We start from the raw sequence: 206,133 nt of genomic DNA on the forward strand, positions 1-206,133 counted from the left end.
ATCATCACACAATCCTCACTGAGCCATCATCACACAATCCCACTGATCGATCATCACACAATCCCACTGATCAATCATCACACAATCCCACTGATCAATCATCACCCCAATCCCACTGATCAATCATCACACCAATCCCACTGATCAATCATCACACAATCCTACTGATCAATCATCACACCAATCCCACTGATCAATCATCACACAATCCCACTGATCAATCATCACACAATCCCACTGATCAATCATCACACAATCTCACTGATCAATCATCACACAATCCCACTGATCAATCATCACACAATCCCACTGATCAATCATCACACAATCCCACTGATCAATCATCACCCCAATCCCACTGATCAATCATCACACAATCTCACTGATCAATCATCACACAATCCCACTGATCAATCATCACACAATCCCACTGATCAATCATCACACAATCCCACTGATCAATCATCACACAATCCCACTGATCAATCATCACACAATCTCACTGATCAATCATCACACAATCCCACTGATCAATCATCACACAATCCCACTGATCAATCATCACACAATCCCACTGATCAATCATCACCCCAATCCCACTGATCAATCATCACACAATCCACTGATCAATCATCACACAATCCCACTGATCAATCATCACACAATCCCACTGATCAATCATCACACAATCCACTGATCAATCATCACACAATCCCACTGATCAATCATCACACAATCCCACTGATCAATCATCACAACAATCCCACTGATCAATCATCACACAATCCCACTGATCAATCATCACACAATCCCACTGATCAATCATCACACAATCCCACTGATCAATCATCACACAATCCCATTGATCAATCATCACACAATCCCACTGATCAATCATCACACAATCCCACTGATCAATCATCACACAATCACACTGATCAATCATCACACAATCCCACTGATCAATCATCACACAATCCCACTGATCAATCATCACACAATCCCACTGATCAATCATCACAACAATCCCACTGATCAATCATCACACAATCCCATTGATCAATCATCACACAATCCCACTGATCAATCATCACACAATCCCATTGATCAATCATCACACAATCCCATTGATCAATCATCACACAATCCCACTGATCAATCATCACACAATCCCACTGATCGATCATCACACAATCCCACTGATCAATCATCACACAATCCCACTGATCAATCACCCCAATCCCACTGATCAATCATCACACAATCCCACTGATCAATCATCACACAATCCCACTGATCAATCACCCCAATCCCACTGATCAATCATCACACAATCCCACTGATCAATCATCACACAATCCCATTGATCAATCATCACACAATCCCACTGATCAATCATCACACAATTCCATTGATCAATCATCACACAATCCCACTGATCAATCATCACACAATACCATTGATCAATCATCACACAATCCCACTGATCAATCATCACAAATCCCACTGATCAATCACCCCAACCCCACTGATCAATCATCACACAATCCCACTGATCAATCATCACACAATCCCACTGATCAATCATCACACAATCCCATTGATCAATCATCACACAATCCCACTGATCAATCATCACACAATCTCATTGATCAATCATCACACAATCCCACTGATCAATCATCACACAATCCCACTGATCAATCATCACACAATCCCACTGATCAATCATCACACAATCCCATTGATCAATAATCACACAATCCCACTGATCAATCATCACAACAATCCCACTGATCAATCATCACACAATCCCACTGATCAATCATCACAACAATCCCACTGATCAATCATCACACAATCCCACTGATCAATCATCACACAATCCCACTGATCAATCATCACACAATCCCATTGATCAATCATCACCCAATCCCACTGATCAATCATCACAACAATCCCACTGATCGATCATCACACAATCCCACTGATCAATCATCACACAATCCCACTGATCAATCATCACACAATCCCACTGATCAATCAACACACAATCCCACTGATCAATCATCACAATCCCACTGATCAATCATCACACAATCCCACTGATCAATCATCACCCCAATCCCACTGATCAATCATCACAATCCCACTGATCAATCATCACACAATCCCACTGATCAATCATCACCCCAATCCCACTGATCAATCATCACACAATCCCACTGATCAATCATCACACAATCCCACTGATCAATCATCACACAATCCCACTGATCAATCATCACACAATCCCACTGATCAATCATCACACAATCCCACTGATCAATCACCCCAATCCCACTGATCAATCATCACACAATCCCACACACCAAAGAGTGGGGGGGGGGGGTGTACCCCTTTCTCGACTCCTCCCACTCTTCCTTAACGCGTGCGGCGTGCCGAGCGAGCGTCTCGTCGCAGCGACTACTCGGGTCTGCCGCGAATGGCGACGCGACACGTCAGTGCTGCCCGGCCTGACGCATCGATCCTTCAGCCCAGGCGCTTGCAATCGAGCTGCCGAGCGCGGACTGGTTTGCAGAGTGAGCGAGTTGAGTGAGTAGGTCTGCAAGTGGCGGGTTGAGATTGCCGGCCCTACCGGCACACAAGTAAGTTCAATGTTTCGCCAGCTCGTCTCGCCGCTTCACTAACTGCTGGCTTAGCTCAGCTTCGTGACTTTCTCGTGAATGTCGTCGGGATGATGATGTTGGTGGTGTTTGGTGTTGGTGGTGGCGGGCAGGAGTTGTACTGCTGAGTGGTAATGGTGTTGGCAGGGCCGCCGAACTCAGCTGATTTCACTCGTGCTGTGCGTGCCCTGCTTGTTAATAAAGCATTGCCCGGTGGCTTCTACTGCTTCTACTGCTGCCTTTGTGTGATGATGGCTCAAGGAATGGCCGGACTCTTGTTTAGTGCTTGGAAGCCGCGGTGTTGGAGATTTGATTTCCGCAATGCCACCAATAAACAGGTCCACGTGTACCTGTTTATTGTGTACACTGGTGGTGCAGGTGTGCACGATGTCACTGGTTACATAAAGACAGATCTCCTCCCTCTCTCCCGTGTAGCCATAACAGACTGTAGGGGCAAGTGCTGTTAGCGAGTAGCACCTATGAAGGCCGGCACGGTACACGAGGGGGTAGGTGGCCAGCACCACGCCCGGCCGCCTTTGTCTCCCCAGTGGCGATGTTTACTTCACACCGCACCAGGTACTCATTTGAGGTCGAGGTCGACCTAGGAGAAGCCCAGGATCGGTTCAGATAATCGTCACTGGTGGTAGACTACCATAACATATACAATACTTAAATGGGTTCTTCTTGGGATATTTTGTTGACTTTGTCTGCCTTTCCAGGTGAATTTCACTCGGTTCGATCCTGAGCCATCTCCATACCATAGAGCGGTGGTGGTTACCAACCCCTCTGGACTCTTGGGACAACTGAACCCTGTGGCGGTACCCAGGGGGTCAAATAGTACCCTGGGGTCAAATAGTACCCAAGGGTCAAATAGTACAACGGGGGTCAAATAGGACTCCGGGGTAAAATAGTACCGCGGGGTCAAATAGGACTCCGTGGTCAAATAGGACCCCGGGGTCAAATAGGACCCCGGGGTCAAATAGGACCCCGGGGTCAAATAGTACCACACTGCCCCGGCTCTCGCATAATGTCCGTGATGCAGTCATTTTTATTAGACGCTTTTATTAAACTCACTCTGTTGTATCCTCAACACTGTCTGTTGTCGTATCCTCAAATCTTGTAACTTAATTTTAACCCACTTGCCAATGTCGCATGGACTGCAAACTTGGTATATGTATGTCATACTGGTGACAATACTATATTCTATCATTAAAAATTTAATATTTTTAAGCAACTTTTTTATATGTTATGTTTCGGCTTGGGTCTAATTGTCCACGCTCAACTCACGTTGGCTGTAAATCATCACGGCACACTTACGTTATGGCAAGCTTCGGGGCCACTTCCTGGAGTCGTGGAGTTCTGCCATTACTCGTGCGGTACATTTCATTAAAGCGTGTTAAAAAAAAAAGCCTTTTTTAATATGACAAGTGTTAAATGATGGGTGCTTCATCGGTAAGGGAGCTAGCCCAGAACCACTGGCATATAGGTTTTAATCTATGTTACAGCCACTTGTGATTTAACTGGGTTCTCAAGTGCATTTGATGCTCTATGCCCAGTCACCAATGACTATGTATGTATGAAAGATTGCAGGTAAAATGTTCAATTTCATTTGGCTGAATAGCAGATCTGTCATGAGAAAAACTATCTCATGGCTGCACGCACACTCAGACACAAAACACATTAATTTGGTTTTCACTTTGGCTATATTCCAGCACTGGAAGCTTGAACATCGGTTTGACTTTCATGGGAAAAAACTCATCGCAGGGTGCATGGGAGAGTTAGAGTTTGTGAGACATCTTGCATAAAATAATAGTTCGACTGTGAGACTTCCAAATTGATTCTTCGTCTAACCACATGGTGCGCTACGACCTTGAAATAAATTGGACAGAACAAAAGATCAATTTTTTTTCGTTTCACACGCACAGTTTATGGCAAACAGGCAGCGAGCCTCACTCATCTTTTAAAGGGCATTAGCGACACTCTTGCAACACGGTAGCCCACCACAGTACACCCGAACAAACTCGCTATCCTCAGGGGTGTAACGATTCACTATACTCCCCCACCCTCCACTCCCCAAAGAAAGTGTCCCAGAAATAAAATATTGAATTGCCTCGACCATTTTGTATTATTTGGTACCCCGGGGTACCGCCATAAGGATCAATTGTGAACCCTAAAAAAAAAATAGAGGACCAACCGCTCAGTACAGCGGTGGCTGTGCTCGTGAGACATCCAGCTCGTTAGAAAAGAAAGGACACCACATCGAGGGAAGGAGAGAGACACCGAGAGGCACACCCACGCACAGAGAGACAGAGAGAGAGAGAGACATATAGAGACACACAGACACATAGACACAGAGACACAGAGAGAGAGGGAGACACAGAGAGAGAGGGAGACAGAGAGGGAGACACAGAGAGGGAGACACAGAGAGAGAGACACAGAGAGAGAGACACAGAGAGAGAGACACAGAGAGAGAGAGACATATAGAGACACACAGACAGACACATAGACACAGACAGAGAGAGACACAGAGAGAGAGACACAGAGAGAGAGAGAGACAGACAGAGAGAGAGAGACAGAGAGAGAGAGAGACACACAGAGAGAGAGACACAGAGAGACACACACAGAGTGATTCCAGCAGGAATCACGATTCCTCTGCAGTCGACTATCATGCTTAAATCTTTACTTGAGTGGCATTCACACACAGATTCTGCCATATAAGGAATTACCCAGTAGAAACCCATCCATCTCCAAATTGATAAGGTTTAGTGGGAAATCCAGCATGGTTGCCATGTATTTCACTGGCAATTTTACATGGCCAGCCAGGCCCAATGGACCTTCACCTCTATAGCCTGATAGCCATGCCTGAATCAGGGTGGAATCAAGCCAATTCACTGCATGAGACATTGACCATACATTTCAATGGTGAATCGGGTCAATACTAATCAGCTGGTATTGAGGTCAAGTTCATCCAGTTGGTGTTGACCAGATTAACCATTGAAACCTCTTATATCAACATTTACTGAATTCACCAAGCCAAGCCATTGCACGAATGCCACTCGTGGCTTCACACAGCCTGGCTCCCCCTTGATCCTGTCCTGTACAATCATTTTAATTAATGTACCATCCAAGCAAATTGCCCAAGGGCTGCATTGTGAGGAACAGAGGGTAATACTCGTAATGCTCCCATGTCTATGCTGCCAGCCTTCACCAACCCACATTGACCAGCTTGGTGCAGTATTGTCAAATAATACCCACAACCCACACGGTGTGAGGGAGGTCTGTATCCAGTAGTGAATTACATAAGTGCTGTACAAGTACTATGCAATTCATGTAAAGCCGTTTGTGACATTGATCTTCTGAAATGTTGTTTGGCATTTCAGTTTCCTACAATTTTAAGTCTTCTATGATAAATGCCAGCAATATTTTACGTAACTGGTATTTCCGATGCGGAAGTCATTCGCTTTGTGGTATTGTATGCATTCATGTTTATATTATAATAAAGTATTCACTACCATGCTGTAGCAATTTGTATTGCATTTACAGGAGGAAGCACCATACAAAGAGTGAGAGAAAAAAGTGGACATTTTGCAAGACGCAGAGGGAACATGTCTGGATGGTGTGCACATCAGCAGGGCAACCTCACGAGTGCCTCGGCCATGCTGCTCCGGTTGCTCCTGCTGCTCTGTTTCATGGCACTGGTCATAGGGGATGACGACTACTACCAGAGGCTGGACGTTGCACGTGATGCCAGCAGCAGGGACATCCGCAAGGCCTTTAAGAAGCTGGCACTTACCATGCATCCTGACAAAAACCTGGTGAGTTTTTAATGGTGAAGTTTTTTTATTATTAATTTACAGTCGATTTTATGAACAGCATACAATTGCAACACCATTTTACTGTGCTGAGGGAAAAAAACTGTGGATCTTTGTATAATATATCTCATGATGTAGTGTGTGTAATGTGCTGCATCGGTGTCTTTTAACATTTGGAATAAAGAACATTGATTCAGTTGCATTCAGTGTTTTTTTTATATTTTGTAATACTACTTTTTAAACTGTGATTGCCTTGGTTTTGAGAAGTAAACAGTGGTACTGTAATTGGCTCATGCACATCTGGCTGTGCTTATTTTATACGTCAGCATCATATTTATTACGCTATCCACAGGAGACAATTGAAGCTGCGTCATGCGGTGAAGGTTTGCGTGGCACTTTCGGAGGGCCTCTCTTGCAAATATTTGCCTTCGGGGTTTATTGTCATACTCGGTACTGTACCTTGTCCATTGCATTTTCTTGCAAATTTAGAGTTGGTCAGGAAAAAGGAAAGTGAAATTTCAAACAACAACTACATATTGTTCAGCAATAACGCTAATTATAATATATGGGCGATGGTAAAAAGGTTAGCCTACCCTTCAGTGGGAGTGTTGTTTAGCTATAGCCGTAAACTGTGATGAGTTCAGCCTCACCTGCTCCACAAAGTAGGGTATTGATTTTCACTGCCAATGCTGAGGCTTGTTAAATGAGCTGTAGAGAGGTGGAATAGCCTGTGTGATTGTCTTGGTAGGGCCCTTAAACGTTGTGAAGGGCTCTTGATAAGAACTTTAAAAGGATACAGCAGGGTAATTTGGCCGTTGCCTCTGTGACCAGTACGTTTTGATGCAGAAAATAAAGAATTGATTTTAAATTTGATCAAAGAAATGGATCAATTGGGCAATGTAATAGCAATAACTTTTTTTTATTGCTATGTGACAGAAATTAATAATATAATGTTTTATATAATGGAGTTGAGCTTTTGACACATTGTACACCATCTTGTTTGTGTACATTTCATAAATACCTAAAAATAGGACATTTTAAATGTTTTGCTTTAGCCACAATACCTGCAATAAAAATGCTTGACGTAGAGTATTGTGCAACAACTCAAAAATATATTACTGTAGTACAGTGTTTTAAATTTACATATTGGAGATTCAGTGATGAAATCGGCCCATGTACTGGACCTATTTGGTTTTCTGCTTCATGAAACCTTGAGGAATGGCTCGAGCTGGGCCAAGGCCTTCTAGCAGCAAATAGATCATGTCTGATAATTGTGGGTTTTTAAATTATCCAGATGCAAGTATTCCGATTCATTAAAGTGTTGGCACAATTATGACACCATACCATTGTGTAAAATCTCTCAAACGTGTGTGCATTGTTAACTTACAAACGCTATGACCAACATAAGTACTGAAATAAATGCTGAGTGCTGGTGTGGTTTTCTTGCAGGCATTTTGTTTGCACCCGAGCAGCAGCTTAGACGACGACAAATCAACACTCGTTGAGAGGAGCAGCTTGGTTGTTTTACTCGTTATTCAATAAACTTTTGATGCTGTTTTGCTGACCAGGATGATCCCGATGCTCATGAAAAATTCCTCAAGATCAACCGGGCATACGAGGTATTGAAGGACGAAGAGCTGAGGAAGAAATACGACAAATATGGCGAGAAGGGTTTGGATGATCAACAGCAGGGTGGCCGCTACGAGAGCTGGAACTTTTATCGCTATGACTTTGGTAAGGGATGCTGAAAGGTGCTTCAACTGCACAATCGTTTATCAGAATCTTTATAGTCCATGGGCCAGTTTAAGAAATTGGTACCACTTACGGTGCCAAAACGCTTATCATACCATTGCATTTATATGGCTAATAATAGTAAATCAAACTTTTTTTTAAGCTTTCGTTGACTGCAGGAATTACTCTTTGGTTCTTTCGGTAAAGTCACGTAGAAAGAAAATAAATTAACTAATAGAATAGTAAATAATTTGATAACCCACTCATTTCTAATGGCTATCAAATGGCTGTTATTGGCCAAAATGAAATTGGAACTGCTAATGTTATGCCGCCTCAGGTGGCACGGCAAGTGAAATATCTGGTCTCATGGACCATTAGAGACAACGTTATGATTTAAACTAGGCTCTCTCAGCCCTTTGATCACCAGGGCTACTTTTATTGTTTGTTGACTGCTATGCCACAGCTCTCAAATAGTGAAATATATGTTGTGTAGATGTTATTGTAGAAGTATTGTAAACATCTTTTTTTTCTCCTGATGACAATTGCTTGTGTTGCGATCAAAACGTCGTGATATTTGTATAATTTTTTATTCACTTTATTTTTATTATTTTGCCTACGTGACTTTACCGAAAGAACCATAGAATATGAATTCCTGCAGTCACGAAAGTTTTATGTCAAAATTGGCAACGCTATCACCTTTTGCCACCAAACCAGTGTGGGTGCATGGGCATAATCTCGTGAGGTCAGACCGTAATATCAGTGCCGGAACTCCTAATGCTTCTTAACCTTGTAATTATGTCTGGACTGCCTAATGATCAGTATTCACTCTTGATGGTCTAAGGACCCCAATTGAAAAAATTGGTTTAACAATTTAAAGAGTATCCAAATATCCATGCCACGTTTTGAAATGGTGTAACTGTTTTGTATGTTTTTTTCTCCGACCCATAGGAATTTATGATGACGATGCAGAAGTTCTGACACTTGACAGAGGAGAATTTGGTACGATATAGACTTAGAATCATAAACAACCAAATATAAAATGTAAAAGTCTTTATTTAATTGGTCCCCTGAAAAGAAATGTTTTGATAATTATTAAATGCAGCATTCGCCCAGGTCTATGTTGGGTTTCGTGTTGTTTCTCTGGCTGTGTTCGTGAGTGTACAACTATGTGGCATGTGTCCACAGCAGTCAGCACTTTGGTATTTCCTGTAATTATCTGGTTGCCACTCTTAAAACCTAAGTGTTGTGCAATCTTTGAGACCAATTGTACTAAAGCATTTGGCTGCATAATAGCAATGCTAAAATGTGTATTTCTTTATCTTACTATTACTGCCCTACAGTAAAAAGCCATATAATTGCTTTATGTGTAAAAGTATTGCACGAATGCTTTTGAAATAAAATAAAATCCCCTCAAATGAAATTTTTTTTTAGTCAAAATTAAAATATTTTCAAAAGTTTGTTTTTCATTGAAAAAAAACAATATAACAAATGGAGATGTAAAAAACAGTAGTGCAATAACTTGTTTAATTATTTACTTTATTTAAGTGCTTCCATTTGATTGTAATTCACAGATGCTGCAGTGTCTTCAGGGGAATTATTTTTTGTAAACTTCTACTCACCACGCTGCTCTCATTGCCATGAGCTGGCTCCTATGGTACGTTCCCTCCCCCCTCCCTCTATATGCAGCATATTGCGCGGACTTTATATGTGGGAAGGTGTGCATGCACACATGTTGTGTCACAACACCGGTGTTTGAATGCCTTCATCATGATTCTCTGTTATAACCCCATCCCTACCCCTTGATGTTTTCCTCTTTTTTTCGTTTTAAGTGGCGAGAATTTGCCAAGGAGATGGATGGTGTGATCCGAGTGGCGGCGGTGAATTGTGGTGATAACCGCATGATGTGCCGCTCCAAGGGAATCGGAAGCTATCCCAGCCTGTACGTCTATCGGGCTGGAATGGTAGGTTGTGTTCTGCGTCTACAGGGGCATGTTAATTAGGGCACATTAGTAGAACATATTGTCGCTGGGGACAGTTGTGTTTCGCCCTGGCACTTTATCAACGTTTGATTAGACAATAATTGACAATGTCACCACTTGTCATAAACGCAGTATATTATTTTAACATATCCAAAATCCCTCTTGATCGTTTAATAATATTCCTTCAGGTATGTGTATTGATTTTTTTAAATTAAATATGTTTTATAGCATTAGAAAGCTGGGTAATTATATTACAAGATGGGAAAGCCAGTGTGAAAAGTAACACTTTGCTTAGTCAATGAAGGCATAAATTGTCTTTCTCCTGACGGTGATTTTTATACTAATGTCCTCTTTAATATACCGCCTATAAATACATTCTCATCAGAGTCCTGCGAAACATCAACGAAATGTAAATATAATGTACAGTATGGATATATTCACTACCATATTCATGACGGCAAAAAGCAAAACGTTGATTTGAGCACCCTTTTCAAATGTAATGGTTTCTTGTTTGTAAAGCTGTGATACGTCAGGGTTAACATATTTAATAATTTTACAAGGTGACCATACTCTCGTTCATCAAATATACAAACTCATGCCCACATGAAATTTAAATAAACATCTACAAATTAACTGGGTGATTGTGCTTGTTGTGTTTCCCGTATTTCAGCAACCAGTGAAGTACTCGGGAGACAGGTCTAAAGATGACCTGGTCAGATTTGTCATGAAGTACGTAACCAGTAAAGTAACGGAGCTCTGGGCTGGTAAGAATCTCATGATGAGGTTAATATTTGAAATGCTCTTGGTAATGTTATTTTATAATGTATTTGTGTATGGATTAATGTGACATTGATTATGCTTGAACATGAATTGCATTAAATATTCATATTAGCGGCAAATTAATAAATGTCAATAAAGCAAACATTTCCTTTATAAATGAATTTTAATTCCAAGCCTGCATAATTGAAAAATAATTTTCCTTTTCCCCCGTAAATATATGGGTAAAAATATACTTTATAGAGGGAGAGACAAAGCAAAGAAATATGCAGAACATCAGATAAAGCAAGGGTAAAGCAAAACTGTGGAACAAGATCAGAGAAAGGCAATGCAGTGGTACTTTTCGTAAGCCTGGTGTAATTACATTGCCACCGAGATTTTTACACACTATATCGTGTTCCGGATTCTCTGCTTTTAAAATTTCACATTGGAAACCTAAAGTGAGATAAATAAAAGAGGAAATGTGTACACAGACACGGGAAGAGATTAATTAGTTTCTTCTGCTTCTGCATCTGTGTGCCTTACTAAATACCCTCTATGCTCTTTGAAACAGAGGGAGCAATCACAGAGAGTGATTGAAAAAGAGTTAAACACATACAAATGAAATGAGGGGTGTCAGCAGTGACCATACTGAAATAAAGGTTTTCAGCCTGATATTTGTTTTAATTCTCGGTCATGTTCTTTATTCATTATAAATACATGGATTTGCTGTCTTATTATTGTGCCTGTGAATACTTTACTTACACTGAAAATGAATGTATGAATCTAATCCTTGTAACTATCAGTGTTCACGGTTCATTAATATTGCATTCCGTCATTCCCTGCCTCTCATGGGAAATGACATTTTAATGGTCATGCAACATCATCTGGCGTGCTTTGTCTTGTGCAGGTAATTTTGTTAATGCTTTCGAACAGGCTCGATCTACAGAGACAGGCTGGCTCCTTTCCTACTGCTCGGACATCGGAGGTAATTGGCCCTACCTTGAACTATATTAATCTCATGGTGACCCCGGACAGTTGAGAGTGCAATGTTTCCACTGTGTGATTTCATGGAAACAGCAAGCATCGTGATGGCTTTGAACTAGCAATGTACTGTAAATGAATAACTATATATATTCCCTATAAAAAGGAAAGTTAGGTTTGTCTTTGTAGTTTGGCAAGTTTAAACAAACTAAATCAATCTTTGTTTCTGAGTAACCTTTTACTTTAGCTTAAAGAAGCTCTGTTAAAAGTGCACGTTTTTATTGGTGGACTCCAGTGCTGGCTGTACTGTTTGTTGACTGTAGCCAAGGCATTTTCAGACCTTTTTAGGGCCTTAATTAACTGCAGTCTTCATTCTAAATAATCTTGGTAAATCTCCCAAAGGGGTAAAAAGCATTGCTATATCTGGGAGGTTTCCCTTACCCCCTGGCATTAATTACATCACTGCTGATGCACACATTTCCATGGTGCTAAATCGTAGAGGTGTTTTGTTATTACCGCTTGCGTATTTGGGAATAAACAAAGGGGCTGAGGCTTGCTGATTTACAGCCTGGAAAGAAATAATATTCCATTAAAAAAAAATGAATTTATTACATGGATGCTTTCATTGTTAGTCTCCAAGGTATTTTAAATCTCACCGCATTATTACCTTAATTCTAACCTAATATTTTGGTGTATTTACAGTGTCGCCTTACTTTATATCATAAATGTAAAGAGTTGTGTAAAACAATCCTGGTTTTTCATGGTATTGCATGTGCTACTCATTTGGTATGAATCAGCCAAATTTCAGATATCATATGCATATCTAGTAAAACCACATGAAACTTCAGTTCTCTTAATATAGAGTTTCCATATATGCAAAGTTCTGCTTTTCAAGGACAGTAGTTTGCTTAGCCAATGACTTAGGGACATGTGGGTTGACAAATAAGTTTTTTAGCCAACGTGTGGTTTTGTCATGGTCAAATGACACTTGTACGAATGTTAATCATTTCCATACATACGCAGTGTTGCAGTCATCCTCGTGCCATGTGTTGCCATGTGTAATATTGGATACGTGTAAAAAAATTCCATTGGAAGTTCATAATCGCGGGTGCATGCATTATAGCTCAAACATTCTGTATCCTATTTAACTTTAAAATTCCTTCATTCATGCATAGTGTGTGCACATTGTTTCAGGGTTTGCGTTATATTAGTTTCTTTGGACCTCAAACCCCAGATACACCATCTTGGTCTTATATATTTTTTTGCCCACTGTCCTACACTGGTCAGACTTTTTCTCTTGCGTTAGCTAATATACATATGGGCATAACCTCATATAAATTGTATTATTTATTTAGCTACTATTAGTGTTTATAAAGGTAACACGTGGCAGCTGGATAACACGGCTATTAACATGTGACATATCCTCATATCTCTTGTGATAGCCAGATTCTAAGTGCATGTGCTATGCGGCTGCTTAGAAATGCATTACATGACTGATACAGGATTATATGTAATTTGCTGCTGTAAAACATGTATATCGTTACACTTGTGTGAATTTGTGTATTAGAAATCAGATTCCATGTATTTAATGTGGAGTTTTTTTTCATACATTTCCAGTCCTTTAAATAGAAAATAATTTCAGCACTTCTGTGTATTTTTAAAAACTGTTTCTTTCATCAAGTCCTGCTGATGAGTTAGTCCTACAGAATATCTAACTACGTTTATTTTTGAACGAAACGCATATGTGTTATGTGGATTCTTTTTTTGTCATTTCTCCAAATAACTGACATTGTATAAGCTTAAGGTCCTCTTTGAACAGTTAAGGGATGTTAGACTGGAATAGTCGGTGTGCAAAGTATGTTTCTCTAGGCCACTGGAGGGAGTCTGGAGGCCAAAAGATATATTGGAATGGGCAAACTGTATCCCACTTCAAAGCTACTTACAATCGAGACAGGGAATTGATTGTTAGCAAAGACAAATGTATTAACATGATTAGCGTGTAGTTAGATATTATAGCGAAAAGCAATCTTTCACAATGTGTCATCTCGCATTGCTCTGTTCATACATCACCATGGGAGAGTCGTATGCAATTACCAACTCATCAATTGAAATTATAATTTAGTGTGTGCTATTAAAAGCATACGTTTCATGACATCTAGGGATGGATAAGTCATGCCCTAAAAATTATTCCATTCCAGTATAAATAAAGGAACATTTTACTGGAATGTTTTCCTTTTTTAGGTATGAATGGCTTCAATGGGAAGTTATTGCATGAAGAAATGTGCTCCAAACCTTTATGATGCTGATGTCGTAAAACATTTAGCTCAACCTCAGATGGTCTCTAGAAGGAGCGCTTATGCTGTGTTTTTCAAGTTAACATTGGGAATACCCTATGGCGATCACATATACAAAGTTGAATGTGTTTTCCCCAACCTTTCACCAATAATTTAATTTGTAATTATACATCTGTAAATGGGAATGTTGCACAATACAGATTATAACATTTTAACTATTTGTAAATGAGAAACCATTTTCACAAAGGCTGGCAGCATATCCCTACCGATGCTGATTTATTCCTGAGTTCCAATCGGAGATTAAGTATAAACAGGAAAATCAGTATTTGTGACTCTAAACTAAATCTCATTCTACATGGCCTTCATGTCAAGATCTGTCTCAGCTTTGTAGGCCTAGCAAGTCCAAGGCTCGATGAGTAAATCACTGACAGAGAGGCAGCCAAAATTATTTTTTCCCTGAAGGATGTGTCAACCATGTGTTTGCAATGCTTAGACCAGGAGTCAATTTTTTCATTAAATCACAAACTTTGCGAAAATTTTCCATTTGCAAAAACCGGAATATGGCCAGTTTATAATACCATACTTCTTTTACTGTTAAAGATGCTATGTTAACAATGTCATATTCGTTTTCTGTAGAATATCTAGACGGTGTAAACATACAACAACCAGGTGGTTGGGTTTCTCCAAAGGAAGTCTGCTGTTTTTTTATATCATATATATTTGTATTCTGCCTTGTGTATTTTGGTATTGCAGATTGCTTATCTCAGCACACCAGACGTAAGCTCGCTGGAATGTTGGTGAGTGATACGATTTGTTTTAGTTGTCATGAATTTGAGTTGGCTTATTCAACTAATGAAATAATCTAGCGGTTTAGAACTGATAAATACATTAATATAATGGTATGGTATTATCAGTTTAATCATGAAGTGTTTTGCAGATATGTCTTGTTTGTGGAATTGTTTGGATGAAAACACCTTGCTTTATATCTCGTATAATGTTGATGGCAGACATTGCATCCCCTTCCCACAGGATGGAATGGCAAATGTTGGCTGGGTGGACTGCAGCACCCAGAAACACATTTGCTCGCAGATGAACATAGAGGAGAGCAAGACGATATTCTACCCACCAGGCGAAAGCCCTATTAAGTCTGGTGAAAATGATGCTGACCATTCTCTGGTATTCAATGCATGCCACTGTAATAACAGCCATAGAGGGTTCACGTGGGGATTGGCTTGCCGGTCCCGCTTTGTAGCCAATAAGGGATGAGCCAGGGAGCATGGCCTCGGCGTGATCGCGGCATGTTAGCAGGGGTGATTGGCCTGGCCAATCGGGGCCTCAGCTAATGGGGAGCCGAATCAGAGGCGTGGTCCCGGGATTGACAGGGAACCATCGGGAACGGTCAACGCTGTCTACGGAGGATTGGCTGGGGGGTACCACGTGACGAAGGGATTAAGAGAGAGAGAGAGCGGTCGCGAGCAGACTTGGGAACGACAAGAGCGGGAGTCGCGCGTACGGGGGCTCTGGGTACCACGTGCGCGGTGGGGACTTGGCGGGAAGTCTGCCCTCTCTCCGTTGTCTGTCAGCAACGGGGAGTGTGTGAAGTGTAACTGTGGAAGTTGAAAATAAAAAGGACTGATTCCGGAAGCCGTCTCGAAGGTTTATTACACCACTATGGGAAAGCTAATTCCTCCAACAATGAACCCTTCAGAGCTTTGGTTAAACACTCGCACAATAAACAATACTTGTATATTGTACTGATCATCATGATGCAGTTGTACATTTGCTGTTAGAGTTGAAATAGCACCTTAAAATTATTTCAGCTTCAGATTAGCTGGTCCTGTACACACTTGCATCAACGACTGGACCTATGATCTCATAGAAACTCTCAAGATGCCTAATTAATAACAATGAAAGTATGAACTTTAACCTTACACCATTGTGCTGTGTGTTTGGTGACAGTGTCGTAAACTGAAAAAATAGGCTTTATAATAAGTAAGAGCCTGTTAAATTAAAAATCTATATTTCTATCACATTAAAGTCCTTTCATAATATTTAACTTCCTTTGTATTTGTCTCCAATAAATGCTCACGCAATCATCTTAAACCCGTTTTAAATGTAATTGTGACGCCAAGCAAAGCTTGAGTATAGTATGGTTATAATATAATGCTTTAGCAAACAAGCAAATTGATCAGCTGGGAAATTTTCAGAGATGTGAACAGCCATTCCTCAATATTTGTTTTGCCTCATGTCATAATGATAGTGCTCTTATGAAAACAAATGTTTGAAATGTAATGTGGTAAATTGTACAAAACGTGTTACTACATTATAAATACATACTTAATGCCACCATGATGTATTCGGTGTAGGTTCTGACGAGTCTTGATGCCAAGGAGATTTATATATCTGTGATGCAAGCCCTCCCTGCTCTGAAGAAGCTTACTGGCGCCGACATGAAGGTGAGAAAGGCAACACGGATGAGCATCTTGCTTTCCATATTTGTAGTCGTATATATGCTTATATAACAATGGTGACTGCACTGATGCATTATCTCGTTCCAAAACAGATCCTGCAAAGTCCTTGGCTCATTTTCATCGTCTTTGGAGACAAAGGAGAGGCAGGAGATTACGAGTTCAAGAAACTAAATACACTGCTCAAATCTAAAAATATAAAGGTGTGAATATCACTGTGTTTTGCGTTTATATATATAGCTTTAGTTACATGATATAACAGTCTCTTAAAATAAAATGTACCTTTAAATAGCTATTATCATATCGAGTGGAATATAGTTTCAGTTTATAGTGTCAACATACAAGGGTGTACATATAATTTGTCGAGCAGGCAGAATAATAAAATGAGCATGAGGTAAGAAGCAGATACACATGAAGTAAATGCAAATTGTCAAAGTGGAAATTTTTTTGTATAAAATAGTTTAATAAATGGACTGGCTTCATGCAAGGAAGATTTCACGAACAGCATTCTGCAGTTGAGATTACATGTTTCATATGCAAAGGTGACACAGGTGGTAGTGGTTGGGGGGGGAGTATTATTTGTACAAAATGTGAACAAGTTGTTGAGGTCAGAATAATGTTTGCAGTCTTATGAAACCAAAAATGGTACTTTAAGACAGTATTGAAGGTGGCTGGCTGGGATGAGGAGGCGAGAGCCAATTCTCGAGTGTTCAAACTGAATTTTCATTTTCCTGATTGACTAAAGCAAAATAAAAATCTATTTGAACGTAATAGAGGGTTCTTTTAAATCACTCCATTGTCAATATTGTTCCTTCACATTTTTGATTGGTTTGTCTGCTGTTTATTTTTTTATAGTAGTCTTTCATTATATAATTTAAACGTGATGGTAATTATGTACGTGTTGCATTGCTGTTTGATTTATGTGATTTTCTTTTTTTTACAATCTGAAACATAATTGTGCTAACTCACAAAATGCTCATTCACAGGTTGGAACACTCGATTGCAATCCATTCCCTTACATTTGTGACCAACTGTACATCAACAGCCGGGCAGTTGTTGTATTTAAAGGAAAAGGTCTCGATGAATATGAAATACACCATGGTAAGCTTAAATATTAGTTTCAACGTTGCTTTGAAAACTTAACAGTATGTGTTGCGTACATGACACGCTCGGTGAAATTCATTCATTGCGAGGTCTTTTTTACCCCCCCCCCCCACGCAGGTAAAACTACACTGTATGAGCTCGTATCCTTTGCGAAGGAGAGTGTCAACTCGTTGGTACACACACTCAGCCCAGAGACCTTCCCGGAGAAAGACAAGGAACCCTGGCTGATCGACTTTTTTGCGCCCGTATGATTTTTTTTATCTCTCTTCTGGGGTTACACCAGTTATGAAACTGTAAACAGATAAGGGTCTGGTAATTGTTGTCTATCACTCATTACCGACTATGTTTGAAGCAGTGTCGTCGTGTGGAAATGTAGTTTGGCAGCCGTAGCGTGGTTTGTGTACTGCACTACAAGCCCAGGAACTTAAGATCAATTCCCAGCCCCACACATCAACGGGAAGTAGTATCTGAAGCTACTTTGGGTCTTCCCTAGGTCGCTTTAGCCTTAAGTGACATGGTGCAATAAGGTTGGCTGCTGTGCGGTCCTCAATTGTCTGCCTAACGGCCCTTCCTGCCAGATTGCCTAAGGATAAGCAGGTGACCTTTGTTTTTTTTTGTCCGTGTCCTTCCCACAGTGGTGCCCTCCATGCAGAGCCCTCCTGCCAGAGTTGAGGAAGGCCTCCCGACTGTTGACAGGACAGCTCAAGTTTGGAACTATCGACTGCACCATTCACAGCAAGATCTGTAACCTGGTGAGATTGTCTATGACGGTTGTAGTGTGAGGTGGTCTGCATGTTTTAGGTTATTTAATTATCACTTTGGACTTTTAAGTGCAGTATCTTGGTATGCGTGTACATTCGGGAAAATTGTTTTGCTTTAATACACAAGTAAAAATATTCCTTTTATGTGTTCGGTAATGTCAGGGATGCATGCAAGCAAGTGTAAATATCTTTACATTTCTTTAAAGATAGTGTAATTGTTTAATGTGTTTTATAGGTACTTTCTATTCATTAGCTATGCTGTTTAACCATATATATGTCATGTTTAGAAATACATTCTAGTATGTACAGTAATGCTTTGTCCAGAGCTAAAGCATTTATTTTTCTATTTGAAGAAATATTGCTGGTGTATTACGTAAATATCATTACTCGTGTGCCATGCCTCGTGTTCTGATTATTGCAACAAAATGACATGTAATTTGAATGCTTTAACAGCTGTAAGCATGACATCAGTCTGAATGAAACGTTTTATTTTCTCTGCAGTTCACTTTCTCGGTCACAAATTACATGATGGGTTTTGTAAAGCTAATAACATATCATTTTGTTCTCTGTGCTGAGAATCCAGTGACACCAATCATAAACTATGCTGTTTGTCTTTGAACTTTGAAAGCATGTTTGTTTTTGCAGCACGGGATCCATGCGTACCCGACAACACTGATATTTAATCAGAGCAACATCCATGAGTACAATGGACAGCACAGTGCTGAACAGTTGATGGAATACGTACAGGTACATAACACTGTACAAGAAGCATTCTCATTTTGCTTAAACTTTATAGATGTTCGTCATCTATTAACATCCTAATATGTGTCTGATGGAATCTAAGTTTTGATTCAAGATGAAACAAATATTCATGTACATTCTAAACTAACTTGCCTATCCACGGACATTAAGCAAGTTTGATAAAGGTGTGGTCTCTTCTACTGAAGAAAATAATTATACATATATTGTATTTTGCATTGATCACAATTAAAAATATTTTTTACGTCAGGTACTTATAATATCTTGGGGGTGTGGGAAAAACTTAAAAGCTGTATAAAATCTTTAATTAATTGGCATAGATACCAATAGCTAGTGCAGTGTAAACACAAAGCAAGATGTTGTAAAAAAATAGGCAGCTATAAAAAGTTAAATATAACATTCTGGAATGAGTCGTGCATGAAATGGCCTATAGCATATGAACATGTTGGAGGATGCCCTCGTTTTTGCTGTTAACAGGAGAGGATTCAATAATCTAATTTGTGTTCAATATATTTTTTTAAATACAGTGTGGATAAATTGACCATCTCAAGAGTGGGCATGGTTATAGCCACTGTTTATATTGTCACTATATTGTGTTATTTTTGGCTTTGTCGTAATTACAAAAATGCAGACATAACTAATTATCTTAATATGGCTTTTCAGGATCTGATGAGCCCATCAGTGGTCATACTGACCCCAGAGACGTATGCTTCCCTGGTGAAGCAGAGAAAGAGAGATGAAGTTTGGATGGTCGACTTCTACGCTCCCTGGTGTGGGCCCTGTCAAGCCCTCCTTCCAGAGTGGAAGCGGATGGCTCGGGTCAGTGGTGCATTACCTACGCACGTGCGCACGCCTTTTGCAATGGGTACACGGGAGACATGGTTTAGGGTGCATCTGTCTTGCGGGCTCTACTTTTTGACGTTTCTTGTTGAATATCAAATGTATTAAAATGTCAAGTCACAGAATGTTGAACCTGATCGGCAGAATATGTGCTATATGGTAAAGTGACTTTTGAGTACAAAATAGTAAAAATGTTAGCCTTAAAATGAGGTTGCCAAATTAGTTTTTAAGTCCGATCTGGCACAATTGGCCGAGAAGTACTTTGCTATTGTTGTGAATGGATTTCATTGTTTAGCTGTTACCTTCAAGCTGTATTTTCAACCATCATGTTGGTGTTCTGTTAATTCACAAGCTTGAAGTTGCTTTTTCGATAAATGGCCAGGAGGAGGCAATCTTCATCTACAAATGAACAACTGCTTTCATACATTCACACTTTATCTTACACGTATTTTTTTGGTTATTTTTGCTTTTGCATACTCCATGAAGACAACATTTTTGTTCCCAAACAATTGTATTTTATCCATATGCTGAACTTACAATTAATCAAAATTGCATGGAAATACCTTGCAATATACGTTCATAATATAACAATAAATATCTATATGACATAACCTTTTGGAATGTGAATTCCCCCCGAGACCACAAGCACGGTTTTACACTTTTATTTATTAATTTCCCTGCAATTATTGCATTGCCACTCTTTTGTGTGTGTGTTTTTGGGGTTTCTAGATGCTGTCAGGTATGGTGCAAGTGGGAAGCGTGGACTGCCAGAAGCACCATGCCCTGTGTCAAAGTGAAATGGTTCACGCCTATCCTGAAATCCGACTCTTCCCCATGAATCCAGCTAGCTCTGACAAATACTTGTAAGTAGTTTTATACTTTCTTGACTGCTTTACACAAAAACACATATGGTTGTCCACGATAAGTGCTTTGCTTCTTGGTCAAATTTTTATTAAAATCACGATACAGTAAAACCTTGGATTGCGAGTAACTTGGTCTGCGAGTGTTTTGCAAGACGAGCAAATTTTTAAATAATAAATATTAATTTGATAAACGAGCGAGGTCTTGCAATACGAGTAGTATGTGTATACGCTTTGTCTGCCGAGCGTCACGTGATCACAACTTATATACGAGTGCTTTGATATACGAGTGCTTTGGATTACAAACACGTTTCCGGAACGAATTATGCTCGCAATCCAAGGTTTTACTTTAAATGTATTTGCCAGATTATTTCATGAAATTTGAATATATTCACAAGTTATATTTTGATTTTAAATATGATAAATAATATATTTTTCTGACTAATTTCGTGGCAGTATAAGAAAAGCAACTTACAAGCTTGAAATGGCAAGTAGTAGAATAAAAGATAGTAGACGTGGTTCTGATTTGCCTCATACCACTTCATGGTAGGTAAAGTTTCAATCAGGAAGAGGATGTGTCAATGGGTTGGGGACATGTGCAGGGTGGAGAGAAGAACGTTGGAAATATGGGCATTTGAGTGAAAATTTCGAGACTCTGAGCCAAGGGGAAGAGGTTCGGTAGCATAAATAGCATTAGCAATGATGACTTTTTGATTTGTAGAACTCGTACGTTGTGATTTTGTAATGCCAAACTGACAAATATTTTTATTTTTTATTTCAGCAAGTACAGTGGCTGGCACAGAGATGCCAACTCTTTGAAGGGATGGGCTTTTGGGTAAGTAACGATAATGCGTATATGTATTCTCTTTTACCGGCATTAAAATTATTGATAAAAGGCTGTAGTTATTACACGTGATAACAGTTACGTTGTCAATTCTTAACGAGGTGTTATGCACCGGATTTGTTGTACACCTAACAGATACCTGCCTCAAACAGCAGAAGATCTCACCCCCCAGAAATTCAACTCGGAGGTGCTAGAAGGGATGGAGCATTGGCTGGTCGATTTCTATACTCCATGGTGTGGCCACTGCCAAATATTTGCTCCTGAGTTTGAAATCGCAGCAAGGGTGAGTGCCCCATTTGATGACCTCATGTTATTATCTTTGGATATAAAATACACAGTTATATGGATTATATACATTTACAGTACATGTACAATGTTAGTGTGTGAAAAGCAATATTGAGCCGCTGTAAATAAACGTCTGTTGTAATTGCGGAGAATATCATGAATTTGTTGTATTTACGATCCGTTTTGTACGTGGCCTTCAAATTGTGTTTGTTCACAGCTGCTGAAAGGTAAATTAAGAACTGGAAAGGTGAACTGTCAAAATGACCCACATGTTTGCCAGAGCGCTGGTGTCCATGGCTATCCCACAGTCATGTTCTACCAGTATCAGGGGCGAAGCAAGGTGAGGATTTATTTGGAAATTCTATAAAGGGAAGAACTTATGGTTTAACCGTCTTAGCGATACATTGATTAGTTCCACACATACCACCGTCATCCTTGTTTTATTGCACAATTCGTAACATTTTAATGGAACGATGTACAAGAGAAGGATGATGATATATTCATGTGCACCTTTTGATAACTTCACTTGAAATTCCGTTTAACAGAAATAATGTAATGTTTACATATGCATTGAAAAGTCACCCTTTATCAGTTTAATGTTTCTGTAGCTTAATTGTACTTGTACCAAGATCAGGGTAAAAAATAATCTGCCCGAGCCAACTTGCGCTACAGTGAATTTATTGATCATTAATTCTTGTTTGTGCAATATTTTTTTATATCTCATGCAATTCTTGTTTTTTGCTCAAATTTCAACTTGACTAATTGCAGTAATTTCTTTTATTGGTTTTGCTTTTTGTCAAATTGGTGTCCCAGGTCACCCTTGCAAATGAGTATAATCCTGGTCTCTTAGTTCTCACCTCGTTAAATAAATACACTTAACTTGACCTTATTGTATGTGCAATCATACCACAATACTGAGGTCACAGCCAATTTAACCGTGTAGATCAAAGCTCACGTGTATGTATGGGGTGTAGCCTCAACATTTAAGCAACCTTCATATAGGCTGTGTGTACTTATGTATAATCCATGCGTCAACATTTAAACTATCCCAGAGTATAAGCATGAATGGTAAACATGTCAACAACACATGTAACTATTGAATAAAAAAATTGGGTCAAAACTGTAGACACAGACATAGGAATATTTTAACTACACGTGTTGCTATAAATCATGGAATTTGAGTCCATAGGGTTCAGGTACACGTTAAATATTGCTCCTAATTTACTTTAGATTATGGTATATTTGACACATGTGCTTTGGTCGTAACGCCTTAATTTGTTTTGGTGTTTTTCTGTGTTCAGAGGAGTACAGGAGGGGAGGAGATAAACAGTAGAAATGGAAAAGACATAGCCGAGACCCTTCTAAGGCGGGTGGGAGACGTACCCCTACATGAAAGCACCAAAAAGGTACGTGTTATTGTCCATTCACACATACTCTGGTTTGTCACATGTCCAATATTTGCTATGTTGAGTATTCTTACAAGACATCACGTTTAATTTTTGTTTGATGCTTACCAATGTTTTGTGTTTTGTTCTTGTCCAACAGGATGAACTGTGACCTCATGGGGTGTGTCCACCATCATGTGCAATCTTGAAAGTTGTTTGAGATCATTATTGGGTTCAGATGTCTTTTTCTAACATGAAAATTATTCACCGCAGCACATTTGTAAATACGAGAGCATTTCGAAACCAACAGTGGAAACATCATATGCGTTGATTCACCTATTTTGGCAGCAGTAAAAAAATGTGAATACCAATTGTATATTGCTGGTTGTCATTTTTGTTATGGCAAGTATTAAACACCTTCTATAAACGAAACAGACGCATATGCAAAGAGCGAAATGCCTCTTGATAATATTTTTCTCATCATCTTCCTTTGCACAAAGAATTTTGAAAGTGATGTAAAAAATTTGTAACACTCCAAGGACCTTAAGATTTAGATAACATTTTACAATTCGGATATTAAAGCTATGTATTAAACAGTATGTGATATTGAACATGCTGCAATTTTACTGTGTGTAAGGTTAATGCCAGCCAGACTGCAAACAGGATTCAGAATAAATTTCTGATCCTCCAAACAAACCATAAACTGGTATCTCATTTATTCTAGATTTGAAGCTTTCGTGACTGCAGGGATTCATATTTTTAGATTTTTTTCGGTAAAGTCACGTAGGTAAAAAATTAAAATCAAAATAAAACGTATCAGCTATCGTGCTGTGACGGTTCCACCTGAAGACGGAAGCTTGTGTTGCCTCCGAAACGTCGTGATTTTTATTTAATTTGAATTTTTTACCTACGTGACTTTACCGAAAAAGCCTAAGAATATAGTATCTCGTTTACCATTAGCCAATCAATCCACTGCTGGATGAAGGCCTCCCTTAGTCGCCGCCATCCTCCATGGTCCCGCGATGCAACAGTTCACCCAGCACCTGCACACAAGCCATCACTCAATCTCTGTGGTAGATGTCCTCTTGGGCAGATTTTCCTTCTTTGGCTGCCACCTCAAAAGTAATTCTCACCCACCGGGCATCATCCCATCTAACAACGTGTCCTGCCCAAGCTCACTGTTTTTGGCGGTCAACATGTTCTTTAAACTGCATTCTCTATTCCACATGTCCCTCTTTTCTGCGTCTCAGTGTAATCCCAAAGATGCGTCTTGCCATGCTTCTTTATGGACGTTTCAACCCTTGTTCCATCCTGTCCATCAGTGCCCATGATTCTGGTCCATGTCAGAGCAGGTAAATATGCACTGGTTGAAAACTTTCCTCGTGCACATTGGTCTGTTTCTTTTTTATTATCAAATTGTGCTTTCCAACGGGGCTTCAATCCACTTCCATCCGCCTTTTTTGTTATTTCATCCTGATCTCAAGTCCCCCTTCGATTCCTGTCCAAGGTATACATATTCTACATTATTTTTCAGTTGCTTCCCTCCAACAGAGATCTCTAATTTGTTTTTAGCAAACTGGTTTAGTGAACTCAATCATCTTAGCTTTGCTGTTGACAGTCATTACCACTTCCATTGAGAGTGAACTGCGGGGAATGGTAAAATAACTTAATGAAGACGGCTGCAAAGTTGGACTTGGGATTATTATTGCTCCTTTATGAATATGTTGCTTCCCAGCCTCCTGAATTGCGCACACATTACTCTAATACTCTTGCATTTTGGCTTCAGATATTGATATTCAATACTGAATATTCTAGTATTTTTCGTTTATTGAGCTTGCTTTTATTTTGAAGGAAAAAAAAAGGCTCCACATTGACACCTCACAATGCCAGAATATATGTGCAGTGTGTTTTTTAATGTCACTGTATTCTATGCATGGGAGTTCATGCTTCACAAGCAATATTGGTGGCTGGGTTTAACATATCCTTGCCTTGAAATATGGCCATTTTTATCTCTGCAATTAAGATGTGCAAAAAAACCTAAGCTGAGATTGTCTTCATTAATTTTTTTCCCGCATTTTTTTTGTAACTGGTGTTTGTTTTGGTGGACTTATTCTTTGCTAGACTTTGGTTTTGGATACATGTATATACATTGCATTTCAATAAATGGTGGGTTTTACACGTTTGTTGGTTTGTCTTTCCTGTATATCGGTGCAATTTAACTAATTCACTGTAAATGTTTTTTTTACGAATTAACGTTTTATTTGGCTGAGGTTGACTTGGACTAGATTCCCAGTCATGGTTAACAGCAGTGGCAAGTGATATCCGAAATGGTCCTGAGGCACACAAGACCAGCACGGCATCTCGCCATATGTTTCCATTTGACTAATTATATTCCAAATCAAGGTAGACTTGAAGCTTTACTTTCAGTGACGTTTCTTAAATGTATTATGATTCTTTGTTGATGTCTTAAATATACGGTTGCATGAGCAGTACATTAAATATTGCACACGTTCTCAGATACATAGAGTTGTGACCTACAGTATTATTACGGTCAAATAGCTAATCGCTGTTGATAGAAGATTAAAGGATTAATTTTGTGAATACAACTTCAGTAAACATTGCATCGTGAATTCGGCTTTTGGCTGGCCATCCAACAAAGATGTCCACTGCATCACGCGCATTCGGATGTGCTTCTGCGGCCGTCTGGAATGCTCTTCTGATATTAGGAAACCGCGAGAGCTATACACTACTAAATCGAGATTGAAAACTCACTTCTCTAAAACTGACTTTTATGTTTACTGTCATTTATTCTTCCCCCGCACCTCCAATTAGCGTGGTTGGCTATGTGCAGTGCGAAAGAAGTGCTGGTTCTCGTGTGATATTTCCAGATTTTGCTGCTAGATTGCAGACGTTTCACATGATCAAAGGTGGCACCATTGCACCACTACACCATGGTCAAGCCACCATCATCACCTGCTCACGTGTTGGATGCATTAAATTCCTTGGCTGTCAATCTAATTCTTGGCCATCGGCCATCATTCTTAGAAACTTTCCCTGCTGAAGCCCACTTATGTGTTTTTACTGTTTGGGTTACATTTCATCATTAACCTACATACTGTATGTTGTCATCTTGGTGCCACTCAATGTAAAGCCAAGAACGCATCTCGATGCTTTGACAACTTTTTAAATGGCCATGGTTCTGAACCATATGCCGTCGCAAGTAGTACGCACAGATTACAAACTTTCTTTTCGACAAATTGGTGTGTTACTTTTCAATCTCAGCGAGCAGTCATTTTTGTCTGACCTTTAAATACACTTCAAATATATCGAAGGAAGCAGCAGTATGGTGACAATTGTATCATGAAATTGTTTACAAATCATTGGAACACATACAATTGGGATATAGTTATGTTTGAGATGACAAAAATAGACCAGTGGATTATCCATCTTCAACCAACATGTTTCGTTTTGAGAGATTGGCTTGCAAGTAAAAATAAAATACATTTCAGCATCTCTCCTCCCCATCACACTAGGTCCTAAAACTTCCAGCAGCAGTCCTCCACTGTTGGCGATCATATGCCAGATTGTACTGATGTTTCATGTCATTCATCTCCACCTCGCCATCATTCCATCTTTTATCTCCGTTGTCCTCTACTTCTGTTGCCTGCAACTGGAGTTATCATTGCTTTGGCTGGAATCCTGTTACTTTTGCTCGTGGCATTATTTTTGACTACCACCGATTTCATCTGAACCTATCAATTGCAGTATGTACCAAACAATATTGTTCATTATTTTGTTCGTAGTTTTGCGTATACCATGTTTATCTCGTTTACATAGAATCTGTCAATGCTATGTTCAACGTATATTTTGATATTTTTTGGTAATTTATGGGGTTAATTCTAGATTTGAAGCTTTCGTGACTGCAAAATATGTTTAATTTAAACTGCCGCATTTTATGTTCGACAATAATATATTTTAATATTAACTTAGTGTATTATTTGTTGCAACGCACTTGCTTCCTGAAATGTAAGTATTGTCCTAAAATCTGTATAAATGTACTTATGGAATGCCATTGATGAAATGAACACATCACTGCATAAAGGGAAAAGCTCCTGGACCAGATAGTATAACTATCAACATCATAAAAGAAGTTGGATAAACTGCTGGAATACAATTAGCAGAATTGTTCATGAAATGTTTATATCGATATAAAATACGGCAATCAATGAATGCTGTCTCAATCATTCTTCTGTTAAAAAAAAGGATGATGAAACCAACTTAAAGTATTCCATACCCATTACCCTCTCATCTCACCTATTGAAGTGTATTTAGAGGTTTGAAATTTGCATGCAGAAGTCATTAATTTAATCAATTAATGCAGAGTTAAATGAATTAGAAGGATGAACATATGTCAAATTGGTCATGTTTCTTATTTTTTGTACATTATATATGTACATCCTTCACGCTTAACATAATGAACTCACCTTTCAACACAGATACAAGCGAGTCTGTCAATCTTAAACTGCACTTCCATCCACAATTCTCTTGGAGAGATCTTAACTCTTCATTTACTGTGGGAAAAAAAGTTAATCAACAATGAACTAGAATATAATAAGGTTTTTCCCCTTTTTTTTCTGGCAACAAAACTGAAACCTTTTTACAAGGATTCATGTCTGCATTAACCACAATACTTGCAGTCAAAAAACACACTATGATAATATATGCCAGAAAAAAGGGGAAAACCCCTATTATTATATTTTGGTACTGGCAAAGAAGATCCAATGATGTAGATGCTCACCCAGAGCCCTCATTACTTTTATAGTGCATTGTCTTTGAGCTGTATGCCTTTTGGTGTCCTCTGGTCGAGCACCGATTGGGTCGAGGCTCAAAAGAAAGCCGTCCATTGGTGTGGATCAATCAGTTTCAGGAACAATGCATTTATTATCATAGTGGTTTTTTGTTTGCATTTTGACTGCAAGTATTGTGGTTAATGCAGACATGAATCCTCGTAAAAAGGTTTCAGTTTTGTTGCCAGAAAAAAAGGGGAAAAACCTTATTATTGAAAATGTATTATGTTTAATTCCATGAAACAGCACGTGGTCGAAGGAATGTGGGTGAAAAGGCTTCCATTAAAACATAGCATTAAACAATTTTTCTAAAAGTGTAGAAAAAATTGACATTCCAATGAGTTAATCTAAGTGATTAGTAAATAATCATTCATCATGGTATGCTTTTTAAGTCGCAATGAACTATGGAATGATAGAAAAGGCTTTACCGTTTCGGGCATAAATACAGGTGTTAAGATGTGCAAAACACCAAATAGGCATCTATTAAAAGGCGTGAAGTCAGCATTTGGTGTTGGAACATCTTAACGCCTGTATTTATGCCAGAAAGGGTACAAACCTTTTGTATCGTTTAACACCTTGATACTGCCAAAAAGGGTCCCGTAGATAACTGCTTATCCTGAGCCGTTAATGCTTTTTGTGCACGTATTACTGCACTTGTTTAACTAGAGAGGTAAATGTAAAAAAACACAAGCTTAAGTTTTACAATGTAATACTGGAAATGTTGGTCCATTTAGAATCATGTACAATAATTTGCTATAATCTTGGTTACGTGTTGAATATGTAAATTCTATTAAATGTGCATTGGAAATTAAACGCATTTTGCATTATTATATGCACGCTACACTAAACATAATATGCGTGTTTTTTACAACGTGTTATACTTTAGTGTAAGCATGTATTCATGATAATTGAAAAACTCCAGAACCACTAATTTTTTTTATTCATACAACTATGGCTAAACCATCCATTATTTGGCAGATAAAAGCCTTTGCACCTAAATAAGCTGGGCAATGCATTCTAGATTTGAAGCTTTCGTGACTGCAAGAATTCATACTCTTAGGGTTTTTTCGGTAAAGTTTTCTATTATTTTAATTAATTATTTTTTACCTACTGGGCAAAGTAACTTCGGTTTAGCATTTTCAATCCAAAACGAGACCATGGAATTAAGCAATGACTGCGTAACTTTATGCACATTAAATTTCGATGTAAAGCTTTCGTGACTGCAGGGATTCATCTTCTTGGTTCTTTTGTTAAAGTCACGTAGAAGGGAAATAATACAATAATAATAAAACATACTAAAATACAATTCTCACGACGTTTCGGCCACAACGCAAGCAGCCGTCCTCAGGTGAATAACAGGTCTGTCGTGACTTTACCGAAAGAACCAAGAAGATTTATGCACATTGTCGGGGACCTTCATTGGCTCATTTGACGCGTTGGTGTTAACAACCGCATTTATATGTCTGGTAATGATCCTGCTGCTTGTCCAGGATCACCCCACACCGAGGTCCCGTGGAGCCCCGAGAGTTTTGCTCAGCATTAGGTAACGTCTGCTAGGCATCCCGGGCTACGTGCTCTGCCCTTTGCCCGCATCCTCCCAGCCAGAGCTGTCAGGCAGAAGTACTTAAATTGTCCTCATAAATGCAGCTGCTGCTGCTGCTGCGACAGTGCGAGTGTCCGTGCGCTTGGTGTGGGCCCCTTGCCCACAGAAGCACTGCACAAAAGGCTCCTTTGTGGGACTCTTATTTTTTTTGTAACCCAGGCAAGGATTTAAGAGGAGTCCCGCTCACGCCGAAGACGCTCAGTAATCTCCAGCCCGCCGGCTTCTATGGAAACGGACCAGAAAGCGGCCAGCGGAGACCCATGGGCATCGTTCTACCCCCCCCCCCCCCCCCCCGTTGTATTGCAGGCAGATTAAAATGTCTCCTTCCAAAAGGACGTACTGCAGATTTTTTTTGTCAGGCTGACTCTTTAGCAACGAGAGAATTACGGTGTAAGATCTGTACCGTGGAGTGACATCTGTACCATCGCAGAACTCCCATGAGATAGAGCCTAACAGCTCATTGAGACCTTCCTGGTTAAATAAATCAACGAATAATTAAACTGTTAATTAGATAACTTTATAAAGCTTTCCGATGCCCACCAATGTGGCATGGCACTAGTTCGAGGATTGAACTACATTTGTAGTTGATGAAATTCAGCTAAATAGATTTTAGCAAAATGCAATTTTGGACATTTCTCTGTATTTTTTACATTTCTCATGAACATTTGGCTAAGCTTGTATTACAAATAACAGTAGATTACTAATTTAAATCGTGTTTAAGATAGTTTCCCATTGACATTGAAGTGAAAATAGTATGGATTACAGAGCGTCAGAATTAAGGATTGCGATTTGATATTGACGAAGGCAAAAGATATGTATATGCGTTGTACTGTTGCTATGTGAATTGCTTACTAAAGTTGAGTCTGTATTAACAAAGGGTAATTTGGAGAGAATAAGCACTGCTTTAAATTATACAAATTGTTTCATTCTATCGACAAATGTATCCAATTTTCACAATGCAAATTTACACTATGTAAGTGCACTTACACGTGTACATAAATGTTCTTTAAATAGCAATAGTTACAACATTGATGCTACAATGCACTATGTGACTTTACCGAAAAAACCTAAGAGTATGAATCCTTGCAGTCACAAAAGCTTCAAATCTAGCTACAATGTACTCTCGTGGTGTGTGTACTGAATTAAACATCAGTACACATTCACTTTATCTTCCACTTTCACTCAATCCTCTGGTGGTGTATGACACAGCACAGGCTACATGTCACCTTGCTACGCAAGTTAAAATAATGCCACTCTGGCCCAGGTCTGGGAGCTGTGCTGGTGGCAGAGCAAGCCACTCCACGAGCTGCTGCTGCTGCTGCCAGTTGTCTCATTTCAAAGGCCTTGCACCCGGGCACCCGACCACTGCCAGCCACTAAGTAAACAGTTTACTGGGCGATGAAAGGAATCGGGGGGGAGGTGGTCCCTCCGCCTATTTATTCCTGGGACAATGGATGTCACAGCAGCACACGTAGCACACGATGGGCATGACAGAGAGGCACATTGTGCTGCTAGATTAGTGGGATGGCCGCCGTGTGTACAGAGTGCATCATGGGGCAATGAATACAGATTCAGGCCTGTATCTCTGTGATGTGGCCTTTCCATTCCAATTTGCGAGAGACAAAGCAGCCTTCAGTATCGTCATGTTAGGACTTTCCTGTTTTGTCTTGCTCCCCACAGTTGTATTCCATTTGTGCAATCGGCAGCATTTCATGAGACCAGGTATGCATGAGGAATTCTCTCAGAGCAGTGCATTATCATCCCGTGTGGTTAGATAATGGCCTGTAGGAGGTGCTTACGTAAGAACTCTTTGAGATCCCTTTAAGTGACTTTTTGTTTCCCACAATTAAGCACGCTGTACTTTCTAACGTGCCCAGCCATAATGATGTTCGCCTTGTGGAAGTAAAAAAAATACCCTTCAGATATTGAATGTTTGTCAAACAAATTCAAGAATAGTTTTTTTCTGCATTTAAAAAAAATCAGATTGAGGCGAACAACTCACTTGGAAACCTATATTAATCACACGCCGCTGCCCAAATTCAAACCCATGGTCTCAGCGCTGCCAGCTCAGAGCCACCTATTGCATTTTGGTTTTGAATCAGTGTACTCTATTTTGTGGATCATGCATTATACATCGTTCTTGTTATGACTTTAACATATTTTTTAGAGTCGGCATCGGCACAACAGCTATTTGGGTATCTGAGCAATCCAATAACACTGGTCAACACACTTTTTTCTGGCATAAGGTATTCCAGCGGTAAGTTTGGGTTGCTGATTCCAAATCTGGCATCAGTTTTTGTCTATCACATCAGGTTTTTGAGATATCAAATATTGCATTTTCAATAAAAACTGAAGAAGAAAAATATTAAATAAATGTGGATATCTACATAAAATGATATTATAAACACACTATCCTAAAAATACAGCACCATATTTTAACACTAAAGCAGTCACTGCCTCGCAACAACTTGCAATCATAAGTGACAGAGTTAATTTCGGGTAAAATCAATGAAAATGGGGTATGCCGATAGCATAAAATTAGATCTGATAGAGCAAATCTGAGATCAGATTTGGAATCAGCACCCTGAAATTAGTCTAAAACAGCTGCAAAAGTCCAGGCCAGAATGTTTTTTTTGTGTTGACCAGTGTAATCCATCCACTCTCGGTTAACGGCCACCCTGTGCCGTGCAGATCAAGGGGGTCATTTGGGCTCTACGTCAAAAGCGTATCTAGAAACTTATCAAGGGTGGACGCTCCAGAAATTGTAATAGTTTTAATAATAATGATACAATCTACGTTTTTCTCTGGTAAATTATCAATTTGCAGGGTCTAAAAGGGGGTGGGGGTGTTGGTTAAGGCGGGGAGTATGTACATGAGGGCATAGAAAGTACAATACAACAACGGGTTGATGCACTGTTCTCTGCTGCTCATCACGTAGGCCCATAGCAGCCTATAACAAAATCCTCAAGTGCATAGTGGTCACCCATCCAAGCACTTCCCAGCCTCGATCCTGCTTAAGTTCTAAGATCTGACTCGATCGAGCAAAGTCTGGGTGAGATGGTCATGGGCCGTGGGAAATGTATACAATCTGACGTAATATTATGGATTGAGATCGTGCACATGGCTGACAAGTCCAACTTTTGTCTCGACAATGTTATAATATTATATTATTTTATTATGTTTTATTTTTATTATTTTATTACTTCCCTTCTACGTGACTTTACCGAAAGAACCAAGAAAATGTTATCCTTTTTTAATTATTATTATTATTATTGCTGATCTAAGTAGGATTTTGGCTGTGGCCGTGAAGTCTTCCCTCCCTACCTCCTGATCCCGCCTACTGCTGCCCCCTCTCCACCTGCTCCCACCCCGCTTCCACAACCCCCCGTCACCACCACATTGGGGTCAAGATTGTCAAATGCGGTAGTGGGTGAGAGCAGCTCAGAGTGCTTTTCAGAAAACTGGATCTTTTGATCACGAAAAGCAGCCGAAAAACAACAAGTTTAATTAAATACACAATTGGAACCTCCTTTGCCCGTAGCTAAATATGATAATTAGTTTTTTACCCTTTAATCTGGCAACAAAACTGACACCTTTTTTACAAGGAGTCATGTTTGCATTGGTATTGTGGTCAATGCAAACATGACTCCTTGTAAAAAAGTTGTCAGTTGTGTTGCCAGATTAAAGGGTAAAAAACGAATGGTCAAGTTTAAATACGTGCACCCTACCTGCCATCACATGTGTAAGAAGCACGGACGTTGGTGCAAAGTATTGTTAGACGGTGAAAGGGTAGAGTGGAAATTGTAATATGCAATAAAAAATACGACAGAACGGAAAATGTCCAGACTAAAGAGTGGAAAATGTGTGAAGAAAAAATCAACATGGTTGCTAAATATTGTAATTATGAAAAGTATTGATTCCTGAACACATGTTCAATACTTATAATCACTGGAAAAAAGTCATTGATGTGATATCGTTTGGAATATATATCTTCTTCATAATCATGACGGCACATATGCAACGTCTTTGTTGTCACCTGTATCGTAATTGTTTCAGAAAAGAATAAATTGAGAAAACGATATGATGAGAGCTCGCAGTTGCAACTGCGTCATTGCTTTCAAAGGTAATTTTATCAGAACCAGTCAACTTTCCATTGTCTTGGGTAATGAGGGGGGGTAGCATGAAACAAAACCGCAAATAATACAAAACAGATGTCAATTAGGCCAATACGAATGCATTCACTCTTTGGTTCTTTCGCTAAAGTCACGTAGAATGATAGAAAGAAAATAAATACCAGAATTCGACGTTTCGATTGCAACACAAGCAACCGTCATCAGGTGTCCATTTACGAGTGCGTTTATTGTTCACCTCCGTAGATTGGGGGCGAACATTGTGAGTGTCACGTTGTTATCGTTTCTTAACGTTAACTTGCTGACACGGATGCGGTCACGTGGGGGCACTATTGCGCATCCAGTTGAGATATTCCCAGTCGCAATGAAAGTGTTGGTGAGTGTGCAACGCGCTGCGCAATTCATCCCGGCGACCCGAGTTCCATTACCGCTCACGGCCAACACCAGTGGTGACGATTATTTGAAAGCGGTCCTGGCTCTCCCCTATGTCGACTCAGCCACCTCAAATGAGTACCTGCTGCGTTGTGTAAACATCGCCACTGGGGGAGACAAAGGCGGCCCGGGCGTGGTGCTGGATAAAACCCCCTTGTGTGCCGTACCGGCTTTCATAGGTGCTCGCTAACAGCACTTGCCCCAACAGTCTGTTCGGGCTACACGGGGGATCTTTGCCTTTGTTTTGTCTGCACCGATCTGACATGCACTCTCTTGTGGACAGACTTTGCAAAACGCATTCAAGTGGCGGAGTGGCTCTGTGTGTGGAGAGCTGAACAGGAACGTAAACGAGAGAGAGGGGTGTGGGGAGTTCGTAAGAGTTCGGAGTCGAGAGAGTGAGGAGGGGGGGGACGTCTGTGGGAGAATGGAGAGCGATTAAGGCACATGCAATACTTCACGAGTTGAGCTTTTCACACATAATCACCTCCAAACCAGTTGAAATGTAGCCAAACAAAGGGGTGGTTTTTTTTTCGTCGCTCATTAGTTTCTGCTCTTATTCGGTTGCATATAATACTGCTCAATAAGAGTACTGATTTTTGCTTCTGGTCCACACGTGCCTCACGTGCAAATTCTATACAAATGTAATAAGGATAGAGCCATAATGCACGAACAATTATTCCTTTAAAATCTTGCTTTTTTTACACTCTACAGTACATTAATCCACTTTGGCATGATCAGAAGCTTACAGTTTCGTCTGATATTTTATGACTATGGCACTTTGTCGTCTGCTATGACACTATGGCATGTAGGAGAAATGATCACAACGGATGTATAACTTGTCCAGCATGAGCAGTTAATTTTCTTGCATTATTCATTATTACGGTCATATAATGAATTTGAACCATTATATTATATTTGATCTTTTAATTATTTGTATAATTTCCTGTGTAAGGCCGTACAAAAATACAGGTCACTAACCAATCTCAGAGCTATAACTTGAAAAACGTCGCCTGCTATATATATATTTCATTTTGAGGCTATTTTTGACGTATGTTGAACTTATAATAATAGGGTTTTCCCCCTTTTTTCTGGCAACAAAACTGAAACCTTTATACAAGGATTCATGTCTGCACTAACCACAATACTTGCAGTCAAATGCAAACAAAAAACACACTATGATAATATATGCATTGTCCTTGAAACTGATTGGTCCACACCAATGGACGGCTTTCTTTTGAGCCTCGACCCAATTGGTGCTCGACCAGAGGTCAGAAGTGTGTTTTTTGTTTGCATTTGACTGCAAGTATTGTGGTTAATGGAGACATGAATCCTTGTAAAAAGGTTTCAGTTTTGTTGCCAGAAAAAAGTGGAGAAACCCTATTATTATATTTTGGTATTGGCAAAGCAGGTCCAATGATGTAGAGAAACCCTATTATTATATTTTGGTATTGGCAAAGGAGGTCCAATGATGTAGATGCTCACCCCGAGTCCTCATTACTTTGATAGTGGCATTGTCTTTGACCTGTACGCCTTTTGGCGTCCTCTGGTCGAGCACCAATTGGGTCGAGGCTCAAAAGAAAGCCGTCCCTTGGTGTGGACAAATCAGTTTCAAGGACAATGCATATATTATCATAGTGTGTTTTTTTGTTTGCATTTGACTGCGAGAATTGTAGTTAATGAAGACATCCATCCTTGTTAACAGGTTTCAGTTTTGTTGCTGGAAAAACCCTATTCTTATATTTTGGTACTGGCAAAGGAGGTCCAATTATGTATGTAGAACTTATTTCGTGCCATATGTAGTAGCCAACCGTGTGAATTGGAGGTGTGGGGAAGGACGACCAGCTAAACACAAAAAGCAGTTCTAGTTAAATAAGTTGTCGATCTCGATTTAAAAGTGCATAGCTCCAGTGGCTTCCTAATATCGGAAGGAAGAGCGTTCCAGACGGCCGCAGAAGCGCATCTGAAAGCGCGCGATGCGGTGACCGTATTTGTTCGATGGCCAGCCAAAAGATGCCCCTGACATACGTGTTGAGTTTTTAGTTATTTTCGCAGCATCACCGAATGCATCGTTTCATCTCAGAGTCACGGTCATTTATTGGTCGCCAAGGTGACGAGATGTGAAATTCCTCATCTGAATCTAGATTCGAAGCTTTCGTGACTGCAGGAATCCATACTCTTTGGTTCTTTCGGTAAAGTCACGTAGGTAGAAAATAAAATAAATCACGACGTTTCGATTGCAACACAAGCAATCGTCATCAGGAGGGAAAACCACAGCAAGAATTTGTTTTGCTGAAGTGGGAGAGAGATGCCGTGGTAAGAGGTTATATAGGTAAGAGAGGGGGGAGGGGCAAGGGGGGAGAGAGAGGGGGGGCGCTAGGAGAGGGAAGTGAGGCTGGGGGGGGAGTAGGCGGGGCTATAAGTGGGAGGCTGGGAACGTTGGGGATTGGGGGGGAAGTTACTCGGAACAAGTAAACCTGTAAAAACAAAGTTTTTCACTATTAATCCTTTATATGCGTGGCATCGGGGCAGCTAGTGTCCTCTCGTCCTCTGGCTTGAGATGGCTGCCACCTATGGGTCAGATGATTGTCTGGCAGCATTAAACAATTGGTAAATAAATATTTATTTATTTTTCCCTAAACAGTGTAAAATTTTGGACATTTTTTTTCTCACGAAAATGCATTGTCACGCACAACGAGTTTGTGTGCAAAATGTCAGCTCGATTGGATCACGGGAAGTGGGTTTAAAAACGACCGAAAGATTTGCACGGTCATAAGCACGCAAGCAAGCAAGCAAGTGAACTTAATATAAAGGATTTAAAAATAAAGTAGTGGGACCCGGCAGATATGATAGACAACAACCATAAAGCAAATTTTGATATAATGCTTTCGTGACTGCAGGGATTCATATTCTTGGTTCTTTCGGTAAAGTCACGTAGAAGGGAACTAATATAATAAAATAAAAATTTACTAAAAAAATATTGCTGTGGATTTTACACCTGATTATGATTGATTGTGTTGCAGTCGAAACGTCGTGAGAGTTTTTAATTGTTTTATATATATTATTATTTTTATTTCCCTTCTACGTTACTGTACCGAAATAACCAAGAATATGAACCATAAAGCAGTTAGGGTTTCACCTGGTTAATAACATCCTTCCAATGATTGCTCAATTTGTATCCATCTTCTCGGTTGAAGTTATGTCTAGCGTTACATGTTTATGTATCTCCTCAACTGGTATGCAGAAGTTCGTGGGTCCGATCGCAAAAATGCCTATGTATTTGGAGTTTGCATGTTCTCCCTGTGGTCGCGTGGATTTTTCTCTGTTGATCTCGACATTTCCACGTGACGAGCCACTTCGTTGAGCGATCATTTGTGGCCAGGTCGCTTCTGAGAAAGAGTTCTACGTAGCGCAGTGGGCCTTACCCGGTAAAATAGAAATAGTTATGTCCGTTAAATATTGTGCACGCTACAAATTGCGCTATTATTCTTATTATTTGGACTGATTTTTCAAACGTTTCTGTTCTCACGAAGTTTAAAGTGTGCGAGAGGGAGAGGAGTGGGGGATGGTGGGGGTATCCACTCCATTCTTCCTTTAGTCCCCCGGGTAAAATCAGCATAAAGTAACGTAGTCTACGTGGGCCTTCAGACTGCAATGTACACGTGCATTTTTTGCATCTCATTTCCAGTTCACGAAACAGTGCGGTGGAATACGTGTTAGTGACGTGGCAACAATGCATCCTTTATTCTGATGATGCGGCACTTTCTTATAGAGGCAGTACAAGGCAGGTGCGAGCACATGAGATCAAAAATTCACAGAACCTCTGCACACATTTTGCAGACAGCACCCTCATATCAAAGGACACAGCACTATGATGTCTGATGCATTTGCACGTACCGTGTTTCTGTGTGGTAGTTTACTTTTGTATGTTAATTACAAGAATGCTTTAGATGCATCCCAGAAATAAATGTCCCAATGATGGCATGCACTCCCAGCCATTCATATGCACCCACCGTGGCGCAGAGTGAAAGCCGACTAGAGTTAATCAGATATATACGTTCACATTTTACGATCACTTACATACATGATATACCGTATACTTGCCTTTGTCATGCACACTCAAAGTACATTACTTGTAGTTCAAACTTTGTTAGCTTCACACAATGCCCACTGAAGCTTTTGAATATACAGGGCTCTTAAACAACATATTCTTTTTTGTGTTGTAAAATTACAATATCTCCTAAAGGCTATTTCAAAACTCCTTCTTGTCATTCATTTAAGTCATTCATAGAATGGAAATATATTCTCTCTTGTGCGATGATCTGTTCAGCGCGAAATGATCAGGCGGTGTGCAGGTCTTACACAGAACAACGTACTGTTGACGCACATAGCACGGTTAGCCCAGTTGTGCCACGAGGAAGACTCCTTTCCTCCCAGGCGAAGGCAACTCTTGAATGACGACATTGATGTGCATTCTAGATTAGCTAGAAACGTGTGCATTCTTTTGTGTGTATGCAAACAATCCATGCAGTTCACTCGCAGTAGCGTATTACATATTGACGTATTATAAGATACCGATGCAAACACATCTCATTCTCAAGATATTTTGCCATGCAATACAGCAAACAGGGATAGAAAGGGTCGCATTTTTTAAATTGCTGTTGACTGTTTAAAGTCGGCGCTAAAACGTCCCAACAGCGAGGATGTCCGTTCAAGATTTAGTGGTGGTGTCATTATTTTGGCAGTCCGCCTTATACTATACCATCTTATTAAGATTTTAAAAAAATCTTAAACACTGTCAGTACCTTACAATGCATATTTATTTTTACGTTCAAATATATGTGTATAATTTTTTATGTCCACATTGCAGGCAGTCAGTTGGGAATATAGCTCAATTGTCTTTATATTGTTCGGTGCAACTCATAATTTCATGGTTTGCTTTCACTAGAACCAGACTTTCATATTCATCATCACTGTTTTACATCAAATTAAATGTTGCCCGGATGTGAACAATTATAGAATGCCAATGTATGCAGTGGCTTACATTTCTAGCCCTGAAACACTGTCCAATATACCGTGAACATAATGCAGGCCTGCCGACTTACTGTTAAAAGGATACAATATACCTTTAAAAGTGATTTTTTTTTCATTTACACTGAATATACCATAACACACTGTTGATACGTAACATGCTGTCATGATAACAGCTGTGAATCTCAGCATTTTTTTACTCTTCAGGAAACTAAACTAGAGTGAATTACTCTCTTACTTAAAGCAGCATATTATGCAGCACTCTGGCTGATTGTAGCAGGCCTCAGCAAGCATAATGTATAATTTCTTTTATATATTTATATTTAAAGACAAACAAAAAAGTGATTAATATGCTGTGCAAAAAAAAGAGAAACCTTCACAAAACATTACAATCTCAAGCTCTAAGTAATGATTTCAGAATCTTCACTATTACTTTTGATCACAACTTGCTATCTGATCTTAATTTTTTTTTTCTCTCATAAATAGTCTTCGAGACTAGTGGTGTCAGAAAGAGTAACAGCTGTACATCAGAAGTTCAATAGTGCAATATAACCATCACCACCCCCCCCCCCTTTCTCTCGCCCAAGTGCTCACCACACACACACCGCTAACTCGCGTCCGTCACCGGCTCTCATCCACTTCTCGGCCGCCCACCCCTGTCCTTGCTGCGGCTGTTTTTGCCGTCGTCGCTGGGGCCACCCTTGGGTCTGCCACTGCTCCCGGACCTTCTGATCCCTGTGGTGCTCCTCCCAGGGCCTTTTGGTCTGCCCAGCTTCTGGTCCCAACGCTAGCCACACACAGCAGCAGCAGCAGCAACAGCAGAAGCAGCACACTCGGATGAGGCCGTCAGCATCAGCATCGTCTCGAGGTCACAGAGTTCGACACAACAGAGACTAAGGCATATATTGTAGAGTGAATCTATCATATTTATGTTTTCCCCAACATACGATACGTGGTTTATCCCAGTCTGTTTAGAATTAATAAGGCATATAGGCCAAAATATGAAGATCTGTCTTTCTTTTCATTAATAGTAATAATAATTTACACCATTGGAACCTCATTTGCCAATAAAAATATAATTGGTTTTTTACCCTTCTATCTGGCAACACAACTGACACCTTTTTTTTACAAGGAGTCATGTTTGCATAGACCACAATACCTGCAGGTCTATAAAAGGGTAAAAAACCAATTATCATATTTTTTATTGGCAATTGAGGTTCCAATGGTGTCAATTCTTACCCCGAGCTCTCATACTCTGATGGTGCATTGTCTTTGAGTTGTACGCCTTTTGGCGTCATCTGGTCCAACCCATGTGAGACTAGGCTCTAAGGAAAGCTGTCTCGGGTGTGGACCAATCAACATCAAGGACAGTGCATACATTATCAAAGTTATGTTTTTTGTTTGCATTATGACTGCAGGTATTGTGGTCTATGCAAACATGACTCCTTGTAAAAAACGGTGTCAGTTTTGTTGCCAGATAGAAGGGTAAAAAACTATTATCAGTAATAATAATGACAACTTTTATATTATTGTTATTTAACATGTTGTTGCATGCGTAAATTAGCTGTGCTGTTAGCAGGCATAGCAAAGTGCTCCAAGAGATGAAGGCGTGACCAGACGCACACAAACACACAATTGTAACAGTGTGCTTCTCTTACCACAAACTAAAAACACATGTCATCACATTGTTTACGTTTTGGTGCTGCTCTTTGCATGTTGTTATGCTAGTTTTAATGTGCTTACAACACATTCTTCGTAACTACTAGAATAATATGGAAATAACTGCGTGACATTTCATTGTGATAAATTAATAAAATAAATGTTTTCAAGATAAATATCACGCATCAAAGCGTGTAGGGACAATTGGATATGATTTAAAGTATTATTATGGTCACTGTTAATCTTAAAGGACCATAATTATTTTTGGCTGACTCTTGCCAGTCATAAATTACATGTTCTATTTAATATTCTGTTATCACCATCGAAGACAACTACTATGACCACATGTACTCACATATGTTCTGTGCAATTATAGGTATGGCCTATATTTTTCTAAGTGTCTAATTTGTGTTTAAAGCAGAAGTTCATACAACACATGTAGATTTTTAAGCATTGAAGTCTCTTATGTTCCATAAATTATCTCTATGATATTATTGCACATAGTTGGGCATGAAGGAATTACTTTATCATTTATTTTAGTTATTAAAAAAAAATGTGGACAAGGCTGAGAGCATTGTACTTGCAATGCGAGTATCACGTGACATGTAAGCAAGGCATGATGGGAGCTTTGCCCACCTGCTGTTAGTGAGCAGCACACAGTTGTGTGTTGTTAATTTAGACAAATTTACCTATAGAATTTAACATCCAGAAAAACATCCTAGTCTTAGAAACAACTAGGTCAGAGGATATTTAATATCCACTTTATAGGATATGCACAGTTTTGTAAAATCTCACAAATCATTGACAGGCACCAAGAATCCAAATCTTGATCTCCGTGCAAACTGACCCAGTGCTGAGTGTGATAACTGCCAGATTATTCAGCCATCACGTTGCCTTGGTAAATGAATAGAACAAGTCGAATGAAAACCTGTGAGTAGCAGCACACTCATCTCTGTGGATAGCGTGTTGTATAATACTCGAATTGTCAAGCAGCAACTGTGAAGGGGGCTGTTCAAACGAGCGTTGTGGAAATGATTCGTAATTGGTTTATTTTGGTTTGACCGTTAAGGTATAGCATGCATTTTTAACTTTAACTCTCCACCCACCTGACAAAGCCGAGCAAATCAAGTTGTCACGTGGGCAAATGTGCCAATTGATTTGGATTTTCAGCAAACCGGAATGTTGAAAAGCAAGAAAAAGATTAACATTATTACATCCGATGTTTCACTGGAGATTACATCCAGCATCAGCAGGTGAGAAACATGTTTTTTGGAAATGTCAGGCTGTAAATGTCCTAGACGCAGACAATACGTGTGGTGGGCGGGGCGGCGGGGGGGTGCAAACATTGACACGCATGGTGCCTCACTTGGTTGTTAATTGTACACTTTATATTGGCCCAAAAGCTCAAAGGACGCGGGAATGGCCGAGGAGGCTGTTGCACCATAACCCGCTGATTTATTGCAGGCAATTGTGAATCGATGTCTGTGCTCGTAACCTTTGTGTATTATTACCTTTACTTTCTTTCCCCAACGCTCTTTCCATTTTTCAGCCACACAGCCATCAAACAGCAACAACCTGCAGGGAACATGAGAACACGTCTTATTTGAGACAATTTATACTCGCGTCTAGAATGAACGCAGCTGCGCACTCAAGACGTACAGAGAGTTGCAACACTGACAGCCACCAAAAATTGGGAGAATATGTTTCATCTTTGTACGATTTTATGTTAGAGGGGACGATCAGTCGTAAGGCAGATGATAAGAGGATGGTTGTGAGCTTAGGCTGCAGACAGGGGCAGGGAGTAGGTAGCACAGACGGCTGGGAGTTCTAGACTACGGGAACAGCAAAGGAGGGATCATATAGAAGGGAAAACATATTAATACATTTCTCCAATTTTTTCTTTAAGTGGAAAACAGACATATGACAATTATTCGTATTCAATTCACAAATATGCGGCACTACTAACTTTTAATACATATAAATAACAATAGAAATATGATTGTAACATTCATATTGATATAAGTTATTAACTGGATCTTCTAGGAGTGAGGCTTTGCCCCTCTACACAACACCTGGAGAGGCTGCATTAACAGAGGTTTAGTCTTCTTTGTGATAAGTTAAATGGCTTAAATTCACCACAACTGAGATTTAACACTCATATGTGTATGTATTTGTGACTAGCTTCTCACATGCCTCTAAGATGGAATTTTTAAGAGGCTTTTTTTAATTCCAGTCAAAGCCATTAGTACTGTCACAGGAATGCTTGGACTATATGAGTAGAGTAGAAGTATGTGGAGTGAATTGAACCGCTGTATTTACTTGTGTATTTAGTTACAGTACATATCTATACAGATGGGATCGATGTCATTGATTACATAATGGATGCATTGGTCGTTAAAGAGATGATGGGCTATTTAGTAAACGAGAGCTGTTTTTTTTTTACAAACACAACGATTAAAATAAGTTGGCATTTATTAATTTAAATATGATATTCTTCATGACAGTTACACAGGTCTCCATGAATGCCACTTAACGGTTAACTTTACAGAGATTTTCGTCAAAATTAAGGTGTTCCCATTTATACTGCTAAAAGCACAGAGGCAGTGGAGATTTAATAAACCTGCCCATTGATTTTTCTCAAAATTCATCCCTCGGTGCATTTGAATGGTGGAATTGCCCCGCAAGCATAGCAAGTCAATGTCCAATTCACAGATATGAAGGAGGCATCATCACTGCGATACACTATGATACTCAAGACGCAGTTTTTAGTGTTTAGTTTTTTTGTCGTTCCCCCGCACCTTCGATTAGCTCGGTTGGCTACGTACGCTGCGAAAAATGTTCAACATACATACAGTACATACACTTGGCTCATTAACTTCCTCAGTGTACAATTATATTTCGATTTAAAGCTTTCGTGACTGCAGGGATTCATCTTCTTGGTTCTTTCGGTAAAGTCACGTAGAAGAAAAATAATAAAATAATAATAGACCTTTTCTTCACCTGAGGACGGCTGCTTGCGTTGTGGCCGAAACGTCGTGAGAATTATTTTATTATCTTTTATTTTTATTATTTTATTATTTCCCTTCTACGTGACTTTACCGAAAGAACCAAGAAGATGTACAATCATAGTTGGTGCTCTACATCGAGATCAGCCATATGAAGAAGAAGACCTCCAATGCCTCTCCCACCTGGCGCGCATGCGGTCCTCATAGCCCATGACGATGTACTCGTCGGCCGTGAGAAGCTCAGGGCACAGGCAGGAGGAGTTGGTGTACAGGTGGACGTCTCCACGCGAGATGCTGACGCCCGATGACTTGATGACGTCCTTCACCTCCACCGTCGTTTGGATCTCACTGCAGCCGCTCCTGTGAACGTCCTTCACTCGGGCGCGGATCACTGTGAAGCGCACGGGCCACGCACAGAGCACGTGACTCGAACGTCAGAGGATCATTACGATGTGTGACCATCCTGTGGTGCAATGATAAAGCTGCAGCCCTAAAATGTCTAATTGTCTTTCTCACGTCACTGCTGGTGGGAAAGTGCCACACTCTAAAGATGTGGGGTTTTTTGGGGCCTTCTCTTCAATGCTGGCCAGGTGTCTTGAAAGAGGTGGATTGTATTCTAGATTTGAAGCTTTCGTGACTGCAAGGATTCATATTCTTAGGTTTTTTCGGTAAAGTCACGGAGGTAAAAAACTTAAATTAATAAAAGTAAAATAAAACAGTTTATTTTACTTTTATTAATTTTAATGAACGTGACTTTAAGTCACGTAGGTAAAAAAAAGTAAAGTCACGTAGGTAAAAAATTCAAATTAATAAAAGTAAAATGAAACATTTTATGTTTTATTTTATGTTTTATTTTACTTTTATTAATTTAAATGTTTTACCTACGTGACTTTACCGAAAAAAACTAAGAATATAGGTGGATTGTACCCACAATTTACCCCACCACACGTGACCTGACAATCAACTAACTCTGCTGTACCCATTTAGACTGCTGAAGGGACAGAGGATGGGCGGTTTATGAAACTTGCCAACTATTTTAACTGTCGCAGCAGCAAGAGACGCACCATGGCAGCATCCACGTTACATATAGTGTATTAACTGTGGCTTAATCTAATACACCGATTCGGTCATTTTGAAATACTGTCACTATATTTGGATTCAAAGTAATCAACTAAATGTTTGTGAAAGCTTTACAAAAAATATATGCATAACTGTGCATTGCACCAGAAAGGCAATGGTTATAAAATATCAACAGAACATCTCAACAATAAAAATTGTCACAGTATGAGATGCTAATCATCCACATTCGTGATCCTGAGGCAGTGATGGAAATTCCACAATCTCACATCAAGGGCCAGTCAATATATTTGATGACCACTGTTGACTTCCCGCAAAAAATAGTATTAAAAATAATCCACGGTATAGCATAACATAACATAAATTCACCAACGTGTCAGGAATTAACTGTAACTTCGAGGATTTAAGTATAAGGCACGTGTTAAGAACTAGCTTGTGAAAATTATATGGCTGTATACTGAACACTGGTATTAGATCATAGGACCGTGGGGCAGATTATCCAGCATGTTCAGCTTACCGTTTATCAAGGGTTTCTCTACAACATTTGTCAACAACTACATGTCAACAAAATGCCAAACAAATACAATGCAAAATAAAGTCCCATAAATGTGTTCCTGTCTCCGTTAATTTATTATTTGTATCTTTTTTTATTTATGTTGGAATAACTTTAAAGAAGATATTTTCTTGAATGCACTCACCATAGTTGTAATTTTTGGCAGCGTACGTCTTTTGGTTGGCCTTGATTTTTCGACATTTGCATCGCTCTGCAGCAGAAAGTGAAACCCGATGGCATGGCATGAGAATGATGGAAAAATGTGCACATTTCCTCACGACATATTCCGCATCATGGAAAACGCATGGCATCTAACCTCGAGAAATTAAGCTGACAGCTTCCTGGAGACTCCTACGTTGAACACGCAAGCATATTCCAAACTTTACAGAGAATGGGCAAAGCTGATGGAACACAACTACCAAGTCAAGTTTAAATCAGATACACCGTGCAAGTATGCTGTGTTGGTGGATTCCTACAGTACATCAGTTCTGAATTTGCAATGCTCTACCCAAATGATAATATATATTTAAAAATACTGTGGAAAAGAAACTGATTTTCATCTTTTTTTTTCTCCTTTGAAGCCGTCTATTTTTCATTATTTTAAAATGAAAATGTCCGTCGTACGTCATCTTTTGCATTCCAAATTTCTGCAGACATTTAAATTTGTAAAATGGTCGTGTCTGTTTTTTTATGACTTCGTTAAAACGTTAAGCATGATCGTTTTCCCACCAAATCACATGCAATGCATCCACTGACATTGTTATCTTGAATCAGGTGTGCACACTAATTATTCAATGTCAGCAGGTGAGTAAAGCAGAGAATTGCCAACATTGAGCAATTTGTTTGCATTGTAGGTGGCAAGGCACGGACTCGTTTGTGGAAAAGACAGACAGTTCTTGCCTCAGTTCCACGATGTATATCTTCCAGAAGTCTGTTATTATTCACACCTGCCTAATAGTCTCAAGTAAGATGCACTCCACATGGTTACTAGATTTAACATATGTACCAAATTAGTTCAACAGTGCAACTTTGTCAAGTAGACTCCGTATGGCTGAGAAAAGAGACAGAGCGACCGGTCGATGCTTTTTTCTGAGAACCAAATCAAACACAAGCACCTTTAAGTTGATTCAATAATAATAATAATAAACAAGACACTGAGTAAATATTTTCCATATGTTATTGTAGCCTACACTCCGAAGTTATATTCGTCTATTATTGTTACCGTCGGTGGGGTTGGCAGTTCTGGGTGCGGTGAGATTTGAGTTTCTCTAAAGACGTCTGGTTCAAATTCGCACTGCCACCCCAAGGGACAAGCACTAATCAGGTTGTGAAAATCTGTTCAATCTCACATTTGTATTTAACTCTAAAGCAAACTGATGACACCTGTCGTCGGCGGACCCTCACAAATAAGCAGGACCTGGCATTCGGCGTTTATTAAAAAAAAGACACATTTTACGCGCGTGTGGTGCCTGCGTTGATGCGGCCGCCGCCGCACGCAATGACGCGCGTGCGTGCGTTGTTTATTGAAACCCTTGCAGAGAGGGTTCAAGGAGGTTCGCGGACATTTGGCAGCACGAGTGTAGTTCTAATCAATGTCAAACGAATTTTTTTAAAAACGTATGTGACTAATGCGTATGAATGAGCACTAACTGTAACAAAAACCCATCTCGCTCCACCTGGATCACATTATTGACACGCGATGTGGGTAATCGTTTTACGGAGCACACGGTGAACTTCCTCCAAGAGACACGCGTTGTCTCTCTGTTCTTCTTAATAATTATTAGTTCATGACTCCCGAGCACCCTCAACGAGTCAGAAGTTAAAGCTGTAATATTGCAGAGTATCCATAGATACCGTGTGTAAGTTCATATTCTACCGTTCACGAAATTCTTCTGTTGGCAAATTTTCTAACTTGCAGCAACTTTTGGATTTTTCTCACGACCAATTACACAATGTATGTTAGTCAGCTGTATCCAACTGTGCAAATGAGATATCCTGCATCACATAATGTGAGCACATGTCCCTAGAAGACACCACTACAAAAATACATTTTGGAAGCCACATTTACCCAACTGTAAAATATCGGTTCCCTGCATGTTAATTATCCATTTTCTTTATAAATGCTATCATATTTGACTATTCAAGAAATCGTGGCAATTTGTGAAGATACTGATGACTGAAGGCCACCCCATACCGTGTCAATAAAGGGATGTTGTTTGATCATACTTCACCACACTGGTCGAAGTGGTATTGGTGGGAAGGGGTGGTGCTGCAGATACAAACCGGTTCAGATAGAGCTGACCACTGACGTTAGCCGTGACAGCGAATCCAATTCAGGTCAGCGGGTTCACAGAGAGCTGAGCTAACCGCTGCACCACTGCTACAACTCCCCATCATATTTTTAACATTTTTTTTATTAGGTTGTCAATGGCGATACCACAAACAGAGCTGAAACAATCATCCACTCACTGCTTGCAGCTTTAGACATAGAATCCTGTAGATTAAAGAGTGTTTACAGAGGAACTTTACCTCTATGATGTGCGTGTGAGCGGTAGTGTAGTGGTTAGCGCGCTGCGCTACGAACCCAGCGACATGGGTTTGATTCCCGCTCACGGCCAACACTAGTGACGAATATCTGAACCTGTCCCGGGCCTCCCCTAGGTCGACTCAGCCTCAAATGAGTACCTAGTTCAGTGTGTAAAACATTGCCACTAGGGAGACAAAGACGGTCGGGCGTGGTGGTGGCCACCCAACTCCCTCGTGTACCGTTCTGCTAGCTGCACTTGCTCCTACAGTCTGTTCAGGCTATATGGGGGATCTTTGTTTTTTTTGTTGTGTGCCGAGAGACTCACCTGGGCTGTTGTTGCGGCACGCCGGTGGAGGGTGAGGCCCCTCGGTCTGCATGAACACGACCGACGTCGAGTCCGTGCTCTTCTCATCTGAATGACACGCAGGCACACATATTTCACCTCTTGCGCTGCTCCTCGAACGAGAGTTCCGGGCTCATTGGACAAGCACCACATGCGGACACGAATGGTATTTGCGCGTGGGGTCGCACGATCATTACATGGTGACTCACCCACACCGTGCGTACGTGGCCGTTTGTTTCACTCGTAGCGCGCTGGCTTGATCGATTCAAGTATTCCCCTAACTTTCATTTGAAGGATGTGGTTGCATATATTTGTCAAAATGCACCGTGAGCATTCGCGTAACTTGTGTGCATGCATACGTACATATGAAGGTAGATTTATGGTTGGATGTTAAATTAATGCACGACATGCGATTGTGAGTTTTTCTGAGAAACTGCACACGTGAGCATACATGTCCCTAGAAGACCGTATAACAATGTCTACACGCACTGTAATAGAGTTCAATGCAAATGTCAGTTTACGGAGAGTGTGTTGTATGGTAACAAGATGGATAGTGGCCACGCCGTGTATGCTTATACGGTGCTGTGATAATCGATTTCTTCAAAATCACAAGTTAGAGAAATCGGGTCTCTAGTTTACCCATGCGGGTATTTTTCTCATCCGTTAACGTTTTGTGGTCCTCACAAACAACACGACGCGGATGGAAAGCACTTCATGCTGACTGAGGTGGAAACAGCATCACGCCCGGCCGGGCCCATGCAATTTGCAGCTCCTAATTGACCTGTCCCGACCTTTCGGAGTGCTTGTTTTCAAACTCGGCAAACACACCATGAACGTACATTGGCGACAGTAAAGTCCACTGGCGGGCTATTACAGCAATGCAACACCGCAAATGCGTAAACCTGTACACATAGATACCTGCTATAAACGGCAATAAAGGTAGAGAGAAATTCATACGGAAACCTTCTGCAGTGTCTACATTGCTTTGAAGTTTTTTTAAAACGTAATTTCTAGAGCTATGTGCAGGGCACACTTTTGCATTCAAAACTGTGCATTTCATCATTTCCGAATGAACCATGTAATATATGTTTTTGTTCGTGAATATTAAAAACTAAAATATGCTCGTGGGGGAAGTTTAGCTAATCGCCAACCCATCCATTCCAACACTCTGTCTTTGCCCATCTACGAGAGCCGGTCGACGTCTCTTTTGCTGGGTTCCTTTCGTCCGAGTTGCGGGAATTCAGCTACAAAGAGGAGCCCTCTGAGCAGGGAACAAATGAGCAGTCGCAAGGGATAAGGTCGACAGATGTTTGTCCAAATGCGAGTTCACCTCCCCCTGGACTGCGTATCCGCAAGTGGCCATCGGCGTCGCTCCGAGGGTCATCAATGCGCTCACGGGCCAGTGACCAAGGAGGACAATTCACGAGGCGAGCGTCGCACATCGAAGCGAGGCTCCTCTGTGAGTTTGTGAAGAGCACCTCGAGGCGATCAAACTCGGTGATAGGTTAGAAAGCGAACCTTGGAGCAAATGGGCACCGCGATGCACTCCTTCGGGACATGTTGATGGGTTTTAATTTTATTTTGAATAATGCGCATTGGCTGTGTGCTTTATTGTACACAGGACTTGTATTTACACGTGACTTTATGCACAAAGGACTTGACATTTTCACAGATGTCCAGGCGGGACATTTGTGCAAAAAGAGCTTTATAGCTCATCGGATTCCTCCAGTATAAATTCATCTTCTGATGCTGATAACCGCAGCACCAGTGCGCGTTTGTGTATGCGAGATGTGGAATTCTCTTCGGCTCACTCTGGGTTGGGGTGGGGGGGGAGGGATTGTGGACGGTGGCGATTTAGAGCCGTGCTGCTTATCAGCGTTGTTAAAGCGTCGCTTATCCGTTTTATTGGTGGTCGTGTGAAGTGTGCGCCTTGTTATCGCGCGGTATTGATGGCTCGGCGTCGCGCCCTTGCCTAGGCCACACTGCGGAGGTTAATGCATTTGACTTCATACCGTTAAACGTGGGACCGCCCTGGGACCTTATAAAACCCGGGCCGGGTTATTAAACTACTTCGAGAGCTGCTGCTGTAACACTGCACACCACCCCCCCCCCCCCCCCCCACGTCGCTCTTTGTTATCATGTTTAAATACAAAAGAAAAAAAACATAGCATACTAACGCACGCGTGTAGGGACCGCGTTTTATATTCATATAAACCTTTATTTGTAAAAACGTGGTTTGAATGACAGATATCACTGGAGCGTGCGGTTGAAAACGTGCGATCACAATTGGCGCAGATGAGGCTCCAATGTGGACGTCTCACATCTGCCTGGCGTGGCCGCGGTGGTTAACTGATTAACGCGACTTATTTTAAGTGGGATAATGGCATCAATCTGTTAGCCCTGATCCCAAGAATTATTTACGCGAAACATTCTCTCGTAAGTGTTAACATACCACGCGTTGCATACTCACGCGTAGGAATTCGTAAAAAAAAAAGTTGTTCAAATGTAAAAGTGATTTACAACGTATTTACAGTGCACTTGATGCACAGATGAGATGTAAGTGCTGTTCTATATATAACAAAGCACGTTGCGGGAACTCTGTATTTTTTAAAAAGATTATAAGCAACGTTAATGAAATGATGATAAAATGCCGACTTAGAATGAACGCGCGCGTAATTCAACAGGTCCACTGTGTCAAGTTGTAAATTCCCGTGCTGCCGTGTACGTGCACAACCATCACGCGACACCAACACAATCATCATCATCATCATAAAAGTGCCACTTCCGTCGACATGATTACCAATCATCTTCATCGCTCATCATGCTCATCACTAAGCACCATCATCATCAAACACCGCCACCACCATCGTCGTCATGTCCATCACCTCCAACAACCACCACCAAGTTCAACACGTTGCAGGCTTTTGCGACCAATATCATCCACAATCGAGGTTTTTTTGGGGTTAGATCGCGTAAATATATAAAAGTGTCGTTAAAACCCAGCCAACTAGTAAGGGTTGTCACGTCAACAGAACGTGGCCAATTCGTCACTAGTACAGCAACACCGGTTGTGTGTTGGAGAGCCAAGCCACAACATGAACAATCTGAGTTCGACGTTTCGCCAGCAATCGCAACCAGCGTCATCCCCGCCAACGCCACGCGATCACCATCTCCACCATCTGCGAGTCACTCACCTTCTGGCATGACCGTGACGATCGCCTCCGGCGAGATGCACACCGCTCGCTCGTACACGGGCAGTTCGTCGCACGCCATGCTCTCGGGCCAGTCGTGGTTGTACTGGCGCATCACGGGCCGGCACGCGTCCCGCGCCGCCTCGCACACCGCCTTGCACGGCTTGATGGGCTCCGTCTGGAACTCGATGGTGCAGATCGGCGCGTACATGGCGCACAGGAAGAAGCGCAGCACGGCGCTGCACTGCGTGTCCAGCAGGTCCTGGAACTGCTCTATGGACAGGATGGCGTTCTCCTGCGTGCTGTGATGCAGGTGGTTGGGCATTCGGGTCATGTTCCACAGCATGCTCTGGCACATGGGGATGCGCACGGGCTCGCAGGACGCCACGGCACCCGCCCCGGACGAGAGCACGCAGAGCAGAGCGCAGCAGCGGAGCAGCATTCTACGAGCGGCGGAGAACATGGCTCGCATCGACAGCTGTACAAACAGCCCAGGGGCCAGGTTCCAGCAAACTAGGTGTGAATATATATATCTCTCTTCTGCGCCGCTCTCCCTCCCTCTCTCCCTCTCTCCCCGTGTGTGCGTCTCTCGCTCTTGACTTTTATGCCCAGCAATAAAAACTGTCGTCAATGCACATTAGCGACCGTCGTAGATCATGGCCACTTGCATGGGCTGCTGGACTTTGGAAGAGAGAGAGAGAGAGAGGGAGTGTGTTAGTAGTGTGTGTGCGTGTGTGCGTAAAAATATGGAGAGAGAGAGAGGGGAAAAAAAAAATTCCACCAGTCTCGCACAATAAAAACGCTTCTTCCACGACTGACTTTGCGCTTCAAGACCGACGCTGGCTTGGCCAAGTGCGCTCCCGCGTTTAAATACTTCCCGGCCAAGTGTCGTGATGCTCTGGTAGCGTCAAAGAGGAGTCGTGGACAAGTTCATCTCAAGTGGGAATGTTCCTGGCACGCTGCTGGCTCTTTACGCAAACTCGGCGGTGACGGTGGTGGTGGTGGTGGTGGCGGCACGCGGCCGCGCTCATTGCGAGTGAGGGCTTCAGTGCCGCTCCTGCCACAAGACGTAGTCACGCCTGCTGCTGCTGCTGCTACGCCCCACCACTGACCCTTCTTAGAGCGGACCTCTTCTGTTTTCAGCGACAAAGGTGGCATTCCCGCGTCATTGCTGTACTCCTCTCTCTCTCTCTCGTCTGCGTGTGTCTGCAACATTGTTTGCTCGCCCCGTCTGCACCTGCACGTTTTGGACGCAGCGGAGTGTGTCTGTTGGGACCCAGTGGCTTAGTGCGCGTGACATTTGAGAACAATCCCGGGTATTTTGCAAATTATGCCGTGTTTTTTTCCTGTATTGTGGTGGTGGTGGTTGGGTTCGCCCTTAAAAAGTCAGAGCAAAAAAAAGAGTAGACGGTGGGCCGTGGCGCACGACCGCCAGAGGGCACGAGTTAGAGAGGAGTTGGCAAGTGAGTGCTGGAGTCGGGGAACTTTGTCGGCTATGAGGCACGGAGCTGCGTTGCATTCGTGCGGTCCACTCGCTCGAGTCTGGGACTCGTGCAGTGACCTGCAATTGTCACCCACATTTGGAAGACAATTCCCCACGGTGCGGTAAGTCGATTTATATGGACGGGCACGTGTGCTAAAAACCCAACGGACCCGCAATATTGTATCCCGTGAATTGCTCGTATTCGTGAGGCTGGTGAGTATCTAGTACCATACTTGAAGATGCACCTGCAGGACTTTGGCTCCCAACACACATGAAAGCGAATTATCACATCACTAAACAGTCCACCTATACCGTTTGGGTAAACTGTACTATAATATCAGCAACTCACATTTCATCTGCACGCACCGAAGCGGCGAGTTTTCGCAAATCCTGTACATTAATACAGGAACATTATACATTTATATTCCTATCGTGTATAAACTACATCCGTGTACTCGTGCGGATATGACACGCTGTACGGTTGTGAATATTGTACAAACTTAATGTGGAGCTTTCGTGACTGCAGGAATTACTCTTCGGTTCTTTCGGTAAAGTCACGTATAAAAAGAAAATAATAAACTAAATATTGTACAGTTGAAAACGATGCAAGAAAACACCACGTACCCATGTGTCTTTGTTATTTCACCTAGAGCGCACAGGTGAAACAAGCACTCACATTGATGAAGAAGGCATACTGAGTGAGCGCAATGCAGCGTGACATCATCACCGTCCGTGGTCTATCCACTGCTGGATGAAGACTTCCAAAAAGTCGTCACCGATCTCACGAGGGCACAACTCTTCCTGTCGCTGTTGTGCATGAGATGATCTCGTCACTACATCTCAGCGGTGGACATCAGGCGTGTTTCACGTCCCATTCCAACACAAATCTCATCCATCAGCGGACATCTCTTCTGGCGATTACTCTCCGATCCACGCGTTACATTATCTCTCTAGGTATAATGATCCATTCTTCTTTGTTGTTCATTCTTCAGTATTTAATCTTGATTTGAAGCTTTCTTCAGTTCTTTCGGTGAAGTCACGTAGGTATAAAATAAAATAAATCACGACGTTTCGGACGCAACACAAGCGTCAGTATTTGTTCTATTTTCTTTGTGGCTGTCCATGTTTCCGATGCTGGTCATCGTAGGTAGTATGCACTGATTGGATTATTTCTCCTTAAAGCAGATTGATCTGTTGATTTTAATTATCAACTTATTTTTTATATTCATTTTCATCCCGATCCGCAGGTAACAATTACCATCGGTAAGAATACTCTGATGTATTCCCGTTGTATCCTTCCATCAAATAACCTATTTTGTTTCAGCAAGCGGTCTGCTGATTATATTATTTAACCAATTGCAGAAGTACGATTTTGATGCGTGATCAGTTATTAGGCCGTTGATATTATATGATACGTCACTTATGAATCAGAACGGGTGCTATTAATTGGACGGAGGCAAGAGCGTAAGGCAAGACTGATAAATTAAGATGGGAACACTTAATTTTTTACTATTTTACCAGGTAAGGCACACTGAGCTGTATAGCTCTTTTTCACAAACTACCTGGCCACAAATAATAGCTGAACGAAGTGGTTTATCGCGTGGAATTTTTTTGCAGCCAAATACTCGAAATACGTGTTTCTAAATGTGGAGAAAAAAACCGGAGTTCACAGCGAAAAATCCATATGAACACGGGGAGAAAGGCATGCAAACTCCAAATATACAGCAGCCTTCATGGTCGGGATCGTACCCACGACTTCCTATATACCAGGCGAGGTATTTAACATCTCGCCACCGTGGCATGGCGTGCATATGGATTGCAGCTGCAGAGGTCCAGATGTGGTAGTGATGTCATCAAGGGGAAACATACCCCAGTGCTTTCAAACTGGTGACAGATCAGCGGTGATACGTCCATAACGTTCTTTGATAAATGCTTCACAAATTTCGATTTAAAGCTTTCGTGACTGCAGGGATTCATCTTCTTATTTTATTATGTTTTATTTTTATTATTTTATTACTTCCCTTCTCCGTGACTTTACCGAAAGAACCAACAAGAGAAATGCTTCACAGTGAATATGAATATCTTTGGAGAGACATAAACGTTTTGGGCTTGTTATTATTACGGATGAGCTTAACATACAAAAGGAATTCAACGGTTCTGCACACAACTGGCATATTTCACAACGTCATGATGATGAATACACATTTCGAACTTTGTTTGAGTAGTAACCTTTGCAGACCTCGTCAAACAAAATATCATTGCATCATGCTAAGGGTGCGTATAGGCTACATATGATCAAATAACCTGCACAATTGTTTCCTTGACGCTGCAAGAGGTTAATATTGTTTTCAATCTGAGACCGTATGCTTTAACTGACACGAGCATATTTACCGAGGTGATATTGATACATGTCAAGTGAGCCAATGTTTGTTCGTAATCGCTAATTGAACAATCCGACGTGACCCACCCATATGCAGTTTTATGGTGTACAGCCTATATAACAATGCATGGCTCTTCATCTATTCATTTTCCTGCGTGTTCAAGTGAGTCAGGGTAGGGTCTGCAGTTTCATTACTTCTTAAAAGAATGCATGCACACAACAGCGTAATTTCAAACAAAGCACATTTATTGAACTACAATGGGATCATTACGCATCACTTACGTGGAACGAAAACCGAAAAAATGTTTGGCACTCGAATATCCCACTAATTCACATTTAAATGCACCCCTTGCTCAACTGCGCATAGTTACCATGAAGAAGGAAATGGTGTCTCGAATTGCATTACTTGGGAGTTTAAACGAAGGGGGAAAAAAACATCGAGCAACAACGCACGTTCATTTTAACATGTCTGCCCTTCCAAATCAATTGCCAATCCACTGCTGGATGAAGGCCATCAGACGTCGCGTTGGTCAACGGGGTTGTTTGACGACACGACGGTCGGTGCGGGATTTTAGAACCGGGAAAGACGCCCGGGACGTTGCTGAGACTGCTCGCTACCAGTGCTGGTGATGATTGGGGAACTCATCAATTAACCCCCTTCCTCCCAGCTCACCACAGCGCTCGATCTGGACCGTACCAACTCAGCCCGAGCGCATGGGGATGGGGAGGGAGGGCGCGTCGGACGCGAGCATTGACTTGTAAATTATAATTGATTTTCCTGCTACAACACGTTCATGCAATAAAGCAATGTTATAAACGTGTACACGTATATATGTCGTGTATATTCGCGGAGCTTTTTACACATATATCTGCGCATGTTAGTCTCACATACCGTTTGGGAGATCCAGAGCGTGACTGACGGACACTTGTGAATAATTATTTATACAAATGGAAAAACTGGCAGTCCGCACGTAGTTTGAAAGTAACCGCCGTCCAGCCAGCCAAACTTTTTTTTCTTTCAAAATCAAGTAGCCCGCACCTTCTTCGGACGTGACCGTCCCTCCCTTCCGCCAGCCAGCGAATATATTTTTTTATTGCTCATATAATCTGTAGACCACCCGCCACTGAATGTATCCCTGGTTCCTTCAGGAAAGTTGTCGGTGTCAGACATCCGTTCCCAAACCACCTCGCTCCAGCCCAGTTCCTGATGTTAGCCGCGGCCCGGAATAAAATTCAGTTGGCCCAGGTTCACCACCGAGCACTGCTCAACTGAAAGCGAGCTGTGGTATATATACATCATACGATGTCACCTTCGGTTTTCCACACCAACTTCAAACACGCCCGTCCACTGATACACCGCACGTAATACGGCAGGGTATGGAGAAGAACAAATACTTATCCGCAGTGCCGTCTACACACCTCGGCAGGGACTAATTTAAGAGACTCGGGACAGGTTCAGGCATAATGCTTCACTTTGGGTTTTGGCTGTGGCTCAGGAATATATTTCAGGTGGCCACTTGTCACATCACTCCCAAAAATGCATATACTGTATTGTACACATATTCTACAAAAACAAATGGTGATGTATCCACCACTTGTGCAAAACTAGAGACACTTTGAGGCCACATGCAGTGTCAAATTCTCGCGAGCGACAGATTCAGGTGTTTGGAGTGAACTGATTATAGCAAACACTTGATCTGTGCTTCCCACTACTCGAATGTGATTTTAGCCACCCTATTACTCAGAGAATTAAGACTGTGATGTGGTGAAATAATAGTACTTAGGGAAGTGCTTTCTTTAAGTGGGGCTGATAGGAAGACCCCGCATTTTTTTAGGCAAGCCAGCTTAAGCAGCAGTCTCCAATTCCTTTTAATAGTGAGCAGCAATTAACAGGTCATGGGTATATACGTGTTGATCCTTTTAATAGTGAGCAGCAATTACCAGGTCATCAATATAAATGTGGTGACCAGTACTATTATTTCACCACATCACAGTCTTAATTCTCTGAGTAATAGGGTGGCTATAATCACAATCGAGTAGTGGGAAGCACAGATCAAGCGTTTGCTATAATCAGTTCACTCCAAACACCTGAATCTGTCGCTCGCGAGAATTTAGGCAAGCCAGCTTAAGCAGCAGTCTCCAATTCCTTATAATAGTGAGCAGCAATTACCAGGTCATCGGTATATACGTGTTGATCATTTTAATAGTGAGCAGCAATTACCAGGTCATCAATATAAATGTGGTGACCAGTGAAGAACTATCCTTTGACTGCCCCCAGACATTGATCAAGCTGCCATTACACCTGTACCAGAGGGACAATTGTCCAGCCTGTGGGATACAGGACATCTGGTGGACTGATTCTGGATCTTGTCACACTGCGGGGTGAAACGTCATCTACTCAGAATAAGATGTAAAACAGGACATGCCTTTACTTCTGAATAAACATGGTATGGGGGTGTGGCAGTTGGGTTATGAGAGGCCTTGAGTTCCAGGCTTCCTATCAAGAGGCATTTAGTGGTTGCCTATGCTCCCACCAAAGATGAACATCAGTGAAGGGACGCAGGCAAGATTTTGGCTAACGTGGCCCCTTGGGATAGATAACCTACTGAGTGACTTTAATTCTCGAGTGAGCGACAATGGTAGAACTTGCTTGAAAGACAGTTCTTTGAAATCATGAGCCAGATCAACTGGTCAATAATGAATCAGGGACTGCTAGACTCCTGTGCAGCCCATGGGGTAATAATCACCAACACCCTTTTCCACCATAGGCTATTAAGAATTGAAATTCCACAGTTGAGGCAGCATGTTAGCCCATGTTCTTAGCTCAACGTCCTATCATGTAGCTGATCTCTCCACTCACCATTGGCGACTCAAGTGTGAGATATACCTGTCATTATTTCACTGTGGAGGTAGGTGTCCACCTAGGACCCCATTCACACCCATAACACTTTCGTCTCAGCTGTCGAAAGATTCCAGTAAGATTCCGCGACTCTAAGCTTACAATACGCTGCCAAGCTTGGTGGTGTTCATTCGGACGCTGTCTTTCCGACAGCCCTGTCCTTCACCTGAGGACGGCTACTTGCGTTGTGGCCAAAACGTCGTGAGAATTGTATTTTATTATGTTTTATTATTTTATTATTTCCCTTCTACGTGACTTTACCGAAAGAACCAAGAAGATGAATTCCAGAAAGTTTTTGATATCGTGCAAATGGGGTTGTCATATTTTCCCTTGGGCAGTGATGGCGCATGCCTATTATCCAGCACTGGAGGTTAAAGTTGGTGGATCATACAAATGTTGTGAAACTCTCTTTCTGTGGGAGTCGAGATGCCATAGCCCTGTCTCCCCAGAATTCAGTATAGAATAAGTATAACCCGTTAAAACAAAGTTTTTCACTATAAATCCTTTATATGCGTGGCGGCTAGAGTCCTCTCGTCCTCTGGCTTGAGATGGCTGCCACCTATGGGTCAGATGATTGTCTGCAGTATTAAACAATTGGTAATTAAATATTTAATTTGTTTTTCCTAAAAAGTGTAAAATTTTGGAAAAAAATTTCACGAACATTAATTGTCTCGCACAACGAGTCTGTGTACAAAATGTCAGCTCGATTGGATCACGGGAAGTGGGTTAAAAAACGACCGAAACGTTTGCACGGTCGTAAGCAAGCAAGCAAGCACGCAAGCACGCAAGCAAGCAAGCACACAAGCAAGCGAACTTAATATAAAGAATTAAAAAAATGTGGACTCCGCCTGTTCCATCTCGCACATGTAGCTTTTTCTCCGGGTGCTCCGGTTTCCTCCCACATTATGAACACTCGTTAATTGGCAGATAACGTCTGAATATACGGACGACTGCAGAGCTTGGCCATTCATTGGCGTCGGCTCACTGCATGGCTCTTCCTCACGCCTCCGAGACATCCTTTCCAACGTCGAGTGCATGAATACTATGCATGTTACAAGTTGATTATATTACTCATGATTCTGAAGAACAAGTAAACCCGTAAAAACAAAGTTTTTCACTATAAATCCTTTATATGCGTGGCGGCGAACTTAATATAAAGGATTTAAAAATATATTCGCCTGTGGAGGACGCGGGGATCGATCCCGCGACCTTTGGCATGGGAAGCGAGGGCGCTACCAACTGCGCTACTCCGCCACGGCCTGTGGAGGGGTTACGCTCTGGGCTCTTACACTCTGACGTTCAGCCAAAGCCATGAATGCGTTCTATTTGAATATATGTAAAATAAAAAAATTTGCCTAAAAAGTGTAAAATTTTGGGATTTTTTTTTTCACGAACAATAATTGTCTGACACAACGAGTCTGTGTGGAAAATGTCAGCTCGATTGGATCACGGGAAGTGGGTTAAAAAACGACCGAAAGATTTGCACGGTCCTAAGCAAGCAAGCACGCGAACTTAATTATAAGGATTTAAAAATAGATGATGTTCAAGACTCTTGACTTGTGTAGGTGATATGGTAGAAATAAGCACTCAGACCAGACCTCCGCAGAAGCCCTGGCTGACGATGTATTTTAGCTAGCAGAGACAAAGTGCCAGACTTATTATCAACATACAACATTTCCAATACATGAGAATACTTACTGATCCTCTTGCTCGTGATCATGGTAATAAGCCTGGATATATGTGTGGCCAGGAGTCAAAAGCCTTTCGCTTTGGGGTATGGCAGGGTATTCTTTTCTGGCTCTTACACTCTTTAACATCTTATTTGACCTTGTGGTCCATTTTGCAAAAGTGTGTCTCCTTACCTGACTCCCCTGATGCCATGTATGTTATTACCTTCTGCATAGTATGTATGTGATTAACGGTGTAGATATATGTCCTAAGCCTGGCTAACTTACATGGTTGGTCTGTTTCTTATTCGGTACCTAATGGTCTTTGTGAATAATCAGTGTATGTACAATACGAGGTGAACGAGTCTGTAATTTCTCAAGTATTTTTTTCTCCGATTTAAATAATTGTTGAGGCATCATTTCGTATATGTATGTTGAACTTTGTTCGCACTGTACGTAAAGCCAACAGTGCTAATCGCAGGTGCGTGGTATTTCATTTGTGCGTAAACATTGAATACAACATCAGTCAAAATGTAGTTTCAACCATGAGTCCTGCTTTTTTGATGTTGCCCAAAGTTGTTCCACCTGGTCCAGCAGCATACTGTGAAATCAGTATTTACTTTTTCAAGTGTGACATCTGAAACGTCCTTCTCTTCACCTAAAAAAAAGGACATTACAAATTATCATGAAAATGTTATTGACTCAACACATAAAACATTTTGGACAATACAGTAACAATCTCAGGATGCTGTAGAGGTGGTCATGACCATTGGAAATGAATGACAACAGAATGATTCAAGGACTTAAGAAAGACTGCAAAGTTAGGCTCAAGATAAATACGAGTGATGAAATGTAATGTAGAACATGTTTGCTAAAAAAAAGATATAGTGGCTAGGAGGGTTACAACTGAAAAACAATGTTTATAGGGCTGCCAGCTTTTCATTGTAGACCAAACCTGGGTATACTTCTCAGCTAGCTGAGGTCTATCAAAACGATGCAGTGGACTGAACTTCAAGTTCAACACAATACCACCAGATCTCTTCACATACCAATTCCTGCCAGCTCAACACAGATGCCAATTTATGACCTCGACAATCCAGTCCAAGTCAAAACCAGGCAGGTGGCAACCCTATGTGGATATTATTGAAGATATAAATGGATACAATTTATGAAGCAACATACCAATGTGCGTAATAAATCAGGATTTGAATCGGTGAATCTTACCTCTTACAACATTGATCGGAAACACGGACACCGACAGATAAAATGGGAAATTTTACGCGAGTATGGAAATAATCATGGAGAAACGCATGCTTAGAATTAAACTAAGAGATAAAAAGAGGCACAACACATGCATCGAAGAACAAATGAAAACTCGGGATATCACTAAGGCCACCACCTCTTAGGTACAAAAAAAGCAAGACACGTAATGTAAAACATATCTCATAATGCCAGAAGAAGTGGCAACTATTTGTAAAAGCATTCTAGATTTGAAGTTTTCGTGACTGCAAGGATCCATACTCTTTCGTTCTTTCGGTAAAGTCACGTAGGTAGAAAAATAAATAAAATAATACAAATAATAAAATGAAAATAACTAAATTGTGATTTAATTGAGTTATTTTAAAGTGAACATAACTAAATTGTGATTTAATTTAGTTATTTTCATTTTATTATTTTTATTATTATTTTTATTTTTCATCTACGTATCTTTACTGTAAAAGCATTGTTTCGAGTGGTGTATTATTATTAGGCAATTGACAACAAAATGGCACTTTTCACATCTAATGTCCCAGGAAGGCTTACAGATTTCCCGGGACAGTTACCTCAAATAAAGATGAAGCAAACTAGATTTGAAGCTTTCGTGACTGCAGGAATAACTCTTTGGTTCCTTCGGTAAAGTTACGCGACTTTACCGCAAGAACCAAAGAGTAAAGAGGAAGTACCTCAAAAAGAACAGGACAGGCGGTAAAATCCTGACATCTGTTAAGGAAGGCGGGGGGCTTGGGGCACGGCACATTGCTGAAAGGGAACGACGGTGGGCAATAATGAGGAGATTGGCGGCCAAAGGAGAGAACGCATCCAAGAGGGCGGAGATGGATGAACGTGTATTTGGTGATGGCTTGGGACGGAGACGGCCTTCATCCAGCATCGGATAAATCACGGATGATGTCTTCCGTACACACCAAATACACGTACATTCTGTACACGGGGCCATGCCAACATCATACACGATACCAACAACCCCCATTCGCCACTAAGTGGTGAAGTCAACACGGCCAATGTGCCAGGCTAGGTGCACTTTGAGGCCACGTGAAGTGTCGAAAGGCTCGCTGCTGGAAAGGTCACGGGACAGACCCAGGTGCCGTGGGTTAACCGACAGAGACGACTGGCAGATGCTCCAATTGTGCATACACACATCCATGTCTGCTCACGTACAAACAGAGAGAAATTGACACGCGCTGAGTGACACATGCACACCGTAACCACAAACCCAATGACACATCAACTATACAGTAGTCACGTAAGAGTATGTATTTAACCACATAAACACCCACACCCACACTCATTTCAATCACACACAGGCTCACATGCACATGCATGCCCACTGACACTTGCAATACACAATATTGTGAGTATCACCCACACACACAAAACTTTACACATGTGCCCCACTGGCTCATATCCTGCAGTGTAGCCTGAATACAGAGGCACAAACACCATTCCCAAACACACACACACCGTATACCCTGTCACATGCACTGCACAGTGTGATGATCTCTATATATAAGGCTCACATACACACACAGGCACGCATCCTTGTAAACAAACACACACGCGTAGATTCTAAACATAGACTCACATACGCAGCAGACACACAGAGTACCCACTGACACACACACACGCACATACACACACTCACTATAAAGACAAAACAAAGATCCCAGTATAGCCTGAACAGACTGTTGGGGCAAGTGCTGTCAGCGAGAAGCAAACCTCGGAAGGCCGGCACGGCGCACGAGGGAGGGGGGGGGGGGGGTTAGCACCACGCCCGGCCGCCTTTGTATCCCCAGACAGACACACACACCCTTGCGCGCACACACACACAGTCAGACACATACAGACACAGTCAGACACAGACACAGCCAGACACACACACCCACACAGCCAGACACACACACACAGTCAGACACACACACACACAGTCAGACACACACAGCCAGACACACACACACAGCCAGACACACACAGCCAGACACACACACACACACAGCCAGACACACACAGCCAGACACACACACACAGCCAGACACATACAGCCAGACACACACACACAGCCAGACACACACAGCCAGACACACACAGCCAGACACAGCCAGACACACACACAGCCAGACACACACACACACAGCCAGACACACACAGCCAGAGACTCACACACACAGCCAGACACACACAGCCAGACACACACACACAGTCAGACCCACACACAGACACACACAGCCAAAGACACACACACAGCCAGACACACACACCCTTGCGCACTCACACACACACAGCCAGACACACACACACAGCCAGACACACACAGACACACACACACACAGTCAGACACACACAGACACACACACAGTCAGACACACACACAGACACACACACAGCCAGACACACACAGTCAGACACACACACCCTTGCTCACACACAGTCAGACACACACAGCCAGACACACACACACACACAGACACACACACACAGACACACACACACACGACACACCCACCCCGCACTGCGCACAGCCGCGCTGTCGCTTCTGGGCTGTCACTGCCGTCACGACGACGATGCGAGCCGCGTTCTCCCCTCTGGCCACGCTATCGTTCCCTCTGACCACGCTATCGTTCCCTCTGGCCATGCTGTTCTCCCCTCTGTCCTTGCTGTTCCCCCCTCTGTCCATGCTGTTATCCCCTCTGTCCTTGCCGGCTGTCGGGGGCACGCCTGCCGGACCATCTCCCTGCGTGTCCCCGCTGCAGTTTGACGGCCGCGCCGTCGCCTACGACCCCGTCTCGTCCCGCAGTCGCCGCCTGCGTCTGTGCTACGACGGCAAGGGCCGGCGGGTCATGGTCCACGAGGAGCGCAAGGGGCACTTCCCCTGCAAGCGGTGAGACATCAGCAGCAGCAGCATCATCAGCAGCAGCGGCGGTGGCGGCATCCGCACGAGCGCTCCGACACGCGCGCACGCATCGTGAGCTGCGTAATCGTCGGCGTCGTGATGATCATCATCAGCAGCGCGAAGACAAAGACCCCCCCCCCACCCCACCGTGGAGCTTGCCACACACCGGGACACGAAGACAAAGATCCCCCCGTGTAGCCTGCCACACACCGGCGGGGCAAGTGCTGTTAGCGGGCATCAAATTGAGACAGGACGCACACGCACGAACGCGTTCTGTTTGATGAACGTTGCGTTTTCTTTTACGCATTCATTTGTTGAGCCGTGCTTATTATGACCGTATCCCGCATGCAGTCGTGTTATGTTGGTGACAGCTGTCTGAATGTTGTTGTAAGCATGCACTATGCATATGGATACGTGTCTCTTTGTATATATATGTGTGATATGTATCTTGTGTAGGCATACGCGTGTACGTGTGTTGTCTCTGTGTACTGCTGTGGCACATGTGTATATGGTAAGGCTATGGGTGGGTCTGTACTGTATGCGTCCATAAATGACGTCACGTGATTTTAGACGATTTTTGACCCCCCCCCCCTCGTCACACGGCGTCACAAAAAGTCAGACCCCCCCCTCAAATATGACGTCACAAAGCTCTGCCCCCCCCCCCAATAAAACATACTTCAAATTGCTTTAAACCAAGGCCATAGCCATGGAGTCAACATTGGGGGGGGACTAAATCTACCAGGGTGTCTGGGGTCCCAACCCAGAAAAATATCTAAATTTGAAAACGAATTTCCTACCTAAATTATTAAAAAAAATTACTAACACATGGGATGGACTTTTTATTTATTTTTTACAATACTGTCTAATAGTGTATTGTATTACTTTGCTCTGTTTTCACTTGTTTACCATTTCTTGTTTCATTGTATGTAATGGCAGAGATTAGGGATTAATAAAGTACAACCATAACCACAATCATATAAACAGAAATCTATGCATTGATTTATATGAAGACAAGTCCAGATATTGTGGCCAAGGTTCAGCAAAAAAATTTTTATTTACATAGCATAGCAATTATTATTTTATAGAAATATATTCGGGGGGACATTTTGAGCATATTTGAATAATAATTATAATTACTGCCTTGCTTTAAACTATTGTCATTATAGTGCGTATTTAATGTGCCGCTGCACTCTGATGTTGTAGGATATTTTTTTTAAGTCTATTTAATTAAATAGAACGTGTTGTCTATATTTATTTAAAGTTGCGCATTTTTATGTGACGTCATATTTCTCACCCCCCCCCCTCGTCACACATCGTCACAAATGTCTGACCCCCCCCTAGCTGCGTGACGTCATTTATGGACGGCCCCATATGACAGTGCGTCTGTGTATGGGAATGTCATTGTGTGAGTATGTGTGTATGTGCTGAAACTTGTGGCTACATTGTCAATGTGTATAATTTAATTGAGCGAAATCACTACATTTTTGGCGCAAGTATGTAAATAAGTGATTGGATATTCTCATACCATAGTTACAAATAAGCGCATTTATTTTGGACTGCTAGCTTTTCATATATGGATTTATTTATATGGAAATCTGGTGAGTGTACAATTAGTTTGGCTTCTAGAGCTTAAATGCACCTTGTTTTCTGTTTAATTTTTTACTTTTCTACAAACCTTCACTGAATTGTCCATTACAATACAAATTCTTTATTTATATTACTGGCATCCAGTCAATACATTTTCTGTTGCTGTTATGTCTTTGGCAATACTGAAGTTTAACTAGAATACCCATTCCTGGTCACTTCCTGTATTGGATATGTTGAAGCCAGACATCCCTGGCATTCTGGCATTTGTTCATGAGGATCGAAGCAATTCCATTTATAATGATAATAGGTTTGTCCCCTTTGTTCTGGCAACAAAACAGGTGTTAAGATGTTAAAACACCAAACTGAAACCTTTTACAAGGAATCGTGTCTGCATTAACCACAATGCTTGTGGTCAGAATGCAAACAAAAAACACCCTGATAATATATGCATTGTCTTTGAAACTGATTGGTCCACACCAGAGACAGCTTTCTGTTGAGCCTCGTCTCTAACGGTGTTAGACCAGAGGACGCCAAAAGGCGTTCAGCACAAAGACAATGCACTATCAGGGTAATGAGAGCTCGAGGTGAGCATCTACATCATGGGACTTCCTTTGCCAGTACCAAAATATGATAATAGGTTTTTCCCCTTTTTTTTCATGTATAATGTATCTACATGGGCTCCTTCATGTTACTGTGAACTCCTTAGCCTTTCTTCTATATCATTCCTGTCTCGTAACAAATGTATCAATCATCCTATCATTCTGGCTTACCTCTGCATTTTTTTTACCAACAGTGCACGTTCACCACAACATTGATACAAAAAGTTGACAATGACAAAGGAAATGAAAAAAAATCTGAAACATTTACCAAGAAGCATGGAGAGATTATTATTTGGAAAAAAGCAGTGAGAGATAGAATAGTAACACGTGCATCAGGGCACACACAGAACAGAGACATTTAAAGTGAGAGGGCTTCGAAAGAACACATCTCTAGAAGGGATGATGACCGATAGACAAGAATGGTGATGGAATTGCATCCAAAGTATAGAACATTCACAGAGATGGAATGATGAGAACTACCCATTGATTGTAACATCCCAGAACCATTAAGGATTGTGATGATGTGAGTACCCCTTCATCCAGCAGTGGATAAATAATAGTTGATGTCAGATTTTAATGAATACCACCCCGAAAAGTTTCCAAATGTTTATAAACCATGTTGGCTTGTACAAAATTCCCCAAATTTACTAACCTTTATAACCCAACAACTACTCCCCCTTCCCAAAGCTAGCTAATGCATTGTTCTAAATATTACTGGTAGGAACCTCCTGGTTACACCAGCCCACAGGAGATGATTGTGTCCATCCGTCGTGCAGGGAGGGGCTGGGTGGGGAGGGAGGGGCTGGGTGGGGAGGGGAGGGTGGGGAGGGGCTGGTGGGGAGGGGAGGGTGGGGAGGAGAGGGGCTGGGTGGGGAGGGAGGGGCTGGGTGGGGAGGGGAGGGTGGGGAGGGGCTGGGTGGGGAGGGGAGGGTGGGGAGGAGAGGGGCTGGGTGGGGAGGGGCTGGGTGGGGAGGGTGGGGAGGGGCTGGGTGGGGAGGGTGGGGCTGGGTGGGGGTGGGAGGGGTGGGGCTGGGTGGGGAGGGGCTGGTCACTCCGTGGTGCCCTTATAAAACTCAACGTTTAACCTACTCACGCCGGCTTGTGCCCACCCTCACAGTCGGGCATATTTGTTGAATACACCACGCCGCCGTTGACCCTGGCCATTGACCGAGCAACCCAGTGTTCCTACCAGCTCCCTCTGCAGGAATGTGTTCTGTGTTCCTGACAACTGCTACATAATAGTGCGGTGGTTGTAGTTCGGAGCTATACATTTCATGCAGGAATATAACAATTCTTCAATTAAAGTCCGTCTTGATGCTCACAATGCATACATTAGGTTGTGCTTATAAAATTATATATGATTCTTTTGTATGAATTGAATGAAAAAGAATGTGACAATACCAATGGGACAGACGTAACAAATGACTAAAGTGGAACATTGAGAGTACTAATTAGTACAAATTGGACACTGCAAATGAGAGAGTGTAAATAAGAGAGTTCAAACTACGGTAGACTGCTCAAAAGATTGTACAAACGAGACTGGTGACATCCTAACTCACGTGACATCCTAACTCACGTGACATCCTAACTCACGTGACATCCTAACTCACGTGACATCCTAACTCACGTGACATCCTAACTCACGTGACATCCTAACTCATGTGACATCCTAACTCATGTGACATCCTAAGTCATGTGACATCTAAATTGACTGTAGCCTGATGCTCTACTTGGAATTTCAGAGACCAGTTTGCCAGCATTTGAAATGTATTTAGTCTTTTAAAGTTGTGAAAATGCAATGCTTTTTGTCAATACACATTTTCATATGGGGGAAAAGAAATGTAATTTTAAAAATCGAATTCAGGATAATACACCTTTTAATGTGATGAAAGAGACGTTTCTAAAATTATTAATTGTGATTGGCTTTAGTTTGTGATTTAATATAAATGTGGCTTCAAGAGTGGCTTAATTCGACTTTAAAAACACGTTTAATGTTTACACGAGGAAGATAATGCAACTGAACTAAATGAAAATTTTGCTGTGGAAAAAAAATCCTGGGCCAAACCATTCTAACTGGACTGGAAATCACATTTTGGGGATGTGACCAGCAGCTAAACCTGATTTGAGAGCAGACTAGCCATGAACCCTGAGACTCAAACACCACACACGAAGCCTGTATGTTTTTTACATTATAAGACTAAAAATACAAACTCAAAACATGCAGCAGAATACGTTTAATAAATAACAATAGGACTACTGAACAGAATGCATTTTACATGCATTTAGTTTTAATATTTCCACAAACTAACAATCTAAGATATTAAAGAACAACCTTATGTTTGTATATTTATACAATGGACATGTAACAGAAAATGAAAATAGAACCATTTAAAGTTAAACATGTAAATGTGACATTGCAGTCTCGGGCAGAGTGAGTGGAGGGAGACCTCGTGACACCTTGGGGCTTGGGAGTCCATGGTTGGTCATCACGGCAGAAATTAGCCCGATCCACAAGGTGGATATGCATGTCGCAGGAGTGTATTCCGATAGGTGCTCACTTCGGGGAGAAGTTGAATTGGATTGACTGTGATGTCACAAATTCGACTGAAATGTCCCCTGTTTACAGACATCTCATACCAGTGGCTTGAAACCTCAGAGTGCTGGAGAATGGCTTTCAGGTCATTTTGTTGGCTCACATTATTTTATTATTTTAAAGTAACATTGCCATGAGAGTTTCTAGGTTTTCCCAGTTGCATTTCATGAGTCAATCACACACTCTACCTAAAATAGTACTTTAGTATTTTAGGTAGTTTGTATAAAAGCCATTTTATTCAGTAGTCCAGTTCTAATGCGAGGCGTTGCTAGAGCTCTTTCAGGAAGTTATAGCTACCTCACATACATACCAAGTAGGGTACATATATTTAAAGTTCTTGAAACCTTTCTTTAATCCTTCCCAAGTTCTGATTCAAATGATATCCCGCATTCAGAGCCATCCATGAAGTTTGTGCATGTTTGTGACACGTTAAATAAAAGTCCCTTTCAATTTAAAGGCACCTTATACAAATATCTAACAGATGTTGCTTTGAGTTGAATAATTTTGAATTCATATTCAATGTTTTATTGTGTTTTTTTATGGTTAAGTTCCTCTGGAGGAGAAAAAAATATCCATTTGAAGTCTTGGTTTTTTCCATCGTAATTTTCTGCCCGTTTTTTCCACACATATACGACCTCCCGCAGTTGGTAAATGGGGAAAAATTCCTAAAACTTGAAAATATGATGAACAGGATGTTTTAGGATAATAAATCCAACTTATGTCGAGAAAAGATGCCACACCTAAACTGCTACGAGGCTTCCAGAATCCTCCAAGTAAAACACCCACGACGACTCGGGGATATGCATGTCCCATGATAGATGCGGATGCATTTAGACATTCTATAAACCCACATTGTATTGTACTGTGTATTGTAATGGCACGGTAGAAATCAAATTTAGTAAAATTAGGAAGTGTAATGCTTGTTTGTTTCACACTTAACTTCTAATTGACCAATCTTTGGTAGAACGTAATCAACCAGGCTATGCGTTAACTGTGTGCTAACCGACTCTCCGTGTTGCATTGCATTACACTTCCTAATTTTACTAATTATGATATAATTATGTAACAAGCACATTTCTTGTTCATTCTCAATTTGAAAGAGTTAAGTGGACGTTTCTCAGTTATGCAATGTTAAAACTAAGCAAGTAGATTCGTCGTACATGTACCTTGTGTTATAGCTCCACGCGAATATCCATTACATAAATTAATAAATTAACTATATATAAATTTCGATTTGAAGCTTTCGTGACTGCAGGAATTCATCTTCTTGGTTCTTTCGGTAAAGTCACGTAGAAGGGAAATAATAAAAATAAAACATAATAAAATACAATTCTCACGACGTTTCAGCCACAACGCAAGCAGCCGTCCTCAGGTGAAGAACATGTCTGTCGGAAATACAGCGTCTGATCATGTATATATGCGTGGCTAAATAGTATGACTAGATGGAGGTAAGCATGTCAGGTAAAGACAAAGTAAGTAGTACACTGAACATGCAATTTCATCATACAAACTAATGCTGAACGACTTTACTTAAAAATGACCATACATTCATTATAACTATTGATTTTTTTAAACAATTAAAATTACGTTGGTTGACTGCCCAAAACTCAACAAACCATAAGAGTGTAGTCATTTGTTTAAAATAGTGTTTAATTTTAGCTTGAAACAGTTGCATCTTTGTTTGTTGAAAATAAAGCAAGGTGACATGTTTTATCAGTCGGGCTATGTTAGCAATATAATCCATGTCAAACGACGATCACATTAGTTGGCCGGCTATAATTCCTGTCAACCATCACATCTAAATTCCCAACACATCTAAAATGTTGTGATGAACACAATACAGGGACTCCTCTACTTACGAGCGAGTCTGTTCGTAAGTCAATTCGTTCGAATGTCCAAATTGACTCCTGTCGATTCCAAACATGTTGTACGGCATGTGCACTAAACACGGGCAATGGCTATAAAAGTTGTATCATCTGTAGATGCTACTGTTCTGCGGAAATAGATGCCACCACCGCCATCTATTGCACGGCGGTTGAACTCAACGACTCTCGTGCCGAACAGGCAACTGGTCATACGGACAGGTTTGTGCGTATCTCTGAAAGTTCCTAAGTAAAATGTTCGTAAGTAGAGGAGTCATTTTAATGTCCCAAATAACCCTCAACCTTTATACTGTTAGTATTTGGTAGTCTCCTGTCTCCCTTCCCTCGAACAATGAACTAAAGTCCACGCACCGTTTGTTTTGCAGGTATTACGACTACATATACTTGTACGATGAAGGTGTCCAATACCAAATCGACCAATCCAACAAGCGCTGTCTCACAAAGGCTTTGACTGATGCGTGGGACCCGTACGACATCCCAAGCAACTCCACGTTCGAGGATCAGTACCTGATAGGTGGTCCCGGTGACCAGGTCGCAGTGCAGGAGTGGTCTGACCGCAAGCCAGCACGCAAATGTGAGAGTGCCATTGCCACACTCCTGCTCGCCCCTACTCCTGTTTTGGGGTTGCTCTGTAGATAGAAAACCTGTCACGAAACCATATCGGTCCCAATTGTTGGAAAATATTGTATCCAATCGGTGTAGCCATCCCATTATTTCACACCGCCTCTTCACGTTTCTTCTTGTCAACTCCAGGATTTTTTGTTAAGGTTAGAATTCATACTGAGATGTAATAAATAAGCTGTAAACAAAACATTCGTGACATAGCTTTTGGCATTATATTATTAGATTTTCATACATTTGCTTTAGACAGGTTTTTATATGACCAAAATGGCCTTGAATATTTATTACACCGAAATAATGTTCAGTCGTTCTGAAAGCCACTGTTGAAGGCCTCCCCATGCCATGACATCATGGGAGTTCTGACCATACATGACACTGGTCAGTGTAGGTTGGTGGCCTTAAGACCTTAATTTGGTAATAATGTTAAGTAGCGGTTGTGACAATTTTTGTCACTAAAATTTTAATATATATACACTCATGTAATACTTGTAGTAGGTTATTTGCTTACTTCAAACGTGATAGGACCACGAAAAACTGTGTCCACAATGGTGCCTGATGTTTATTGTGTATGGTTGAGAGCTGCACCCTGTTGCAGCATAATTACCTGTAAAATGCTTGATGGGTGCGAGATGCCCTTTCTGGGGGTGCGAGACATACCAGATTCTTTTAGAAGGTAAATAATCGAAAACACAAATTAAGCACTTGCACATAAGTACATCTACTCTGTTTCATCAAACCTATGTACTTATTAACATACATTTTTTTTACGATTGAGAACCAAACGGGTGCAGGCTGCAGTAACGTTTAAGAATCCACTACTCTATTGTGGGCCGAACACCAAGCCCCCGATGTCTTAGGGAGCTGTGTGCGTAGGCCATGAAGGGAGGCTATGGGCCAGGTACCAGCATTAGCAGCAGCTCGTAGCAATTCTGTCCACAATACATTTGTATGTGAAAATATCAATGGCTTCCCACAAAGTGGTACTCAATTATTGACATGGGAGGAATGTTGGAGTCTTGAGTGGACCCCTAATGGGGTTTTATTTTATTTTAAATACGATTGTGATTTCAGCGCTCTGCGACAATGTTACGCAGCCAGATAGCAGACCCACAATCCTTTGCGTTGTTAAACCTGTGTGTGCGGTATGCAGTTGAGACCTGGCTCGGCGTTTACACGACCAAGGACTGCTATCCTGTACATGAGACGTACATTGACAGCGCTGGCGTGGCTTCCATGACGCGGTTTTTCGACATCGAGCCGGGCATAAAGGATCCCAGCGTCTTCACCCCACCAGCATCATGCCACAAGGCCTTGTTCACAGACTGGGAAGAGATGGGTGGCTGCTGAATCGTGTGATGACATCAGTTCTCATTTAATATTCCAAACAGCTGGCCAATGGCTTATGTTACATATATACCACATCGTTTGGTGTTGCTAGTTGTACCAATTTTTGTCTTGTTACAAATAGAACAAATATGGTAGAACTACACAGCAGTAAATGATGTAATGTTACAGAATATTAAGCAAGAAAAGTTAAATGAATAATATGGAAACATCGGTTGTAATTTGCAGCGGCAGCATATCATTTTAGTTGCCAAGCTTTTTGTCATACTTTCTATGCTATAACTTAAAATAAATATTACATTTCTCATAGATGGAAATATTACTTTTTTTTCCAACTAAGTTCATAAGATGTGTTGTTTTTTTCTGATATAGTATGTAAATTGGAATGCTTGAAGTTGAAAGCTTATGAATATCCGCACTAATGTTTGAATTTGCCCTATTAAAACAATGATTTTATTCAAACACCTGGCCTGCACCATTGCTGTGCTGGTCAATTATTGTAACGCCGTTTTTTTTTGCTGAAGTGTGGCTGGAATAAATATACGCTGCCAATAGCCCGTGTGGCATGTGATTTAATCTCCACAAGCTAAACGCTGCAGACAATACAGCCTCTGTGTTTGGGGATTCGAGTTTGGTGGGTCGTGTCCAAGTGGAAATCCACATGAGATCTCCGACACCTGCATCCACGGCAAGCACTGCACTCTGGTTTCGTCGGGGGCTGCCGACTGCACATTCACATTGGATGGGAGCTGGGGGGTGTTGCCGGCGAGGCAAGGGGGTGTACCCTGGACATTTAAATACTGCTTTTGGTCAAACAGGAATGGGAAGCTGGGGAGACCATTTTTTTCCAGATTTCATGTGAAAAGGTTCTCAGTAAAATAGGACATTACATGATTTGGCTTTCCAGTATTTTTTTCTGCACGTGACCAAAATAGTGGATACATCTTTGTACTTGTATTTAATGTAATAAGTCCTAAAATAAACAGTTTAATGCAGGGGCTTTCAAAGAACGGTCACTGAATCCTCTGGGAACTATGGAACAGATATAAATTGGTCTGAGGCCTTTGCAAGTTGAATGTGACACGTGAGAGATGAATGGGCCAGAAGAGCATAGAATATGGTTTTGGTATGAATAGCTCATTTTTTATTCCATTGCAAGTTTCTCATGTGATAATTTGTCAACAGAATGCTTTGTAAGTATAAATCTCAATATTGCGTAGAAACCCATACTCTTTGGTTATTTCGGTAAAGTCACGTAGGTAGAAAAAATAATAGATCACGACGTTTCAATCGTAACAAGCGACCGTCTTCAGGTGAGATTATTATTAAGATAATTACGTAGAAACTAACGGTATTAATCCCTGCTTATAATTAAGTGAAATAATCAGCTCTTAGGAATAACATATCAACGTCCAGAGCATATTCAACGTACTTATAGGACGTGGTTCATGGACATTCTGCCTATGTCGTATATTTAATACTTAAAAGAAGAATAATTTTCTAAACCACATTTTCCTTTGTCAAAAATGCCTTAATGTGCAAAGTTAATGAACCAAACTTCAGATTTTTTTTCTTCATAAATTCCTCTGCTAATATTCATCAACTTGGGAACCTAAGCATTAAAAGCTGCGTCTGCCAAATAGTTGTGTATTTAAATTTGTGAAAGTGTTTCCAATAATAACAGTGTCAGTATGTCACAATCCATTAGGCCACAAATGGTACTGGATTGTAGCCGACTAATTTGTGCTTGAATTAGTTTCTCAGGCCCAGTACAATGGCAGCAGCAATGCAACTCCAAGGAGCCCCTCACCATACGTCTGTTGAACTTCTTTCGCACCGTACATCACCAACCATGCTAATCGGAGGTGCGGGGAAGGACAAAAAACGAAACACAAAAGGCAGCTCTCAAGAAATGAGTTTGCAATCGAGATGTGAAAGTGCATCGCTCCGGTGGCTTCCTTTTATTGGGAGAGCGTTCCAGACGGCCGCAGAGTGCTTCTCTCATACTCGCATCCTGCAGCGGTTGCTGGCATCGGCCGGGCATTGCGTTCACCCCCAGCAAAACCACGTGCAATGCCACCGGCACGCTTACCAACCCCTGGCACGCACTCCGGCTGAGGCTTGCACAGGGCGAACGATACTCCCCTTCAGCCGTTAAATCCAAGTCGTGTTCTCTCCCCATTGCGGCTACTTGACCTCTGTTTATTGTCTTCGAAACAATCATTCGGAGGGCGTGAAACTTCCAGAACGGTCAATTCCGAGCGTGGGATCTGGGCCGTGGGTGCCTTTTTGGGGGTGAGGTGGGGTAAACAGGGTTAGTGTAGGACGGCGCTGGGATGGCAGGGGCGATGAGGTAAGATAACAGGAGCAGCACAGTAAGAGTGTGTGAAATATGCATCCCAGCGTCATATTTCGCCGTCCCAATCAATATCTTATTACGCCTGAAATCCCACGCTGGTGATAAGGGCGTTAGGAGTGGCTGCCTTGCTGCAGACAGACTGCATTGATCGAGCACTAAATAAACTCCGTCTCGGCTCGACGGCACAAATTAGGTGTCAGCGCACCGCGGGGCCCGACTTGTTTTATCGGCATCTCCTGCCACCGGCCAAGATTAAAATCGGTGATTTCATCAACTCGTTAGCGGCCATCGGCTGAGTTACGCCTCTGCGTCGTGGCCCTATTGAGCACTTACGTTAGACTTTGGAAGCATTCACAGACGAAGAGTTACATCCGATGACCTCACCGTGTTACCTCATACCTTAAAAAAGAAACGCTATATCCTGACGGCACTAAAGTTCTTACTTTTCGGCCGCCTTTGCAGTTTGCATTGTTTTCCATCCTTTATTTCACTGCCGTTCGTAAGTTACCGGGACACATGGCCTCTCTGTGGAATAACTCACCAATACACTCGCACTTTCTCAACACCATTAAGTGACAAAAAATAATTAATAAAAGTTAAAGATTCTTATATGCATAGCGTTTCACTATGACCTCATACTTCCAAGTAGAATTTAGAGCTGGAATATAAGGACAGATTTACAGACTCAGTGGGGTGTGTATTGCTTAGGGTTTTTTTTTTTTACAAATGCAGCCGCGTTGAACACACACTTGAAGTGTTAGAACTTGACAACATTTTACATGTTAAAATATTTTATTGAAAATGCCCAACATGTTTAGTTAGTCACTGCAGATGTCAGTCATGGAAATGTGGCATAGAGGACATCATATAAAACACAATGCATAAAATGTTAAAATCTTAAAAGAGCGGCCTTCTCTTCTCTCACAATACCGAATTCTGCTCAACACAGACTAAGCCTCTTTCGAAAATTTCTGGGAAAATCGGGTTGGATTTGACATGCCATACACACACGTTTCAAGAACTTGTTATGTTAAGACTAGTTTCATTGAGCATGAGAAGAAAGAAAAATAACCATTTTATTAAAAGTTTAAAACCAACCCTTCAAATTGTTTTAACAGTTTTTGATATTAAAATTACATAATATTTTAACGGGGGGGGGGGGGGGGGGCGGGGGAGGGTACAATTACTGTTGGAATCTGCACACAAGAATTCGTAATATATTGTATATATATACTTTAGAATTACTTTTGATCTAGGTGCTTCTTATAGAACAAAAAATGAATACGCTGTATATATGTACATAACATGATAATACTGCATCATGCAGGATAAATGTTTGCATATAAAATTAGTACTGTGTTAATATAAAACATTGGTGTTAAAAAAAAATACAATATAGGCTTACAAACATGTGCTTTGTATGAGGCTCTATTATCACTCATAACAGGGATAGAGTAAAATGATGAGTTTTTAAAGAGCTCTTGAAAGACTCTGGAAAGATGTTTTTTTTGTCTTGGCATAACCATGTGAACAATTAATGTCAAACAGGTTTGGTCTCTGAAAATAATCTCCAATTGGCACATTTAATACTGCGGTTATGGCCACACGGCTCATCACTTTAAGTCACAAGTGTGATGCAATAATAATAAAATGTTGCTGATTATGGTCCAAAAACTACTTAAAGATTGCTCGACTGGTTACCGACCGACCAGGTTTCAGGCATTGTTCGCAAGCTACACGATAGCCTTAAAATGTGCGGGAATTCCTGTTTGTAATCTTAATTATGGTAGATAACTTCCAACCAAGTGCAGCACAAGGGCTGTGTGAGTGGATAGTGAACAACACACGCGTCACGTCGTTTAGGGCAAGGTTTTCCACAGCTGCGTAAAGGTGCTCTCACTCGGCACACGTATGGCACATGCCTCAATGAGTACATAGAAACTGATCACTTGATGCACACAGTGGAAGGCATGTATACAAATTTACCACACCACATCAGCAAAAAATTACCCACATATCTACACGTGAGTTCTATTTTCAAAGATTAAAAAAAAAATCCACTTAAATTCCAATGTCATGAATACTTAAAATTGTTACCCCTCTTCGCAAAAGCACCATGGGAATGTATCGGCCTACCTTTTATAACAAGCACAACAGCCTAACGAAACCTTCTATATATGCAACACACGACACTTCTCATCTCGCGGGGAGTATTTGGCAGTGAGAAAAGTAGATGAGCTCCATGCAAAAAAAACAACAACCCCTTCGAAGAACAAGCATCGTTTTAATTTAAAGCAACGCGTGCGCCGCTGTGCGAGGGGGGGGCGCATATCTAGGTGGATGTGGCGACTCCCTGCTTGTACACCGCGTGGTACGCGTTCCGCAGCAGCACGTAAGGGAAGCAGGACTCCAGCAGATCCATGGTGAGGAACGGAGACTCCTGCACGATCTGCAGTGCAAGAGGCCACCCCGTTAGAATGCGACTCGTCTCAGGGCCACGCCGACGCAACAATAGGTCTGTTTATTTCAAGGTAATCAAAGACTAAGTGGCCATATAGATACAAGCACAAACATGTATTTAAAACTAAGCAACACCATGTGAATCGTTTTTTTTTTACAAGTGCCTCCAGGTTTAAATGGCAATAAAGTTGCGTCTCATTTCCACTGACATCCCTCAGTAAGCGTTGGAAAATCCATCGCTCGTTTTTAATGCTACATTAACTCACCGTATACCTCCGATTGGTGGTGACATAACCATTGCACAAGTATCTGCTTTACTGTCTTAAGTGTGACTTTTTAAGAACATCTGTGATGAGGGCTAATAGATTAAAGTGGGATAAGCATACATCATAATTCTTGATGGAAAACCTCAAATTCACTCACCTTCCCCCTTTTTATAGCTAATATCGTCAAAATAAAACAAAACTACATTTTTATTTCATAGCTGTTTTATTATTCCACCATGTGTGAATATAAAACTAGTACTGCTTACTGGGAAGCCACCAGTTGTCGTGGATACATTTCCGCCGACGATTAGAATCAGGAATATCCACCATTAGCCACCAATTAAGTTGAATGCTACCCCCACTGCTCGTTGGAGCAGAGAGATTATTTCATTGATAATGAAATAACGCTTTCATACAAAAACATTCACTCATCTCTCCACCATCTGATATTTTCTCGTGAAAGGCAGGCCCTACCATGTCTAACAGCAGGTACACGGACTCCCTGTTCCGTGTCGTCAACTTGTCAGTCTCCTGGCCAATCTTCAGCAGGCTGGACGATGCAAGCTACGGAAAAAAATACAGCTCAAGAATACAGTTCAAGTATAGAGTAAATACAACACCAACCGCTTTTAGCCACTAAGGGATGGCGATATCACCATCGTGATTGTGCCAGGGTGGATGCACTTGGAGTTCATTAATGAGTGTTTGGCACCTTGCAGGAAAACGGAGTAACTAGAATGAACACACAAGGAGATTCAATGATCAAAGCTGTCCTGCCATCTCATGGAAAACTCATGATTCCCAGGCTATGTCCCATCCAAAAAACGAACTAGGCTCAAGCCTGCTTAGCTTCTGAGAAATCAGGGGACATTCATGGTAATTTGGTCACAGGTGTATAGTATATCTCATTTAATCCTAAATAAACAATGCTTTGCACGTTTTTCCTTCTCTACCCAATCATACAAAAGCTGTTTCAGCTTGCGGTAACAGAATACGCAGACTGCTTGACACAGCCAAAGTGGTTTCCTGGTGTTTACAGCCCTGAGCCAGTGATATAAATTCCACATTCCCATAGTGGGAGTGATGGTACTAATTTTTTCAACCCCGCAAGGTTAAAGGGCTGAGTTGATTAGTCACCTAATCAGGATTCGAACTCGTGAACTCACGATCATTGCAACGCGCAGCCAAATACTCATTGAAATATGCCCAGTTTTTTTTACATTTGTGAATTTGTTTTGAGATTAAAACTGGATAAACCAAACATGGGTAGCATAGGCAGGTCGACTTTTAGTCTGACGAATGTTCGTTTAATGGGACGAAGGGGCACAAAAGAGAGGACATGGTCAAGGCTGATAAGACTAGAGGCAATGTGTTGACTGAAAGGCTAAGCATGATGTATTATGCACCCAACAAAATGATGCTGCCACTCACACAGTTAGGAGGGAAACTTCCATCAGGATTCAAGTCATCCCTGAGTAAACTGGTAAACGGTTAAACAGTTAACTACCATTTTATGTAAACTCCTCCACCAAATTTTGGCCTTTGTGTATTGTATCAATGATTATATTATACAATGCAAGTGCATTTGTTCATGCTATTTAGATTACTTGCTGGATTCATTATTAATTTGTTGAGGGGGGTTCATCTCATAATCTGTATTGATCCTGGAGAAATCCGATGAGCTATGAAGCTTCTCTTCACATATCAAGCAAACAAGATGGTTGTGTGATTCATTCTAAATTATTTTGAAGTGAGGAGGCTGGGTGGCTGAAGAGACTAAAGCCCTAACAGGGCCAGAAATCATGCGATCTTAAATTAATTGGAGAAACAACAACAACAACGTTTCACGTGAGCAAATGTGGAACTTGTGAGAGGTGTGTTGAGGTTACAATGAAGAACACTCCTCAGACTTCCGTGAGAGAGCAACCTTCACCTCGTCACATCTGCGAATGGCTCAGTGGTGTGACAGGGGCAGGTGAACGCTCACCGCCAGAAATTCTTTGAGTCGCTCCTCCACGCTGCCCTTGTGAATAGTGAATAGTGCGGCAGCCAGCTGATTGATAGCCGTAGCCAGGCAGTGGATGTTGTTTAAGTGACCTGTAGGAAGGAGGCAGGATTGTGATGGGGCAGAAAGACACGCAAATAAATGTATAAGAATACAAGACAAGCGCTCTTCATCAGGCCGAGAGACAAGAGGGACCCCCCGCTTGTGTTGCGATCGAAACGTCGTGGGTTTTTTTGCTTTTATTATTTTCAATTTATTTTTTATTTTATTTTACTATTTTTATTGTGGGTTTTTTGCTTTTACTACTTTCAAATGTTTATTTTATTTTAAAAACATATTTGTTATTTTTATTTTTTATTAATATTTTTGGATTTTTAGTTTTCTATTTAAGTGACTTTACCGAAAGCACCAAGAATATGAAGTCACGAAAGTTTTAAGTCAAAATGTAACTGCCTCTATGGGGAGGGATTCCACATGAAGATGTTAAGATGTTAAAACACAAAACAGAAACATTTTGCAATGAATCATGTCTGCATTAACCACACATACTTGTGATGAACATGCAAACAAAAAAAATGCTCTGGTAATATATGTAATTATATAAAAGGAATATATTATACATCTTCTTGATTTCACTGTGGGTCACTTTTATTCCACTTATATTTTCATCTGTAAAATGTGCATGTGCCTTTATTTGAGCAACTCACAGATGACTAAAATGGAAAATCCGGCAAATATATTGATAGGCACCATAATAGTTGTCACTGGGTTATAAGACAATGGCATTGATTAACTTTGGGCCTACGGTGCCAATACTATTTGTGTTAACCTACGTCACAAACTTCAATAATGTTCTTTGTACCGTTGGCATTCATATTTTACATTAATCAGGATATTCATATTTATTCTTCGTTGGCGACAAGGTTTAGGTTATATCAGACTCTTTTCATCTTGGGTAGGTGTTGCTGGCTACCTGACTGTGCGTGCTTATACACTCACGTGGAAATCGTATTATAATTATGATACTAGCACCGCTGTGACCCATATCTCCTCCCACAAAGTGAGCAAACTGGCTCGGGATAATTTCAAGTGACCGTGCCACAAAATGTCTGCACATCAGGGGAAACAAAATGCAGCAGAGTTATATGTTTTTATTGTTTGGCTGGATGCTCCTTGGCTAATTGGTAGCAGCCCATGTATTAGGCCGTGTGGCTTGCTCAACCCGAAGGCTCACAGGAATTCATCAAGACAGAGGTCAGCGAAGAATCGAGGACAAACATCCTACTGTTGAGGAAGGCAACTAAATAAGACAAGATAATTAACAGCACACGCATATGTACTTTTGAAACAATGAAAAAAGAGTTCTGAAACTGGCAAGAGATTTGGAAGAATTTGTTGGGCATCCTTACAGGCCAAAATCTTTCAGATTTCACAACTGGCCCCATCTCAATGTCCACACATGCACACAGCACAGAGCTTAACAGCTGCAACACTCCAAGTCTGGCATGGCTGACAAAAGCCATTCAAATTCTTGAACGTATCCCTATGATACAATTTTGTTGTTGTTTCATTATTAAAAAAGATGTTAACATAAATGTTGAAGAAGAGATAAATGGGCTGCTACACAGTAGCAAAAAGAAACGCAAAATATACCAGGCAACAGAATTAAAATAACATACAACAACTTTACAAATAAATATGGCTGGTGGGCCTTTCTCCATTGAATGTGTCCACAAACTGAGTCCGTGTAAAAGAAATGCAGTGAACTCTTAGGGGGAGTTACCTTCCAACCATGGGCTGTACTGGGACGTTTGGACCCCAGCGAGTGCTGGCAGAGATACCGCCACAAAGACCATGAGGAGGCAAGCGATCTTATAATCGTCCTCTGGAGACGTTTCTGTCAACAACAAAAACAATTTATGGTCCGTAACAATGTGGAAGGAAATTTCTATGAGGTCAAAACACCATTTTTAATAAGACATTTCTGAAAATACTTTATATATACACACAAACTCCCACACAAAATAATAATAATAAAAAGTACGCATGCTGTTGCTAACCAAACCTTTTCTTTACAACAACAAAAACCCAGCAGCTCAGCAAGTACAGGGGAGGAGATCAAAATGATTCGAAACAAAATAGTGACTGAAAGAAAACTACACAATCTTACATCAGGATTATTTTCAATTCCCATTTTTGTTCATGAAAATGGAAATGTAGTTACAAGTGACATGACAATGACACGAAAGATATTTTCACGGTTTTTGTGAGCAATGCATCTTTAATAATTGAGGTATATTGTATCGTTTTTTTCCGTATTGTACCATTCTGTATACTTTTTAATTCTTACGAGTATTTCTCCCCGCATTTGAAAGTTTCATAACTGCCCTCCCTGAGAGCCCCTTCCCCTACCCCCCCAACCGCTTTGCTTGATAACACTTGATTTTTTCAGGGACGGAAAGTGAGACAGAGAAACACATGGATTAGAGAACACACACATTAATGACCGCACCTCAATTAGCACAGTTAACTATGTACAGTGCGAAAGACATTCAACAATCAATATTCAAACTATCAAGAAAATTAAGTGGACTTGGGCAGTAAATGTCGCTAGAAGGGACGATAGTCGAAGGTCAAGGATAATGATGGCGTGGCAGCGAGGCAATGGAACGTGTCCGAGAGGACATCTCCTGAGGAAATGGAGCAATTAAATCAGCGTGTGCAAATGCTCGGTGGATTATTACATTACAAAATTGTGAGAGATGTTGGGAGCTTGGGAAGGCATTCATCCAGCAGTGGATTGACCATGGCTAATGATTCCTGGGCATCGTGTGGTTGAAAGGTCACATGACGTGCAGTGAGATCAGCATCACACCTCATCACATTTGTCTTCTCCTGTATAGTAACAAGTCCGCAAAAAAATGATTGCCAATCCAGGGGGTGGCCTTTGCTAGCCACACATAACCAGCTTCCTACTGAAGTTCTTCCACAGGAATTCAAACTTAGACCGCTGGGAATGGAACCAATTTTCCTCTATCCATCCTTCCCCGCAACGTGCGCAGACACACGCGGGATTATTTGTATGTGCATTTCATGCTTTTGGATTATTAGAAAGGTTGAAATCATTTTCTAATTAAGGAATTACTGCTAATTCAAAACATGTGCACCACAGTGCCACTCTTAGGCTGGCTGTAGTAGGGCCCTTCCAATTTGCTCGGGGTGTGATGCAGAGACCGTGAGCCATGGTACATGTTTTACAAAATATGTAATCGGCAGAGCTCTTCGGCATGTATGCATGGACATGTTTAAAAAAAAAATACATTTGAGTTATTTAAATATTGTAATGCATCATAAAAGTGTTCAACATGCAAATACCAGATGTATTTGTATTCTTCAATGAGAACAGTTTTGTTGTATTTCTAAGTTATGATGTCAATCCACTGCTAAAGGCCTCCCCCCCCCCTATGCCAAGTCAGTCATAGGGGTTGTTTGACCATACTTATCCACGCCAGTCAGCGTGGGATGGTGGTTGATGAAGTGGGAGTCGTGGGGGGGGGGGCAGGACCGGTTCAGATTTCACTCGCCACTCAAGTCATGAGGTTCATAGCTTAGGAGTGAGTGGTGGGATGAGTGGTGAGGAGAGTGGTGAGTGGTGGGTTGATTGGTGGGGGGTGAGTGGTGAGTGAGTGTTGAGTGAGTGGTGAGGTGAGTGGTGAGTGACGAGGTGACAGGGAACTTTGCATTACTGCTGAGACCTCACATATGTATGTAAATGTATGAATTATACAAGTATGCTAGCAAGACTGTGGCTTTGCATGATTGCATTTTATATCTGAACATGTGCCACCCATGAAGAGAGGGTACCGAATTGTGTTGTATATTAAAATCAATGTGCCATGTTGAACATATTACAGGTGCTCATTATTCCTTTAAAGCACTTGTACTAGTCGTCTTGTGTGAGTACCTGACATGTTAACATCATCCGTGATCTATTCACTTCTGGATGAAGGCCTTTCCAATCCAAGTCATCGCCATGCCTCTCGTTCTCGTAATCACATTGAACGCTGGTCTCTGGGTTCAAAATTCAGTGCACTGCTGCTGCTATTTCAACAATCAGAGAGATTAAGTAACAAATAATGGAAATAATTGTGTATAGTTTTTTTTTGTTCACGAAAGAACAAAAAAGTAAAGAGAAATAAGAGCTTCACATTTTCTTGAGAAGATGATCAAATAAATCTCCAAGGAAATAAAACTACCACAGTTTCACACAATTCACACATGCACTTATTCATACACCACGGCATATTAAATTCATAGAACACAACATTTTTCGTTTTTTTACCAAATATGTCCCACGCAATAATTTACAAACTATAATTATCACGACTCATAATGCTGGATGTAAGCAAGCTGTGGGGTGGATATGTATGTACCTTCGTATAACAATTTGTAATAAGATTGTAGTAATGAATATGATGAGTTAAATATTTTAAAAAGCATATACATGTATGTTATCTACTCGTTGTATGCCGTTACGGTAGTCAAAAACAATGGTAAATAACTGTTGAAGGGACACAAATGGAAAGGACAAACAGTCCATCTAGGGCAGCTATCAGAGAAATAAAATCAAGTGCAGGATAGAGTGCTTTGAGAATATTATATCTGATACTGAAAAGCAACAGATGAATATGCCGTAACAACAGTTTGCGGTTCTGCCATGGCATACGGATTGGAAGCATAAATTCTGACAAAGTACATGAAACAAAAGCTAAAAAATATGCAAAGCATGCTGGAGAGATGAATGCTGGGAATTGCACTAAGATACAGAAACACATGAACCAGAGAACATAAGCAAATGGAGACTATGGCGACTATTAATAAAACAAAGTGATTGTGGACAGGACACATCACTGAAATGAATGGTAAGCCAATAGATGCTGTCGGTGGAGGAAAGGCAGCCAAAGGGAGGCCATCTGACGCAAAGATGCGGCGATGAGATGAGGTCACAAAAGCAAGAGTGGGCTGAATTGTGGCATTTAAAAACGAAACTATTTTTATTTGACCAGGTAAGGCCCACTGACCTATATATATATCTCTTTTTAGAAGCGGCTTGGCCACAAATGATAGCTCAACGAAGTGACTTATCGTGTGGAAACTGATAGCAGCAAAATACTCAAAATGCATGTTTCTAAATGTGAAGGGAAAAACCGGAGGATCTGGAGAAAAATCCATGCGCCACGGGGAGACCATGCAAACTCCAGGATCGGGATTGAACCCACGACCCCCTGTATACCAGATGAGTTAGTTAACATCTCACCACCGTGGCACCCATGAAGCATGAAATGTCATGAGGCCTTCAGCAATGAGCTGAATGCCTCATAATAGGTAATCGAAAGGTTTGGGATATTCGCCAATTAAGGTCCAAACACTCAAGATTAGTTGTCATTTTCCAAATACAGGACAGTAATAATGTATTTGGTCAATGCTCAATGCATGATGTATGTAATGCATTAAAAGCCTTATAAAAGCACATAAAACATATAATGTGAATAGGTACAAATCATGACGCTCTAAATATGTTTAATCACATTGGGGATGTACGACCACTCCGATTAAAACGTTTAAAATGTTTGTTTTGTCAGACATGTGTCTTCTAAAAGATTGGCTTCACGGGAAGAAAAGCAAAGCTATAAAATAGTTTTCACAACTGTTCACAGTGGTTTGCAGCACTTGGGAATCAGTCTACGTACTCTGCTGACAAACCTCTAATGATGTGTGGATTCTGCAGACACGCTCAAGGAAAGTAATTATCACCGAGCTCTGGGATTCCTCCACACACTTTTGGATGCTCCAACCAGCAAACCTCTAGGGTGCTCATTTGTTATCTTCACGTTTATTTATTGCTCTGGACACCGCAAGCAGACCGTATTTCTTTACGTATTCCTATTTCTCACTTTTTGCCAGGATTGCTGCATCTGTCCGTGAACTTTTTCCCGCAGATTTATTATCCAGTTTTCCCCGGTGACCTTGTCAGACACGGCGTGTTCCAAAGCCAGCGTTAGAAAAATCTCATCCCAATTGGAACACCTTAATTTCCTGTTGTCGTCAGATGCTGAAAGATTTGTGTGAGAGACCTCGTATATGTGGCTCAAAATTTAATGGATAAAGAAAAGAAAAGTACAATTTTTAAATGAAAAGTACAACTTTTTTCACGAGACATTAGCGTCGTTACTAAATGTGACGAATATGTACAAGTATTCATTAAATTGCTTACGAGGTTACACATTTCAAGTTGCTGCTTTTAAACCTGTGGCACGCAAGCTGGAATTGACACAGTCGACTCTTTGACTCTCTCGTGTGCGAAACACACGGTTTTTTAAAAGGAGTTTATTTTTGCTTTGGTGCTAACTTGGACACAACCATTCCTCCCTTTCCCCGTTACACTTTTGCATTTGTGATCTCAAAACAGACTTCCAGGAGACGCAGGCCACCATGGTCAAAGCATCGTGGCATTTTAAGAACTCAATTTTAAGAACTTAAATCAAATTGGCAGTTGATAAATGTTCTGGTTACCAAAGAGAACATTGCTTAATTTAACACGTAGGCTTTCGCGACCAATATTATTCATAATAAACGTTTTTGGGTTATATCGCGTTATTTATAAATGTGTCGTAACCCTCCCCCACCCGACACGGTCAATCAGAAAAAAAGTGTCACGTTTACACAAAGACAAATAGTTCACTACTTTAGCCCACCGGTGTGTTGAAGAATTCTGGCGAATTGCCCGATGATGCTGGATGTAATTACCAGCGAAACGTCGTACTCAAAAAACTGTAAATGTTGTGGATTCACTCTTCAACACACCGGTGGGCTAAAGTAGTGAAATATTTGTCTTTTGTCAACGTGACACTTTTTTGCCGATTGGCCGTGTCGGATGGTGGAGGGTTACGACACATTTATAAATAACGCGATCTAACCCAAAAACACTTATTATGAACATTGCTCAAGCCTAATATATCTCTTTCTCAACACACTCCACCAACTGCTCGTGCCAATGGGGACCTACCCCATAATCAATGTGCTTCAGAGAACAAAAACGAAAACTTACACAGTACTACTCCCAATGCAATGCCGTACATATATGGGTTAGACATTCTCTGTTGATACATTTGTGAGCTGTTAAAAAGCTCTTCAAATAATAAACTATTTTTTTTACTTCTTCTAAATGTGTGATCCAATCACATCAGAATCATTTCGTTTGACTGTAAAGGAAACAGCGTACAGCAGTACCAATGGGGATGCTGCATGAAGATGAGAACTGCATCCACTGTTGTCACGTGCTTCATTCATTTCAAGGCTCTGCGAAAGTGATTTGCTGGTAGTGAGCCAAACATGACAGGAAACGGACTTTGTGTAATCGAGGTCACTCCAATAATTGTATCAAGCTGTCACTGCCAATAACATTAACTATTTCACATCACTCGCTTCACCTTTACTATATACAATGCAGAAAGTGATGCATTTACTTAGATTTCAGTTTATATGCAAAGATATAAGGGTTATTAGTTTGAAGACTGGTATTTTGGCATCGGCGAAAATGGACAAACCAGGACCAACTGTTAGATCTATTATGTGTACACACACACACACAAAAGACAACGATCCCCATTTAGCTTTATACGCTGTCAGGACAACCGATTTTAGGGAGCACCTGTGAAATTTGGAAAGCAGACAGAGTGGTATATTCAGAAGACAGTCTTTGTCTCCTCAGCGATCACTGAATAATGCCACACCAGATGCGTTGACCTTTCGGAGGCCCAGACAAGGTGCAACAATCTATCGCTACTGGTGTTGCGCACCACACAGGAATCTAACCCAGGCCTCTGCAAACAGACCACGGCACACCAGCCGCTATGCCACTGCTTGCGGTGCAGCCAGCGCGCCCTCTCGACGGTTTGTGAGAAGCTTTGAAGGATGAAGGCCGAAGGGGCTCACAAAGAACAGCAAGGAGGGGTCATGGTTGTAGTGTACAGGGTGGTCCAGATGTCTTGTAAAGCTCCCCACCCCTCCCAATTAATTGACCCCTTACATGGTTTTCCTTTGCACATTCATTTATGTTTTAAATAAACCTTACTGAAACCAAATAGTAAGTTTTAGAAAATTAAATGGGGGGGGGGGGGGGGTCACAAGACATCTGGACCACCACGTACTGTATTTAACCATGATGCGAGGCTACACCTTCAATTTCCTTCAGGTCAAGGGGTTAGAAACGCTGGAGAGAAAAAAAATCGGCCGGGCTCGCACGGCCGATCGTGGCGCTGGGGTGAAAGCGGCGTGGCGCTTGCTGGTATCTGGCGTGCCCCAATGCAAGGGGTTCAGGAACAGGCAAACCTGACACTCGTCTCAGGGAAAGGCTTCAGTTGTGTTTGGCAATCTCATCTTGGCAAACTAACACGAGTGTTTTTTTCCCCGAATACTTGGAACACGAATCACCACATATGAATAAATTAACTGAAAACACATCCTACGTTATTCCGAGTATTTAACCATATCAGTTATCTTATTAGTTTGGCACAATATAGTGTGTACAAAAAGAAGACTTTCTGAAGTTAAGAATAGGTCACTGAACTTGTAAGCATTGTGCTAGAGCCTTTCCTATAACCACATCAGAGGAACATCTGCTCGAAAACTATTTAACAAAACAAATAATGGTTTTTCACTTGACATTGACTTCACAATACATTTTCCATTGGCGGCACTTATACATAGAATAGGTGGTTTATTACTTTAAACGTCAAATTATCCCCCTTGCTCAAACAGGGGCTGGCAAGGTGAAATAAACATTTCCACATTCCTTTGGCAAGGACCAGCCTTCTTTGAGGATTCACGCTGTCAACTTCCCGCCACACAGTGCCATCTCACCGAGCCGTGCTCTTGTTACTCTGCCTGGAATAATGGAGAGGATGGGGCCCCAAGTCGACCGTGGCCAGGATTTGAGCACGTGACTGCTCCCTCAACAAATTATCGACATCCCAGCCTTTGTATTTATGATCGCATTCACATGGCTGAGCACATATTTGCGCTTGTGCTGTATCTACCTCTCCAATGTGGTTTTAAGTTGTTTCCACGTGTTGTTCCCTGTGATGTTCTATGCCGAACAACATGCGGCACGAGGTGAAAACACATCAGTTGCCATTGAATTTACATAGATACCATGAAAAAACACTTTCAGCTAAATGTCTGCACGCTAGGATGCGCAAGTGGGTCACGCAAAACCTCAACAGAAGCTTGGTGGAGTAACATTAAAGAGACCCAACTACCCCAAGACTGCAGGTGTGCCAAGAGTGAGCAAGTAAAGATGAGCAAGCGTGAGTGTTTTACGTAGCCAAGATACTGAGGGGAGCAAGAGAGGGATAACATTACACGAGTGAACAAGTGATTGAACGTTGACAGAAGTGAATGAGTGGGCAAGCGCGCGTGTGAACCAACAAACTAGTGCTCAGGTGAACGAGTGAGCGCGCCACTGAAATAGTGGGTAAATGAACGCATGAGCGAGCGAGTAAGCGAGCGTGCGAGGGAGCTTGCGAAGCAAACGAGCGGGCAAGAGAACGGGCGGTTCGGCAAATGCCCCCGTGCCTGCGCTCTCCGACATTTGCTGACGTGCGCGTTTTCCACCGTCCTCCCAGCCAAGCTGGTAGGACAGAGGCCAGAGGAGCAGGGCAGCTGGCGCCCTCGCAGCTGATGTAGTGCTCCCGCAGGAGGGCGGTGCGCGCACTGCGCAAGACGACGCCAAGCGCCTTCCGTACAAAGCGGCAGCCCGAGCAGCAGCATGAGCGGGATCAAGCGTAGGCCAGCATCAATAACTACCTCCCTCGATCTACAATGCGAGCATTGCGAGGAGTTGCCATCGTGAACACGACGATCGCGGTGGCAATAGTGAAGGCAGCATTGTCACGAAAAAAATGGAAATACCCCTGAGAAATTTAACTTGGCCGCGTCTGGATTGCTGATTTGATCGCGACGAAGGTTGAAATGTAAAAGTGCGTATTAAGACCATTGCGTGGAATTGAAAGGTAACAGACAGTACAGACAGTGAAGACATCACGGTTGCTCATTCGAAAATTAAGAGTGGCAATATTCTCACACAATACCACTATTCTTTGCAACTATAAAATTTCCAACTCAACATCTGCTAGCAGTTAGGCACTAAAATCTGCAATATGGACTTTTTTGCAGAGCCGTTACTGAGCTGGGTGGATTATCCTAATGTGCAACTTTGGAGATGTTATCGAGAGAAACTCTGCGTCAGCAGCTCTCCGAAGATTAAGCATGAAAAAAATAGACTTAACTTTCTTACTTATAGACACAAAGGCATACTGTTAAACAACACCCATATTCATTTGGACTGTTTGTATTTGGTGTAATACACTGAGCAGCCAATGGCAGATGCATGCATTCTTTATGGTGACATGAGTATCGGACTTCATAGAGGCTCTTATCACAAACTCCAATAGAATACGCACAAACTCCATTGATTGCAAACCATCAGCTGCAACACATTATACTGTTAGTCATGGTGTTTTTTGCCAGTTCATCTTTCCAAAATTTCGTGAGAAACTATTTTTTTCCATCGCTAAAAGTACACGCACATACGTGCATACAAAAAAATTACCTTTGATTTAGTTGGGTGTGAGCACATTACTACATGATATATTTTTTGTACTATCAAGATATTCAAATCGCATACGTGAAATTGAACTTTTCAATTCTTTGCAACAATTTGAAGCAGCCATTTTACAAGCCGTTTTTTCTTGTATTCTGTCAATCATAATGATTATCATCACCCATCAAGAACTATCCACTGCTGGATGAAGGCCTCCCCAGGTCACCGTGATCCCTCGTGGTCCAGCAATGCAACAATCCATGCAGCTCCCAACACTTGAGCTGTTCTCACCATCGCCTCAACTCGGTGGCAGTATTCTTCTTGACCATTTCATCGTCAGTCTCGACCACTCGCCATCATCCTGTGTAGTGACGCAGCCAGCCCAAGTCCCTTCACTTTGTTGTTTTAACAGTCAATAAGAATGTCTATGATTTGTATACGATGTCTGATCCATGTGTTCTTGTTTCTGTCTCTCGGTGTATTTACAGGCACGCACTTCTCTTAACGCTTTGAGTACCTTTTCTACTTTTTGTTCCAAGTTCTTTGGCGGTGTCTATGTTTCCAGTCCATGTCACAGCAGAAAATATGTACCAATTGAAAATATTATTCTTTAAGCACACTGCATTGTTGCTCCTCATTATCAAGTTCCACTTTCTGAAAGTATTTCAACATGTTCTCTCGCGCGTCTCCTAAATCACTTTGATCCCAGTCCACCTTCAATACATGCTCGAGATGTACATACTCTGATGTGTGTTCCAGTTGCATCCCTTCATCAACTATCTTTGAATTGTTTAATTACTCTTTGTTTTCCTCACATTTATCCTGAGCTCTTTTCTTTGGCAATTTACGTAAACATTTGCCAATATTAAGTGGAACCAGCTATGCCGGTCAAGAAGGCTGCTCGTGACATTACAATCTGTTAAGAGCTCATCTTATTGAAGCACTCAGCAGAACACCGCCCCTTGCTGCTCCACGTGGAAGGAGCAATTCCAAAAGTAATGTCATTCACACCCTTCACCGCAAGCACAATGCACATTCACGCAAAGTCCCGCGAGCACACACGTGCAGATAACTTTCTGGGCACGGTTGTCTTGCAGGAATAACTTAATGTTTCACTTACAAATAAGCCCGGCATTATTTTCAAAGGCGCACGTCTCAGCTGTTTAGAAAGCGCCTCCATTATCACGGCTCCGTTGCATTGGTCGGACATGTTTTTGGCATAATACAAAAGCGAGTTGTGCAGATAGGAACCATGATGCGGGTGTGCGTGTGTTCCTGAACACATTGTTTTCCCAGTGAATTTATGTCAAGTGTGTCCATGGTGCAATGAGAATTGAGTGATGCTTTTCCGTGCTTGGTGGCCTGAAGCCAGCGGTGGGAATTCAGCATTGCTATCTATGGCAGGGGCCAGTCATCACTGTTGGTCCTTTGGAGAGAAATGGTCATCTAAATAGAAATCTTGAAGGAGCAGAATTCAGCTCTTATTAACCTTAAAATGTGAAAAAGACATTTGTGAAAAAGAGCTTCATAGCTCATCGAATTTCTCCAGGATAAATAAAGATTATTGTTTTATATGCTTAAATAATGATAATTCAATTACCCAAGCCAAATGAGAGAATTTCCCCAAGATTGAGTCGAGTATGGAGATGCGGCGATGCAATCAGCTTATTTGCAGCTGCCGAGATGGAATGCTCGATTGCAAGATCTTTGTAGATGGTCGTGGCTTGACGGTGCCGTTAGTACAAATGCGGGATTGATCGCGGCTGAGCATGGCAATTCATAATTTACAGCCCTTTGTGAATATAGCACATTGCTGGACGAATACCTCCTCACACTGCATTGATCACAAGAGGTTGCTTGACCATTCGAATCAGTGTTGTTGAGTTTGTAGCACATTTTGCTTCTATGTAGTAACATACAATATATACAAATCAATACAGCCACTGGGGGTGTTAGAATGCACCATTATATATTCGTATATAGAAAAAAATAACAACCGATTCTTTGATTGAATCGTCACCTCGAATTGTGCAATTTAATCAAATTGGGAAGGGGTGAATCATTACCGGCCTGCTCATGGTGCCCTTGCACAAATGTATCCGTGCATACCAGATAAACAGCGTGTGTGCATGTACGTGCACATGCATGCATTCATGTACGTGCGCATGCATCAGTGTGTGTGCCGTTCATGCCTTGTTTAGAGATTTAGGCTATCCCTGCGGTGCACATTTATGCATCCTGTGTACATTTTGAGTCTATATTTCTTAGGGATGGGTGAGTAGGGGGGTAGACAGGGTGAGGGGATGGCTGAGTAGGGTGGGGGGGGGGGGAATACAGAGGGTGGGATCAACTTCCTTGCACCGGGGCTTCTACACCGCGATTCCCACAGAGTGCAGTACAAAGCCTCACTCAACATTTGTCTATCGCTCGACATCAACGAAGAGAGAGAGAGACGCACCTCCCTTCTGCGAGGAGAGCGCCATGACCAGAGCTGGGTCGACCTCGCACACAAGGCCCGCTGCCGACGACAGCTCGTACACACTCATGGCCACCTGGGTGCGGAGGGGGAGGGGTGCGGCGTCATTCGAACTTAGTCGGCGATACCTGCATCGTTTACACCATTGGAACCTCATTTGGCAGTAAAAATATGATAATTGGTTATTTTACCCTTCTATCTGGCAACAAAACTGACACCTTTTTTTTACAAGGAGTCATGTTTACATAGACCACAATAACTGCAGTCATAATGCAAACAAAAAACATTATGACTGCAGGTATTGTGGTCTATGTAAACATGACTCCTTGTAAAAAAAGGTGTCAGTTTTGTTGCCAGATAGAAGGGTAAAAAAACAATGATCATATTTTTACTGGCAAATGAGGTTCCAATGGTGTAAATGCTTACCCCGAGCTCTAATACTCTGATGGTGCATTGTCTTTGAGTTGTGCGCCTTTTGGCGTCATCTGGTCCAACCCATGTGAGACTAGGCTCTAAGGAAAGCTGTCTCGGGTGTGGACCAATCAACTTCAAGGACAGTGCATACATTATCAGAGTTATGTTTTTTGTTTGCATTATGACTGCAGGTATTGTGGTCTATGTAAACATGACTCCTTGTAAAAAAGGTGTCCGTTTTGTTGCCAGATAGAAGGGTAAAAAACCAATTATCAAACCTGCATCGTTGTTAATGTGCGGTGTCGCCGATCGTGATTGCATTAAGCGAACCAAGGTTACGTTGAACAATGTCACGCTTTGTTGCATTGTTGCTTTTTGTTCAAAGCGCCCAACCATGCATCAGGACGTTTGCGAGTGCAAATCCTGGTCTGTGGTCGAATCCGAGGTCAATACGATCACCATCTTGTGGTAAATGACGAGTAGTGGGTCACAACAGAGACTGGATCCTGTCTTAGGATTGTAAATGTGGAGATGACTGCCATACACAATTGAGCAGGGAGATAACTTGACTTAGGTGTATATAAATAATAATTAATTATTAATAAGCTTGTTTTCCCAGGAAAGTCTCCGGAATTTTGGATATAATTACACACTGATTTGCAGGTGTGATTTCATTTGAATGGTGATCATGAAAATAATTTCATACCTTGATGTCCGTCTCTCGAGGAATGTGGTCCTTAAAGTCCTTTATGGAGCCCAAAAGAAATGGAATATGATTGGACAACACCTGAGAAAGACAAAAACGTGATAGTGCAAAATGTATACAGCTTACAACCTTTCACAATAAATTAGAAACGTCAAAATTGTGTTAATTTATACGACTACTTCCACTAATGATCTCTTTAATATGTATACAGTATCCCAGATCCATAGTAATTATAGTTTGTAGCACTCTACCAAATCACTGATGAATGCCTCACCATGCTGTATCAGTCATGGGGCTTTTATTTGACCATTCTTCGTGGTTAGTTCACGTAGGATGAACAGTCTACTAGCCGGTTATGGATAAGATTTCACTTACCACTGATGTTAGCCATGGTTGGGAATTTAACTCGGGTCGCCGGGTTCATAGTGCGGCACGTGCTAATGACTGTGCCACCTCAAATTCACATCTGCTTAAAATTCCAAATCTCATTGTCTCAGACCCTCTGAACTAAAAAAATATATAAGTTTTTGGCTAAAAATCACTCCTAGCGGTCTCCATGTTCTCATTTGCACTCATGGGCATGAGCACTGAAGCATTTACCTCGAGTTAATTGGACCCAAATTTACAGGCACGCATGATGGAACATCATGGCAGTGGACGATGGCGCAATATAATAAGTGTCGCACACATTGCAAAAGAGCATTTTGTGTCCTTGCTGAGTCTTGCACGGTGGCATCACCGAGCAGTGCCCAGAATATGCGTGGCTTGTGGCTCCATGCAAAAAGTAGCACGGGGTTGGATAGGGCAGTCCGTAATGCGGGTAATGTGGGTTTGATTAGTAAAATTATACAATGGCACCACTTACATCATTCAGAGCCTCCTGTGCCAGGGCACGAAAAGAAAGAATCATCCCAATAATGGTCATCCGCTTGAGGAGGCTGTCCACAGCTGCAGGAGAAATCAGAGGCATTTAAGAAAAGTCTGAACGCGAAGTTGGTTTGCATGAGCGTAACAAAAAGTTTTCTATCAGTCTACCTGCGACTGTCTGGGCTGGCCCAGTGCTCATCCAAACCACGCCACTTCAGGAAGGATGCCGACAAGGAAGGAGGCCTCCAAAGTCACCAAATTTTACAGAGGGTGAGCGTAATTGCTTCGATTTCATTGCTCAGAAATTCCTACAGTAAAATAACCCCGAATCAGGCCCACAGAAAGCCAACGTTGGGCCCAAGACAAAATCGAGTGGCAGTCTCCTTCCATGCAATTTGGGGCTTTCCCCTTTCAAAACTCCTATTATTCTCACATGCCCTCCCCTCCCTTCAACGTGACCCTGTTCCCTTCCACGCATTTAAACGACCCTATAGCCATCCACATACAACTTATGATTTCGTAGATGATCATATGCACTACAGCTTATCAATGAGCCATTATTGTCATGTAATAATCTCTGGGGTTCTTACATTACTCTCATTTGTCCTGCCTACTTGCTACCTGAACATCTGACCTCGGTTGTTATCCTAAATCAGTAAGAGCTAAGGGACAGTTTTTACTTCGCTTAACTTGTTAAAACTTTATGCAGACTTTTATGAGTATTAACAGTCCCAAAGCATCTTCATAAAATGAGAATTATACAGACATATGCAGTCACAGTGCCAAACCTAACTGAGGCCAGTAGCATTGGTGTTAAAATCCCACCGAGATATCATCATACTTGTCGGCGTTTTATTTGCGGGAGAATTTTCGTACACATTATTAAAATTTACTTATTTTCCTAGCCTTTCCGGCTTACCCCCGATTTCCGGCTGTATCAAATCCAGCTTTGAGAGCCTTTACTATATTTCATTTATGTGTAAACATTTATTAAATACGTCTGCTAATTTTGTTCCTACAAATGGCCCCACTTCTGATGATTTCTACAGTTATACCAGCTGGTCCAGGAGCTTTCCTATTGGGCAAACTGTGATGGGCAGACTTCTTGAAATGTGACATCTGTAACTTCCTCCTCTTCATCTGAAAACATTTAAATTCTTGAGATGTTTTTTATTTGCTATATAGATCCGCATAACAATTACTGCACTCATTTTATAATTTGATCTCTATCATGCATTATTTTTTCATCTTTCTCCCTTAAGGTTACCATTTTGTGAATAGCCAATCGTGCTTTTATACAACAATTGCTTGCTATGACGTCTTCAAACCTGTTTGTGCCATGTTCTGAGTATTTTTGCTAATTAATATTCCTAATCGTTTTAAAGCGTTATGTGTATTCAATATTTTGTTTAGCATCTTTTCGGCTAAACTCTTTCTCAGCATGTCTTTTGTGGTTTCAGATAATTTGATTAAAATTAACTTTTTAAACTCCCCCGCACCCCCCACTTTCAATGTGCTATCCATTACATTGATATTAGCAGTCACTTTATGTAGTCACTTTATTGGAAAATTACATACATCTGCTCGGCGTAATACAATCAGCCTCCGTTAAATTGGCAGACAGTTTTTTTTTTTATGGCCATTAGAATGTGCAAGCTCTTTGGCGTTTTTACAAGTGATAAGCCACTTCGTTGAGCTATCATTTGTGGCCAGGACACTTCTGAAAAAGAGCTATGTAGCTCAGTGGGCCTTACCTGTTAAAATAAAGATAGTTTAGTGTTGTGTACCAGGATACAACTGCAATACAATCAAAACGGGGACATTGATTGCCCCCCCACCCCCTTTGTGACAGCTATACTTTTAAAATGGCTTCCAATCTTTTTCAATTTCTGCACTCCAGTTACTCAGAGGTCAGTTGTAAACTCCTTAACCTCCTCACACAGGAATGCAAGATGGCGAACCCTTACTCACCAAGATGTGAAAGCAGTGGGGTGTTTTTGATCCCCCACTACAGTCTATAACTATTGCAGAACGAGAAATGCGGACGACGGAGTTACCATCGCTTAAACGGTGTGATGATAGCCAGAATGTTGAAAATGTTGGAAGTATGCCAATAGGCTGACTCTGCTCAGGTTAAATCCCCAAAAAAGGTTATTTCAGAAAGCAGTAATGGCGAGTTGGAAGGTAATCTGTTCAGCAACACTTTCGATTAAAAAAAGAGCTACGCAAAAAACTAAATGTTCTTCCCGAAAAGATCAATTGGCCCTCATGTGCATCAACTACTGTCATGTGATGTTCTTTAAATATAAAATGCTATCTGCAAATTGGCAACATTATCTAAGATCTGAGCATATGCCAGAGCTATTGTTCATGAACTCCAAGAGCAAAATTTTTCAAACCCAATATAAACATGGCACCAAGCTGTTTGCACACGAAAGGCAGGAGATCTTTCTTCCACGCAAGAAAAATCACTAGATCTTACTTACATATAACTCAGGCAGATTCCTTTAGTTGTGTACCAATCGTGGACAAAGCAAAATGGAAAAAATCCAGAACATTTCCTTTGATCTGTTGTAACGTGACATAAACCAGTGATCGTATACAAGCCGCAATGTCTGTTTTAGTTGATGCTTAAATGTTTTAATACGCAAACATAAAAAGATGTTAATAATGACGTGCAAAATTCACTGTAGAATGCACGTTTCAACTTGTTACAATTACTATTTTTTAAACAAGTAAACAGGATCCATAAATGGAAACATTAACAGCAGGTTATGGAAGAACAAATACATTTGAGAAAACAATTTATATTTAATATTATCCGGATAAAAAGTACCATGATCTGCAAAGCTGATTTTGGCAATTTGTTTAAATTAGACAATTTGTAACATTAAAAGCTTGGCTGCTATATTAACTTTTTTTAGATGGTAACATTTGCTCCAGTTGCTAATCTGGATATTAAGGTTCCACAGTCGATTTTCGTCCTAAATTAAAGGCCCATGGTTCTTAACCCCATCCTCCATTTCACTGTCTGACAAGCTGGGTTTCTGACAGCAAATGGAAATAGCTAAGCTCCTGGGAAAGAGCATGTGCATTGTACACACCAACACAGTGAATGGCCTCACGATGGCAAGTCGCTGAAACCCTGCGATGGGGTGTCACACTTACAAGTCAGCCGACGGAAAAGCAATGCCATCTGCTCGGGCTTGTCGAAGCTCGTCCGCATCTGAGAGAGCACTTCCATGTTCTCCGTCACAAGTTTCTGCGTATCGCACACGCACACACACCATCCAGAAAGTAGAATAATCATGGCTTTGGAATAAAAATGAGCAGTTCATTTGTTTCTCTTTACACTTTTATATCTAGCTTATGACCACACTGCAACTCTCCAATTGCCAGCAAGCCCTTGAGATATATGAATCAACATCGAACTACACTTTTTAATGTATTTTACCACGTAAGGCCCACTGGCAAATACAGCTCTTTTTCAGAAGCGACCTGGCCACAAATAATAAGCTCAACGAAGTACCCTATCGTGTGTAAATGTATAGCAACCAAATATTCTGAATGTGGAGGGAAGAAATGTAGGATCCAGAGAAAAATCGACACGACCACAGGGGGAACATGCAAACTCCAAATATAGAGCAAGCATCAGGGTCAGGATCAAACCCACGCACTCCTGTATAACTAGCAAGGTAGTTAACATCTCGCCACCAGCCATGATCTATCCACTGCTGGATAAAGGGCTCCTCATAATTCCACTGTTCTTTATTAACCCTCTATGTCACACTCCATCTCGCTCCTGCACAAAAGCTGATCTATCTCAATGCTCCAATGGACAGGTGGTCATTGTCTCGAGCAAACTGCCTCCTTTAGTTGCCATTCAATCACCACATCTCTTCAATTGGCCCACATTCCTTCTAGTAATATGTGTTCTGTCCAAGCCCACGAACTTGACATTAGTTCTATCGACTCTGTTCTCCGATTCACCAGTCTTTCTTTCTGCCTCACTATAATTCCCAGCATGCATCTGTCCATACATCTTTACTTCTTTGCCGGGCAATGGTGGCGCATGCCTGTAATCCAGCATCGGTTGGTGGATTGCACAAATTTTGCTAAACTCCCTCCTTGGTGGCATCAAGGTGCCATACCCTGGCTCGCCAGGGGAAGGCAGTACAGCAAATGGAATAATCACCACCTGTTTCCATCTGTAAGGGGTAAGTGTTGAGGATTATCTCCAGGTGCTCCGGTTTCCTTCCACTTGTATAAACACTCATTCATTGGCTGACAACATCTTAACATAAAAACCCAACGCAGGACCCTCCTGAAAATGAATCCTATGATTGAGTGTGGCTATCCTGGAAAAAAATATTATATTATCACATCGTTTTCGATTGATGACAAAGCTGGTAAGAGACAATTATTGAAAAGTTTGTCTTTAGGCACACCGGGGTATGTTGCTATTCAGTATAAAATCCAGTTTAATGATACATACATAGTGTTAGGATAAACAAGTATATTAATGACACAATACAAAGGCGAGTTCATGCAGGCTTCACGCTTCAATATTCACAGAGTGGAGTTTCCCAATATATAATACGAGTTAATTAAATGTCTTCCCAGGCAAAAGTTTTCAATAAATATAATTAAGCTAATATGATTTGTTACAACTTTTATCTACGATCAGACACGAATAACTACTCCAAAAATGTGCATTTTTTCGCAAAAAATGTATTGACGAATTGATTCAACTTATTAGATTTTAAGACGTACCCATCGGAAACTGCTCAATTTAAAGATTACATTTTTATCTATTTATTAGAAAAAACAAAAATGAATGAACTTAATACTCTATCAGCGGAAGCTCCAATTTTTTTACCGTTTTCGAATTATTTAGATTTAAACATTAAAAAAATGTGGATTTGCTTAGTTCAAAACCGGTTTAATCAGAAATATCTCAAAAACAATAAAATATAGAACATTAGTTCTCACTTTAATGTAATTTGCCGTTTAACGCTCTATCAGTTGAAAAAACTGCAGTGTTATATTTTGAACGGTTTCTGAATGACACGCACAAACATGTTTATGGGGCACTCAAATCGAGATTTGGGGGCCTTCAAATGAAAAATCTCGATTTTCTGATTTTTTGTTGTTGTTTCTGTCATAAAAGCTACCTATGTACCAAATTTCAGCTTTCTACCTTGTCGGGAAGTACCCGAGAGGTTTTTGAGAGATACATACAGATTAAGGTCTTTATTTATATAAATGAGGAAGGGATGCATGAAAGTGTGAGGTTTTAAGCAACTTACTTATTCAAATAAATGTTAGAGACACCTCTGAAGCCAAGATGAGATCCACTTCAAACATTATTTATAATTACATTGGTGCACTCTCAATCCTAAATATAAAAAACAAAGTCATCACTAAAATGTAAATAGCAAGACGTTCTTACAAACCGTTTGCGTAACGAGAACATTTTACATTTACACCTGCGCTGGTACCAGCAGCAGTTTATTAGTCGCAAAAAAAGCAAATCAACAACCACTTTCCCGTGGTGTGCATTAAGAGCTCACACCACCGTTGACATGTGGGGAAAAAACCCCCCACCAACAGGTTCAGGATCTATCTATTGCCCGCTTCACACGACGCATTTTGGTCCACACCCAAATTCGCTTGGCGCTTACGGGAACCGATCGGCGTGTGTACAGGCAGCAGCTTTTGCCAACGCGCGGGGCTCTCCACACGGCACTGCGGCTGCTGCTGCTGCTGCTATTGGGCAAGCGCGGCTGGGCCCGCATCTGAAGTCCTTAGGTCAAAACGTGACGCAGTGCGTCCAAAGCCGAGCACGGGTCACCCGAGATGGATGATGAGACTTTGGTGGAGCGGCAACTCTGCTTTGTGCTCAAATGCCATCCGTTGTGTGCGTGCGGCGAGGCCGTGGCATTGTCATTTCCTAAGGTGTTCTCACATTATGGTAGGTTAAGCAGAGTGGCAGCCTCAGCTTTGTGGTATAACACATTTGAAATGCTATCCTGTAACCTTTAAACAATGAACGCACTTCGTTAATGTTGGCACCGCAGCACACGCTGTACCTTTCTGAGATTGCTTTTTGTGTCATACGATATTACATTTTTTTTTACAGTTTTTCTTTCAGGGTCCAATTGACTGCGATTGAAACCCTAAAAATGTCTACAGCTGTCATGCGCTAGTCTGGCTCTGATGCTTTTCTGCCATACGCCCATACCGCATTCACACACATTACTGCCCCTGCAGATGTGCGATGAGAATAAGAACTCAACTCTCTCCCTGCTCAATTAGGTATCAGGCAGTAGTAATCTCCACTGGTGGCCAGAGTTGGTGGTATAAAATTACCACATTGCTGTGATGGGAGTCTAAACGACGACTGCTATTTACTTCCAAAAACAAGGTGCTTATTTTATCGACCTTGAGGGATACTGAGCTCTAAGGTCGACCCCTGATTGCGAGTCAAGCCCTCTGCTAAAGTGTAAACATTTGAAGCCAACGCCACCATGATGCATCTCCGATCTTTGTATTCGGGCTAAAGGTTACTGCCGAGCAATGTTTAAGTTTTAAAAGCACCGCTGAGCATTGTTTAGGCTGTGCATGGACAAAAAAAACCAGCTTAGCAATTTATTACACTGTGTTTATATGCAATGGGAACTAATGATAAACTAAAGAGTGGGAGCAATTCATAGAGGTTGTTTTTGTTAGTTTGGGACCTTCTGTAACGTAAACAACCTTGGATAATTTGCACTGGATATGGTCAAGGCATCTAGACACAATGTGGCACAGCCAAGGAGGGTTGCCAAGTCTGATAAAAAAAACGCCTTCGATGCGAGTCAATGTTACGTGAACAAATATGAATAAAAAAATATATTTTATAAAAACAAGTTTAATTCTCTGGAGATGTTCCGACTTTTCCTTGAATTTTAAGATGCTGTCTCTCTCCAAAAGGAATACAATCACAGCACAATATTGATTACTGCTAAAGCCGAGTGTCTCGCTCATTATGCGAGTGTTGGGTGGCACTCATATTCATTGCCTGACCTGAGCCAATGGTGAAAATTCCATATTTCTGTGGAAGGCCAGTTTCTTTATTGGACAAATACTATTATTTTCCAACAGTTATGCTCATTTTGTTGATTTCAGATGAATGCTGGACTAAGTCGACCCCCACATGGACTTTAAACTGTACGACTAACGCAGCAAATATCATCATCAGCCATGATCAATCCACTGCTGGATGATGGTCTTCGAAAGCTGTCGCCATCCCTCAGTCAGCCGATGCAACAATCCACCCAGATCCTTCGCATGGACCAACATTATCGCTCGGTTACTCATATTCTGCTGTGTTTTCCAGTTGTGTCCCTCCATAAGATATATCTGGTTGTTGCACAAATATGAATGAACAAGTCAATCCCTTTAAGGTACTCACTGAGATGATGATATCATATTGTTTGTAATGATATGTTGTACACGGCTACGTGATGTTGTATACAGGTGCTATGAAGAAGGACCATTGTTTGAAACGTCGCCTTGTGATATGTTTTCTTCCTTTTAGGGCCACATCTGTTTTTGGATGAATGTGTTGGGACTTTTTCTTTGTTATTTGTGGTGTGACAACAGCAGCAGCAGTCTGCCTCACAACCGTCTACTGGGTGGTGTCGCACTACTACTTTGGTAAGTGAATGTTTAAGAACCCTCCATGCTCCCTTTGTGTGATATTTCCCCAAACACCAGGGTGCATGGTGTGACGTCAAAGTGAATGTTACCCTGCACAGAGTGAGCAATTTGACAACGACGACGAGTAAGTAATTAATCACGCAAGAAGGAAAATGTGACGACAACAAAAGACCCCATCATCACTTAACTTGTTCGGGTAAATGTGAACCTGTGCAGGAATACTTCGTACCAGGGCGTAAGGACAGCGTGACCAAACATTATAAGGACAAAATGTTATGAATATAAAAACTCTAGAGAGCTACGTGTACTTGTGAAATTGTGTTTTAAGGACATGCACATCGCTAAGCCTGACAAGATGTAAAATATTAAGGTGATGACGTTCACAGTAATGTGAAGTCCACTAGAGTTAATCATTGCTTAAGCCAGGGAGCCCATTTTAATACAGACTTTGCCAAGGAGAGATATGGGGAGAAGATACGTGGCACAAAATCGCTCGAATAAAAATACAATGTACAAAAAATTAAAGTGTAAAACTAAGATTGTAAATTATGAGACCTCCTTTGCCAGTAGCAAGATATAGTAACAGGTTTTTACCATCTTATCTGACAACAAAACTGACACCTTTATACAAGGGATCATGTTTGCATTAACCACAACACTTGCAGTCAAAATGCAAACAAAAAGACAACTCTGATAATGTATGTAGTTGCCAGATAAAAGGGCAAAAACCTATTAATATAAGATTGTAAATGTAATTAATTAAATATTATCACCTTTTATATATATCAATTTAAAAAGTCATAATATAACCCGATCTAATCAAAACCACACGCATTGCTTGTCATATTAACATATGTAGAGTGTTGGGAGAGTTTTCTCAGAAGCCTGAACACCAGTGGAGCAGGGCTATCAGGAGACCTCGGCAGTGTTTCACGATTCTCTGCAGAACTCGTTTCATTTTTCTGGAAAACACCGCATTTCTCAAGAGGTGCTGAAAGCTCGCTGCTAACGCTGTAACTGCAGTCCCGCTGAGCCAGTTATTTCACACAGCACTTGACCTGAAAACAAGCACTGGGCATGACCATGTCAAAACAAAGTTATAAGTAGAATTCCCCATGAAGTTTTTAAGAAGCCTCAAAGCGTTTAAAAGCCTCAAGCGTTTAAAAGGCAAATTGTTTTTATTGATTGAAGTCGTCGTAGTATTAGCATCATCGGTGCGCCAAAATAAAATGCCATACACATCGGGTGACATAAAATAAATAACAATAAAAAAAGTGAATTTTACAGGATACGACCCAGAGGCTTGTGTAACAGTACTGAATTGAGACTGTACCACTAGGCTCATAGGTTCACGTTCTCCAGTGTAGCGAGTTAATAGTCTGAAAGCATGATCACCAAAATGTGGCCACGTCTGAGCTTCAAGAAATTAAAATATAAACACACTGCTGCATTCACATGCAGTCAATATCATTTTCTAGGACACAAAGGAGCACCACCTGTGCAGTGTTAACATGCTCTAATACAATGTGTGTGCACGTGATGGAAGAAAAGCTCTTTCACATTCAACATGCAAAATTCAACACGAAAAATGGCACACGATTGATAGAGTAGAGATTCTAAATAAATTTGAAAACATAAAACCCGTTAAATGAAATAGAATGTTACACCGACACGGTGAGTGATAATGGTGACAGCTCAGCGTTGGATTTACCTGGGAGTGTTTAAGCAATGCGAGCTGACACACGTCCATTGTAAGTACCCACCTTGAGTTCAGTGACCTGGGAAGAGATGTGCCACATCAGGTTCTCATTCAGGAACTTGATGCCATAGGGTCCCATCAGGTCAGCCAAGGCACGCATCTCTGTGTACAGAAGCATACACGTGCACCTCTCTACATTAGAATACACAAAGCCACAGGAAATGCTCAAAGGGAATGTGTTGATGTTTTCCAAAACGGTCTCACCGTGGCCACAATTCATCACCATCATCATCATCGGACTTGCATGTCCACTGCTATATGAAGGCCTCGCTGTGTCGTCGCCATCTCTCATGGTCATGTGATGCCCCAATTCGCATCTCGTGTTCATGGGCCATCATCCTTTCTAGTGAAGAGTCCTCCCCAAGACAACTTATTATTCGTTTTAAATTTTTAATAATGATAACATAAATTCCATTTATTTCCCAGGAAAAGATCACTGAGAGTCAGGAGGTCCCTAAAGGATGTTTGGCCAAATCCATGAATGAGTGTTTGGCATGTGAGAGGACACCAGATTTACTGGAGAAAACCCAGGCAGACTTGGAGGTAACGGCCAACGCTCTGCAAAAAATAGATTCTTATCTTTGCATCGCAAAGTAGTGCGCCGAGTGCTGCATCCATTGTAAGGTGTGATGAGAACGATGTATTTACCATGTATGTTTTTGGTCTCATAATGTAACACACTGGATACATTTGCACAACGCAAATGTTCATACATTGCCGCATGCATGTAGCCATCCACTGGTAGAGGACGTCAGTCAGACGGGCACCTCGATGGTGAATTATCATCAACACGTTCAAGTGACGGTGTCAGGGGCGTGCGTCGGGCGTGAGAGTGCCACGGTGCGGAAAGAGGAATAGAGACAGGGGTTTTGTGTTGAGGTGGAATTGAAAAATAAAGTGTACGCACTCAGCATCCTTTAGCGCAATAAGAAGTACGGAAATCACGTAGAATTAATCAAGCAAAGGAGGGGGGTGATAGTTTCGGACCCAGGAACACACAACCCTATTTTTCCCACAAGCTCTATTATTTGTCGAACAAGGTTTTGCCCAACACGGCATTTCCCAGGAACGTAACCCCCACACATTCTACGAGGTCTGCCTGTTGAACTATTTAAAAATAATTACGCACAATGAAAAATTAGCTTCACGAACATTTCTGCCGAACAAAAGCCAAATGCAACACATTGGCTTGACCACGTTTACTTTGTCGGCATATTTAATGGATAGGCCAATCAGTTTTAAGGGCAGTGCATACATTCTAAAAGCATATATGTTTCCATGTTTTACCACAAGTGTGGTTCATGCAGACCTGATGCCTTGCAATAGGTGTCTACGTGGTGGTTGAGCATCTTAACACCTCCTGTTTTTTATACCAGAAAGGGTAAAGTATTTTTTTTTTTATAATTCAATGCCTGAACAACATGTTCAAGAGCAATCATTTTAAGAATCCTTTCTGCTCACCCTGAGTGAAAAAGGGAGACAATCCTGCGAATGGAAATGCACTCGGTGGAATGCAACTTGAATAACCATCGTCATCATTTTGCTTCACTAAGCCATTTCATCCACTGACCGCTGAAACTGTGCAATGTAAGGTTTGTCATTATTTCATGTAAAGTTTAGATTCGTGGCTACAAGATACATTATCGCGTGTAAGTACCGCCTCTGTAAAAACTGTTAAAATATATATATACACAGCACAATTATGGATGACCACTTCCGTACAGCTGCCAACACGCCATCGCTTACCATCCACACGTGCGTGTGAGATGTGAAACCTGTGTACATTACGCCCCACAGGGACTACAGACCTCTCCCGGTCCTACATAAACAAACCTTCGCTGCAAACCAATGCATGCTAAATTGCCTTTGGTAAAACATCATTCATTCTTGGAATCTGTATCAGCAGGTGGTTGTAACGAAGCTATGTTTTGAAGCAAAAGAATTATACAAATCCTCACGGAAAATGTACACTTACACAAGCTACAGGGTGTCCAATGAGATATCATCCATTATTAATCAATTATTAATTTGACAGAAGTTTGAGCTGGGTCAATATAACTGCACATGCACACACTTGGCATGATGCTGTTATGATATACATTTAAACCTTTCTTATGTCTGCCTCAGCGTTGAAAATTGCACCTCATATTGTGATATGAGGCTGTCTAAGGTGTTCACCAATGGGATTGTTTATCATTATTTGTTACGTGTTGTTGAAGATCACTTACGTTATTTTTTTTTCAAAACACGTTATTATTCACATAATCGCAAGAATTCGAGCATGCAGTACAAACTGCTGCCTAATTATGCATGTTTAAAAATGGATGATGCCTTTGTGTACACCTTGCACATTTATATACCATTATACAAATACACGAAAAAAGCACAGAACTGGACGATTCCACACCTCGGGTTAGTATGGTTGCCTGCGTACGGTGCGAGAGACGTTCAACATACATACATTTACATCTGTACTCCAAAGCTATTCATGAGAGGCGTTCAAGGATACTACAACAAAGAATGAATGAATTAGTGATGGCTGGGGCATGTGGGGACACTATTGACAATGTATAATTCCATGCATGGTATTGGTGATGCATTAAATAACTCAATATGGAACTCGGTAACAATAACCAGCATTCCCATATGCCTTTAATTTAAAGTTTCCAGTTCTTCCCCTGCAATCCACACCTTTTGCAAATAAAAGGAATTTAACTCTAGTTTACTGTTTTTTTCACACAGAAATTATGACAAAAATAAGAAAACAAATACGACAAGGAAAAAATATATGCATGACATTTCTGAGATGAATACCGTTAATATTGTACAAAGTTCTCAGTTGCTGATACAGTTGGATGTCATGTTAAAATCTCTGACATTTTCTTTTTTTTTAAAGTCCTCTCTATTTCATACACATGCCCTGCTGGCATGTTTTTTGTACATTGGCTCGCCCTGTGATCAAATTAAATCCTAACTATCCACATGGAAACACATAACGGTTGATCTGTATGTCATGCAGCTGCTTTTGGCTACATTGGAGTAAGTGTACAGTGAATGCCAACGCAACATTCTCCGACTTTACACAATTACCACTTGGCAAGCTTTCAAAACTGAAATTATAAAACAATTCTCCAATCGTGGCTTCATTGCCATTATACTTGTATTAATACCCTTTCTTCAGTCGAGCATTGGTGCAATGGTTAATGCATTGCACATTGGATCTGTTGAATGCTCATACAGCGGGTGCCTATGAACCTTTCAATGTTCAATTGGCACAGACGGAACATATGTCAGCTGGAAGCAGCGCACAATACATTTGAAAAATATTGTTCTCAAACGTTATTTTTCTACACGCAAACAACGCGTCATGTGATTTCACTCAGTGTCTGGCGCTACTGTGGAGCTGCTCACCTGTGATGTCAGTATACTCTTCTGCATTGAAGGGAAGGTCGTGGTTCTCAGAGGGCAGGTTGATGAACGACTTCATTGAAGGCGAGAATGCGATGAGACCGTTGCTGGCCTGCCTCAGCAGGGCCTCCAGGTACCTGTGAGACATGTCCAAGACAGGGCGGAGAAGGGATATTTACAGTCTAGGATGTTTCATGTGGTTTTTTTTTTCCTCCGAAAAATCTTCAGCGAAAAAAAAGATTAAAGTCGAAGTGTCTCCGTTCTCAAATGAGTAGCTGTTGTCTCTTCTTGTGCCCCTTAGACAGCAGAGGAAATTCCACATTCCCATGGTGGGGGACAATCTAACCATCACGTGGCCACAGTTGGCTTTCCATGAAGTGGTACTTGTTTTATTAGCTGGAAAGGAAGATGGGTCAGGTGACCACGTGCCATATCCAAACTCGCCCATATCTAGCATGGAATCTACTTAATTAAGCTAAAATAATTGTAATGTTGGAAAAATAAACACTGCACATGGTGAAAACTAAAATAGTCATTGGAATGGATACATACACTTGCATATATATACTTTTTTGCCATCTCACTATGTTCAAAACAAAATGTTGGTGCACATGGCATCTTTGGAGTAAAAACTATAGGCCATTGTGATGCCTCCTAACTGTAGGCGCGAAGTACGAGTGTGCAAGCATACATAAATAAGATATTCACAATATTGTTTATAAAATGGATGCAACACATAAGAAAGGTAGTCCCTTTAAAATAAACATACCTACCTCATGACGAGGATGAACATGAACATCCTTTATAATAATTGTAATAATCGAATTTAGGGCAAAGCAAATGAGGTAGAAGCAAGTAACGCGCGATGATTTACAGCGAATCATAACAACTCCCAATTGCGCAGCTTTTCCAACTAAACATAGAGCAATTTTAATTTGAGTTAGTTGAGTAGTTTCTCCCATTTCCTCATGGAAACACAGTCAATGTAACTGTACGGTTTTTTTTGCTTTCAAACTATATTCACTTTTAAAAAAGCTGCACCCATTGGCCAACCGCAGAAAGCCTCTCTCGCGGGCATGTGCAGAATCCTATGCACCTACCAGTTGCTATAGAGAGAGGTGATGGTGGGCTCTCCGTGGCTGTCCATAGGCTGAGTCTGCTGCAGGAGCACATTGTTGAAGACCCGAGTGATATCAATGTGAACAAAGTCCTCTAGCCCCTGCAGCACAGACATGTAGGCCTTGACACTGTTCAGGAGCTCTGAGGGCTTGTTAATGTCCTGTGTCGTCTGGTTGTACATGGTCATTCCCACAATGGACCTGCAATAATACAAAAAAAAACAATCACAATGTTTGTCCTCGATCTAGGAAAGCCTTACCGAGTCTCAAAAATGTGTAAGAAGGGTCAATCATGGAGTGTTTGGCGAATACCTTATTGAGTATTCTGATACACAAGATGATACCAATGCATTCAGAAAAAAAATAATGCACGTGACGAAATAAAACTCGAAAACGGACAATAGGAAGTAGCGAAGTGGCTCAGAGGTCAGAGCGTTGAGCCAGCACCATTGAGAGCATGGGTTTGAATCCAGGCAGCGGCCTGTGATTGAATCAGGTTCTCAAGTGCAGTGAGTTGATGTTCTTAGCCCAGTCACCAATGACTGCACACACAAAAACTCCGAGATTTCCAAATCGATTCTTCATCTCACGGCATAATGTCAATAGAACATTTGAATTACATTGGGGGACCAATATGTATAAAAGTTATATACAATGAGATTACTTAGATACATACTGACCACCTGAGAGTCCTACAGGTTGTGAGTCTCGCCTCAATAACACAAGTAGCCTTCCCCAGTCCTGCACAATCACAACATAAGCTGCATGTGTCACCAATACCAGCCCAACTTACCACAATACTACAATTTAATACTTTTATTACAATTCATTTTTTTAAAAATTCCCCCAATTTTATTGCAATTGTGCTATTGAAATCATGTGATGAGACAAATCAATCCATTCAGATCTCTCGCAAAACAGTGCAACTTCTCGTGTTAGAGAATGGCCAATGGAACTGGATATCACAGAGCTACCTCTGACAATTGCAGATCCTTCAAGCGCTTTCGGGAGGTTTTTTTCCTTGTTGTTGAGGACTTTAGATATTTATTTTTTGCCAATAAAATAATTGTGGGCACACAGGTGAAGATAAGTGTAAGGAAAGACACATTTTATATTTCTGCCGCATTTGAATTGAGACACCGCAGCAAAGGGCATGCTTGAAATGTGTGGTCTACTGCTCTATTTCTCCTCCACCGGTGGCATCTACGTCTTAAAGAAACACCATGGACGTGCCCCTAGTGAGCTAAGTTAATGAGCACAAAGCGTTTAAGCTCGTTCATCGTGAAGCACGAGGCAGTGGACAAACAAACCGTTGAGTGCACAGGCCACATAGGCCGCAATTTGACGGGTGTGGAGGCAGGCCTTGTCCTTACTTGGTGAAGCGGGCTTCCAAGTGGCTGGTGAGGTACTCCTTGGGCGTGAAGGTGTGCTCCCATATCTGAAAGGTCGGCACGTAGTTGATGGCGACGCACAGTTCAGCCAAGGCTGTGTGCAGCTTGTCCATGCTGCGGTCACGTGACAACAAAAAGTAATTTGTAAAATGGTCATAAAGAGTGGGGGAATGCCGCAAATGCAAATTAGTGCAACCTCTCAGCATACTCAAAATTTAGTGTGTAAAAGTACATCATGCCATAATAATAATGAAGCTGTGTTGAATGCATATGAAATCACAAAGGGCTGATTAAATATAGGTTTTTTTTTATCTCATAATTAAACAGAAAGCTGATAATGAATGGACATCTTTTGCGAGTACCCAACGTCGGGGCTACTTTCATTGCGGCGAATGATGGAGTCTCCAGCTGGGTGGTGCTCTGGTCAGAGTTCTCATCTGACAACCTGAAGGTCGGATATTAACTGAACCCATCAAAAACATTGCTTTTTATTTCATTTAATCTTGACTGCTGCAAGTGGTCTCAAACAGTCCAACATCCACCGAGGCTATCACCACAATGGTTGAGAGTGGGGACCCAGGTTCTGTGAAGAGTGGGACGACCGGACATCGAGAGGGCAGTGAGGGCATTAGGTGGGCACTCTCACCTGGTGATGATGAGGCGGTCCTTGCGCATGCTTTCCACCCCTGGCTTCTCCTTCTCCGGCTCGTTCTTCTTGGCCGCCTGCTTCTTGGCTTTCTTGGTCACAGCCTGGCTAATGGTCTTGGCCGAATGCTTTGGCAGCAGCTGACGGACCAGTGGACAGAAGAAACGGGGAACAAATGAGAACAAGGAAAGCCAGTTCATCAAGGGGTTGATTGAAGATATTCACAAGCGTGCATGGTCAAGGAATGTCGGCAAAAAACCACTGCCAGAAACAAAAACCCCAGTGGAATATGTGGGATTCAGTCACTGAATCCAACTCGCACTTGAAATCTGCTTTAAGTAATCTCGCGAACCTGACGAGAGCAATGGCCGTCAGTTTCGGGGAGTGATATTTGGATGTTAACGACAGCAATCGACACCAGGTAAATAATGTTCACAACCTTTAAAATCGCAAGTGCTCAAAAATGTTTCCCAAATGCATTGAAATGTCAACTTGCTAAATTCATATATCTGGAAGAGAAAATAACATACTTTTGAGACCAACATAGGCATTATAATTACAAATTTATTCCATGTTCCCATCAGACCACATTCACGGTCACTGGCATTTCGTTGGACAGATACTGAAGCTCGTCTATACAGAATAACAGTGGAGCAGTCAGGAAATACCAAAAAATGAAAATTGGTTCCTGAAATATATATTTTTTTAAGATGCTGTGCTTCAGCAAAAATAACAGAATGTTTCCCGTAAAGTAATTTTTAAAACGTACCTGCTATTAAGGCAATTAAATAAAGTAATTGGGGTGTGCAAAATGAACATTTCTCAAATTATTTGCCCGAGATCGTTCGTAGCAGCGTCTGTGCTATTTATACGCGGATTTAAATGATTTCTCTTCCAAGGGTTAGGGTACGCAAAACTCACAGCATCCAGCATACCGCAGGCCCAAGTGAGTGGAGAGAGATGCGGAGATAGGACACGCGTGTGGTGCTTTGCCTTGCAAGAAATCATCGGCGTAACGTGAACAGTGAGGTGGCTCCGAGCGTGTAACCACACAGTGTATTTATAGCACTGCTGTTTTATAAGAGTGCATTTCAATTCATGTTTTTTTTTTATAAATTCAAACAATGTTACTCAAATCAAAAAAGTTACAAGCCAACAAAAAAGAATGACTGGATGTGAAATAACTCTTACGTTTTTCTCTTGGTGTGGTGAAACCTTTCCCATAAGTTCGGTTTTTGGACACAGTATTGACATGTCTACAATGTTACTCAAAACAAAAAAGTTACAAGCCAACAAAAAGAATGACTGGATGTGAAATAACTCTTACGTTTCTCTTGGTCTTGGTGTGGTGAAACCTTTCCCATAAGTTCGGTTTTTGGACACAGTATTGACATGTCTACAATTCAATTGCCCTGAAATATTACATTTTGCCAAGCAATAGTTTAAATCAAATGCTTGTAAAATACTGGCTTGCTTTGTTGTCTATAAAGCCAACTTACTACATGTAATAATTTTGTTTGAATCTCAACTGAAAGAATTTTCATTTAACGCACTACAATAAACTCCTAATACGCCTATTGACAATCAGTTGTGGTCAATTTTCTCTCCTGATCCATGACCATATTTCTGGGCTTCATCCATTGCCTTTGGCTGTGCTGTGAGCCAGCTTCCTAACCCCTTCTGAACTTTTCGTGGGGGTACCCATAAGCGACAGCTTGCTGTGACAAGCTGTTTAATTGGGCCTCGATAGGCTGGGCTGTCTTACAAGGCCTTGGTCTGTCGATTGCCAAAAACGCATGGCCAGCACTCAGTAATTCTTGAGAAGCAGTGCAGCTGGGGGCCTTGCTCCAGGGTGGGTTAGACATACAATGCACAAGAATGTATGCTCAATGACACTGCCCCCACCCCCCATGTTAGAGATGCATCCTCCCATTCCCTTTCCCTGTTCCCATCTGCATCCGCCACTATAACAAAACGATTCCACAATTGGAACCTCATCTGGTCCAACACCATGTGAGACTAGGCTCTAAGGAAAGCTGTCTCGGGTGTGGACCAATCAACTGCAAGGACAGTGCACATTATCAGAGTTGTTTTTTGTTTGTAAAAAGGTGTCAGTTTTGTTGCCAGATAGAAGGGTAAAAAACCAATTATCAAAACGATTCCAGTTAGGTGCCATGTAACTCACTTCAAAACACCCCCACACCATATACGTTCTATTGATTATCTCACCACTTTTTAAACACTGTCCATTCTGGCAAGTATTTAGGAATGTGGGCTGCTAACAAAGGTGAGAGCAGGGCCCCATTCTCATTTGAAATGTGAACGCTAATGTTTCCGAGTGCAGTCTTCGAGGGCCTTATCGGGTGCTTAGACTAGTCGATGAATTGTAACAAATGTCTGACCTGGTTGCTCAGGGCGCACTGCTCAGCACAGATGTCCGTGATGAGGTTCCTTGCCTGCTTGGCCATCTCTTCCAGGAACACATTGCAGATGGAGAGGCTGCGGTCTCCGATGTGATGTCGCTGCATCATTCAAATTGCAAAACATAAAACACATTACAAATATAAACACAAAGCCAATTACAGTTTTTGTTGTTAATATCCTAATCAGGAAATGACTTTGCCTATCATCTCTCCAGGTGGATACAAACAATACCACTTCATGGAAAGTTATGGAGACTGGCTCCTACACTAGGAATGTATCATTTCCACCCCTGACATTTAACAGAGCATTGCAACAGAGATGAGTGGCACTCCATTACTTGTTTGAGACACTTTGGGCTCAAGTCATGTAGATATTTTATTCTCCAATCCACAAAAAAAGTGATGGCCATTAAAATTTTTTTTTATCGGAATTCATGAATGCCTGCCTAAGCAGGACATGTCGCTTTAATCAATAACTTTTTCTTTGACTGGCGCATGTTCTTTCGTCCATGTGTTCCTCCTTCCTTTCCCTCCGTGTAATTTCAAGAATGCACCTGTCTGTGCTTCTTTGCACACATTTAAACTTTTGTTCACTTTTCTTTGTGAATATCCAAGTTTCAGTTCCATGTCACATCAGATCAATTACACTGATGAACACATTATTATTATTTCGGCAGGTTAGCATGCTGCTTTCTATTATTAAGTTACGTTTTCCTAAAGCACTTGAACCTCTTCTCACCTGCATCAACTGCCCTAGGAAGATACTTTCTGGTGGTTTTTTCGATTGTGTCCCCCCCCAAGAAATATATTCTATCATTTCATGAAATATATTTTGAGCCCTCCTTTGCTGCCTTTTCTATTAATATGTTCAATAATTTGGTGAAGTTCATTACCATTGGTTGTTAACACGTCTATGCCATCAACAACACTGATAATTTCTCCATTCATGTTTATGATTTTTGCTTCTGATTTTTAGCCCCGAGCCAGTGGTGGAAATTCCACATTCCCATTGTAGTCTATCCATCTAGCTGACTTGCCCACAAAGTGGTACTCATTTCATGGACCACAGAGAGATGATGGGCTGAGTCAACCACACAACTAGGATTTGAAGCCGCAACTTTCCGATTGCCAGCCACTCGTACCACTGAGCCACCTTGCCGGCTATTACCACAGAAACAAATCCAACAGTAGCCTATGGAGGTCATACGAGTCCATCTCAACGAAAGTGAATGACCATCCCTCAGTGGGATCTCTCATGAAGATGTATCAAGATGCCTGCGTGAGCCGAGTGAGTGATCGGTGGCGGCGCGTGATGTTGAGCGACGACGCACTTACCTCCTCCGGGCACAGCTCGTGCGTGCAGCTCATGAAGTGTGAGCACGCCAACGGGAAGGCGATGGAGAAACGCGATTGGGATGGGATCTCCAGGCACTGCTGGAACATCCGCTCGAAGGGGCGGTTGTAAAAGCTGGCGGGGAGACAGAGGCCCGCGAGGCGCATCAGTCCAGATCCGTAGCCGGTATCGTTCGCCTGCGTTTTACACCGGTCGGCACCGACCGGCGGAAATTCGTGGTATTTCTTTAGGCTTCTCTCAAATGTTACGGTTCACATTCTCTGAAAGATTTAAAGGGCGTTTGTTGTTTTCATTTTTTTCCCATTTTCATTCAACATCGGTGAACGGCAGTTCGTGGGATTTCTTTTGACTCAAAACTTTCCGTAAACATATACTCAGAGATTTAAAGGCCGCCCTTTGTTTTCGTTGTCTTTTTTTTTTACTCAAGTACAATGAATTCTGTTTTGGTAGCCATGTCTTAATGGCTACTCCTACGTGACCAAACCCAACTGCACCCATTTCTGCTCCCAAGCCTTATGAGAAAAACACATTTTCTTGCTTTTATCCTTTTTATTTGTGACTGAGAAAATGTGAAATAAGTAACCCCTTGAAAGCAACATTTTAAAAAGTGCTAATTTTATAACTTCCTGGAATGTTTTTCCCCTGAAGTAAATGTGTGCCCAACTCCGAGATCATATTTGGACTTCATATGGAGTGTTCATTGAGCTTGACACGTGGCAGAAATTTATTTTAGAAACATATCACGACAGCACAAGGTAGTGATAGACTTAAAGCTTCAAATCAAGATTAAAGTTATCCTCCAGACATGTAATAATGGCTCGTGCACCTAAAGATAAGTGAAAACGATCAGCCGGTAACATGATACCAGATAATTCTCATACTTGTCTAGATTTCAATCAAGCCGTGTTTGGTCATTAAGCAAATTTTATTTAGACTTGTCAGGCGATGAGACTAGTATGGCACCAGCCCTCAAAAGCACAATCCACAAGAAGAGTGACTTTAGCACAAATATAACAAACACCTTTAAAAAGCATACTTTTGATAACTTCATTTAAAACGAAACACCCAAGACGTAGTATAAAAAAGGTAAAACACTTTCAAAAGTGCGAAAAAAGGCCTCCCAGAATGTTAATCTGTGTGTCTGAACATCAGCTGTACTCTGGAAGTGTATTGCTTAACTGTTCACCGCTTTACAGGCAGAGTACACGTAGAGCACCCCCCCCCTACCTACTACATGTGTCTGAGAGGGCGATTCGACCTGGTGCAGTCATGTACAACTGTGTCCCAGCACAAACCTATACAATCCCCACCGTGGATGCGGGGACACACACACACACAATTAAAACATTCACACCTACTCCAGTTCTCTGAACGACCATCCGTACTATAGTTCCTTATGTCGATAGCCACTTTACATTACATATCGGCCACAGAGAAAGGCTTTGGGGGATTAGAAACTAAAAAGTTATTTCAGACAATTTTTTGATGACAACTGGCAAAGCAGCATTTTTTCTAGACCGTTTTAAAAACTCAGAATGGGGAATTGTTTCTGCACCCCTGGTTTTAGAAAGAAGAAATTGTATTAGATTGCCTTCGCAGCAACTCCATACACAAACCCTTTAGGTATCCATCCTTTGTCACACTTTGATAGGGACACATTTTTCAGAATTTATCAATTTCTTCATTAACAAAAATACAACCAAGTTATGAGAGAATTTGAACTGTCGTAATTAGAATTGCGCAATAGGCCCAATTATGACGTTTAGGCAAAAACCACGGTGGTGATCACAATTATTTAAACTATTGGATCAAATTTCGATTTAAAGCTTTCGTGACTGCAGGGATTCATCTTCTTGGTTCTTTCGGTAAAGTCACGTAGAAGGGAAGTAATAAAATAATAAAAATAAAACACAATAAAATAATTCTCACGACGTTTCGGCCACAATGCAAGGACTCTGTCGCCTCGACGGACCTGGTTTTCACCTGAGGACGGCTGCTTGCGTTGTGGCCGAAACGTCGTGAGAATTATTTTATTGTGTTTTATTTTTATTATTTTATTACTTCCCTTCTACGTGACTTTACCGAAAGAACCAAGAAGATATTGGATCAAATACAAGGTTTCTTCCCATTAATATTTTCTGAAAATCCAAACAGTGTGGAGCGGGACTGTTTAATGTATAGAAGCTGTATGCATTATAGCCTTTATAGGTAAATGTCGTATGACTGGTTTGTGTTACATTTGTCCCAGTGCAACAACAAAAAAACCTATCCGGCCGTACAGGGCTTGACGACTTGATCTGATTAAATGCCGTGTCATTCAAACCCTTACCAAAAAGTGTTACGTTAGACCTCAGGCAAATCAGCCACAACTAATTTATGGCATTGCTCTGGATAAAGTTTTCTTTACTGTAACAAAGGTCTGCTCTGTTTCATTACTGCTTGAGCCAAGGGGGGGGGGGGGGGGCTGGGGGAAATAGCTCTACCTTCTACAGGCAATTTTCAAATTATTAGCACCCAACCTTAGCCTGCTGCTCAATTTAACTGTCAAATCCAATCGGCTCTTTTGTATGTTACAGCTGGCTGGATCAGCTTTCGTATGCTCTTGCCATGGGTGCTCATTAACACCAACTTGGGAGTTACACAGAATGTAAACACGAGAGTGCAAAACTGTGAGGTCTGAGCTGGGTACAAAACACAGTTGCATTATTGGAAAAATGCCACCCTGCCACTGTCCAACGGGCAGCCGTGATACCAATACCCCTCAGGCTCGCTTGATTGCAGGGACAAGTTCACCAGCGTAATGTGTGTTAAAACATTTATTGGAATTGCGAGGGACAATTTTCCAGTGACTGAACCCTTAAAATTTGAGCTGTTGCAAAAAAAAATAATGTTTTCAACATGTTTTTTAATGTGCATTTTATAAGCGGAAATTCTTTGTGGAGTCTCTGTATCCTTAATTACTTTTGGAGTAAAACAATAACTACGAAGCCACTTAAATGAAGGGTCTAACACTGTATAGCATCCATAATACAGGTCTTTTTTTTTGGGGGGGGGGGTTAGATTGCGTCAATATAAATGTGTCCTTAAACCCGCCACCACCCGGCACAGCCAATTAGTAAGGGTTGTCACGTAAACAGAACATGCGAATTCGTTACAATCTGAATACAACGTTTCGCCAGTAATTACAACTAGCATCATCAAGTGGCAGCCAGATTTGTGGAGAAATATAGCAGTTAGCCTAACTTTTGATCGAGCAGATTCACTTGAAAATGGTGATTTGAGATATGTTTTGTTTGTTTGCTTATAGTTTTTTTTAAACATACCTACTGTAAATTACATATCTGCTTTCATTACATTTAACTTCATTTGACACTGCCAAACTGATCTGAAGAAGGATACCACTAACATTGATACCTGAGAAAGAAACAAACAGAACTGCACCAGAGGTCAACAAGATTGAGATATCCAAGCTGAAAGGAAGGCAAATGAGAACAGGGCAACAATGTTGTCCAGATTTAGCTCAATCGTCAGCAACCGTTATTATTCTCCTTGTATTTCCTGCACTTACAGACCACGCTGCATCGCAACCCAAACACTCAGCCCCTTTGTTGAAGTGTCTACTTCACTGCTCCCAACTTTCTTCTGATACACCACTTCCCCCCCCCTCCCACTCCCTTACCAGAAATTGGACAGGTCTGACGTCTCCACCATCAGGTCATTGAGTGAGTCCACCATCTTTGTGTGGAAGGCAATTGTGTTCATAAGCTTGCCAAGATCCTTATGGTCCTTGAGCTGCAGACTTGCCTTGGATACGCTGGTGTAGGCCTGGTAAAGAGAATAAAAGCATGACGGTGTACTACGTGACAAAAAATGTAAGCGCAGATATGGAGAATCTCCCACAGAAATCCCTGCAACAGCTACAATCGACGGTGAGTGATTTCTCAACAGGTCCGGCACTTCACTGACGATTGTCATCAATGAATCTCCTTAACTTGCACAGCATGGGAGGGGGAGGGGCGGGCTTCATCCAGCAGCAGATTGACAAATGGTTGAAAGGTTGACATTATTGTGCACAAGGAGTGTTTTCCTTGTTTACATCTTAAGCTAACGTACAGTCCCTGCACATCACACAACAGGGAACACACTATGCGCCCCTCTGCATGCAGTTTTTTCCATTTAAATTCATGGCTGTTTTTGACAACAGTTCGCAGCATGAACGCTCCGGCACGAGCACCGCAGGAAGTCAACAAATGCAACCGTGTTCACTATTACAGTGCGTGCAATGCGGGTGTGTTTTTCCCCGAGCCACACAATTTGTCCGACAAGCGAGTGATCAGAAGTGGTTATGTGTAAGTGGCTTCGCGCTGAAAATGTCCGAATAATTACACTGACAGCATTTAATTTCAAATGAACATTACACCGGCTTGTAAGTGTACGGGCATGACGCCAGGCACTGCCAAATGTGTGCACGTGCATAGTTGTTTTCTGGACACTCGTTGCAATCAGACTGCCTGACTTAGGGCAGCATAAGTTGAAAATGGTTCAAAAAGTATGGGATGCTATGCGCAAATAATGCCACTAAATTAAAACGTTTCTGTTACAAAGTTTACCGATTTACTTGCCCTCTGTGCAGTGTTCTCTATATTTAACTTGCGCGACTGTCAGAGTCATATTTAGTGCATAGGTCTTGCCATTTTTTGTTGCTTTACATAACGATAAGTGGCAGGGTGCCAGTGGCAGAGTAATGTGCGGGCACTCGCTCTCCGATTGTTCCAATGCACATGTCCAGCGCATGAGGATGGGTCAAGACCTCTCTGGGCATGTCGTCGTTTGATGATGGGAGGGAGGGAGGGAGGAGGGGGCAGGGGGGTGGGAGTCTGGAATCTGGTCAACAGCTTCGGGAGTGGCGGAGAGAACGTCGGAGATGTTTCTTGGGTGTGAGCAAAAAGCTTTTCATTCGATGTCCCATCGTGTGAAGTTGTTCACCACATCCACACACCGTGAGGTGTCCTCGAGTCTCCATGCGTGCAAGAGCTATCCGCTCTCTCATGCAGTTGTTCATGGCCTTCGTCCACAGGGGGCGAAGGGAGTGTTGAAGCTAAGCGGCTCGACTGTCAGGTCAGCTGTGAGCCTCTTAAAGGCTCTTCTAAAAGAGGCAGGCCTTTTTCAGCCGAAGCGTGAATGCTACATGCATGGCATACAAAACTAAGTGCGTACGATCATTTAAAAAAATATCTCTGCATCTGATTACCAATTAGCATATGTAAAAATACAGACTAATAACATAACCTAAAATTTATGATGGGTTTGATGGCTGATGCTCCTCTTTCTGATGAGTGCCGCCACATCCTGAACTCACCTGAAGTCTGAACCAATCCAGCCTCAATCCTCTGAAATCAAAGGGCTCTCCCTGGTCCACTGCCAAGAGAAATGGTTCATATCATTGCACTTTTATAAACATTTTGAGTAAAAATTTAATTGCACAGGGAAATATTTCAACAGAACTCAATCCCTAGTTTTTTTTTCTGTAAAATACGTGATTGTAAAATGTAGCCCTTAGTCTGCGACACAGTGCACCGGTGTGTATGTGTGAGCCAAATGAAGATGTTGCAAAAGAGACATTTATACAAAATGCATGGCAGCACCGAGGGCCATACCTTGTCTGACATTGAGTGACGTCATGGTGCTGACAAATGATGACATGATGACAGACTCATCTTCGGGGCACACCGACAAGTTCTGAAACAAACGTTTCACAAGAGCGTCATCACGTGAGTCAGATGCATTACGACTCTTTATAGATTAAAACACTCAGTCGTAAGCGAGGTAAGTTCACCCGTCTGGTGAAACACACAATTGCTTGCTGTGCAAATTTGTGTCCATAACTTAGCATTGAACACATTCATTTATGCACTATTTTTATTTTAAATATATACTTTTATAAGCACAGCCCAATAAATCCATGTTATATAAGCCCAGCATGTAAACATTGTTCTTATCCCCAAGACATTGAATGATGCTAAATAAAATGCAAACTGATAAAAAAATAAACTGCCAATCCTATTATTACTAAATGCAACTATGGTTCACCGTTTCAATAAAACACTATACATTTTGTATGAACTGGAAATATTGCTGACGCTCTTTCTGTGATGTGTAATAGCATGTCTTCACACTTAAAGAAGAACTCGTTACTTTAATGACGATGCAATTTGGATAAATGTGCTGATCAAAGCTGAAACATGTTTGCCCACAACTGGGGTTTCATTTAAAACAAATCTGATGAGGAAGTAAGTAGATTGTAGCTGTGGTGCAAGACAGATGAGGCTGTCCACCACATTCTGCACATGATGACACTGCTGCCTAGCTTGGTGCAGAATCACGCAATTAGTAAATACGTTCTGCGTGATAATCTCACAACACTAACTTCTGGAAAAGGAAAAAAATTACAAGCTATTTTATTGTGATCTAGGTTACCGCGATGATTTTATTAGTTACGGTGGCGAGATGTTGACTACCTTGCCTGGTATACAGGAGGTCGTGGGTTCATACCCAACCCTAACGCCTCTATATTTGGAATATGCGTGTTCTCCCCGTGGTCGAGTGGATTTTTGTCCGGGTCCTCCAGTTTTTCCCCTCCACGTTTATAAACATTCGTTGCGAGTATTTGGCTGCTATACATTTCCACATAATAAGCCAATTTGTTGATCTATAATTTGTGGCCAGGTCGCTTCTGAAAAAGAGCGATGTAGCTCAGTGGGCTTTAACTGCTAAAATAAAAATAGAAAACGTTAAATAAAAATCCAGCTGCCGATATAATTATCAAATTGCTTTATACCCTTTATACAACAATTTCACATTTCAATTTACACATTTCAAGAGATGTCAGGGCCAATAAATAGGTTATGAGATTATTATTTTTATTCTAAATCATATTTTTTCTGTAGTGAAGCACGTGCAAAAACAATTTACACACCAAGCTGGGAGGGGTTTGGATGACTTTTCAAACCGTTGCATTTGCAGAGAACCAGTTAACAGCGTTCACGTAAGTATCCACTATTACATGAAATGTATCAAGTTATTTATTTTAAGATGCTGCTTGTCTAATAATGTACAACTGAATACGCAGACACTTCTTGTACTGACCAAGTCATATTTACCCAGCCTTGTTGGTATCAGTCCCATTTCGATTAAAATGACCAATTGTCAACATGGGAATGAAGCACCATGTGTGTTTCATTGTCATTGTTACGGACCCTTAGTGATGACTTCACTCCAAATTGACGACCGACAACCTCCGTGATCGCAACAAAGACCAAAACCTAGGGTCCGCGGACCAGTGTTGGTCCCACAAGAACGTAGAGTAGTCCGTAGAACGATCGCAGATATGACGATTCTTTCACAAAAAATACCTTTAAAATTACAGTAATTAGAATTCATTCAAAACATATCAACACAGCTGACCATTGACTAAATCTGCTGACTGCTGGTAATTAATGTACTGACATCACACGTTAAAAGAAACATTTATGTTATTGATGCACGGTGAGCCACAATAAAAATGCGAGCGTGGACAGTGGTTTGCTGGCTGCGTGTGACTAACATGTGCATCATACTGAAATCGGGCAAGCGAAGCAATCCTTTAAGGCGGACAGTTTAGTGGGTGGTGGGAACTCGCGGTGGAAACTTATTCATATTTCAACATCGAGTGGGATGTGTGTTCCGTTTGTATTCACTGCCAGTGCAGATGCTCAAAGTCAACTCTGCGAGAGTGCAGCAGAAGTCACACACAGTATCTGGCACCATCTCTTTGTTTTAAAAATGCATCCACTTACGGAATGTATTTGTCTCTTGTGACCAAGTGTTTTATCCGCCGATACGGTTGGGAATTGTTATGTTGGCTAAGGCACATATTACGGGAGATTCTGTCCCATTGGCGCATTACTTTCTCTCGTGGTGAAGCGCATGAGGAAAGTACAACTGAGCACCCTTTGCTATGTTTGGCTATTACACTTCCAGAACACCTGCAGTGCTGAAACGTTCCATATTTGCAGACTTTATTAGCGTTCAAACACAAAGAGTTTTCCACTGTGGGTTCTCACCCCTGTGCAAACTATATGCTGTCAAAGTTGGCGCAAGTCTATATAAATTAACTCAGTCACGCATTTATATGGAGATGTTTTGCAAAGCTATTTTTAAAAAAACTTTGTCTTAAGGTGTGATAATGATTTTTATGAAAATCCCAAATCCACCAGAGCACGATTTGTGACATTTGGCTTTATAAGGATCCCCTGCCCTGCATTGCTAGGATGGATTTCCTGCCACCCATTGCTACACAGCTCACTCTTTCTGCACTGGACATAACCCAAACTGCAAAACAAACGCCCTGGGACTGAGACCAAGGATCCAATGCCTGCAGCGGTGGATGCTAGCCCAGTGGCGTCCCTAAGCAGAAACAATTTTTGGAGCCCTACCTTTCAATTATAAAATCCTTGAGAGATGACAGAAGAGATATAGATGTAGCGAGATAAGAGGAGTGCAGATAAACACAGAGATGTGGCAAGATGATAGATGAGAGCTACAGACAAGATAGAGATGTTGACGTTTCACGCGAATCAGATTACGGATTAAAACGTACAAAGTACATTGCTATGTTTATTACGATTTTAATTCGAGCTGACGTTTTGATGCACCCTGCTTGTCATGAATCCCGGTCCCCTTTAACTGCTTTGGGACTCGAAGCATTTGCTTTGCTCTGCTTGGGCCCAGCGCCACCACTTCCCGCCCGCCCGCGCTTAACGGCGGGCAGCCGGCCGCGAGCGTCTCTCTCCCGCGGCCGTCGCGCCCCACTCGGTCACGCCAACCGAAGCGGAGGAGTGCGTGACTTGTCAACCTGGTGGCAACAACGGCGACGAGGAACTCTTTCCTTTTTGACATTTCAGGTGGGAAGAAGTCAACAGTGTTTTCTTTGTTGCGCTCTCCATTTCTCCCCTTCATTATTTTTTTACCTTCTTCATCGACTCTTTAAGAGAGCGTATTCTGGGTCAAGAAAGTTCAACGACCGCATCTGCTCTTTGACAAAAATACGCCTGCCACCGTGTTGTTCTTGGCGAGTGACATTTTTTCAACTTCATTGCTGCTTGCGTGCACCTGATGCTGATCTGCTTGCCTTACTCTCCAAAGAGCAAAAGTAAAAAATGACCTGATCACATGATAAATGAGTCAACCTCCGTCATCGGTTTCAACCAACTCGCTACAACAACATGTTTGACTCAGTTGCCGACCCTCCCGACTTCTTTGTCTACAGCGGACAACTCTCGTTCTTATCTAACTTTATAGGCGTAAAAAAAACGCATTATGAAGTCATGTTTATAAACAGAACATTTCCCTCAAGCGAGGGCAATGCCATTGAAGCACATTTGCCCTTCTTCCCTTTTCTTCCTCCGCTCTTCGCAAAGTGAATTACGCACAGGTCGTACAAATGTTTAATGATTTTTCTCACACATTTATCTCCCACTATCTGCGTGGCCACTGAGTGTTTGTGCAGTGACGACAGCGTGGGGCCATATGGGGTTTGGGGATACACGTTGCCAGAGGTGGTCAGGGGTGGGTGGGTGGGTGGGGGGACTGATGAAGATATAAGCTTCCATTTCCACGTGCAGATTTTTTTTTGTTCAGAGCAACTCTGGTCTGATTGCCCCACGGTGGACACCGGGGGGCCAGCCCAGCTCAATGGACTCGTAATGCCACGTTCCCACGCCCACTTGGAGCCAAGCCAGGTCGGTCTGCAAACTGGGCGAGTGGGTTTGGCCCAGATTCCCACGCAGCCTCACCGAGCTGACACAGCACCCAATGAGCCAGTTATCGGGGGGCCCCGTGGCTCCCTTTAAGGCTTGTACCCAAGCCACCATTGGAAGCAGCCATGACATCACGGAGCCTACGTGGAAATGGCATGATTATTCGGCAGATTCATTGTGTCGTTCAGCTTCAGAGCTGTGGGGGTTTTTATTTTTTACAAACTCGGTAGAACAATTCTAAAAGTAACAGAATAGCACCATCCCATCGTACATTAATTCTGTTATATAAAATATAATCACTTTCCTACTATGGCTGTGGAGGTAATAGAAAAGGCGGGGGAAGCATGAAGGTCCAATCCCACGGAGCCACGTGGCTCATGAAAGCGTGAAGAAAATAAATGAGCCGTGCTGGAACAGCCCCGGACTCTATTCGTGCCATGAAGCTAAGTCGCCAGCGGTCATGGGAACGTATCATAAGTTGACATGGGATATCTAAAGTGTGGCGGTCACAAGCAAGTTGTCTTCAGATAGAGCCACTACCCTTACTTAAACAATACTCTCCGACCGCTACCCTCTGGCTGTGTGGGGAGCAGGAGGTACGAAGATGGACTGAGAAGGGCCAGAGCCATGGATCATCATGGCCCTTGGATCATCACGGCCTGTGGATCATCACGACCCTTGTTTCATCATGGCTCATTGATCCTGATGGCTGATGAATTGTGTGGGGATGCAGAACCATCACCCCCCACCCCCTGGGTAAAGAACTGCTCCCTGGGCTGGCACTGGTTGGAAGGAGCCAAGGTCCCCCATTAGTCTTGCCAATTAGGCATGAAAGAACATAAACACGTGTGAAGGTGGGCTCTGGTCGGGAAACCTCAGCATTTGAGCATAATAGCGGAGGCACAGTGTGTGGTGGGCGGGCGCAGTGGTGTTTGGCAAACGGTGCCGCATACCTGCACGAGCTCGTTGAGTACCACGGCATCAAAGCCGGCCAGGTACTGCAAGTGGTAGCGCTGAATCACCTGGGCGTACTTCCTCACCAGAGCACGGAGCTCCTCCATGTAGAACATAAGCTCTGCCTGGTGCCTGGAGAGGTTGTGGAGCCAGGGGAGATGGGTACAAAAATAGAGGGGACAGTTGAATACATGGACAACAGGACAAGTGGACATACATACATACATTCAAGCAAAATAAGAGACATACGTGAGGGCAGACAAAGAGATAATGTCGGCAGCTGGGGAATAGTTGTCGAAAAAAGTTTGAAAATATAGTTTACAAATATAAGTTCCAAAGAAATGACGATTGTAATGTGGATCTACAATCACAAGGCAATATATCAACAGCACAAATTATGAAATGGCCCAATCCAAAGGCGAAACTTGCAGTGCAGTTAATTTCTCTAAAACATAAACCTTGAGCTACGATTGATTCATAAACGCGGCGAGCAATGAGATGACTAATAGCTGAACGCCGCTGGTGGATACCACAAGGGATTATACCAGGGAGAGGAAAACGCGGGAAGCATTTGATGAAATTTGGTGGATGTATTTGAGCAATCCCGAGCCATTGTCAGCATCTGAGAAAACACACGGCTAACAGAGTAGAAGAGCACCTCCTGGTGACCTGAAACAGAACTCCGTGGTTATTATCTGTGCACCTCGGCGCGTAACGATGCCGTGCAACGACTCGGCTTCTCCCTCCCCAAAACGTGCACAATTTATTCGAGTTTCGATTCTCCGTTACCATTGTTGTGAATTGTAGATATTCTAATGACTGTGTGGGGTGGGGGGGGACAACGTGCACTCATTGCATGCAACGAGTACAAATAATTTCATGGCTTTTAAAAGAAGACTGAAGTAGCTGCATGTCAGACAGGTGACAAGGCAATGAGGAATTCAATCATCAGGATATCTGGTGTTAAACACTGATTGGCAAAACATAGCCTTGTGTATGACAAACTCACCCACAATGTGTCTGATCTTATCAGAGCTGAAAAGCTAAGCTTTTGGCTCGAGTCTGGGCAGTGCTTGTATGGGCAACTGTCACATTCAACAAGACTGGCCTAGCAGGTGTCGCAAGCAGTGGGGGACATTACAGCAAAATCCATTGATGCTGTGCTGCACTCCCCACTCTCACCTTCACCAATCCGAACTGACCAGAGTGGTGAAGTATAGTCAAACATCGCTCACGGCCCGCGAGGCATTGGGGAGGGGAGGCCCTCATCCAGCGGAGGATTGACACAGCGGGCTGTGCGTGCAAATGTAAAACGTGAAAGGTGTGTCAAATAAAAAAAAAAACTACTCGCTTGTCCACGTAGTCCTCGATGTTTTTTGTCTTCGGCAAATTCTCCGCGTGCCGCAGCAGCCACAGGATCTCATCCCGGGAAAAGGAGAGCGCCATGAAGACAAACAGTGCCTGCAACGAGATTTGAACAGCAAAGGGAATGCTCAGCGGATGTCGTTCGGCGAATTTCATGAATTGTAATAAAATCTAAATCACGCACCAAGTTTTCAAGATCATTGCAACGTTGAAACTATGAATAGGAAAGAAAATATTGTACATGACACACGTCCCGTATTTCAGAGGAAACCTAACATGCACGCGTTACACATTAAACACTACTCTAATAATAAACCATGATCGTATTAAGAAACGTGAATATCTACGAAAAAATTGCAATCATCAGAAATACGACTGGTTATTCTACATGAACACTGACCAGCAATGTTAAAAGTGACACAGTGTAGTATATATATGCATAGATCCGAGGGTTTGTGCATTACAGAACGTTCCCAACTTGAAATAGAGCAGGTTACGGTTCATAACATAGGCATGCATAACAGAAAACATAGATATTTATTCTAAAAACCAAAAGTTTCACAAACTCACATGGTGTGTGACCTTTCATATTCCTGAGATGATGCCCTATGAATTATACCAAGGTTAGTAATAGCTATGATGATAATGTTGGTAATTATGCACACCAATTATAATGATACTCGTAATTGTGCATCTGGGATCAATACAAGGCATTATTTCAATGATAACAAGGCTGATGATGAAGATAACGATGTGAATCACTGTGATTATCTCTCTCTGACAGCAATAAAATGTGTACCACCACTCTACAGGAAGTCAAAAAGTGGCTGTCCTATGGAGAGACTAGCTTCTGCCTATTGAATGCGGAATTTCTATGCCTGACTGAAAGTTTCCAATGGAGAGGAGTCAATGTCATCATCGTTTGTCTTCACAATGACGATGTTGGAGGAAGTCAGTCCCACACATTCCCCTACACACCTTGTTACCCCACCTTCAATTCCAATTTCAAGTACCCTTAAAATCTCACCACCAGTTGCCACCTCAGTATCAAATGAATGATGAATTAAAAGTTGAAATACATAATTAGACCTCCTTTGCCAGTACCAAAATATAATAATAGGGTTTTTCCCCTTTTTTTCTGGCAACAAAACTGAAACCTTTTTACGAGGATTCATGTCTGCATTAACCGCAATACACGCAGTCAAAATGCAAAAGGTGTCCTCTGGTCGAGCACCAATTGGGTCGAGGCTCAAAAGAAATCCGTCCTTGGTGTGGACCAATCCGTTTCAAGGACAATGCATAAATTATCATAGTGTGTTTTTTGTTTGGATTTTGACTGCAAGTATTGTGGTGAATGCAGACATGAATCCTTGTAAAAAAGGTTTCAGTTTTGTTGCCAGAAAAAACAAGGAGGAAAAACCCTATTATTGTTGAAATACATGTATTCACATGGCAATGTGGAATAATGACATGGTTGACCTGAGTCTTAGATGATAGACGGGGTGTGTGGAGCGATGCAGTGGGGCCCAGCCAGACAGGCTTACCTTGGGTCCCAGCAGGCCGGGCTGGTCAGCCAGCACTGTGCAGAGCTCCTTCAGAGACGCGCGGAGAAACTTCCTGCGCTCCCGGTGCATCAGGCCCCTGTCGTACCACCACAGGTGCAAACGTAACAGGGACTCAGACGTGCAATCCTTTCGTCAACCCCGAGTACACTGAAAAGTGACGCAACGTGGTTATAACATGATCAAGTTGCACCAAAGCCAACGTCATTATTCCTCTTCACTCCGTCGATTTCTTCAGATAGGCAACGGTTGCACAATCGACACCTCCAAGGTCTGCTGAATAATTATTTTTAGTCGCATCCAACCATCTGGCATCAGAGCTTCCTCTTGGTCGATGAACTATAGGTCCCATCCACTGCCGATTCTGACATTATTCTATTCCCAACAGCAAAGTTGCTTCACCTGTCATTGCCATAAAACACCACATATCCTCTCTGCATGGGCCCATACACATGTAAGCAAGTGTCGTCCTTGCCCCGTACAACCGATTAGCATGGTTGGCTATGTACGGTGTGAAAGAAGGTCAACATACATGCACGCATGCACCAAGCACTCACATGTACACCTTTACTATCAAAGAAGATGTTTAGAATACCTAAAGTAAAAAGTGTCACAACGGCTTTCATTGGGGCAGACAATTACCTGAGGGTGGAAATGCGGTTAGGTGATATTGGTTGGTTTTGTGATTTCTTTTTTGACGTAACATTTAAGAACAAGAGAGAATTAGGTCGAGAAGATAAATCAAAATTAACGTAACAATAAGTGTTGACCTTTAAGTCGTTACATGCTAAACCTTCTGTGGGGCAATCGCTAACCTGGTTGAGACTACAGTTTATCACTTTAAAGACCCGAACATAAAAACATTTATGCGTTTCGGTTGGCTCTTAATCATCTTCTTACGTATGGCTGATGTAGATGCAGAGCAAGTTCAAGTTCATTTATTAGGTATAGCCCTGTGAGCCATTCGGCTCTTGAATCGGGTGCAACCGCAACAAACAAACAAAACTAAAACATGAACAAAAAAACATCTTAAAGTAAATATGTGACTGAGTACAAACAGAAAATACAAGAAAAGACAGCAAAATATTGCAGAAAAAACACCGTACACCAACGCTGTGTGCAAAAATCCCAGTGGGATGCAAGTCAAACAACAACAACAACAACCACAAGACAACTTAGATTAAGGCCATCAGACTAACTATGTACTACAACAAACAAACATGGCTAAACCAATACACTTTTCGAAATCACCAAAATAAAGTGACATTCCGATCCAGGACGGTTTTTAGGCCAGTAGAGGGCAGCCTCACATCATACACAGAAAGGTTCTACCCTATATATTATTTGAAGGGATGTCTTGAATTTTAAAGCGTTGCTGCAAAAATGAACAAACTGCCATTGAAGTGTTCTTCAAGGCAGTTTTTTTTTGCTCTTCAAATGTCAGTGATAATATCCAAAAAACTCGGGAGAATGATTTTTACAACTTACGCTTGGGAGAGGGCTTGCTCCTTACACTCTCGGATATCAGCAACACGTTTGTTGTACCTACAGAAAACGTGACATGAACACATTTGAAAAGTCAAACATAAATGAAACGTCTTGCAATTAGCATTGCTGCAGGACCCTTTTTTACCGATATGAATTCTCAGTGTGTCCCAAAATCCCAATTGTGCAGTTCACAGAGCCATGTCATTACAACCGCCAGTTTATTCCGGGAAGATTTATGACATTGACTGCACGTAACAAATTCTGCTGACTCACCTGCTGCCTGTGCCACATATGTCACTCTCCCAGCAGCAGAAGCATAAAATTAAATTGGAATCGTTTGTGACGTGCACCTGTGCCAGCTAACAAACGCGTTCCTACTCGTACGCAAGTTCCACGACGCACAAGAAAAGCGGCGGTACCATGTACGAGTACAGGGGACCCTCACCAATTCACTCACTGGATGGCATCAGAACGGGAATTCGTAACAAAGACGGCACCATAGCTTACGATGCTTTATTGTTTAACTTGCTTCTGCTAAACACACACCATCTGTCTCAACAGATAAAACAGCAGTGCACACACGCGATTCGGTGGGCGGCTCGTGATGGCTCTTTAATGCACGGAAGCGGTGGAGCGTGGCTCGGGTGCCCGCCCGCCCGCACGCAAGAGCGGGCCGCACGACCGTGCGAGCAACGCGTGTGCACCGAATATGCGAAGAGAGAGCGAGCGAACGTGCGCACGTAAAAAGCAGCACGCGGCGCGTGCGCAGCAGATGCACGGATTCTTGTGGAAACTCAGAGTCGTGCACGCGCGTAACGAATGGACGTGCAAGCGGCAAATGTGCCCAGCATAAAGGCTGGCAAAGTGCCCCGAGCTGTGATGGCAAGTGTAAAATAATGGGATGTAGAAGTATTTATTCCAGCACCCAATTCATTTTTTTTATTCAGCAATCAAAATTGTATCTTACGTCAAAAGCAAGAGATATACTGTGAGCTTATGCACCAAATGGCAGATGCAGAGAGCTATCAGCGAGATGAGCATGTGACTACATGTAGCATTTGGGTAGAAGGAGCATCCCACCATCAAACGAAGATGAAGCTGAATTTCGGAGGCAGGCTGTGAGCAAATTAATCAAGCTACACTATGTGCAAAATATATATTTAGCCAATACATGATCAAAGGATGCCAAAGACAATCGTGCACGGTGTCAAAAAGCGACCTTCAAACATCGAACGGCTCTTTTACAGCCGGGATCATGAGGGTATATTTCGAGCATCATCCGGACACCAATCGTGATTCGCTTTGGCTTTGGCATCCAATGACGCTTTGTTGATGCTATCCTGGTCACGTACTGTGCAGGCCGGTAAATGAGGTGATGTGTGGCCGCATTCTCACCCCTTCATGTTGGTGAAGAGCTCCTCGGTCACTTTGTGGAAGTGGAAGATCTCATCGCGGAACAAGCGGAGGCAGAAGCCACTGCTAAGTGTCAGCTTCCACAGCATCTGAGCATTCTGGTCGGTGTTGAGGGTGCTGTGGCACAGCAGGAATCCGACTGGAGGTGGCACGTGGGGAGATGGCCCAGAGACGGTGTTAATTTAGTTAGAGTTTTTTAAATCTTCGTATAATTGCCGACAAACCTGTGAAATTTCAGCCAAGTCCTAGTCTGTGGATTTCATATGTAGTCATTCCCTTATTTCTGGTCAACTACAATTGTCAAAATATTGTCTACTCTTAGTTATTCCAATCAGTGAAACCAATCAGCCTGGTTCATTTCATCTTGCCATAGACATGCTAGGTTTGGGGTGGGGATTCACAGAATTACCATGCTTGATGACTTTTGTCTGACTCTTAGTCATCTTTAACACGTAGGGTTTCGCGACCAATGTCATCCATAATAGAGGTTTTTTGGGTTAGATCGCGTAAATATATAAATGTGTCGTTAAACCCGCCACCACCCGACACAGCCAACTAGTAAGGGTTGTTACGTAAACAGAAAATGCCAATTCGTCACTAGTACAGCACTAACCGGTGTGTTGGAGAGCCAAGCCTTACTAGTTGTCTGTGTCGGGTGGTGGCGAGTTTTAACGACACATTTATATATTTACGCGATCTAACCCAAAAAAAACTCTATTATGGTCCATAGTCATCATTGACTAAAATAATTAAAATCGTTGACAAATCTGTTTTCCATTAATGTATCAGTATGTATTTTCAATACGTACACACAATTAATGCTGCCAAACAACTGCAGAATATACCAGTGAGATGTCGGATTGTTTTAAATAACATTCCATGACCATGAAATTATTTACTTTCATCATGAGTTTATGGCCTATGATTAAATAAGCAATATGAATTCTCTCAAGGATGCAGTGGTACTTTGGGCATCAATATGAATGTAGAATATCATTGCATATTTAAAAGTAAAAGAAATATATCTGAATTGATTTACTAGAAAACAAGACTGCAATGCAACACAATCGATGCCAACCGGATGAATATATTGCATGTCACTGTAGAACAAAAATCGATAAACCATGATAATATAAACATGTTATGATTTTACACCCTAGGAACCAAAGGGTCACTACTGACGATGCGCTCCCCAAATTTCACCAGGCTCACTGTTCATGAACTCTTGGAAGTGCTTGCACAAAGGATAGTAACATCTCATCCTGTGTTCTTTGGAATTACAACTCGATTTTATATTTCACTGTGGTGTTTATTTGCAACAATGTGTTGGCACTTGGCTCTCACGTGTCAACAAATTGAAATCAATATTTGCGTCTTTGAGCCTCTGAGGGGCACTTTTTACACATCCACGTTTCAAACGTAAGCGGCGCTAAACCTCCATGTCTCTGCTGCCAATCTCCCTTGCCTGTAACCTTCCCACCTTTCACCATTCATGCGGAAAATGACACTTTGGTAATGTAGGGTAGGACAAGGGAAAGATGTGTGGCACCACTGCAGCTTTGATAGACTCACTTTTTGAAGGCCTCAGCTCTGCTGAGGGCATATGTGAGTAAGAATCACAAATAATATAATCTGCCTGAAGTGTGCAATTTAAGCCTTGATCTTAAACACGGAGGGGATTGCAGTGACATGGCGAAGCTATTGCCTTAATTGGTTGCTCCAAATGCAACAAAAAATATTGCTTTGAAATACACTCGATCGTGTGCTTATTGAAAATGCAATTGAATAATTTGACACCAATAACACAAACACAACGCATTAATAAACGTGAACCCAGCTAGTTTAAACCACATGAAAGTGACTATTACAGTACTTTTTACGCAACATCACACAACTAAATGTATGGCTTATTATGGAAAAATATACGTGTACAGGTGTCCACAAAGATATCATCTATGCATACAGAATTACAAAGTCTGGGGCTGGGTGAATAAAACTACATGCGCTCACTTGGTAGTGTGAAGATTTTATCGTATGGGTCTCATCGCTACAAACCTCTGCGTGTCTGCCGAGGTGTTGGTAACATACGTAAAAAACAGAATTGTCAATTGTATTTAGCGTCCTCGATCATGTAAATGACATCTCACAATCGCTGAGAAATCACGGACCAAGCTGGATCGATAGCGGGCGGTGAGCCATCGCCAACAACTGCTCTGCAGTTCTCTATATATAAAGACGTTTTCAGTCAATTGGTGAGTGTTTAAACACTTAGGAGGAAACCGGAGCACCTGGAGTAAACCCTACACATGTGAGGGAGCAACACTCTATCCCATAAACAAGGCGGCAGCTGATATCCATCCACGGATGTCTCGAGATTTGAGAGAGCCCAATACTTCAGATATTATCGTTTTGAACATTCAAGCATTAAAGAGCACAAACACGTTTTGGCTTTAAAACTCAAGTCCATGCAGGAAATGTGCCCAGCATTTCAACCTCACGGTTAAAAATATTTTCTGATTATAATTCTCGAATAGTTTTGGGGCAGACACCTTTAACAGACACCCTTATATACTTAAAGTGACTGTGGCCAAATAGCCTATATTACTCACAGACGATCCACTTCTCCATGCTGTCAAGGGATAAGTATTCACACGGCATCTGCGGGGACAAAAAATACATTTCAGGTGATATTAATGCAGGCAAGTGTCCGATGAACGTCTATAGGATTTTGATTTGAAGCTTTCGTGACTGCAGGAATCCATACTCTTTGGTTCTTTCGGTAAAGTCACATAGATATAAAATAAAATAAATCACGACGTTTCGGACGCAACACAAGCATCCGTCATCAGCAGCAGGCCATGCTTTCCCACCTGATGACGCACGCTTGTGTTGTGCCTGAAACGTCGTGATTTATTTTATTTTATACCTACGTGACTTTACCGAAAGAATCAAAGAGAATCTATAGGATTATAATGCAATTATTTGAAGGCATAAATTACATCACAAGCAAACTGATTAAAAAAGTGGCTAGAACACCGCTTCCAGGACATTTTGGCGAATGCAATAAGTCTGGCGTTGTCAAGAACAATAAAGATGCTCTCCCGTGAGTACGCATTATTACACTCGTACAACTGCGTTATTTGATTTTGGCATTTCTCGCTTAACTGGTGCATGTTCAGGTCTGGTGATGATGGAATTGTCATCAACAGAGTCTGCGTTTTAACGATGCCAATGTTGATCTGCATTTCCAGATAAAATATAACTTTAACAAACTATACATTCATACACACAAACGAAACCTCTGTGAAGATAAGTGTATACCCAAATGCGAATATCATGGATTTGTGTGGAAATTTTTTACATAAAAAAAACATCATTTAAATATAACAATTCAAAGTCATGCATCTGTATGCACGGTATTTACACGTCTTATCGCCATGTCTATCATTTGTTCGTAAAATGTTTCAACACACATCATCACGTGGCACATTGATGCAACCATACTATATTACATTCCAAATACACACATTCAAGCACAGTACCCAATGGCGCACTGCATTGTCCATATTGAATATTAACTTTATCACACTATATTGGGGGATATAAATGTATTATATATTTGTACCCATCCATATTTGCCTCCTCACTATTGATTTCAGCACCTCACAGATGAGCTTTTCTACAGCTCCATCTGTAGGGAGGCATGTAATACACTCTGATAGCAAGTGGCAAGAGAATAAAAGCCGCGATTGTAAACACATACATAGGCGTATAAAATATGGCACAGACACAATACTCTTAGTTTTTTCGGTAAAGTTACATAGGTAAAAAATGAAATTAAAATTAATAAAAATAAAAGAATAAAAATCACGACGTTTCGGAGGCAACACAAGCTTCCGTCTTCAGGTGAAACCGTCACCCGAAACGTCGTGATTTTTATTCTTTTACTTTTATTAATTTTAATTTCATTTTTTACCTACGTGACTTTACCGAAAAACTAAGAGTATGAATCCTTGCAGTCACGAAAGCTTCAAATCTACAGACACAAAACCTACAAGTCTGGTAACAATGTCTTGGGCATATCCTGCTGTGCCGGCCTATGGGATAATCGTGTGCATCGTGAATATGAGAGAGTCAGCCAGGCGCTTGCGTCGTGTGTCCACTCACCGTGTCGGACTGTGCGGGGTTGATCATGGTGGCCGGCGCGCTGATGAGGCTCAGCAGCTGCACGGCACGCCACTGATCCGCGGGCAGGTTCCTCCGCGGGTACACGGTGCACAGCGACAGCAGGGCATCGGTCACCAGCTGCACCACCACACGGCAAACAAAGATGGACATCTCTATTTAAAGCTTTTGTGACTGCAGGGATTCATCTTCTTGGTTCTTTCGGTAAAGTCACGTAGAAGGGAAATAATAAAATAAAATAATGAAAATATTATTATATTACATTATTTTATTATGTTTTATTTTTATTATTTTATTATTTCCCTTCTACGTGACTTTACCGAAAGAACCAAGAAGAAAGATGGACATCGCCCGTGTGGTCAGACAGCACCGTTGCAGACCTCATTTGGCTCCCCAGTGCACTACGGTACTCGTTTGAAATTGAATCGACCTAGGGGATGCCCAGGACCGGTTCAAACATTCACCACTGATTGTTGGCAATGAGCAGTAATCGAACTCGGGTGACAGCGGTTATCACTATGCTACTGCTCCCCATGCAGTACAAAGATCCCCCGTATAGCCTTAACAGACTGTAGGGGCAAGTGCTGTTAGCGAGCACCTATGAAGGCCGGAACGGTACACGAGGGGGTGGGTGGCCAGCACCACGCCCGACCGCCTTTGTCTCCCTAGCGGCGATGTTTACACATCGCACCAGGTACTCATTTGAGGCTGAGTCGACCTAGGGGAGGCCCAGGACCGGTTCAAATAATCGTCACTAGTGTTTGCCGTGAGCGGGAGTCGAACCCGGGTCGCCAGGTTCGTAGTGCAGCGCGCTAACCGCTACACTACCGCTCCCCACTAGCACAAGCACACATGCAGGGACAGGGGACATACTGCACACATGGTGACCTCTCCCCGGATGTGCCAATTATCAAATATTAATGGCACGCATGCAGGGTAGTGCCAATTAGCGGAGAGAAGGATGTGAAGTTATAAATAAACCAAATACGGGTGTCGTTGTTGGCAAGAGAGCGGAGTTCTCTCCTGCCATGCCAACCTGCAATTATTTACACCAGTTAGGCCTCATTCAGTTTTTAGACCAGATTCTTGACGCCTTCACCATTTCAAACAAATTACGCAAGGCACACTTGTAACAGTGAAGTAAGCAGTTGGTATAGCAATCTCACGAGACATGAAATCTATTTAACTATGTGTATGTTTTACCAGACATCCACACGGCTAAATATATTTATCAACTACTGCACATGCTGGGAATGCCCGATTTTCTTTCAGTACGGATGGTAGATACTGGTAGGTGTAGATTCAGAGGATTATGCATCGTGAGAATCAAAATTATGATAACAGTGACATGTCTGTTGAGTAATCCAGCGACTAATTAGCCAGAAGCTTTATATGGAGTGGTTAAAGATCTCAATTTTGTCCTCAGCAACTTTCATTACAAGAAAAAATTGCCAAAAGCATTGGAGCGTGCACAAAACAGATTTTTTTTTCTGGCAAATCAATAATTGCAATACCTCTAAAAGGAAGAAACATTTTAAAATGCTAATGTATTCAAAATCTTCGAGAAAATATATATTTATGATTAATCAACCTGGCATTTCTACAGGAAAAAAATCCATTTACAGATACAACAAACTTCATAGAAAACCCTGAGCAACCCATCAGAAAAATCCTAAACCTTTTTGAAAGCCGAGACATCTCTTTGTCTGAGCACTGAATCTCTAGTTCTCGTTTTTAAAAACCCCGTATAATATTCCATTAATGCAAACTAATGCCCTATGTGGATGGGTGCCTTAATCAGTGGTTGGCTAACAAATCAGCATCCACTATTTATATGAAAAAAAAACAAGCTCACCAAGACCAAACTAATCATGGCTCAACCAATGACGTGTAATAGCATCAAGCTATTACCGTATACATTTCCATTTCATGGAAAAAAAATTCTCTACGTGCAGAAATCAATTCTGTTAAACTGCCATTGCGCTCGGTTTATTTTATATAACGCATTCACAAGATGGCATTGCAGGCAGAACAAAAATACTCAGAATGAAGAGAAGAAATTCAGCACATAAGCACATGCTGCTAATTTAGAGAATAGTGAAGCTTCGGGTTGACAACTGCCAGAGTAAAGCGAGAAAACGTGTGTGTATTTGGCAGCGGTACAAACAGGAATATACCGAATGTGATCTTTACTTGCTGGCCTGCTAATGTCCACTGTTCGAACGAGACTGCAAATATCATAAGCTCTATGTTATTAAATAAACCTCACTAAATCTTTTTTTTTACCAATTTTATCACTGGAGTCATTACACTATTATGAACACCATACTGCACAGCAGCGGTTCTCAACCCACGATACACGAACCCCTGGGGGTAGGTGGAAATGCCCCAGGGGGGGGTATGTGAAGTGATTTATAAATGTGTGAATTTTTAGCATACGATGCGTCATTGGTGAATAATAATCATGTATAAATCTTCCAAAATAAAATTACTACGACAAAATACGAGCGAGTTAGAATACCCCACAAAATGGACAATACTCTTTGGTTCTTTCGGTAAAGTCATCTAGGTAGAAAAAAGTATAGATCACGACGTTTCGATCGCAACACAAGCGTCCGTCATCAGGTGTGACACAAACACAGCAGGAGGGCTGCTGACGTAGGTTAATATATTTATCACGTAGGCTTTCACGACCAATATTATTCATAATAAATGTTTTTTTCGGTTAGATCGCATTATTTATAAATGTGGCGCAACACTCCACTACCCGACACAGCCAATCATTAAAAAATGTGTCACGTTGACAAAAGACAAATAGCTCACTACTTTAACCCCCCCCCCCTCGGCCACCTCTGATTTCTGCACATGATTGGGAATAGTGTTTGGGTTCAGTTATTAAATAATACACATTACAACTAATTACTAATCTACAACTGATTACTAATCATAACAATTACCTGATTACTAATCTATTATATAATTACAATACCCCCCCCCTCCGCCTATGATCTCTGCACCTGATTGGGTTAAATGATGACGTCACCCTGCTGCTCTATTAAAGACCGGGAGCAAGTGGAGGGCTTCACCATTCTGGAAAATTGCCCGATGATGCTGAATGTCATTACCAGCGAAACGGCGTACTCAAACATTGTTAATGTTGTGGATTCACTCTTCAACACACCGGTGGGCTAAAGTAGTGAACTATTTGTCTTTTGTCAACGTGACACATTTTTTTACTGATTGGCCGTGTCGGGTGGTGGAGGGTTGCGACACATTTATAAACAACGCGATCTAACCCAAAAGCCTTTATTATGAAGTTCATATATTTATGTTCATTATTCATAGATTTTTTTTTCTCAGAACCATGTTGGATGAGGCAAATGGGATACTCGGTTGATACAAAATTCAACAAAGGGGTACGTACAGCAGCCAAAAAAGGTTGGAAACCACTGCTGTAAAGTATATAAAAGCAAATATCTTCTGTCTCCACGTGTAAATAGCAATGATTTAGTCTATCAGGCTCTTGGCTGTCCAGACCAATATTACGAAGCAGCATTTGATAAAGCAAGCAATCTCTGGACCGGTTGTGACCTTCTGGGTCCCATCGGCAGTTAGGTTTGTTAAACAAATTCTGCTGTAAAACGAGATGGTAATTGGCAAGAGTACTCCATTTAAAATATAGGGGCCCTGTTCAAAGCTAAAACCAATATCGATCACCTATAATGAAAGGCATAATGAGTTTGCATGCTATATATACGTTCAAGTATATTTACTCTATAGCAGTGGTTACAAACCTTTATGGATGTGTGGAACACTGTCAACCCTGAAATAATTTTCACAGACCACCATACAGTACAAAAAATATCTGGTGTTTTGTGATGAAAATGTATATCTGCAACAGTTCCGCGTTCCACTTCCTATGTCTTTGCGGACCTGCGCCAGCAGTCCACGGAACCAGAGGCTGAGAGCCACCGCTCCATAGGAAGACGAATGTTTTTCAATGATAGAAATCAAAGCTCAAACACGTACTGGATTGAGATGTTTAAAAACAGTGGTTTCTTAACCTGGGGTGCACGCACTCCTGGGGGTATGGGCTGCCCTTTCTGGGGGTGCGAGACATGGCCAGATTGTTTTTTAGAAGGTAAATAATTGAAAACACAGTTTAAGCGCAGCCGTGTAGGGATAACTTACTTTGTTTCATCAAACATATGTGTTAATTAACATTTTTTGTTTTGCGATTGAGAACCAAAGGGGGTACAAGGCTGCAGTAAAGGTTAAGAACCACTTCTTTCAAGCAATAGGAAATAAAATACGTGGGAAAAACTTGATTTATGGCTGGCGGATGAGCTGTAGATCTTCTACCAGGGTAAATTTGGCACCATTGCAAATCGATGTCAAAATCACCAGATCCATCATTTGATGAGTGGAGCATCCCTTATCTTTTGTTCTGCATCTACAAGAACTTGACAGCACACAAAGAATTAATAATATTACCCAGCTATGCTACGCTGATGTTATGATTTTTTGTATTTTGTTAGTGACAGCATTCGACATTTTAATTATGTAACCACAGAACTACCGCGTTGCAAAGGCTGTCTCAATGAATATAAAACAGCCTGACTTCCCATGGCAGTCTTAGTGGCACTGTGTGGCACACGAATAAAAAGGCACTATTGGAAATCGGTGGAGTTTGTGGTGGTATATGTCTTTAGATCAGCTCCAGGATTAGATGCACCAATTAAAGCAAATCCCTAGGGTGGAGCAAAATAGATTAACGTGTATTACAGCACCAAATATAAACCAAAAAGACAAGAGTATCAATGTAATGCTGTGGCCTTCAATGCACATCAGAAACATTGATTTGTTTAATGTATGTTGGACACATTGGATGAGGTTGAACCTAATGCATAGCCTGCATTTTACCTGTGCTCTACATTTACGCACAATGAAGCACACTAAAGCAACCTCACATTTTGTCAATAAAACTGCATATAATAGGCGACGCCTCAAATATGTCCTTTCACCACAGGGCCATTGCACTAAGACATCGCCTATTGTATTCCTCCTTTTTTTCCAGACGGTTTCCTTTTCCAAAATTTACAAACGTCGTACTCGGATTGTAAATGCTGTGGCTTTGCTCTCCAACACATCGGTGTGCTGTACTAGTAACGAATTGGCATGTTCTGTTAACGTGACAAACCTTACTAATTCGCGGTATCGGGTGGTAGCGGGTTTAACGACACATTTCTATATTTACGCGATCTAACCCAAAAAAGACCTATATTATGGATGATTTCCGTAGTGTGTTTTTGTGTCTATATATAAAATCGGGAGCGAACCTGGCGATCCGGGTTCGATTCCCACTCACAGTCAACAGCGGTGACGATTATCTGAACCGATCTTGGGCCTCCCCTAGGTCAACTCAGCCTTAAATGAGTACCTGATGCAATGTATAAACATCGCCACTGGGAAGTCAAAGGCAGCCAGGCGTGGCATTGGCCACCTACCCCATTGTGTGCCGTGGCGGCCTTCATAGATGCTCACTGGCCCCGACAGTCTGTTGAAGACTAAATGAGGGATCTTTGTTTAATATACGTATACTGTATAGCGTAAATGCACTCTTACAGAATGCCACCGCAAGCGTGAAAATGCATGTGTGCAAGGGACATTAATCACACGAGGAATTATGCCTCATTGTCATTAACTGCCTTAATCACTGTCCTGTTTTATACTTTAACAGCTGTAATGACTTTTATTGCTACTATGAATGGAGAAGCCTCATTCAATGAATTGAGTATTGAGTTGACTCTAATGCCCGTACCGTATCCCAATAGGCATCAATATACAGAACAAAGAAAAAAATCCACGCCACCACGGGGTTAACAAACAAACTCCAAATATACAGGCATCAGGGCTATTAGTGACCGGACCGTGACTCTCAAATGTGCTTCTCATGTAAATGTGTTTGACCTCCGGTAGCAAATCCGAGGTTCAAATTTTGAATCTCGGCAATGCTCTGACACACATTTCCCTATTTGGGCTGCCCAGCCACATCAAGGTCAACTGTGTTCCTCGTTGCAGCAGTGCTGTTTCCTCAGTTATTTATAACTCGATCACAATTGTCTCTGTTAAATACTCGTCCACAACACTGCCTTACAAGAAAAGAATCGGCGACATTTCAGACAACGGCTCTTCTTCACTCGGTGTGCCAAATAAATAGAAAAACAGATCATCAGTCACATCACGCTGGTACTGCAACAATCCACCTGATTTCCAATCAGAAACTGATTCATTTTCCAACTTAAAATGTTGGTTTTAAAGTAGAATACAAATTTTTCCAATGTCATTTCCAACCCATTGCATGTGGGCTAACTACATCAATTATACAATGTGGGTCTCCTCTATCAACAGAACACCAACCGTTCATTTGCAGAGCAACACATGCAGCAGTCAGCCTTTGAACAAGCCGTTACAAGACCTCTCTCGTGCCTTCGGCAGTGTACATTCATTCAAGTAGCTGTCCCATAGAAAGCCAGGGGTGGCAGCACACACCTGAATATCTCTTGAGGCATGGTTGGTGGGCCGCACAGATCATGCACACCTGTTGGGCTACTACTAGGTGGTCGATAAAAGACAGGCCAGCAATTAAATAGCTTACCGAGCTACATGGACACTATCTCTACATATGTGCGCATTTTCTCCTGGTAATCGTGTTTTCTCACATGGGCAATACATCTTCTTGGTTCTTTCGGTAAAGTCACGTAGAAGGGAAGTAATAAAATAATAAAAGTAAAACATAGTAAAATAATTCTCACGACGTTTCGGCCACAACGCAAGCAACCGTCCTCAGGTGAAAACCAGGTCTGTCGGGGAGACAGCGTCTGAATGAAACAGCACACGCTGTCTCCCCGACAGACCTGGTTTTCACCTGAGGACGGCTGCTTGCGTTGTGGCCGAAACGTCGTGAGAATTATTTTATTATGTTTTATTTTTATTATTTTATTACTTCCCTTCTACGTGACTTTACCGAAAGAACCAAGAAGATGAATCCCTGCAGTCACAAAAGCTTTAAATCGAAAAATGGCCAATACACATCACGTAAATAATTGGTAATTCCAAATTGCTCTATGTAATTCCAATTAAACAATAATATTGTATCTCCTTCCTCTGTCTGCCCTGCAACTTTCCTCATTATATGTTTTTGTAACGTCCTTTCTCCTTTGAAAAGCCCACACAATGTAAATATCCCCCCCCCTCATATGTACAGCGCCTTGAGATGCAGTCACGCTTAAACGGTTTATAAATTAAAACGGAAGTGGTAAATGATTCTTTTCAGAATTTTGAAGTAGTGTACGAGAGAGAGAAAAGGTCACGTAAAGATATATATCTCGCTCTTGGATGATCATGAAAAACCGTAATCAATTTCAACTGTGCACGTAGTTTATGCAAATAGGTTAGGTGATTATAAAAAATTACTACGTAAAAAAAAACTGGGTGACACACAGTAAATGGGTCTGGCATGGGTGCTGGCAATGCCACAGTGTGCCATGTCGGCCTTGATAAGCGCTCACTGATAGCCCGTGAACAGTCTGTAAAGACAAATGAATGGTCCTTGTGCACAGTGGATGGGTAAGCAGGGGTTGAGAGCATCTCCCACAGATGTGTGGCTTGCATACTCAAATAATTGTTCCTGTGAAAAGAGCAATTAAAAAATATATCAAGACTCAAGTGCGTTCCCCGTCTGTAGATTTCCCAGCTGAGAGGCCAATTCTGTTCTCATTATATTCAAATAATCTTGGACTAAATTTAAATCACTCATAATTAAATCCCTTTGCTGATGAGAATATCATGCTAGGAGCAGATAAATATTCTAAAGAAGTCAAACAACATCTCCTACACGATCTTGATTTATTTCAACATCAATTGTCAGAAATAAAATTGCTCCTTCATCCTAAAAACACGATGATCATGGTCTTTTCCTCAAACAAAAAACCTGTTTCATTCTCTTAACCTAATACTGATATCATAAATAACATAATTGAACAAACGGAATGCTTCAAAACTTACATTCCAACCCCATATTGAATAGGTGACAGCCTTTGCCATTGCAGCACCAACGTTTTGGAACAACCTTGTTTCCTATTCATATTCTTAGGTTTTTTCTGTAAAGTCACGTAGGTAAAAAATTAAAATTAATAAAAGTAAAATAAAATAAATAACCTTGTTTCCTCCGTTATTTTGCAGCAGAAGATTAGTGTTGAATACAGCCACATTTGCAAATATTATTTGTAAATGTAATCCTTAACAATGTATTGAGAGTTAAATTTTAATATACACATTTGTTTTAATGAAGAGACTGTGTGTTGTCTTGGCATGTTCTGGGACTGTTTTTGCTGTCGCTTTACTGCCTTACCGAAGATTGGGAATTAATTATGCAATTAGAACTTATATACTTTATTTATTTATCAAAGGGGTTCCACAGTGGTGAGATGTGATCTTCCTCGCCTGCTATGTAGGAGGTCGGATGTTCTATCCCGACCCCGACGCCTGCATATTTGGAGCTTGCATGTTCTCCCCGTGGTCCTCCGGTTTTTCCCTCCGCATTTAAAACATGCATTGAGATGATTAACATTGTGTTGGTGCTCTGAATGTCCAAATGATGGGCCACTTTGTTGAGCTATCATTTGTGGCCTGGTCACTTCTGAAAAATAAGTTAATACCTCGGTGGGCTTTGTCTGGTAGAATTAGGATGGTTTAGTTTTAATTGTATGTGTTTTTGGGTGATTTATTTACCTTTCTTGTACTTTGCACTACTGTCGTGTGTTTGTACTGTTTGTTGTTGTGTAATGAGAGCTATGTCCGGCTCACGTGGTGATTGGCTCTGCCGGTCCTGCTCTACAGCCAATGGGGGGAGAGCTTAGGAGCATGGCCCTGGCGTGATCGAGGGATGTCAGCTCGGGTGATTGGTTCTGCTGCTCTTGGCCTCAGCCAATGGGAAGACAAGTCAGGGGCGTGGTCCCGGGAGTTGATGGGGAATCTGGAACATTCAGCACAGGCTATTAAGGATTGGCTGGAGCGTACCACGTGACCTAGGCAATAAATAAGGCAAGAGCCGAGGGACACGTGGTCAGACGAGGAACGAAGAGAGAGAGGGGTGTCACGCGTGAGCGGGGCTCCGAGTGCCACGTGGCGGTGCGTCTCTTGCAATCTGTCTGCCCACTTCCCGTTGCCTGCCAGCAACGGGGAGTGCTTGTGAACTGAGGAAAGTAAATAAAAGGACCGATTCCACAAGCCATCTCCAGAGTGCTATTACAGTTGTAACATTCTTACCCGCCCCTACTGGACATCTGTGAAAAATTGCTTTAAAGCTCATCGGATTCCTCCAGTAAAAATAAATATTCTGATTATGATTCTGACAAAGCAGTAAAAAAAAGCCAAGGACATGAAGCTTTATTCAATTTAATGTCCATAGTGGGACCAATTCTGCACTACAATGGCAGAGTGTGCAAATAAACAAAATGTTATATATTTGGAAGGAAATTCATGCACCACGGCACCTCACAATAAAAGTAAATATAACATTTGGCACACGCTGAGGGCATCGTATAACATGTCACAGTTTGCAGTGGCTATAGTTCAAAATGTGTTGTATGTGCCAGATGCTCTTCGCAATAGGGGTGGATATGAATGACTAACCTCTAATCATGATGATACACATGGGAGCTGCTTAGATCACCTAGTGGAAGCCCATGATGGTCGTGCAGTCATAACCATCAACGCCATCATCATCATAATTCATCACTGATGCCTAGTATTGTGATTTCGATTTAAAGCTTTCGTGACTGCAGGGATTAATATTCTAGTTTTTTTTCTTTCAATTTTACTTACTGTGGTTTTCACACCTGATGATGATTGCTTGTGTTGCAATCGAAACGTTGTGAAAATTGTATTGTTTTATTTTTATTATTTTATTATTTCCCTTCTACGTGACTTTACCGAAAGAACCAAGAATATGAAAATAGTATTGTGATGTTCACCATTTCAACTGACTTGCTATTTTATATGTGTGTACTATAAATAAGTATACTGCAGAAGCACATGACTGCTTATGAGGCACTTTATCAAACGAGGTTAACATCCTATAACCGAAATAAATATAGATTTAGTGATTTTCAGTGCAGTATAAGTTACCACTGACACACTGCCCATATTGAACATTGCTCAACTAAATGTGGAAAATGAACAATTCCTTGCAATGCATTCAGAGTACTGGCGCGATCATTGTTACCACCAAGATAAGGTTTAGTGTAAAGCGATTGTACGAGCTCTTATATAATGTATGAAAGGTTGAGCTTAACGATGCATATACTAAGAGCATTATCATTCATCTAAAATACGTACAAAACAATTATTACATAAAAGTTCGCTTTGTTATATGTCAAGGAAACAATGTATGTGACAGAATCTGGATTTGAAGCTTTCGTGACTGCAGGAATCCATACTCTTTGGTTCTTTCAGTAAAGTCACGTAGGTAGAAAAAATAATAAATCACGAAGTTTCGATCGCAACGCCTGAAGACGATTGCTTGCTTGACAGAACTTACAATTATTCGCCACCTACCCCACCAGTCAGGGCGGAAATAGCCACAAGCAGCGCTTTCCTCCACAATAAACTTAGGACAACCAATATCCAAGAACACACAAAGTACAATTTGGTCTGAACACCAACAATCTCTGCTTGTAAAATGCAACATGAAATATTTACTGTTTGCAGGAAGCTCAGCCATTAAGCTCAATGTTTCCCCCCTGATGGACGTTTAGCATGACTGATCCTACAATTTGTCTAATGCCCAGCGTTTACACAGCTGGAGAATTGCAACATTAATGAGTGCTGGTAAAATACCTTGGGATGCTGATTTACATGGTATGATAATGACATTCAACTTAATTATTTAAAGTAAAACAAAAAATACCTTTCCTACGTGAGAGGTTATACACGAGAGAGAGAGAGAGAGGCAGTGACGGAGTTTGAATGCCACTGAGCAGCCTCTTACCTTCGTGTGAGGTTATACACGAGAGAGAGAGAGGCAGTGACGGAGTTTGAATGCCACTGAGCAGCCTCTTACCTTCGTGTGAGGTTATACACGAGAGAGAGAGAGAGGCAGTGACGGAGTTTGAATGCCACTGAGCAGTCTCTTGCATTCGTGTGAGGTTATACACGAGAGAGAGAGAGAGGCAGTGACGGAGTTTGAATGCCACTGAGCAGCCTCTTGCCTTCGTGTGAGGTTATACACGAGAGAGAGAGAGAGAGGCAGTGACGGAGTTTGAATGCCACTGAGCAGCCTCTTACCTTCGTGTGAGGTTATACACGAGAGAGAGAGAGAGAGCAGTGACGGAGTTTGAATGCCACTGAGCAGCCTCTTACCTTCGTGTGAGGTTATACACGAGAGAGAGAGAGAGAGCAGTGACGGAGTTTGAATGCCACTGAGCAGCCTCTTACCTTCGTGTGAGGTTATACACGAGAGAGAGAGAGGCAGTGACGGAGTTTGAATGCCACTGAGCAGCCTCTTACGTTCGTGTGAGGTTATACACGAGAGAGAGAGAGAGGCAGTGACGGAGTTTGAATGCCACTGAGCAGCCTCTTGCCTTCGTGTGAGGTTATACACGAGAGAGAGAGAGAGGCAGTGACGGAGTTTGAATGCCACTGAGCAGCCTCTTACCTTCGTGTGAGGTTATACGAGAGAGAGAGCAGTGACGGAGTTTGAATGCCACTGAGCAGCCTCTTACCTTCGTGTGAGGTTGGAATTCTTCCATCAGCTTCTTGAGAGGGTTCTCATAGTCCACCACCATCTGGCCCAGCCTGGGAAACTCTCGGTCACTGCATTACGTCATCCACAGAGTAAAAAGAAAAGAGATAATTCCAGTTGCTTTTCTCTATATATATAGATGATATTAACTCACCACAATCTTGAGATAAAACACGCACCAAGAACAAGAGTTGACTGTGGGATGTTTAGTCCGTCTCTTCTGGTTGGAATTCTGTGGCACGAAGTGTGGGAATGTAAATCTTCTCTCTGTGGCTGATGTCAACGCACAGCAACAACTATACTTTAACAATGAGGTGGTTGAGCCAGATAAATTGCGTCAGCAAATCACTGCATCAGGAATCACTGCGATGCCTCCTTTGCATTTATGAATCGGGTCACTACTGACGATGCGCTCCCCAAATTTCACCAGGCTCACTGTTCATGAACTCTTGGAAGTGCTTGCACAAAGGAGAGTAACATCTCATCCTGTGTTCTTTGGAGTCGTTAAATGTTCCATGGTTCCTTTCTGGGTGAGCACATTCGCACACCGGATCATTTTTCAGTTTCCATTTAGGCGTAAGGTATCGGCATGAGCCATAGTTTATGCAGATGTGGTTTTCGGTTTGCCCATAAGCTTCGCGGAAATATTATTTAAGATTTGTAAATGTCTAGTTAGGATACACTTGAACGCATGTGTCCATCGCTTGGGCTACACCCCAACATAGACGGCAGTCTTAATTTAGTTTCGCTCAATGTTTCAATGTGTGAGATGCAGAATGTTATCCTCGTTCAGCGAATGAACAATGTCACCAACGATTAACAATTCCTCTTCATTGTGCTGCGAGCCACGCTTGTGCATTTAATGGGTTTGCGTTAAATCTGACAACCCCAAAATGATGAATTGTAGCAAGCTATTTTTGGTGTATAAAAAAGAAAATCCGCATTATATTCAGTGTCATTTCATTGCACTGTTAAATCTGAAGGCTGTTAAAAACCACAAACATTCAATGGCGCACTCTAGAAATAGCAAATGCACCGTTCTCAACGACATTTTGTTTAGCGCGTAGCAGGCTTTCGCGACCAATATTATTAATAATAAACGGTTTTTGAGTTAGATCGCGTAAGCATAAATGTGTCGTAACCCTCCACCACCCGACACAGCCAGTTAGGTTTGTCACGTAAACAAAACGTGCCAATTAATTACTACTTCAACTCACCGGTGTGTTGGAGAATACATCCACAACATTTACAATTTTGAGTACGCCGACGTTTCGCTGGTAATTACATCCAGCATCATCAGGCGATTTGCCACAATATTGAAACAATCCACCTAATTACATTTTACTGGTAGGAACCTCCTGGTTACACCAGCCCACAGGGATTATTGTGTCCGTCGTGCAGGGAGGGGCTGGGAGGGGAGGGAGGGGCTGGGTGGGGAGGGGAGGGTGGGGAGGGGCTGGGTAGAGAGGGTGGGGCTGGGTGGGGAGGGGCTGGGTGGGGAGGGGCTGGGTGGGGAGGGTGGGGACGGGCTGGGTGGGAAGGGGCTGGGTGGGGAGGGTGGGGCTGAGTGGGGGGTGGGAGGGGTGGGGCTGGGTGGGGAGGGGCTGGTCACCCCGTAGTGCCCTTATAAAACTCAACGTTTAACCTACTCACGCCGGCTTGTGCCTGCCCTCACAGTCGGGCATATTTGCTGAATACACCACGCCGCCATTGACCCTCGCCATTGACCGAGCAACCCAACGTTCCTACCAGCTCCCTTCGCAGGAATGTGTAAAACAAACCTGAGAGGGAGACCTGCACCATAAAACAGGAGCTTACCTGCTTCCGTGAGTCATCTCGTGGGCATAGTTATACAGACCCATGATCGCTTTTCGGTCCTCGATTCGAGACAGCACGATCATAATGGTGACGTAGTTCACGACCAAGTCAAGGTAGTTCTTTGTGAGGTCAAAATTCACGGTCTGGGAGACAGCACATGCAAGAGGAACAAGGGGCAAAAAAAACAATAGGCTTGCAGAGTCTTACAAGTGCAGTCAATTGTTACTGTCATTAGTGCCGCAGGCTGCAGAAAAGGCAATAACTGCAACTCCACGCTTTATTTTTAATGAAATTCTAAGTTGTTTACAAGTGCAAATTCACAGCGAGTTCTGCAATGCACCATAACACTCGATTATGTTGCCTGTGAATGAGCTTTGTACGTCAGCTAAAAGTTACCGCATGTTTTGAAGGCAAAAATACCAAACAGTCTTGCTACAACCCTCTGCACTCATTTACGTTTTGCACATTTTTGATGATTAACGCAAGTTAATAGAAGACTTCAATCACACACCCGCGCACATAAAGAGGCCCTTTCACTCGTTCTAAACACCAATGGAATGAGTATTTGTCGTTCGTCCAATGCACAGTTTTATAACAGAAAACGATTGCTTTTCACTACTGGCCACTGAAAGACATACACTGCACGTAGTGACAGCATTCAGTGCAAGCTCAGAACGTGCTTGGATAATCTGAGTGCTACAGGCCATGTGATCCATCCATCTTCAAAGTAAAATGCTCAAGACCCTCAAATGGTTTTGGTCAAGGCAACACACCCGAGTTAGCAAAGGAGCCTCTACGGCACTGATCAAGGGAAGGTTTCAGAGTTCTATCTCTTTGGATAATGTTGCAACCTTTGCTGCGGGGAACTAAGAGTGGCAAAGAAAAGTGTAATCTTAGGTCGTGTTTTACTTCTATTGAAACGTACTCACTGTGGAAGCATTCAATGAACCTAAATTAATCTCAAAAGTAATTTTTTTACAGCAACAAAAATACCCTGGCATGTACAGTTTATGAAAAAAAAGGCAGTGATATCCTGCTGAAATGGGCATTTAGGCAGTGGTCACCGCCTGAAGCAATGTAGAACTCAACTTCAAAATTAGATGTTAATTATTTCCTTAGTTAATGTATTTTTTTCTCAAAGCTTAAGATAAAACGTTAACGTAGATTGTATTCACAACACAAGAAGACGTTTTGCTTCTTTTATGTAAACAAAATAATATTTAGAAAATCCTAAATAATTCTGGTGAGAAAAAAAAATTCCTTCATAAATCAACATCGATAAAACCAATTATGCGAATCATGAAAATACATAAAAGCATTCAGAATTACAACCTGATCTATGAAAGTTAATAAATCATCCATCTAAACAACATAATGTGTTACATTATATATAATCTCAAAATTCATACAGCACATGCAGCCTAGAAACATATTTTTATAGATATATAATTGCATGATTGTAAGTTACTGTAGCTTACATAACGATTATTTTTTTCGTGCCATCTGCTCTAGAGTAAGACAAAGATCCCCCGTATAACCTAAACAGGCTGTTGGGGCAAGTGCTGTTAAGCGAGCACCTATGAAGGCTGGCCGGGCACAAGAGGGGGTGGGTGGCCAACACCACGCCCGGCCATCTTTGTCTCCCCAGTGGCGATGTTTACACACCGCACCAGGTACTCATTTAATATAATCGTCGCTGGTGTTGGTGGTCATGAGTGAGAATTGAAGTCAGGTCACCGGCTTCGTAGCGTAACGCGCTAACCGCTACACCCACTGTTCCCGAGAAAACACACGTACAACGAGCAGTTGGAAATCAAATTTCGATATATTCCGCTGGATTTCCGACTACCCTCCTGCCGTGTTTAGGACAATTTATCTGTCTGAATGTTCATAATGACCAAGATTACTGCTGAAAAATGTGAATCTACACCAGATCCTCGATGGCTGCTGTGTGCATATCACATATACTAAGATAACCAACGTAGTGAAAATACAAGGTTTGTTTGTGATCAGAAAGTATACTTTGTGTTTACCTACAATGTCAAAATATATTTGAGATGCATCGATGGTGTTCAGCTGCTCAGTGACGTGATCCTGCAATACAGAAAAACACACGCGTTCATATTTACTCTACATTCATATGAATGTGTTAGACATTGTTATCCATACCAGAACATTGAACAAGTCTGCATTATCTCATGAAAAAACACAAATGACCGTTAATGAAATTGTCCAATAATTTTGTTACAAACAGCAATAAAGATTGCTTCGAAAACAGTGTCAACGAATAGTATTTTGTATGTACATTCAATCTACAATATTCTCCGAAGGAATGCACATTGACATGATTCCTTTCAATGTTCCAAGAGATACAATTGACTGAAAAATAATTGCCACTGTGCACAACAACGAAATTCACAGTGACCTATTTCTGAACTTCAGTATAGATAAGACAGATACGTTATTTCCTGCAAATTTAATAACGACAAAAATACAAAGTTCCAGTCTTCCGTTATAAAAAAAAATTTCTAAACGGTAATTAAACATTTGGGTTGATGCTATCAGCACTAATTCATATGTTTGCAAATGGGGCTCTGCCAGAAACATTTAAGCACTTTCACACAATTGTGTGCAGAGGTCAGCATTTTAAATGTGCACTGAAAGACCAAATTATAACACTGAAACCTTACATCTTAACTTTATAAGACTAGGTTTTACCGTTTCTGGCAATAAAACAGGTGTTAAGATGTTAAAACACCAAACAGAATCCTTTAGCAAGGAATCGTGTCTGCATTGACCACATATACTTGTGGTGAACATGCAAACAAAAACAGGGTAAAACCTATATTCTTGGTTCTTTCGGTAAAGTCACGTGGAAGGGAAATAATAAAATAATAAAAATATATTATTTCCCTTCTACGTGACTTTACCGAAAGAACCAATAACATGAATCCCTGCAGTCACGAAAGCTTTAAATCAAAGGGTAAAACCTATTCTTCTATTTTGATACTGGCAAGGGAGGTCATATGATTTAACTTTAGTTGACGTTTCTATATTTAAACAGCTCTTCAACAAGTATACACAGTGATGGCATTGGTAAGTCAATACAACAGTTTTGACTAAGCTGAAAAGCAAAGGTCCACATTAGATCAATGTATTACGGTTTTATGCCTCGACCAATATACATATATAGGATTGTTTTGTTCCAACGTGTTCATGCCAATGTAAGAGAGTGAAGGCTGTTGCACAGTGGTTAGTGGCAACAATTTCTGGACCAGTTCTTGTTTCCCATCTCCTTCAGCAAATTGCACTGGCAAGTGAAGTGAGTATGGGCCAACAATCCCCATGACTGGCACAATATGGGGAGGCTTTCATCCAGCAGTGAACTGACAAATGGATGTAAAATGAAAATTCACAATACTATTTTTCGTTTAATTACAAATAAAAAAAACATGCTCTTTACGTGTCATGTAACATATTTGCTGAGAATTAATTGTTTTTAATCTTGCAGTAAATGGCAATGTTGGTCTTTGAGTCAAGACAACTCTAACTTTGAGATGGGCTTTTAAGACTGAGTGAGCTCAATCCATCTGCATCGCTGCACATGAGCACTCTTCCAGCCATAGAATAAATGTTGACATTTCCCATGTCCATTTGAGAATAAATGCAGGCCTCGGTGGCTCTGACTGTACCACAAAACCATCAATATCCTGCAGACAAAAGCAACCATATGGAGGGGCATTGTACATGTATGTGCCTAAATTCATGTTTACGTTGGTTGTAATTTGGATAAGTAATTACGTTTTCAATTCGTGGAACCACCAGGATGTTTTGAGTAAAATTATTCTTGCGTCTGAGCAAAACAAGCAAGTTTAGTGTGCACATTTTTTTCCATGAAAACTCAAGCAGCTGTTCACAGAAAGCTTCACACATTTAATTTATATATATAAATGCACTCACCCTGAAGTCCATGATATCCACAAATGTGAAGTAGTAAAGTGCCAGGTTCTTGAGGATGTCTGACTTTTGGTTTTGGACAGGAGCCAGCTGTTGCTGGTGGAGAAAACATTTTAAAATAGATTAATTAATTCCACACTTATAACCTGTTCACAAATGCTGCTGCGACAACAAAACAACGGAGGAAGAACTTCATCAAAGCCGAGTCAGCCATAAACATTCTCCTTAAATACAAAAAAAATGTAACGCAATTCTGTCCAACATTATTTACTTATTGAGATGTTGTGGTTTCACGCTTCAACACACCGGTGGGCTAAAGCAGTGAACTATTTGTCTTTTGTCAACGTGACACTTTTTTACTGATTGGCCGTGTCGGGTGGTGGAGGGTTACGACACATTTATAAATAACGCGATCTAAACCCAAAAACGTTGATTATGAATAATATTGGTCGCGAAAGCCTACGTGTTAAACTTATTGAGATGCATAACCTAATTTACAAGAGGGACCTGGGAAATGATGATCATGATTGCTTTCAAATAGTCATGCTTTGGAATCTACCGCAGCTGAGGTTATCCTTCAGTTTTAAAAGTTGGGCAATAACACAAACACAAAACGTAGCTTACTCTTGAGAATGATGCCACAGGCTCATCATTGTCGTCTCTGCATCGTCGATTTGCTTTGTAAATGACTGGGTGGCTGCGGGAATGAAACCGCTGCCTCTGGCACAAATAACTCGGTGGCGAGCGCGCCAACCACAAGCCCACCCAGCCACCCCCTCTCAATACGACCTGAGTTACTTCACACCGACCACTCGATCCACTCGACACTTCATTCGAATGGAAGGGATGTGTACTGATCTCGTACCATAATTAGTATAATTACACACACATTTATTTTAGGGATCTCTACCTCGTGAGAACCATTCCCAGACCCATCCAGGTGTAAATGCGTGACACTTCATGGGGGAGGGGGTGTTACTGCAGACCACACACGTGTTTAAATTTACCACGGCACAACCACAGCTAATTTTGTGAATTTTTTTTATGAGCTGCTGCTGCTGCTGCTGTACAACACCATAGAGTCAGGGGACTGACGAACTGTGCATGGGAATTAATAGTGAAATATTAGGTCTCGGTAACATAATAAAATGGCAGAGAATAAAAAAAACGAAAACAACAATATTGATAATCTCTTTATCGCTTGACTTTTGCTGGAGGCTGATGTAGTCACTGCTTATCGGTGTATATGAATTTAATTAAGTATAAAAAGTGTGCTGGCAATTCGAGGAATATCACCATTCACAGAGGGATAAAACCCCCATCTGCTCAAAGGAAGTCTACAAAAAACTCAAGCAGACAACAAACAAAAGTGCATGTCATTTTACATTCCTCGACTTCGATGTGAAACCACAAGTCAGGAAATACATTTCCAATAAATCTTTACATTGTTCTTCGTTTTACACAGTTCGGAAATGCAAATATAAAAACCACGAAATGTTTTATTACCTTAGAGGTGGAAGTTTTTTTACAATTTCACAATTCGATTCTATAAAGCCATTCCCAGACCATAGTGCTGTCTCGCTAGAAGAATTTATTTGAACGAACGAAGTAAAATTTAAATGTTTGCGTCATACAAGAGTGGCATCTGGTGATATTGGGCACAAAATTGCTGTGCAATTCACATGGCACGTTCCATGGCTATGGTTTGAGCCAAGACTAAGGGTTGGACCATACATGTGTAATGACAGGGTGACACCTGCCGGCACGAAGGGGTAACTACGGTTATGACTGCATTACATAATGCCTTATTATGAAGGGCCGTATTGGGGGTAAAGGTCAAGGGCAGAGTCAGTCGAGAAGCTCCGGGAACCAACCCGAAGGTTCTAGAAAGGGGGCATGGCCAGAGGTGGTGCTTGGCCGCGCCAGGCAGATATAAGGAGCACCGAACCAGAGCTTGGGGGCTGTTAGCGTGGGGTCTGGGTCCTGGTTGCGTCGCTGTCGTCGTGATCTCTTCGTCTTTGACCACGTGGTTGTTCTTCTGCAAGAGCAGCTCCGCCGCTACGCTCGTCAACCAGCCAGCGTAGCGCAGCACGGAGATGGGCTGTGTGTTTGGACAGCCCGGCTGTAGCCGCGTTACGAAGTGTATCGTCCTGTGTGCTCTTAATAAATAAGAAGCCTTCCACTCGACGTGTGTCAGAAGTCGCTCACTACACACGTAACATTAGCTCATGGCTTGCTGCTGCATTACACCAAAGCCTGGGTGTATGTATGTGTCGTGCATGATTACGCAAATGAGGAGTCACATGAATACAAATCAAGTGAAGGCTGTAACTAATTTTCAAAATTACGCCCCAGGCTTCTGTTTATAAACAAATCTCTGTGAAGTACCATTTTGCCGTGCAAATATCAACTCCTGCACTGTATTTGTTTGCAGGCATCTATCGTTTTAAAAAAAAAACAGATCATTAAACATATTTCCATGATTTCACCACTCTACAAAATCTCTTTATGTTATTCACTGTATTTCAAAACACAACACTGTTACAGAATTGTCCAATGAGTTTACATTAACCCGCATTATGTAGTGTGGGTTCATTTACACAGAGACATACTGCATTTTCAATACAGCTGACGCAGCTGATGCGATTGTCATTTTAACGTAAACATTTATTTTACGTAAAAGTGTTTCCCTGCTCAAATGAGTGTGGAATGATGCTCCTCTCTGCTAGCAGTCCCTGAGGCAGTGATGCAAATTCCACAATCCCATGGTAGGAGCTAGTCTATCCATAAGAGGACCATTGTCACATATCTGTTGTTTTATTGCCATTCAGTCATATTTGTTACTGAGTGGAGCGATCTTGGTATGTCGATGTGTGCTGGATAGATTGAGCATTTAATGTTCAAATGTACAAGACCAAAGCACCCAGAATGTAACCTATTTCATCACATCTCAGAAACTCAGTAGGATTGAGCCTGGACAATGCTTAGATGGGTGATCATCATGGATATAAAAAAGTTACTGCAGGATGGCCCAGAGCTATATTATTAGAAATGGGAAAATCAAGTTGTACTGGACTATGATGAATCTATACTTCCCATTGACTAACCCACAATGATCAAGCATGGTGAAATATGTAAAAAAAAAACACCATGGTCTGCACAGTGCACTGGGATGACATATCGATGTACATGAACATTATATATGTTCTGTGTAGAAGGGAAATAATAAAATAATAAAAAATAAAACATCATAAAATAATTCTCACGACGTTTCGGCCACAACGCAAGCAGCCGTCTTCCCGACAGACCTGTTCTTCACCTGAGGACGACTGCTTGCGTTGTGGCCGAAACGTCGTGAGAAAAATTGTATTATGTTTTATTTTTTATTATTTTATTATTTCCCTTCTACGTGACTTTACCGAAAGAACCAAGAAGATTAATCCCTGCAGTCACGAAAGCTTTAAATCGAAATTTAATGTTCTGTGTAATCAATAATTTTTTGGGATTAATTGAATATAATAGTAGTAGCATTTAAGAATTTGAAAAATATTTATATCATAAACTAAGCTCATGTGGATAACCATATTACATTTATTGATTTCAGCTAAACCCATGTTTTATGACGTGAAAGTTTGAATTACACTTAACCCAACGAGACAGATTTCCCAATGCCAACATCAGTTGTTGTTTAAAACAAAACTGGGAGCAGAAATAAAGAACATTGCACTTCTTACAAAAGATAAATAATGCCCCCCCCCCAGCCCACCTTTCATCATGTCATACTACAACAGAAAAATATTTATCTGGCTGGCGGTGATGACATCCCTCACATCCCACAGCGTGGAACCAGGTTCGTGCGTAACGCTGACATCACCACACCTTCTACCCACCCTCCACCATGGCCATGCACCCCGTGTAAATACATGGGCAGTGCGAGTTTATTTTAAAAAATGTATCTGACCGACACTTTTAAATTCCAATAATTAAGGACACATAAGATCCGTACGTGTATTGTTGCAAGTGCACCGTGCGTCAGAAAATTCGAATGTAGAAAATGTACAACACAAATGTGCATGTGTAAATATTTTCGTTGTTTATGCGAAAAAAAAAATTTCTTTTTTTAATTGAACCCACAACCGCGATCATGATAGAGGGCATAACATCGTACATGCTGGGTTTCCATATCGAGGAGTTGCACCCTCTGGGTATTCATTTCTCTCCAAACATGGGCTATTTAAAGTGCTTCGGGTTACTTTTATAACCAATGCGGGTTGGGGGTAGGGAAGGGGGAGAAGGAGGTACATTTTAACCTTCTTAAAACAATTCATATCATGGAGCGGCCTTCTTCTCCAAACCAAGATCACACGTTAACTGTCAGAAGAAAAACGTGATTGTGCATGCATTTCACAGCGGTGACCGCGAGAGCACGGAGATGCTCCTCTTCCAACTGCTGTGCAGATACACGCTTGTCGAATAGCACTTCTACCACTGAGTGATGCAGTGATGGGGGTGAACATTGCTTGCCACTGTGGCAACATTTTCTGAATGGTTAAACAAATTATTTGTTGAGGCTGCTGATGCTGATGATGATTTGGCATTGGACCACAAACACAATTGACAAGAACAAAACTCGCACATTTGTCAATGACACTGTGGCCTTAAAAGAGAGAAAATTTATAATTGGTGACGTTTCCAGCAATTGCCTTTCATCATTGCAGAAACGGTATAGTCACCTCAAAAATGATAAATAATTATGGTCGTCTGAAGTTGCATTAAGCAAATTCATTGTTTATTATCCAACGTGAATATAGCTAGGATTTCGATTTAAAGCTTTCGTGACTGCAGGGATTCATCTTCTTGGTTCTTTCGGTAAAGTCACGTAGAAGGGAAGTAATAAAATAATAAAAATAAAACATAATAAAACAATTCTCACGACGTTTCGGCCACAACGCAAGCAGCCGTCCTCAGGTGAAAACCAGGTCCGTCGAGGCGACAGAGTCTGAATGAAACAGCACACGAGCTTGGAGCATATATATAAGCTGGGCGCATTGACAAAGGAATTTGCATATCAAAAGGAATTTAGCATATTTATGGGAAATGCAGGAATGTGATTAGTACTGCATATGCATGTGCATTATGCAGGATTAACAGCATCAAAGGGAGCCGCAGTTACTGCTGCTGCAGCAGTTGCTGCTGCTGCTGCAGTTTCTGCTGCTGCTGCAGATGCTGCTGCTGCTGCAGTTGCTGCTGCTGCTGCACTTGCTGCTGCTGCTGCACTTGCTGCTGCTGCTGCACTTGCTGCTGCTGCTGCAGTTGCTGCCTTATCCATTTTAATATAACACTATGTATTATTCTACCCACCCTAATGTGTATCATACTGCTATATGTTTACTGTACAATTACGACACCATACATTACTCTGCACACTGCACCATGCCAGTGAGTGGAACGTGGTCTGAAAGTCACCGTAAACGTGAACACAATCAGTTAAGATCCGAAATGGTTTATTACGTCCTTCCAATGATTGCTAAGCCAGAATCCATCTTCTCGGTTGAAATTGTCTCTGTGTTTGTATATGTGGATCGCCTCATGAACGAATCTCTCATGATAGCCAGATGGCTTGCAGAGAACCTCTGTCTTGGAGAAGTCAATGTCATGTGAGCCCACTGAATTGTAACAGTGATCTGCCACGGCTGAGGTGTTTGTCCTACCGTGTTTCAGGTCTGCCTTATGTTCACGGATGCGGTCCGAGACATGTCGTTTGGTTTCTCCAATGTAACTGCTACCACAGAGGAAACTTAGTTTGTAGACGCCAGGGTACTGTATGTCTGGAACCACATCTTTTACAGACGGGACCAGATCACGGATTTTATGTACTGTGTTGAATCGGACCTGGATCTTGTGTTTAATCAGGATTTTGGAGATCTTTTTTGTGACCCCAGCAATGTAGGGTAAGGTGATGGTCTTGAAAGGCTCCTCAACAGGATCCTTCTTGATGGTTGGAGTGATGGCTTTGCGGATTGTGTAGTCGGAGTAACCATTAGCCTTAAGAGCTTGGCGTACGTGTTTGAGTTCACTGGAAATGTGTTCATGGTCGGAGATGCATTGGGCTCTATGATATAGAGTCTTGATGAGGGAATTCTTCTGGGATGGATGGTGGTGGGAATCCGGTTTTAGATAAGCATCCGTGTGGGTGGCTTTCCTGTAGACAGAGTGGCTCATTGAACCGTCAGGTCTCCTTTTGATTAGGACATCCAAAAAGGGTAGCTTGCCATCATTTTCGACTTCCATGGTGAATCTGATGGCTGGGTGTATGGAATTGATGTGGTCGAGAAATTGGTCTAGAGCAGGCCGGCCATGTGGCCAGATGACAAAAGTGTCGTCTACGTACCTCTTCCATAAGGTCGGGCGTAGAGTGGCAGTCTGGATGGCGTCCGTCTCAAATTTCTCCATGAAGATGTTGGCTACAACCGGAGATAGGGGAGAGCCCATTGGGGTGCCCTCAATTTGCTTGTAGAAGGTTCCATTCCAGGTGAAGTATGTATTGGTTAAGCAGTGTCTCACCAGGGGGGGTACCCCAGCATTCAGCAGCAACTGCAGCAGCAGCAGCATCTGCAGCAGCAGCAGAAACTGCAGCAGCAGCAGCAACTGCTGCAGCAGCAGTAACTGCGGCTCCCTTTGATGCTGTTATTCCTGCATAATGCACATGCATATGCAGTACTAATCACATTCCTACATTTCCCATAAATATGCTAAATTCCTTTTGATATGCAAATTCCTTTGTCAATGCGCCCAGCTTATATATATGCTCCAAGCTCGTGTGCTGTTTCATTCAGACTCTGTCGCCTCGACGGACCTGGTTTTCACCTGAGGACGGCTGCTTGCGTTGTGGCCGAAACGTCGTGAGAATTGTTTTATTATGTTTTATTTTTATTATTTTATTACTTCCCTTCTACGTGACTTTACCGAAAGAACCAAGAAGATATAGCTAGGATCTTCTAGCTATATTCAGAATTGCCACTAAATAGGTCATTACTGTACTTATAAAGCACAATTATACATTTCACACACTTCATTCCAAAAACCAACTTGCAGATAATTTATCACAAAATATATCCGAAAAAAAAAATTACCATATAATATTCATTCATATTGATGACCAATTTATAGATGTCATACAAAAAAAATAGATGGCGAATTTCTAAATGCCAGCTGACCAGCACACAGCAGAGAATCACGCTTTGTGACATGCACTGCCATGTAAAGGGTGTCACGATGGCTAGGAGATGTTAACTACGTCGCCTGGTATACAGGAGATCGTGGGTTCAATTCTGATCCTGACGCCTGCTGTATATTTGGAGTTTGCATGTTCTCCCCGTGGCCGTGTGGATTTTTCTCCGGGTGATCCAGTTTTTACCTCCAGATTTAGAAACATGTGTTTAGAGTATTTAGCTACTTCTAGATTAGAAGTTTTCGTGACTGCAAGGATCCATACTCTTTGGTTTTTTCGGTAAAGTCACGTAGGTAAAAAACTAAAATAAATTAAAAATGAAAACAACTAAATTAAATCACTATATATGAATGAAAAATTAAAACTAAATAAAATCACTACTTAAGATTTTATTTAGTTGTTTTCATTTTTTTTATTAAATTTTTTACCTACGTGACTTTACCGAAAAAACCAAAGAGTATTTAGCCACTATAAATTTCCACGTGATAAGCCACTTCATTAGGCTATCATTTGTGGCCAGGTCGATTCTGAAAAAGAGCTAAATAGCTCAGTGCACATTACCTGGCAAAATTAAAAAAGAGTTTCATGAAATTTTCCTCCAAATTTATTAACTTAAAACTCTTCACGCGTAGATTTGCATGCAGGAGAAAATATAGATGCATACTAATCAAGGCTTGGCATGCATGCATGCATTGTTAGCGGTCTTATCAAATGGTGCTGGGGAGTCGATTGTATCAGTGCCCAGTTCAGCTCTTGCCTTGAGGAAGAAAAAAAAAGGCAGGACACTTGTAATGCAGCACTCATTGCACGCCAAGTGTATGTTTTCCTATTTTCCCCTTACATTTATCACAGCATGCCTTTGGGATTACGTTGATGTCCACGTGTGTCCAGGACAACTGCTGAAGTGAGCACGAGCATTGTTGTGTCACACATTGCATGACCACCGCATATTAGGATATATACAAAACACAAACCAAATGAGCAATACAATCTTGCACAATATTTGTTTAATGAAATATTTAATGACAGATTCATTTTACTTTTGAGATATGCTATTTCAGTATTTACCATTTACACTCATTTATTGTTTCAAGTGATTTTCAATAAAATAATGTTTTTTTGTCAAGGTTTATAATTTCGATTTAAAGCTTTCGGTAAAGTCACGTAGAAGGCAAATAATAAAATAATAAAACATAATAAGATACAATTCTCACGACGTTTCGGCCACAATGCACGGCTGCTTGCGTTGTGGCCGAAACGTCGTGAGAATTTTATCATATTATGTTTCATTTTTATTCTTTTATTATTTCCCTTCTACGTGACTTTACCGAAAGAACCAAGAATAAGGTTTATAATATGAATAAAAGCGCAGCATATTCATGATCAAGGACGACGAAGCAGTGGTTGACATCTCAATGCGCAGCCGTGACCCCAGCGGCGAAGAGTCCTCATTTCCATGGTGTGGGCGAATCTCCCCCATCGGATGACCCCTTGTAGAATTCCAACAAAGCTCGCACTTGTCTCATCAACCCCGGCGGGATTACAGAATGAGTTGACTCTTGAGCTCAACTGTTACCTTGAAAATTGTTGAACAGTACACGCATGTCGTTATTAGACATGGCTACTGTGTATTTCCATAGACATTACCATTTTATGATGGCATAAATGCCATTATTTTTGTATGTTTACTGATAAAATTCCTTACTTGAATCACAGCTTATTGGGGTGGCATGTGTTTATGAAGAGACCACAGATTAAAAAAAAACGATGCCATGTAAACAGGATGAGAAATTAACATAATGTGTCAATGGTACATGTTTCCAGTACTATATAAGGAGGTCTCTTTCAAGGGCGATTATGCATCTTGGATTTTAAGGATTGGGATAAGAATAATCCACCGCAGTTTGAAAATGCTTCCTGTCAATGTCTGTGATTGACATGCCGCTGTGTGTTCACAGAAAAAATGTTTACCATATTCTCTCGTGCATATAAAATACCTGAATGAGAATACAATTCTCCCAATCTTAATTCGATCAGAATGTCATTAAATACTTAGCCAGGATATATGGTGCATATTCTCAGTGGTCCAATCTAGAGAAGGTGCGTGATTAATTTGTATATGCATCCAGGATGAAGTGTACCCTAAATCTCTCGATAGAGGTGCAAGATAAAAATGTGCATTGCTTGTGGAAACAAAGTGATCAGAAAGAAAAAGCCACACTTGTGCATCTAACCATGAATTATGGGACAGTGCCTTTCTAACTAAATGTTTTAAGAAAAAGAAATGAACATACAGTATACATTCCAGCAACTGTGAACTTACACCCAATGGGACCAACAGCTATGGACGGCTTAGACAGATGAATGCATTATTGTGCACATTACAATATGCACATTCATAATTATTGAAGCTGCCAGACATTCAGTATTGGCAGAACATAGTAGCCAGAATTTTTTTTAAATGACATTGGCTGGAGCTAAATTTAGTACAGCATACGTAGAAACACCACATAACAAAGACACAACACGTTGCTGGAGAGTGTAAGCAACGTAGATTCTCCATGTCGCAAATTATTATTTAGTGTGATGTATTTGAGAAGTTCGCATCAAGCTCGGACCTATATTTTAAAGAGAGGGTCCTTTCCTAAAACATCTGGACATTCACGGAAGCTTAACTTTGCTGATGAGGCACTGTATGTCACAACCAGTCCAGATATAACTTGTATTCAATCAATGCTACTGAAATTATGCAATCCCAGAAGGCCATGCGGCTGTTGGGTTGTGTAAAAAATACTTTAGTATTTTATATGAAGATACATCTGTATGACGGATACATATTGTCTGCTTTGTTACTAAGATACAGCAATGTGTTTACTTCATACAGCTATCATAGTCTTTATTTATCCTGGAGAAATCCGATGAGCTATGAAGCTCATTTTCACAGTTGTCCAGGAGGGGTGGGTCAAAAAGTTACAACAACAAAAAATACAAAAACGATAGCAGTGCAAAGTGTAGGAAAGGTAAGAAAAGCGCTAAAACTAAATAAATAAACCAGCACCTTTAACATCTCACCACCAGTTGCCACCTCGATATCAAATGAATGATGAATCAGAAGTCTAAAGTCATGTATACACATTGCAATGTGGAATAAATTACATGGCTGACATGATAGAGGGGGTGTATGGAGTGGTGCGGGAGGCAGAAATTAACCTAAACTATTAAACTATTTTAATTTAGCAGATTAAGCCCATCGAGCTATTAGTTTTTTTCCAGAAGCGACCTGGTCACACATGATAGCTCAAATAAGTGGCTTATCATGTGGACATTTAAAGCAGATAAACAATGTAAAATAATAATCTCACACTACGTCATTATTGTCTAATTCGCAGCATACGAGTGAGTTTATCATGAACAAGTACATGCAACAAAAATAACATTATATTTGCAGTTATTCATAAAGTGGGATTAGCAGCAGAATTGTAATCATATCTACAGGGTATGTACGTAGGTCAATGGTTCAGAACCGTATTGTTCATTGGGGATGAGGATCAGAATTAAAAGTATACATCAAGCAAAAGTAGTTTTCCATTCAAGGCTATCAACTGGAATTCATGACAACCTTCTAACAATCACATGATCAGAAGTCGTCGTTGAGTCTTAATAAGAACATTGGATTTCTATTCATCCAGTTTCACAGCCCCATGGGGTACAATACTTGGTGTAGCTTTTGCAGAGAATAATCACTTCAAATTAAATTGCTGAAACATCCTTTCCATGCAATTCTTTATCTGATTTGGCTGCAGTAGCGAAGCAACCGGGGATGTTTAATTTCGTGTGGGAATTGTGTGGGGATAAGGATTACCCGCTTTGTAAATCCACTGCTGGATTGGTTCGAAGGCCTTCCCATTACATATCAGTTGTGTGAGCATATTGCAACCACACTGGTCTTCTGTGCGGGTGGTTAAATGGAGAGGGGTAAAACTGGTTCAGATATTCGCCAATGACCTTCATCGTTAATACATTTCGAATGTCCTTACATAGTTTTATTTATTAATTATCTATCTTGCTTTTAATGGAATTTACATTTACTCTAAAAATACATAAGCAACAATGCATCAGAAACCAAGGCTGCATGGGTTTCAATCTGTCATATCCACTTAATATACGCACCAAAGAAGGCAAGCTGGCTGTGAGAGATTAATTATGAGTGGAAATGGCTCAGAGTTGGCCGCGGGATTTTTCATGTTGGCTTCCTTAGTACTGTAAGTTCCTTAGCAAGCTGCCAGCGTTCGGGTGTTGTGGGAAGTGGAAGGGCTATCACAACACGGATGAAACAATTTAATTGGCACACCCTCGTTCTGATTTTGTGGCAACGCATATATTTCAGGGGTTGTTTTGTGGAAGACACTCACGTTAAAAGCCTTTTTTTTACGACAGCATCACCATGTACATTGTTTGCCACTTGTCCACAAAGATGTTCCTTCGCTCAATTATACTCTTGCAAATGGCAGCAATATGTTCATGAGATAAATGTCGAGGTTTGCTTACCACAAGACAGCTTGTGAAGAGAGTTTGTGTAGTTTTGTTAGAAATATGTTCTTGAGATAAATGTCGAGGTTTGCTTACCACAAGACAGCTTGTGAAGAGAGTTTGTGTAGTTCTGTTAGAAATATGTTCATGAGATAAATGTCGAGGTTTGCTTACCACAAGACAGCTTGTGAAGAGAGTTTGTGTAGTTTTGTTAGAAATATGTTCATGAGATAAATGTCGAGGTTTGCTTACCACAAGACAGCTTGTGAAGGGAGTTTGTGTAGTTATGCTACTCCTACAGTGATATACTCGATATGATCCAGAGTTTGGCTTTCGTGGCCACAATCGCACCGTGGCTTTGTTTTTAATTTTCCATTCATGAAGGAGATTTTGACATAATTTTTTTCTCACAATTAATGACAAGAACACCGATGCACAAATCTTGATTTCAACTCATTTGCAAGCGCCAAGAGGAAAGGGTGAGGGGTCTCGTGTGGAACGGTGTCCCAGTTGTCCCTGGCTCAGGCAGGAAGCGAGTATGGACCAAGCCCATTTCCTGTGGCTTTATCTCCTTTTTACAGTTCCCTATTAAAATGCATCAATTCAACATATGGACATTTTTAGAGCATGTTTTACATCTTAATTTATCAGTTTGCATTGTCTGCCAATTGTATGTCAATTGTGCCATCAGGAACTATGCAGAGAGCAAAACGTGTTCCCATATCTCGACTCTTTATGGCAGCAGAGCCACATGCTACACTGGGGAATTACCTAAATCTGGCAATAGCACGGTTGGCTACGTACGGTGTGAAAAAAGTTCAACGTATATATAATATACTTTTAACTGACATCATTAGTTGGTTGTCTTAATATCACCTTTAAACACAGCTCTATAGCTTTTATGATGAAAGCTATTCTTGTGTCTATCAGCCATGTAAGCCCTCAAGCTAAACCAGCTCAAATTTAGAGATATTCCAGATTTAATTGGAGTTCCTTGCTGATTGGGACTGACACAATGAAACAACATGTACCTTAACACCTATAGGGTCGTTTTGCGCAAATGGCAGCCCAGATTCAAAGCCGGGGTCGAAAAACTGGATACCCACATCTGAGCCATCAGTTCCACAACTTGCCACTCACCGAATTGCGAGCAGTCGTGCAACCGGTTCAGAGCACGCTGATCCTAACCGCTGTGTCACTGTTCCGCCCCACCCCCCATTCATATTATCAATGTGATTCAGTTATCATAACACCATTGGTATCAGGGCCACTTTTTCATTGATACAGTTACAGTGTTACAAATGCATACACACTTTGAAGCTGAATACAAATCTACAAAGACACAATTATGAACACAACACACACGGTTGCTAAATGACAAGGGCTCATAGAACTTGACAAATACTTCAGAAAAAAGGTGGTTTGGTTATTGAAAAAGGACAGTGGGTGAGCGTAAGGGCAGAGTAGTTTTCCTACCACGCTGTCAAATGCGTTTCCCACAAGCGTCACTGCCACACGTGCCAATTCAACAACAGTACCATCTCGAAACTAAATATCGTGTGTAACTATCCATATTAGCATCTACACTGCAGTGTGTCCCCATGCAGCGTAATCGACCGCTAGGCGAGTCACCATGGTCAAGCATTACGTGGATGTATTCCATCCACAGACGGTCCCTTGCGGTTCCTGCCTTCCACACAGAGGGATCCTTTAAGATGTCACGGTCCAGAGATCGTCAGAAAGATCTCCCTGGGGAGGAGGCAGGCGCAATGCGAGGCTGGTGGTGTGGAAAAAACGAGTTTTCCCCATCGTGCCTCCGACACTGTCACCAATTCCGCAACATAAACTTGATAATCTTTCACGCTTGGGAAGAGGGTGGAGATCCAAGTTAGCTGAATGGCCACCAACGTGGCTGTCCTCCTGCAGGAGGCCTCTGCCGATACCAACGTGTCCAGGCAACAGTGCCGCATACGTGGCCACCGTCTTGAAAGTCGCGATCTTACGTTTCTTTACTGCAGGGACTGGATCTGCATGCTCCAAAAAGTTACCATCGACCTCATCAAGTGGGCTCCAATCCTGCTCTGAAGAGGCTTGGCCCCCTCATCCATAGCATGAGAGAATACACCTTTGAACCATACTTCTGGAGACAAGTAAACCGTCGACAATTTCTTGAAGTAGGGCTCAGTCCTCTCTCAGCAAAAAATACATGCACCCTTGTTAACATGCACCTTGTGCAGCTCCCCATCACATAAGAACCAGAAAGGGACCGAGCAAAGTAGTTGGGAAACACTGTCTCTTGCTCCAAGTGAAGGCCTGATGCTACTTTTATGGAGGAATGATGACGGCAGTCTGATGACAACGGAGCCGCTGGTGGCCATTCTCGTCTTCGTCAGGGCCCTTGCACACGAGCCAACAGCGAACCGCTCGAGGCCTAGCCGTCTCACCATCGTGACCATATGCACTCGCTGTTTGTTTGTGGCAGCACTGCTCAACAAGGGCACTTCTCCGGCTCAACGCCCACACCAACACGGGTGGGGGGGGGGGGGTACACTTTTTTGCTCAGCCCACTTGGCGAGAGTTGTATGCATGTTGAACTTCTTCCACACCATACTTGGCCTTTTGGCCTGGGATTGTATTGGGCCAATCCATCTGTTAGCACCTAGCACAAAATGATATTCACATGTCACAATATGGAGTGTGTCGACAAGCCACCTTATAAATAAACTTAATTCTTGGCATCAAAACTCCCAAGGAGTTACTCGGCCCAAACGCGCAACTATGGCATTGGATAAAAATGCATCTGAAGGGCCCTCAATCACTGCCACGATCAGAAGACATGCGCCAATTGCCACCAAATCCCACTAAAAATCACTACACGGTGCCTGTAGCAAGGTAAGTGGGAACAATGTTAAGTGTGCCATGCACATCAAACAAAGCAAGAAGGCTGCAGCCAAAGTGCCGTGTAGAGGCGAGCGCACCCGCTATAGGGAGCATGGGAGAGTGACCCAGAATGGCCTTGCATGAGTCACGAATGGCCGAAGAGAGTTGGTAAAATCCCTTCGTGCCGCGTCAAAGACACACGGTGCAACCACATGGCTGTGGGCAGTGATGCACAACTTAAGCTGTGGGAAAAACAAACCGGACTCGCCCAAGCACTGCCAAAAGATAGACGAGACAGAGCAACAAGGAGATATTCTCAAGGCCTCCCTGCCATGGGCCTGCGAAGAGGTGCGCTTCCATCATGCTCACAATCCTCCTCCCTCCTGACTTTTATAATTGCTTTAACCAGCACTAGCTGCTCAGCCTATGGACTGCTGTGGCCAAAAACAGCGTAGATTTTGTAACCGAACAGTAATTAGACTTGTACGGATTTTGTTTTGTATGTACGTTAATATTCTTTCACACAATACGTGCTGATCGGAGGTGCGGGGAAGGACAACAGACTCAACACAAATAGCAGTTGTAAAGAAATTTGTTTTCAGTTAAGATTTGAAAGTGCATAGCTCCAGTGGATTCCTGCTGTTGAGATGAGACTGAGCTGGACCTGCCTTCCAGTAGGTGGAAGACTGCACTCACTGCGAGTGCTGACATGCACACACAGCACTTACAGGGTGACAATGTGTGTAATGAACGGTAGATTGCACGCCACGGGAAGACACTCAAACAGCATCTTCCACGTATAATAATGTGCCCATAAACGTAACAAATCTCTGAGAGCACAGAATGACAAAGGATGGAATGGCAGGGAATGGGAGAGACTGTGCAAGGGAAGGGGAGAAAATAAGCATGGTGTAGAAGGTAAGCTCTTTGGGGAGACTTAAAGGCAGCGAGATGGGACCACTACAGCCTAATATGTGTAAGTCAGACATTAAAGCTGTTTTTTTTCGTTCAGTAAGCTCTGGCTGGTAGTGAGTGGTTGTGAAGTTCCGCTATTGCATTGGTGAGAGTGGCAGTGAGACGGTCGGGAAATGCAATTTTCTATAAGGAAAGATGTTGGTCAGCACAGCATATGTGCAGTTCACACAGCCTAATTAGCTACGTTCCATTTTCTATAAGACAGGGAGTCAAATTTAGGTTCATTTATCTGAGAAAGTGTAGCAGAAGCAGTGCAACATATAAATGCATTGTTAGTTTCACAGTGTAAGGTAAGGTTGTGTGAAAGGACAGCAACAATGTTCTACCAAGGGAAGGTAATTGGAAATGCACAGAAGTACTCTGCTATGAAGCCACATTGAGACGTAAACAAAACCACGTGTCAATGCATCCAACCCCCATTGTGGAAGGGCAACAATATCTGCCACAACTAGTTGTGTGTGTAGCATACTTACCACATTCATGAACTTAATATTCAGTAATGTATGTGCTAAATCCACATCACTAAATGTGATATACTGTTCCGCATCTATATAACGCTTCCAGCATATAAATTCACGAAATAAATACATCTCAACGTCCTTTAATTACCAATATGAAACACTTACATTATCTATGGCAAAAAAGGAAAATCTGGAAATTGTAAATTTGAAAAATAAGTTAATAATAACTGCTCCTCCCCCACCCACACACAAATCCTTAATGGCACATGTCTATCCATTGTACTATTTTGAAATATGACTCATGCCACATCCAAGTCAATTGCAAATGATAGACCAAATAAGCATAATCATGCACAAGAGGCTGAATTAGTGAAATTGACAAGTTAAAGGCAAGCGTGCATTTTCTTAATTTTGACTCATTACCAAAAACTACATGTGATATTTTAAATTACTCCTTGTGAATTGACATTGGTGGGGGGTGGTCTCGGAGTTATCTGGGCAAAAGTACACACAGATGACCAACATGTATAGAATTTATATAGATTGTATCGTGCTAAACAGAGTATACAAGAGTGAATGGACACCCATTCCTCACGTCACAATGCCGGTTTATGTGCCATGCCACAGAATCGCTTTTAAATCATCAAATGCTTTGTTTACCTCAAGATGATATCGCCTCTCCAGTCTGAACTTTAACTCTTTGGCAATAAATATAAAATAGCAAGTGTAATAGGAGTCAAAGATTTAAATTAAAGATCAGAGATATCTGCTGGGTTTTTTTACCTATAACCTAGTCCATGCTAAAATAAACTTGTATGTTTCAATGCAAGATCAGAAGAGTGACATTCCAGATACAGTAAGTCCCCGGGTTGCGGAAGACCCGACATACGGAAATCCGACTTCACGGAAATGCTCCCATAAATCATGAAAAAAATATAATATATAAAAATGTTTTAACACGTTAGTTATGAATGCGCAAATAGTGCAGCGCGGTGAGGTTTCAGATGAAGACAGAAAATTCCGCCTTCACCGAGCTTCACGAGGATGAAGGTAAATGTAACTTTTTATAGCGGTACGTAATTATTTTCATTTTTTAGGATAACATAATTGTTTTTTACTGGATACAGTGTTCCATTGGGTTAATTATTGGTAATGTTTGGGTGGATTATTTGATAAAATTAAATTATGATAGGAGGTGCGGAGCATACGCATCGCGAGACGATACAGGCAGCGATAGAAAACAGATGAGAGTGTGAAACAGCACTGAGAGAAAACGAGCGAGTAATCGGGTAGGGGGAGGCACAGCTATTTCGGGCTATGGGATTTTACAGTAAAACCTTGGATTGCGAGTAACTTGGTCTGCGAGTGTTTTGCAAGACGAGCAAATTTTTTTAATAAATATTAATTTGATAAACGAGCGAGGTCTTGCAATACGAGTAGCACGTGTATACGCTTTGTCTGCCGAGCGTCACGTGATCACAACTGATATTCGAGTGCTTTGATATACGAGTGCTTTGGATTACAAACACGTTTCCGGAACGAATTATGCTCGTAAATCCAAGGTTTTACTGTATCTTGATTGTGGTGGGGGAATTGTTCAGTTTCCGACATACGCAATATTCGGGTTACGGATAATTCTCGGGAACCTAACCCTTCCGTAACCTGGGGACTGCCTGTAAAGGGAGAGCGCAAAGGGGTTTTATAATCGGGAGTGCTGGGTGCATAGAAGGTGTGCACAAATACAATCAGCAATCCAGGCGGCACCAATCAGACCATATACACGGATGAAACATGTACATTTATTTTGCGGCTTCATGTATACCTTTGAATACAATTGAACAAAATACATAAATTGAAAGATTCCTCAATCCCCCCGCCTACTGCTCACAAGCCCCGCCTACTGCTCACAGGCCCCGCCCACTGATCACAGGCTCCGCCCACTGATCACAGGCCCCGCCCACTGCTCATAGACCCCGCCCACTGATCACAGGCCCCGCCCACTGACCACAGGCCCCGCCCACTGACCACAGGCCCCGCCCACTGACCACAGGCCCCGCCTAGTGATCACAGGCCCCGTTCCACCGTTCTGCCCAACATCTGCCCATTTGCTTGGCATTTTGAGTAGAGCATGAAGCCAGAAGTTAACTGCAACAAAATCCCCATTTTCATGACAACAGCGGGATGTTTGGCAGCGCTTTGGCTTGTTACATGCCCGACTTTATTCTGTGGCTGGATAAAAAAAAAACTGAGCCCAAATGATCAAGCACAGAACAAACCTCCCTTTATATTTGTGAATTGCACCAATGATTAATGACCTTGTTTTCCATCTACCACACAAACTTGAGCAATCCTAACAGTACAGGAAGCATATTTCTAAACAGCTGATGGTGTTCATCTTTCACAACGCGCAGCTTCCTCTCGTGGGCCAAGACTGAATATCTCAAGCGCATGTGTGGCTCAGCAACTTCCTTAAACAGTATCTCCTAAAATGATGTATTCACCAAAGTCATTCAGTGTCTATTCAAGCATAGCTCAAGCTTTTCCAGCTATAATGATGTGTAGTCATCACTCTGCCATCCCTCCTATGTCTAGTATGGGAAATGGAACAGGAATAGCACACACACACTGCATGTGGATAAACGCATGGCCATTGTCAGCCATTGCATTCATTATGTACATTAAATTACGTTTTTTTAATCATACAGTATATATTAATTACATTTCAGTCACCCAATTATCACTGTTGGCGACATACGATGTGAAAGAAGTTCAACATACATACAACCCTCTTGTGAGTTTTAAGGTTGTATGTAATCTCCATATATATAAAAGGCAAAGTTGTGAATATGTGTGTCTGTTCAACATGTTTAGCGTACTTGCAGACATGCAACAAACTGGAAATTTGCCATGTGAGTACTTTCCAGACTGTACACCATGCAAAAATTATAAAAATACACTTTTTTTTTTAGGGGGGGGGGGGGGAGCTCATTAATGCATATATTTTTTGCACGGCAAGTGAGCTGTGACGTCCCATCCGTCACGTGACCCGCGCACGTGGAAGCGTAACGTATTGTAGTGTAGTACTGAGCGCGCTGAGCTACGAACCCAGCGACCCGAGTTCGATTCCCCCCCACCACCGGTGACGATTATTTTAACCGGTCCTGGGCCTCCCCTAGGTCGACTCAGCCTCAAACGAATAACTAGTGTGGTGTGTGAACATCGCCACTGGGGAGACAAAGGCGGCCGGGCGTGGTGAATCCAAGTCCCGGGCGAAGCCGGGCATTAAAGCTAGTCTTCAATACGATGGACATCGTTTTCCAACAATCTTAACATTCAATGTTACAAGTCATCAGATCAAAATCAAACACCTATGATTTGCTGTCAGTTTCATTCCTATGTGGAGCATGGATTATTAGAGACACTCCTGCAGAAATAACGGATATTGACAAATGTCTCATAGGAACAAGAACGATTGTTGGAAGGTGAAAGGAAAATTAATTGTTCGACATTTGACCGCTGAGCAATAACACTTTATTATAAGAAAAAATGGAGTTAACCAATTGAAAAGACAACGAAATAAATGTATTGTTTATCACGGAAACAGCATTTCACTCAGAAAAACACTTCATTTCCATTGGACCTGATTTTTCCCCAACTTAAGAGATACCGAAAGAACCAAGAAGATGAATCCCTGCAGTCACGAAAGCTTTAAATCGAAATTTAAGAGATATGTTTCTTAGTATCCAAATACTGTTTGTATTCTCAACAAGGCATTTTCCTTTGACTTCTTCTTCCTGCTTTCGCTTTCTCATTTCCCCAAAGGCATTTTCCAAGGTAGTGAATTTCATTTGCCTTTTGACCCTAGTTCACACCGAATGTGCAATCTTCTGCTTTCAATGTTTTTTTTGTGTAACGGTTTCCCACCTCCATTATTCAACACTCATCGTGTCCCTCGCATACTTATCTTCCCCATGTGTGTCCCCTGAGACATTTTGTCAAACTTTCATCAAGCTTCAAATAAATAACCTTTCCTTCACTAGTCACCTATTGTATGACAATTATTTCAGACAAATACCTACTGGACAGGAATAAGCATTAAAAGAAAACGAAACATATGCACAATGTAAGAGTTCAAGTCCACTTGTTTAAATATGTTTTTTAGAAAAATTAATGGCCAGAACAAAGAGCATTAAGCTCACCACAAATTGCGTGTATGGCTATATATATAATTAGCCACATTTTAATTTGCAATCTGAGTACAAATTTAAATGTTGTGGCTTTGCTCTCCAACACACCGGTGTGCTGTACTGGTGATGAATTGGCATGTTCTTTTTACGTGACAAACCTTACTAATTGGCTGTGTCGGGTGGTGGCGGGTTTAACGACACATTTATATATTTACACGATCTAACCCAAAAAACCTCTATTATGGATGATACTGGTCGCGAAAGCCTACGTGTTAAACAGGTACAAATACAATTATTTGTTGGCATGTAGAGTCAATCATACCAAGGAAACGAGGTGCAATGTTTAAATGTAATTCATTTCATAACAAATCAGTGACAAAAGCTCAAAAATGAAAGAAAAAAATATCCGTTTTTTGCATACAAAAATTCCGAAAAAACATCCTCCCTCAAAATACATTTTGAAGCACCACACTTATGATGTCTGTCTTCAAAACACTTACATCCCATTTGCATTGGCTCGCAAAACATTGTGTTTATTGTTACTGTTTTGGTGTGGATAAAGAGAATTGTTCAGTTGCAGCACACCCGTTGAAGTGCCACCATCATAAGAGGACTATAAAATGTGTGTGGGCGCAGCACATTAATGGGAACCAATAGAATAAGTAGAAGTGACAGAAGCAGTCAGTAAGGCAATCGAATTATACCATGTGATATACGCCAAAACCAATCCAATCCAATGCATTAAATACACCACGTACATGCAGAGGAGTGTGCAAAACCACGATAATAGTAGCGTTATAAATTTTAATCCAGCAATGTTTTTTTGCACACAAAAAACCCTTTTTGGTGAGCACAGCATGAATGGATGTCCGCAGAACTGATCCGCGAATGAGCACAATCACAACGCTGCTGTTGGGCGCCGCTTTATTTTGTCCTCCCCGTGTCAAGGGAACCTGACCAGAATGTGAAATCTATTTTGATAAAAGAACCCACCGCAGCCACTTTCACACAAGCATACTTTTGTTCCCGGTGTCCTCCCCCACCGTCCGTCACTCTGCGAATCGACCCTCACTGCCGTGCGTGCGGCATCGCCAAGGGTGGCCGTGCATTCTGAACGCAAAAATCGCAGCCAACCTCGGTCTCTGGCAATTATCTCATCATTCAAAACGCCCCGAAAAATTGCATCCAAGAATAGCGCATGTAAATAATGCAGAACTATGGTTATTTATTTTCTGGTTACCGAATTAATACATTATAAGGTTGCGCTCATTACACACACAAAATGCTTGCCACAAATGAACTTCAATACCTCGCTAATTTTGTCAAGGAGCATAAATCATCACAGAAACTCTGGTCATCCTCGCAGAAGCGGCTTTTGGCTAACCATCGATCAAAGATGGTCACTGCATCGCGTGCTTTCAGATGTGATTCTGCGATCATCTGGAATGCTCTTTCTCGTGGTATTAGCAATCCACTGGAGCTATGGACTTTAAAATCGATATTGAAAAGTCATTTCTTTAGAACTGATTTTTAAGTTTAGTTTGTTGTCCGTCCCCCGCACCTCCGGTAGCACAGTTGACTACGTAAGTTGAGAAAGAAGTCAAACATACATACATTGCAGGAAAGTAACGTGAATAAATAATGATGGTGCAAGAAATTGAACAGCTAGACCGGGAATTACGTTGCAATGAATTCCATGATTAACATTTCTCAACTCTGCTGTGATTGAAACCTCCGATTAGCACGGTTGACTACGTATGGTGCAAAAGAAGTGCAACATATGTACATAATATGACAGACAGCTTTAATAGCATTACCTCTTATGTTCAACGAAGCAGAAAAAAGAAAACCAAAATGAACATTACAAATGTTTTGGAAAAAAGAGCTGCCTACATGCTTGAAAAATGGCATTATCAATATGAGCCGCAGAAAAATTCCCTAAAAGCATTTTTGTTTTGCTTAAAAACTACGTGGGAAATGTATTGTGAAATGCTATTCCCTTCACATGAACATCATGCAGCACAAAGCAATCCACTATTTTATAATTCAATCTTGGATGCAAACAAAGAATCGTTTACAAATGTGACTTTCCTTTTAGTAAATAGAGCACGTCGGTACATTTCAGAATAGAGCATATATTCATCTATTTTAATGTGCGCCGCTCCATGTTTATGTACATAACGTGTGATGAGTGATGACATTAATGGGCCTTGTCCTAAATTAGCTGCCACAAAATTGAACATTTAGTAATGCAATTCAATCTGTGGGCAATGAAAATGATAAAACACTGCTGTCATTGCCTTGTACGTTGAAGTAAAAAAGAAGGAATTGAAACGACAACATTTTCCAGATATAAATGTCACATTCATTTCCCACAACTCACACACAGTATCATCTACAGCTTGAGGAAGGAGCCGTATTGCACTGAATTACAGCCGAGGCAATGCAAGATCAATTCGGTGAAAATATCTGGACACATCTTTACTTTAAATAGTATTGCCCTTTGTCACTGTAATTGCATCCCCCTGTGAAACGTTGCACAGCTGTGTGATGCAAGACACAGTAACGATGCTTTTATGACTCTTTCCTTTCCACAGTTACAGTGGAAACTACTGTTGAGAAGCCGATATTCACAAATAATGCATACAGCATATGCAGTACCGTATGCAAGGCCTCAACAACGTCCTAGGCCTCAGGGACAGAAAGCATAATTCACTCAGTGTAGGGGACCAGGAAACATGTTCATTTTTTCACACCTCTGCAAGGATGGCTACAAACCCCTGCACTCCATTTTACCGAGCCAAGCAAAGCAGAAATATCATCGCTCGCCATTCTGAACACCCAAGAGGGAGTCTTTGATGTATGTTCAGTGGGTAATCATGCAGCAAAATTAGGTTTGATAAATGTGCTCCAGTATTTCTATGCAGTTGGGAACCTACTACAATTCCTCTCTCCTATAAAGCCAAATATATAAGAGGGTCGCGTACTTTTCGTGTAAACTCAAATGCACCTCTCAGATAGGTCTTCCGAGGTAAATAATAGAGAAATGATTTTTTTTCCTGAAATGTTCAAAATTAGGTGCCATTCACTCTTCCGTCTCTGCTTTTTGCTGAATGTCATGCATGCATTATAAATCTTGGATTGATTGATGCTACATAACATTTTATTATTATTAAAATGGGGATTTATATAACATTTAAAAATTATGTAGTCAAAGGAGTTGCTTTTTTATTTTCAACAAAAAAAGTGCTCATTTTAAATAGCCTATGCTAGATGGTTGATTCTTCTTAGGCCGGTTAACACTAAATATTCTTGGTGGCACGTGGAAATGGTATGTCAGCTATACTGTCACATTCAAAATATTTATTTTTATATACACATTAATTGAATTAAAGCTTAACATTTCGGAGACAGACTGTACTTAATTATCAATCACATTTTTTTTATGAAATTTACATGAAAAATTGTACATACACCACAGTAATTTACACTTTCTAAAATGCAGAACATAACAAGAAATGTACCTACATTATTTTTAAATGCACATCTTCACAATGTATACATTTTGTTTAACGCATACTCATTACAGATATGCATAGTATTGCCAGCAGTTAATAACTCACAGCAGAGTACGTGCGTTGCGTTGTTGAGTTTCCAAGAATAATTTTCCATTCAGTGCATAACTGGAAAGATCTGTATTCTGCCAAGCTAATAAAACCTTGGCAAGACACAAGCAGAAAATATGAATGAAATATACACTGTGGTTATTTTTTTTTACCAGGTATGGCTCTGATGAGCTATTTAGCTCTTTTTCAGAAGTGGCCTGGCCACAAATGATAGCTCGACAAAGCGGCGTATCCTGTGGACATTTATAGCAGCCAAATACTTTAAACGCATGTTTCAAAATTTGTAGGGGAAAACCGGAGGACCTGGAGAAAACAACTATGCGACCACAGGGAGAGAGATATGCAAACTCCAAATATAGAGGCGTTAGGGTTGAGATCGAACCCACGACCTCCTGTATACCAGGCAAGGTAGTTAACATCTCGCCACCGTGGCACCCCATGATGCAATTTTATTGCGTTGTCAACACAGTGATGGCCCACTCTAGCTGCTATTACTGTTCACAACAATTTAATTATGTCGCCTGATTAAACTATTTGTAATTACTAGCGAAACGTCGTACTCAGATTGTTAAATGTTGTGGCTTTGCTCTCCAACACACCGGTGTGCTGTACGAGTGTAATGACAGGGTGACACCTGCCGGCCTAAAGGGGTAACTACGGTTATGGCTGTATTACATAATGCCTTATGATGAAGGGCCGTATCAGAGGTAAAGGTCAAGGGCGGAGTCAGTCGAGAAGCTCCGGGAACCATCCCGAAGGTTCTAGAAAGGGGGCGTGGCCAGAGGTGGTGCTTGGCCACGCCAGGCAGATATAAGGAGCACCGAACCAGAGCTTGGGGGCTGTTAGCGTGGGGTCTGGGTCCTGGTTGCCTCGCTGTCGTCGTCATCTCTTCGTCTTTGACCACGTGGCTGTTCTTCTGTAAGACCAGCTCCGCCGCCGCCGCTACGCTCGTCAACCAGCCAGCGTAGCGCAGCACGGAGATGGGCTGCGTGTTTGGACAGCCTGGCTGTAGCCACGTTACGAAGTGTATCGTCCTGTGTGCTCTTAATAAATAAGAAGCCTTCTACTAGACGTGTATCGGAAGTCGCTCACTACACACGTAACGAATTGGCATGTTCTGTTTACGTGACAAATCTTACTAATTGGTTGTGTCGGGTGGTGGCGGGTTTAACAACATATTTATATATTTACACAATCTAACCCAAAAAAAATAACCTGTATTATGGATTAATTCATTTATTTAAAAAAGGTATTTTGAAGCCTTTGATTATCTAAGTCGGAAGAACATAACTGCATCAGGTTCTTTAAAACTGGGAATGAGAATTACATCCACGTAACCATAATGGGAAACTGTTGTCATCTGCTCTGCAATAACAATGTGCAGAATAGCAGAGTTTACACATTCAGTGCTGGATGGACAGATGACATTAGAATTAAACCAAGATTAAATGACAAAATCATTAAACTATGCACTTCATAGAAGCTTTTAAGCCACTGCTGATTAAATGTCTTGCCATTGTTTAATCAGAATAAGGATTAATAAGATGTGATATTTGCATGCTTAATGTGAAGTTTTATATCTAGATTATTTTAAAAAATCGGATGTTAATATCAAGTCCATGCGGTGTGAATACTGTATTAAAGTAGCTAATTTAAATAAACACATTAATAAAAGTCAAGAATTTCCTAACCCAGGTGACTAATGCAGACTCGGCAAAGCAACAAAACATTGCACACATTTCCAGGAAGAAAACCCTCGCTGCAATTAATTTATTTTCACAGAATATTGTCTGCATGTGGCGCAACTCACAAAACTCCAAGGAACTTAACATGAAACTAGTCTTAAGGTCGTGGTTCAGCTAGAATGGATTGCAAACATGAACCCCTTGACAATCTTAAAGGACCCCTACCATTATCATTGACATTGTGAAAACATATGAACCATCCCCGTATTTGCATAATACAACTTGCCAAGCTCAACTATTTCAAGCATCAAAATTCACTGCCGCTTGCACACCACGTGGCAATTTGATTTCTTCGGCTATGTCGGGTGGTGGAGGGTCTTACAACACTAATTTGGCCCAGTCCTTATTAGGCCTAAACCTAAATTGCAGTATGACGTTAAAGATGTAGTTTTAGTCATTTTCTTTAATTTGGCAAAAATGACAAGCACAGGATAGACGTTGTTCCATAGGGAGTGTGTCACAAATCCACCGTATGAGAAGGGCACAGGGAAAAGAACAAGGTGAAGCATGAGAAAGAGTGGCTGAGAGAGCATGTTACAACAGGTGGCCAGTGAGTAACAGAGAAGACGAAGCATTAATGAAGATGGAAGAATAGCAACATTTTACAGTATGATTTTACATTTAGGCTTCTGGTCAAGAGCTTCAGGAGATGCAATGTGATATTCAGAGAGGTTTCCCAGGAATGAGTTCCAGTGGATAGGTGTTTACGAGATGTCCCATTGTGTGAAGTTGTTCACCACATCTGCAGTGGAGTGTCCTCGAGTCTCAATGCATGCACGAGCTATCCGCAAGCAACCCGTGTGAAGTTCTCATGCGGTTGTTCATCGCCGTCGACCACTCGGGGCAAAGGGAGTGCGAATCCAGAAGGCTCGACCGTCGAGGGCCACAGCAGCAGGGCTTCATGCATGAACTCATCTCCCAGGCGGGCAGGCAGTATTTAGCCGCAGAGTAAACCAAGGCCGAGGCCGCTGTACAAAGATGCCGAGCATCACAGCCCCAGCTATTGCCAGCTAGCTTTTCAAAGACATTGCTGTGGAGGGCATGGCATTCAGAAAGTAGGAGCACAGAGGGCAGCTGAGCTGGGTGCTACTCCCTTGAGAGAAAAATAGTGCCAACATGGGCCGATGCTGCATTCAGACACTTACAAAATATGAATTCTTCCATGACATGCTCGTGACAGCTGTAAAGTTTAATTTCAACTTAAGCTGTCAGTCGATTCCAGGACAGTGATATGATGCATCGAGCCAATGACTAGGGATAATCATATAACGGTGTATTTTGATATAACTTAGAAAAAGAGCCTATGATTGGGTTTAGTAAAATTTATATCTCATCCCACGCAAAATGTCACATGCAAATGCTCTCTCTGAGCAAATAAGAGATACAATGGATATGACAAATGTGACGTTTATCCAAATCTGCAGGTAGGTGCAATGCCATAAAAACATGAAATATGCTGCATAGCTGAATGAAGACAGAGTGGTAATGAATGTGTAAAATGACAATATGGAGTTGGAGCAATGAGATCAGTTCATGGGCACGAGTGAGATGAATCGTGGCACTGCAGTGTCGCGAGGGATGGCAACGGCATAAAGGCCTTCATCCAGTAGTGGATAAACAGTGGCTGCCGATGCTGATAATGATTATGTTTGGTTACTTACATAATCACAATGTACACAATGTAAAAAAGTATCTACTTGCATTCAAATTAAAATGTCCATTTTAATATGCATGCAAGTACATGTAAATTTGAAACGTATTCAAACTGTTTGCATTTTCCTTTTCTCTCATTGCAATGCATATCGCTTGTACAATGCATTGCAAAGCATAATTGTATATGCACATCGCATAATGACTATGCTAGGTATCCCACCCATTGGCTAGAGTTTGAGATTCACCAATCACCGTTACCATACATTAAATATCATTTCTCGAATAGGTTTGGGTCAGATGACCCTGCATATTTAACATACCACACATAACAAAGACAAAGATTCCACGTATAGCCTTGACAGGCTGTCGGGGCAAGTGCTGTTAGCGAGCACCTCTGAAGGCCGGCACGGCACACGAGGGCGTGGGTGGCCAGCACCACGCCCGACCGCCTTTGTCTCCCCAGTGGCGATGTTTTTACACACCGCACCAGGTACTCGTTTGAGAATGAGTCGACCGAGGGGAAGCCCAGGACAAGTTCAGATAATCGTCACTGGTGTAGGTCGTGAGCGGGAATTGACCTCGGGTCGCCAGGTTCATAGCACAGCGTAGCGTTAACCGCTACGCCACCGCTCACCACACATAACACACGGACGCCTACACGCACACTGCAGTATTGTCTAATGGCACGTTGCATTTCTTCAGCAGCAATACAGATATTCCCAAGGCAAATGTCAAAGCAGAGCCACACAGTTCAAACGTCTGCCTAAATGTAATGCTTCAGCGATTCACTACACCTTTACAAACACCCTGTACACATTTTTCCATGCGAGCGAAGACGAAACGTTCTTGATACTTTGCCCAGCACAAGATGGGATGGGCATTGCCATTGCTCAGCCAAGTTCCCATTTTGTCAGCCTGAGTCATAACTACATCTGTGTCTGCTTTAGTTTACATTGTTCAATTGTTTTATGACTACACACTGTACCGAAAGAACCAATGAGTACACACTGTATGGCCATACATCCTGTGTCCATATGCTGGCTGCCAAACTCAAATTCCCTTGTAATAGCCCGAGAGTGATGCTGTTTTTACGTGTATTTGTTATGAATAATCCACTTATATTCTTGGTTCTTGCTGTGTTTTTCCACACCTGATGATGATTGCTTGTGTTGCAGTCGAAACGTCGTGAGAATTTTATTGTTTTATATTTTTATAATTTTATTGTTTCCCTTCTACGTGACTTTACCGAAAGAACCAAGAATATGAATCCCTGCAGTCACGAAAGCTTAAAATCTAAATAATCCACTTGTTTGTAGAACTGTGTTTTTGCACATGTATTTTTTTTATAATTTAGTTTGCGCCGTACGTAGCCAACCGTGATAATCGAATGTGCGGGGGAAGGACAACAAACTAAACACAACAAGTTTAGTTTCCCACAGGTGGTGCCACAGTGAGTGTAGGGAGGATAAAGTCTGCCCACGTGGGAAACTGAACAATAGAATTGGCCTTCACCCTCCCTCACAAGAATCACCCACGTAGGAAATAACAAGGTTACTGATGAATGTTTTGAGGTGTTATATATGAATATAACTTCTATTTATTGTAAATATAAAGCCATGCAGAGTAGCACATTTTAGAGTGCAAAGTATTTGAGTTTAAGTAAAAAAAATATTGCTCAGTTGTAGACACTGTAGCTGAGGGGGTAGGATCACGAGGCAAACCACGGCCTATAGCAACAAGTTAAGGTTATTTACAGGTAAAGACCAACCTTATTTCAGAATCAGAATATTAATTTAAACTGGAGGAATCCTATGAGCTGTAAAACTCTTTTTCACAGATGTCCATGAGGGGCGGGTCAGAATGTTACAACAAACAATACAAAAACAAGTTAGGAATGCAAAGTATAGGAAAGGTGCGCAAATCACTAATATATATTGTAATATATTACCGTAATATAACAATACATACTAAATAGTGAGTGCTAATTGTAGCTTGACATTTGTTTTGAGCTGTTTAAGACGTCAACTAAGGTGGGAAACTGTCCAGCCTTGTGTCTTGCTACCTCAGCGAAGAGAATCTCCATGATTAAAACGGACACTTTTTTTTTATTTCAAGTTTCCAAAAACACTTCCTGTCCGCCCACCGTAACCTTCTCTCCTCACTTCCCCATGGTGTGGCATCAGTTAACCTCCTGAACTCTCTCCTGAAAGCTCCTTCATGGCTAGCAGACCTCGATATTGGCATTTAGCTCCCGAACATATTGCCGCCATATGCAAAAACAGAACAGTTAGCCTCGCATTTCGATTTAAAGCTTTCGTGACTGCAGGGATTCATCTTCTTGGTTCTTTCGGTAAAGTCACGTAGAAGGGAAGTAATAAAATAAAAAAAATAAAACATAATAAAATAATTCTCACGACGTTTCGGCTACAACGCAAGCAGCCGTCTTCAGGTGAAGACCTGAAACGTCGTGAGAATTATTTTATTATATTATGTTTTATTTTTATTATTTTATTACTTCCCTTCTACGTGACTTTACCGAAAGAACCAAGAAGTTAGCCTCCCATTTTTAATATGGACGTGCCACCCATGGTTTCACGTGTGTGCAAACATGTCAAGAACACAAGATGCATTTTTCCCCATTTAGCTAAAATGTATCATTGTTTAAGGCAATAAAGGTCTAGGGTTTTCATAGTCTGTGTTAGTACTACACAATTATCAATGAGAGGATTAGCTACGCTGCCAATTAATTGCAGTTGTGTATAAATATGTATTTTTCCATGTGCTGATTTTATTATTATTATTGTCTGCTCCTCATTTATTGCAGGCCGGTAAGTAAACCGATTACTTTCACAAACAACAACAGATGACGCATGCTCCATGTTTTCCCCCATTATAAGTAGGTAAACAATACGTTTCTATAGACTAATTGACATACATTTTGTGTGTTTTTGTTTTTCCGGGCCCCCCCCCCTTAACGCCACCACCCTGGATAATCGAGAGGTGACTGTGTCATAGCAATATTATACGATGTCAGTCTAAAGAAATACACTCTGCTAAACGTGGCACAAACCACCATCCACACATTTACCCTAAACTGTTGTCGTTTTAACCATAATCCTCTACCGTGCGAACATACAGAGTGCAGCCAAGCAAGCAGGCCGTTGTCCTTCCCCCACACCGCTGACTACATACGGCGCGAAAGAAGTTCAACGTACATACATACAGGCTGAAGAAAACGTCAATTTTCACGTGTGTCGCAGCATCACGAGAGGGATTGTGTGCACGGTAGAAGGAACGAACTTACTGTGCCGCTGCGCGTGTCCACGCTGGGAAACTTGCGGACGATGTGCTTGATGGCCGATTCCAGGTTCTTGTCGAGCAGGTAGGTAGGCTTTGCCTTTGGGTCACCACAGGCCTGCATGCCGTAAACGGGAGGCGAGACAAACGTAACACGCATTTAAATTCATCAGCTCGCACATGAAACAATTGTTTAAAAAATATACATACGTCATTATCTCTTAATGCAGTCAGAGTTTCTGATGTGTCATTTTTGCTACCGTATTGCCTATGAATGACAGACTTGCTAAACCTACTTTACCTGTTGCCTTCTGACATGGCTATTCAGTTATACTGGTACACTTAGACACAAAAGGTACGCTACACATAATGCACTGACATAACCATGACTGTAAATCCTAGCTTAATTAAGAATATAGTTGTTAAGGTACGGTGTAAAAAGGTTAGTAATACCATAATAATCATAACAATATATTGAAATAGTATTGTATTATGGTGTATATTTGTGGATCAGCACATATAAACTTGCTAGCTTTCGGCTAATTAAATACCCAACCTATCAGTTTGTATCAAAATGAAACTTAATTGAGTTTAATAATACAGAATAGCAACGAAATTTAAGAATAAAAAAAACTCGGACATCTTCAAATATGCGTGCATGTTCGTATCATAACACCCTGCATATTTGTAATCCGCATGCTATATTCAGCACCACACTTGTGAGATTCCATTCGGACATGTTGCTTGAAGGCATGGAAAAATTGGATTATAAAAGGTAGCCCAAAGAAGGAATACACACGCGTAAGACATGGGACAATTAAACGAGGGCAAATGCAAGAAGAGTACCCTAGGTTATGGGTGCAGGGCATCAGCGACGGGAATTCCTAACCCAGCAGTTGACTGAAAATGACCAATGATGATGCTCGACAACATCACTCGCACTATTGGTCAGCATAAGTGTTCGAGAGGGAAATAATGTGCGAGGGAGACAGGTCCCCCGATTCCTCTTCTCACCCAGAGGGGCCCCTTTGCTACAGCATGGTCAGATGGCACTCATGGAGCTGTGGGGATTGCTGCCGATGCACTTATCACATCCATTAAGCAGTGGGCCCTGTGCTCATCGCAGAGCCCTGATGGTCACTTCATCAGCGAGTGGTGATGAAAATTCCGTCAAATAATGCAGCTTACGTTAAGCTTTTTTTTTATTCAGTGATTTTACAATATATATTTGATGAAAATATCATTAGCATTACGTAATGTGTATATGTACTGTATATAGTTTTGTATTACTATATACCCGCTTCTGCTTCATTGGGGTGAGCATGCGTAATGTTATATGGGTTATGCACAAGTAAAATTACATTTCTGAATATTCGCTCGTGCTGACATGTCCAGGTTATGAAAAATATAACATTGATACAAAACACGGTGTGGACTCTTGGTTGAAAACAGGCTCTAAAAATGACCGTAAATGACCGTATATGACGAACAAAAAAAAAGATTAAAGGGGTGCATTATAATAACTTGGGTTTATTAAATATAAAACTCCAAAAACATGCCCTCCAATAATCTGGAAAAGGTAAAATTCCAACACTTGTTCTGTTTCAGTTTACAAGCGTTACCTTCGGGTTGATTTCCATAACAGATTAACCACAGCTGTTCTCTACCAAAGATGAAAGGGAGGGGAATTATCATTTCTACATCTGCCTTCACTTAATCTATTACATCATGAGACCAATATTGATGGCATGTTGAGCAAATGGCCCAGAGCTTTGAAATGTCACGTGGGATTGATTCCCAGGTCGGGTGGTCAGAGAGAAAAGGGGGCAGATCAGTTCAGCAATGATTTTTTTACGGAACGTGTTTTACCTACATTGCAATGTTCTGCCTCAATGTCGATTTTAGTGTTTAAATAAATAATCAGTGATAATCTTCACCCACCAAAAATTGGTCGAGATAGATTTTTCAGAGGAAAATGCCAAAGGTCTACATCATGGTGCATCAATACCTGCCAAGAGGCACTGCACTTAGTGGGGTTCATGTTATAATGCACATACACAGCCACAATACCGGACACATTATAAAGTCACATAGGCAATGAATATCCCTCTTTCAATAAGGACAGGACAGTTTGATTTCCGTAAGTCACCCAGAACCATTGGTGGCAAGCTCACGTTCCCGTGGTGAAGACGAACTATGCCCTTCTGGCTGCAGTGGAGTTGGTTCCAGGAGTCAAATGAATGTAAATACTGATAATACAAACATTACGCCTATGTGTTTGTCTTTTTTTCTCAAATTGTGTAATAATTATTACGGCAATAAATAAATAAAACATTTATAACTCATCATCCCATGCTTGGGAATGGTTCACATATCTTCAAGTGACCTACTATCCACAGCGTGCAGCAGCATCTTTCAACCCATACTGCTCGTGAAAACATGTTCAAGGCTTGATAATGAAGCATTATTTTTGTCTCAGAGCAGGAATATAGCCTTTTTTAAAATCCCAATTTAATGTAACTTTTTTTACCTAGTCATTGGTGGCCAAGCAGAGACCACCAACTTGCTAAATGAGAACTCCGGTTAAATGAGGGGATAAAAGCTTCTAGGATTCCAATCCAGGATCACAGCGATGCTAGCTCAGTGGCCTGACCTCTAATTATGTGTGTCTGTTCAAAATGTTTCTCGTACTTCCCGACATGCAACAAACTTGAAATTTGCCATGTGGGTACTTTCCAGATTGTACACCATGCACAAATTATAAAAAATAAACTTTATAATTTTTTTGGAGGCGGGGCGCAATAATGGATATATTTTGCACGGCAAGTGAGCTGTGACGTCACATCTGTCATGTCACCCGCATGCGGGAAGCGTAACGCAGTGTGCCTGCTGATCGCGGGCAAAGTGAAATACAAATGTGTTGCAGGTCTAAGGCGTTCTTCGCGCAGCATTGCTTTATTATTTCAGTCGTTTACTGCCGTACGCACCCTGTGTGTGTGGGGGGGGAGCGGTAGTGTAGTGGTTCGCGCGCTGCGCTACGAACCCGGCGACCCGAGTTCGATTTCCGCTCACGGCCACCACCGGTGACGATTATTTGAACCGGTCCTGGGCCTCCCCTAGGTCGACTCAGCCTCAAACGAGTAACTGGTGTGGTGTGTGAACATCGCCAGTGGGGAGACATAGGTGGCCGGGCGTCGTGAATCTAAGTCCCGGGTGAAGCCGGGTAGTAAAGCTCGTAAAGTATAAGGAAGATAGAGGCAGACATTCGAGCAGGGTATTTATGCTACACAATTATATCCTGTGTCAACGTGTGTGGATATTATCTGTGGTGGGATTAAATGGTCGGGTCAAGTGCTGTTTGAAGCAAGGGCATTCAGTCAAAATGTGACTTTGTTGCTATCGGGCAAAGAAAATATATTTATTAGGTTGATATAAGTAGGCAGTCTTTGTATAAATGTGTATTTTATTACGTCAGAAAATATGGTTCTCCAGACTACTATAGACGATTATACAACTCAAGTAAAATACTTATGCGCTCCAGGATAAACACACATTGCTTGTCCTAACATTGGTTTCTACTTAAGTCGGTGAGACAAGATTGGATAAAGAAACAGGGGACTCTTCTTTAAAAGGGTCTGATGTAAAGGTCATAGGCCGTGCACGGCTTTAGGTCACTAGGAAAAAGAGTGTTGGCACCCCAGGTGTGAAAAGGTTTGCGGGCTCCTATTTGTGGCCTTGTGTGCGACAACAAGCCTCCGATATTCACCGTAGGTCAAGTTGACGCTTTGCAATTTCACGGTCGATTTAGTTTTTGTTCCAAAGAGATTCACCGCAGAGGGCCTCTATAAATATGAATTGGTAAACAAAAGAGGGCTGTTTTAAGTAAACATAACTTAAAATTGGATTTTATTTACACTCCTCTGATATTAAAGAAAAAAAAACCTTGGTATATTGGCATATTTTTATAATGTTCTCATGAAACGGGATTTAAAAAAATACAAGTAGGCTTTGGCGATCAATATTATCCATAAGAGGATTTTGGGTTACATCACGTATTCGAATTGTAAATGTTGTGGGTTTTACTCTCCAACACAGTGTGCTGAACTAGTATCTAATTGTCACGTTTTGTTTACGTAACAAACTAAACTAATTGGCTGTGTCGGGTGGTGGCGGGTTTAACGACATTTATATTTATGCGATCTAACCCAAAGATATAACATTATTTACTGAAAGCTTTTATACTTTTTGTGCCCAAAAAAATTAGTTTTTCACTGTGATGACATAAATATAACCAATAATTTTACATATATAAATCATAAATGGTATGCATATGATATACGCTGGATAAGTAGTACTACACAATTGTAAATTATTGCCAGTAATGTGTTTGAAAATTACAAGCATCCTAACAAATTGTCACACAATTCTTCATGTGAAATGTTCTAAACTGTCCTTTAGATCACAACCAAGACTCTCCTAATTGGACTGCAAATATGGGAAAAACTTGTTTTATGTTCCACACCACTGAGTTATGAAAGGAATACTAATACACTACATGGGTTATTTTTCTTCACAAATGGCTTGTTTTAGGTTTATGATACCGACATGAGTTCAGAACAAACAGCCAGCTTACTCCGGTGGCTGTGATAATTCAGTAGCGATGAAGGACAGAGATGAGGGAACATACATCGGCAGACAAATACAGAATTTAGGAAATGTCAAGGCATGAAATTTGTATTTAGAGATGCATTTAAATACAGAATTATACGTTTTAGTAATTTACTTCAAAGAAATGTACATTCACAGGACTATAGTTTGGCAATAGTTTGCAGACACATAGTAAAACATAATGTGTATTTGAGAAATGTATGACGTGATTTGTATTATACTTGTGTATAAAATATTTACAGCATGACATAAGTGGGTATTATAGCTTCGTTATTTGCAAATCAACTCAAACATTACTTAACTTTGAATACTGACATTCAGTAAATTAAATGACTGCATTTAACATAAAAATTTTATCATGGATTTTTTAATCCGGATTAATTTTAGAAAGTGTGCAGTCAGACATGACCATTGCCAGGAGGTAATCGTCACAAAACAATACAATTGCAATGCATTCTGACGGTTCCATGATATGCAGAAATAAAGTATTTCAAGAGTAAAGTTTTATCTTGTAAGACAGAGACACTTAATTCATTCTTTGGCATACATTTAAAAACTTTATTTTGTACAGCCTTCAGGCTCCACTCCACAATGATTCACAGAATTAATAACAACAGAAATAGAATAATGATGAACCCTGAGACTTTTAGTTTGATTTACAGCGATGGCTTACATTAATCAGGTCACGTGCCCTGCTTTACCAACCTATATTGACGATGATGGTGAAGTATGATAAAATAACCTCTTCAGCTGACATGGCATAGACCTTCCTCCGGCAGTGGCCTCACAAAGGGCTGAAATAAGTTAAAATGATCTTCTTGTTCTTAGGTTTTTTTCGGTAAAGTCACGTAGGTAAAACATTAAAATTAATAAAAATAAAAAATAAAAATCACGACGTTTCGGAGGCAACACAAGCTTCCGTCTTCAGGTGAAACCGTCACAGCAAAATATCTGTAGTGATTTTTATTTTTTATTAATTTTAATGTTTTACCTACGTGACTTTACCGAAAAAAACCTAAGAATATGAATCCTTGCAGTCACGAAAGCTTCAAATCTAGAATTATCTTCTTGGTTCTTTCGGTAAAGTCACGTAGAAGGGAAATAATAAAATAATAAAAATAAAACATAATAAAATAATTCTCACGACGTTTCGGCCACAATGCAAGCAGCCGTCCTCAGGTGAAGAACAGGTCTGTCGGAAAGACAGCGTCTGACAGACTTGTCGGAAAGACAGCGTCTGACAGACCTGTTCTTCACCTGAGGATGGCTGCTTGCGTTGTGGCCGAAACGTCGTGAGAATTAATTTATTATGATTTATTTGTATTATTTCCCTTCTACTTGACTTTACCGAAAGAACCAAGAAGATGAATCCCTGCAGTGACGAAAGCTTTAAATCGAAAGTTAAAATTAAATATATGTTTTTACTATTTTCCATCATATTAAAAAATATATGTTTAAATGCAGTACAATATTTGAGGTTTTACACATTGATAATACAGGCCAATCTTTTTAGCCAACAGACCTTACAAAAAGGTATTTAACAATCTACAGCTTCAAACACATTTCGGTGTCATAAGTGCTTTCTGGCATGTCAAAGCTAGCTAAGAACTACAGTGAAAGGGAGACACAAGGACATAACTCGGGCTACAGAGTAACAGGGATGCAGAGACAAATCGAGACCTAGAAACACAAACACAGGGACAAAAACAGAGGTACACACCTGATTTTTTGTTAAAAGATATCCAAAAATACGTGGCAGAAATGCAGATTCAGGATCTCCACTTTTGAGGATTACAGGAGTTGCCACGGACCGTGAGAGGGAGCCACGAATTGTAGGATTTGCGGATTGTTGTAGCACAGATGATATTATAAGAGTTCTACTGTATTTCGCAGAACACTATAGTCCACCCTCTGTATATCGGTCTTCAGAAGACCTGCAAAATTTACATTATAGCGGTGGTTTGGTGATTGTCTTCCCTAACTTTATACCATTTGCTATTTTAGTATTTTGCTTCTCTTAGGAACTCTTGGACAACAGTCTGAAATCTCAGTGTAGTTAATCACCCTGTATTGGAGAAAATAATTGATTTCTTCAAATGACCACATACATTCAAGGGGCACTGCACTTTCCCATGTGCCCTGCTATACAGGTATGTGTCACTAGAAATTAAAGCAAAATACTTAATTATTTTGCTAAATTAAGCAAACAAAAAATTACGTAATAAATTTTTATTTGCAGTCATTGTTTGGCACGGGCTGACAATGTCAATTCACTGCACTGTGGAACCCAGGTTAATTACATGTGGCTGCTCAGATTATAACTCCGGATTTAAGCAGTGCAAGCAGAGTGCTCTGGTCCCTCCTTTTGGCATACATTATGTTAATCTTGCTACATGTTAATGAACATGTTAAAATATTTAAAGGAATATGCCATACTAGTCATTATTATAACACTAACCACGATTTGTCTAGGAAAACTATTTTGATATGGATTTTACCAATGACATTTATTTCTATATTTAGGAAAATTACTCTAAACTGTAATGTAGTTCTCTGGCAAATGGGCACTCTGCCATATAATATATCAATAATGTTTTTACTTGAATTATGAAAATCTATTTATCTCTGTGAAGTTCATGAGCAACATTATCTTAAAAAGTATTACCATTTTCTGTGAAAATTTAATAGAATATAATCAATGCCATAGAAAATGTGCCAAATATTAATTAAACTGTGTCCATTCCGATGACTGTAATAGTTTACATACTATATATCATTAGCAATGAAAAAACACCCGTCAAATACAAACGGATCAAACATCGCAATGCAAGATCCTCCTAAAAAGAGTATTGGTGCTCAGTAAGCCTTTCATAAATAACATATGAACATCGCCCACCTTAATTTGTGCAAAACCAGGACAGAAGGGTGATTAAACATACAGTATTAATTATCGTAGTAAGCATCGCACACACATACATTACTTATGAGTTCTGTATTTTGCACCAACTCCCATTCATAATTTATAGTATACATTTTTCTCAGCATTGATTTAATGGCATTGGAGAACAAATATAGTTCCAGGAAAAGACATATAAAGGGAACAGGGTATTTTGTCCAAAATTACCTTCGAAAGAAGGCTTGGATGAGGAGCTTGCCAGACATTGCAGCAAAGCGTTATTCAGATTATTTATGAAGTTTGGGAGTGACACCATTGCCTTCCAACTCATTGTGTGGAACCATTATCAACATACAGTACGGAGCAAAATGTGAAACACTGATGATGGCCGATTTGTATTCATGGCACCCGGTTCCATACAATGAATACGTTTGAATTTATGAAAATAGAGCAGTGTTAACATTACGTTGAAAATGGATGGAGCTAAGTGACGCAGGTGTAAAGTGCCTCTCGGTCTTGTGCTGGTACATTTGAACAGAACACTCTGTCACTGAAGCATGATGACTGATGCCGCAAGGACATCACTGCATTACACATTATGGACGGTTAGGTAATTGACTAATATCATCATCAATCATCAGCAGTCGCAGCCAAGTACTATCCACTGCTGGATTTAGGCCTCCCCTAAGTGCAATACCAAGCAAGCATCTCTGAATGCTTCTTTGCATATCTTTCAGCATTTGTTCTATGTTTGTCGTCAGAGTTCATGTTTCAAATTCATGTCATGTATATATTTATGTTGAACTTCTTTCGCACCCTACCTAGCCAACGGGTGCTAATCGAAGGTGCGGGGTGGAAGGACAACAAACTCATGGCAGGTAATATGCCCGACCCTCAAGCCCCACTTAAAATAGATATGTAAAAAGACCTAAACAAATCAATCCGATTGGGACAGGCTGCAATATCGATCTGATGAGATGCAATTCAATTATCGATTAATCTAATTATTACTCAATCCAGCCAATTACTCGATCAGATTCTCATGTTTTTAATACCGAACAAATAAAACATGCCTACACCCGAAATAATTTGAGGTTAAGTTACAATAACATTTGGAAATACAATTACAGCAATGTCAAATTAATTGATTAATTACTGTAAAACGTACAATCAATTATAATTACAATTACCAAAAAGTCAAATCATTTTCAATTACACCAGTTAATGTGACTGAATAACATAAATCAAGTCTCCCTACAGATATGCAACATTCCCATGCCATGCACCCACGAAGCTGGAGGTTGAACAGATTGTTTGAGCCTGGATAATGTCACCTGTCAAAGATAGTCTTCGAGCTGCTTAGAATTCATAGCCCACAATCCACTCACAAAACCGAAGTGGAGAGATGCCTCGGGAGAAAATCCTTCAGCGAGCAACCGCGAGAGCCACACAAACCAAATTCTATTCATCTCGAGCTCTCAATAATTCCTCACCCTGACTTACCTTTAAAAATAGCAAGCTTAATATGCCCTAAACAGCCAGGCATTCCATTGGTAAACATGTTAAAGGATGGTCGAATTTATTCACGTTTTCATACATTTGTGCCGTACATTTAGTTTCGGTTAATTCCCAAATGAAGAAGCTATTCAATATTGAATTGTATATTTGTAGGTGATGCACTGTGTTACATTTATTTATGGGAAATAGGCTTGCACAATTGCACACATCGACGAAGTGATGTAGAGTGAGGTCCACATCTCTGTCCTCCAAAAATCCACAAATCCTAAAACTTGCGATGCCCCCCATGGTTTTCAGAAACTTCCAGAATTTACGGGGACGAAACTCACAAAATATGCGAGAGACAGACAGAGATGGAGATAGACACAGGGAGATACAGAGAGAGACACACAGAGACACACACAGATATAGAAATACCTTAAGGGTTCTCCAATCCAGTAATACCACAATCCATATTCCGTTTTATAATGTCTTCATACGAAGTAAATAAAACACCGATTGAAAACTTTTTCCTTTTTAGGTGCAAATTTTTGTTGCTCCCTTTCTCCCCATCTCTCCATGTTTTGTCTTTTCTGCCATCTGTGTCTCTCTGCCTCCGTGCCTGAATGTCTGTCAATGTGAAACGGTGGTACTCGAATCACGTGTAGCCACAATGAGATTTGAACAAAGCCATGTTTCACTCATTCTCTCGCTTGGACTTCAAGGCACGTACCACCACAAAATGCTTTGAAAATCACACCACTGTGGGAACAAATTTCACGCATTTTTCATCGCATGCCGTGCAACTCCTGTAACATACAACATATTTGTAGTTTCGCAGCTAACAACTCATATAATTAACGAAATGCATAATTTATTACCCCCGTTATAATACTTTTTCCATGTTCTGTCACAAATTGCAGGACACGCGAAAACCCATCCCCATATCACCGTGGATTTTTGGAGTTTCGCTGTACTCTAGTTGTCTGCTGTGGGGGAGGAGGCTGTCCTCACTCATTCCGTGTTCTTTAGCAATCATTCTTTACGCTCTTCAATCCGTGCATGAACATGAAACGAAGCCCATGGCTGTATTTCCAGGAGCAAGTGTTGTAAGCTGAGCAGGTAAACTGTAAGTCCACATTCCACAGTCGGGCACATCGTAGAGTGTTTAAAAAATATATATATTAACATATTTATCCCAAGGGCCTACATTTTTCTAATGAACATTTCCCCTCGATTATGCCCAAGTACTCTAACGGGTTACAAACACATCCATATAGAGTAACAACGATAACAGCACCATGGCTCTCAACAGTATTAATGCATTTTGCACGTGCTCGATTGAACTCATCTATGCTGCAGTCATGAAAATGTTATAACCACTTTCAATTTGATTGAGTTCTACCTGATCACTTACAATTTGTAATGCCTTTATAAACAACAATAACCCACAATCATTGCTCTGCTCAGTGAGGAGTAGTAGGGGTGGTAGTAAGGGTGGAATGATTCACATGCCCCTCCCTGCCTGCAATTTGATAGTTTGACTTAGGGTTGCAATTCAATTCAGCAGTCAATAATTTCTTGAAATATCAATTGATACACACGTGATTCGAAGCTTTCAGTGTGGGCTCAATAATGCATTTTAATTGATATCAATAATCAAACCATCGGTTCAGTCATAGTTAAGAGATTTCTCAAATATAAATAGCCTCCAACTTGAATTACAACATACTGAATTATTCTACTGGATATGTATTAACACATAAATAATCCACTAACACGCATACAGTACCAAAAGCAAACAGCCATAAGTGGTATGTCATGTTCAAGTAAATAGTCATTAGCATCTCTCTAGAATATAAGTAACCCAATTGACGAGCAGACAATGTGGATCCTTCACATACCTGTCCATTCCAGCTGCACCGATTCAGTACAGAACAAGCACACTGGACATGTTTTGACGTTCAGTTTCATCAGCAAATCCAGGCTTGCTTGTATCAATGCAGTTCAATTGCTCGATTATGATGCATTCTCAGAAGGCGGTGGGGCAAATGGGTTATGTATGAAAAAAAAGACTTGTATATTTTTGTGGAGAGACAGATATGTGACGGAGACATAATCCGCTAATCTGTGTCATGTACAGTAAAGCAACATCTAACGTACTGCTGGACAATTTTCCCTTGCTAATGCTTGGCCCATAAACAAGTCGACAGCGGGGTTTGCTGGCATGCACATGTTAAAGCATCATTGGTTAAATAAATACAAGGCAAATCCTGGCTCCCGTATCTTTAAATCACCACACAAGCATGGTTTTAATGCAATTAAAATATCCAAACATGCTCCCTTGCGTATTTGAAATATACATGCATATTATACCAACTGCAAAAAACAATATGAACACATATCCTGAGTAGGCAAACACAGATTGCCTTAAATCCTGTCACGCAGCCAAACCATGCACACTGGCAGCTGCCCATTATCACGACGACAACTTGTAATCTATTCCTTTCATACATTTGTGGTGTATTGGGCAGAGCTCACATGGGCAAGAGTGGCCTCGACGTGATAAAAAAAAAACAAGAAACAAACGGCAAACACAGAGAGACCCCAAGTGAAAACCGCTGGAATGTTGCAAGAAAGCCAGCTTTGTATAGTGCCAGGCTTCTGTTTGGAATCACGTACGGCCAATAGCACCTTGGGATGATAAGCATCCCCCGCATCACGCGCACGTGCTCGGACATTGAGCTTTCTCACACATAGCTATGGGGCATGAACATTGTCCCTGTGTCTGTCTCTATGAGAAACGCAGAGAGCGTTCTGGCACCGCGAAGCCACTGGTCCACATTCCTCAACTTGTTGCCGCCTCCGGCCAGGGTGGGTCACTTCACCGCTAGGCTGCTGTATGTTTTCATTGTGCATTTAAAAAAAAAATGTCCAAGCGTCAAATGGCAATTCAATTATAGGATGCAGTGAGCAAACCCCATTGTGTGGTCAAGGAATCCCTGTTGCATATTGTGAAGAAAGATTTGATACAAGTACCCAGAGGCATTGTATAGTCATCATCTATTAAAAAAAAACCCGATGTAAGACGTCATGTGAAATACGCCGAAATCAATACTGGTCTATACAGTAGCTTTGAAAAAGTCATGTTCAAGTGATTAAAATAAGGGCTACTAGATCAAACATTCCACCGACTGCAAGCATTTAATTACGAGCAGAACATTCCAAAAGATGCGTTTTTCTAGAACATGCTTACAGGAGCATGGTTAACAATAGGCATTTACAGATTACCGCAGCGTACCTAAAACAGCATGCACAGCAAGCCCCATAGCCTACATGGCTTAGCAATACAAATGACACAAATTACGCAGAATTTCAAAAATCGCGACACACTTCAAAGCTTTAATTTAAAGATGAAAGCACTGCATATGATTACAACTAACTGTAACTTGCCATAATACACGACAGCCAGAATAAAAAAAAACACTCAATAAATATACTGTGGATACGTTCCGGGAAACGTTCAGCTATATCTGCCAAAAGCCAAACTGTGGCCACATTTGATTCCTCTTTCCTATCCATCATGCCTTTGAACATGACAGGGCAGTAGGTTGTCACTTTTCAGTCGCACTGATGCACTACTGGGTTGATTAGAGCACGATATGAATAACGAGCATGTCCATGCCCATGAGCCATTTCTTCAGAAAATAAAATATTAAAAAATAAAGCATGCCTTTAACCACAATTTTTTTTTTTACCAAGACCGTAGTCTCACGAATGCGATCCACAGTGAGTCTTAGTTTCGCAGTGAATACCGTGGGGATTGAAAGTGTAGTCAGGTTAAATTTTGATTTAAATCTTTCGTTACTGCAGGGATTCATATTCTTGGTTATTTCGGTAAAGTCACGTAGAAGGGAAATAATAAAATAATATAAATATAAAACAATAAAAATTCGCACGACGTTTCGACTGCAACACAAGCAATCATCATGATGATGATGATTGCTTGTGTTGCAGTCGAAACGTCATCATGATGATGATGATGATTGCTTGTGTTGCAGTCGAAACGTCGTGAGAATTTGTATTGTTTTATATTTATATTATTATTTCCCTTCTACGTGACTTTAGCGAAAGAACCAAGAATATGTAGTCAGGTTATCGGACAGCGCTACGAACCCGGCCACCCGAGTTCCAGTCCCACTCGCGGCCAACACCACTGACGAATTTCTGAACTGGTTCTCGATCTCCCGGAGGTCTTCTCGAGTCTTAAATCAGTACCTGGTGCGGTATGTAAACATCAGCGTTGGAGAGACAAAGGCGGCCTGGCGTGATGCTGGCCACCCCACCCCCTCGTGTGCTGTTCCGGCCTAATAGGTGCTCGCGAACCGCATTTACCCCCAACAATCTATTAAATGCTAAATGGGGGGTGTATTTAATTACAGTGAAGAATGGAGGCATTGATCACCAACAATAGATGTGCCTTAATATTCTTACCTAATTAGACAATCAAATAACGCAGACCGGTATACAATCATTGTCTAATTTCCCAACGAGATGATTTACTCCATACTGCTTAATGCGTGGATGTGCATGCACGAACTACGTGCTGGTGTAAGAATACAACCGTGTACCGTACAAAGTGTATCTGTAAAAGCAATCGACAGCTTTTGGTATTTGGTACAATGCCACCTTGTTTGTGTGCAGGTGACACCCTCGCAAAGATCTTACGTGCGGAATGGTGTGAATTTAACAGCTAACGGCTCGGGGATTCCTTCATCCGGGAGGAGGGAGGGTGCTGACGCACGGCTTGCTGATGTTGTCGATATGCAGCGGTCGTCTGTGCATGCCACGAGCCACGATTTGCGTGTTTGCTTGCAGTAACGTGCGAATGGTTTTTAAGAGTGCCGTGAGTTTGGTTTTTTTTTGCGTTCGTGTGTGAATTTCACTTGCGGTGTTTGAGTACGCGCGTGTGCGTGTGGACGGAGCCCTTCGTAGGTGCTGTACGGGGTGATGGGTTGGGGTGGGAGCATCTTTGTCTTTGTGGACGAGGCTCGCGAGGAACGCGACCGGACCAGTTGGGAGGGCAGTGGCCCTCCAATAACGACAACGTGCGGAGCGCCGAGCGGATACAACCGCAGTTAACACAGCGGGGAGCGCAAGTGGCGCATCTGTCAGTCATCTCGGTGAACCCATCTATCGGTCAGTCATCTCGGTCATCTCGGTGAGCCCATCTGTCGGTCAGTCATCTCGGTCATCTTGGTCATCTCAGTCATCTCGGTCATCTTGGTGAGCCCATCTGTCGGTCAGTCATCTCGGTCATCTCAGTCATCTCAGTCATCTCAGTCATCTTGGTGAGCCCATCTGTCGGTCAGTCATCTCGGTCATCTCGGTCATCTCAGTCATCTTGGTGAGCCCATCTGTCGGTCAGTCATCTCGGTCATCTCAGTCATCTCAGTCATCTCGGTGAGCCCATCTGTCGGTCAGTCATCTCGGTTATCTCGGTCATCTCAGTCATCTCAGTCATCTCAGTCATCTCGGTGAGCCATCTACGGTCATCTCAGTCATCTCAGTCATCGGTGAGCCCATCTGTCGGTCAGTCATCTCGGTCATCTCAGTCATCTCAGTCATCTCGGTGAGCCCATCTGTCGGTCAGTCATCTCATCTCGGTCATCTCAGTCATCTCAGGTCATCTCGGTGAGCCCATCTGCCGGGTCAGTCATCTCAGTCATCTCGGTCATCTCAGTCATCTCGGTCATCTCGGTGAGCCCATCTGCCGGGTCAGTCATCTCAGTCATCTCGGTCATCTCAGTCATCTCAGTCATCTCGGTGAGCCCATCTGCCGGGTCAGTCATCTCGGTCATCTCGGTCATCTCAGTCATCTCAGTCATCTCGGTGAGCCCATCTGCTGGGTCAGTCATCTCAGTCATCTCGGTCATCTCAGTCATCTCGGTCATCTCGGTGAGCCCATCTGTCGGTCAGTCATCTCGGTCATCTCGGTGAACCCATCTGTCGGTCAATCATCTCGGTCAACCCACCGGCAACCTGGGGGTCTCTCTCCAGTGACCTCCTCCTGCTGGCGGTGAGCCGTCCACACTTCACGTGGCGTCAAGGAGCACTTAGCCTGGCACAAGCGCCGTGGTGAAGTCGACGCCACTAATAGTGGCCGCTGAGACCTGATAACGCCTCCACATGGAAAGCTCAAAACACTGGGAATTCGGCACGGCCACAAAGGCAAAGATCACCCGTGTAGCCTTAACAGACTGCTGGGGCAAGTGCTGTTAGCGAGTGGCACCTATGAAGGCCGGCAACGGCGCACGAGGGGGTGGGTGGCCAACACCACGCCCGGCCGCCTTTGTCTCCCCACGGTGGCGATGTTTGCAACACCGCACCGGGTACTCATTTGAGGCCGAGTCGACCTAGAGAGAGGCCCAGGACCGGTTCAGATTAATCGTCACCGGGTGTCGACCGTGAGCGGGATTCGAACTCGGGTGGCCAGCTCTCCACAGCACACACACACGTGGTGACACACACACACACGTAGTGACACACACGTGGTGACACAGACACACACACAGTGATACGCACGGTGACACAGACACACACACACGTGGTGACACACACACACGTGGTGACACAGACACACAGTGACACACACACGGTGACACAGCCACACACACACGCGGTGACACAGACACACGGTGACACAGACACACACGGTGACATAGACACACGGTGACACAGACACACACAGTGACACACACACACGGTGACACAGACACACAAGACACACACACGGTGACACAGACATACAAGACACACACACGGTGACACAGACATATACACACACATGGTGACACACAGACACACACGGTGACACACAGACACACACACAGACACACACACACGCAGACACACACACACACACACAGTGACACAAAGATCCCCCGTATAGCCTTAACAGACTGTAGGGGCAATTGCTGTTAGCGAGCACCGACAGTGACACACACACACAGACACACACACACGGTGACACACACACATACGGTGACACACACACAGTGACACACACACGGTGACACACAGACACGCACACAGACACACACACACGGTGACACACACACACAGTGACACACACACAGACACACACAGTCACACACACACAGTGACACACACACAGTGACACACAGACACGCACACACACACACACGGTGACACAGACACACAGACACACACACACGCGCACTCGCCTTCTTGATGTTGTAGAGACGGGTCAGCATTCCCGCTCCGCGGTCGTTCAGGATGCTCAACTTCTCGGCCACCTTGAGCTGCGCTTGCAACGCTGGACGCGCCATCTCCCTTCCTCCCTCCTCCTCCTCGACTCAGATCGGCACTGGAGCACGGGGAGCTCTGCTGTGCCGAGCAGCCACGGATGGAGAGTGAGAGAGAGAGAGAGACTCTGCACGGACAACAAACAGCGTGGACAACGACGACGATGATGATGACGACGACGATGTTAGCGGTGGTGTTTGGTGAAGTAAGAGGTGGTGGTGGTGGGGGGGAGACAAGGGGTAGGGAAGGGAGAGATGATGATTACGACTACGAGGAAGGGTTCTGCGTGTGTGTGTGTGTGGGGAGGGGGAGGGCAGGATGAAGATGAGGAAGGGGAGGGGAGTGGTGGTGCTGGTGGTGCTGGAGGCGGCGTTGTGCCGCCCCGACGTGGGCTCGTGGACTGTAGCCGGGCTGGTTTCCGCCTGTTTACTGGGTGGGAGGAGGTGGCGCATGCGCCTTCTTCTTCTTCTTATTCACACGTCCCACACGACTCTCTCTCTCCCACCACCATGTCCGCACGAACCCCAGACCTCTCGCACAACCCCCTCCGCTCGCATCCCCTTTGCCCCCCGCCCGCTGCGCGGAGCCCCACGCGCGTGCCGGCCTCGCTCCACGCGCATCCACGCGTAGTAGCGCAGAGCATCACACACACACCACGTGTTGTGCAGCACACACACACACCACGTGTAGTATTGCAGAGCATCACACACACACCACGTGTTGTGTGCACCCCACACACACCACGTGTTGTAGTGCACCCCACACACACACCACGTGTTGTGTGCACCCCACACACACCACGTGTTGTAGTGCACCCCACACACACACCACGTGTTGTGTGCACCCCACACACACCACGTGTTGTAGTGCACCCCACACACACACCACGTGTTGTGTGCACCCCACACACACCACGTGTTGTAGTGCACCCCACACACACACCACGTGTTGTGTGCACCCCACACACACCACGTGTTGTGTGCACCCCACACACACCACGTGTAGTAGTGCAGAGCACCACACACACCCCACGTGTTGTGCACCACGCGTAGTAGTGCAGAGCACCGCACACACCACGTGTTGTGCAGCGCACCGCACACACCACGTGTTGTGCAGCGCATCACACACACCACGTGTTGTGCAGCGCATCACACACACCACGTGTTGTGCAGCGCACCGCACACACCACGTGTTGTGCAGCGCATCACACACACCACGTGTTGTGCAGCGCACCGCACACACCACGTGTTGTGCAGCGCATCACACACACCGCGTGTTGTGCAGCGCACACACACACCACGTGGTGTAGCGCACCACACACATCACGTGTTGTGTGCATCAGACACACCACGTGTTGTATGCACCACACACACCACGTGTTGTATGCACCACACACACCACGCGTTGTGCACCACACACACACCACGTGTTGTGCACCACACACCACGTGTTGTGCAGCACACCACACGCACCACACGCAGTGCAGCGCCTATCTGAGCAGTTGTGCAGTAGTTAGCGCGCTGCGCTATGAACCCGGCGACCCGAATTCGATTCCCTCTCACCGCCAATACCTCTCTGACACGATCCTTGGCCTCCCCGACTCAACCTCGAATGAGTACATATTCTTATTCTTCTTTCGCATGACGGCAACCACTCCTAATGGGACGTCTCAGAATTAGTATTTATGTTGAAGGAATCCGATGAGCTATGAAGCTCTTTTTCACAGATGTCCAGTAGTTTCACAGACGTCTCGTTTGGCGATCCACTCAGTGGCTTCATGAGAGATCTCTGGACAGGTCAATGGGAATATGTTACATGGTGTGGGACTCATGAGTGTATGGTGCGGTGTGTAACCATCGCCACTTGGGAGACAAAGGCGGTCGGTCGTGGTGCTGGCCACCCACCCCCTCGTGTGCCGTGCCAGCAATTATAAGCGTTTGCTAACAGCACTTGCCCATAAGTCTGATATGGCTATACATGGGATGTTTGGACCCTGGTGAATACGACAAAATCACCCGGAATGTGTATTTGTATGACGATGCTCGTTTACCCAGGAAATATTCTTAGGACTCAGGAGGGTTCTGCCAACTCTTCGCAGCAGGAGGCTATGGTTGCTATGCGGTAGTTTTGCTTGTGATTTTCTCATATTAGGAAAATCTTAAGCCTGGCGTCGACACAGTGACGGAACAGAAGGAGCATTAACCAGGGGGGGCTGCTGGATTCCAACCGTGATCCTCTGCAACACGCAGCGAACGCGCCACCCCAACGCCATGCATAGTGCTGTTGATGGACTCAGCAACATGCACAGCTGGTTGTTATAGGCTGCAGGGCTGAAGCGGTGGGCAGCAGAGGGCAGTGCTACAAAAGCTATCGAGTACTCCTGTTCTGTGCTCACATGCTTCCCCTCCCCCCTTCACAAACCCTCACTGACCAGCGCGGTGAAGTTTTCGTGAGGTTAAAGAAGAACTCACAAAACCAAACGTTCCACATGTTTGTATATTAAATAAAGTATTTGCTGATGCTGCGTTGGCATTGGTGTAGAAAGCAAAAATAACACGCGCAAAAACGACAACACAATCATCAATAGCATTGCCTTGAAGATAATAATATATGAGAGGTGATGCTTTCACCAATGAGCCATCCACAAGGCGCATACATCGTCCAGAGAGATGGAATAAGTGTTGCAGACTGCACAGTACCGCCATGGGGCCGGATAAGATTAAATTTCCAAAAAAATGCTTCGTTGTGAACAGTTTTAAATCGCCACATGAATTGCAACCCTGTTAGTAGATTTGAGAACACAGCCTTCAATAAATAAAATGTATTTACTACGTAAATAATTTGGAGTAAAAGTAAAAATATTAAATGTTGCTGGCGCATAGCATTGTGTGTAACCCTGTTGCAGTGTTGTCTCTCATCTCATTGACACAAAAATAAACATTAGCATTATCTACTTAGTGACTCAATCCTGGGCTCAGTTATAATTTCAATCGGATCCAACTGGCTCTCACAGGGTCTTTCAAATTCTTCAAATTTCTAAACCATGCAAGTAAGATATATATATGGAGCAATTAAAAAAAATCAGTGTCGTTTTATTTTGTACAGATTACTGAGACATCGTGTGTTATGTAAGCAGATATGTGTTCCAAACGGAGCTATAAGGATAAGGGTTGCTAAGCACTCAATAACAAAGCTATCTTTTGAGTGAAGGTGAGGCGTTCATTCAGCCCTGCTGGGTGAAATGTATTCAGGTTGAATGAGGTGGCCTATGATTTTTTTACAATCGATTCTGATCAGGCCCCATGCTGTATAGTACAGTCTCCATCTCCAATTCTCTCTCTCTCTCTGGTCTCTATATGTATGTGCAATGAAGAGGCACCATTGCCCAAGATATTGTACATTCTAAGGCAGTCTTGATTTGAGGCTTTCGTGACTGCAAGAATCCATACTCTTTGGTTCTTTCGGTAAAGTCACGTAGGTAGAAATAAAATAAAACAAAACAAATTACGACGTTTCGATCGCAACACAAGTGGTCGTCATCGATCGCAACACAAGTGGTCGTCATCACGCCTGATGACGACCGCTTGTGTTGCGATCGAAACGTCGTGATTTGTTTTATTTTATTTCTACCCACGTGACTTTAAAGCAGTGTTATTGACGAATGTGTTGAGGATGGGTTTTTTTGTGTAGTTTGTAGGCAGAGTTTTAATTTGCCAATTCATCTGAAATTACAAGCTAAACGTGTTAATAATAATAATGCATCGTGGCAATTTTTTTTATATATGTGGAACGGCTGGATTGAACCAAAAACATGTATTTGCCTTCTGGCATGTGTTTTGGCCTATAATGGACGACAAATGCAAACTCTGCTTTGAGGTCTTCAGGCAACATTTCGGTTCGCAAAGGGCGAAAGCACTTTTTGGAAGTCAACTTGTCACGGATTATTGAGTCAACTGATCCCAAACATATCACTGCGACGGATTTTCCTAGCCGAAATAATATTCGCCTGGCATCCGTCAAAAGCCAACATCTCAAAACGAAGCAAAGTTGTCTGGAGTTGACCAATAAACTTACTATGCTGGCGATTTGATTGCAATTCATTTGTAAATGTTGCAGCGAATTCAGTCTTCCACACATTGGTCTTGCTTTACACCCTCGGAGAACAATGACACAGAATGATACGTTGTGCACGGGCGAGGTCGTATTGATCATGTGATACGTCTGTATCCAAATTTGTTTAGAGAGAAAAAAACCAAATGTCAGTACCATGATCATGTTCTATTTCCTACACTTTTTCACCCGATCGCGTGAGCGTACTTTTCATAACAATTGAAAATATATCATTATAACCCTACCATACATCGGTGCACTACCTCCGGTGTGAAGGTAGATGTTGCTGAAGGCAAGGGGAATTGACACCGTCGTTGTGTATGGAGAGTGGTGGCGCAGTGGTTAGCACACTTCACTGTGATCCCAGTGGATTAGGGTCCGACTCCCGACCAACGTTATCATCAATGGTCAGTGATATCTGAACCGATTCCTGGCTTCCTCTAGGGTTGTGTATTTATTTTAATCAATGAGCGTCGACATTATATTCACGACAGTACATTATCATCAGCCATGATCAATTCACTGCTGGATGAAGGCCTCCCTACTGTCACCATCTGTTCTCACAATCCTGTGAAGTAATCATCTACATAGCTACACGCGAGCTGATGTCATTGCTACAACTCCTCAGTGGACATCCTTGGCTGCCCCTCCACGATTATTCTGGAACACTGACGTGACCTCCCCAATCCAGCCAGTCACTTTAACACAGAGGCTTTCGCGACCAATAGCATCCATAGTACAGGTTTGTTTGGGTTAGATCGCGTAAATATATATAAATGTGTCGTTGAACCCGCCACCACCCGACACAGCCAATTAGTAAGGTTTGCCACGTAAACAGAACGTGCCATCATCTTTGGGTCTTTCGGTAAAGTCATGTAGATAGAGGACGCTTGCTTGTGTTGCGAACGAAACGTCGTGATTTTATTTATTTATTTTCTACCTACGTGACTTTACCGAAATACCCTAAGAGTATGAATTCCTGCAGTTACAAAAGCTTTAAGTCAAAACATGCCAATGCATTACTAGTACAGCACACCAGTGTTTTGGAGAGTAAACACACATTTACAATCTGAGCACGAAGTTTCGCCAGTAACACGTTCTGTTTACGTGACAACCCTTACTAGTTGGCTGTGTCAGGTGGTGGCGGGTTTAACGACACATTTATTTATTTACGCGATCTAACCCAAAAAAAACATCTCTATGGAGATCAACCCTGCTTCCAGTCTTAAACAGAGCAAGATGTCACTGTGATTCAATCATGTGCGGAGAGCAGGGGAGGGGCTTATTGTAATTTAGATTGTTGATCACAGTTAATTAGTATGTGATGCCCTTACAAGGCATACAATTGTAAGGTGTGTTCCTTACACGATCTAACCCAAAAAAAAAACTTTATTATGAGTGGCGCAATAGTTAGCTCACAGCTCTCTGAATTAGCCGGGGAGTCGAGTTTGATTCCCGGACACGACTAACGCCCCCAAGTGCTGAGTCATATCTATGCTGGTAGAGGGTAGAGATAACAATTGTACTGCCTCTTCTTAGA

The 206,133-nt window shown here is 41.8% G+C and overlaps 4 protein-coding genes across 4 annotated transcripts; 2 read left to right on the forward strand and 2 right to left on the reverse strand.

Moving 5' to 3' along the window:
* Positions 1–2,480: 2,480 nt before the first annotated feature.
* On the forward strand, positions 2,481–25,704 carry DNAJC10 (DnaJ heat shock protein family (Hsp40) member C10). Its single transcript, XM_061557015.1, has 23 exons — positions 2,481–2,648; positions 6,210–6,481; positions 8,047–8,212; positions 9,158–9,208; positions 9,781–9,863; positions 10,039–10,170; positions 10,859–10,952; positions 11,855–11,932; positions 14,976–15,019; positions 15,252–15,398; positions 16,589–16,678; positions 16,786–16,893; positions 17,677–17,791; positions 17,912–18,039; positions 18,430–18,546; positions 19,201–19,302; positions 19,978–20,133; positions 20,884–21,017; positions 21,796–21,849; positions 21,994–22,141; positions 22,361–22,483; positions 23,445–23,549; positions 23,689–25,704. Exons 2-23 carry the CDS (start codon positions 6,272–6,274, stop codon positions 23,698–23,700), a joined length of 2,397 nt encoding a protein of 798 aa, XP_061412999.1. The 5' UTR covers positions 2,481–2,648; positions 6,210–6,271; the 3' UTR covers positions 23,701–25,704.
* Positions 25,705–37,910: 12,206 nt separating this feature from the next.
* On the reverse strand, positions 37,911–53,201 carry FRZB (frizzled related protein). Its single transcript, XM_061557016.1, has 6 exons — positions 51,927–53,201; positions 48,715–48,801; positions 46,008–46,073; positions 44,416–44,623; positions 42,739–42,802; positions 37,911–40,355 (listed from the first exon to the last, which is right to left on the reverse strand). The coding sequence occupies exons 1-6, from the start codon at positions 52,393–52,395 to the stop codon at positions 40,200–40,202; spliced, it is 1,050 nt and encodes a 349-aa protein (XP_061413000.1). The 5' UTR covers positions 52,396–53,201; the 3' UTR covers positions 37,911–40,199.
* Positions 53,202–63,980: 10,779 nt separating this feature from the next.
* Positions 63,981–73,688, forward strand: EPDR1 (ependymin related 1). Its single transcript, XM_061557017.1, has 3 exons — positions 63,981–64,505; positions 71,545–71,753; positions 72,951–73,688. Exons 1-3 carry the CDS (start codon positions 64,189–64,191, stop codon positions 73,145–73,147), a joined length of 723 nt encoding a protein of 240 aa, XP_061413001.1. The 5' UTR covers positions 63,981–64,188; the 3' UTR covers positions 73,148–73,688.
* A 2,560-nt stretch (positions 73,689–76,248) lies between these two features.
* NCKAP1 (NCK associated protein 1) lies at positions 76,249–200,881 on the reverse strand. Its single transcript, XM_061557018.1, has 31 exons — positions 200,402–200,881; positions 184,101–184,211; positions 153,512–153,604; positions 151,589–151,645; positions 149,552–149,694; positions 147,714–147,804; positions 135,910–136,047; positions 134,352–134,400; positions 131,725–131,881; positions 130,330–130,386; positions 128,824–128,920; positions 127,266–127,375; positions 125,914–126,046; positions 120,821–120,902; positions 120,523–120,581; positions 118,843–118,988; positions 115,145–115,277; positions 113,789–113,908; positions 111,387–111,526; positions 110,723–110,854; positions 109,332–109,550; positions 108,235–108,368; positions 104,828–104,925; positions 98,529–98,622; positions 95,359–95,441; positions 94,494–94,574; positions 93,356–93,449; positions 82,018–82,131; positions 80,217–80,326; positions 78,704–78,793; positions 76,249–77,952 (listed from the first exon to the last, which is right to left on the reverse strand). Exons 1-31 carry the CDS (start codon positions 200,504–200,506, stop codon positions 77,836–77,838), a joined length of 3,387 nt encoding a protein of 1,128 aa, XP_061413002.1. The 5' UTR covers positions 200,507–200,881; the 3' UTR covers positions 76,249–77,835.
* Between the last annotated feature and the right edge of the window lie 5,252 nt (positions 200,882–206,133).

Source organism: Lethenteron reissneri, chromosome 23 (assembly GCF_015708825.2).
Source record: "Lethenteron reissneri isolate LAM-NWPU_2019-01 chromosome 23, ASM1570882v1, whole genome shotgun sequence".
Classification (NCBI taxonomy): Eukaryota; Metazoa; Chordata; class Hyperoartia; order Petromyzontiformes; family Petromyzontidae; genus Lethenteron; species Lethenteron reissneri.

Excerpts from the sequence above, each read along its gene's own strand:
- DNAJC10 (XM_061557015.1), top strand. The coding sequence starts at position 6,272 with ATGTCTGGATGGTGTGCACATCAGCAGGGCAACCTCACGAGTGCCTCG. Across the intron at positions 10,171-10,858 it reads ACGTCTATCGGGCTGGAATG|CAACCAGTGAAGTACTCGGG; the intron begins GTAGGTTGTGTT and ends CCCGTATTTCAG. Across the intron at positions 19,303-19,977 it reads AGTTGATGGAATACGTACAG|GATCTGATGAGCCCATCAGT; the intron begins GTACATAACACT and ends ATGGCTTTTCAG.
- FRZB (XM_061557016.1), bottom strand. The coding sequence starts at position 52,395 with ATGCGAGCCATGTTCTCCGCCGCTCGTAGAATGCTGCTCCGCTGCTGC. Across the intron at positions 48,802-51,926 it reads CGTCACGGTCATGCCAGAAG|ATGAGAAGAGCACGGACTCG; the intron begins GTGAGTGACTCG and ends CGTGTCATTCAG. Across the intron at positions 40,356-42,738 it reads GTTGGGGAAAGAAAGTAAAG|CGTTGGGACCAGAAGCTGGG; the intron begins GTAATAATACAC and ends GTGTGTGGCTAG.
- EPDR1 (XM_061557017.1), top strand. The coding sequence starts at position 64,189 with ATGCGAGCCGCGTTCTCCCCTCTGGCCACGCTATCGTTCCCTCTGACC. Across the intron at positions 64,506-71,544 it reads GGGCACTTCCCCTGCAAGCG|GTATTACGACTACATATACT; the intron begins GTGAGACATCAG and ends TTTGTTTTGCAG. Across the intron at positions 71,754-72,950 it reads CCGCAAGCCAGCACGCAAAT|TTGAGACCTGGCTCGGCGTT; the intron begins GTGAGAGTGCCA and ends TGCGGTATGCAG.
- NCKAP1 (XM_061557018.1), bottom strand. The coding sequence starts at position 200,506 with ATGGCGCGTCCAGCGTTGCAAGCGCAGCTCAAGGTGGCCGAGAAGTTG. Across the intron at positions 153,605-184,100 it reads TGGACACGCGCAGCGGCACA|CAACAGCTGGCTCCTGTCCA; the intron begins GTAAGTTCGTTC and ends TTTCTCCACCAG. Across the intron at positions 131,882-134,351 it reads CATGGAGAAGTGGATCGTCT|TCGGATTCCTGCTGTGCCAC; the intron begins GTGAGTAATATA and ends TGCCACCTCCAG.